The sequence below is a fragment of the Manis javanica genome, chromosome 11 (genome assembly GCF_040802235.1).
Source record: "Manis javanica isolate MJ-LG chromosome 11, MJ_LKY, whole genome shotgun sequence".
Classification (NCBI taxonomy): domain Eukaryota; kingdom Metazoa; phylum Chordata; class Mammalia; order Pholidota; family Manidae; genus Manis; species Manis javanica.
The window spans coordinates 53,028,919-53,275,635 of NC_133166.1; the positions used below are offsets into that span (position 1 = coordinate 53,028,919).

Genomic DNA, 246,717 nt, shown 5'->3' on the forward strand with positions numbered 1-246,717 from the left:
ATGCCCAATCATCCTCTTGTGGGCATGAGAGCTCAGGCGAATCCTGAGTACTGTCTCCCAGGAAGTTTTGCAGGGACACAGGCTGGGCATGAGACCTTGACTCCAGTTTATATGTCCTGGACCTCAGCAGCTGGAACTGCTGCTCTGGCTTTAATTGGTGCCATGGTTCTAACAAGATTCTCTTGGGCTGCCCATCAAGTTTTTCTTTCACTACCATGGCCTTTATCAAATCAACCAACATCTGGGTACTTAAGACCTTCATGGGGACTTCTCCACCTCTCCTTTCTGTCATGGCACATACTTACCTCCGTGCCCTTATTTCAATCTCCCTCAGATCTGCTAAAGTACAAGTAGCCCAAAGAGAGATGTGGGAGCTGTATGCAGCACCAGATTTCTCATTTCTATGATGAGAATCTTCATTAGGGCCCTTGTCATCAGAGCCCTGGGGGTCCATATTACAGATGATATTTTCATACCAATTTTCCGCAGTAGCTGTTGGAGCTCTGCATACGTTTTCCAACTACTGGGTAAATATGGTAAATCACCCTGATTAGGGCAAACTACCCTGATGGCAGCTGTCAGCTGTTCCAAGAGTGTCTGAATCCCTGAGGCATGATGGGCATTTTGCAACCTCTGCCAGAAGGAAGGGTGAGTCATCAGGGAAGACATTCTACTCATCTCAGTACCCGACACAACAATGTTTTCCACCCCTATATCCCAGAGACATAAAAACCATCTAGGCAGAGATTCCAGTGGCTTCTGCCTATACCAGATGCTCATGTCCACCAGCATATCCTGGGTATAGAGACAAAGCATGTAGTGCTCCACAACCTGGGGAGGGGGCAGCTCCTCCCCCTGAAGAGCCCAAGGTTGTTTTGTTTTTATTTTCTTAATTAAACTGGGCTGGCCTTTAAAACAGGAAAGGATGGTATCTCTGGCAGTGACCTTGGTAGCAGGTCAGCCCATGCTTCCGCCTCCTCCTTTTCTCCCCCAGGCTCCTTTCATCTCTGGGGCTGAAGGCACCACTTTCTCCTCCCTCTCCCCAACGGACTCCTACAACGTCATTTTTCCTGCTGCCACCCCCTTTGTGGCTGCTAAGGAATCTTTTAGGAGCATGACCTGCCTTTTCAGTAACTCTCTCTCTTCCTTAATGGCATCCCAAAGGTTATCACCCAGCTCCTCCAAGCAATGCTGAAGTGTGTCTCTCTTCCACCTAAGACCCGCTCCTGCAAAACCCTCTTGATTATCCTCTTTCTCTTGTAGAACATTTTCCACTATGTTGATGAAAAGGGGCCCTACCATGCCAGCCACTGCATGGCCCCCTAGGGTCTCCAAGCTGTCTTCCAACTCATGGAGGACTAATTCGGCAGCTTCCAGTGTTTCCACCCTTCCCCAGTTTTGGGGAAGGCCACCCCCCCTCCACTAGGAGGTACTTTACCGTAAACCAATTCCCCACTAGGGGCTCCCACATTGGAAGCCCCACAGCTGGGGGGATAATGACAAGTGAAGCTGCACCCTCTGCCACTGCATCCACAGGGGGCGTTCTGGGCATCTCCTCACCATCTCTAGGGGCAGCCCTCCCATAGTTCACACCCATTTTGACAGATTTCAGGTTCAGAGATCCTGCTGACTACTGCCAGATATAACTCCAGAGAGAGGAAATCCTGGGGCAAAATATCCGTAAAACCAAAATCAGTCAAAGGGAGAAATAAAGTTTAAAACCCATTTATTGCTTTCAAACTACAGTCTGGGGCTGTCTCTTTCCTGCTTGGGCAGACGCAAACAAGACCTCCCCCTAACCTCTCAGGTTCAGATAAACCCTCTGTTGCCCAGGTAATTACCCACTGACATGGAGATGAGATATGCCTCTCCACCCTCCTCCCCCAGGAAAGCCTGTTGATATGCAGGTGCACTAAAGCCAGGCAAGATATTCTGGAAATATTACAATTTTACCCACAAAAGGAAAACTGCATGCTGGTATGAACAATAAAGTGCAAGTAAAACATAAGAGAAAGAGGGAGAGTTGCTGGAGTAAGATAGGTGAAAGGAGTTTGAATGCCAAGCATAAGTGGAGGAGGGATTGGCTTGAGATCAAAGTGTAAATAATTCAACAGATAGAAAAATAGAATTTGTGAATGTGGATGCTGAGACATGGTTCCGTGTGGTGATGAAGCTCTTTAGAAGTTCCCTTGCAATTACTTGCATTTTCTTGTGAAATAAGAAGTCAGGTCACCAGCTGAGAATACGTTTTGGGGGTAAAGATTTGGGGCCTTGAGAGAGGAGAGAAAGAGGTGTTGAAAGATTATATGGGAGGGGATGAGGCTGAGTTGACTAGGGACACGTAGTTAAGTTTCCTGGTAATAGATAGGTTGTTGGTTCATGGTCATGGATTTAAAATGAACCAGTCCTCTTGGGTTTGGCTTGTTTTGCTACAGCCTAGTTTAGCTGCGCAAGTACAAATGCAGATTAGGAGGAGAGGGTTGCATTTAACCAGGGGTGCGGTTTTGTCAAAAGGACATGAGGCAGACAGAGAAAAACAAATACCATATGATTTCACTTATTTGTGGAATATAAAAACAAAGCAAAACAGAAGGAACAAACAACATTAGACTCATAGACACTGAAAAGTGACTAGTGATTACCAAGGGGGAGAGGGGTGGGTAGGAGTAGGGAGAGGGGGAGGGGAAATGTTGAACCACTGTGATGTACATCTGATAATAAAAAATAATAATAATTCAGAAAAAAAGCATGAGGATGCAAAAGGAGGAAATGTGAGTCAAAGTTTTATTCAAAGGAGTGTTTGTAATGATTAACTAAGCAAGCTGGCTAAGGAGGAGATAACAAGTATGGAAAAGGGTGAGGAACAGTAGTATCATCAGATTTGAGGACCTATGCTGGCATTAAAGGGTTTGTAGAAGCAATGAGGTCATGATCAGAGAATGGAATGCAGAAAAATGAGATCACAGAGGATCTGTGGTTATTGATAATGACAAAATCTAGAGTATAACTATAGAAGTGACTGGCTGAGGTAGTTTGGGAGGCAAGATTATTGGAGGCGAGTTCAATAAATTGAAAAATGTGGGTGTTGGAAGTTTTGTCTAGGCATAAATTGAAATTAACAAAAATTAAGAAAAGAGAAGGACTGATGAGAGAAACCATGAGCCAGAAGCTGAAATCTCTGAGAGATATAAAGACAATATTTCCAAGTACTAATAACAATATTACTGCCATCAATCACACTAATGAAGGAAGTCTAATGTTGCTGTATAGCAGAAGTTCTTAGACTTTCTGGTCTCAAAATCACTGTAAACTCTTAAGAATCACTGAGGACTATACAGGTATTAAAACTGATACAATGTTAAAATAGTTATTAATTAATTAAGAATAATGATATCATTACAAGTTAACATTAACAACATGTTTGTGAAAAAGTAACTGCTTCCCAAAACAAAAAAAAATTAGAAGTGTGGCATTTTACAAATCTCTTTAATATCTCATTTAATAGAAACAGCTAAATTCTTACACTGTTTCTGCATCTAATATGTTCAAATTTCATGTAGCCTCTGGAAAACTCCCCTGTACACTCATGAGGGAATGAGAGTGAAAAATGATTTGAACGGTATTATGATATATCTTACAGATACCCTGAAAGATCTAAACACTCCCATAGCAAGACATAGTACCTTCTAGGCCTGTCTTAATGAAACCCCACTCACTCAGAACTCCACGTCAGCATGGTTGGTCTCAACACATACCAGCCCTGATTTAATTAATAATTTGCTGGGATTTTTTTTTTACTACAGGCAGTCCTCAGAGAAATTGAGGGTTCTATTCCAGATCACTGCAATAAAGTGAATATTGCAATAAAGTGAGTCAAATGAATTTTTTGGTTTCCTAGTGCATGTAAGTTATGTTGATGTTATAGTCTAGTCTATTAAGTGTACAATAGCATTACATCTAAAAAAACAATTTAAATTCCTCAACTAAAAATACTTAATTGCTGAAATATGCTAACATCATCTGAGCTTTCAACAAGTCATCATCTTTTTGCTGGTGGAGGGTCTTATCTTGATGTTGATAGCTGCTGAATGATTGGGTGGTGGTTGCTGAAGGATGGGGTGGCTGTGGCAATTTCTTCAAATAAAACAACAATGAAGTTTGATGCATTGATTAACTCTTCTTTTCACGATTTCTCTGTAGCATGAGATGCCATTTGATAGCATTCTACCCACAGTAGAACATGTTTCAAAAGTGGTGTCAGTCTTCTCAAATCCTGCCACTGCTTTACCAACAAAGTTTTTGTAATATTTTCAATCCTTTGTTGTCATTTCAACAATCTTCACCAGAAGTAGCTTCCACCTCAAGAAACCATTTTCTTTGCTCATCCATAAGCTTCTTTCTTTAAATCATATGAAGCAACTTCTGCTGTCTTCAAACTTTTCTTCTGCAGCTTTCTCATTTCTCTCAGCCTTCATAGAATTGAAGAGAGGTAGGCCTTGTTCTGGATTAGCCCATGGCTCAAGGGAATGTGGTTGATGTGATTTTTCTATCCAGACCATAAGAGCAGTAAGGCTCTCTGCTTTCTTATTCATGTGTTCACTAGAGTAATAATTTTAATTTAACTTCAAGAATTTGTCCTGTACTTTCACAGCTTAGCTGTTTGGCGTAAGAGGCCTAGCTTTTGGCCTACCTCAGCTTGCAAGACGCCTGTCTCACTAAGCTTAATCATTTCTAACTTTGATTTAAAGTGAGAGGTGTGTGACACTTCCTTTCACTTGGATAGTTGGCGACTTTGTAGGATTATTAATATTGTTATCAATATTGTTATGTCTCAGGGAATAGGGAGGCTGGAGGAGAGGGACAGAGGAACAGCCAGTTCGTGGAGAGGTCAGAACACATACATTTATTGATTAGTTTACTGTCTTACATGTGCACCATTTCAGCACCTCCAAACAATTACAATAATAATATCAAAGATCCCTGATCACAAATCACTGTAACAAACAAACATTTATACACAAATGAAAAGGTTTGAAATAGTGCAAGAATTAGCAAACTGTGACACAGAGACATGAAGTGAGTATATGCTGTTAGGAAAATGGTGCTGATTGACTTGCTTGAAGCAACATTACCACAAACCTTCAATTTGTTAAAAAACACAGTATCAGTAATAAAAGGATGTGCAGTAAAATGAGGTCTGCCAGTGTATTGTTTTTATATTTTTTTAATATCAATTCTGGCAGCCTCCAGAAATCTTAGCATCCTGTCTGAGCAGCAAGCGTCTCCCAAGGCCTCAACTATTACTTTTATTAGTGTTTGGTTACAAAGTGTCATAGATTTTTTTCTTTTTTCTTTTTTTTTCCTTTGGTATCATTAATCTACAATTACATGAAGAACATTATGTTTGCTAGGCTCCCCCCTTCACAGTCCCTGTCCATCAGCATAGTAGGTGGACACTACTTGTCTTCTCTGTGTTGTAGAACCCACCCCATACTGCCCACCACATTATACATGCTAATTTTAATGCCCCCTTTCTTTTTCCCCACACTTATCCATCCCTTCCCACCAATCCTCCCCAGTCCCTTTCCCTTTGGTAACTGTTAGTCCATTTTTGGGTTCTGTGAGTCTGCTGCTGTTTTGTTCCTTCAGTTTTTCTTTGTTCTTATACTCTACAGATGAGTGAAATCATTTGGTGCTTGTCTTTCTCCACCTGGCTTATTTCACTGAGCATAATACCCTCTAGCTTCATCCATGTTGCTGCAAACAGTAGGATTTGTTTTCTTCTTATGGCTGAATAGAATTCCATTGTGTATATGTACCACATTTTCTTTATCAATTCATCTACTGATGGACATTTAGGTTGCTACCATTTATTGGCTATTGTAAATAGTGCTGTGATAAACATAGGGGTGCATATGTCTTTTTCAAACTGGGCTGCTGCATTCCTAGGGTAAATTCCCAAAAGTGGAATTCCTGGATCAAATAGTATTTCTATTTTAAGCATTTTGAGGAACCTCCATACTGCTTTCTACAATGGTTGAACTAATTTACATTCCCACCAACAGTGTAGGAGGGTTCCCCTTTCTCCACAACCTTTGTTGTTGTTTGTCTTTTGGATGGTAGCCATCCTTATTGGTGTGAGGTGATATCTCATTGTGGTTTTAATTTTCATTTCTCTGATGACAAGTGATGTGGAGCATCTTTTCATGTTTCTGTTGGTCATCTGAATTTTTTCTTTAGAGAACTGTCTATTCAGCTCCTCTGCCCATTTTTTAATTGGATTATTTGTTTTTTGTTTATTGAGGTGGGTGAGCTCTTTATATATTTTGGATGTCAATCCTTATTGGATCTGTCATTTATGAATATATTCTCCCATACTATAGGATACCTTTTTGTTCTATTGGTGGTGTCCTTTGCTGTACGGAAGCTTTTCAGCTTGATATAGTCCCACTTGTTCATTTTTGCTTTTGTTTCCCTTGTCCAGGGAGATATGTTCATAAAGAAGCCACTCATGTTTATGTCTAAGAGATTTTTGCCTATATTTTTTTCTAAGAGTTTTATGGTTTCATGACTTACATTCAGATCTTCGATCCATTTCGAATTTACTTTTGTGTATGGGGTTAGACAGTGATCCAGTTTCATTCTCTTACATGTAGCTGTCCAGTTTTGCCAGCACCATCTGTTGAAGAGACTGTCATTTTCCCATTGTATGTCCATGGCTCCTTTATCATATATTAATTGACCATATATGTTTGGGTTAATGTTTGGAGTCTCTATTCTGTTTCACTGGTCTGTGGCTCCCTTCTTGTGCCAGTATCAAATTGTTTTGATTACTGTGGCTTTGTAGTAGAGCTTGAAGTTGGGAAGTGAGATTCCTCCCACATAATTCTCCTTCTCAGGATTGCTTTTGCTATTTGGGGTCCTTGGTGGTTCCATATGAATTTTTTAACTATTTGGTCCAGTTCATTGAAGAATGATGTTAGTAATTTGATAGGGATTGCATCAAATGTATGTATTGTTTTGGGCAGGATGGCCATTTTGATGATATTAATTCTTCCTAGCCAGGAGCATGAGATGAGTTTCCATTTGTTAGTGTCCTCTTTAATTTCTCTTAAGAGTGTTAGTTTTCAGGGTATAGGTCTTTCACTTCTTTGGTTAGGTTTATTCCTAGGTATTTTATTCTTTATGATGCTATTGTGAAAGGAATGGTTTTTCTGATTTCTCTTGCTATTAGTTCATTGTTAGTGTATAGGAAAGCCACAGATTTCTCTGTGTTACTTTTGTATCCTGCAATTTGCTGTATTCTGATATCAGTTCTAGTAGTTTTGGAGTGGAGTCTTTAGGGTTTTTTATGTATAATATCATGCCACCTGCAAATAGTGACAGTTTAACTTCTTCTTCACCAATCTGGATTCCTTGTATTTCTTTGTTTTGTCTAATTGCCATGGCTACTACCTCCAGTACTATGTTCAACAACAGTGGGGAGAGTGGACATCCCTGTCTTGTTCCCGATCTCAGAGGAAAAGCTTTCTTTTCAGCTTCTCGCTGTTCAGTATGATGTTGGCTGTGGGTTTGTCATATATGGCCTTTATTATGTTGAGGTACTTGCCCTCTATACCCATTTTGTTGAGAGTTTTTATCTTGAATGGATGCTAAATTTTGTCGAATGCTTTTTCAGAATCTATGGAGATGATCATGTGGTTTTTGTCCTTCTTTTTGTTTATATGGTGGATGATGTTGATGCATTTTTAAATGTGTACCATCTTTGCATCCCTGGGATGAATCCCACTTGGTCGTGGTGTATGATCCTTTTGATGTATTTTTGAATTCGGTTTGCTAATATTTTGTTGAGTATTTTTGCATCTATGTTTATCAGGAATATTGGTCTGTAGTTTTCTATTTTGGTGGGGTCTTTGCTGGTTTTGGTATTAGGGTGATGTTGGCTTCACAGAATGAGTTTGGGAGTATTCCCTCCTCTTCTATTTTTTGGAAAACTTTAAGGAGAATGGGTATTCTGTCTTCTCTGTATGTCTGATAAAATTTGGAGGTAATTCCATCTGGCCCGTGGTTTTTTTCTTGGGTACTTTTTTGATGACTGCTTCAATTTCTTTGCTGGTAATTGGTTTTTTTAGATTTTGTGTTTCTTCCTTGGTAAGTCTTGGAAGGTTGTATTTTTCTAGGAAGTTGTCCATTTTTTCTAGGTTTTCCAGCTTGTTAGCATATAGGTTTTCATAGTAGTCTCTAATAACTCTTTGTATTTCTGCGGGGTCTGTCGTGATTTTTCCTTTCTCGTTTCTGATTCTGTTGATGTGTGCTGATTCTCTCTTTCTCTTATTAAGTCTGGCTAGAGGCTTATCTATTTTGTTTATTTTCTCAAAGAACCACCTCTTGGTTTCATTGATTTTTTCTATTGTTTCATTCTTCTCAATTTTATTTATTTCTTCTCTGATCTTGATTATGCCTCTCCTTCTGCTGACTTTAGGCCTCATTTGTTCTTTTTCCAATTTTGATAATTGTGACAATAGACTATTCATTTGGGATTGTTCTTCCTTCTTTAAATATGCCTGGATTGCTATATACTTTCCTCTTAAGACTGCTTTCACTGTGTCCCACAGAAGTTGGGGCTTTGTGTTGTTGTTGTCATTTGTTTCCATATATTGCTTGATCTCTATTTTAATTTGGTCATTGATCCATTGATTATTTAGGAGCATGTTGTTAAGTGTCCATGTGTTTGTGAGCCTTTTTGCTTTCTTTGTACAGTGTAGTTCTAATTTTATACCTTCGTGGTCTGAAAAGTTGGTTGGAAGGATTTCAATCTTTTTGAATTTTTTGAGGCTCTTTTTGTGGCCTAGTATGTGGTCTATTCTGGAGAATGTTCCATGTGCACTTGAGAAGAATGTGTATCCTGTTGCTTTTGGGTGTAGAGTTCTATAGATGTCTATTAGGTTCGTCTGTTCTAGTGTGTTGTTCAGTGCCTCTGTGTCCTTACTTATTTTCTGTTTTGTGGATCTATCCTTTGGAGTGAGTTGTGTGTTGAAGTCTCTCAAAAAGAATGCATTGCATTCTATTTCCCCCTTTAATTCTGTTAGTATTTGTTTCACATATGCTGGTGCTCCTGTATTGGGTGCATATATATTTATAATGGTTATATTCTTTTGTTGGACTGATCTCTTTATCATTATGTGATGTCCTTCTTTATCTCTTGTTACTTTCTTTGTTTTGAAGTCTATTTTGTCTGATACTGGTACTGCAACAGCTGCCTTTTCTCCCCGTTGTTTTTATGAAATATCTTTTTCCATTCCTTGACTTTTAGTCTGTGCATGTTTTTGGCTTTGAGGTGAGTCTCTTGTAAGCAGCATATAGATGGGTCTTGCTTTTTTATCCATTCCATTACTCAGTGTCTTTTGATTGGTGCATTCAGTCCATTTACATTTAGGGTGATTATTGAAAGATATGTACTTATTGCCATTGCAGGCTTTAGGTTGGTTGTTACCAAAGTTTCAAGGTTAGCTTCTTTACTATCTTACTGTCTAACTTAACTCACTTATTGAGCTATTATAAACACAGTCTGCTGATTCCTTATTTCTCTCCCTTCTTATTCCTCTTGATCCATTCTTCATATGTTGGGTGTTTTGTTCTGTGCTCTTTTGTGTTTCCTTTGAGTGTTTTTTGTGGATAGTTGATTTTATTTTTTGTCTTTAGTTAGTCTTTGGTTGGTCTTCTTTCTTTGCTATGATTTTATTTTTTCTGGTGACATCTATTTAGCCTTAGGAGTGCTCCCATCTAGAGCAGTCCCTCTAAAATACCTTGTAGAGGTGGTTTGTGGGAGGCAAATTCCTTCGACTTTTGCTTGTCTGGGAATTGTTTAATCCCTCCTTCATATTTTAATGATAATCGTGCTAGATACAGTATTCTTGGTTCAAGGCCCTTCTGTTTCATTGCATTAAATATATCATGCCATTCTCTTCCGGCTTGTAATATTTCTGTTGAGAAGTCTGATGATAGCCTGATGGGTTTTCCTTTGTAGGTGACCTTTTTCCTCTGTCTAGCTGCCTTTAATACTCTGTCCTTGTCTTTGATCTTTGCCATTTTAATTATTATGTGTCTTGGTGTTGTCCTCTTTGGGTCCCTTCTGTTGGGAGTTCTGTGTGCTTCTGTGGTCTGAGCAACTATTTCATCCCCCAGTTTGGGGAAGTTTTCAGCAATTATTTCTTCAAAGACACTTTCTATCCCTTTTTCTCTCTCTTCTTCTTCTGATACCCCTATAATGCAAATATTGTTCTGTTTGGATTGGTCACACAGTTCTCTTAATATTCTTTCATTTCTGGAGATCCTTTTACTTCTCTCTGCATCAGCTTCTCTGCATTCCTGTTCTCTGATTTCTGTTCCATTACCAGCCTCTTGCACCTCATCCAGTCTGCTCTTAAGTCCTTCCAGAGATTGTTTCATTTCTGTAGTCTCCCTCCAGACTTCATCCCTTAGTTCTTGCATATTTCTCTGAAGATCCATCAGCATGATTATCACCTTTATTTTGAATTCTTTTTTGGTGGAGATTGGCTAGGTGTATCTCCCCCGGCTCTCTCTCAGGGGTTGTGTGGACTGGACTATATTCTTCTGCCTTTTAATGGTGATCGCAGTGGCTGTAGGCCGGTAGTGCATATGTCAGCTGGGAGAACAAAGTGCTTTCCTGCTTGGTGTTCACCTTGCCCTTCTCCTCTGCCTGTGTTGGTTACCTGCACTCCTGGAGCAGCTTCTGGGTTAATCCCATAATCTACTGTGGGTGGGGTCTCTTTCAGAGTAGCACAGAGCTCTGCAGGGAGTGGCAGACTTGCCGGGTGCACTCTTCTGTAAAAGCAGGGCCCCTGCCAGGCAGCTGTGTGCCAACAGTGGCCTTTCGGTCTGGCTCATGTGGCTGTGTGCTGGGCTGAGTGGCTGCTGGGGATGCGGTTGCTCCTGGGCTGCTCCTCCACCGCCGCCACTGGCTCCTGCAAGCCGGGGCCCCTCAAGTGCTGCCACCAGCTCATGCAGACCTGTCCCGGTCCCCTCCTGTGCTGTCGCCACCAGCACACGCAGACCACTCCCAGGCTGCTTGGCCGCTGTTACCGTGGACTTGACCAGGCTGCTTCTGGTCCCCTCTGGTGCTGTCACTCCCAGCCCCCTCCGGTGCTGCCACCACAGGCTCATGGGGGCCACTCTGTCACCGCTGCTGCCACTGGCCCATGCGGGCCGGCCTCAGGTCGCTCGGCCGCCGCCCCTGCGGGGCTTGCGCAGGCTGTTTCCGGGCCCCACCGGCTCCGCCTCCCCCCACACTTGCTGCCACTCTCCTGCTACTGGGCCGGTGTGTCAGGGTCCATGCCAGTTGGGGGAACGACTGCTTATCATTCATGAGGGTCTTCATAGCTGTGCTGCCACCCATGGGGTTAGGTTGCCTAGAGTTCCCCGGATTCCCAGGTGCAGGGATGCATGTGTCGGGACGACTTCGTCCAGCTGTGAGGTCCCTGTTCCTTTAAGACTTGCAAAAAGCACTCGTTTTTCTTTTGTCTCAGGGGTGCCAGTTGCAGGGACCTGCTCACAGGTTTTGCTTTTCAGTTTCTCTAATATCCAGCACCCCATGCACTGTGTGTCTGCGCTTCTGCTGTGGATTTCTACAGCTGGTTTTTTAGCAGTCCTGGGCTTTCATTCCCTCCCCGCTCTGACTCCTTTCTTCCCACTGGGGTCTGGGATAGGGGGGCTTTCAGGTCCCTCTAGGCTGCGACTTATATCTTACCCCCTTAGTGTGATGCTGAGTTCTCACAGATGTAGATGTAGCCTGGTTATTGTACTGTATCTACTGGTGTCTCTTTTAGGAATAGTTGTATTTGTTGTATTTTCAAAAATATGTATGTTTTTGGGAGGAGATTTCTGCCGAACTACTCACACCATCTTGCTCCTCCCCATGAAGTGTCATAGATTTTAACGATCTGTTCTTAACCTTATTTTTTTCACATAAGTCTTCCTATTTTAAGCATTCAATTTTGTGAAACACCAAGTTTTTTTAGAAAGTAAATATTGAATACTAGCAAAATTGTGTGTATGTGCGTATATTCTTAACCCTCACCCTATATTTCAGGGTTTTCTGCTTTGTTTTTATCAATTTTATCACAGGTAATTTGGAGATCTCACCACATTAATACATAGAGATCTTTACTCATTTTTACAATTACATAGGACTGCACTATATGTATATATGTAGTTTGTTCAAGTTATTCCCTATTGATAGGTAGGTTGTTCTAATCCTTTGCTGTTAAAATTCATGTCACAATGAATAACAATGTATGTATCTTGTTTCTATTTGTGGAGGTTGAAGGCAAATTTTGGCATGCTAAGACACCCAACACCTTAAGATCCAATCACCAATGCAGAACACACCTTACCCCTACTCCTTAAAAACATGCTTCCTCACCCACAAGCTGCTGCTCTCCACCTAGAGACAGGCATTCTTTCTTTTAGCCATTAAAATCTCTTGCGTGGGTCCATGCCTCCCTGAGTTATTTCAGAGTAGGGAGGGTTGCGGCCAGATACCCTTTCAGAGGTGTCTTCAGTATCCAGTCAAGAAATGGAATTATTGAGTCAAAGGGTAAATACATTTGTTATTTTGGTAGACATTAGATATTTCTAATTTTGTTAGCTTGTACTATTTTCCCCTCACCACCGACGTCTGAGAGTACCTATTTTCCCACAGTCCTGCCATAGAGTGTGCTGTCACACTTTGGGGCTTGTGCCAATTGGGTAAGTGAGAAGTGGTATCACAGTGAAGTTTTGGTTTATATTTATTTTATTATAAGTGAAGTTGCAAAAATTTTAATATATGAAAGACCATTTGTGTTGTCCTATGGACTCCTTTTCATGGCATATGCCAGTTATTCTATTGGGTGTTTAGTTCTTTTATTCTCAATTTCTAGGGCTATTTACAAAGAAGGGAGATAAACCCTCTGGAATACAAGTTCAACACCTCCTCTAGGCATTCTTACATTCCTTATTGGATCAACTGAGCCACAAATAATCTCCATCTCTGAACTCCTTGTAACACTTCTTACATACTGCTTTGTGTTATATTTACACTTGAGTTTTATCTCTGCTACAGGATTGTAATTTTCTCTTTAATAGAGTACTTTTGAGTGAATTAAAAAAACAATCAAAATCTCATTTCACCTATAGTTTGCAATGTATATATGATCAACCAAAACTTGGGAATTTGTCCTGTGTTATAGTTACTGACATTTTTAGAATTAATGTTTTAGAGCTGAAAGTAATTTTGATTCCAAAACTGAACAAGGCTGGCACTTCATAACAAACCGTAAGGCCAGTTTTTACTTTATGAACAAAATTGAAAAAAATCCAAAATAAAAATTTGCAAATTGAAAACAGTACCAAGCTTAAAAGAAAATATAAAATACAGGGCAGCTAGATTTATTCATAATGTGGATCTACATTGAGAAATCTATTAATGAATATATTATCATATTAACAACTTAAAAATTATCATCTGATATTTGTTAAAATTATTTGATTTTAATGATTTAAATTATTAATTAAAATACCAAAAACATTTGTGATTTAAGAAAGGAATAATATCTAACAAACTAGGAACAGAAGGAAATGTCCATATTTGATGAAGAATATTTCTCAGAAATCTACAGGAAATAATTTTAAATTACAGTAATGGCTAGTTTCACTTCTACTACTTAATACTGTACTGAAGGTCCCAGTTAGTGCCAAGTGAAGTATAAATGTTAGAAAGTAAGACAGACCTGCCAATATTTTCAAATAACATAATTTCTATCTAGAAAGTACATGTGAATCAATTGACTGAAACCCAGTAGGGTGCCAAATAAAAGGTCAATTTACAAAAACAAATAATTTCCTTTACTCTATCAGTAATGATTAGAAAAATGCCATAAGTGAGAGAGGATTAAAGATGGCAGCATGAGAGGAGAGACAGAGGCTTCCTTCTAAAACTGGATACAATTAGAAAATTTAATTGGCACAACTAATCATGAGAGAGCAACAGGAAAGAGAACGGCGTCAGACTGCATACACCTGGAGAAAAGAGCAGACCTCCGTGAAAGGGGTAACTACCAGAGCTGTGGCTCCGTGGGACCCAAGCCCTCCCCCACCCCAGCTCACCGGCAGGAGGAAGACAAATGGAGCAGGGAGGGCGTGGAAGGCTTGGGACTGCTGAATACCTAGCTCCGGAGATCTGTGCTGGGAGCACAAACCTACATTTCATGGTGCTTTCATGAGACACGCATGACTACTGGGTTGGAAAGTTAATACAGGCAGAGTTCCTGGGGACACTGGGATTCCAGCTGCTTGTGGAAAGAAGGGATCCATATCCGGCTGCTCTGGGACAAAAACTTATACCTGTGTGACCGGGCCACTGGCACAGGCTGTGGAGACAGGCACAGCAGCCAGGAGGTGGGGAACAGCTCTTTCCTACTCCCAGGCACAAGTACTGCTCCCCTGCGACTCCCGACATTGCTTCAGGGGCTCAGTAGCTCCAGAATAGATCTTCTGGACACTAGAGGGTGCCATATACAAACATGAAACACCAAAGTAACCTAGTCCAGAGTAAAATTGTTAATACAACTCCCGAGAAATATTTAAATGATATGGACCTCATGACTCTTCTGGAAAGGGAGCTCAAAATAAAAATCATCAACATCCTAATAGAGGTACGGAAAGACATCCAAGAACTCAGTAATGAATTCAGGTCAGAGATCCAATCATTAAAGAACACGATGAAGAGTATTAAAAGCAGGTTGGATATGGTGGAGGAGACAATGAATGAAATAGAAATTAGAGAAGAGGAATACAAAGAAGCTGAGGCACAGAGAGAAAAAAGGATCTCTAACAATGAAAGAATATTGAGAGAACTGTGTGACCAATCCAAGCGGACACCAGAAGAAGAAGAGAGAGAGAAAGGGATAGAAAGTGTCTTTGAGGAGGTAGTTGCTGAAAACTTCCGCAATCTGGGGAAGGACATAGTCTGTCAGGCCATGGAGATCCACAGATCCCCCAACACAAGGGAACCAAGGAAGACAACAGCAAGACACATAGTAATTAAAATGGGAAAGATCAAGGATAAGGACAGACTGTTAAAAGCAGCCAGAGGCAGAAATAAGATCACATACAAAGGAAAGCCCATCCGACTAACATCAGACTTCTCAGCAGAAACCCTACAGGCCAGAAGGCATGATGTATTAAATGCCATGAAGCAGAAGGGCCTAGAACCAAGATTACTTTATCCAGCAAGATTATCATTTAAATTTGAAGGAGGGATTAAACAATTTCCAGATAAGCAAAAGATGAGAGAGTTTACCTCCCACAAACCATCTCTGCAGTCTATCTTGGAGGGACTGCTATAGATGGAAGTGTTCCTAGGGTTGGATAGCTGTCACCAGAGGTAGTAAAACCATGGTAGGGAGGGTGGAGCAGCTGATTGCGAGGCAAATGCAAAATTAAATTGACTATCCCCAAAGTCAATCAAGGGATAGACAAAAAGTACAGAATTTGATACCTAATATATAAAGAATGAAGGAGGAAGAAAAAGGAGGAGAAATAGAAAAGAACCTTTAGATTGTGTTTGTAACAGCATACTAAGTGAGTTAAGTTGGACTCTTAGATAGTAAGGAAAGTAACCTGGAACCTTTGGTAACCAAGAATCTAAAGCCTGAAATGGCAATAAGAACATACCTATCGATAATCACCCTAAATGTGAATGGACTGAATGCACCAATCAAAAGACATAGAGTCACTGAATGGATAAAAAAACAAGACCCATCAATATGCTGCTTACAAGAGACTCACCTCAAACCCAAAGACATGCACAGACTAAAAGTGAAGGGATGGAAAAAGATATTTCATGCAAACAACAGGGAGAAAAAAGCAGGAGTTGCAGTACTAGTATCAGACAAAATAGACTTCAAAACAAAGAAAGTAACAAGAGACAAAGAAGGACATTACATAATGATAAAGGGCTCAGACCAACAAAAGGATATAACCATTATAAATATATATGCACCCAATACAGGAGCACCAGCATATGTGAAACAAATACTAACAGAACTAAAGGAGGAAATAGAATGCAATGCATTCATTTTAGGAGACTTCAACACACCATTCACTCCAAAGGACAGATCCACCAGACAGAAAATAAGTAAGGACACAGAGGCACTGAACAACACACTAGAACAGACGAACCTAATAGACATCTATAGAACTCTACACCCAAAAGCAACAGGATACACATTCTTCTCAAGTGCACATGGAACATTCTCCAAAATAGACCACATACTAGGCCACAAAAAGAGCCTCAGTAAATTCAAAAAGATTGAAATCCTACCAACCAACTTTTCACAGCACAAAGGGATAAAACTAGAAATAAATTGCACCAAGAAAGCAAAAAGGCTCACAAACACATGGAGGCTTAACAACACGCTCCTAAATAGTCAGTGGATAAACGACCAAATTAAAATAGAGATCAAGCAATATATGGAAACAAATGACAACAACACAAAGCCCCAACTTCTGTGGGATGCAGTGAAAGCAGTCTTAAGAGGAAAGTATATAGCAATCCAGGCATATTTAAAGAAGGATGAACAATCCCAAATGAATAGTCTAACATCACAATTATTGAAACTGGAAAAAGAAGAACAAATGAGGTTAAAGTCAGCAGAAGGAGGGACATAATAAAGATCAGAGAAGAAATAAATAGAATTGAGAAGAATAAAACAATAGAAAAAAATCAATGAAACCAAGAGGTGGTTCTTTGAGAAAATAAAAAAAATAGATAAGCTTCTAGCCAGACTTATTAAGAGAAAAAGAGAATCAACGTACATCAACAGAATCAGAAATGAGAAAGGAAACATCACGACGGACCCCACAGAAATACAAAAAATTATTAGAGACTACTATGAAAACCTATATGCTAACAAACTGGAAAACCTAGAAGAAATGGGCAACTTCCTAGAAAAATACAACCTTCCAAAACTGACCAGGGAAGAAACACAAAATCTAAAAAAACCAATTACCAGCAAGGAAATCGAAGCGGTAATCAAAAAACTACCCAAGAAAAAAACTCCTGTGCCAGATGGATTTACCTCGGAATTTTATGAGACATACAGAGGAGATATAATACCCATTCTCCTTAAAGTTTTCCAAAAAATAGAAGAGGAGGGAATACTCCCAAACTCATTCTGTGAAGCCAACATCACCCTAATACCAAAACCAGGCAAAGACCCCACCAAAAAAGAAAACTACAGACCAATATCCTTGATGAACATAGATGCAAAAATACACAACAAAATATTAGCAAACTAAATTCAAAAATATATCAAAAGGATCATACACCACGACCAAGTGAGATTCATCCCAGGGATGCAAGGATGGTACAACATCTGAAAATCCATCAACATCATCCACCACATCAACAAAAAGAAAGACAAAAACCACATGATCATCTCCATAGATGCTGAAAAAGCATTCAACAAAATTCAACATCCATTCATGATAAAAACTCTCAGCAAAATGGGTATAGAGGGCAAGTACCTCAACATAATAAAGGCCATATATGACAAACCCACAGCCAACATCATACTGAACAGCGAGAAGCTGAAAGCTTTTCCTCTGAGATCGGGAACAAGACAGGGATGCCCACTCTCCCCACTGTTATTTAACATAGTACTGGAGATCCTAGCCACAGCAATTAGACAAAACAAAGAAATACAAGGAATCCAGATTGGTAAAGAAAAAGTTAAACTGTCACTATTTGCAGATGACACGATACTGTACATAAAAAACCCTAAAGATTCCACTCCAAAACTACTAGAACTGATAACGGAATACAGCAAAGTTGCAGGATACAAAATTACAAAATTAACACACAGAAATCTGTGACTTTCCTATACACTAACAATGAACCAATAGGAAGAGAAATCAGGAAAACAATTCCATTTACAATTGCATCAAAAAGAATAAAATACCTAGGAATAAACCTAACCAAAGAAGTGAAAGACCTATACCATGAAAACTATAAGTTTCTTAAGTAAATTATAAGAAAAATTAAAGAGGACAATAACAAATGGAATCTCATCCCATGCTCATGGCTAGGAAGAATTAATATCAACAAAATGGCCATCCTGCCCAAAGCAATATACAGATTTGATGCAATCCCTATCAAATTACCAACAACATTCTTCAACGAACTGGAACAAATAGTTCAAAAATTCATATGGAAACACCAAAGACCCCAAATAGCCAAAGCAATCCTGAGAAAGAAGAATAAAGTGGTGGAAATCTCACTCCCCAACTTCAAGCTCTACTACAACGCCATAGTAATCAAGACAATTTGGTACTGGCACAAGAACAGAGCCACAGACCAGTGGAACAGATTAGAGACTCCAGACATTAACCCAAACATATGGTCAATTAATATACGACAAAGGAGCCATGGACATACAATGGGGAAATGACAGTCTCTTCAGCAGATGGTGCTGGCAAAACTGGACAGCTACATGTAGGAGAATGAAACTGGACCATTGTCTAACCCCATATACAAAAGTAAATTCAAAATGGATCAAAGACCTGAATGTAAGTCATGAAACCATAAAACTCTTAGAAAAAAACATGGGCAAAAATCTCTTGGACATAAACATTAGCGACTTCTTCATGAACATATATCACCGAGCAAGGAAAACAAAAGCAAAAATGAACAAGTGGGACTATATCAAGCTGAAAAGCTTCTGCACAGCAAAGGACACCATCAATTGAACAAAAAGGTACCCTACAGTATGGGAGAATATATTTGTAAATGAAAGATCCGATAAAGACTTGACATCCAAAATATATAAAGAGCTCATGCACCTCAACAAACAAAAAGCAAATAATCAAATTAATAAATGGGCAGAGGAGCTGAATAGACAGTTCTCCAAAGAAGAAATTCAGATGGTCAACAGACACATGAAAAGATGCTCCACATCACTAGTTATCAGAGAAATGCAAATTAAAAACACAATGAGATATCACCTCACACCACTAAGGATGGCTACCATCCAAAAGACAAACAACAACAAAGGTTGGCGAGGTTGTGGAGAAAGGGGACCCTCCTACACTGCTGGTGGGAATGTAAATTAGTTCAACCATTGTGGAAAGCAGTATGGAGGTTCCTCAAAATGCTCGAAATAGACTTACCATTTGACCCAGGAATTTCACTTCTGGGAATTTACCCTAAGGATGCAGCACTCCAGTTTGAAAAAAGACAGATGCACCCCTATGTTTATCACAGCACTATTTACAATAGCCAAGAAATGGAAGCAACCTAAGTTTCCATCATTAGATGAATGGATAAAGAAAATGTGGTACATATACACAATGGAATATTATTCAGCCATAAGAAGAAAACAAATCCTACCATTTGCAACAACATGGACGGAGCTAGAGGGTATTAGGCTCAATGAAATAAGCCAGGCGGAGAAAGAGAAACACCAAATGACTTCACTCATCTCTGGAGTATAAGAACAAAGGAAAAACTGAAGGAACAAAACAGCAGCAGAATCACAGAACCCAAGAATGGGCTAACAGTTACCAAAGGGAAAGGGACTGGGGAGGATGGGTGGGTAGGGAGGGATAAGGGGGGAAGAAGAAAGGGGGTATTATGATCAGCATGTATAATGTTTGGGGGGTGGGAGAAAGGGGAGGGCTGTGCAACACAGAGAAGACAAGTAGTTATTCTACAACATCTTACTATGCTGATGGACAGTGCTTGTAATGGGGTTTGTGGGGGAGACTTGGGGTAGGGGAGAGCCTAGTAAACATAATGTTCTTCATGTAATTGTAGATTAATGATAACATAATTTTAAAAAAGTAAAAAAATATGCCATAAGTGAAGATATGCTCATAATAGCAATAAAAACTATAAAACATCCAGTAACAGTTTTTATCCCTGCCACCTATGATGTTCCACTTGCCAAATGCAGTGGTCAGTCTTCAGTCCTCTTCATCTTATTTGATCTAACAGCAATATTTGACAAAGCTGCTCACTCCCTTGTTTTGGAAACATTTCATCACTTGACATCCAGAACACAAGTTTCTTGGTTCTTCCACTACCTCATTGCTACTATTATGTATATATATATATATATATATCACTCATAAGCCAAATATAATACTACTAACACATATGTTGTAATATTTTATACTTTAAATTTTGCCACTTGCAATGTTTCCATGAGTCCCCCAGGTGGCAGGAAAATACAATTTTCACGGGATGATTAAACAAACTTGATAAGAACATTACTTCCTTATTGCAAATCATTAGAAATATTAATCAGAATACTGGAGTACAGTCCAAGCACACGTAGCATATCATTAGGGAATTAACTTCTTGTAACTTATATAAAAATTTTACTAGAAACATAAATAGCAATTGCTAAATTGCTGAGCAATCATTGTTATTAGGCATCTGATAAATATATATCCTACTTGATCCTTCATCCTAAACACTTAGAAATGTATCTGCTGGCTCTGAAAGCTAATAGTAGTCCTTTGTTTGGGGTCTGAAAAAATCAAGTAAGCATCAGTGATAATAAAGCAAAAACTCTGTTAATCAACTAATCAAAATTTTTAAAGTTCTTTGGAGATCTCTACAGTTATTTCTAATTTTAAACTCATATCAATTAAAATTGGTCATTAAAGGCTGGGTATATTTTATACTTGGTATATGTTATACTTGGTATATATAATATACCCACTTTCTATAAACACATTGACTTACAGCTCTATTTTACCAATGTTTCAGTCTCCTTTTTATATCTTGATCTAATTGATAAAAAGGTTAACAGGAACCATGAGAGGGATGAGCAAATGTTTTAAAAGCTTGTGTGAGGACAAAAATATATCTGGGATTTTACTTTTTAAAGAATATGCAACACTTCCAAGTAATGAATTCTCCATGTACATGATGAAACTGACTGGAATGACTGTTGACTCATCTTGAATTAGAATGCTAATTAAATACATCTTTTAAACACATCTTTTACACATTTCTTAAATTCAGTCTGACTGGTGCTTGAGTTTAAAATAATTTGAAAAGAAAACTAGAAATCAGCAGTTAAAAAAACATGTTGGCATTGTTCAGTTACATTCATTGTTCTGAATATGTTTAAAACTTTCAATTAGTCAAACCACTAGAATAAAAATATTGGTGAAAACTGAGAGGGAAAAATAGCCAATTATATAATCTCAGCATTTTGAAAACATTGGGTATATACAATTTTGATTTCTGTGGAGGGCTATTTTTGTTTTTAAAAATGCAGGGAGTATACTAACTGGTATGACACAGACTTTATACTGCCTCCAAATGCAAGAAGCTAAATGCCTTTATCAGATTGGGCATCTGAGTCAGAATCTACCCAACAGACAGACTGCTGATGAATTAGACAATCCAATCACGTGTACCCCACTTGAAATGTTGAAGCTAAAAGACCAGAGACACCAGGAGAGAGAGAGAAAGAAAGACCATATGGACACTGGTATAACCAATCCTATAATTGCCTTGGTTATGAAGTAGCTTAACAATTTTAAACCATACATGTCCTTACAGCTAACCCCCTCTTTCTTTAAGACTGAATGAACATCTGTTCTTTGCAGCCTGGAGTGTGATACAACCACATTTTGATAAATTATCAATTTGTGTCCCATGTCCCCTTCTTTTTCTGTGTTCCCTCACCTTTTATGTGAGCTTGTTCACCAAATGACTCTTTTGAAATAGACATGATTTTTGAGAACAAATTTTACCAACCCTGAAAACAACTTAATGTTACATAAAAATAATGCATATTTTAGAGCTTTGCTTCCACAGTTTCATTATTATACTTTATCCTGAAAATTGTATAAAATATATATTCATTTTCTAGGAGAAAAAATCTACAATCTCCATAAATTTACATTATCTAAAATGCCATGTCTGTTTCCAGGACATGAATTTGGCCCACAAAAGACTCTCAGTAAAGTATGTATGCCTCATAATCTTTGATATAATAATACTCTGCACAATAGTACAATACTACCACTATATTCTATGCGATTTTCATCCCAAGACTCTTCTAAATTCCATCCCAAAGACTTAGACACTGTGGTGGTCACTTCATTGTTTACACAGAGGGTGGAATGTGCTACCCCTGGCACGAAGAGTTCTGCTGGAAGTTTAGAGAGAATAAAATGTCTTCATACTGCAGTGACTACAAAGAAAACACTTGTGGAAAAGAGAGAAAGCAAAGTTCCAAGATGTTGGCAGCCGTGCTCAGAAAATAGCGCCCCATGCAGGGCAGCCGGAAGGCCCCGAACTTCCTAATGACAAATCATCCCACACCACTAAACTACATGCTAATTGCGCCTTGGCATAAGGACCAATGAGACCCACCAAATGGTTATGCTAATAAGGCATATGGAGCCGCACCAACCAGGTCAGAGCATGAGAACTATATAAGCAAGCCTCTCCTTCCCCTCTGGGTCCTGCCCAACTCATTTGTTTCACAAAGAGCTGAAGAATAAAGCTTTCTGCAGAAGAATCCTGCTGTTGTTGCATGCTGTTCTTGCCGGCGAGGACAGGGCACGCGACAAGTGGTGCCGAATCCCGGGAACCAGAACATCACCGGCACAGGGAGGACCCTTCAGACATCTGGAGAGGATTCAGAACTGCAGGTCAGAAGAAAGCCCGGAGGGGTAAGTTCCGAGAGGCCCCTGCTTTTTAGGATAATGGTTGATGGTTCTCTGTAAATAAGGAGGCACCATGGGGAATGCACCGTCATTAGTCACGGCGCTGCAGACAGCTCTCAAAGAGCGAAACTTGAAGGTCTCCAGCAAAGTCTTAGGATCTTTTGTGAAGGAGATAGACCGTGTGGCCCCCTGGTTCATTTGTTCAGGGTCCCTCTCAATCCCGAGCTGGGACAAACTGGGGAAAGATCTTGATAGAGAGGAGGAGGAGGGTAGCCTGAGGGGAGGCACCAGGCCCCTCTGGAAACTGATTAGAGCTTGTCTGCAAGATGAGAGATGTGAAAAGGTAATAAAAGAAGGTCAGAGAGCATTGACAGATATCCAAGAGAGCATGTCAGAAACGGAACGGGAAACAGAGAGCGCGCGCGGCCGAAAAAAGGCCACAAAAACGAAGGTAAAGAAACCTCAGAGTGAGGGAGAAAGCCCACCTAGGGCAAAAGCGAAAGAGCCCCGAGAAGCGAGTGACGATCGCCTCGGAGAAAATAGTAAATACCCCTGGAAAGAGTTGAGGGACCTCCAACTCTCCAACAGGGAATCTGAGGAGGAATTAGCATCCGCAGAGGAAGGGGAAGAAAATAAAACCGCAGAGTGTAGAAGTAAGGGAACCAGCAAAGTTGAAAAGCGGACCAAGGAAAAAATGAAAGCAGGGTGTCCCCCGACGCCCTTTGCCCCGCCACCTTACGTGAGTGGCGCACTCTCCTTTTGCCACCCAGATACTCTTCAGGCAATTAGACAAATGTTTCCTGTATTTGAGGATAACGGTGTACGCTCTCACCAGCCCCTGAGCCATAAACAAGTTAAGGAGTTAGCAGAATCCGTTCGGGCTTATGGAGTCAGTGCTAACTATACCATAGCACAAGTTGAGAGATTAACAGAGACAGCCATGACACCCGCAGACTGGCAATATGTAACTAAGGCATGCCTTTCTAGTATGGGGCAATACATAGAATGGAAGGCATTGTGGCATGATATCAGCATGACCCAGGCACGCGCAAACGCGGCCGAAGGACAGCCTGCATGGTCATATGATATGCTGACGGGCCAAGGACAGTGGGTAGCTGACCAGACCGCCTTCCCCTTACAGGTATACGCACAAATAAACACGTGCGCCGCCAAGGCATGGAAAGCCCTCACCAACAAAGGAGAAGTATCAGGCAATTTGACAAAAATTATTCAGGGGCTGAGCGAGCCATTTTCTGACTTTGTCGCTCGTATGATAGAGGCCGCAGGCAGAATATTTGGAGATCAGGAACAAGCAATGCCCCTAGTGGAGCAATTAGTATTTGAACAATGTACCAAGGAATGCAGACAGGCGATAACACCCTGGAAACAAAAAGGGATACATGCCTGGTTGAAAGCCTGTAGAGAAATAGGAGGGCCACTCACCAATGCGGGCCTAGCCGCGGCCATATTACAGAGCCACAAACAAGCCAGGATCACTAACAGAAGTATCAAATGCTTTCAATGCGGGAAATTAGGACATATAAAGAGAGAGTGTAGGAGCCCAGCTTCAGAACAAACAACCCAAAAGACCCCTGAGTTGTGCCCTAAGTGTAAGAAAGGCAGGCATTGGGCTAATGAGTGCCGGTCTATTAAAGATATAGAAGGGAAACCCTTAGAGTTGCCAAAAAACGCCCAGAGGGGCCCCCGTCACCAGGGCCCGCAAATATATGGGGCAACCAGCACGCAAGTGTCATTCGGGAACAACCAGGCCCCCCAAGGAGAGCCACTTCAGGTTCCGCGGGATTGGACATCCGTGCCACCACCAGAATAGTGTTGACTCCACAGATGGGAGTTCAGCCTATCCCTTCAGACTTTAAAGGCCCCCTACCACCAAATACCATTGGGTTACTCCTAGGGCGCTCTTCTGCTGCATTGAAAGGCCTGGTAGTTCATCCCGGAGTCATAGATCAAGATTATGAAGGACAGGTAAAAATCATGTGTTCGGCTCCCAGAGGAATCTATCCTATATCCCCGGGAGACCGCATAGCCCAGCTCTTAGTTTTACCTAGTCTCCACGCCAATTATCCTGCTACCAACACGGAGAGGGGAGAAAGGGGCTTCGGCTCCTCTGACTGGGATTCAGCCTTCATAGTATTAGATTTAGCAGACAGACCAAAATTAACTCTTCAAATAGAGGGAAAGAGCTTTGAGGGAATCCTAGACACTGGAGCAGATAAAAGTATTATCTCTGCAACCTGGTGGCCCTCCAAGTGGCCTGTGACCCAATCCTCACATTCATTACAAGGTTTAGGATATGAGTCAAGCCCTTCAATTAGTGCCAAACCATTGAAATGGCGAGCCCCTGAAGGACAAGAGGGTACAGTCACCCCTTATGTACTCCCTCTACCGGTCAATTTATGGGGGAGGGATGTCATGAGAGACTTAGGCCTCAAACTCATTAATGAATACTCCACCCCCGCCCAAGGCATGATGATGGACATGGGATACATCCCTGGCAAGGGGCTGGGGAAACACCAACAGGGACACATAGAGCCCATCCTGCCCAAAGTAAAGAATGACCGTCACGGCCTGGGTTTTTCATAGGGGCCATTGAAGATGCCATGCCCATACCTTGGCTCACAGAGGAGGCCGTATGGGTTCCTCAGTGGCCCCTATCCTCTGAAAAATTAGAAGCAGCTCATTGCTTAGTGCAAGAGCAGCTCCAAGTGGGACACCTAGAACCCTCTGTGTCCCCATGGAACACACCCATATTTGTAATCAGGAAAAGGTCAGGATCATGGAGGTTGCTTCATGATCTGAGAGCAGTAAATGCTCAAATGAGAATGCTTGGACCCGTACAACGGGGACTGCCACTCCTCTCTGCCTTACCCAAAGAATGGAAAGTGCTCATAATAGATATTAAAGATTGTTTCTTTTCTATACCTCTAAGCTCCAAGGACAGGGAAAGATTTGCTTTTACTTTGCCAGCTATTAACCATGAACAACCCGATGCCAGATTTCAGTGGAAGGTCCTCCCTCAAGGAATGGCAAATAGCCCCACCATATGTCAACTGTACGTTCAGCGAGCGCTAGACCCAATTCGTAAGACCTATCCCACGCTAAAGATCATCCATTACATGGATGACATCCTTCTTTGCTCCCCACAACCAGCGGAAATAGAAGAAGCATATATAGATCTCACTAGGTCCCTAGAAAATTGGAGACTGAATATAGCAAGCGAGAAGGTCCAAAAATCTAGTGTTAGCAAATTCCTAGGAGCAACCATTTACACAGATGTAATTTGCCCCCAAAAGCTTGAGATAAGACATAATCAATTGCGAAATTTGAATGACTTCCAAAAACTCCTAGGGGATATTAATTGGTTGCGCCCATACTTAAAGATACCCACCACTGAATTGACTCCACTATTTAAAACCCTAGAAGGAGACCCACAACTAACGTCACCGCGCTCCCTCACACCTGAGGCATTACAAGCCATTCGCAAAGTAGAACAGGCTTTGATGACAGCACAATTAAATAGAGTGCAATCGAATGAACCCTTTGAGTTGTGTGTCCTTCCCACCCCAGAGCTGCCAACAGCAGTCTTATGGCAGCACGGCCCACTGATCTGGATTCATCCCCAAGCCTCTCAGGCTAGGACAATAGAGTACTATCCAGCAGCCGTGGCCAAACTTGCTTTGAGAGGAGTAAAAACCTCCATGACACATTTCGGAGAGGCTCCAGCTAAAATTATAACCCCTTACAGCGTAGAACAGATACAAGTATTATGTGCTATGAACGATGATTGGGCCATACTTGCTTACAGTTTCTCAGGAACCTTTGATAATCATTTCCCTAAACATCCCCTCATCAACTTCGCCAAAAATCATCTCCTAGTATTTCCTCGGGTCACTAGCCTAACCCCGCTGCCTCATGGAAAAACAGTTTACACGGACGGGTCTAAGACAGGCACAGGTGCCTATGTCCATGATGGCAAAGTTGTGACAAAAGGCTACACGCCTGACACTCCACAAATAGTGGAATGTCGCATAGTCTTAGAGGTCCTACAAATCTTTCCTGAACCTTTAAATATTGTGTCTGACTCCTGTTATGTAGTTAATGCAGTCAAATCTCTAGAAGTGGCCGGGCTAATCAAAGCGTCCAGCCCAGTAGCCACTTTGTTCAAACAGATACAATCAGCACTACTTCATAGGCAATCTCCTTTGTATATAACTCATATCAGAGCACATTCAGGCCTTCCCGGGCCTATGACCCAAGGCAACCACCTGGCAGACCTCGCAACCAGAAATATAGCTTTTCCCCTGCTAGACCCTATCACCACAGCTTCAAAATTCCATACACAATTTCATGTCACTGCCGAAACACTGCGCAAGCGGTTTAGCATAACCAGGGCCGAAGCTAGGAACATTGTCCTTAGCTGCCAACATTGCTGCAGCTTCCTTCCCACACCTCATGTTGGGATCAACCCCAGAGGTATTAGGCCTTTACAAGTTTGGCAAATGGATGTGACGCATATTTCGTCTTTTGGGAAACTGAAATATGTGCATGTATCCGTGGATACTTGTTCAGGAGTCATCTTTGCCTCCCCATTGTCAGGAGAGAAAGCTTCCCATGTCATCCAGCACTGCCTTGAAGCTTGGAGCGCATGGGGGTTACCACAGATTCTGAAAACAGACAATGGCCCAGCCTATACCTCTACAAAATTTGCTCAATTTTGTCATCACATGGGGATAAAACATATCACTGGCCTTCCCTACAACCCACAGGGTCAAGGGATTGTGGAACGCGCGAACCGCACGCTCAAATCCTATTTACTTAAACAAAAAGGGGGAATTGAAGATATACCCCCCACACCAAAAACTGCCATAGCCCTAGCACTTTTCACTATAAATTTTTTGAATCTGGATGCTCAAAGCCATACAGCAGCGGATCGCCATAATCAGTGGCCAAAAGACCCACAAGAACTAGTAAAATGGAAGGACGTGTTATCTAACCAATGGAAGGGCCCGGATCCAATCATAATCAGATCCAGGGGAGCTGTGTGTGTTTTCCCCCAGGGTGAAGAAAATCCCTTCTGGATCCCGGAGCGCCTAACGAGGAAAGTCCTAAACAAAGGAGATGACTTCGCTGTACCTCCTGACCCTGCTCCTGACACTGGAGACCCCGACTCAGGGAGTATTGAGATGGGGAATCCTGTCTGCCTTTCCTAAGCCTATGCCTGTCCGTTTCAATGCAGCCGTTTTTCCGCGCTTTTTCACTACCAATACTAGTATGAACTTGCCCTACTTAGTTAAAGACACCCTAGTAGCTCCCCTGGGAGAAAACCGATCCTTCGTAACTAATGGGTCATTATGCTTCACCACTCAGAATCTAGCTGGCTGTATCTCCCTGAAACGGAGGAAATACGGATGGTTCAGTGACATAATTCTAGAGGCCAGTAGCCTCCCCGTTATGTCAGCTAAATTTGAAGGGCCTAATAAGGAAGGGAGCCCGTCCTATAAGAACATGACTATCCACCAGATGGTTCTCTGGATCAATGGCACATTTGTACACTCTCCCAGGAACAATTCCACCGAAAGGCCTCGTCAACCCAAATATGCCTCCCATTGTGTGGGCGACTATGAGGGAGAGCTGTGGCCCTGGACTGACTGTCAGTCAACTGTAGTAACGTGGGCAACTGAGAGGCAGGAGTTTACCATCTCCCCAGATATGGAGGGACGGCCAGCCAATGAGGCTTGGTGGCCAGTAAAGGTGCTCGAAGGCGAGTTTCGTCAGCAGCTGAGCATGAACCCCTTCCATAAATGGATGCTGTGTGGAGTCAATGGCTCGTGTACCGACCTCTCCCCCTTTTCCGCCCTCCAGGGTGGGGGAATCGGTGTAAAAAATATCACCTTTTGGTGCGAGAATAACCACATGCGCGCACACTGGAACATGATCATGACCCATAACAACGAGAACTACACGTGTTCAGCAAAATCAGGTCCAGAGTCACCTAATTCCCTTTTTCCACCTTCTCCAGTATGCGTATACCCCCCATTTCTGTTTATCTTATCCAATAGTAGCTTTGACTCCTGCTCCAATGAAACCTGCTTTCTGTCTCAGTGTTGGGATGCGCGTAACTTTACCAATGCTTTGGTAGTCCGCATCCCCCGTTGGGTCCCTGTTCCCGTAGACGCCCCTAACACCATGACTCTGTTTCGAGAAAGGCGCGATTTCGGTGTTACAGCCGCCATAGTGCTCCTGATCTCCGCGACCGCGGTCGCAGCCACCGCCGCTGGTATAGCTTTAGACACCTCCATCAAATCGGCTACAGAGCTCAATAACCTTGCAGCCTCAGTAGCTTCTGCCCTGGACCAACAGTCCACACTTGATGGCAAACTGAAAGGAGGAATAATGATCCTCAATCAACGCATAGATCTCGTGGAGGAACAAATGGAGGTGCTCTGGCAAATGGCCCAATTGGGATGTGAGCGGAAATATCGTGCCCTCTGCATCACTAGCATTCAATATAAAAATTTTACACGGGCAGCTAATCTGTCACGAGACCTGTCCCAGTATCTTTCAGGAAACTGGTCCCAAGACTTCGATGGGACACTAGAAGAGCTGCGGCGAGAAATTATCCACATCAACTCCACCCGTCTAGATATCTCCGTAGCGGAAGGACTCTCTTCCTGGTTCCTCAGAGCTCTCTCCCACGTCAAGGAGTGGGCGGGCATGGCTGGGATGGGCGTGTTCCTGCTTGGAGGTCTCATGCTCTTACTCTGGTTGTTATGCAGACTCCGCAACCAACATAAGCAGGACAAGGTGATCCTTGCTCAAGCCCTAATGGCGATAGACGTTGGCGCCTCTCCCCAAGTGTGGCTCAACATGCTTAAGAAGGAAGCTCGGCTTTAGCTTGAGGTAGCTCTTGCACCCTGAGCCCATGTGGCACTGCACCAGGCCCGAGTACCTCAATGCTTAATCACAGCTTTCTTTAAGAAGCTCATGGTGCAAGAGGGTTGAGAAAAAGGGTCCAAACCCTTTGTACCAAGTGGTCCCAACGCCAGCCAGAGGATGCGAGGCAAAGCACTGCAAGAGGTCTTGGACCCCTCTGAGAGGCATGCCTGACTGCATAGGGGTAGATGCCCAGAACCCCTCTCCAAAAAGGGGGCATCAGGAAGTATGATGGAGGTCAGGCCTCTGTCTCCGCCTCTGCTGGCAAGTTCCGCCTTGAGCTTCTGTTAGACAAAAAAGGGGGAGATGTTGGCAGCCGTGCTCAGAAAATAGCGCCCCATGCAGGGCAGCCGGAAGGCCCCGAACTTCCTAATGACAAATCATCCCACACCACTAAACTACATGCTAATTGCGCCTTGGCATAAGGACCAATGAGACCCACCAAATGGTTATGCTAATAAGGCATATGGAGCCGCACCAACCAGGTCAGAGCATGAGAACTATATAAGCAAGCCTCTCCTTCCCCTCTGGGTCCTGCCCAACTCATTTGTTTCACAAAGAGCTGAAGAATAAAGCTTTCTGCAGAAGAATCCTGCTGTTGTTGCATGCTGTTCTTGCCGGCGAGGACAGGGCACGCGACACCAAGAAGTATGTATTTATTATCTCTGTGCTGGTTAGTTGGAAGTCTTTGTCAGTGAGGTCATAGTTTCATTCCTACACTGTCTCATTTATCTTTGTTAGCTTTCCTTAATCATAGCATATACCCCGTGGCCCCAAGCCAACTGCTTGACAAATGTCTCTTCTTGATCCAAAGGGTGCCTAAAGGGAGAGTAAAGTAATCTGCGTTAATCTACCACTATAACTGGAAAAAGAATTTAAAATGCTTGTCCAATTGACAGTGGATTAATAAAGTTATCATTTTTATCTAGACACTAGTTAATAGTCATATACAAAGGCACTGACTATATATACACACACAATTCTTAAATGATTCTAGATGAGCAATTCATTGATCCATTTTAATGGTGATGGGATTTCCCAAATGTGTTTCATTGTGTGTCAATGTACAGATAGAACCTTATTTACTATTTTTTTTAAATTTTATTTAATTTTATTTTTTTTTGAGAGGGCATCTCTCATATTTATTGATCAAATGGTTGTTAACAACAATAAAATTCAGTATAGGGGAGTCAACGCTCAATGTACAATCATTAATCCATCTCAAGCCTAATTCTCGTCAGTCTCCAATCTTCTGAAGCATAACAAACAAGTTCTTACATGGTGAACGAATTCTTACATAGTGAATAAATTCTTACATGGTGAACAGTACAAGGGCATTCATCACAGAAACTTTCGGTTTTGATCATGCATTATGACCTATAAACAATCAGGTCAAATATGAATATTCGTTTGATTTTTGTACTTGATTTATATGTTGATCCCACATTTCTCCTATTATTATTATTATTTTTATTTTTAATAAAATGCTGAAGTGGTAGGTAGATGCAAGATAAAGGTAGAAAACATAGTTTAGTGCTGTAAGAAGGCAAATGTAGATGATCAGATGATCAGGTGTGTGCCTATGGACTAAGTATTAATCCAGGCTAGACAAGGGCAGCAAGACATCCACGGATGCAGAAGATTTCTCTCAAAGCAGGGGGGGGTGAGGTTCTGAGCCTCACCTCTGTTGATCCCCAAATTCTCACCTGATGGCCCCCCTGCGACTGTGCCTGTCTTAGGTTGTTCCTCCCTTGAGGAATCTTACCCGTCTCTGGCTAACCAGTCATCTTCCGGGGCCGTACAGGGAGATGTAAAGTTGGTAAGTGAGAGAGAAGCCATATTGTTTGCAAAGGTTAGCTTTTTACTTCTTTGCAGATTTATGCCTTGTGGCTTCTATGCCCAGCACTTGTCTCGAGGTATCTTTACCACCTGGAGGAATTATGATACTCGGTAAATTCGATATGAGGCACGAATTCTATTTAAGGGTTGTAATTAGGAAGGAAGAAGAAAAGCTATAGATGTAGCATATGAAGGAAACATGGGAGGATTGATTATTTCTTTGACATATCTTCTTGTATAGTACCTTAAGTATGTATAGGTTTTAAACTACTAACTAATTTGCAGACACATATTAACATAATAGGAATACGGTGACATAAACAAAGCAAATCTATAATTACCATCCATCTCCAGTGAAGCCAAGAAAACCATTTAGGCACCCTAGGCATTTGTGAAAATTTATCTATGATATGATGGATATTGTCCAACTGTACTTGAACCATCAGACAAATTAAAGCAGCCCATTTCTGGGATCTGTTCACATCCCATATGTTCTTTTAACCATAGATAGTCTATAGTCACGAGATTTTGGAGTGCTACAACTTGCACCCCTCCCAACTCCTGGTTGAGTTCCAACAGTACAGATCCGGTCAAATTCGTTGTCTCACTGTATGCACATGCCAGCCTAGACATCTCCCTCCTCATTCCTATGGCAAGTCCAGGAGACGGTGGGCTGGATGCAGCCACAACCGCAGCATCGTCCGGATCCCTGTGGAGGCTTTTTGATGATCATCCCCCGGGACAAGTCCTCCAGAGAGTGCTGATGCTGGAAGCTCCTCCTCATATCATATCTTAGTTCATTTTCTGGGTATCCAAGCTAGGCCTTGATCTTCTGCATAGAAACAAACAGACCCTTTGCCCACACTTTGACATGCCCTCTATACCACTGTGCAGAACTCATTGGAGGTCAGTACACAGTAACTGCTTTTTTTTTTTTTTTTAATTAAGAGAAAGGAATATTATCAGAAAAGAGTACCTCCATAGCTGATCATCTGACACCCTTTAAGTGATCAACATTAAGGATATTTAAAGCATGCGTTGATCTTTGATTTACCAATAGTTTTATCCTGTTAAGGAGTAATCCCCCTTTTCTTTCTTTCTTTCTTTCTTTTTTTTTTTTTTTTAATTTTTTATCTACACTTACATGAAGAATACTATGTTTACTATGCTCTCCCCTATATCAGGTCCCCCCTAACAACCACATTACGGTTACTGTCCCTCAGCTTAGCAAAATGTTGTAGAGTCACTACTTGTCCTCTCTGTGTTGTGCAGCCCACCCTCCCCTTTCTCCCTCCCCCCATGCATGCTAATCTTAATATCCCCCTTCTTTTTCCCCCCCCTTATCCCTCCCTGCCCACCCATCCTCCCCAGTTCCTTTCCTTTGGTACCTGTTAGTCCATTTTTGGGTTCTGTAATTCTGCTGCTGTTTTGTTCCTTCAGTTTTTCCTTTGTTCCTATACTCCTCAGATGAGTGAAATCATTTGGTATTTCTCTTTCTCTGCTTGGCTTATTTCACTGAGCATAATACTCTCCAGCTCCATCCATGTTGCTGCAAATGGTTGGATTTTTCCACTTCTTATGGCTGAGTAGTATTCCATTGTGTATATGTACCACATCTTCTTTATCCATTCATCTACCGATGGACATTTAGGTTGCTTCCAATTCTTGGCTATTGTAAATAGTGCTGCGATAAACATAGGAGTGCATCTGTCTTTCTCAAACTTGATTGCTGCGTTCTTAGGGTAAATTCCTAGGAGTGGAATTCCTGGGTCAAATGGTAGGTCTGTTTTGAGCATTTTGATGCACCTCCATACTGCTTTCCACAATGGTTGAACTAATTTACATTCCCACCAGCAGTGTAGGAGGGTTCCCCTTTCTCCACAGCCTCGCCAACATTTGTTGTTGTTTGTCTTTTGGATGGCAGCTATCCTTACTGGTGTGAGGTGATACCTCATTGTAGTTTTAATTTGCATTTCTCTGATAATTAGCGATGTGGAGCATCTTTTCATGTGTCTCTTGGCCATCTGTATTTCTTTTTTGGAGAACTGTCTGTTCAGTTCCTCTGCCCATTTTTTAATTGGGTTATTTGTTTTTTGTTTGTTGAGGCATGTGAGCTCTTTATATATTCTGGATGTCAAGCCTTTATCAGATCTGTCATTTTCAAATATATTCTCCCATACTGTAGGGTTCCTTTTCGTTCTATTGATGGTGTCTTTCGCTGTACAGAAGCTTTTCAGCTTAATGTAGTCCCACTTGCTCATTTTTGCTGTTGTTTTCCTTGCCCGGGTAGATATGTTCAAGAAGAGATCACTCATGTTTATGTCTAAGAGGTTTTTGCCTATGTTTTTTTCCAAGAGTTTAATGGTTTCATGACTTACATTCAGGTCTTTGATCCATTTTGAGTTTACCTTTGTATATGGGGTCAGACAATGGTCCAGTTTCATTCTCCTACATGTAGCTGTCCAGTTTTGCCAGCACCATCTGTTGAAGAGACTGTCATTTTGCCATTGTATGTCCATGGCTCCTTTATCAAATATTAATTGACCATATATGTTTGGGTTAATTTCTGGGGTCTCTAATCTGTTCCACTGGTCTGTGGCTCTGTTCTTGTGCCAGTACCAAATTGTCTTGATTACTATGGCTTTGTAGTAGAGCTTGAAGTTGGGGAGTGAGATCCCCCCTACTTTATTCTTCTTTTTCAGGATTGCTTTGGCTATTCGGGGTCTTTGGTGTTTCCATATGAATTTTTGAATTATTTGTTCCAATTCATTGAAGAATGTTGCTGGTAATTTGATAGGGATTGCATCAAATCTGTATATTGCTTTGGGCAGGATGGCCATTTTGACGATATTAATTCTTCCTAGCCATGAGCATGGGATGAGTTTCCATTTATTAGTGTCCCCTTTAATTTCTCTTAAGAGTGACTTGTAGTTTTCAGAGTATAAGTCTTTCACTTCTTTGGTTAGGCTTATTCCTAGGTATTTTATTCTTTTTGATGCAATGGTGAATGGAATTGTTTTCCTGATTTCTCTTTCTATTGATTCGTTGTTAGTGTATAGGAAAGCTACAGATTTCTGTGTGTTAATTTTGTATCCTGCAACTTTGCTGTATTCCGATATCAGTTCTAGTAGTTTTGGAGTGGAGTCTTTAGGGTTTTTTATGTACAGTATCATATCATCTGCAAATAGTGACAGTTTAACTTCTTCTTTACCAATCTGGATTCCTTGTATTTCTTTGTTTTGTCTGATTGCCGTGGCTAGGACCTCCAGTACTATGTTAAATAACAGTGGGGAGAGTGGGCATCCCTGTCTGGTTCCCGATCTCAGTGGAAATGCTTTCAGCTTCTCGCTGTTCAGTATAATGCTGGCTGTGGGTTTATCATATATGGCCTTTATTATGTTGAGGTACTTGCCCTCTATTCCCATTTTGCTGAGAGTTTTTATCATGAATGGATGTTGAATTTTGTCAAATGCTTTTTCAGCATCTATGGAGATGATCATGTGGTTTTTGTCTTTCTTTTTGTTGATGTGGTGGATGATGTTGATGGATTTTCGAATGTTGTACCATCCTTGCATCCCTGGGATGAACCCCACTTGGTCATGGTGTATGATCCTTTTGATATACTGTTGAATTCTGTTTGCTAATATTTTATTGAGTATTTTTGCATCTACATTCATCAGGGATATTGGTCTGTAATTTTCTTTTTTGGTGGGGTCTTTGCCTGGTTTTGGTATTAGGGTGATGTTGGCCTCATAGAATGAGTTTGGGAGTATTCCCTCTTCTTCTATTTTGTGGAACACTTTAAGGAGAATGGGTATTATGTCTTCTCTGTGTGTCTGATAAAATTCCGAGGTAAATCCGTCCGGCCCCGGGGTTTTGTTCTTGGGTAGTTTTTTGATTACTGTTTCAATTTCTTTGCTTGTAATTGGTTTGTTTAACTTTTGTGTTTCTTCTTTGGTCAGTCTTGGGAGGTTGTATTTTTCTAGGAAGTTGTCCATTTCTTCTAGGTTTTCCAGCTTGTTGGCATATAGGTTTTCATAGTAGTCTTTAATAATTCTTTGTATTTCTGTGGAGTCTGTCGTGATTTTTCCATTCTCATTTCTGATTATGTTGATTTGTGTTGACTCTCTTTTTCTCTTAATAAGTTGGGCTAGAGGCTTATCTATTTTGTTTAGTTTCTCAAAGAACCAGCTCTTGGTTTCGTTGATTTTTGCTATTGTTTTATTCTTCTCAATTTTGTTTATTTCTTCTCTGATCTTTATTATGTCCCTCCTTCTGCTGACTTTAGGCCTCCTTTGTTCTTCTTTTTCCAGTTTTAATAATTGTGATGTTAGACTATTCATTTGGGATTGTTCTTCCTTCTTCAAGTGTGCCTGGATTGCTATATACTTTCCTCTTAAGACTGCTTTCGCTGCATCCCACAGAAGTTGGGGCTTAGTGTTGTTGTTGTCATTTGTTTCTATATATTCCTTGATCTCTATTTTGATTTGTTCATTGATCCATTGATTATTTAGTAGCATGTTGTTAAGCCTCCATGTGTTTGTGAGCCTTTTTGTTTTCTTTGTAGAATTTATTTCTACTTTCATACCTTTGTGGTCTGAAAAATTGGTTGGTAGAATTTCAATATTGTGGAATTTACTGAGGCTCTTTTTGTGAGCTAGTATGTGGTCTATTCTGGAGAATGTTCCATGTGCACTTGAGAAGAATGTATATCCTGTTGCTTTTGGATGTAGAGTTCTATAGATGTCTATTAGGTCCATCTGTTCTAGTGTGTTGTTCAGTGCCTGTGTGTCTTTACTTATTTTCTGCCCGGTAGATCTATCCTTTGGGGTGAGTGGTGTGTTGAAGTCTCCTACAATGAATGCATTGCAGTCTATTTCCCTCTTTAGTTCTGTTATTAGTATTTGCTTCACATATGCTGGTGCTCCTGTATTGGGTGCATATATATTTAGAATGGTTATATCCTCTTGTTGGACTGAGCCCTTTATCATTATGTAGTGGCCTTCTTTATCTCTTGTTACTTTCTTTGTTTTGAAGTCTATTTTGTCTGATATTAGTACTGCAACCCCAGCTTTCTTCTCACTGTTGTTTGCCTGAAATATGTTTTTCCATCCCTTGACTTTTAGTCTATGCTTATCTTTGGGTTTAAGGTGAGTTTCTTGTAAGCAGCATATAGATGGGTCTTGCTTTTTTATCCATTCTATTACTCCATGTCTTTTAATTGGTGCATTAAGTCCATTTACATTTCGGGTGACTATTGAGAGATATGTACTTATTGCCATTGCAGGCTTTAGATTCGTGGTTACCAAAGGTTCAAGGTTAGCTTCTTTAGTATCTTACTGCCTAACTTAGCTCGCTTATTGAGCTGTTATATACACTGTCTGGAGATTCTTTTCTTCTCTCCCTTCTTATTCCTCCTCCTCCATTCTTCATATGTTGTGTGTTTTGTTCTGTGCTGTTTTTAGGGGTGCTCCCATCTAGAGCAGTCCCTGTAGGATGCCCTGTAGAGGTGGTTTGTGGGAAGCAAATTCCCTCAGCTTTTGCTTGTCTGGGAATTGTTTAATCCCACCATCATATTTAAATGATAGTCGTGCTGGATACAGTATCCTTGGTTCAAGGCCCTTCTGTTTCATTGCATTAAGTATATCATGCCATTCTCTTCTGGCCTGTAGGGTTTCTGTTGAGAAGTCTGATGTTAGCCTGATTGGTTTTCCTTTATAGGTGACCTTTTTCTCTCTAGCTGCCTTTAAAACTCTTTCCTTGTCCTTGATCCTTGCCATTTTAATTACTATGTGTCTTGGTGTTGTCCTCCTTGGATCCTTTCTGTTGGGGGTTCTGTATACTTCCATGGTCTGTTCGATTATTTCCTCCCCCAGTTTGGGGAAGTTTTCAGCAATTATTTCTTCAAAGACACTTTCTATCCCTTTTCATCTTTCTTCCTCTTCTGGTATCCCTATAATACGAATGTTATTCCTTTTGTATTGGTCACATATTTCTCTTAGTGTTGTTTCATTCCTGGAGATCCTTTTATCTCTCTCTATGTCAGCTTCTATACGTTCCTGTTCTCTGGCTTCTATTCCTTCAATGGTCTCTTGCATCTTATCCATTCTGCTTATAAATCCTTCCAGGGATTGTTTCACTTCTGTGATCTCTTTCCTGACATCTGTGATCTCCTTCCGGACTTCATCCCACTGCTCTTGCATTTTTCTCTGCATCTCATCCCACTGCTCTTGCATTTTTCTCTGCATCTCATCCCATTGCTCTTGCATTTTTCTCTGCATCTGTCAGCATTTTCATGATTTTTATTTTGAATTCTTTTTCAGGAGGACTAGTTAGGTCTGTCTCCTTCTCAGGTGTTGTCTCTGTGATCTTTGTCTGCCTGTAGTTTTGCCTTTTCATGGTGATAGAGATAGTTTGCAGAGCTGGTACAAGTGACCGCTGAAAGAGCTTCCCTTCTTGTTGGTTTGTAGCCTTTTCCTGGGAGAATAGCGACCTCTAGTTGCTTGTGCTGGGCAGCTGTGCACAGACAGGGCTTCTGCTTCCTGCCCAGTTGCTTTGGGGTTTATCTCCGCTGTTGCTGTGGGCTCGGTCTGGCTGGGGCTGTTCCTCCAAAATGGTGGAGCCCCGTTTGGAGGGGGAGCGGCCAGGAGGCTATTTATCTCCATAAGGGGTCTCTGTGCTCCCTGCTGCCCAGGGGGTTAGGGTGCCCAGAGATCCCCAGATTCCCTGCCTCTGGTCTAAGTGACCTGTCCTGCCCCTTTAAGACTTCCAAAAAGCACTCTCCAAACCAAAACAACAACAGCAACAATGAGAGAGGGAACAGAAAGAAAGAAAAAAAAAAAAAAAGGAAAAAACAAGCGATTTTTTTTTTCTTTTTTTTGTCCTCAGGTGCTGGTCCCAGGCACCCGCTCACTGGTCCTGCTGCCCTGTCTCCCTAGCACCAGGGTCCCTGTCCTTTCAAGGCTTCCAAAAAGCACCCACCCACCGGTCCCGCAGGGAAGGAACGCTCGATATTCTTTGTCCTCAGGCACTGGTCCCAGGCACCCGCTCACCAGTCCCGCCGCCCTGCCTCCCTAGCACCGGGGTCCCTGTCCCTTTTAGGCTTCCAAGAAGCACTCGCAGAAGAGAAAAAAAAAAAGAGGAAAAACGCGTGATTTCCTCTGTCCTCAAGTGCCGGTCTCAGGCACCTGCCCACCAGTCCCGCAGGGAAAAACGTGGGATATTCTTTGTCCTCAGGCGCCGGTCCCAGGCACCCGCTCACCAGTCCCGCCACCCTGCCTCCCTAGCACTGGGGTCCCTGTCCCTTTAAGGCTTCCAAAAAGCGCTCGCCAAAAAGAGAAAAAGAAAAGGGGAAAAACGCGCGATTTCCTCCGTCCTCAGGCACCGGTCTCAGGCACCTGCCCGCCGGTCCCGCAGGGAGAAACGCGGGATATTCTTTGTCCTCAGCCGCCGGTCCCAAGCACCTGCTCACCAGTCCCGCCACCCTGCCTCCCTAGCAATGGGGGCCCGTCCCTTTAAGGCTTCCAAAAAGCGCTCGCCAAAAAAAAAAAAAAAACCGCTCCGGTTTCTTTCCACCCACCGGGAGCCGGGGGGAGGGGCGCTCGGGTCCCGCCGGGCCGGGGCTTGTATCTTACCCCCTTCGCAAGGCGCTGGGTTCTTGCAGGTGTGGATGTGGTCTGGATGTTGTCCTGTGTCCTGTGGTCTCTATTTTAGGAAGATTTTTCTTTGTTATATTTTCATAGCTCTATGTGTTTTTGGGAGGAGATTTCCACTGCTCTACTCACGCCGCCATCCTCCTTATTTACTATTTTATACTATTTTATAACTGGAAGTTTCCATCTTTTGACCACATTCACCCATTTTGCCCACCCTGTATCCCCCACCTTTGGCAATTGCCAATCTATCCTATGAGTCCTTTTTTTTTCAGATTCCACATGTAAGTGAGATCATATGGTATTTGTTTCTCTCTGTCAAGTCTGACTTATTTCATTTAGTATAATGCCCTTGATACCTATTCATGTTGTTACAAATGGCAGGACTTCCTTTTTTATGGCTGAATAATATTTCAGTGTGTGTAAACATCTTTTTTACCCATTTATCCATCATTGGACATTAGGTTGTTTCCACATCTCCACTACGGTAAATAATGCTGCAATGAACATGAGGATGCATATATCTTTTCAAATTAGTGTTTTCATTTCCTTCAAATAAATACCCAGAAGTTGAATTGTCAGATCTATAGTAGTTCTATTTTTAATTTTTTTAGGAATCTCCAATTTGCCTTCCATACTGGCTGCACTGGGTTACATTCCCACCAACAGAAATTCCCACCAAAGGGAAAAACATTTTCCTTTTTTCCACATTTTCATGAACACTTGCTGTTTCTTGTCTTGTTGATACCAGCCATCTTGACTGGTGTGAAGAGATAGCTCATTGTGGTTTTGATTTGCATTTCCCTGATGGTTAATGATGGTGAGCATCTTCTCATGTGTCTGTTGGCCATCTGTATGTCTTTTTCGGAAAAATGTCTATTCAGGTCATCTGCCCATTTTTAGTTGTATTGTTTTTTTTACTGTTGAGTTGTATGAGTTCCTTATATATTTTGGCTATTAACCTCTTGCCAGATATATGATTTCAAATATTTTCTCCCATTTTGTATGTTGCCTTTTCATTTTGTTAATGGTTTTCTTTGCTGGGCAGAAGCTCTTTCATTGGATGTAGTCTCATTTGTTTATTTTTGCTCTTTTTGCTGATAGAGCCTTACTAAAATGAAGGAAACAAAGGTTTTTGAAGATTAAAAATATGAGCACTCTACTATCACAGCAAAATCTGTTTCTAGTGCATTAAACTGAACAGTATCAGAGAAAAAATAATGACAACTTTTACTGCTTTGGGTTACCTTGGTGACATGATTATTGGTAAAATAACTTGGTACCATCTGTGCATCAGAAAGCATGTGTCATATCCCTTATACCTATCTTTGAACTACAGCTGTAGGAAAATTGGTTGATACTGATTGCTACAGTATTATTCAAAAGTAAGACAAAATGGATTTTTTAGTAAAATACTTAATCATGCAATGAATTTTCTCCTACAGGTGAAATCAAAAAAAGAAATCCACTATGGGGGCCAAATACAAAATGCACAATTCTTATAAATGACAAAAAACAAACAAACCTAACCCATTCTAGCAGAAGTTTCTCATCTTGGGGTCAACTTTTGTGTTAGTGTATATTTACGTACAGGAAGTATAGAAGTCACCTATAAAATAATTTGCCTTGACATTTTGAGAATCTGAGTCTTGTGACAGGTGAGCATTTTGGGGACAGCTTCTCTGTCCTCTTTCTACTTGCATCAGGGATCATTACTATGGCTCTTTTTAGAAAGGAGAAGTTGTTTCTTCCTTTTGCATCATGGATGTTCCATATGCCCAATCCCTCAGTATGTCTGAAGATAGTAGAATTGTTTAGAAGTCTCATATTTAAGTATTTAATCCATAAAACTTTATTGAGATCCTATCCTATACTTGGAATCTTTCATATACTGTGATTCAAAGATAAGTAGGATATAGTCTCTGCCTTCCAGAAACTCAGGATTTAAATGCCTAATTACAAAATTCCCTTAAAAAATATTAATAAATTCTAATCTTCACTTTATCAAGATATTTAAACATTAGAACTATGAAAAGATGACAGGAAGCTCACTGACAATGTTAGACTTAGTAAATATAAAGCTGTCAATTGTCCCCAAATTGATCTATAGTTTCAAAACAATTACAATAAAAATATAACCATGATTTTTCTGAGGATATCATTGAGCCTTTTCTAAAATTTATATGGAAAAAGAAGAAGAAAGTTGTAGGTCTTACACTACCTGATTTTAAGACTTTCCAAGACAGTCCAGTGTTGACAGAAGCATAGACACATAGATGATAGATGAGTGGGGCAAATTAGAGAGTCCAGAAATAGCCTATACAGGTACAGCCAATTGACTTTTGACCAAGTGTCAAGAAAATTCAATGGAGAAAGGATATCCTTTCGGAGTATGGTATTAGAACAATTGGACATCCATAGCCAAAAACCTAATCTCAACTTATACCTCACACCTTATACAAAATGGATTATAGACCTAAGTAACACTACAACACTTTAAGGAAAAAAACATTTTTACCTTGGATTAATCAAGAAGTTCTTAGATGTGATGCCAAAGTATATTCAATCCATTAAAAAACTGACAAATTGGACTTTGTTGAAATTAAAAAGGTTTTGCCCTTTGGAAGATACCATTAGGGGAATAAAAAGACAAACTACATATAGGAGAAAATTTTTTACAAATCACGTATCTGACAAATGAGCTGTATCCAGAATATATCAAGAACTCTTGAACTTAACCATAAAGAAACAACACAATTTAAAAAGCAAAAGATTTGAGCAGCCATTTTATCAAAGAATGTAAACAGATGGAAAATAGGCACATGAAAAGACACTTGATTTCATTAGTCACCAGGGAAAGGTGAATTGAAATCATGGTAGTATATGACTACAAATGTTTTAGAAAAGCAAAACAATACCTAATGAAACAATACCTAATGCTGGTAAGGAAGTAAAGCAACTGAAACTCTTACACATTGCTGGTGGAAATGCAAAACGGTTCAGACACTTTTGAAAACAGTTTGGCACTCTTTTATAAAGTTAAATGTATACTTACCATATGATTCAGCATTCCCACTCATAAGTATTTTTCCCAAGGTAAATAAAAATTTTCACATAAAAACCATATTCAAATGTTTATAGCAACTTTACTCATTATCTCTGAAGACTGAAAACAAACTAAATGTCCATCAATTGATATTGAATAAGTAAACTGGTACATCTATATAAAGAAATACTATTCAGCAATTAAAAAGAACAATACTGATATGTGGAGTAGAATGGCTAAATCTTAAATGCATTCTAATTAGTGAAAGAAGCCAGACTCAAAAACACTACCTACTAGTTGATTCCATTTATATGACATTCTGGAAAAGGAAAAACTGTGGGGATGGAGATGAGGTTAGTTAATCTCATCAGGCAATTATGACAATTCTAAACTTGTACGATCTTACTTCTTTGTTTCTTTTGCTAAATGCTCCTTATCTTCCAAATTTAGAATACTTTGGAACTCAGTTCTTGGAAGTTTTTTATCACAATCTTTTCCTTGGTGATCCCATTCAGTTCCATGTCTACCAGCAGTACACTAACTCCCAAATTTATGTCTTCAGCCAATATCTCTATTCTGCACTCCAGACTTATTAAGCCAATTTTTTTGTGTGACATTTCCACTTGGAAATCTAATAGTATCTCAAACTTACCACGTCCAAAACCCAGCTTTCGATCTTACTCCCCAAACCTGCTCTTCTCCCAGGCTTTACCATCTCAGAAAATGGCAACTACATCTCTCCAGTTGCTTAGGCCAAAAACATTGCAGTCATCCTTGACACCTCTCTCTCACACCCTATCCTGAAGCAATTCTAGTAAATTCTGTCTAACAGATCACCCCTACTGCCTCCACCCTGCTCCAAGATACAATCATTTCTCACTTGGATTATTGTGATAGCTTTCTAACTGGTATCCGTGCTTCTGCCCTTGATCCCTATGTTAGTTCTCTGAGAATAGATGCCAACCAAGACAGGATTAAATGTACAAGAAATTCATTATGGGAAAGCCCTGTGGGAGGAAATTGGGAAACAATTCAGAGAGGTTAGGAGAGCTGTCAGACTGCAATGCAAGTTTGACTCCAAAAGAAGAGAAGGAAGGTTGGATGGAACAGTCTTAGGCTGCGGTGTGGTTAAGAAGTACTTGCGCCAAAGTTCTCTGTCAGAGGAGTCCTGTGAACCTAGAAAGGGGTCTTCCTTAGTGTCCCTCAGTCACTGGCTTAGAGCAGCCAGTACACATCATGGCCTCAAAATGCACAGATAGGGCCCCTCAATCAATTATGCTTTCTGCAATAAGCCAGTGAGGGTGCTTTCCAGTAGCTACCATATCCCATTCAGGCTATCCTCTATACAGTTGTCAGAGTCATCCACTAAAATGTAGCCAGATCATGGTATTCTACTCAAAACCTCCAATCACTTCCCATTAAATTCAGAATTAAACCAAACTCCAAACATGGGCTGCCACATTACTATAAAGATGTGAGATCAATAGGTCCTCAACTACTAATCTGAAATATGTGTGGCAGATGTGGGGCAGTCTGACCTGATAGTCTGCTCTGACCAGATTGAGTAACAGCTGGAGGGTCAGAAGATGTTGGCTTCTAAGAAAAAGTACAATTTGACTTCTCCATAATCTTGTTACATCTCAGACCACTTTCTCAGAATGTTAGGTCATAGGATACAGAGGGGATTATATCAACCTATAATGCATTTACTTTTCCAATGACAGAATGAGAAAGTATGCATGCTTGAGGTTTTCTTGAAGAAGTATCCAAAGATTAATCTACAACTAGAGATATTTAGGATTGTAAGTAGATTGGAATTTTTCTCCTAGTGTCTTAGTGGACTAATTTGACTGTTTTCTATTCATTGCTCCTAGAGGCTGTATATGACTTTCTGGAATTACTGTTCAGGGAAAATAAAAGGAACAAGGGCTACTTGGAAAAATGGTTGATTCCAAGGGTGGGGCAGGGAAAGACAAGGTGAGTTAATAACAGCTTATTGTATCAGAAAATAAGGAAGTACTAAGAGAATGAAACTGGTTTACTATCCAACTCCATACAAAAAAAAAAAAACCAAAAAACTCCAAATGGATTAAAGACCTAAATGTAAGACATGAAACCATAAAACTCTTAGAAGATAACATTGGCAAAAATCTCTTGAACATAAGCATGAATAATTTTTTTCTGGATAATCTCCTTGGGCAAGGGAAACAAAATAAAAAATGAACAAGTGGGATTACATCACAAGTAAAAGCTAAAGTACAACAAAGAACCCCATCAACAGAACAATCTACAGTATAGGAGAATATATTTGTAAACAATTTATCCACTAAGGGGTTAACATCCAAAATATATAAAGAACTCATATACCTCAATATCCAAAAAACAAATAACCTGATTAAAAAATGGACCTGAACAGACATTTTTCCAAAGAAGAAATACAGATGACCAACAGGCACATGAAAAGCTGCACATTGCTAATCATCAGGGAAATGCAAATCAAAACCACAATGAGATATCACCTCACACTAGTCAGAATTGCGATTATCCAAAAGACAAGAAGTAACAAGCGCTGGCAAGGTTATGTGGAAAAAAGGGAGCCCTCCTACACTGTAGGATGGTGCAGCCTATGTGGAATGTAGATTGGTGCAGCCACTGTGGAAAGCAGTATAGAGTTTCTTCAAAAAATTAAAAATAGAAATGCCATTCAACCTAGTAATTCCACTTCTAGGAATTTACCCAAAGAAAACAAAATCTCTGATTCGAAAAGATATAAGCACCCCTGTGTTTACTGCTGCATTATTTACAATCTTAGCTATGGAAGCAACCTAAGTTGCTTCCATCAATAGATGAATGGATAAAGATGTGGTACATATATATAATGGAATTTTACTCTGCCATAAAAATGAAAGAAACCCTGCCATTTATGTCAACATGGATGAAGCTAGAGGGTATTATGCTCAGTGAAATAAGCCAGGCAGAAAAAGAGAAATACTTCACTTCTTTGTGTGATCTAAAAACAAATTGAAATGAAATGAACAAAATAGCAGTAGACTCATAGACACTGTGAAGTGACTGGTGGTTACCATGGGGGAGAGGGACAGAGATAAAGGGACACAAAGTTCTCAATCATAAAATAAGTTGATCATGGGGATGGTAGTACAGCATAGAGACATAGCCAATGATTCTGTAACATCTTCCTATGTTGACAGATAGTAACTGAACTAGTTGGGGTGAGGATTTAATAATATGGATAACTGTTGAACCACTGTGTTGTATACTTGAAACCAAAATAAAATTGTATAGCAACTATATTTCAATAAAAATAAAAAATGAAGTAAGGAAGTACTGAAAACCTGACTGGGACAGAGAAGCCAGCCTGAAGGGGGTCACACTGGTCAAATATTGTCCAACTTGAGCATCAACATAAATAATAATAGGAATGGGTTATAACTCATTGATCAACAAAAAAGAACCTATAAGCCAATGTTATCACAGGAAAAAAATATCACCTTGTTATAGCCCCCATAGTAATAATTGGTTCATATAAGAACCATCAATAAATACTAAAACTATTATGTGAAATACTGTTGGGCAACAGGACACTCATGCAGTCTAAAGTATTACTCAAGTATAGTTCCTAATTATAAAGGGAAAAAACATCTTTATGTTAGAGAAATTCAAGAAGAACTTTGTGAAATGAACAAAGTTAATGTCAATGATGAAGCAAATGGACATTAAGACACCCTCTGACGATTCACTAGAACTCCCAAAATAAAAAAGCTGTTTTTCTTACAGTTACAGTTTATCATAGCAAAAGGATATAGATTAAAATTGGCAAAGTGATAGGAGCATGGGGCGAAGTCCAGGAGAAACCAGAACCAAGTTTCTAGCTGTCTCTCTCAGTGGGGTCACATGCACAACACTTAAATCTCCCAGCAGCTATGAATGCCAATATGTGAGAAGTATTACCGCCTAAAGAAAGTGATCTAAGCTTTGGGGTGTCCAGGGTTTTACTGGGGGTCAGTCACATAGGCATGCAGCACTGTGTGGCTGACTTTAGGTGCCTAGTCTCCAGATTCCCCAGAGGCCAAACTGATACAGCATGGTCCAGGGCCTCAAGCATATAAAAACAGGTAAGCACTATAAATTGAATTGTTAGCATAAATTATCTGAGCAGACTGATATTAGATGCCAGGACTTATAAAAACACACTTCTCAGGCAGGATATTCCAAGGGATCAGAGGCTGTTATCTCCCAGGAGCAGGTCAAGGTCCAATCCTTCCTTTGGCATGTGCAGTTTGAGCAACCAAGCCAACTGAATTAACCCTTTCTGGTGTATCCCTCAGTAGGACAAGGGCACAAATCAATGGTGTAGTATCCTGCCAAATTTTTAACTTAGATCTGGTCATGAGGAAACCATCAGAGAAATCCAGGTTGATTGACATTTGACAAAACAATTGTCCTGACTTCTTAAAAAATATTAATGTTATGAAAGACCAAAAAATATATACATATATGGGGAAGTATTCTAGATGAAGGAAGACCAAAGACACATCACAATTAAACACAATGTGTGATCTTTAGTTGGATGTCCTTGGTCAAAACAGAACAAAATACAGCAGGTATGAAAGCCATTATTAGGACAATTGGAGACATTTGAATATGGACTGTACAGTAGATTAAAATATTGCATCCATGTTAAATTTCCTGAGTAGGACAGACTTTACTTTGACCGAATTTGAGTCAGGCTCCTCTGAGTCCTCTTTCTGACTATGCTCCTGGTCTTGGGCTCTGTCCTTGGCCCATTTAAGACAGTTTTAGCAATAATCCTGCTGGGTCAGTGAACGGAAAAAAATCTCCCACCCTTGATATCTGATCACTCTTGATATCTGATACAATTCCTCATCCCTCACCCTCCATATCTTTTCACCATAGCTAGGGCCTTCAGCAAGAATCCTGTCAAGTCCTTTTAGCCAGAATCTTCCTACTCTTGATGTTTCCTCATAGTAATTTTCCATGCACTGACCCCCCACCCTGCTCCTTCCTTAAACATTTCCACTTGTATTTGCTAGAGTTGGAGTTGAGCTCTCTTTCTCTCCTATACCACAAAACCCCACCATAGTTCTCCCTGAATAAAGTCTGCCTATGTCTTTAACAAATGTCATGAATAATTTTTTCTTTAACATAATTATGTTATGATTATGCAGAAGAATATCCTTATTCTTAGGAGATACAGGCTTAAATATTTAGGAGTATAGCGTCATGATGTCTGCCAACCTGTAAATAATTTAGCAAAATTGTTTATGTATATGTGTGTGTGTCTGTGTGTGCATATATACACACATATACATATATATAACATTATATATATGTACATATATAGATACACACATATACATACATGGGGAAAGGTAGAGAGTATGAGAGAGAAAGCATATGTAGCAAAGTGATGATAATTAAATGAATCTAGGATAATTATTCAATTTATACTTATAAATTTTTTGGTTTTTAAATCTTACAAAATGAAAAGTTGGAAAAAAAATTATATGTATAACTATAAATAAATATATAAATATAGATATGTATATATATTTTGTTTTAGGGGCAGGGACAAAAAATTTTGGAGAAAGACTTGTTAGGAAGACAGCTATTGGGTTCCCTCTTGCTTTGATATTTATTTATTTATATTGTGGTAAAAAACATGACATCATCTTCCCATTGGGTTTCAGTCCTGGACAAGTTCACCATGGATTCAGTGAGATTGAAGAATGACAATGGAACATTCTTAGGGTGAAAGGGTTTATACCCAACTTTTTTGCTCTGGTGGCAGGTCAATCACTAGAATCCCGTCCACTCAGACCAAGTCTGCATGCAGCAAGCCTGTCTCTGCCTCTGGGCCTGTCTACCCCGGCAGCTGTCTCAGTCTCTGTCCTCTGCACTGCCATCACTCTAGTCTCTGCTCTCCTAACTCCATGCAGTCCTGCAGCCCAGAGCACTGGGTGGAGCATATATAGTCAATAACAATGTATTGTCCACACGTGTGTAGTGAGCAAACCAACCAGGGCCAGGTGACAATCCTGGCTATAGGAACCTTCACTTTTGCCACAGACATTAGATTTATTATCTCAACCATTTTAAGTGTACAATTCAGCAGTATATTCACATTGTTGTGTGACAGATCTTTTCTAGAACTTTTTCATCCTTCAAAACTGAAACTTTATACCCAGTAAAAATTTCCCCCTTCCCTTTTCCACAGCTCTTGACAACTACCTTTCTACTTCCTGTTTCTATGATTTTTGAGTACCTTAGATACCTCTAGAGAAAATGAAAGTTCCCATGGCCAGGATGCTCAGCTGACCCTAATCTACTTGATGATATAATTGGCCTACAGCTAGGCGCATGCTTACACACCTGTTGGCAATGAGCCCTTATTGTCAGTTTTACAATATAAAGAGCTCTGCCCAGTGCTCTGCCTAGAGGCAGAAACTGAGATGGATTGCAAACTTGCCAGAGGCAGATGTGATTCCAGCATTCAACCTGCCACCATGAGAATAAAGCTTGGTATAAACACTCTTACCCCTGTGGATAAAATGAGAGTTCCTGTGGCCAGGATTCTCACCTGGCCATGGTTGACTAGCTCACTGCACACCTGTGGGCAAATACATGACTGTTGACTCTATATAAAGAGTTCCGCCCAGTGCCTTGGACAAAAGGTGGCATGGCTGCAAGGCTGCAGGAGAGCAGAGCAGAGGCTGGAGTGGTGGCAGTGCCAAGGACAGAGGCCCAGAGGATGGCTGTGCAGGACGGCTGTGTGGACAGAGGGGCCCAGAAGCAGAGACTGGCTTGCTGCATACAGACTTGCTCTGAGTGAATGGGATTCTAGTGACTAATCTGCCACCTGGAAATAGGGTTGGGTATAACTCTTTCACCCCAAAGAACATTTTGCTGTCAATTTCTTTGGTCACACTGAATCCATGGCGAACTTGTCCAGAGCTGAAACCCATTGGCAAGACAACCCCTAACTGTTCTGTTGTTGTTATTCAGTCTCCTCAATCCTGAGTGAACTTGCCCAGGGGCAATTTCCCTCAGGTGAGTCTCCTATAGGAGGAATCATATGTTATTTGTCTTTTTGTGACTGGTTTATTTCATTTAGCATAATGTCCTTGAGGTTCATCCATTCTGTGGCATATAACCTGATTTCCTTCTTTTTTAAAGGTACCTGATATTCCATTGTATGCATATACCACATTTTCTTTAACCATTCATCCATCTGATGGACATTCAAATTGTGTCTGCCTCTTGGTTACTTTGAATAATGCTGCAAAGAAAATAGGTGTGCAAATATTTCTTCAAGATACTGCTTTGTTTCTTTTGGATGTATACCCAGAAGTAGGATTGCTGGATCATATGGTAATTCTATTTTTAATTTTTTGAGGAACCTTCATACTGTTTTTCATAATGACATGACTATTTTACATTCCCATCAATGATACACAAGGTTTCCAATTTCTCTGCATTCTCTCCAATACTTGTTATTTTTTGTTCTTTTTTATAGTGGGCATCTTAATAGGTCTGAGGGAGTATCTCCTTGTGACTTTGATTTGCATATCTCTTATGATTTGTAATGCTAAGTATCTTTTCATGTTTGTTGGCTGTTTGCATATCTTCATTGGAGAAATGTCTATTTAAGTCCTCTGCCCATTTTAAAATTAGGTTATCTGTTTTTATTGTCAGTTTTAAAAGTTCTTTATATATTCTAGGAATAACTGCTTCTCAGACATATGATTTGCAAATATTTTCTCCTGTTTTATAGGTTGATTTTTCACTCTGTTGATATTGTTTTCTTTGCTGCACAGAAGTTATAAAGTTTGATAAGGTCTCATTTGTCTATTTTTGTTTTCTTGCCTGTGCTTTTGGTGTCATATCCAAGACATCATTGCCAGATCCAATGTCCTAAAACTTTCCCTTTATGCTTTTTTTCTAGGAGTCTTATAGTTTTAGGTCTTACATTTAGGTCTTCAATGCATTTTTAATTATTATTATTTTTTATTTTGGTATCATTAATGTACACATTAATGTACACATGAGCAACATTATGGTCACTAGACACCCCCCATTATCAAGTCCCCACCACATATCCCATTACAGTCACTGTCTATCAGCATAGTAAGATGCTATAGATTCACTACTTGTCTTCTCTGTCTTATACTGCCTTCCCCATGCCCCCTACCACATTATGTGTGCTAATCAAAATGCCTCTTTAACACATTTTGAATTAATGTTTGTATATGGTGTAAAGTAAGGGTCCAATTTCATTATTTTACATGTGGATATTCAGGTAGCTATTGGTTTTTAAACTTCTTTTTACTGCATGTCTGGCAAAGATCTTATTATAATATTGTAATATGTTGACTACTGAGGGCATGATAGGGGTCTTTTCTTTTCTTTCTTTTTTTTTTTTTTAACTTGATGGGAAAAGTTTTCTCAGTTTGATTATTATCTTGTCAATAGGTTTCAGCCCTCAGCAAGTTTGCTATATGAAGATTCAGTGTGACCAAAGAAATGACAGTAGAACGTTTCCTTGTGGTGAAAGGGTTTATTACCTGGCTTGTTCTCCCAGCAGTAGGTTGAGCACTAGCATCTCTGCCTCTGCCCAGAGCACTAGGCTGAGCTCTCTCTAAAATGCAACAAAGCTTATTGCCTTCGGGTGTGGAAGCAGTAGCCTAGCAACAGGCCTGTTACATCATCAAGTGGTTTAAGTTCAGTGAGGATTCTGGCCATAGGAGCCCCAACTTCCCCACATTCCACCCCTCCAGGATTCTTACCTTACAATCTACATGCTCTTACTCTGAACTCACCTGCAGTGGTCTGCAACCATAGACCCTGTGGGATAAAATCCCCCAAATATACTCAGGGATAGGAGACACATACACAGTATACTCTATTCCCAAAGGAATTTGGGCTTGTTTCACTCTGATAGCCTTACCCCCATATCCATCTATGATAGTGGGGGTCCTGGGGAACTGCTCAGGGTTTTTCTATGAATCAGTGAACAGCCCCTGTGTTCACCAGAGCCAGGACATGTTGTATGTTCACTGTAGACCAATGGGTAGCTATTTCAACATGTGGCCTCCAGTCCCCCACTGGGCCCTCAGGGCAGGTATCTCAACCTTCCCCTCAGTCGAACCATGTTCCCCAATCATCTTCCTGTGTGGGCTCGAGTGAGGTTGGCTTGCTCTCTAGCAGGAAGTCTTGCAAACACACAGGCCAGACTTGTGGCTCTGTCTCTGACCTGTGCCTCTTTGGTCTTAATGGCTGGAACTGCTGCTCTGGTTTCAGTTGTTTCCATAGCTCCAGTAAGATCTTATTTGACTTCCCGTCTAATTTTGTTCCATCTGCTCCTGCCCGTATTAAATCAACCCACATCTGGGTCCTCGTAACCTTCATTGGGCTCTTTAAATTCTTCTTGTGAGTAGCAGACCTTATTTCTTTCTGTGTTCTCATTGCTTCAGCCTCTCCTAAGTTTGCTGCTGTATGTGTCACGTCGCTTATGGGATACCCTAAGTAAGGGGAAAGAATGGCCACTAGAGACCCAAAGAGGGATGTGGGAGCCATTTGAAGCACAGTATTTCTCATGCCAGTAATGAAAGGCTGTTCATCTGGGCTATGAATCTCTGGACTATAGTAGGCATTTCTTATGTCTAGCTCTTGAAACACCTGTTGGAGCTCAGCATATGTCTGCCATCTAACAGGAGAGGATGGTAGATCATCCGTATTGGGCCACACAGCACGAAGTGCAGCCATAAGCCAATGGAGGAGGGAGTGATTCCCTGGGGTCTGATGTGCATTTTGTAATCGCTGCCTCAAGTGGGGGCTGAACCATCAGGGAAGCCAACTTTCCCATCTCTGATCCTGACAGACAATTCCATCCACCCCTAAGTCCCACAGATGCAGGAGCCAAGCTGATATTGACTCCGATGGCTTCTGCCTAAACTGGGAGCCCAAATCCACCAGCTCAGCCTGAGTATAGGGGTGGACCATAGAGTGCTCCACGACCTGGGGAGGGGGCTGCTCCTCTCCTTAGGGAACTTTCAGCTGCTGGGTCCTTATTTTCTTTACAACCACTGGGTGTGCCTTCAATACAGGAGGGACCAGTGCCTCTGGCATCACCCCTTCATCCTTGCCCAGCTCCTCCATTTCCAGGGCTGATGGCACCTTTCTCTCCCCTCCCCTGAGTGCCTCCTCTGCTACATCTCCATCTGCTACCTTTTCTACCGTGCCTCGCAGCAATGCCCGCTCAGTCTTCAGAAGGTCTCTTACCTTCAGCTCAACGCTTCACAGCCGGCATTCTCATGCCACCTCTGCCTGTACTTCCCTCAGGAGTTCATCTTTTTCCTTTATGGCCTTTCCTCCTTCAAAGCACATGGCAGCACTGCCATCTTGTTCTGTAAGGAATCTTTTACCTCTTCAATGGCACCTCACTGCCAGTGTTCTTGTGCTGCTTCCTCTTGCATCAATGCCATTTCCTTCTTCAGGGAATCTATAGCAGTTTGCAGCTCATGTTCTCGTGCTGTCATTTCTTGGGTCTTTTTCAGGAATATGTCCTTTTCTGTAGACCTTTTTGATACTGTGAGAAACAGCCAACCCACAGTCCCCGCTGCCTTATGGGCACTCTGTCTCTCAAAAGACCTACTTACTATACCAAGGGCCACCCCTACTGCCTCAGGTATCACCTCTACTTGCCTCCAGTCCTGGGGTGGGACCCAGCCCTCTAGGAGGCAAGCCACCTCAGACCACATACCCACTGGGGGACAGTCCACTGTCTCCCCATTCATAGGGCAGCCCGCTGAAGCACCCCTCCTATAAGGGCAGCCTGTCTTTTTCCTTGGTCAACAATGAACCCAGCTGACTTTCGCCTATTGTCTTGCCAATGGGTTTCAGCCCTGGGCAAGTTCGCTATGGATTCAGTGTGATCAACGAAATGACAGTAGAATGTTTCTTTGGTGTGAAAGGGTTTATTACCCAGTTTGTTCTCCCGGTGGTAGGTTGAGCACTAGAGTCTCTGCCTCCACCCAGAGCACTGGGCCAAGCTCTCTACATAGCGCAATAATAGCTTATTGTCTAAAGGTGTGAAAGCAGTAGCCTAGCAACAGGCCAGTTACATCATCAAGTGGTTTAAGTTCAGTGAGGATCCTGGCCATAGGAACCCCAACTTGCCCACAATTATAGAAAAGGTATGTGTGGATTTTCTCTGTAAATATATTTGAGTACATAAACAACAGGTATGTTCTTATACCTCTGATAAATGTGTAAATGGAAAAAACTTAAATGGTATTCATTAAGTGCCAATAGAGAAAAGCCAGTTGCAATGAAAGAATAACAATGGGAAGGAAATAATTTATTAGTTAACTTGTTTTCCAAATTCAAACTATAATAAGAGTGATCTGGCTTAGAAAAACAACACTGAAAACAAACTCATATGCCACACATTGTGCTAAGTATTTCTCTGAAAAAAAGTAGAGGAGTGTCTTAGGTAAAATAATAGTGGAAGATGGGATAAAAGGCATTTGGATTAATTTAATTAGTGTCCTGTTGAATTTAAGAATATAGTGTCCTATACATGGAGAAACATGGATCAGTAACAGATTTAGGGAAGCACTATTAGACTGCACCTGTTGGAGTCCTTAGTGAATCCAGTCCTTGTTTAAGGCTTCCAGTTGGAGCTGGCAGTTGTTGTAGGGATTAAATTATTTAAAGCCTTCAGCTGGCTAGTGTAGGCAAGCAGGAGCTTAGAAAACAATCTATTTTTTTTTAAATCTGTTCCTAAGTTTGCTTTGCTTAGGCTGTAAGACTGCATGTACCACCCACCTGCCACATTCTGAAATCTTTTTGTCAGAGAGGGTAAATTTATCCAAGAAAAAAAGCTCTTTAAAGAATATGTTTTTTAATATGCACTTATTTTGAGCATAATTTATTTGTAATATTTTGCTAAGCAACTAAAAAGGTATTGTTTAAATTTACTCTCAGAAGGGAACTACCAAATGACTTACTTCAACAGCTATCTTTTAAAGTTCTATTTTACTTAGAGTTAGAAGAACTTTGGGTAACAAGCAATACATGGGCCTTTTCAATAGGAACATTTTAAAAAGGCAGCTCCATGTATATTAAGTAATTTGGTATCCCATTATGACATGTTTAATTTCTTCTTAGAAAATGAGTATTACTTAATAAACAGTACTGTGCTTTGAAGGGACCTAGCAAGGAGTTTGGATAAAACCTTCTGGATAACTCTGAAATAGAGGATTTATTAGGCAAAATCTACTTACATGTAATTACTTAGAGGCCCAGTGTATTTTTTTTCACTGAAGAAAGCTGCAAATATCTTCTTTCCCACTAGAAATTTTTATTCTAGTTTAGGTCTCTATCATTTGAATTTGTTAGGTGCGTGATAGGCTTAATTAATATGTTTCCAGTTTCTATCATTTGAATTTGTTAGATGCATGATTTGTTAGATTTGTTAGATCCCTTAATTAATACATTCCCAAAATTAAGAACTATGTTGCTGACATCATTCACTGTCTGAAATTATTTCTTGGCTGCTTCTAAAATTTTAAAAACTGCTATTTTTCCAAATTATGGGATACAGAATAAAATAACTGTGGTGGGCATCTACTCTTACTTTCCTAAAATTAATGTGTAGAATTTTTGAAACGAATAAACGTAACCCAATGAAACAGCAATAAAGTGTTGAATATAAAAGTCTAACTTTTTGGATTACAGGTCACAAGATCTCTTATTTGTAAAGCTAACAAATTTCATCACCTTTCTTTTTCTCATAAAGCTTTTCATTATTTTTAGAAGCTTATTTTGGGCATGATAAGATGCAGGCAAACATTTTAGGTACATAGAGAAAGAAATCAGTTTAGATCGCTACCTCTTAAATAGAAAAATGTAATGGTTGAGCTAGTCTAGTGCAGTTTCTTATGTGACTGCAAGTAGACTCCCAAAGAAAAGTGGAATATGGTTTCATGTTAAATGGTGGCAGCATTTGCAGAGGAACCTTGGGCAAGTCAAGCCAAATGACCTACACATTCACACCAGCCACAGCATCATGATTTTTATTTAATTGATTTTATTCAATCAGGCCCAATTTCACAGTTTCTCCGATTTTGTTGCTTTAGAAATGCTATCATTGAGCACGATTCTGGAACCCTATAGGCAAGGCAGTTCAGAAGTGCCAGCTCTATTCCCACTTCTAGGCCACCTCCCTCAGTCTCTTGCTTTCAGCAGGCTCCCTAGGGACTCAGCACTCATTCCTCTACTCTCAACAGCTGTCACCGCCTGCTCTATTTCCTGGGGTCCCTCCCCCACCCCATCCTACCTAAAACTGGTTGTGGTTTGACCCAGTTTCTTTAGCTTCCCCTCTTCCTTTCTGTCTCTGAAAATAAGTATGAAGCCTATTTACACACTAAGGGAACAAAGTACTGGTACAAACCTACAATCCAGCTGTCGCAGTCTTTGTTATAAACATACCTTTTGTGGGAGATCCATCAACTCTCACGTGCCAACTTCCCCCGCGAATCTCTGAAGAATAAAGCTGGTGTGTTTACTCCTCTTTAAGCGACTTGCCTTTTCAGCTAGTACCGCTTTCACTAGAGTGGCGGCTTACTGCATACACATGACTGTGGGCATGAGCTAGTTAAACAATAAACTCCTGGGATGCTGCACCCAGAGGGGCTTTAAAAGGGAGTAAGCACTTTTCACTTGGCTACTCTGACCTGCTATACGCATTTACCAGCCTGGCCTCTATAGACATATGGGTTTTCTCATCTTGCCTTAAATTTCTTCCCGTGTATCAAGATCAGCCAATTATGGTCTGTACACTTCTAGTGTGTACTATTAAAAGAGTACTCTCTGGAGTTCTGAAGTAGTACGCTGGAGCCTTGGTGTCCCATGTATCATGTAAACCCTCTCCACCTGGGCTCAACTCTGACTTGGCTCTTCTCACCACACCCACACAGAGGTCTCTGGTGACCCCCTGGCGACACAACAGTCCTACCTAAACTCCTGCCCAGGTAGGATTCAAGATCTCTTTCCTTTGGTCTGCTTCAAACAATCTCACATATTAGTTCTGATCCAGTCCCAAGCTGATTGGATCCATCCCGGCTTTCTCTTGTTTTTCCACATTTGGATTTCATTATCAAGTTTCATATTTTTTTTACCTTGGAACTGACCAGGTGACACCAAAGAATACTGCCTCTGGCAATTTTCTTTAACCCAGGGAAATATACAAGGAAATGAGATTAAATGCCTTTAGGAGCAGGGTCCATGTTGTATGTCTCTTAGCCACAATGCCAGAACGGGTCCTCTGTGTATACACTCATTGTCAAATTTTGTTGTTAATGATGATGGTGTTGAAGAGAATGGCTTTGATGACTAGCTCTGCTTCAAGAAAGCACTCCGTAAGTCTTCATTTTTGCAGTAATGTGGCAGACTTACAATCAGCCTGCAGGGAAACAGCTGGTGCAGTGACTGTGATCATGAACTTTGGAGCCAGATTTCAAATCCTTGTTCCATCACTTTCTAGCTATGTGACCTTGGCCAAGTTACTTAACTTCTCAAGGCCTTAGTTTCCTCATCTCTAAACTGAGTATGATGACAATACTTACTTCTTAAGGTTATTATGAGGAATAAATGAGTTAATATTGGAAGTAAACTTAGCACAATATCCAATACATAATAAATACAAAACTGCTGTACAAATGAAAAGTGATTTTTAAAATAAATAACTGATCTACTTCTACCCTTCTAGGTAGTATTAAGATATTATAATTTGGAAGAGGTAGAAAATGTTTTTATGTGGCTCAGCCCAGTTCTAGACCAGATTTAACTGTAATTGTTCAATATTGAATGCTTTCTGACTCAGCTTTCAGTCACTAATGACAATCACCCAATAGATAATTATGATGTGGATTGCTCTGAAGCTCAGAAATAAGGATTTTTTAAAACAAATTTCCTCCAAAATGGCAATATCTTTCATGTAAAATAGAGATATTTATAATGTGTATATTTATTTAAGTACAATAGAAACATTAAAGTGTTTAAAATTTTTTTCCTCAGTTTACAGATTAAGACTAATATATTGACAACACTATAAGAGGGAATGATTAAAATAAATCATACATCCTTAAAATGATCTATTATTCAGCTGTTTCAAAGAATGCAGTAAATTTATATATACTAATATGAAACAGCCACACAGCTATATTATGATAAAAAAAGAAAATGTGGAACAGTATGTATGGTATGCATATATATGCTTTTGCAACAATCCTATTAAAAGGGCCACACTCAAGGTATAAATTAAAAAAGAACTTTATTTTTTTCCCTTCACTGTCTCATTAAGACTTGGAGGAACTCTTGTACAAGATAATGACTTTTTTGGTCACTCTTAGGAAAAGAAATTGAAAGTTCCCTGAGAACTTTTCTTTCCAATAATTACTTCACTTATGTAATTAAATTGGCCAGTTTAGTGAAATCACTGAAACTCCAAACCCTTTTGTAAATTAAAGCTTATTCTTCCTCCAGCTTAGCTCTGCTTTAAGCATGAAGAAAGAAGCAGGCTGGCAGGCCTCTCAGCTGTAGTGTTCTGTTCCCTCTCCCCTTCTCTGAGCTCCTCTGGCTCCTCCATGGTTGATCAAAGAGGCAAAAAAGTAAAGGATGGGCAATGTCAGACCTGACTGACAAGTAATCCTACATGGGGCCTTCTTGGAGTAGTAGACTCAGGTTCTGATTCATCTCTTCTGGGGTTTTCTCAGAGATACCCCAACTGAGAACCTCTAATTGCAATTCCCGTGATGTCATTTTTCTATGGCAGGCCCCTTACACTGCTAACCCTGAGCCCTTGGCTGTCTGATGATTGCACACACACACACACACACACACACACACACACACACACACACACACAGACACACACACACACAGACACACACACACACACACACACACACACACACACACACACACACACACACACACACACACACACACACACAGCCCAACTGGGCAGTGTTGTTTTTAAGCCAATTCCAACCTGATTTTTGCCCCTGAATCCACTTGGTCCTCATGTCAGTGCAGTTCACTCACAGGAAAACTTGGCTTCTCCACTCTGCCTTTTGAGGCCTGATGTTGCAACTTCTCCTGTGTGGTTTCCCAGGTGTGCATCAAACACTATTCTACTACGTTCCCCAAACTCTGAGAGACCTCTCCAGCCCAGCCCCAGAAACAGTCTCTTTGAAAGCTTCCTCTTGACTTAAGGTAAGGAAGGGGAAACACCATCCTTCTGACCCCCATGGTCATGAGGAAAACACACAGGAGTAACATAGACCTCTCCAAAGAAAATCTTCTGCTCTGGCCACTTCACCTTCTAGCCTTTCATGCCCTCAAGATTGGCTAAGGTTTGCAAAACCAATTTTGATTCTTGCCTTTCTAAGCTTTGTTTGGAAGGTAACCACTCTCATTGGAATGTGAGTGTACATGGTAACTACTGTTTTTTGTTGATCTTTAAAGCTACAGCTGAGACTAAGAAAGAAAAGGTCTCATTATAACATCCTACTTAACTTATACATCCAGAGACACCTGCTGAAGGATGCCCAAGAAACATGCCTCCTGGGAACTGAACAGCTGGGACATAGAAATATAGAAGAAGACATTTCACTGTATAACCTCTTGTACCTTTTTATTATTAATATTATTAAGGTATCATTGATATACAATCTTATGAAGGCTTCACATGAGCAACATTGTGGTTTCAACATTCACCTATATTATCAAGTCCCCCCCACACCCCATTACAGTTGCTGAACATCAGTGTAGTAAGATGCTATAGAGTCACTACTTGTCTTCTCCCTGCTATACTGCCTTAACCATGACCTGCGTATGTTATGTGTGCTAATTATAATGCCCTTAAACCCCTTCTCCCTCCCTCCCAACCCACCCTCCCCACCCCCTCCCCTTTGGCAACCACTAGTTCCTTCTTGGAGTCTGTGAGTCTGCTACTGTTTTGTTTCTTCTTTTTTTCTTTTTTGTTATGCCCCAGCCTCTTGTACCTTCTAAATTTTGTGCATTTGTTACCTATTCCATATATATAACAATCTTACCCTAAGATGCTTCCTTTTACAAAGTCAGAGCAAAACAAACTAAAGAATGTTTTGTTTTCTAAAAAGTAAAATTATTTAACTCAAGGCAGAAAATGAAGAATTGATGTAATTATATAGATTTCCAAACCAAGAAAGGCACTTTATCTTTAATTCTCCATGTAAGTTAGTTTTGTGTTTTGTTTTGTTTTGACTGAATTGTCTCAATTCTTTACTTTCCGCTTTCTGTTTCCCTGGCACCACCGAACTGATAAATTATGGTTAACTCGGTTTGACTTAGCTTCTATTTAGCATTTGATTTTGAGTCGTAGAAGAGTAAAATTGGAAGGAAACTTAAAAAGTATTATTTGACAGTTCCTTAGGTCATGGATGAAGAAGCTGAGGCCCTCAGTAAGAGAGCACAGCATAAACATACTTCAGTAAGCCTTCTGGAATGCAATGAAGCCTGCCTGTTTTTTGGTGTGTGTGTGTGTGTTTTACTTTAAAGCAAGTGTTGAAGATAAATGAGAGTATTTACTGCATTATAGAAGCTAATGACAACAACCGCTGTTCCTGCCTTGTGCTACCCTTAGGATAGAACTCAGTATTTTTTATATCACAAAAGATACAAAGCACTAGAGGGAAGATTCTGCAGAAAAGATGGATTAGAGAGTTACATCATATAACACACAGCAACATTTAATTAATATCCCCATTAACGAGTTCTGTTCTCTCCTCCAAGTTCATCTCTAGATACCAGCTCCCTCCTCTCCCTGCTCTTTTTTCAGGCAGCCTTCTCAGGCCTACCTGGTTAGAATCAGCTTTGCAGATCCTGACAGTTTCCTCCAAACTCCTAAATCTCTCCTTTTTCTCCTGCAGAACAATTCAGCTCTCTTCTGGTTTCTTCAATTTTACATCTTTATACCTGATATCCTATTCATCTAATACTGCATTTCCATTAGAAGAAAGCAAATAATAAACAATATTTAAAAATCTTCTTGGTCTCACATGCCACACACGGATGGATATCGAGAACATCATGATAAGTAAAATATGTCAGTCACAAAAAGTACAAATACTTTATGATTCCACCTTTGGAGGTACCAAGAGTAGTCAAATTTATTGAGTAGAATGGTGGTTGCCAGGACCTGAAGAGCACCTGGCAGGAGAAAAGGGAATTATTGTTTGATGAATACAGAATTTCAGATTTGCAATACAAAGAGCTCTGGAGGTTGGTTGTGCAACAGTGTGAAGGTACTTGACATTATTGAACTATATACTTAAAAATGGTTATGATGGTAAGTTTCATGTATGTGTATTTTACCATAATTGAAATATTTTTTGAAATTTTAAAAATCAAACATAAAAAGGATGAATCATGTACTTAAAGAATTATCTCAATTAAAAAATATACAAAAATATAGATAAACATCTATATGAATACATAGAATATACATATGACTACATAGAAGAAAATACTGAGAAGAACTACACCAAATATTAGCAGTGATTCTCTGTGGGTCCACTGAATTAAGAATGATTTCTACGTTCTTCATTATACTTGTTCTATATTTTTCAATTTCTTATAATAAATATAAATAATATATCTTTAAACCAGAAAATATTTAAAAATAGAAATAATATTCTTCCTCCCCCCCAGAAAAAAATATTCTTAAAAATTAAACACTTGTATGATAAAACTCATGGTAAATGTGTTTAAAATACAGGTGAGGCTGGTAGAAATTAGGAAAAAATATTGGGAACATGTATAATAACAGGTTATCATAAAACATAAAAAAAAATCAATAGGAAGATAAACTTCCCAAAAGGAAAACAGGCCTTTGCCTACAAATAATCGATTTACAGAGAAAAACTTTTAAAAATGGCCAATAAATAGAGGTTTATTCTTATTAGCAACCTAGGAAATGTAAGAATAACATGTTCATCAGATAGGAAAAATTAAAATAATTGATAATATCAACTGTTAGTGAATATTCAGAGATATAGACACTGTTCTACACTATTGGTGGGCCTAAACAATGGCCAAGCACTTTTTGAAATAAAAAAAAATTTATAGGTAATCAAATTTTAAAAATCCCATGTACTTTGACTAAATAGTTTTATTTCTAAGAATTCATTCTAAAGAAATACTCGCACCTTCACAAAGAAGTGTAAGTAAAGATACTCATTGCCTTACCATTTAGAAATAACAAAAAAAACCTGGCAATAATCTAAATGTCTATCAATGGATAAGTAAATTATGGTAACCCATACAATGTATTAGTATGTAGTAGTTATAAATGAATCAGTTAGGTCTCTGTGTATTAACCTACAAAGAATCTTGAAGACACAGTAAGGGAGATATTATTATTAAATAAAAAATGTTTGAATGTATATATGTGTATATATATATATATATATATATATATATATATATATATATATACAGAACTTACACCAGACTGTTGAGAGAGGTTTTCTCTGGGAAGATGGATTTGAGGGTAGACGAAGAGTGATTTTTTAATATTTTGTTTCATATATTTCTCTACTGTTTGCATCTTTTACAATAAGAATGTGTTCATCTAGTATTTGTGAAAAGATGTTTTTATCAATAAATTATGCAAAAATTATTAAGTAACAGAAGTATTTTTAAAACCAAAGAAAACAACTGAATGGCTTTAGAAGAAGGGGGTATTAGATTTTTAAAAAGCAGCCTTCTGAAAATAAAAATGATAATATATGTTTGGAAGTTATTAATTTCAAAAAAGTAGATGTTTTGATAAAGTATATTTGAGTGAGCACATGAAGTACATTTTGATGTGTTCATGCTTATTTTGGAGCCCATCCACTTAATATAATTCTCAACAGTCCACAGTATTATCTATCATTTCAACATACAAAGCTTTTTAGTGATCATGAAGCTGATCGCACTAAATATCAGCCATCTCATATTTAGTACTCAAGATAGATTTTGTTCTATAAAAATGTGATAAAGTTTTAATGGTGTTGAATCATATGTTAGGGATACTCTCAGTTGCCAATAACCTAAGTATAAAGTTTGCTTAAAACTGGGTTTCTAAGTGCCCCATTGGCATTTGGGTAGGACTGTTCTATCCACAGGAACATGTTTAGCATCCTTTACCTCCAGGCACCAATGTTACTACCTCCACCTAATTATTGAATAAAACAAAATTACCACCTTCCCCCACCCCACATACATACATTTCCAAATGCTCCTAGTTGTGCAGTGTTAACTCCTGGTTGAGGACTACTAGCTTAAATAGTGAGGACATTCATTATTGTTATATAACAAGAGGTCTGACACAGTGGTCCCAAAGTTGATGCAGTAGCTCAAAGATGTCATGGACAACCAGAGGTCTTTCCACCTTTGGAGCTCTATCTACAGTATGCTGGCTTATCATCTTCAGGCTAACTTTTCATGTTACAAGGTGAATGCTTCAGCTCCAGCATTGATGTCCTCAAATAGTTGTTTCCTGTCCACAGGCAGGAAAAGAGCAATTTCTCATTTGGGATCCCCCCCTTTTTTAAGATAAAAATCTTTATTGGGGTACATAGAATCACTACAAAATTATAAGATTCTTATCTCACTGAGAAGTTATAATAGTTCTCAACCCGTATGCCCCTAATTGGCTCAGTGTAGAAAGCAAAAACTGATAAAACTGCAGGGGAAAATCACAAGTATACACTCATAATTTTCTCAGTTATTGATAATCAGGCAAAGAAAAATTTTATAAATATTTATAAATTTTGAATAATACAATTAACAACTTTCTTTGAAAAGGTATAAATTGAATGCCCCACTCAGCACTTAACAAAGAAACATTTCCTCTCACATTAAGTAATAAAGCAAATACCAACAAATTAAAATCTGTATCAACAGAACACATCTTTCCTCAACTTAATCAACTTAGAAATCAGCAATAAAAGATAAATAAAAATTCCCCATTAATCTGGAAATTTTAAAACAGTATACTTAGTAACTATGAGTAAAGAAAGAAACACTAAAGGAAATTAAAAAATAGTCATAATGGAATAATGAAACTTTTGCACAGAAAATTTGTGGAATGCAGTAAAAGCAATATTTTGAAGGTAACATATAGCCATCAATATTTATATTAGAAGACTAGAAAACCTGAAATTAAAGATTCTAATGTTTAGACTAAAATGGTAGCAAACAAAAGAATAAAACCTGAGAATCTATGGAAAAATAATGAAGATAACAGAAATTAATGAAATAAATATATGCATATAAGAGAGATCATCACCAAAGCTAAAATATTAATAAAATTTGCAAACACCCAGTTAGATTTCTATTGTAATAGACCCCTGTTATTGGCTAGACACTTGGTTGCCCAGAATAACTGCTACATTTTTTAGTCTCTCTGGGAGCTAGTTTTGCTCACGTGATTAAGTTCTGAGCAATGAGATAAAAGCAAAATCTTCCTTATAAAACATCTGCTACATGCCACATGTCCCTTTTTCTTTGTCTTTTTTGCCTTCTTCCTGCCTGGATGCAACCCTGATGGCTAGAGATGAAGGAGCATCTTAGTCCATGAAATTATTTTGGGTGTGGAGGCAGAGAAAGAATGACTATTGGGCAAGAAAGCAACTGCGGTGCAAAGCCTTTATATCAGCCCTGGACTGCCTGCTTTCAGAACCAAACAAAAATAAATTCGTGTATTCCTATCTTAATTAAGCCACTGTTACTTTAGTAACATCCAAACCTACTTTTACTTGATAGAGATTAAATTTTGTGGGAGGAAAATTCTCTCACAAGAGATAACTTCTATTGTTTCAATTAAAAATAAGGTGACTCATCAGTTAAGATTAATGGGGTATAGAATGAAATTGAAGCTATGAGCAGAGAATAGAATGTGGGTCCCTTTTTATTAGGAGAATAAATCTTTTTCAGTGGTCCCTTAACAGACTTCCCTCAACAGCCAGTCCCATAACTAGGCTGGATATTTGCCCACACCCTCCCTGCATGCAGAAGAGGTGATGGGGAGAGCAATATGTGGCATTTGCAGCTTCTATAAAGGGAAGCAGGCTCAGTGGTCTTGGTGAATGGCTGTTGATTGTCTAGTGTCTTCAGACCTCCTGACTGAAGCAAAAGACAGAACCATCTTCTGGCCAAGGAAGTCATTGTAGTCTGGAGAATATTAAAGTTCCAATGACTTATTGGTTTTTATTCTCTTTCTTCATCATACTCATTTCCATTTTTTATAATCAATTGGATTCAATAAGAACTAAAGAAGGAAACAGCATGGGACTAAATGACTGAGGCTCCAAGAAGCCATACTCCAGGCAAGAAGGTTTAAAGTCTGGAGCTCATGCTTATTGTATCTACTCTAGCTTTATTTTTTCTCCCAGGGGGCTGAGCTGGAGTAGTTTTAGTAGTATAACATTGTGCCTCTGGGTTATGCCTTCTGGAATATTCCTAGCTCTGCCAAATAGCAGCAATGTGGTTAGATTTCTTCATCTACAGAAACTGAAAAAAAAAATCCCCAAGAAACAAAAATCTCTGCCCTCATGGAGCTTACATTTTAACAGGGAGACATAAGCAATATACAATAGACTCAATAAAGTATGTCATTAGAAGATGTCATAGTGCAAAAGGTATCTGGTATGCTGGGAGGGCAGGCTGCAGTATTTCAGGATAGTCAGAGATAGCCTCACTGAAAGGTGATATGTGAGCAAAGATTTGAAGGAAATGAAGGTGTGAGCAAGGTGGACATGTGGGTGAAAAGTATTCCAAATAGAGGAAAAGCTAGGTCCTAAAGCAAAAGTACTAAGACAGGAGAACAACTGGTATTTGTATGAACACCAAGGATGTTAATGTGACTGTAGCTGGGTGAAGTGATTGAATGGGTGAATAGTGAGAGAGATGGTCAGAGAAATGAGAGGTGCAGAGATAATGTAGAGCTCTGTTGGCCATTGTTGGGACTTTAGTGTGATGGTGACACATAGAGGGTTTTAAGCAGAGGAGAGAGATGATCTGGCAGGTTTTTAAAGGATCCCTCTGTTTTCCATGTGCTGAGAGCAGACTGCAAGAGGGGAAAGGGTAGAAGCAGGGCAATCAGTTAGGGGTCTACTGTAACCATCTGGGCACAACATAATGGTTTGAAACAGGGCAGCAGTAGAGGAGGGGAGAAGTAGTCAAACTCTGGACATATTTTGAAGGTAGAATTGGCAGGATGTTCTGATAGACAACAGACCAGGATTTTTCTGAGCGATTGGGTGGATGGAGTTGCCATCAACTGAGAAGGGCATAACTGGGCAGAGCAGATTTGGAAAGGAATATCAGAAGGTTCATTTTGCACATGTTAAGTTTGAGATGCCTATAAGACATTCAAGAAGAGATGTCAACTAGGTAGCTGGCTATGTGATTCTAAAGTCCTATAGATAGGTCTTGATTAAGAGTGCATGTAAAAGCCTTAAATTCAGTGCCTGGAAAGTGGTAATTGCTCAGTAATGATGATAAATTTCATCACTCATCTCTGAGGACACTCTGACTCCCAGTTTAGTCATTCTATCCCTTTAATTCAGCTAAAATATATTTGGGATTTCTACGACTCCACCTTGTTTTACAAACAAAGTAGTACAACATTAGAGCAAAATTTTAAAAGAATTAAAAACCTTATAATCTCACTATCTAACCATACTTTTTATATTTTTCCATGTTTCTCTTTTGTCTTATTTTGAAACATAATTTAAAATAGTTGAATCATGGTGTATGTATACATTTGTATCCTAGTTACTTCAAGTAATATTATCCCATAAGCTATTTTTCAAGTTGCTACATAGCTTCCATATTTACAATTTTTAGTGATTGCAAAATAACCCATATTTACTTATGCCTTTTGCTACCATTGCTCATTTAGACTGTTTGTTAACCTAGCAGTCTTGTAACTAGGGCTGCAATCTCATGCATTCATGATTTTTTTCCTCCTAGGATACATTGCCAATAGCAGAATTACTGGATCAAAGGGTATGAACATTTTTATAACTCTCAATGTATAATGTCAAATTGTGAAAGGGTTATACCAATTTACAATGCCAAAGGTTGGATTTTTTCATAGGAAAAAGGAAAGAGTAAAATCATTTATAAAAAAGATTTTTAATTCCATTTTGACAAAACTTTACCTGTACATGTTTTTAGCTAGATTCTAGAGCCTCAGCTCATTTTTCAAGCCCACTTGGTAGCAATGTAACACTTAAATTGTAGGGTGCTGCTAGGTATGGTGAATATTTTGACATAATTTTTTTGTTACTTATACTGAGAATTGGTTTTAAAAATCATTTGTAATTGAAAGCCTCATATTTTCCTCTTTATATCCTTACTTTTATTCAAATATCCTAGTTTTAAGTCTGACTCCAGCCCTTTTAATGTACTGAGGAATAATCAATGATTTAATCTGGCCCAATCCTCACTGCCCTGGTCTAGGTTAGCTATTCAAAGATATTTAAAAGTCAGAATTAGTTGGCTTTGATGATTAACTGAACATCTAATCCCCCTCCTTCTTTAAGGGTTGAAGAGAGGTAGTTTTGGGTTGGAAATTGAAGTGAAAAGCAGAGAAACTGGTTCAGACTGGGTTGGTTATGCCGCAAGGTAACACTGTAAGATCAGGAGCGTTGAAAACCAGTATATTAGTTTATCCAGGCCAGAATAATATTGTTAAAAGTATCCCTAAATTTATCTGTTAAATCTTTAATTGTTGCTCTTTCTCTTCCCTTCTTTTCCCATCTCTTCCTTCCCTGATCAATTCAGTCCTGATGCTATCAGGTAGGGCTGAGCAAGGAGGCCTCTGTGCCTGGCTGAGTAGGGGGAACCACTGTGGCCAGAATCAGGTCTGACCGAAGTGCATAATGGAGCCTGAGTAGGCTGAAGAAAGGGTCTGCTTGGGGTGTGACTTAGTTAGGGAGTCAAAGTCTGAGTAGGATAAGAGAGCATCTGAATGGGGAGAGGGGAAGTAGCAGAGATAGGATACTGTCTATATTTAGGGGGGGTCATAAAATAATTATTTTGAGTATAGAGGGAAACTGGTTTATTGCTATTGGAAATGGGAGGCACAATTACAGAAAGGGAGAAAGGGAGAATAAATCCTGTGCTATTGGATTGGATTTGGAAGTATCAACATGAACTCATGGTTTTCAGTATATTATGTATATTATATATATTGAATTATATTTAATTGTATGTATTATACATATATTGAATTATATATATTACATTGAATAATGCTATTATATATATATTCTGGAATTATATTAGTAGTAACTGTCCAACATATTGAATACACTAAAAGCCACTAAATTGTATACTTTAAAATGGTGAATTTCATATTATACATATACGTATATATAAATAACAGACTGATGAACAAAACAAGTAAAATAGGTGTGAATGTGTATACATACATGTATACATACATACATGCATAGTCCCCAGCTCTGTCCACTAAGAGAACCTAAGCAGTCACACCCCAATAACACATGTCTAGTGACCAGGTCCTGATTTTAAATGGTATTCTCCATTAAGAAGAATCAGGGATTTTTAAAGAAATGGCTGTTTCTAGGTCTGGCAGAGGGAAAGGACAAGATGGTCTTACATCAGAAAGTTAGGAAGTAGTCAAAGAATGCTGCAGACACAGAAAAGGGTGCAGAAGCCAGCCTGAGGGGCTCCCACTGGCCAAATCTGGAGGAATTTGAGCATCAAAATACACTATGAAAGTATCAGATTACAACCTATTGACTAAAATACAAAACCATAAATGTATACTGATATAAATCATTCAACAAAATGAAAGTTTGATGAGGAATGGGATATTTACATGGTACCCATAAAATCCTCATTAATTATTAGAGAAAAAGAATAAGCTTATACTGCAGAAGCCTGGCAGACACTATTTCAGTTATGTGATCAAGTTAATGTCACTGGTAATGGGACAAGTTGAAATCAGTTGCCACTGGATAAGATGAGGTCAGAAGAAAACAACATCACTTCTGTGATGTTCCTGCCAAAAGGGGAAGAGGGCATCCATGTGGAGTGGAGTAAAGAAGGCATCTCCACAGAGGAAGGCCTGGTGTAAGGTATCACTGGCTAGGATGGCATCCACTTATGGGGTGGCCAGGTATGGGGCATTAGAGCCCCAGGAAGGTGCAAAGGAGCAGCCTAAGTGGAATGTTGGAGCCCAAGCGGGCTGAGGAGGTTGTCCAAGCAGGGCAGGTAGCCCACTATGGGGAGGCAGGGCCTGAATGGGTGAGGAGAGCTTCTGTGTTTAGGAGTGGCCTAGCAAAAAGTATCAGGAAAGTATCTACATGGAGAGGAGGCCTGGTGTGGGATGTGCTAAATAGGAGAAGCAACAATCATGCCTAGGTATTTCATATTCAAAGTACATAAAACAAAAGACAAAGAGAAAATCTTGAAAGTAACCAGAGTGGGGTTAAGCCAAGTTAAGAGGCATCCCTGCATGAGGGTGGTCCTGAATGGGGTTTCAGAGGTAAAACCGAGTACAGAGGGTATCCACACAGGGAAAAGGCTAGCAGCAGTGATGGAAGATTGGCTATGTAAAGGGTAATTTGTCAGGTAAGTAAATATATTAAGGATAATAAGGTTCTCAGTGTCAGAAAGGCTATTACAAATATGGAAAAGGAGAAAACTAAGATGAAACCTCTGGAATTGGCACTATTGGTCTGAACTCATGGATTTCAATAAATATAGATAGCTAAATATATAGAAATGTAAATGAGTGTGGGTCTAAGTATGTAGGTATGTATACATATCTGTATATTCCCCACCTCCGTCTGCTCAGAGGACAGAGCAGCAACACCCACAAGCAATGAACGTACCTAGTACCTAGATCTCAGCTTCTAGTCTCCACTAAAAAGAACCAGAGTTCCTTGAAGAAATGGCTAATTGCAGGGCTAGAGCAGAGGAAGTAAAAGATGAGCCTGGACATATTCTAACATACTATGTTAGAAAGCAAGGAAGTGTTCAGAGAAGGATGGAGGCATGTCAAAAAGACAGAGAGGCCAGTGTGAATGGGCTCCCACTGACCAAATTGGGAAAAATTACATATCTTTACAAAGTAAGAATAGCAACAAGTTATAAGCCATTGAATAAAATGGAAACCATGAGTTTGTGTTATAAATACATGAATAAATTGAGGATTTGATAAAAATGGGACATCTGTATAGTTTCAAGAACCCTACAAAATGTTTGTTACAAAGGGGAAAAGAGTAACTTCATAGTGGAGAAATCTAGTAGACACCAACTTCAAGTGACCAAACTGACTATCATCAGTAATGGGAAGATCAAAATGGTGTTCTACCTTGTAGGTTGCAACAAGAAGAATATTGCATTACGTGAGTCATATTCCTGCCAAAGATGCATAATCTGAATCTATTCATGATGAAACATCAGAAAAACACAGTTTGAGGGGCATTCTACAAAATAGCTGTCCTGTGATTTTCAAAAGTGTCACAATTATGGAATTCCAAGAAAGACTAAGGAACTGTTTCAAGCTAAAGGAAACTAGTGAGACAAAACAACTAAATGAACACACATGACTATGAAATGGATCTGTGGGCAATAAAGACCATTATTAGCACAACTGATGAAACGTGGATGGTGTCTAAGGGTCAGATGGTGGTAATGTATCAGCGTGGTGGTGTTATGTAGAATTGTTCTTGTTTCTAAGAAAAACACACTTAAAAGAGTTGAGTTGGGGGTTGGTGATAGAGCATGTTAGCATCTTACTCTAATGATTGAGGGGTGGAAATTCTTCATACTATACTTGAAAGTTTCTTATGTTTCAAATTGTTTAAAAATAAAATGACTTTTGTGAAAAAAGCAAGTAAAAATGTTTAAATGCTTATGCATAAATAAAGAACTGTAAAGGTACACATTAAACTATTAACTGTAGTTAATCTTTTTTTTATTAAGATATGATTGATATACACTCTTATGAAGGTTTCACATGAAAAACAATGTGGTTACTACATTAACCCATATTATGAAGTTCCCCCCCATACCCATTGCAGTCACTGTCCGTCCATCAGTGTAGTAAGATGCCACAGAGTCACTACTCGTCTTCTCTATGCTACACTGTCTTCCCCATGACCCCTCCCACAACATGTGTACTAATCATAAACCCCTCAATCCCCATCTCCCTCCCTCCCCAACCACCCTTCCCCACCCCTCCCCTTTGGTAACTGCTAGTCCCTTCTTGGGAGTCTGGGAGTCTGCTGCTGTTTTGTTCCTTCAGTTTTGCTTCATCATCGTTATACTCAGCTGGGGTTAATCTTGAGGAGGGAATTATGAACTGGAGTGAGAGTGAAAAGGACTATAAGATGTTACTCTCTAAACTTGAGCATTGCTTGAAACTTTAGGGGAAAAAAAAATTAAGCAGTACTTCCACAGAAAAAAGGATCTACCTTGAAATGAACAATCTTTGAAGAGCTGCTAGTCATAAACAATACTTCTGACCCTCTGAGGCACCCAGACTAATGGTTTTAAAAGAGTTTTAAGGATTATTTTATATATTAGCTCCCACTGTGAACTAATTGCAACATTGCCTCTGTCTATAGAGTCTGTTTTGAAAGAGTCAGCCAGCCTTATCGTAGCTAAGTTTAGCTACCAGTTTGTCTTTCTTTTGTTTACTTTCTCTAACTGTTCCTTCATAGGTGTTTGGGAAATTTTAAGTACTTGAATCAACAAAATTTTCTCGTATTGTTTGCTTATAACTTGAGGTGCAAAGCAATCAGTAAATATTGAACAAAGAAACAAAAACGAATGAGTACATTACTGGGAGGGGCTTATGTTACAGATACCCAGTTTAAATAAAAGCCTGAACTCAGAATCCCCTAACTCTTGATGAGTCCACACAGATTTAATAATTGTTTGCGGGGAAGGTTTTACACTGAATTTTGCATTAATGTTAAACTAGAATTTAAGTTGCTCTCAGTTTTACTGAGTAGCATTATAGATGTAAAGGAAGAAAAGAGGAAGAGGGAATTTTAAAACCATACAACAATGTTTTCCATCAAACTACAAAGTTGTGCAATTACGTTTTGGGTTTTGTTTTTTAAAAAGAAGTGTTGATCAGAGAAGACAAGTAGTGATTTTACAGCATTGTACTACGCTTATGGACAGTGACTAATGTGGTATGTGGGGGGGACTTGGTGAAGGGGGGAGTCTAGTAAACATAATGTTTCTCATGTAATTGTAGATTAATGATACCAAAATTAAAAATTAAAAAAAGGAGTGTTGAGGATAGCATGTAGACAGGGTTAGTTAAGGTTCTTGGTAACATATTTAGTGAAATTTGTTCTCTGCAGTGTTTTAAGGTCGTGTGCTGTATATATTTTAAATTTTAGATAGCCCACCATGCTAGTTTGACTCATAGCACTGTAAGCCATCTCAGGACCTCACTTCTGGACTCATTTTTTTCACTGGCCTGTAATGACTGTCACATAAGTCTACATAACATTCAACATTAATGAATATAGCAACAATTATATACATTTAGGGAAACTGTACAACATGAGAGGCAGCTGATATAAAAAGGGAACTTGGGTTTTGGGAACCATTAAGTTTCAGCTTTTTTAAAAACACAGAATTAGGTTTCAGGCTTCTTTTGCAATGCCCAAAATGCCTAGTACAGGGCTGGCTCACAAAAAACTCAATAAGTACTTGTTGACTTTAGAAAAACCTACTCTGATATGTGTCCTTAGAGACTTATTTCCCGGTCCTGATTCCCTGAGGCTCATATAAAAATAGAACATAAGTAAAATGTGTTGCAGAAACAAACTTGTAGAAATATGCAATACTCAGTCATGCTTTTTTACCCTTTCTCCCAATAACCACAATATAACTACATATATGGAATTGCAATTGCACCTTATTTAAGATTTCACTAACACTCTGGAAACAAAGACTAGTTTAGGCATTTAGTTTCACAGTATTTGTACATAAGAGTTAATATCAGTGTTTTCTTGCAAAAAAATATTCTGGAGAGTCAGGGATTTGACTTTTAACCTCTGCTAATATTAATAAATACAAGTTTTCAAAAGACTTTAGGCATAGTTTTGTATATTCCCACCAATAAAATTCTGCATAATAGCAATGCACTGATTTAGAGAATATTTCATTTATTTATTTTTCAAAGATCCGATTCTTCAAAAGTTTCTAGCTTGAACATAGCTTTTATTCAGAATAGACCAAAGCACTGTTTATAGATTTATTTATTGCTAAGCCACCAGTATTTGTATTTCTATAGCACTGTGGTTAAGAGGCTAGGCTCTGGCTTCTGATCGTCCTGTTTGAAGCCCTGGTTGCACTACTTGCTCACTGTGCTGTGAATTGAATTCCCTGTGTCTCAGTTTTCTTATTTCTCAAAAGCGGATAGTTAAATCTATCCTTATAAAGTGATTGTGAGGATCATATCATATAATGCTTAGTGTAGCATCCCTGAGGCGAAGTAAATCCTATGAAAATGTGCCCAATATTGTATTAAACTTTGAGGTGCAAAGAAAAATAGTTCCAAACTCCTAAGAGTTTGAAAGCTTAAGCAAACCAGTGCTAAGATATAACAACTCTATGTTCATGATGAATTCAGAGTAGGGAGAAATCTTTGTGATGGACATCCTTAGAGAGGATTTCATGGAAGAATAGAACCTGCACTGGGCTCTGAAGAACAAGTAATAATAATAACTTAGAACCTTCTGTAAAATAGAAACAGTTTTGATCAAACATTTTCTTATTATTTGAGGATTTCTTGGAAGTCATTTATATAAATCTATATTGATTATTTTGTTTACATGAAACTTTTGCCTTTGTTTAAAATGCTTAATTTCCTTACAAAGGATAACAGTTATAATCTAACTAGAAAAAAATCCAAATAAATGCTAAGTACTTAATTATAGTTCAGTCAGATCTGAAGAACAAACTAATTTACTAACTAGTAATGAACTCAGCATGGATATGCCTTTCTTGATTCATCTTTATGGAAAACTTGTATCTGTTATATACTTGAAAGAAGAATAATTGATCTGTTAATACTAGGCTTCACATCAGAATTATAGGTATTCAAAAATCAATGAAGATATTGTTAGACAGTTCTGTTCAGTGTTCAGTAGCTAGTAACATACTATGAACCTTCATAATATATTGCAATTTCATTCATAGGAACTCAAAGCTGAAAAAGACCTTTTACACCATTTAGGCTGACTTCATTTTTCTTAATGTTTAAATGAGGAAACTAAGTCAGATTCTCCCAGGGACCTAAGTAATTTGGGGAGTTGTATAAAATCTTCCAGGACTTCCTGGTATATCAATTGATGTTGTTGCCTTCTTAGTTACCTGAATAGCCTAGGAAGTGGGAAAATAGCATGTGTACTCAAATGTGATTCCTAGGATCAGGCCCACACAGATTAAGAAACAGGGAAAACATTTTGCCAAAACCTCTGTCAAAAAGTTCCAGCTTTTTAAAAACACACTTTGGCCTATTTAGGTTTCCCAATGAGTTCATACAGCCTTCAGAACCATCCCATTCTTCTAATCCTTTCTACCACTGAGGGTACTAGTCAGTCTTCTAACTCCTTCCTTCTCCAAGCGGTGCTCCATACTTCACACTTTGTGCTCATCAAAACTGACCTGCTCATTGTCCTATTCCTTTAGGATCTTGCTACACAACAGTTACCCAATTTAATAAATTAATTGTAATAGGGAATCAACAGATGCTTCCCTTCAGTATTTTACTGAGGAGACTCTACTGCTAGTATTCAAAACACTAAAAACCCGGACTACTATTGGAAATGTCTCTTCCACATGGTGTCTCTGATAAGTCATTTCACCTCCCACCCCATGAATCATGGAAGTAACAATCACTTTTATAAAGCACATATAATGAGATGGAAAATAGAACAACCTAGGCAAAATTTAGATCTTTGAAAATGTATTTGGAGCTTATAAATCTATTGTTAATTTGCACGTTCTGATGGTAGAATGACTTCCTAAATTTGAACTTAAAGTTGACACAGAATGACTTCCTAAATTTGAACTTAAAATCTGACACCTCTGTTGCAACTAGCCTATTTTCAAGTCAGGAAAACAAACTCAAATAAAACATATCTCTGAGTTTTTGGTAGGGTACAACTGAAGGGATGATGTCACATTTCCCTTGTGCTTTTCAAGCTGTATGAGATCATTTTCCAGGAGATAAGTCCTTTAGTTATAAAGAACACGCCAGGCAGCTAGATCTCACAGGAGTGGCTCAATGTCTGAAAATTTGCAGTTTCTGATAAGAACTGGAAATTTCTATTTTAAGTGGGAGCTTGGTAAGCAGTCCTGATACATATTTACTAAATTGGTTTAATTACTGCTGATTTTCACATTCTGCTTTTGAGTTGGATCTTGAACATTTGACAGCTTTAGAATGTGGAATTCACAACCAACAAATAAAAAAGCCATCTTTGGAAATTTCTTCAACATTTTTAAAAACAGTAATAAACATTTTGAATTTACAGTAAGCCCTTGTTCCAACAAATTTTGGGCTGTTGTCTGAAATACAAGGAAGCTTTTTGCTAACTGGTTGTCTGGGCTTTATTACTTTTATGATGAAAAATGGTACAGTGATTTAGGTATCTTTTGCCAAAAAAAGAACTATAGACTAATGGTAAGATGGGATGAACTAGTGGGAAATGATTCTTCAAATTACAAATCCTTACAGATAGCATCCTTTTAATACATTAAGTTGAAAAAGGGGAACAAATGTATCACTGTGGATATATTAGTTACATTTTTTGCAAGAACCAAACAAGAAAATAAAAAAGTGAAGTGAGTGAAGATTATGTTTTTGGTATCAGTGAATTAAAATGTAGTATAAAGATGGTGAACATGTTTTTAATATACATATGTCACTTCATGTCTTCTGGGAAGCAGATATCAAGATAAAATTAGAGGTGTAAGAGATTTCTTAGGAATAAGGCCTGTGAAAGAGAAAGGGGAGAGCTAGGAGAAGTTCAGTCTGTGATGAAGTTCTGACACTTGTGAGAGGAATGTGGGAAGAGCTGGGAATTGAATGGGAAGAGCTTTGGACTATGGTGTGGCTCTGAGAAAGTCTTGGCCCTTCCAACAGAGGCAGGTGCAATGCAAAGATTGCCAAGGAAAGAGTTATGTGTTGGGCAAAAATGGCAAGGCCCTAGGGTCCAAACTGTGCCCACTCATATTATTTTTATAATTTTATAATTTATAATTTATGTAATTTTATATTTATAATTAATAGTTGATTGCACTCTTCAGCCAGTTCTCTCTTGAGAGGATCTCTGAGGAGTGCAGCTCCATGGGTGATGCAATGCACCATATCAAACATGATGAAATAAATAGAATTCCATCTGTATCGCACTCTCCCTGTCCTTGACTAAAAGGCAACAATTGTGTTGTTAGATTTGTTATTTTTCTCTGCCAAAAGATATGTGGCTTATAAGCCAACGTGATACTCTGACTCAAATGTCCTCCTCCATGCTTTCTGACTCTGGTTCTGGTTTTTCATTTGCTTTGGATAAAAATTAATTTGTAATGCAGATCATCATTTGTCATCTACAATAATTATCTTATAGATAGATTTCATGGTTATTTTAAGTTTTGGGTGTTTCTCATTTGACTTGTGTAATTGTAGATGTTTTAGTGATGCAATTTTGAAACAAACTTCTGTTACAAATCTTTGCATTTCTGCATCAGTTTAATTAAGGAGCAACTTGGAGTTCCAAGTCATACTTAGAAAAAAAAAATCCAACTATGTATTTCATGAGGTATACAATATATAACTATTTGTAACCTTGTAACTGTATAATTGTATTAAGAGCACTGTAGTACTATATAACCAAAGCAGAGTATAAAAACAAATTGGAGGCAGAAGTAGATATAAGACAAATGATTTATATAGGTTTCCTGACTTGATAAAAGTAAACACAAATGTAGATGAACTTATAAAATAACTGTATGTCAGAAATTAAATTTATTCTGCATAAAATATTGACTTGAAATGGGTTTTACAGTTTTAAAATTTGGAGAATGGCTCTTTTATACCACAGATTAAAGGAATGCATTTCTTGGGTAGGATAGAGGACAGGAGTTTTTAGGAAATAAAAAATACCAAAAAATAAAAGAGGAGAGCACCACAAAGTAAAATGGAAGTTGACCAGTTTCTTTTTTTTTCAGTCAAATTAAAAAAATTTTTTTGAATTATAGTTGACATATATAATTAGTTTCAAGTGTACAATATAGTAACTTGAAATTTATATACATTACAAAATGCACATTACAATAAGTACAGTTACCATCTGTCACCATACTATTATTACATTATAATTGACTATATTCCTTATGCTGTACGTTTCATCCCTGTGACTTATTTGTTTTTACAATAATTTTTATTGAAATACGGTTTCTATATAATATATTGGTTTCAAATGAACAACAGTGATTCATCAATTATGTACACTAATTATATATATATATACACACTGTATGTAATTAGTAGATACCATAAGTGTAGTTACTATCTGTCACCATACAAAGATATTACAGTATCATGAGCTATATTCCCTATGCTGTACTTCCATGCCTGTGACTAAATTATTTTATAGTTTGAAGCTTGTACCTTTTTATCACCTTTATCTATTTTATCCAGCCTTCCCACTCCCCATGATAACCAACCATCTGTTCTCTGTATATGAGTCTATTTTTGTTTGTTCCTTTGTCTTGTTTTTCAGATAAGTGAAACCATATGGAATTCATCTTTCTCTGACTGACTTATTTCACTAAACATAATACTCTCTAGGGCTATCCATGTTGTCATAAATGACAAGATTTTCTTTTTTTATGGCTGAATAATATGCTTTTATATATTTACCACATCTTCCTTAGTCATTCATTTATTGATAGGCTGATAGAAGATCGGTTGCTTCCATATCTTGGCTATTGTAAATAATGCTGTAATAAACATAGGGGTGCATATATCTTTTCAAATTATTGATTTCATTTGTTTTGGGTAGATTCCCAGAAGTGGAATTGCTGGATTGTATGGTATTTCTATTCTATTTTTAGTTTTTTTGGAAACCTCCTACTGCTTTCCATAGTGGCTGCACTAATTGGCAATCCCACCAGTAGGGTACAAGGGTTCCTTTTTCTCCACATCCTCACCAACACTTGTTATTTCTTGTCTTGTTGATACCAGCCACTCTGACTGGTATGAGGTGATATCTCATTGTGGTTTTGATTTGCATTTCCCTGATGATTAGTGATGTTGAGCATCTTTTCATGTATCTGTTGGCCATCTGTATGTCTTCTTCTTTGGAAAAATGTCTACAGGTCTCATTTTTTAATCAGGTTATTTGTTTTTATGGTGTTGTGTTGTATGAGTTCTTTATATATTTTGGATATTAGCCCCTTGTCAGATATATCATTTGCAAATATAGTCTCCCATGCAGTAGGTTGGCTTTTTTTTTTGTTGATGGTTTTCAAATAATTTATTTTATAACTGGAAGTTTGTAGCTCTTTATCCCTTTCACCTATTTTGTCCAACCCTTTTCCCCCATCCCTCTGGCAACCACCAAGTACTTCTCTGTGTTTATGAATCTATTTCTGTTATTTTTGTTGTTGTTTGCTTAAAGACAAATGCCATATGATTTCACTTATATGTGGAATCTGAAAAACAAACAAATGACCCATTTCTTGAAGACATACCTGGCTATCTCCAAGGTTATCATGATTATCTCCATCATCTGCTGCTACACCAATCTTTATAACTCAGTGGAATTCCCATGTATGCACGATTGTAGTTGGCAGTCCCCACAATCCTCAAATCAGTGCCACCAACTGTTTGGGAAATCAAAGGCATATCCTTCTTAGCAATGGCTTCAAAAAATGGAAAAGAACATACAGTGAAAAGTAAGTTTCCCTTCTTTCCCTGGTCTCTACTTACCCAGATCACTTTGTGGAGAGAGCACACTTATTAGTTTCTTATTTATTCTTTCAGAGATATTCTGTGTATTTACATAAAACCATATATCCATAAATCTTTATTGTCCACATTAATGGGAACATGTTATCCCCATTGTTCTAGACTTTGCTTTTTTCAGAGTACAGCTTGGTGGTTATTCTATATTAGTATATAGAAATCTGCTGAATTTTTACTTTAATGGCTACACAGTATTCCATTGTATGGATATAACATCATTTATCTAACTGGGTTTCTATTGAAGGGCATTTGGGTAGTTCCTAATGTTTTGCTATCACAAAGAATGGTACAAGGAATACACTTATATGTACATCATTTCACAAATGTGTGAGCACATCTGTAGAAAAAATACCTTTGTCTTTTTATGTATTAGTTTGGTCTCAATGATTCGTAGGAGCTGTGTATTCATATAAAGGAAGTTAGTCTTTTATGTATGAGTCTCCAATTTTTAAAAGTTTATTTTAAAAGTGAGTTGGAATCTTTCTATACTAAGTTTTCAATTTCTTACGAATTTACATAGGATAAGGGAAAGAGGGAATTGTATAGATCTTAGGTGAGGATTATTAGTTGATATTTCCTTATTTAATATGATAATTTCCTTCATACTAGACTAAATTATTATGTGTAAGGACATAGTAAATGTTTTATAGTGATGCTCCTATGAAATAAAACAATCCTTTCAATATTTGTCCATGACAGGAGCAAACTTCTTTCTACTTGATACTTTATCATTTTCAGATATTTGTCTTTTCCCCAAATACCAGCCTTACCAGCATGTTACATTAAGAACTTGAAAACATATTAGCAAAGTGAAACATAAGCAAATTTGGGCCTTTTGTAACATAATTCCCAGAAACAGGTGCAAAGCTGTAATACAACCCAGTATTTTGGGAGCAAATAGAACTATTCTGTAACATTCAATAAGAAGTTAAACCCTACTGAACTACAGATGCTTTTTTTGGCATTATAGCTGTTGTGATCTGCAAAATTTTAAAGAAAACTTTTGTTGTAGCAAACTAAATAATATCCAAGGAGTTAGTTTATTTTTGATCTTGTGACTCAGAATTAAAAAAAACTCTTCTACACTCAGCATTTACAAATGAATTTCCTTTACTTTTCATAATATTTTCCTTTCAACAAGAAGGGAATAACAAAAAATGTCACATATTAAATAGTACCGTCTTCAGATGATGCCGGTTTTGGAGAACTCTTTAAAGAACACTAACCTTTAGAAAGATGTTTATCTACTTGCAAGGAACATGATCCCCAAGAGATTTTCTGGACTTTTTCCTAATTTGTTGGATTTTTATCAAATTTCCGGCATATGTTCATGCACTCACACTTAATTAGTCATAATTCTTCTTTAGAAAAGGTTTGTTTGAATGAGCAGTACAACAACTGTAATGTCTTTGGAAATTATAAATATCTAGGATTTCCTTAAACTTGTCATCTGTTTCCTCATTTCAAAAGTTGAAACAGTGTTAGTCTGTGTTTTTAGAATGTTGAATTTGTTTTGCAAATACAGGAAAAGCAACACTTGATAATTTGCTTAGATTGGTGCCCACATAATTTGGAATTATATCAGCTATACATATGTACTGTCATAACAGTGGGAATGAGCAGGTTGTGTTTGGCTGTAGTGAGAGTATATATGTAATGTGATGGAGAATTTTAGAAAACCAATGTGAAAGTCAATTTATTTTTTAAACATTTGTGACCAATAGAGACTGAACTAAAGTGAACATACCTGATTCTACTAAGCATATTTCCTCTCCTTTAGTCATTGATGAACTTATTTCCCTTAAATGGATAAGTGATAGTATTTTTCTATTCTTTAAATCCCTGAGTTAGGATTCATTAAAAAGTATATTTTTTACAGGATCATGGTATTTCCTAAAATGGTGTTTTAAAATTAGTTATATATTATTAAAGTCTTAATAGTTGTCATTATTTATATAATAACTGTGCTAAAAATAAGTGTATAGATCTAGCTCCAAATTCTGTGCTATGTGATAATTACCCTTATAATATTTGTGTTCAGTGGTTAGTCAGTTTTTATTTTTCTTTCTCTACTGTTGTTCATAGTTTAGAGAATGTATGGGAAAACATCTAGAATTGTTTGAATGAACTTTTTCTTGAAAACATTCTTTAAATGAAGAAATTTTACCAGTGGGTAATCATTAACTTTCTTCAAAGATTTACCATAAGGTTGTTTTTTTCAGAACATTTCTGAAATCAGGATTCTGCTTCTATCTTATAATCCATGACATTTTAGAATTACTATCTACCAGACAGCATTTGTGACCCGGTTGTCTTTGCCTACTTGCCTTTGTGAGCTTGATCGTAATTGTTCAAGTGGTCATCACTTTAATTCAGTTATGTGCAAGATTGGCATTGTAGGTCTTATTTTTAATTGCTACTTGAAACATTTAGGAAAAGATGGCACTAATATTTCTCACTGAAACAACAATTTAATGTTTATGCAGAAAAGCACAGTCACAGAGCAGCGAGACAAAAAATAAATCTGATATTTACTGAAGTGAATATTTTTCATTCAGGGAATAACTTTACTTCTGTGTTTTTGTTGTTGTTTTAAAGGAAAGATCAAATTCTTTGAGACAGAGAAACGTTGAGACTCATAAATAATGAAGGTATGTTTCAATTCACTAACAAGATTGTGCATGTGGATTGCCTATCATAAGTCAAGCAATGCAAGTGAGGGCTGGAGAACATACCAAATTATTCCAACTCTGTGAACTATATATCAAAGCAATGGGAATGACCACTTCATACACCTCACAGGACACAAGCACTATGTCATAGTTTAATTGGCAGCCAGTGTTCTTTCTTAGTGGGCTATAAATTAATAGTGGTCATCTTACTATTGATGATGGCTGAGATTAGGTGAACTACAGTATCTGCAATGAATAGCAGGCATCGTGCTGAAAACTTTATATACATTTTCTCCATGTATTTTCTAACTGAATTTTAAAAAATACTTTATTTTTTAGAACAGCTTTAGATTCACAGAAAAATTGAGCATATAATACAGAAAGTTCTCATATATCCTACACTGAGTTTCCCTTACTATTAATACTTGACATTAGTATGGCACATTTGCCACAACTCATGAAGCAGAATAACAGGCTATTATGAACTAAAACCCATGATTTATTCAAATTTCCTTAGTTTTTGCCAAAACGTCTTTTGCGTTCTGGGACCCTATCTAGTGCACTGTAGTATATTGACCTCTTCTGTCCTCTTAGGCTCTTCTTGGCTGTGATAGTTTCTCAGATTTTCCTCGTGTTTGATGACCTGGAAGGTTTTAAGGAGTACTGGTCAATTTTTTTATAGGCTGCACCTCTAGTGGAACTTGTCTGATATTTTTTCATGATGAGACTGATGTTATGGATTTGGGGGAGGAAACAACAGAGATAAAGGGCCATTTTCATCACATCATATCAAGGGTACATGGTATCAATATGACTTATCACAACTGATACTGACCTTGTTCACTTGGCAGAGATAGTGCGTGTTACGTAATTCCACAGTGAATTACATTCCTCCCAGTTCCCACCTTTTCATGTTGTTGTCTCTCGAAGGAAGTCATCACGTGCAGCCCACACTGAAGGAGTGGGAAGTTATTTTGGTCTTCCTTCTTGATGACAGAATATCTACATAAATTTTTGAAATTCTTCTGCATGAAAGTTTTCTCTTCTTTCCCATTTATTTATTCAATCATTTATTTATGTAAGTATAGACTCATGTATACTTATTTTTTTCTTTGGGTTATAATCCAATACTACTTTATTTTCTTGTTCAAAATGTACCAGATTTGGCCATTGGGAGCTCTTTTAGTTGGCTTCTGTGTCCCTTTGAGACATCAACATCAATGTAGGTTTTGTTTTGTTTTTTTTCTTCTTAGTACTTTTGTCCCTCCTGGTATCTAACTGAATTCTTACAACAATTCTATGGGGTAAGCATTATTATTTTCTTTGTCACAGATGAAGAAATGGAGGCTTAAAGAGATTAAGGAGCTTCCCCAAGGTCACATAGAAAGCAAATGACAGGATTTGAATTTTTCTCTGTCTGAAAACTTTTTACTAACTTTTAATATATTGTGCTGATATTTAAAAAATAATAAATTACATATCCTTTTAAGAAAAAGAAGTCTGCAATCATAATCTGATTGCTATGTGCATTTCTATCTTTTCTTTTAGAGTAAGTGGATAATGTACCTGCCAGGAGTCAAATACTTTTGTGGAATCCCATAGGCCTGTGATTGTTAACTCAAACTGCTAGAGTTCTATGGCTCAGGGTTTGCTCACCTGCCTGCGCGTTGTAGTAGATTATATTAGGCTGTAATTTTGTTGGCAGTATTTTAAAGGAAGACACTTTGACTCATTCAACAAAGTTTTATGAGAGTCTACTGCTCTGGTGGAGCTTATACTCTAATGGGAAGAGACAAAATAAACAGGTATGGAAGCAAATGATCAAGGTATTTTTGGAAGATGACAAATGCTAGCAGAAGGCCAGTGTGACCAGGATGTAGTAATCAAGAAGCATCTGGTGGAAGATGAGGTCACAGAGATAGACCTAGTGGCCCATGGGAAGGAGCACTGGCATTATTCCCACTTCAATGGCTGGCTTTGGGCAGGATCAGGCAGGGAAGCTATGTGGTCTCCCTGGCTACTCTCCAGCCTTACCTCACAGTACTCTTTCCCTTGTCCCTCTTGCCAGGCCACAGTGGCCTTCTGGCTCTTTCTGGATTATGTCAACTTCTTTTTTGCCTTTGTATCTTTACATTTCTTATTTGATTAGCCTAGGAAAAAAAACGCAAAACACTATTCCTACACATAATGATGTGACTCCCTCCTTCACATCATTTAGGTCTCTGCTTAGTATCATCTCTTTATGTATTCTATCTAAAAATGCTTTACTCCCACCCCCACTATCATGTCTCCTCTCCAATCCCCAGGCACTCTCTGAATCTTTCTCTTGCTTAATTTTTTTTCAGAGCATTTATTGCTACCTTACTTTATTTATTTCTTTACTTGTATATATTTTGTCAGTTCCACCAGAATATAAATGCCAAATGAAGGCATGGATTTTGTCTGTTTTGTGTGTCATTGTATCCTTAGTTCTTAGAACATTGTCTAGTACATAGTGGTGCTTTAATGGCTTAAAACAACAAGCATTTATTATCTCACAGTTTCTGGATCAGGAGTTCGGGAGGAGCTAAGTAAGCTGGCTATGGCTCAGGGTCTTTAAGGAGTTATAGTTAATGGTGGCCAGGGCCGCCGTCATCTGAGAGCTTGAATGAGGCTGGAGGGTCTGCTTCCAAGCTCTTTTATAAGGCTGTGGGCCAAAGGCTTCAGTTCCTTGGCTTCTCCACAGGGATACTGTCAACATGGCAGTTGGAAAAGGATGAGAGAGAGAGAGAAAGATTGATCAAGGTGAAAGCGACAGTACCTTCTTACAACCTAGTGTCTTAATTGTGTACCATCATCTCTGCTTCATTCTATTTGTTAAAGACAAGTCACTAAGTCCATCCCACACTCAAAGGAAGGGAAACTAGTGTCCATTTCTTGAAAGGAGAAGTACTAAAGAATTAGTGGGCATATTATGAAAACTAACAATGATAAATTAATATTTATTGAATGGAAGGATGTATATATAGGGTTATATCTTTAATCACTCTGGCTGCTGCATGGAGAATGGATTATGGGAGGTAAAACAGAAGCAACAAAATTGATGATGATGATAGCTAACATTCATTATTTGTTTTCTGTGCTAGGAATTCATTCAAACACTTTACAGTCATTAACTCATTTACTCCTCACAATAACCTTATGAGGTATGTATCATTTTATCATCTCGATTTTATAGATGAGGAATAAGGAAACTGAGGCACAGAGACATTAAAGAACAGCAGTGTAGGTGAAAGATGACCTCATGCTACAGTTAACACCAACTCTGGGAAGATTTCAAATGCCTTCATGTTCTCTAATTTGTGATCCCAACTCACAAAACCCCCTAGCACAAGGTACTACAGGAATCTGTAAATTGATTGAAAACCATAGATATACAAGATAATGTGCTCATAAATATATCCTATGGATTTTAAGTTTCTTCCAATGATTCTAGAATAGTTCATGGGCTATCCTTTTTTTCAATAATAGAAGTACATATGATGAGGATAAAACTGTGAGGTTAAAATTTTTTTTTAAGTGTTTCTGCAGCAAGAAATAATTTTCAAACCCAAGAACAATCATGAGTATATTTATTCTTTTGCAGATTTTACAAAACAAATTAATGTTTTTTCAGATATTAGAATCTCTTCAGCCTCAGAACTTAGGATATAACTGTCAAGCAAATTGTTTTTTCTGAATCTGGATGATTTATGTAAGAAATATAATTTTCCTATTATATCAATTACATAAGAACTCCATTAATATAACATTATCTTAGTTTATTCTATAATTTGTATTTTAGATAAAATAAACTACATATAAACAAATTAAATTTGAAATATGCTACTGTTAATCATGCAAAGAATGAATGAATGGTCTTCCTCATTTTATTTTATTTTGTTTTATTTTGGTATTATTAATATACAATTACATAAGCAACATTGTGAGGTCTTCCTCATTTTAAATGAATTCAAACTCAGTAGTCTGACTGCAGATCAAAAATGACCTTTACACTATGATTCATAGCATGATGTTTAAAGAAGAATGCTTACTTAGATTTTGTTGCATATTTTATTTAATTTATTGCAATATGAACTAACTGTACTATACATAAGAAAATGTCCTCTTTTTTTCATTCACATTTGATCTCTTCTCCGATAATCTCATAGGCCCTTTAATGAGCCATCCTTTTTCTTTTTTTCTTTTGAATTTTTTCTTTCTGCAAATATTTTTTTTCCCTCCTAGAAAAGAAATATTTATTGCTTACTTAATCTCAATAGCAATTTTAGGAGTACTGTTTTCTCCATTATTTCAAAGATGTCATTAGGTGTCTGTGCTATGTAAGAACAAACTATGAAGACTGAAAAAGATTGAAAAGGGTTTGGTGTTTTAAGAAACAAGATGCACCACAGCATTAATCTCTTGCATATTAAAAAATATAAATAATTGTGCTACATAGTAATTTAGACATCTGGGTAGTAGCAGGTGACATATATACTTATATTTATCAAAGGCAAACCAGGCATTCTGGGGGTCAGTTGGGAGAAGGGAAATGTGAACTTAGTCTGAGCAGAAATTTTAGTTAATGTTTGGTCATTAACTGAGAGGAATCCAGACAGATGGAACTCTGAATTTTCTGGTTGGGGCATACTCTCAGGATGGACTTTGGAATTTTGCATTTAGGGCTTGATAATTCTCTTCTCCCAGGGAAAACTGCCCCTTTCAAAGTAGAACAAAAACTAAAAAGAATGGTCCAGACATAAAACTCAATGTTGTAAAGGTTTAAGCTTGAGAGTGACTGATTCCTCCTTTCAGTAATAAAGGAGAAGAGGAGGAAGGGAAGCAGAGAAGGCAAATCCTGAAGAAAGGCAAACCTTTCCTTGTGTAGCTCAAACCAGCCCCCTCTATCCTGGACTTCTGGGTCCTCTGGAGAATATCTTCTCCAATTAGTCTGAAATGTTATTAATTGACATTCTTAAACATTCAGATTCACCAAACCTTTACATGGAGCCTACCATATATTGGGTTTGCATAAGCTATCTCATTTAATCTTCAGCTACTTCAGCTACTTTGCAAGGTAGGTATTATATCAAATTCAAAGATGAGGAAAAAAGACTTAGAAAGGTGTGAAATGTGCCCCAAATCACACAGTTAACTACAGCATCCTGATTCCTCCTAGGTCAGTCTCCTTCCTCCACTTCCTGGGAGGGACAAAGGATAAAAAAGGATATTCTATCTGCAGGGTTTGTTACAAGGAGGGTGAGAGGTTGGGGGCCAGTCATGATTCACTCTGCAGACTTCACAGATTTGTATGTTTATTATGATGCTTTTCAGACATACGGCAGAAAAGTATATTGCTTTAACAAAATCAATATATCAAGACAATTTTCTGATAGATAGAAGCAAAGTGTCATAAGAAGAGCCTTTTATAATTCAGCATGGTTTTGTTTGGGCTATTGACTGCTTTGGCTATTTTGAAACATAAAATTTAAAAGTTTGTTTTAAATAGCATGCCTTTCCTAAGACTAAACTTGAATTTACTTGGGGAATGGATATTTTAATCAAATAAAGAAGCAATTTTTATATTAAGGATCTCTGGATGCTTGGTGGGAATAGGACTGTGATGGAGGTGGTGGTGCTAGGGCGTACTTTTGGCAGCCAGAGCATAATCTGAAGGAGTTCAAAGGGAGTGCCTTAGAACAGAGAAGGAGAAAACCAGCTGCATAAGGGGAGTGTAACATAAGAGACACAAGCAGGTAGTAAGAAAGCACCAAGGAAGAAAGTAGAGTATTGATCCAAACGTCACAACTTTACGTAGACCCACTCTGTTTTGAAAGTCTTAAAAGGCACAGCTGTCCTCAGGATGTTCCCCTGCCTCACCCACTCTAGTGCCCTGGGAGCAGTTCCCTATTTCCTGTCCTCTAGAAGAGCTAGATTGACACATATTAGAGTAGGTTGTGATATGCTATGAGGACAGACCTTTGTGCAGAAAATTACTCCATAAAGGCCTGAAATTTCATTAACCCAGGAGAATCTGTGTTAGCAGGCAAGGTTTTGCTTTGCTGTAGTTGTCACATGCTATGCAGGACGGAGCATCCCACTTTTGTTTCCAGGTGAGCACAGTTTCTCCTGGATGATCTTTATGTACTTTCTCATATATTCCACTAGGGCATATGAGCTCAGAGAGGAAGGATGGGTAATTTACTACCTGGAGTTAGGCAGTCAATATTGAATATGGAAGTATTGGGCTTTTTCTCCTAGTCCAGGTATACAGACAGGAAAGAAGGAATTTAGGGATAACTCAGGGAGTTTCTGTTTTGGGAATACAGTCATTTTGATTAATCAGATGGAATGACTGAGGCCTGGACCTGTGTGGCCTTGGGTAAGGAATGAAACCTGTCTTTGCCTGTTCTCACTTACCTGAATCTCTGTTCCCTCATCTGTAAAAAGAGGAGGGAACTGATAACTTTAGATGAGTCTTCTCTATGTACCATTTTACAGGATTATAAATTCGACTTTCTTTTTAGAGCTTAATACATGTTTGCCATGTCCAAGATTTGATGTGGAGAACTGTCAGGAACACAATCCTTAATTTAACTCTTCCCATGAGGGATTCCGATCTCCTTTATGACTAGATGTTCTATAAAAGCATTTTCAAGAATGTGTTTAGTGAAAATCTTTGATTTGAGGTACATGCTTACAGCCACATAGCATGGGCAAAACTCCAGCTCCATCATTACTGTGTAACCTTGGACAATTTTCTTAATCTCTCTGTGCTTCAATTTCCTTATCTATAAAATGAAGATTGTAATAGTTATCCATAAGTTATCAAAAAAAACCCATTCAAAACAGTGCCTGGCATATGGAAGGATCTAAAAAATATTTGTGGGGTGCATGATTATCACTTGGGAATGGTATACTCAATCAAAGATTTTTGGAGGAGGGAACATTTAAGTTTGACTTTGAAGAATAGGTGGGATTGCAATGAGGAAGGGCAATATTGATGACAGAAATGGCATGAGCAGAGAAATAAAGGTTATCACTGGGAAAAGAAAAAAGCACCCTTTAATGGAATCATAGGGCATATAGGAAAAATGGCCAAAAAGGTTTTATGGAGTCCAACTGTAATGTGCCTCAACAGTCAAACTAAGAAATATGGACATGTAGGTGAAACAGTCTGAAGGTTTGTGAGCAGGTAACTGTCAAGATCAAAACAACATAGATGGTTTATTTGTCTGTTTTGCATTTCCTTAGTTAAACATTTTTTTCCATAATATAAAGACTATGCTAGTCCATTAAGTTGCATCATTAAGTACAGTAACTTCTAAGAATTAAACCCCAGAAGCTCTGGAGAGAGAGAACAACATAAACAGTGTGGGTGCTAGCAGGCCTTTTCACTGCATGAACTGGTGCCTGTGGGCAATGGATTCCATCAAACCTGAGAGACCTGCATTTTGGCAAAACCTCTGGAAATAATGTGCCAAGGATTTTAAGGATTCTCCAACTATGAAGACATCACTTGAGTGTCAGTTGAGTGGGTATGTTAGCGTCTTCACCATCCTGGAGGAAGAAATTAAAGATTTAAGCAAGGGCTTTATAAAACTTCAACAAATTAGAGAGTGACTACTAGACTCCATCTTAAGAAGATGATGAAACTGGAAAAGCCAAGTTATAACTTCATACAATTTCTGAAGGGCTGTCAGAGGTGAAACATGAAAAATCTACTTTATGATTACTGAAAAGTAGCAGATCACTTATATGTACATACTATTATAAAAGGTTCTATACACAATACAATGTATTTTATGGGCAATATACTTTATGGGCAATTTGTATAATTTTCAAGGATGAATTTTAATATATGAGATTTTTGCTTTCACCTGACTGCAATACTGAACTCTCACACTAAAATAAGATTAAGATGAGATTATTATTATTATTTTTTTGTATTGGTCTTGTTTCTTTATTCTGCCACTTGTGTCTTTTGATTGGTGCATTCAGTCCATTTACATTTAGTGTAATTATTGGTAGGTATATATTATCACCAGTTTATTAACTGTTTTCTGTTTATTTTGTGGTTCCTCTCTGTTCCTTTCTTCCTCTCTTGTTGATGGTTTTCTTTTCTTTCTTTTTTTTTTTTTTGAGAGAGCATCTCTCATATTTATTGATCATATGGTTGTTAACAACAATAAAATTCTGTATAGGGGACTCAATGCACAATCATTAATCAACCCCAAGCCTAATTCTCAACAGTCTCCAATCTTCTGAAGCATAACGAACAAGTTCTTACATGGTGAACAAGTTCTTACATAGTGAATAAGTTCTTACATGGTGAACAGTGCAAGGGCAGTCATCACAGAAACCTCCGGTTTTGATCACGCATCATGAACTATAAACAATCAGGTCAATTATGATTATTCGTTTGATTTTTATACTTGATTTATATGTGAGTCCCACATTTCTCCCTTATTATTATTATTATTATTATTTTTAATAAAATGCCGAAGTGGTAGGTAGATGCAAGATAAAGGCAGAAAACAGTTTAGTGCTGTAAGAGGGCAAATGTAGATGATCAGGTGTGTGTCTGTAGACTAAGTATTAATCCAAGTTAGACAAGGGCAACAAAACATCCACAGATGCAGAAGATTTCTCTCAAAACGGGGGGGGGGTGAGGTTCTAAGCCTCACCTGTTGATCCCCAATTTCTCACCTGATGGCCCCCCTGCGACTATGCCTGTCTTAGGTTGTTCCTCCCTTGAGGAATCTTACCCGTCTCTGGCTAACCAGAAGAAGAGATTATTTTTATGTAAGAATTTAGTGGGAACAGTTTCTTTAAAGGAAGAAAAACAGATCTTTGGGCTGCAAAGAGTTACCTGGGCAGGCCTTTCAGTTAGGCAAATGTAGGTAGGAGTGAGACACTCCTGAACGTTTTTTCCATTCCAGCTTCCCCTCCCTGAGGCCCAGGTATACAAAGCTGATTTCTAAGGAGAAGGTAAATTATTTGCATAAGCAGGCCAGGACCTCTTAGGAGGGGAGAAACAGAAGCACACTGCGGAACCTCTCCTGCCTGAGATTTGTAGGTAGGAAGGTCTTTTTGGTTGACTAGGTCCTTTCCCTTATACTCCCGTGGCAGGAAAGGGCATAGGGTCTAGAGGAATACAACACACTCCAACTTGAGGAAGCGGAGAGCGGGCTGATGACTGACCCTGTGAAAAAAATGGCATGGTTTTTCTTTGGAGGAGAGTCCATAGCGTCTGCTAAGGCTGGGGAGGGCCGGTTCCCCGTAGTGACACCTCTGTGTGGGACAGTGAGGAACAAGAGCAGCAGTGAACACAAGGTAAGTCTAAGGAGGACTGGCCTTTGTTTGGAGTGATTTCTGGGTGTGGGGTTTGGGGAGAGACCTACAAAAGACAACGGTCTTGGATTTCACCTCTGGTGGTCTCAATCATTAGTGACTGTCTGCAGGTGGGGTTTATGGAGTGTTTCATGCTGCTTATATAGAAAGTTCATTCTTTCATTTTACAAATATTTATTGACTTCCTTTGTATGCCAGACAGTGACCTAAGCTCTGGGGATTGAAAAATCAACAATAGAGACAAAAATTTCTGCCCTCAGGGAGCTTACCTTCTTGGGGTCAGAGGGGACAGAAAATGTCTATCATGGAACCTTAGATGGCAGTAATACCTGAGGATAAAAATATAAACAGGACACTTATACATATATATCGCTGAGGATGTCTTCACTGAAAAGGTAACATTTGAGTAAGACCTGAAAAAGAGGTAGGTGGATACTTAGGGAGTGTGCCAGGCTGAGAGGGTGATCCAGGTAAACGAGGAGGGAGCATTACTGGGCAATAAAGAGTCGTGTGGAGTTAGACAAAAACAGGAGGGGAGGTCCTTGTGGATTAATTTTGTGTAGGGCCTTATAGACCATTTTAGATACATTGTAAGGCTTTTAGCCTTTATTCTGAATGAGACTGAAAGTTACTGGAAGGAAAATTGAAAAAAATACAGAAGAGTGAAAAGAAGAAAAATAGATGCTTTCTATACCCAAAGCCAGTGGTTTCTTTGATCATGTTGTGCCCCTCCTTAAATCCTTCAGAGGCTTCCTTGGCTGATAGAATAAGGCCTGAAATCCCAATCTGGCCTTCGCTTCTCCTTCTACCTTCATCTACTTAGATTTATCTTTACTCTGAATAAAAACTGTCTTTCAGTCTCTCAAAATTTCTACTCTCTGTTCCTTTTTTTTCTGTATGGCTTTTGCATATGTCTTTTGTCTCCTGTGTTCCCTCTTTGTTTGGCTTAATTCTAATACAACTTTCAGACCTCAGTTTTTATTCCCTCATTCAACCTGTGCACACAGTCCTGTGCTTAGAAGGTCCCCATGTTTGATTTAAAGCTTTGTTGTCACCATCTTGAAATCTTTAATGATTTGGACCAACGAGCCACACTTTTTCATTTTGCACAGGGCCCTGCATGTAGCTGGTCCTGTTGATCATCTATTATGCACACTGCCTTAGTGCTGGGGATACAATGGAGTACAAAACAGATGTGCTTTCTACTTTTGCAGAGCTTTCAGATAAGTGGAAGAGGTGGACATTAACCAAACAACCAGAAAGTAAACATAAAATGGCAACTGAAAAAAATGCTACAAAGCAAAGATAATGTGGGAGTTTGACTTAGGTCAGAGAAGTCAGGACATTCTTTTTCAGGAAGTGGGTGAGTGGCTGAGTCTCATTCAGGGGAGGATGAGAAATGAATGAATGAGGTTTTCTAATGGCTTCTCCACCCTCCCATTTGATTAGGGTCTGTCCTTTCATTGCATTCTGTACTTCTCTTTTTATAAGGCTTACTAATATTAAAATTAATTTGTATAATAGCCAACTTTGTAGGGATAATATAAACTTACAGGGTGTCTCGCTTTTCACCACTGTATCCTCAGATCATAGCATGGTGCCTGGTACAGAATATTTAAGTAATATTTTGAATGAAAAGATTATTCAATTTTTTGGCTTTCTTTTCATTCATAATTACAAACTTCGCAAAGAGGCTAAGGCTAAATCAGGGGCTTTGAAAAATTATTTGGATGTTGATGTTCAGAATAGATTGGAGAGGGAGATTGGAGGTAAAGAGATTAAGTTAGCAGACAATAGTATAAAGTGGAGAACTTGAATTAATGGTGTTTGGTTACTTTAACAACATTTACTAAAAACTTAACTATTAAATCAGGCAGCGTATCAGGCTTTGGCAATGCAGGGTTAAAAAATCATAGAATTCCCCTCCTGAAACTTATATAGTGAGTACCAATGGCAGGGATATAAAGTAAAAAAACAAACAAAAAATCCTTCCCCGTTTTAGCTTCTTAATAGATGTAGCAATGCCACAAATGTTGAGAACGGAAGCCTCCCATTAGAGGTGATACAGAGAAATGTATGGCAGAAATTTCGAAAACTATTAAGTTGTAGTGGGTATTTTCCCTGTTTCACCAATAGAGCTTTCTATTATGGTAACTTTCTCTTTTGAGTAATGTTTTTATCCTTTTTTTTGAGTTCTTTTAACAATTGCTTCTTTAAAAAAAACAAAAGTAAATACTATGTGAAAAGGAATGGCTAATACATTGCTCTATGTCTGACAGTCATTGCTTTGTTTTTCTATTTTCGAAGGCTTTTCAACTGGTGATTTCTCCCTACCTTGAAGAAAACTCATTTGAAAATATTATTTCCAACTGCCTCAGGCATATTATCCTTTTCTCTTTGAAGGCATCTTCCAAAATATTCCTCTCCCCGTTTGAAAAGCATCAGGGAATAAATGTATAGTATTAAATATGTAGCAGTTTGCCACTCCCGTTGCCCCACCTGTTACTGCAATAGAAAATGTCTGGGACAGATACATATGTGGCAGATTCAATCATCGTAGTGAATATTATGAAGTGAATATTATGAACGAAAAAGGCTTCATCCATTCCTCAGAGAAAGGTGTTAGGTTCCCAAAAAGTTAAACATTATTTCAGAGCAAAAGGAAACAATTTATTTTAAAAATAAACTGAATTGACAGGCACTTGTAAGGTTGGTTGTTCCCTTGGGTAGAGGAGAGGGAGTTCAGACCAGGGCTTTGCTATTACAGCCTCGGGCACGTCACCTAAATTTTTTTGAACCGCTGTCCTAGCTTAAGATTTTGGACCAAGGAGCTTTGAGATTCTTTCATCTTTAAAATTCTGTAGTTCTATGATTACGTTGTTTTATTATGATTCTTTTGATTTCCTGTCTCAAGGAGGGAGGTTACTCGTCTCTGGGCGTGTAACTAACTTGAAACTGAAATATCAACGCAGAGGTGAGTGAACTTCACAGTTACGGGATTTTGGACTGTAGAGATGCACTTGGAAAATTTCCAAGAAAGTCCTTTCCTCCTCCTCTAAACTGATTTTAGTTTACTTGACTCTAGTACGCGGGAAGGTCCTATTTTAGGTTGGGATTGTTCCCTTGACTAAGCGTTTCCTCTTTCCTTTCCTTGGACTCAAAAAACAAACCAAAACCAACCAACCAAAAAAAAACAAAAACAAAAAAAACCCCACCCAAAAACAGATCCTTAAGAGGTGGAAGGGGAAATTGTGATTACGGAAACTCGAAAAACCTTTAAAATCCCGCTTCCGCATTTTAATCCTCTCTTGGGGTGGGGGGATTTTTTAGGATTTAAAAAATACTTATTTTTGGCAAGGCGGGCCCAGAGTGAGGTTCAGGACAGCAGAGACGGCGCGGACCGAGGCTCCTTCTGCGGAAGGGTTAGCGAGAGGGGGGCTCCGGGTCGGATCTACGCCGGTCGCCGGGCAGTCTCGCAGCCTCGGACGAGGGCGCGGCTGCGGGCGGGCGGGCCCGGGGAGGGGCTTCCAGGAGGCGCGGGGCCCAAGTCAAGCGGGGCCGCCCGGGCTCGGCGCGCTGCGCGGCCGGGCGGGCGGTGGCGCTGCGGAGGCGGTGTCCGAGGCCGGCGGGCGCGGAGGAGGGGCCCGAGACTGGGGCGGCGGGCGGGCGGCAGCTGCCTTCGTGACGACTGCTGGCAGCGCTGCGACCTTAGGAGACCGAGGCGCGGGCCTCCCCGTCGCCGCCTCTCCCCGCGGCCTCCTCTCCCGGCAGGGGCGTCAGGAATGGGCCCGAAGCGCCGCGGGCCCCGCACCCTGCGCCGCCCATAGGCCCCAGCAGTCGGAGGCCGGCCAGCCGGCCTCATTCCCTGGCCCTAGCCAAGCCGCCCCCACCCCAATCCCCGCGAGGGAAGATGAGGGAGACGGGCTCGGCGCTCAGCAGCCCGAGCAGCACCAGCAGCAGCGGTCGGGGGAGGGTGTTCCGCCGTTTCCTCTCAGCCGCCAGGACAAGATGGCAGCGGCCGCGGAGAGGGGCTGAGCCCGGGCTGGGTGGTGCCGCCTGCTGAAGCGCCTAGCTCCCTGTCCGCGGCGCGGCCCCGCACTCGCCCCGGACATGCTCAGGGCTGCGGCCGCCCGGAGAGGGGAGAGCGCAGGCCTCTAGAAGGTAAGGCAGTAGGGGAGGGCGCGAGAGGGCGGGGGGGCCGGCACCCTTCGCGGCCCGTGGGCCCCACGTCCGGACCCCGCGGGCTCCACACCCCGCACGCGTCGCGCGCCCTGCATCCCCGGCCCGCCTCTCCTGTGCCCCAGGGCTCCTGAGGCCCGGGTGGCTCCTTGCCGGAGGCCGCCGGGCGCGGGGGCCGCGCGTGGTTGCTGCGTGCCGTGGCGCAGACTCCGGGAAGCCACGCTTGGGCCGGTCCGGGCCCGGCCGGGCGGCCCCGGCCTCTCCCTGCCAGGGTTGCGCAATGGCTTTTCCCAGCAACCGAAGTTTTGTTTAGTCCCACAGGGGGGGCCTCTTTCCCTACCGCCACCGTAGGCCGTAACTGCGGGTACCTCTTGTTTTTCATTAAGGGGAACAAACAAACACGCACGCACGCTCGCAACTTGAGCGCCCCAGTCAATGGCTGCGTCCGTGTCTTTGAGGCCCAGTCGTCAGCGTCGCCGAGCGGCGGGTTTGGAGGGTGGCAACTCGGGGGACTGGAGTGCGTGTGATTGTTGGGGAGGAGAAATGCGATCCGCCCGCTCGGCGTCCCCTGCCGCGGCGGGAGGAAGGCGTGGCGGCCGCGCGGCTGGGTTGTTGCCGGCTTCTCTGGTTACGCTTCTCTTCGCGGCGCTGGGAGAGCTCGCGGAAAGACTTCGAAGGAGAATGTGTGTTTTCCTGTCTGGAGGGAGACGGCTGTTTTAAAATGGTATGTGGCTCTCGGCGAAGCCTGTTTTTCCCCATTTTTATCTCCACTGGAGGAATTGCGCTAAAGGGTGTGTGCATAAATTACCTTGGACCTGTTACAGAGTAGTCATAACACGTTCAGCCCTTGAACTGTGTTTTCGCAATCTCTTGCTGCCCTGTTAGAATTTATTTTTTCACCTGTCAGTTCTCTGTTTCTAATTCTATTAGCAACAGTGAAATTTTCCAAATTATTGTCCAATTTACAGGCAAAGCTTGTGGTTGGTTCTGTTGTCAACTTTGGTGTCTCACCGGTACAGGGTAAAAAGTTCCCTGGTAAACCAGTCTGTGCTGTGCTTCTATGTAGTAGTTTGGAAATCGGCTGAAAATTTTCCGCCTTGTTTTAGATACTTGCTTGTTAACTGTAGCTTCTTAAGTGGGAGTGCTTTTATATCCAAGCCATTCCAGTTTATTTCAAAGTTTTAATTGTTGGGTGCTTTAAAGTTTTAGAGGATCCCTTTTTGATCAAATAATTGATGAAAACTTTTGAGCCAGATTGGTGGGTTTTGTTGGTTATTCAACTAAAGTATTTTAATCCTACATTCTCACGTAATTTTTCAGAAACTGGGCAAACCTCACCATATGTTTGATAAATCTAGATTCTGCTTCTGTTTGCAAGTGCAGTGCTAATTTTATACAATGAGCCATGATAAGGTTTTGATAGGTCATGATTAAACTTAGTAATTAAGTAAACAAAATATGACTGACATAGTATTTATAAAAAACAGCTTTTACAGATTATTGGTTGTTTTATGCCTTTATGCCACTTAAGAGAAATTGAAATGTAACCAGCCAAATTAGGTTCTTTGCTTTTAATCAACAAGGTATTGCTTGGTTTATTTATGGATGTATTCATGAAGTATAGGGAGCTTTTATTTATGAAATGTAATGCTCAACCTGTTTGAGGTTTATTTTTATTTTATTTTTGAAACATTTGTTTTTAATTTGTGTTAAGGTAGAGGAGTGCTGAAGTATATGAGATTTTGGACATTTCATTGTTTTTTTGTGTTTTCAGAAAATTAAATAACTTTTATTCTACTCTAGGGAATATGTTTTCTAAACAAAATTGTTTAGAGGCTTAGATTAAAACTATGTTTTAAAAAGGTAAAATGAGCTTGAAATCTAGAACAGAACCAGTTATTAAATGTTTCATATTTATATTTGGACATTGCTGACTACCATAGCTAAACATGTATTAGGCAAGCAGCTCATAACATGGTGAGCCAGTCTTAGTTTATTGTCACAATACTTTTTCCATTGAACTAGTCATTATCTTGTTTATAAACCAGCCATTGGCTTCTGGGCATGGAGTTTTAAAGTCACATAAAAGTGGATGGTTTTTATGAGCTACTTCTTGTGAACATGCTTGAAAAGAAGCTTTAGCTCATACTATTTTAATTTTTTGGATGTTCTGTCATAGGGTACCATAAGACAAGGTACAAATTATAGGTCTAGATTGCTGTAGCTAGTATGGCAGGCCATAGAGTATTTAATGCAAGGTATTGAAAGCCTTTTTCCTTGCAACTTAAAATAGCAACAGCTGTCAAATGAACTTTGTGATTGAGCCTTTGTTTTAAATATTTGATGCATGAACACTGCAGGCATATATGATGGAAGGGAGGAATTGGAATACGTACATTTCAGAATGCTGAAATATTGTTTCCCAAACTTGTTTCATATCCATTGAATGGAATACACTTGGGTTTTTGCATGTTGTTTTCCGTTTGAATGTTAGAATGACTTACTCTGGTAACTTTTGAAGTTAACTTTCTTAATATGTTGTTCTGATTGCAGCAGTTCAGCAAGGGTGATGATATGGTAGATTAGAATTGAATTACTGGTTAATTCAAAGACATTAAAAATGTAGTTTCTATTGCTACTTTACATTTGAGTTTGGAGGTGAAAAGATGTCATGGCATTATTTAGATTTAAGAGTATTCTAAAGAACTTTGAAATTCTCCATATTTAAAATATCCCTTCAGAGTTATTGCCTCTTAACTATTGTAGTACACAGAGTAACTTTTTATATGATTATATTGTTGCTGCCGAAAGAAATGTTAATGTAAAATTTCTGGTTTTGCAGAAATTTCCTAATGCCTGAAATTGAGACTGGCAAAGTGGCATGTTTAACTTGGAAGTTACTTTTGAAGACAAACTACAAGAACTTTTTTAAAATGGGGGAATATATCAGTGTATTTTATTACTTTTTAAAAGGTGCCCTCCCCCCATGCAAGTTACTGAAAATGTGGGTAACCCTTTCTATATGATACAAATGCAAATTTAAAGAAATCATTTTAAATGTCCTTCCTGGTTATGGATCCAGCTGCTTAAAAATGTGTATCTTGCCTAGTATATTTAGGCACTTAAGTAGAGTAGGAATATATATATCCCTAAACTAAACGTTTAGTTGCAAGAGACCAGAGTTCATGTATATATATATATATATATATATATATATATATATATATATATATATATATATATATATATAGAGAGAGAGAGAGAGAGAGAGAGAGAGAGAGAGAGAGAGAGAGAGAGAGAGAGAGAGTAGAACTTTTGAATGTGGAGATTTTGAAGATAGCCAGAGCACTTATGTGAAGGAAATACAGTCTACTTCTTTTGGTTGGATTGGTATAATAAAGAGGGAAAACAATATTAGTGTGCTGCTTCTGTAGCTTTGTTTTTGCCGTTCTTTTGGACCTTATCCTAATACTTGTTAGGATCAAGTCAGAATAGGTATTTGGAGGATGTATGTTACAAATTTTACCTAAATGTTTGTCCAATTAGACCTTGACCTATTTAGCAGATCAGGCTGTTTTCCTCAGTTAATACTTGGCCATATGACATTACACAAAGGCAACATACTGCTGCCTTGATTCTGAGGTACACTACTGCTATGTTAGGGTCCTAGAGCCTCTGCCCTTACTACTTGTGTGGACATTAAGAGAATTGGATGAGTACTGGAAATACTTACATTTAGGGTGGCATTTGTGGTTTGGGGACAGTTAAGTATTTGAACTGATTTACTTTGTTTTTTATATTTAGTAGTTAATGACAAGTCAGTACTTTAGAAAACTTTTTTCTAAAGGGAAGTCTTTGAAATGATACAAATCAAGGACAATATTTTTTACCTTAAATGTTTGTTACTTTGACCCAAACAATTTCTTAAATTTTCCGACAGTGAGAATTTTTCCTTCCTGGGGAGACTGAGTGGGAGGGAAAGTTGTGGACAGGTAAGGTAGAGGAAGCTGGTCACAGTTGGGGAAGAGGTTGGTTTAAATTTAAATTGAGAGACTTAGAAATCTGTTTGAGTTAAATGTTTTTAGTTGCAAGAGACCAGAGTTCACTTAGTTATAAAGTCAATGAAATATTATGGTAGCTTGTGGGAAAGATTTAAAGTGCTGTGACACTTGCTAAGTGATCAGTCTTGTGAGACAATATATTTATCATCATTCACCAGCTTTTAAAATTCTCTTTTCCTTTCTTGCCTCCCCTTCTCTTTGTGTTCTTTGTTTCTTCAATCTAAAAGACTTTTCCTTAATGTAGAATTTAGGGAAGATAAATTTTCTATACAATTAAAAAAAAAATCTTGCAGGCCTAACTTGAAATCAGAAGTGTGAAGAGTATGGAACATACTGTTAAAATGAATTTGATTTATAGGAATGATTTTTCTAGTTTTTGGAGATATTTAAAAATAAAGGTGCATATAATAAATGAATCTAGGTTTGTCAAATTGAATTAAACCCCAGATTTCTCTGTCACAGTCCATTTTTACCTTCTGAGATAAACATCTTTTAAAGATTCCAGATACACTTTTCATGTTACAGTTTATTTGCTGCTTTGTCATGTTTTTTTATACAAAAAGATTACACCTAAAATAAGTGGAGATTTAAAAAAACAATGTAAAGGAAATGTAGTAAGAAGTTATGCTTTTTCCTTTAGGTAAGGGTGTAAATTGTGAAAGACTTTATTCTTTGGTATAACTCTTGGTTACATTGAAAATAAAGGATTGCCAGGGGTGGTTAGATAAGTTCTTTTTTTATTTTGCGTAATTGTTAATGCTGAAAGACCTTTTCCAATAAAAAAATTGTTTAGATTTGATAGATATTGAGATAATCAGATGAATAAATAGAATGAGTCATTCCCCTACCTCCTTTAAAAATTATGTAGCTTTTTATTAATAAATTATATTATTTATGGCTGACCAAGGAAATTATCTTTCAGATTTGATAGAAAATATGAAACTGGGCTGCATTGGACTATCCAGTTATATAGACGGTCCCCAGCTTGAAATGGTTCAACTTAAGGATTCTGTGAAAGCGATAGGCATTCATTAGAAACCATCCTTCAAAATTTGAATTTTGATCTTTTTGCAGGCTAGCAATATGCAGTATGATACTCTCTTGTGATGCTGGGCAGTAGCAGTGAGCCACAGCCCTCAGTCAGTCACATGATCAGGAGGGTAAACAGCTGATGAACTAAAAACCATTCTGTTTTTCACTTTCAGTGCAGTATTCTGTAAATTGCATTGAGAAATACAGCACTTTATCATAAAGTACTGGCTTTGTTTTAGATGATTTTGCCCAACTGTGGGTCAGTGTTAGCGTTCTGAGCACATTTAAGGTAGGCTAATGATGTTTGGTAGGTTAGGTGTATTAGATGCTTTTTTGACTTGGAATGTTTTCAACTAAACAATGTTTTTGTGATGGGTTATGATGTCACCCCATTGTAAGTCAAAGAAGATCTTTTAGAAATTTAAAAAAGTATTTGACTTACTAAAAATAAAATTTATATTAACTTCAAATCCTATAACTTCTCCCTACTTTGTTACATATTATTCTAGATTAAGCAAAATATTTTATGGTTTTTATAAAACTAAATAGTAAACTTTGAAGCCTTTGCAGAAAATAACTTGCTTAGAAAATCTTTCTACTGTATAAGGCAGTTATTTAATGGCCTAAAAATATCATTTGTGTAAATTTTGACTGTGTGTTATCTGTTTAATAATACAAAGAAAGTATTGTAGGTTTGGTAAACTATATGACTTTAGATATATAATGCTATAGTCTTAAATAGTTAATAAGTTAGATCGAGTGATAACATTTGAAAAGTGAACCTGACTTTTTAGAGACATTCCCTCTAAAGTATAATTTAAATTAATACTTCTGAGGGCTTTATATATGTAATCTATTACAACTTCTATTGACACCAAAAAGGGCATAGAGGCATAAAATAACAATGAAAATTACAGGTGCGTATATCACATAATCTTTAACTATGGTGCTCTGCTTCACTATATTCTCAAAATGAAACAGAATATGTTTTGGCCCAATTTGTAATCAGTTTCAATGGAGATGGTACAAGTATCTGTGCAATATATTAGTTGTAGTTTTGTATTTTAAGTTAAAAATAAGAGTAGTGTTGGGTTAAAAAATACTAGATTTTTAATCTGGTAAATACACTTTAAATATTTTTCTCGTAGCTAGATCACAGATACCACAAATAAATGAAATTTTATTATGGCAAGTAAAATAATGATAAAATGTGTGTTTAGAAACTATTTTATATAGTATGTATATATTTGAATATCTGCTGAGTACAAAGTACTGTGTTGTGAATGAAGACAGTTAAGACATGGTTCCTGCTTTGAGCACTTAGTGAGATTAGGTAAGTACTATAAATTTTCTTGTATATGTGTATCTGAGTGGAAAACACCAAGAAAAATAATGATTTAAATACAGCATGTTCAGGTTTCTTAAAGTTGTTCATTTCATTTTGTTAAATATGAAATATTTAAATGACTAATATTTGAAATATCAGGATAGTTCAGCTTCTTAAAGATGTGTGTTAATATTCACTGTGCTTGTGTTTAAAGCCAAAAATACCAACAAAAATTCTGTGTATCTTATTTTTGTGATAAGCTTTTCCATTAAGTCTAAGAGTTTAATAGTTTGCCTTGTAGAGACATGTTAATTCAAATCGAGGGGGGAGACCATAATTCTCAAATATGGTTAATAATCCAGTTCTCTTTTCTCTCATGGATTTTCTTTCTGGATATGCACAATTCATACATTGCTGGAAAATTCTTATAGGTTTGCCTTTTCTAACTATTACTATCTTTCTTCTAAATTTGGAATGCAGAGCTCTCCAAACTTCATTCCTATACAAATCTGTGGAAATAGAAAGTGAAAACAGGATATAGATAAAATTCCATCTTAAGGTACTTTTTAAAGGATATTGAAATTCTAGCTATAATTTAATTTAGACTATTGTACAAAGGGGTATTATTTGCATATTTAATTAATGTAAAGCAAAAGTATATTTACAGAGGTACAAATATACAGATGTATATTTAAAGAGGTACAAATTTCCAATTATAAAATAAGTTAGTCTTGGGGATGAAAGTACAGCATAGGGAATACAATCAGTGATATTATAATATCTTTATATGTTGACAGGTGGTAACTACTATGCTTACCAGGGTGAACATTTAGTATGTAATTGTCAAGTCATTGTGTTATATACCTGAAACCAGTATAATATTATATATCAACTATATTTCAATTTTAAAAAGTATTTTTAACTTGGAGTCCTTAAAGCAGTTAATGCAAAGGGCAAGTACTGTGTTGCATTGCCCTTATTATAATTGTATATGGTATATTCTTAATGAAACTTGAGAATTTGGTGACATTTTGATATTAAATGTGTACTTAAAATTGAATTCTGTTTGGAAATTTTTGGTGTTAGGGACTAGAACATAATTGGTTTGCCAGTAGCTTTTGAGTAGAAAATAGTTGGAATGTTTGCCTTGTGAGTTGCCCTTTCTAAGCCTAGTGTGGTATTTCTGAAATTGTTTCTGGTGGCTACTCTGTAACCAGAGTATCTCTTTAAAGTATCTCACATCTGAAGGTATATTCAGCTTGAAATTGTTTCCCATTAATCTGATTGGAAGAACATGAAGTATCTCTATTTAAACCTTAGAAGGTAACTTAATAACATTACATTTTGGGGAAAGGTTACATTAAAAAATCTAAAGTATCTGAACTATTCATTCATGTCAGAGACTATATTTTAAAGGTTTTTTTATATCCCCTTAAGTGCCTAATACACACTGGGGAATCAAATATATTGTAACAGTAATCAAATACAGGCAAGCCACACTACATTCTTTTTAGTCAGAGTTATATAGCATCTGTTGATAAGTTTGACACCCATCTGACCAAGCACTTGTGAATGTGTCGTATACACGTTTGACTTCTCAAAACCCTACCCTACCCCTCTTTAATTCTTTTATTCTAGCAGATAAATCTGTTTCTTCCCTAGAGGTCAATAGGCACGAACTTCTTCCAGATTGTCAACCCTTCAGTAAATGTAACTTCTACCAATATGCACTTCGTGTTTTCAGTACTCTCTCAAGGAAGTACTCTTCTCCCCTCCAAGATTACCCACAGAATTCTCTGTTGTGGGATTCATCCTGAATTCTGTTTCTCAGTCTTTTTGGCCTGCCCAGAAACTTCAAGTTCCCCTTTTTCTTGAGCTTTTAAAAATGGCCAGGTAGGTGGGATTGTAAGCAGACATCTTTTAATAATGCCTCCTCATATCTGTGTACCTATCTTCCCTTTTATTTCTTTTCTTTCAAACTTAATAAATGTGTCCTCTAGTGTCTACTTGAATTTCCATTCACTTCTTAGTCCTTAGCAGTTTAGCTCTGACCATACTAACTCTAGTGAAATTACTCTTACTAAGCTCTCCAGTAGTTTTCTTTTTATTCATAGTTTAACTTATTCCTCCAGAGAATTGCATCCATAGTATACTATACTCAGTTCTGAACGTTCAGCTCATCTTTTGAGCTGAATATTGATCTCCATATTTTTCCTCCACAGATAGCTGAAATGGAATTGATTATTTTATTTCCAACTCTGTTCCTTTCTCTTTAGTATTTTACTCATTTTTATTGCAGTTTATGTTTGAAACCTTAAATCTTAAAATATTTGTTTCTGGTGGATTCATTAAAAAACAGACAAACAGCTCAATTACATTTTGCCAGCAAAGTTTGCCAACTTTTTTTTATTCCATGGGATCAAGTCTCCTTTTTGGAAATCCATAGGAAGAAAATTAAGAATGTATAAAGCTATTTAAATGAAAACGTTCATTACAGCTTTATGTAAATATAGTGGAAAAATTGGAAAAAAGTTCAGCAAATTGTAATATACAAATATGGTAGAATATTATGTTCCTATTCAAAATAATAGTTAAGATATCCTAAAGAGAACAAATTGGCATATCAAGTTATACATGTATTATGGTTACAAACATATAGTAAAATGTACATTAGAATGACTGGAAGGAAATAGGCCGCTTTTTTCCTGAATATCTTGTAATTTATAATAATAAGGTAATTTATAAATTATTTGCTTATTGAAATTCCACCTCATCCTGGAATGAACAATGTATATATTTTCATATTTTTATGGCAAAATGTGTTAAATTTCACATTAGTCTAGTCTACCCATTTTAGTAGTCTGATTCTAGGTAATCGTAATGGCTTAATGATGATTTTTACTGTTTCAGTTTGCAGGGTTTTGATGAATAAATAACATTTTAACTTAACATTGTTGCAAAATGACTTTGGCATATTCATCATGTGTAATTCATATGTAATCATTTCTTCTATGTCTGAGACTCTATCTTCCTTATGCAAATGCCCTGAAAAATGACATGAAGTCAGTTTTGGCCAATAAGAGATTTTTATTGTCTTCTGAGAATAAATTTCCTATCAGTGAACTGTAACTACTTTGTGGCTATTTTCGGACATACCATTAAGCATATTTTTCTTTTTTTTATTCCATGGGATCAATAGCTAGCCTTAATGTATTTAATGAACTTAAAATGTACTAGCTACTACTCATGCAACTTCAAAGTGAATTAAACTTTCATAATGATCTTTTTATATGTTGAATGCATTAAAAAGTTTCTTTACCCAGCCAGATAATTCTGAATGTTTTTCTTGTTACAGTTCTGATACATATAACTTTATAGTATCATGTATGGCAGTATGGCTTTTTACACTAGTGTAAAAATTTTTTTCAGTGTTTCTGTGGGGCTTGTAGCAGAAGAAATATTTATGTGACCCTTGCTAGGTCCATATAAATCTGCAGTTTCAGTGCACAGGTGATTACAAGCAATCCAACAATGTGTTACTTTAAAAAGTTAATGATTAGAGGTAGTCAGTGCCAAACAGAAGCAGTTCTAATTTGTAAGAATTCAGTGTCCTTTCTTTGACAGTACTGTTTTGAAAAGCTGCTTGTTTTCTTTTCCTCTTTAGGTCTTTATGAATTACATTATTCTTAGTTTTTTCTGACTTTCCTATGGAGACCTGTTACAAATCTCTGCCCTGTCCCCTTCCTCAAATTTGTCATGAGAATAAGAAACCTTTATTTTTCTTAACATGTTTTCATTTCTGTTCCTTCTGATGTTTGACTGGAGAGTTTCCAGAAGCACAGGATTTCCTGAAGCCATTGTGAAAGACCATCCTCAGCTCACAAGATATTTATGACAGTTAAAATTTGAAACTTAAAAAATATACTTTCTGCATCAGAAACGTTTTTGAAGGTACTTCACTAAATTCCTTAAAAAAGGGCATTTATGTAAAGTGGCATATCTGACAAGTAAATATGGGTAAAGAGAGAACATAATTGTGGTGGGGGGGGAAACAAACTTTGAATTTAGCAGCGTAGGTCACATCTGGACCATAGAGGATCTTAACAGAATTTGGAAAGAGCAAGTAGTTGATGTATTTGTTCTAGTTTATTTTTTCAAGTCCTGAAATATCTTTTCCGTAAAGATTTCTCAAAGCTAAAAAGTACTATAAATCAAGCTTACGCGGCTGTAGATAATTGTCTTTTCAGCTCTTACAAATGCAGAATTATTATTTGTGTGGGTATGGGAGGGGGCAGCTACCATTGTCACTCCACTGGTTTTTTGACTTAATTTTTTTGTGATATACATTACTCTAGAGTGATAGTTCTCTTTCAGTAATGAATGTAGAATGTTGGACTATTGGAAATACAAAATGAGAATCTATGGTGGCCCATAAATTTGAAAAGTTTCGTAGAACTTCACCTTTGATTCTATAAATGTTCATTTAGAACTTCGAATCATTATCTCTCAGAAAAATCTTGTCAGCAGAATTTTTTTCTTTATATTACTTTGTCAGCAGTGAACATCTGATCAAATTATTAATTAAGATTTAACTTCCTTTGTTGATTTGAGTTATTTCAGAGGTAGGTTAGGTTAGGAGGTGTTCTGGTAAGGATATTTGACTTTTACCTTTTTAGTCTTTTTTTTTTTTTCATACTTTGCATTAGGGTTTATTCTTGGTGTTACACAGTCTATGTTTAAAAAAAATAAGACTTTAATTTTTACAGCAGTTTTAGGCTCACAGCAAAATTGAGGGAAAGGTACAGAGATTTCCCATGTATCTCCTAGCCCCTGCACATGTGCACCCGTCTTATCAGCATCACCCACCAGAGTAGGACTTTTTTTTTTGACAGGACATCTCTCATATTTATTGATCAAATGGTTGTTAACAATAGTAAAATTCTGTATAGGGAACTCAATGCACAATCATTAATCAACCCCAAGCGTAATTCTCAACAGTCTCCAATCTTCTGAAGCATAACGAACAAGTTCTTACATGGTGAACAAGTTCTTACATAGTGAATAAGTTCTTACATGGTGAACAGTGCAAGGGCAGTCATATCACAGAGACTTTTCAGTTTTGATCATGCATCATGAACTATAAACAATCAAGTCAGATATGACTATTCATTTGATTTTTATACTTGATTTATATGTGAATCCCACATTTCTCCCTTATTTTTTTTTTTAAATAAAATGCTGAAGTGGTAGGTAGATGCAAGATAAAGGTAGAAAACATAATTTAGTGCTGTAAAGAGGGCAAATGTAGATGATCAGGTCTGTGCGTATAGACTAAGTATTAATCCAAGCTAGACAAGGGCAACAAAACATCCACAGGTGCAGATTTCTCTCAAAACAGGGGTTGAGGTTCTAAGCCTCACCTCTGTTGATCCCCAATTTCTTACCTGATGGCCCCCCTGCGACTGTGCCTGTCTTAGGTTGTTCCTCCCTTGAGGAATCTTACCCGTCTCTGGCTAACCAGTCATCTTCCGGGGCCAGACAGGAAATGTAAAGTTGGTAAGTGAGAGAGAAGCAATATTGTTTGAAAAGGTTAGCTTTTTACTTCTTTGCGGATTTATGCCCTGTGGCTTCTATGCCCAGGATTTGTCTTGAGGTATCTTTATCACTTGGAAGAATTATGATACTCGGTAATTTTCGATATGAGGCACGACCTTTTTAGTCTTTAACAGTTGATACTTACCTTTGCCTAAAAGTTACTTACAATGGATTTTTTAAAAGTAAGGAATAAAAGTTTTGTGTGGTTCTTTTGGGACAAATTTCCTATATAGAGTAATTGATGTGGCTTTCTATTAAAGGAGTTTTTCCTAACCCCAAGTTAAAAAACTTTACTTTTCTAACAATCCATTGTTAGATATTGGTATTGATAGATATTGTATAATAAATTTAAATAAAAATTTCTTTTATACTTAAGTTTTATAAACTGGATTTGAATTGTTAACTTCAAGAAGAGAGTGCTTCGGGTAAACTTTATTTTCAGTCAATTTTTCTGTCATTACTGAGTTCTGATTTTATAAAGCCTTAAAAAATCAAGAGACTTATATGCTTTAGTAAGAGTAGCTCTTAAGTACTGTTTTTAATGAACTCTTTTCTAGTTTTTCTAAAGTGAAGATTTATATTGGCAGGGTGATTCCTAGCAGCTTTGAAATGTCCAACAGGTCATTTTCTGTTCCAAAAGTTGGAATGTTTTGCTAGGTCAGATGAAGCTTGTTATTTAACATGCTGATTTGTGTTACAGTCAACACATTCTCTAGATGCTTTGTTCATAATACTACTGGAAAATGCCCAGGACTCTACTGTTTTCAAATAAATGTTTTGTAGGCACCTCAGATGGCAGGTTTATTTTGTGAAACTTTACAATATAATATGTAGTTGTATTTAAGTGAAGTTTTTTTTTATTAAGGTATTATTGATACACATTCTTATGAAGGTTTCACATGAAAAAACAAAGTGGTTACTACATTCACCCATATTATTGAGTCCCCCTGTATATACCCCATTGCAGTCACTGTCCATCAATATAGTAAGATGGCACAGATTCACTAATTGCCTTCTCTGTGCTACATTGTCTTCCCTGACACCCCCCACACCATATGTACTAAACATAATACTCCTCAATCCCCTTCTCCCTCTCTCCGCATCCGCCCTCCCTCATCCCTCCCCTTTGGTAACCTCTAGTCCCTTCTTGGATTCTGAGTCTGCTGCTGTTTTGTTCCTTCAGTTTTGCTTCGTTCTTATACCCGACAAATGAGGAACTCATTTGGCACTTGTGTTTCTCTGCCTGGCTTATTTGTGAAGATGTTTCTTTTTTTTTTTTATTAAGGTATTATTGATATACACTCTTACGAAGGTTTCATATAAAAAAACAATGTGGTTACTACATTTACCCATATTATCGAGTCCCCCCCATACCCCATTGCAGTCACTGTCCATCAGTGTATTAAGATCCTACAGATTCACGATTTGCCTTATCTGTGCTACACTATCTTCCCTGTGACACCCAATACCATGTGTACCAAACATAATACCCCTTAATCCCCTTCTCCCTTCCTCCCCACCCGCCCTCCCGTACCTCTCCCCTTTGGTAACCACTAGTCCCTTGGAGTCTGTGAGTCTGCTGCTGTTTTGTTCCTTCAGTTTTGCTTTGTTGTTATACTCCACAAATGAGGGAAATCATTTGGCACTTGTCTTTCTCCAACTGGTTTATTTCACTGAACATAATATCGTCCAGCTCCTTCCATGTTGTTGCAAATGGTAGGATTTGTTTCTTATGGCTGAATAGTATTCCATTGTGTATATGTACCACATCTTCTTTATCCATTCATCTACTGATGGACACTTAGGTTGCTTCCATATCATGGCTATTGTAAATAGTGCTGCGATAAACATAGGGGTGCATATGTCTTTTTGAATCTGAGAACTTGTATTCTTTGAGTAAATTCCTGGATCCAAGTGGGATTCCTGGGTCAAATAGTATTTCTGCTTTTAGTTTTTTGAGGAAGCTTCTTACTGCTTTCCACAATGGTTGAACTAACTAACACTCCCACCAGCAGTGTAGGAGGGTTCCCCTTTCTCCATATCCTCGCCAGTGTTTGTTGTTCTTAAATTTTTATAATGGTGGCCATCCTAACTGGTGTGAGGTGATACCTCATTGTGGTTTTCATTTGCATTTCCCTGATGATTAGTGATGTGGAGCATCTTTTCATGTGCCTGTTGGCCATCTGAATTTTCTTCTTTGGAGAATTGTCTCTTTATACCCTTCACCCATTTTTTAATTGGCTTATTTGCTTTTTGTGTGTAGAGGCATTTGAGTTCTTTATATATTTTGGATGTTAAACCCTTGTCAGATGTCATTTACAAATATATTCTCCCATACTGTAGTATGCCTTTTTGTTCTGTTGATGGTGTCCTTTGCCTTATAGAAGCTTTCTAGTTTAAGGTAGTCCCATGTGTTCATTTTTGCTTTTGTTTCCCTTGCTTGAGAAGATGGGTTCAGGAAGAAGTTGCTCATGCTAATTATATTCAGGTGATTTTTCCCTATGATGTCTTCTAAGAGTTTTATGGCTTTATGACTTACATTCGGTCTTTGATCCATTTTGAGTTTTCTTTTGTGTATGGGGTTAAACAATAATCCAGTTTCATTCTCTTGCATGTAGCTGTCCAGTTTTGACACCACCAGTTGTTGAAGAGGCTGTCATTTCTCATTGTATGTCCATAGTTCATCACTAGTGTATAGGAATGCAACAGATATCTGTGTATTAATTTTGTATCTTGCAACTTTGCTGAATTTAGATATTAGTTCTTATAGTTTTGGAGTGGAGTTGTTAGGGTTTTTTAATGTACAAGATGATGTAATCTGCAAATAGTGACAGTTTGACTTCTTCCTTACCAATCTGGATGCCTTTTATTTCTTTGTGATGTCTGATTGCCGTGGCTAGGACTTCCGGTATTATGTTTAATAAAAGTGGGGAGAGTGGGGATCCCTGTCTTGTTCCCGATCTTAGGTGAAAAGCTTTCAGCTTCTTGCTGTTAAGTATGATGTTAGCTATGGGTTTGTCATATTTGGCCTTTATTATGTTAAGGTACTTGCCCTCTATACCCATTTTGTTGAGAGTTTTTATCATGAATGGCTGTTGAATTTTGTTGAAAGCTTTTTTGACATTGATAGAGATGATCATGTGGTTTTCGTCTTTCTTTTTGTTGATGTGGTGGATGATGTTGATGGATTTTTGAATGTTGTACCATCCTTGCATCCCTGAGATGAATCCCACGTGATGATGGTGTATGATCCTCTTGATGTATTTTTGAATTCGGTTTGCTAATATTTTATTGAGTATTTTTGTATCTATGTTCATCAGGAATATTGGTTTGTAAATGTTTTTGTGTGTGTGTGGGTTCTTCGCCTGATTTTGGTATTAGTGACACTTGCTTCAGAGAATGAGTTGGGAAGTATTCCCTCCTCTTCTATTTTTTGGAAAACTTTAAGGATAAATGGGTATTATGTCTTTTTTAAATGTCTGATAAAGTTCAGTGGTGGATCCATCTGGCCTGGAATTTTTGTTCCTGGGTAGTTTTTTGATTACCTATTTTGTTTCATTGCTGGTAATTGGTCTGTTTACATTTTCTGTTTCTTCCTTGGTCAGTCTTGGAAGGTTGTATTTTTCTAGGAAGTTGTCCATTTCTTCTAGGTTATCCAGCTTGTTAGCATATAGATTCTCATAGTAGTCTCTAATAATTCTTTGTATTTCTGTGGAGGCCATGATGATTTTTCCTTTCTCATTTCTGATTCTGTTTATGTGTATAGATTCTCTTTTTTTCTCTTAGTAATATGGCTAGGGGTTTATTTAATTTGTTTATTTTCTCAAAGAGCCATGGCCTTTGGTTTCATTGATTTTTTTCTATTATTTTATTCTTCTAAATTTTATTAATTTCTTCTCTAATCTTTACTGTGTCACTCCTTCTGCTAACTTTGGGCCACATTTGTTCTTCTTTTTCCCGTCTCAATAATTGTGAATTTAGACTGTTCATTTGGGATTGTTCTTTCTTCTTTAAAAAGGCCTGGATTGCTATATACTTTCCTCTTAGAACTGCCTTCACTGTATCCCTTCTTCCTCTGTTGTCATTTGTCTCCATATATTGCTTGGTCTCTGTTTTAATTTGGTCATTCATCCATTGATTATTAGGAGCATGTTGTTAAACTTCCATCTGCTTGTGAACCTTTTTGTTTTCTTTGTGCAATTTCTAGTTTTATACCTTTGTGATCTGAGAAGTTGGTTGGTGGAATCTCAGTCTTTTTGAGGTTACTGCAGCTTTTTGTGGCTGAGTATGTGGTCTCTTCTGGAAAATGTTCCATGTGTACTTGAAAAGAATGTGTATCCTGCTGCTTTTGGGTGTAGAGTTCTGTAGATGTCTGTTAGGTCCATCTGTTCTAGTGTGTTGTTCAGTGCCTCTGTGTCCTTACTTATTTTCTGTCTGGTGGGTCTGTCCTTTGGAGTGAGTGGTATGTCGAAGTCTCCCAGAATGAATGCATTGCATTCTAATTCCTCCTTTAATTGTGTTAGTATTTGTTTCACGTATGTAGATACTCCTGTGTTGGATCCATAGATATTTATAATGGTTATATCCTTTTGTTGGACTGACCCCTTTATCATTATATAATGTTCTTCTTAATCTCCTGTTACTTCCTTTTTTTTGAAGTCTATTTTGTCTGATACAAGTACTGCAATGCCTGCTTTTTTCTCCCTACTGTTTGCATGAAATACCTTTTTCCATCCCTTCACTTTTAGTATCTGTATGTCTTTGGTTTTGAGGTATCTTATAAGCAGCATGAAGATGGGTCTTTCTTTTTTATCCATGCCTTTACTCTGTGTCTTTTGATTGGTGTTCTCAGTCCATTTACATTAGGGTGATTATCGATAGATACGTACTTATTGCCACGGCAGACTTTGGATTCGTGTTTACCAAAGGTTTAAGGGTAACGTCTTTACTGTATACTGTCTAACTTTAACTCACTTATTATGCTATTATAAACACTGTCTGATGATTCTTTATTTCTGTCCCTTCTTATTTTTCCTCCTCCACTCTATATGTTAGGTGTTTTATTCTGTCCTCTTCTGTGTTTCCCTTGATTGCTTTTGTGGAGAGCTGATTTTATTTTTTGCTTTTAGTTAGTATTTGGTTGGTGTGCTTTCTTTGCTGTGATTTTATTTTCTCTAGTGACATCTATTTAGTCTTAGGAGTACTTCCATCTAGAGCAGTCCCTTTAAAATACCTTGTAGAAGTAGTTTGTAGGAGGCATATTCCCTTAACTTTTGTTTGTCTGGGAATTGTTTAATCCCTCCTTCAAATTTAAATGATACTCTTGCTGGATACAGTATTTTTGGTTCAAGGCCCTTCTGTTTCATTGCATTAAATATATCATGCCATTCTCTTCTGACCTGTAAGGTTTCTGTTGAGAAGTCTGATGATAGCCTGATGGGTTTTACTTTGTAGGTGATCTTTTTTCTTTCTCTGGTTGCCTTTAATACCATGTCCCTGTCTTTGATCTTTTCCATTTTAATTATTGTATGTCTTGGTATTATCCCCCTTGGGTCCCTCGTGTTGGGAGATCTGTGGGCTCCCATGGTCTGAGAGACTATTTCCTTCCCCAGCCTGGGGAAGTTTTCAGCAATTATTTCTTCAAAGACACTTTCTATCCCTTATTTTCTCTGTTCTTCTTCTGGTATCCCTATTATGTGAATATTGTTCCATTTAAATTGGTCACACAGTTCTCTTTAATATTCCTTTATTCCTGGAGATCCCTTTATCTCTCTCTGCCTCAGCTTCTCTGTATTATTGTTCTCTGATTTCTTTTTCATTAGCAGTCTCTTGTACCTTGTCTAGTCTGCTGTAAGTCCTTCTGTTGATTGTTTCATTTCTGTTATCTCCCTCTGGGCTTCATTCCTTAGCTCTTGCATATTTCTCTGCAGCTCCATCAGCATGCTTATGACTTCTATTTTGGATTCTATTTCAGGAATATTGATAATACCTATCTCGCCAGGCCCTCTCTCTGGCTTTGTTTGAGTGATTTTGGTTGGACCAGGTTCTTCTGTCTTTTCATGGGTTAGAAGTTATCACCGTTAGGTGATGCATGTGTCAGCTGGGAGAAGAAAGTCCCTTCCTGCTTGCTCTCACCTTCCCCTTCTCCGTTTGCCTGTGCTGGTTACCCGCACACAGGGAGCAGTTTCTGGGTTAATTCCCTGAGCTGCTGTGGGCAGGGTGTCCCTCGGAATGGCCTTGGGCACGACCAGGTGTCGCTGATGCGCTGTGTGTGTTCTCCTGCAAGAACGGTGCCCCTTCATACCTTCTGACTTTGTGCTGGCTTCTTCTGATTATGCCAGGCAACTTTGTGCTGGCGGCAGCCTCTGCGTCTGGCCTGGTTAGCTGCGCGCTGGGATAAGACTGTGTTGTTGTTGTGGGCGTCGCTTCTCCCCGGCTGGTCCCCAGCAGTAGCGAGTCAGCCCATTTGCTTGCACCGCTAGTGGGGGGGAAAGAATGGCAGGCTGCTTATTGCCATGAGGGTTTTTGGAGCTGCGTTGCCACCAACGGGGTTAGGGCTCCTGATGTTCCTTAAGATTCCCAGCCTGCTGGGCTGAGTGTGCTGGGATGATTTTGTCCACCTGTTAAACCCTTGTCCCTTTAAGACTTTTAAAGTGCTTGCTTTTCTTTTGTTCCAGGGGAGCTGGCTGTGGGAACCCGCTCGCTGTCTCCATCTCGGATTTTACTTTTCCGTTTCTCTAATATCCAGTACACCATGCATTGTGTATCTGTGCTCCCACTGCAGATTACTAGGCCTGTTTATTTAGCCATCCTGTGCTTTCACTCCCTCCCCACTCTGTTTTTTTTTCCTCCCGCCAGTGAGCTGGGGTGGAGAAAGTGCTCAGGTCCCGTCGGGTCACGACTTTATGTGTTACCCTTTTCGTGAGATGCTGAGTTCTCGTAGATGTAGATGTGGCCTGATTGTTGTACTGTATCTTCTGGTCTCTCTTTTAGGAATAGTTGTATTTGCTGTATTTTCAAAAATATGTATGGTTTTGGGAGGAGATTTCTGCTTCCCTACTCACGATGCCATCTTGAGTGCCTCCTCCCAAATGTTAACATTTTCTCTCATTTGCTTTTATCTTTTCTTTCTCTATTACTTTATTCCTAGACTTTTTGAGAATAAGTTGTAGACAGGATATCCCTTTAGCTCTAATTTTTTTCTTAAAAGCAAAGGCTACTCTGTTCTTGACTCTGTCTTTTCTGTAATCTGAAAAGTTTCTCAGTCTTTGTGTTGTTTCCTGACATTGAGATTTTGAAGACTTCTGCTAGTTATTTTGTAGAATGGACCTCAGTTTGTTTTTTTTCTTTATTCTTAGAAGAAATATCACAGTAAAATGTATTCTTCTCAGTATATCTTGTAAGAAGGCATGTCATGTTGATATATTACATTAGTGATTTTAACCATGTTGATACATTGCATTAGTGATTTTAACCTTGATCACTTGGTTAAGGTGGCATCTGCCACTTTCTTCCTTTTGATTAATACATATTTCATGGGGATGTACTTTGAAACTAATTGTCAAGAACTCTGAAGTCCTGCAAGCTAACAGGTTAGCCATGGATGCTGGCAGAAAATAGCAGACTCTTGGGTCAGAGATAACAGACCTTCTTATTCAGCAATAACAGTAGTCAGTGTGTTAGTATTTGCCCTGGTTCCTCAACTCAGATCCCACAGGGAGATGTGAACAGGACCAGATGACTCCTTCAGAAAAGGAGTTAAATTATACACGAAAGGAACCCCAGATTAGGAAACTCATATCTTTTATTAGGAACAGTAAGCCTGCCTGATGTTTGTTCAGGAGGGAGTCATTATCTTTATTATTCTGGACATTAAAATGCCTGCCCTCTGCTCAGAGGAAGACACTTATCTCTGCCTTTCAAGGATATTCAATTTACAAATATCCCTGGGAAGAGATTCCAGAACAAAGGCAGTCAGTGTCTATCCTTGCTTGCAAGACATGCAGAAAGATAGAAAACCCATGGTGAATTGTCTCCCAACAATGTCCTATTACTCTTTAAACTTTCACCTACTAGGTTTTGCATCCATTGGTAATTGTTTGAATCAGTTATGATTGTTGCCAATAGTGAATTTTTAATTCCATCACTTGACTTTTGTGTAATAATTTATGAATTGCTTTTCCTTCTTTCCTGACTTATTCCCCATTTCTCTTCTACCCATTGAGATAACTTCCCAAGTGAATTACTTGAATACAATCTTTTTTTTTTAATTTAAGTATCCTTGATATATAATCTTATATTGGTATCAAATATACAGTACAGCAATTTAACAGTTACCCATCTTCATTAAATCCTCATTCCCACTAGTAAAGTTACTGTCAACATAGAAAGATGTTATAGAATCATTGGCTATATTCTCCATGCTATACTGTTATCCCTGTGACCAATTATATCATGATCGAAAATTTTTGTGCCCCTTTGTCTCCCTCAAACACCCATCCCATGCTCTCCCCATGGTAACCACTAGTCACTACACAGTGTCTATGAGTCTGCTTCTCTTTTGTACATTCCATTTTGATTTTAGATTCCACAAGTAAGTAAAATCATATGGTATTTGTCTTTCTCTAACTGGCTTATTTCACTGAGCACAATATACTCTGTATCCATCCATGTTGTTACAAAGGGAGAATTTATTTTCTTATGGCTGAATAGTATTCCATTGTGTATGTATATCACATCTTCTTTATTCATTTGTCTATTGATGGACACTTAAGTTGCTTCCATATCTTGGCTCTTTTAAATAACCTGTCAGTAAACATAGGGGTGCATGTATCTTTCAAATCAGGAATTTTGTTTTTGTTCGGTAAATTCCTAGAAGTGGAACTACTGGGTGATATATGGCATTTCCATTTTTACTATTTTGAGGAAACTCCATACTGCTTTCCACAGTGCTTGTACCAATATACATTACCACTAACAGTGTAGGACGTTTCCCATTTCCCCAATTCCTTGCCACTACTTGTTATTTCTTGTCTTTTGGATCGTGGCCATTATGACTAGTGTGAGGTGACAGCTTACTGTGATTTTGATTCGCATTTCCCTGATGATTAGCGATGTGGAGCATCTTTTCATGTTCCTGTTGACCATCTGAATTTCTTCTTTGGAGAAGTGTCTGTTCAGAGTCTCTGCCCATTTTTTAATTGGATTATTTGCTTTTTGTTTTTTGAGGCACATGAGCTCTTTGTATATTTTGCATGTCAACCCCTTATTGGATATGTTACTTATGAATATATTCTCCCATACTGTCAGATGCCTTTTTGTTCTGTTTATGGTGTCCTTTGCTGTACAGAAGCTTTTTAGTTTGATGTAGTCCTGCTTGTTTGTTCATTTTTGGTTTTGTTTCCCTTGCCTGAGATGTGCCCAAGAAAAAATTTCTCATACTTATGTTCAAGAGATTTTTACATATGTTGTCTTCTAAGAGTTCTATAGTTTCATGTCTTTCATTCAGGTCTGTGATCCATTTCGATTTACTTTTATGTATGGAGTTAGACAGTAACCCAGTTTTATTCTCTTGCATGTGGCTGTCCAGTTTTCCAAAAATCAGTTAGGAAGTTACTGTTTTCTCCTCATTATATATTCATGGCTCCTTTATTGTATATTAATTGATCATGTATGTGTGAGTTTATATCTGAGTTCTCTAGTCTGTTGATCTATGGGTCTATTCTTTTGCCAGCACCATACTGATTTGATTACTGTAGCTTTGTAGTATAGCTTGAAGTCAAGGAGTGTAATCCCCCCAGCTTTGTTGTTCTTTATAAGGGTTGCTTTTGCTAGTTGGGGACTTCTGTGCTTCCATATGAATTTTATGACTATTTGTTCTATTTCATTGAAAAATGATGTTGGTATTTTGATAAGGATTGTATTGAATTTGTAAATTACTCTGGGCAGGATCGTTATTTTGACAGTATTAATTCTTCCTATCCATGAGCACAGGATGGGTTTCCATTTATTGGTGTCTAATTTCTTTCATGAGCATCTTACAGTTTTCAGAGTACAGATCTTTCACTTGCTTGGTTAGGTTTATTCCAAGGTATTTTATTCTTTTTGGTGCAATTGTAAATGGAGTTGTTTTCCTGATTTCTCTTTCTGCTAGTTCATTGTTAGTTCATAGGAACACAACAGATTTTTGTGTATTAACTTTGGAATACAGATCTTTCTTGAAGATTCTACATTAAGTGAACTCAGACTAAGTTACAAGGTACCTCAGACTCATCATGTCTAAAATTGAGTTCAATTTTTCCTCTAAATTCTCCTATTCTTAAAAAATTTTTTTAAATTATCATTTGGCTATCAGTTTTTCAAGCCAGAAACATGGTTGTGTCAATGCTTTCCTTCCTTCACTCTTCATCAAGATTTATGGTTCTTCCTCCTACTTACCTTTTGATAAACAGTACTCTCTACTTCATTTCCTTAATTCTGCCTTTGCACAGACTCAAATCAACTAGTATCTTGACTTTTACAGCAGTCTTTCAACTTTTGTTCCCATTATTGTTCTTGTCCAGTTTATCCCTCACAAATTTGCCTGAGCAGTTTTTCTAAAATACAAATATTATATTGAGTTTCTATTTAAAACCCCTCAGAGGCACTCCATTACCTATGGCTCTTTAGCATGAAAGACAAAGTTCTAAATGCCCTGTGCTCTTTCTTTTTAAGGTGGTCTTTCTTCTCAGAGATCATTTTTTTCTCCTGCTTCCCTCTCCAGCTGTCCCCTCCACTGGCAAATTATGTTCCAGTATTTTTTTTTTAAACAAGTTAAAAAATATAAAAACCATTCTTAGCTTGTGGGTCTTAAAAAAAAGGCTCAGTCAGATTTGGCCAACCATAATTAGTGAGCCCCTCCTCCAGCCAAATAAAGCTAATTTGTCATATATGCTGTTGGTTTGTACTGCATGGAATATGCTCTCCTCTGTAGCAGACTTTTCATCTTTTAAAACTTAGTTCATAGATTTTAACTTCTTACTGAATTCTTTTGTGCTTCTTCAGAGTGTATGTTAGTTACCCCCTTTGCTACCTGCGTGTCTTGCATATCCTTATGTTACTGCCTTTAGTGATGTAGTTATGTAGTTATGTGTCTTCATGTATTCCTCTTGCTAGAAGGAGCTCATTGATGAAAAACATGTTTTGTTCATCACTAAATCTGCTTGCTCCTAAATGTTTGATTTGATTTAAAATAAAAATTTTAAAAATTGAAAGACAAATGGAATGATATAGTGTATGGGTGATTTAATATGCTAGTAAAATGTCTGAAATGGTTATATATTTTCAGCTTTTAAAAATACAATTAATTTAAGAGGCTATTCTATTCTGGTTGATACTTTCCCTCCTCATTTAAAAATTAATATAAATTTAGGCTGTGAAAGTTACAGAAAGTATAGAATCAATTCCAATGCAATTTCCATCCTGGGTGCAAAATAAACAGGTTATATAGTTGAAGTCCCTCCTTTCCACTTTGTTCCCAGCATGTGTATCATTTCCATGTGTGTTTTTATACTTACACCACACATTTGATACTTCTAAAAACAATGTAGACATTGTTTCTAAAACATGAAAGACATGAAACTATAGAACTCGTAGAAGACAACATATGTAGTTTTTATAATGAAATGATACATGCCCTGCCGCAACTTTTTTTTGTTCTACATTGTTGTTTTGAGATTGATCTATGTTGATCTGTGTAATTTTAATTTGCCTTCTGCATATCATTAATTCTAATGTTCATAATTTTCCCCACATTTTAACATCTTTGAAATTGTGATCGATCTTAAAATCAATGATGTATTACCCCTATAGTTGGTGTTTTTGTGTGTGTGTGGCACATAAATATGATTGTGATATAAGCCACACTTGTACTATGTACATTGTATGAAAAAGCCACACTTTATCCTTTCCTTTTCTGATAATTAGGTTATTTCAAAATTTTATCATATGCAGTACAACAGTGAACATTATTTTATCTGTTTTGTTGTACTTATGTGTGAGTTTCTCTAGGCAGTATATATACCCGGAGAAGAATTGCTAGGTGATAGACTATGTTTCCAGCTTTGCTCTCAGAAGTGATTATACTTTACCCTGTTGATAAGAATTTCTGTTGCTCTACTATTTAGTATTGGGTATTATACTACTTTTCATCAGTCTGCTGGGTATAAAATGGCATTTTAGTGTAGTTTTAATTAGTATTTTCCATATTATTACTGAAGTTGAGAATTTTTCTAATAAGTCTTTTGTATTTCATTTTCTGTGAATAGCTTGTTTATATCTTCTACCTTTTTATCTTTCTAATGAGTTTTGCCGAATACAGTATGATTTCTTTAGGTCTTTTGTTAGTTACGTTTGTTGCCAATATCTTGTCCGTACCTGTGGCTCACTTGTATTTCAGGTGTCATTTCACTGATAAATGAATAAAATTTAAAAATTTTAATGAAGTCAAAATTTCCATTCTTTCCTCTCTTACTGTTTGTGTTTTCTGTAGCTTGTTTAAAGCAGATTCCTTTATTTCGCAGATTTATGATTTGTTAAGAAAAGGAATACTTTTAAACTGAAAGGGAAAAAAATAGAAATCTTTTGTGTAGGATGATCATGGTGTGCTTTGTGTTGTGACATTTATAGACTCAGTTTTTATTTTCTTTAATCTTCTTTGGAATGGAAAAATGGGAATATCTATCACTGGTAAAAGTTTTTTACTTCTTTTATATTTATTCTCTTGAAGGAAATTCTGCCACTTGAGTTGAAGAATAGTTAGAGCATGTGGGTGTGAAACTGTTTAATGAGGCACAAATATAGTATTGTAAACTTCTCATGATAACTTCATAGGTAGTCATTATATGATAAAAACTTGGGAAATCACTAACTGGAGACAGTTCTTTTTTTTTTCTTCTTTTCTTTGAATCAGTCAATATCTTTCTTTTTGGATGGGGTAGGGTGAGGTATGTAACCATACTAAAATGAAACAGGGAAGTTACCCGTTCAGTCCATACAGGATGTAAATGAACTATAAACTGCATTACTTTTGTTGTTTGTACATGTTAAGGAAAAAAAATAAAGGAGTGATTAAATTTCAAGTATAATAATTTGGTTATTTACAAAATAGTATCCCACAATTAGAATTTACAAATGAAAATAATTTATAAAAGAATTTTCCATTGGATTAAATTAGCAGTTCTTCCATCTGTTACACATAATATGATCTATTTGACATTATTCAAAAACATACTTCATAAGTATTTTGTTTGTCATAAATTAAAGTTTGGGTACTAATAAAGGATCCTAATCTTTGTTTTCTTTTCCCTCAAGTGATTGAATCTGTAAAATTCAACCTTATGACTGGGAACTAGGCCAGCTGTCTGTTGTCAGGGATAATATAGTGAAAGTAGAATTAATAATAAAACATTGACTGTGAGACATTAAGCTAATGACTTTCATGGAATATTGATTTATAATATGAAAAATAAGTTGAAAATTAGGTCAACTAGCAGAAATGTAAAGTTCAGCCCAAATAATACAGCTTTTGGCTAATAGTTTCCATTTGTGGTTTCACTATGATTATTTTAGGGGCTGTTATGAGAGTTATTGAAAGTATATATAACACATTAATACTAACGAAGAGTTACGTTTGTGGGAGATAATCCAAAATAGTAAAAATAGCATTACAATAACAAATAGTTGCATAATTCATCACTTTAATCAGTCACTGTAATTACAATAGTAGTGTGGTATTTTGTTTTTAAGATTTTTTTTCTGTATTTGATAACATTTTTCAGTTTTAAAATTCCTAAGAAAATGTCCCTTTATGCCTTTATAAAATGTTGTCAAATTTTCAGTGGAAACAAGTGAAGTTTCGATATTGATTGGTTTGTGGTATCCAGTTATAAATGTCATAAAAATGATTCTGAATGAAATGTTATCAATGCCTTAATATTCATGCCTGAAATATTCATTTGCCTGAAAATATTTAAAAAATGAAAGAAGTCAAACCTTTTCTTTCTAAATACACCCATGAAAGCAAAATCTTTAACTCTATGTAAAGGGCCCCCACCAGTAAGATGGCGAACTTCCAGCTTCTCTTCCAGGTCCTCGGTTCCCGACGGCGCCACCTGAAGACCAATCACCTCTCTTCCCCCTCCCACTCCCAACACCTAGCCAATAGCCACCAGCCCCATAGAAGTGACACCTCAATCAGCTCATGCCCCTTCCTATATAACCCATCACCTTTCCCTAATAAAGCGGAATTCTCCAGTGAATTGCTGCTGTGTGTCGCTCCTTTCCTTTCATTGGTGCCGAAACCTGGGAGGCGGGACACCCCAACTGGGCCCCGTCTTCCCCCGACACCAGCAGCAGCTTGCCCTCGTCCTTTTTCTGGCGCTGGCTCATCACACTCACCACTCCTCTCTGGCCTTTAGGTAAGTTTTCCCCTGGAGTGGGCCACTCTTCCCCGAGCTATCGCAGTGCCATTGACCGTGATCATCCAGCAAGGCCCTGACGCTCGGGGACGAGGAGGGAACTCTCCCCGCCTCAGGCCTTCACGGCTGCGGCAGACCCTCAGGCCCCCCTCCAACAGCCATAAATTGCTGCCTCCAGCCTTCACAGCTGCTGCAGACCCTCAGGCCCCCCTCCAACAGCCATAAATTGCCGCCTCAGGCCTTCACGGCTGCAACAGACCCTCAGGCCCCCCTCCAACAGCCATAAATTGCCGTCTCTGGCCTTCACAGCTGCTGTAGACCCTCAGGCCCCTCCTCCAACAGCCATAAATGAGGTGACTCCTTTGTGGATGAGAACGCTCCCTTTTCCCCCTTCCTCCTTCCATTCTGCCTGCCGAAATCCGTTCCGTCTGCCGAGAATTCCTAGTACTAGGTACCTCGTGACTCCGGCACTCTGCCTTCTTAGAGAAGTCTGGGTGATGACCCACACTTCCTAAGAAATTCCGACTTGTATATGAGTTTCCGCAGACCACCAAGGATCATCGGGGATGCCCTTTGTCTCCTTGCTTTCTGCCTCCAGTCCGAGGATCTCCGTTCGTCTTCCCCTGTTTGTCTCCTTCTCTGTCCTTCAGCCATGGGAGCCTCCTCATCCCTCCCTGAAAGTTCACCTCCTAAATGCCTGCTCAAGTATCTAACCACCCTCTCCCTGACACCTGATATAAAACCAAAACTTCTCCGTAAATACTGCTCCCAAGATTAGCTGACATACCCCCCTAGACAATAACAACCAATGGCCTGCAGGGGGAACTTTTGATCCTAACATCACTCGCGATCTCTTTAACTACTGCCAGCGCCTGAAAAAATGGAAGGAGGTTCCCTATATCTAAGCTTTCCACCTCCCCCCCCAAGTTCTCCTAGCCTGCAAGCCGTCTCTCCCCCAGAAGCCTCCCACCCACCCCCTTCCCCCTCCTCTCCTACAACAGCCCCTCCCCCTTCCTCCACCACCACCGCCACCCCCGCAGAAGCCTCCCGTTCACTCCCTTCCCCTACTCCTACAACAGCCCTTCTCCCTTTCTCCCCCACCATCTCCTCCCCCATCTCACCTCCTCCGCCTTTGTCTCCCACGGATTAAGCCTGAGCCTTTCAGCCCCACCTTTAACTAAGTCCCAGAAGCCTCCTCCGTCTTTGCCCTCATCACCTGTTTCTCCCCTGTTAGAGACCGCCTTTGTCTTCTCACATGTTTGTAAGCAAAATAAGAAAGCACCTTCCCCCATGTCTGAATGCAGCATGAGAAAGCACAAGCTTGAGAACAACCAGTGCACTCCTTGGAAGTTATCTGTCCACAAAAACATATCTTGTCATCGAAGACGAGCCAAGACTCCTCACTCTGAAAATAGTGAGACCTTGAAGATGTGTAGAAACACCGCCCCTGCTTCTAGCTATGCCCTTCCCTCACTTGCCGATGTGGCAGGAATAGAAAACAAAGAACATTCTGCTTACGCATTCCAAAAGCAACTAACTAGAGCCCTGCTGTAGCTCAGTTAGTAGAGCATGAGACTCAACCTCAGAGTCGTGAGTTCAAGCCCAACTAGAGCAGCAGAGGCAAGCAGCTGAGCTGCTGGCTGGCGATGTGTGAGAACGTCAGCCCTCCCAGTTCTTTCTGTCTTTCTTTATTTTCTTCGCCCCCCTTTTGCACTTCAAGACCTGCTCGACTAGGTGCGTCACTCCCCCACAGACTGAGCCAGAACCCTTCAGTCCCCCTCAGACTCAGTCCCGATGGCCTCCCAAAATTATCGCCCCCCTCCGGGACATAGCTTAGACAGACTCAAGCCCTATTACAGTATACCAGCCTGGACCCAGAAACGCCTGACAGAAGACATGTCCTTATGACATACTTCCTAGCTCAAAGCTACCCCGACATTAAAGCTAAACTCAAAAAGTTAGAACAGGGCCCCGCTACCCCACAGACTGAGATCCTAACAGTGGCCTTTAAAGTCTTCCATAACCGGGAGGAGGAGAAAGAACGCCGTAAACAAAAGGCTGATCAGGCCAATTTCCAAATGTTGGCCCAGCTGATAAAACCACAACCTGGGTGCCCTTCTACAAAAAAGCCCCCCCCCACCCAGGAGCTTGTTTCAAGTGCGGACAAGAACGACATTGGTCAAGGGCGTGCCCCTCCCCCAGATCTCCTACCACCCCATGCCCCAGATGCCACAGAAAGGGCTGCTGGGAGTCTTCCCAGCCACCCAAAGGGGAGGCTGGACGAACAACCCCCATCCTAAGCCCGCCGTAGTGGGGCTGGCAGAAGAAGATTGATGGGGCCCAGGAGCTTCTCACCTGACCATTTCCATCAACAAACAGGAGCCCAAGGTTACTTTAATAGTAGACAGTCGCCCCATCTCCTTCCTCCTAGATACATGAGCCACCTTCTCAGTCTTGCGAGAATACCGGGGACCTACCACGCCTGCCATTACTCCTATAGTCAGGGTAGGAGGTAAACAGATTTTCCTGTTAAACTCCCCCCCCTCTTTTATGCACAATCCAAGACAATCCCATACCTTTCTCCCACTCCTTCCTAGTTATGCCCCAGTGTCCCATCCCTTTACTATGACGGGACATCCTTTCTCTCCTCCATGTTTCCATAACTATATCCACTCCCACAGCCCCCAGTACTCCCTTTCTGATGGCCCTCATAGCTGATAACCCCCCTCTACCGAATGAAAGCTCCAGTTTTGCCCTCATACACCCTGTAAATCCCAAAGTTTGGGACATTACAAGCCTCTCCATGGCTCTGTGTCCTCCTGCCTCTATCAGATTACATGACCTCTCTCAGTATATCTGTCAGGCCCAATACCCCCTAACCACTTCAGCCCTCATAGGCCTCCAACCCATCATCCAAGATCTCTTAAACAAAAATTACCTCAGACCCACTCACTCCCCGTTTAATACTCCCATATTAGCTGTTAAAAAAACCAACGGATCTTTCCGCCTCGTCCAAGACCTTCACCTCATCAACATGGCCGTTGTCCCTATCCATCCCTTAGTTCCAAATCCATACACCCTTTTATCGCAGATCCCTGCCTCAGCCTCCCACTTCTCAGTCCTAGATCTCAAGGACGCATTTTTTTTCCTATCCCTCTGGACCCCTCCTCCCAAGATTTGTTCGCCTTCACCTGGATGGACCCATACACAAGACATTCTGAACAACTCACTTAGACAGTTTTGCCACAAGGCTTCCGAGATAGTCCCCATATTTTTAGACAGGTCCTAGCTCAAGACCTCAAACAGTTTCATCATGATCACTCCGAGTCCACCTTATTACGATACGTAGACGATCTACTCTGCAGTCCCTTGTGAGAACAGTCTTAACTTGACACTGCCTCCCTACTTAACCTTCTAGCTTCCAGAAGTTACTGAGTATCCCCCATCAAAGCTCAAATCTCTTCCCCTCCTGTCACTTACTTCAGATTCCTTCTATCTCAACAAAGAAAGTCCATTACCTTAGACAGAAAATGGCTCCTCTCTGACCTGCCCGTTCCCAAAACCAAGACAGAAATCCTTTCCTTTCTAGGCCTGGCTGGGTATTTTAGAGCATGGATCCCTAACTTCTCCCTGTTGGCAAGACCCCTATACAACCTCAGCAAGGGCCCCCCTGAAGAACCATTATCCTCCTCACCCCGACACTCCTTCATTAAGCTCTGTCAAGCCCTTGTGGAAGCCCCAGCTCTCCATCTTCCTCATTTGTCGAAGCCCTTCTCATTATACATTCATGAGAAGTCCAGTCAAACTCTAGGTGTCCTAGGCCAATATTATGGCCCATCCTTTGCCCCAGTAGCTTATCTCTCCAAGCAATTAGACCCCACAGTTTGGGGATGGGCCCCCTGCCTACGAGCATTAGCTGCTAGACAGCTCTTGCAGAAGGAAGCTCAAAAACTGACATTCAGGGCACCCCTTACCTTTCTGTCCCCACATCACCTAAAAGATCTCTTAACCTACAAAAGTTTACAGACTCTCCCTCCCTCCAGACTCCTCACCTTACTGTCCTTTTTCCTCCAAAATCCTGTTCACCCCCTTTGCCATCCATACCCGAATCATGACTTTTTCCCCCTTTACTGCTCTCTCGCTTTTTTTCCTCATTCCTGTTGTCTTACCCGCCACCCCAGCCTCCTTTGTATGGCAATTCAAAGTCAGACAGACTTACATACAGCATCAAACAAAAGTTACTGCCCTCATGGCCACATCGGACTGCCCTCTGAAAAGCTGCTCTTGAGCCTTTATACCTCCACTTTCCTCCCTCCACTGAAGTGTTCACTAGCAGCTACCCTTATTCTCCCTACCTCTGCTTCCTCTATGACCAAAAACAAGCCTATTGCAGGCGATCGCCAGACACCTACGGGAGATGTCCCTACTGGTCTTGCGACATTCACTACATGGGTAACTCCCGGTACCCACAGTATTACTCCTCCAACCGTTTCATGAAATATCCCAATGGCTCATTCTCCTTATCAATCCTAGATCCCTGGGACTCTCGATGAGCTGCCGGCGTCACAGCCTCAGTTTACTACGGGGGGATCCTCGACCCCCCATGGTACCCTTCATATCTCTCAAAAGTATGTTCCCTCTCATTCCCAGATCTCTCAAGTTGCATGAGATATCAGACATTCCGAAAAAGTCATTATCCAAACTCTTGATGGCTCCTCCTCATCTTCTTATCCCCGCCCCTCTTCAATTTCTCCTACTTTTTGTTACAGCTCATTCAGGACACCACCATCTTTCTCAACCACACCCTTAACACTGCCAATTGTTTCTTGTGCGCATCACTACAGTGCCCACTGCTGGCCACCGTGCCCCTTAATATTTCCAACTACTCCTTCCATGCAGAAGGACAATCCCTCTGCCCCCTGGCAGACATACTCCTATGAGAACCAGAATACGCAGATAATCTCACCATCCACCACTGTGTAGGCTGACCTCACCCCCCTCCAGCGTACTTCACTGCCTCCCAACTCCAGCACACCCTGCATTCTCGTCACCCTAATCCCACAGCTTACACTTTACAGCATGGCAGAATTCCTTGAGCTCCAACCTCCCTTGCCTTCTTGCACAAAAAGGGCTGCTTTCCTTCCCATCATGGTCAGTCTCTTTGACCACCTCAGCCATTGAGGCAGGATTTTCTGGGGGAGCCTTGAGTCACTCTCTATGGGCAATTAAAGATCGCAATGCCAAACTTGAGGGAGCCCTGACATCCACTGCTGATTCCCTGGCCTCTTTCCAAAGACAGGTCACTTCGCTAGCTAAAGTCACCTTTCAAAACCGGCGGGCCTTAAATCTGCTTACAGCCGAGAAGGGCAGCACCTACGTCTTCCTCCGGGAAGAATGCTGCTATTACATCAATGAATCCAGCATTGTGGAAACTGACATTACCAAACTCACCGACCTTGCCTCCAGCCTCCACTCTGCTTCCAATTCCAACCCATTCTCTTCAATACTAACAAACCCCCTCCTTACCTGGCTCTGGCCCATTGCAGGCCGCATAATAATCATTCTTCTCACCTGTCTCTTCTTACTCTATAATAAAGTTCATCAAATCCCAAGTCGGAAAAATCTCTAATCAAACTTTCAACCAGCTTTTACTCAGGAACTATCAGCTTCTAGCCACAGAAGATCCCTCACCCTCACGTAACCTCCTCACCACACACTGAGATGGACCCCTCTCTCTGCTGGAAACTTCCTGGAAACAATGGCTGCAGACGCCTGGCTTCTGGCACCCGTATCCTCTTAGCACCATTGAAATCAACAAGTCCTCGACCTATAGTTATAAAGAACCTTCATTGATTTCCAACCTGAAGAAGTCCACATCTACTCGTCCTTACTGTGGGGAGACCTATCAGCCCTTTTCCCCCAATCCTCAAGCCCTCACTCCTTTCTCCGCCCCTGTTCAGCAGGAAGCAGTCAGAGAGAAAGCAGTGTCCACAACCCCATAGAGAAGAAAGGGGGAATAAGGGCCCCCACCAGTAAGATGGCGAACTTCTGGCTTCTCTTCCAGGTCCTTGGTTCCCGACGGTGCCACCTGAAGACCAATCACCTCTCTTCCCCCTCCCAATCCCAGCACCTAGACAATAGCCACTAGCCCCGTAGAAGTGACACCTCAATCAGCTCATGCCCCTTCCTATATAACCCAGTACCTTTCCCTAATAAAGCGGAATTCTCTAGTGAATTGCTGCTGTGTGTCACTCCTTTCCTTTCACTACGGGTAAACCAAACTGCAGTAATCTATTATTTACATGAAACTAGATTATGGACAGTGTTGTACCTTAAAGACTTCATTAAATTTCCTTCGATCTCTTTGATTGTCAGGCCTTGAGAAACCAAGATGCAGTCATTTGTACAAAAATCAGTTCTGATAAAACTGAATGTTTGCAATATCCTATTAAAAGTAAGTTTGGAAAGGTGAGGCTATAGGGTAGTTTGAGGCTTTATTCATTTAACTGTATTCATTTAGACTTTGTGAGGAATGTGAAAGTAGTTTAAGAACAGCATAGTTTTTCACTGGCCCACTAGCTAGGTGAAGTAGATTGACCCTGTTATTTTCAAAAAGGCTGAATGTCATAATGGTGCACAAAGCTCCTTTCTTGGGATGAGTAATTAATCATTTGCATATAAAAATACTTTGGTAAAGACCACCTTCCCTAAAATTCTTTTAATTCTCTGAAAAAGTTTTGCTCGTGAATGTTATCTCTCCTAAGTTCATTGTACCTGATGTGTCAAGAAAAAGAGAGTCACTACAGTCAGATTTAGAGCTTTGGATTCTTTTACTGCTAAGCATCTTTAAAAATACATAGCTTTAAGAGATTCAAGATGGCAACGTGGGACGTGAGATGGAGAACTCCCAAAACCACAAATACCATGAAAATGTAGAAAGTTCATACAACTAAGCCTAAAATAGCAACAAGAAAGAAGGCTGAACCAGACTGCATACAGACCTCACGAACAGAGCAGACCTCGTGAAACAAGGTAACGTAGGAAAGCCTTGATTCAGCGGGGCCCAAGCCCTTCCCCCACCTCAGCTCACTGGCGGGAGGAAGAGAAACAGAGCGTGGAGGGGTTGGAAGCCTAAGACTTCTGAACACCTAGCCTTGGAGATCTGCTTTGTGAGCAGAAACCTATACTGTGTGGTGCTGTGGACATTGGGGAGCTCGGAGAGGCAGAGTGCTTGAGAGACTGAGATTCTGGCCATTTGTGGAGGAGGGGATCCACATCTGGGTGCTCTGGGACAGAGGAAATACTTGCGGTCTGAGAAGCTTCTGAGGAGTGAGAGGGCTGCTGAAGGGGCAGTGTTTTGGGGGAGGGGAGAGCTGGACACAGTTGTCTGGCACGCTTAGCCCAGCAGCTTCGGAACTTTGAGGAGTTTCAGGCGCCCCATTCCTCTGGCAGGCTGCTCAACTACAAGGCCCCCCACTGTGACACGCAGCCTGCTGTGCCTTCGTCCTAGATTGCCAACACCGGTTCACAAACTGGCAGTCACAGTGCTGGCGTCAGGCCAGCCAGAGAGATACCCCACCTACAACAGATAGAATGGCAAAGCACAGAGGCTTACACCTGTGAGCTCAGCCCACTGGCTCTGACACTGGAGACAGGCACCCCAGATGGGAATCAGGAAATGGATCTTTCCTACCCCCAGGCACAGCTCCGCTCCCCCACGGCCCCCAACCTCACTCTAGGGGCTGAGCAGCTTGAGACGAGAGCTTCTGGGCACTAGTGGGCACCACACAGAAATATAAACATCAAAAGTACATGATTCAGACCAAAATCTCATAAACCACAGAAAAAGGGCCTAAGAAATCACCAATCTGCCTGAAAGAGAGTTCAAAATAAAAATCATAAACATGCTTATGGAGGTACAGAAAAGTATTCAAGACCTCAGGAACGAATTTAAGTCAGAGAACCATTCATTAAGAAATCCCTATCTGAAATGAAACATACAATAAATGAATGGATTTAAAAGCAGATTAGATGCAGTAGAAGAGACGGCAAATGGAATAGAAATTAGAGAAGAGGAATACAAAGAAGCTGAGGCACAAAGAGAAAAAAAGAGTCTCTAAGAATGAAAGAATATTGAGAGAACTGTGTGACCAATCCAAATGAAACAATATTCGTATTAGAGGGGTACCAGAAGAAGAAGAGAGAGAAAAGGGGATAGAAAGTGTCGCTGAAGAGGTAATTGCTGAAAACCTCCCCAATCTGGGGAAGGAGATAGTCTCTCAAGCCATGGCGGTGCACAGATCTCCCAACACAAGGGAACCAAGGAAGACAACATCAAGACATATAATAATTAAAATGGTAAAGATCAAGGATAAAGACAGACTTTTAAAAGCAGCTAGAGAGAAAAAAGATCACATACAAAGGAAAACCCATCAGGCTATCATCAGACTTCTCAACAGAAACCTTACAGGCAAGAAGGGAGTGGCATGATGTACTTAATGCAATGAGGCAGAAGGGCCTTGAACCAAGAATACTATACTTGGAAAGGTTATCATTTAAATTTGAAGGAGGGATTAAACAATTTTCAGATAAGGAAAAGTTGAGAGAATTTACCTCCCACAAACTTACGGTGCATTTTGGAGGGACTCCTATACATGGATGTATTCCTAAGGCTAAACAGATGTCACCAAAGGGATAGACAAAGAGTACAGAATATGATTCATAACATACAAATAATGGAGGAGGAAGAAAAAAGATGGGGAAAAAAACAAAAAGAAGAACCTTTTGGTTGTGTTTGTAATAACACACAAAGTGAGTTAGACTGTTAGATACTAAGGGAATTACCCTTGAACCTTTGATAAGCACGAATCTGAAGCCTGCATTGGCAATAAGTACATATGTATTGATAATCACCCTAAATGTAAATGGTCTGAATGCACCTATCAAAAGACATAGATTCACTGAATGGATTAAAAAACAAGACCCATCTATATGCTCCCTACAAGAGACTCACTTCAAACCCAAAGACATACACAGACTGAAAGTAAAGGGATATCAGACAATACAGACTTCAAAACAAAGAAAATAACAAGAGACAAAGAAGGACATTGCGTAATGATAAAGGGGTCAGTCCAACAAGAGAATATAACTATTATAAATATGACAACACAGGAGCACCTAAATATGTGAAACAAATACTAACAGAATTAAAGGGGAAAATAGAATGCAATGCATTCATTTTAGGAGACTTCAACACACCACTCACTCCAAAGGACAGATCAACCAGACAGAAAATAAGTAAAGACAGAGAGGCACTGAACAGCGTATTAGAACAGATGGACCTAATGGACATCTACAGAACACTCCATCCAAAAGCAACAGGATACACATTCTTCTCAAGTGCACATGGAACATATTCAAGAACAGATCATATACTAGGACACAAAAAGAACCTCACTAAATTCAATAAGATTGAAATTGTACCAACCAGCTTCTCAGATCACAAAGGTATGAAAATAGAAATAAATTACACAAAGAAAATGAAAAAGCCCACAAACACATGGAGGCTTAATAACATGCTCCTAAATAATCAATGGATCAATGACCAAATAAAAACAGAGATCAAGCAATATATGGAGACAAATGACAACACTGATTCAACAACACAAAATCTGTGGGACGCAGTGAAGGCCGTGCTAAGAGGGAAATATATTGCAAGACAGACTTTCCTCAGGTAAGAAGAACAATCCCAAATGACCTGTCTAAACTCACAATTAATGAAACTAGAAAAGGAAGAACAAATGAGGCCCAAAGTCAGTAGAAGGAGGGACACAATAAAGATTAAAGCAGAAATACATAAAACTGAGAAGAATAAAATAATAGAAAGAATCAATGAAAGTAGGAGCTGGTTCTTCAAGAAAAACAAAATAGATAAACCCCTAGCCAGACTTACCAAGAAAAAAAGCGTCTACACACATAGACAGAATCAGAAATGAGAAAAGCAAAATCACTATGGATACCACAGAAATACAAAGAATTATGAGAGAATACTATGAAGAATTATATGGTAACACACTGGATAACAAGGAGGAAATGGACAACTTTGCAGAAAAATGCAACCTTCCAAGGCTGATCCAGGAAGAAACAGAAAATCTGAATAGACCAGTTACCAGCAAATAAATTGGCAATAATAAAACTACCTAAGAACAAAACTCCTGGACCAGATGGTTTCACTCCTGAATTTTATCAAATATTTAGTGAAGACACAATACCTGTAACTCCTTAAAGTTTTCCAAAAGTAGAAGAGGAGGGTATACTCCCAAACTCATTCTATGAGGCCAACGTCACTCTAATACCAAAACCAGGCAAAGACACCACAAAAAAACTACCAATATCCCTGATGAACATACATGCAAAAATACTCAACAAAATTTTAGCAAACTGAATAATTCAAAATACAAGAAAAAGTTCATCCATCATAATCAAGTAGGATCTATTCCAGGGATGCAAGGATGGTACAAAATTCGAAAATCCATCAACATTATCTACCACATCAACAGAAAGAAGGACAAAAACTACATGATCGTATCTATAGAAGCTGAAAAAGCATCGACAAAATTCAACATCCATTCATGCTAAAAACTCTCAACTAAATATGTATAGATGGCAAGAACCTCAACATAATGCAGACTGTATATGACAAAGCCACAGTCAGCATCATATTTTACAGCAAGAAGCTGAAAGCTTATCCTTTAAGATCGGGAACTAGACAAGGATGCCCACTCTCCCCACTTTCATTCAACATAGTTCTGGAGGTCCTAGCCACGGCAATCAGACAGCACAAAGAAATAAAAGGCATCCCCATTGGCAAGGAAGAGGTTAAACAGTTCCTGTTGGCAGGTGACATGATATTGAACATAAAAAACTCTAAAGAATCTACTCCAAAACAACTAAATCTAATATCTGAATTCAGCAAAGTTGCAGGAAACAAAATTAATACACAGAAATCTGTTGCATTCCTATACACTAATGATGAACTAGCGCAAAGAGAAATCAGGAAAGCAATTCCATTCACAATTGCATCAAAAAGAATAAAATACCTAGGAATAAACCTAACCAAGTAAGTGAAAGACCTATACCCTGAAAACTACAAGATACTCTTTAGAGAAATTAAAGAGGACACTAATAAGTGGAAATTCATGCCATGCTCTTGGCTAGGAAGAATTAATACTGTCAAAATGGCCTTCCTGCCTAAAACAATCTACAGATTCAATGCAATCCCTATCAAAATACCTACAGCATTCTTCAATGAACTAGAGCAAATAGTTCTAAAATTCATATGGAATGACAAAAGTTGTGAAATAGCCAAAGCAATCCTGAGAAGGAAGAATAAAGCAGGGGGAATTATACTCGCTGACTTCAAGCTCTACTACAAAGCCACAGTAATCAAGACAATTTGGTATTGTCACAAGAACAGACTCACAGACCAGTGGAACAGAATAGACAGCCCAGATATAAACCCTAGCATATATGGTCAATTAATATACGAAAAAGGAGCCATGGATATAAAATGGGGAAATGACAGCCTCTTCAACAGCTGGTGTTGGCAAAACTGAGCAGCTACATATAAGAGAATGAAATTGGATTATTGTCTAACCCATACAGTAAAGTAAGCTCAAAATGGATCAAAGGCCTGAATGTAAGTCATGAAACCATACAAATCTTAGAAAACAATATAGGTAAAAATCTCTTGTAAATAAACATGAGCAACTTCTTCATGAACATATTTCCCCAGGCAAGGGAAACAAAAACAAAAATGAACAAGTGAGACTATATCAAAGTAAAAGTTTCTGTATAGCAAAGGACACCATCAGTAGAACATAAAGACATCCTGCAGTATGGGAGAATATATTCATAAATGACATGTCTGATAAGGGGTTGACATCCAAATTATATAAAGAGCTCACACACCTCAACAAACAAAAGAAAGAATCCAATTAAAAAATGGGCAGCGGAGCTGAAAAGATGCTTCTCCAAAGAAGAAATTCAAATGGCCAACAGGCACATGAAAAGATGCTCCACATCGCTAATCATCAGGGAAATGCAAATTAAAACCGCAATGAGGTATATCACCTCACACCAGTTATGATGGCCAACATCCAAAAGACAAACAACAACAAATGTTGGCGAGAATGTGGAGAAAGGGGAACCCTCCTACACTGCTGGTGGGAATGTAAACTAGTTCAACTATTGTGGAAAGCAGTATGGAGGTTCCTCAAAAAAATCAAAATAGAAATACCATTTGACCCAGGAATTCCACTTCTAGGGATTTACCCTAAGAATGCAGGAGCCCAGTTTGAAAAAGATATATGCACCCCTATGTTTATTGCAGCACTATTTATAATAGCCAAGAAATGGAAGCATCCTAAGTGTCCATCAGTGGATGAATTGATATAGAAGATGTGGTACATATTCAAGATGGAATATTTGTCAGCCATAAGAAGAAAACAAATCCTACCATTTGCAACAACATGGCTGAACCTAGCATATTATGCTCAGGGAAATAAGCCAGGCCGAGAAAGACAAGTACCAAATGATTTCACTCATATGTGGAGTATAAGAACAAAGAAAACTGAGGGAACAAAACAGCAGCAGACTCACAGAACCCAAGAATGGACTAACAGTTACCAAAGGGAAAGGATCTGGGGAGGATGGGTGGGAAGGGAGGGATAAGGGGGAAGAAGGGACATTACAATTAGTACACATAATGTAGCGCATGAGGACACGGCAAAGGCAGTATATACAGAGAAGACAAGTAATTCTATAGCGTCTTTGTAAACTGATGGACCGTGACTGTAATGGGGTATGTTGGGGGGACTTGATAATAGGGGGAGTCTAGTAACCATTTAGCATAATGTTCAAGAAATTGTTCATTAACGATATCAAAATGAAAAAAAAGAGAAAAACAACAAAAAAAATGGTTAATAAAACCGCAGTAGAGCAAAGTTTTCAAAATTCTTAGAGGAAATGGCTTTCAGTTTCTGTTCTACATACTGTCCAAATGCCAATCAAGTATGAGGATGTAATAAAGACAACTTCAGATAAGCATGTCTAAAAGTTTATTTCTGAGGTATCCTTATTGGAAAGCTATGAGAGAATGTGTTAAACAAGGGAGTGTAACATAAGGGAAGATAAAAGATCTGGAAAGCAAGAGAGTTGCAAAGTGAAGTTCCAGCATGATCAATGAAGGAAATAACAAGGCTTCAGCTTGGTAGGCAGCTTAGAAAACATCTAGGTGAAATTAAAGCAGCAGGTGGAGGTCTCCTACAGAGTTGAGAGCAAGAGCTATTGCTGTGAAAAACAAAATGATAATGATATTGGTTACGTTATGCATAGGCATAGGACGAATGAATTGGAATAAATAGGAAAATGCCAATAGGTTTATAGAAAACTAGACAAATGACAATCTAAGGCAATCGTTAACTCCAGAAAAAAGACTATTCAAAGAAAGAGGCAAACATTTTTGTAGGCATTACAATGTACATACTAAATGTAAGTTTTGGCATAATGTTGAAAGGTTGGTGGGAAGGGAAGCTGTATTGTTAGAGGAATTAAATAAAATTGTATGTGGAAATTTCCAGAACCATGATCAATAAATGACCATCCTTTTCCTTGTCAAAAAAAGAAAAAAAAAAAGCATCCCTTTTATGTTATATAAAAGAAGTGTTAAGTTAGAGTCTATTTTACTAGCAGGAGAGAAACCAGAATTTAGCAAAGAATATTGGGAGTTTTTGTGGTGGGAGATTATCAGAAAGTGGTTAAGATCAAATGAAGAGATGGATAATATTTTGAGGACTGAATGTGAAGTATTGTGTTGATATGGTAGGGAGGCATATCTGATATCTGAGATGGGGGGAGGGAAAGAGGGCTATGAGAGATGACTGGATCCAAGTTAATACTAGGATGTGGACTTGTTAGTAGGCCAGAAAGCACCTGCCTCTGTGGGGGTTGGGGTGGACTGGGTGGGGGGTGTTTTCTTTGTTTTTAGCATGCGCACTGATTTTTACATGTGGCTTTTCCATCTTTTTGTCAGTGGTGCTCATGGCATGGCTGAAAAGCAATTATATATATTCTGTAATGTATATTTGTGTAATTTGACTAAAACATTCTCAGTGAATTTAGTAATACCCTAATTGTTCAGGAAATAAGATATCATTACTGTTTTCATATAGGACTGTCCTGTAGTTGTTAGTTTTGAAACCATCAGATTAATGGTGCATTGGTAAATTTTACCTGATAAAGCTGTCTTAACTGTATTTTTCATTTCCTGTTCTGTTCTGTCTCCCTTTAGAGTGGTAGTACATTCACTTTACTACTGCACTGCAGCCTACTTACTTTAATATATCCTGGGAACAGAGTTCATAGGTGTGTTCAGAAAGAAATCTGAATATGTAAAGTTGTTATGTAAACAGAATCAAAGGTTTACTTTGATCTAGTATAGCTGTTTGCTTATTTCAGTTGAATGAAAATATTCCCTGAGCTAACTTAAATTGAGTTGAGTTTTTTTGTTTGCTTTATTGCTAGTTTGTTTTTTTTAAATTGTGGAATATTGGCTATAAATTTAATGCTTTGGTCTTTTATCTGTGTTTATTATGAGAATATTCAGTGCCTTGAGCTACTCTTAAGGTTTAAAAAAAACCTTTTTTCCTCCCTATTTAAAAGGCTTTTTTTCTTGGTATTTTCATTCTTGTAGGTCTTTTGAAATCTTTAATACTGATCACATTTTCATATTTGTATCTTAATTTAAAGCTTGATGTTTTTAGTAATTTAATGGTTTCTGTACTTCTCAGTAATGGTCTGAACAACTAGGGATTATTCATTAATCATTTGGGAGTGCCCAGCTAATATATAGGTTTCTATGCAGTCTTAAGTATAATGTTTAATATTCATCAGTAACTTAAATGAAAAAATAAAAAGTCTACTTGTTAGAGCTACTGATGTCATCAAGTTCTAGGTGTCAGTATAACTACATGATAAAATTAGATTTTAAAATCGAAATTTGGAAACCACAGTGAGATGCCATTTTGCACCCATTTAGGATGACTATTATAAAAAAGAAGAAACAAAAAAATAGCAAGTGTTGACAAGGATGTGGAGAAATTGGCACTGCTGTGCGCTACTGGTTGGAATGTAAAAGCGTGCAGCTGCTATGGAAAACAGTATAGTGATCCCTCAAAAATAAATTTCTGTATAATCTAGTTCCACCTCTGAGTATATAAACAAAATAATTCAAAGTAGGGTCTTGAAGAGATATTTTTATATCCATGTTCAGAGCATTAGTCACAATAGTCAAAAGCTGAAAGTAATCTAAATATCTTTCAGTGGCTATATGGATAAATAAAAGATGGCATATATATACACAATGGAATATTACTTAGACATATTTAAAAGAAAGGAAAGCCTGACACATGCTGAAACATAGATGAACCTTGAAGACATGCTAAGTCAAACCAGTTATAAAAGAACAAATATTGTGTAATTAACTTATTTATATGAGGTACCTAGAGTAATCAAATTCCTACAAGGTGTAGAATGGTAGTTGCTAGGGGTTGGGGGAAAGGAACACGGATAATTATTTAATGAATATATAGTGTTAGTTTTGGAAGAGGAAAAAGTTCTAGAGCTGTGCCCATGGTGATGGTTACACAACATTGTGAATGTATTTATTAATGTCACTGAACTGTACACTTAAAAACTATATATTTTGTATTTTATCATGATTCAAAAAATTTTTTTTAATGAGATTTGAACAAGTAGAACAAAAGTTGAGTAAGGAGAATGCAAGGCATTATTGCCTTTAATTAAATCTATTTGTGATGTCACAGTACATTAAAAGAAACCTCAATTATATATAGGCTGTTGTAAGTTTGGCAGGAAATGATACAGAATTTTCTTATTGGCTAATAAATTGAATATAAGATAGTAAAGTATTTTCTGCTTTCTCCTAAGATAGTAAAGTATTTTCTGCTTTCTCCCTTCCTTTTCAGAAGGCCTGATATTATATGTAATAAGAAATCAAAAAAAGAAGAAAACATATCTCATTATGGTTAGGTGGTCAGACCCATGCTTGTGGGTGTCAATATTGGTTACATTGCTGTGTGGTAAATGTAAAAGGAGGTGAAGAATTTGGATAGAATTCAGATGGCTCTTAAAAGCATTTTTGGAGGATTGGAAAAATAAGGCCTATTAATCCAAGTTACAGTACCTGAGTTTATTAAGTTTGAGGAATGAAAGTTTAATGGTTGCTCTCGTAAGAGTCTTCATTGTTCTTTGAGTGATATTTTATAGGCAGCCGCGGCTCACAAAGGTGTAGTATTTCAAAACTTTATTTCTTAGTCTGTTGATAGGAAGAAATAACCAAGTCATGAATATACAGCTGTAGAGGTATATAACATGGTATATATTGCAAAAAAAAATTGGAAATAATGTTCTATTGAATCAGTGTTTTGGAACTCCATGAACTTCAGCAGCTCCTGGGAAAACTATACTCTGTAAAATCCATAAACACCAAGTATAAGATACTCTTATCAGGCCTTGAGTTTATCTGATAGAGGGTGGAAGAAGAGAAAGACTTTAATAATCATGTGGCAGGGAGTCACAAGTAGTCAAGTTAATTAGAAATTTAGAGTACTTTCCTTCTGATCTGTTGTAACAATGATCTCCAGTATCACCTTCGTCCCCTCTTCTTATGTGTAATGTGTATTATGTGACACTTCCATGGTGTTTAAGAAAGCCCCCTTTGAGATTGGTCCTACAGAACAGAGTGCTTTGTTGAGGGGTAATTGCTTTTTCTAAGCTTCATTTAGTTGGCCCTGGTTAGTTGTCTGCCTTCTAGCCTTGCATGTTGGGAAAGAAAAGATAGGAACAACACGATTCAGAAATTGCAATAGTTTATTTAGTATCTCTAGGTCAGTTGCCTGAATCTTAGTTGTCCACCTTGATTTAATGTGTCGTGGAATGGCTTAGAGTGGTATGCATTCATTCTATTCCTTAGGACTTCATTCTGATTTTTCAGACAGCCCTGAATTGGTAGGGCTTGAATTTATCAGGATAGTATAATGAACCCTTTTTTACTCACTATCAAGCTCCTTTATTGAACATAGCTAACCTCATCTGTATCCACTTTCTCTTCTTCTCTATTATTTTGAAGCAAATCCCAGTGTATTATTTCATCTCTAAATATGAAATGTATGTATTTTTTAATAGACTTCCCAGATGATTCAAAGCCTTTCTTTGAATCAATATTACATGTACCTAATAAAAACTAAAGTGGCAAAAAGGACATGCAGTGAAAAGTAAATCTTTGTCATTGCTCCCAGTATTCTGTTAGTCTCTTCTAAGGCAAAGAAACCTACAAATTCTTTATGTATGTACAGATATTGAATGTATATACAAATACATACATATATAGTTCTCCTTTTTTTGCTAAACATTGTAATATCTATTGTAAAGTACATATTTTTATGAATATCTTTTTTCATATAACAGTGTTATCTTGGGAATCAGGCCACAACAGAATAAATAGACTGTTTTTATTCTTGCTAAACACTTGTTGATCTGTTTATCAGTGTGTGTTTAACCACTGCCATTTAGATAGATGATGTTGAGGTTATTTCTAATACTGTGTTTCTTTACACATTGTTGTGTGAATGTTCTTTTATTATATGAGTTGCCTAATTCTAGGTCCTCTGAATAAAGGTATAGAATAGATTACAAACAAAACTTTAAGAAAATGGATGAAATGGTTCGAATCTCCAAGATTTCAATTTATGATTTTCTCTTACACATTAAACATCAGATCTTGATTTGTTTGATAAGCTGATTTCTTACCAAGCCGAATCAACTTAGGAATGTGGTAGGTAGTTAACAAGAAACATTGAGGAAGTTGAAGGAAGCATATATTTATGTCTTTTATCTGATGGGTGGTGTATTTCCTGTTCCTTTTATTATACTAGCTATGTGACCTTGGGCCAGTAACTTAGTCCCTCTGAGTTTTAGTTTTCTTTAAAGGCAAATTAGCACGATAGTAATATGAGTAAATAAAATACTGCAAGTAAAACATTTATTAAACCATTGCATATTAACTTCAAAATACCATATCGTGATGACAATCTTTTGTTTTTGAGTTAAACAATTCATATTTGATTTATTAAAGTAGTAGGAGATAGGCCACCCTGTTCGCACGATAGAGATTTTTAAATTGTGGAGACTGGAAATATTTTGAAATTAATTCAAACCAACTAACATTTATCGAACACCAACTCTATATATCCTGGACACTTTGTTTCATAACTAGTGTGAAAGACTGATGTTATACACTGACAATGACCATCTAATGTTAATGTCATGCCATGAATGCTAACTAGAAGAATATAGAAGCTTCTGTGAGAACACTGAATGCCCTCCTCTACCTGGAGGGTGAGTGGTAGTGTGTATGTGTCCTGGAAAAAGCTTCAACAAGAAGGTATTGCTCACTTAGATCTGAATGTAAAGAAGTCTGCTAAGTGTTCAGGAGTGGATGTGGAAAAGGAAAAGGACATTAAAGAGAATATCAGGCAAAGGAGTATCTGGCTTATATACTTAAATTTTACTTGATTTTTTTTCCTGAGGCAATTCTTGAGGTTTAGATTTAAGGAATATGATGACTATATTTATGTGATATATATTTTATTTCCCTGTCAAGCTGAAGTGAAATTTGTATGACTGTCATTGGTTCATAATTGATAATTTGGTGATAGAATGCTTTACTTTTGCACAATAGGTACAGTTTAAGGATCTGTACTTTCTCTTTTGGGGGAAAATGGTTGGCATGGTTTCTAGAGCATATTGTGGCCATTGTAGCTGCTTAGTTAATATTTATTGATTAAATGAATGCACTTAATCCTTATTCCCAGCCTTTTATGCACTACTCAAAATAGCTGAAGCACTAATTAATTAAAATGGAGATATAGAATATGCTTTTTTTCTTTAAGGGGGGGAAATCTTAATGTTATTTAATTATTATTACAAGTTATAGGCTTGACCCTTTAAAGTTTTCCTCATGAGATTAAAATCAAAAAAGTTTTTTGTAGTTAATACATCCTCTTTCTTCTTTTCTTTGCAGGTATGGCCTCACAAGTCTTGGTCTACCCACCATATGTTTATCAAACTCAGTCAAGTGCCTTTTGTAGTGTGAAGAAACTCAAAGTAGAGCCAAGCAGTTGTGTATTCCAGGAAAGAAACTATCCACGGACCTATGTGAATGGTAGAAACATTGGAAATTCTCATCTTCTCACGAAGGGTAGTGCTTTTCAGACAAAGATACCATTTAATAGACCTCGAAGACATAGCTTCTCATTGCAGACAAGTGCTGTTGTTTTAAAAAACACTGCGGGTGCTACAAAGGTCATAGCAGCTCAGGCACAGCAAGCTCAAGTGGAGGCACCTCAGATTGGGACTTGGAGAACCAGGTTAAATTTCCTAGAACGCCCCCAGCGATGTGGATTGAAGCGCAAGAGTGAGGAATTGGATAATCATAGCAGCGCAATGCAGATTGTAGATGAGTTGTCCATAATTCCTGCAATGTTGCAAACCAACATGGGGAACCCAGTGACAGTTGTGACAGCTAGCACAGGAACAAAACAGAATTGTACCACGGGAGAGGGTGACTATCAGTTAGTACAGCATGAAGTCTTGTGCTCCATGAAAAATACTTATGAAGTTCTTGATTTTCTTGGTCGTGGCACGTTTGGCCAGGTAGTCAAATGCTGGAAAAGAGGGACAAATGAAATTGTAGCAATCAAAATTTTGAAGAATCACCCTTCTTATGCACGTCAAGGTCAAATAGAAGTGAGCATATTAGCAAGGCTCAGTACTGAAAATGCTGATGAATATAACTTTGTACGAGCTTATGAATGTTTTCAGCACCGTAACCATACTTGTTTAGTCTTTGAGATGCTGGAACAAAACTTGTATGACTTCCTGAAACAAAATAAATTCAGTCCCCTGCCGCTAAAAGTAATTCGACCCATTCTTCAACAAGTGGCCACTGCATTAAAAAAATTGAAAAGTCTTGGTTTAATTCATGCTGACCTCAAACCAGAGAATATTATGTTGGTGGATCCTGTTCGACAGCCATACAGGGTCAAAGTAATAGACTTTGGGTCGGCCAGTCACGTATCAAAGACTGTTTGCTCAACATATTTGCAGTCTCGGTACTACAGGTAGGTGACAATTACTTTTTAGTCATTTAATGTTGAATTTCTGCTAAGTGACATAATTTTGTGTGTGTATTTGGTGAAACAGATTGTGGATTAAAAAAAGATGAGATCAGATCAGGTTTGAGGTTTTAAAAAGAGCTCCAAAATTTAGGCATAAAATGTGCCCAAGCCAAATAGAAATCTCTCCTGCAAAGTTCCATGCCAAACACATTTGTTATTTGTTAGTAGAACACCTGAAGGAATGATAGGTGATTGATGATCAAAAGAAGTCTTTAAATGTTGGGGAAGGGGTATAGTAATTTTTGTATACGTCTTTGGGCATTTCAGCACTTAGAGAACTAATTTATTAAAGATATAATAAGATGTAACTGTATATTTTGATTATATGTAAGAATTCAAAAAGTTGTTCTGATTAATGATTTTAAGAGTCAAACATATCCAAGGCTGCCATAAATGTTCAGGCCACTTTTTCGTAATAAGTTTTATTATGTTCTTTCCATTTTTAGGCTATAGATAATGCTGTTTTGGGTTTGGTGCTATGGGTGGAATTTAAAATATAAATATAAAGTGCTACAGTGTCTTAATTAATACAGTGCTAGCCTGGAGTACAATAAATAGGCTTAAAGTCTAGATAATAATTACCAAGATCCAAAATTTCTTCAGTATATAAATGTTTTGGAATTTGTAGTTGTATAATTTTGAGAAATTTTCATTTCAGCCAGAATGAATTTAGGGCCTTGATATGCATTCCAAAACCCCCATGAGCCTCAACAAAGTAAGCAAATAAACAGTCTGCCAGTGTTGGCCAGTTAAAATAAGTTAGTAAATAGATGAATACATGCAATTTATTTTAGGAAATTGCTAGAACGTGAGATTATAAATTGAGGCCCACAGTGAACTAAGTCAGGCAGAGAAAGACAAATACCAAATGATTTCCCTCATTTGTGGAGTAAAACAACAAAGCAAAACGAAGGAACAAAACAACAGCAGACTCACAGACTCCAAGAAGGGAATAGTAATTACCAAAGAGGAGAGGTGGGGGATGGCGGGCAAGGACGGAGGGAGAAGGGGATTGAGGGGTGTAAGGATTAGTACACATGGTGTGGGGGGGATCATGTGGAAGACAGTGTAGCACAGAGAAGACAGGTAGTGGCTCTGGCATCTTACTACACTGATGGACAGTGACTGTAATAGGGTGTGTGGGGGACATGATAATATGGGTGAACATAGTAACTACATTGCTTTGCTTTTTTTTTCAATTTATTTATTTATAATATTAAGGTATTATTGATATACACTCTTACGAAGGTTTCATATGAAAAAACAATCTGTTTACTACATTTACCCATATTCTCAAGTCCCCACCCATACCCCATTGCAGTTACTGTTCATCAGTGTAGTAAGATGCCACAGATTCACTATTTGCCTTCTCTGTGCTGTCTTCCTGTGACCCCTCACACCATGTTACTAAACATAATACCCGTCAATCCCCTTCTCCCTCCCTCCCTACCCATCCTCCCACATCTCTCCCTCCCACACCCCTCCCTTTTTGTAACCAGTAGTCCCTTCTTGGATTGGAATCTGTGAGTCTGCTGCTATTTTGTTCTTTCTTGTTGTTGCACTCCACAAATGAGAGAAGTCATTTGACACTTGTCTTTCTCCACCCAGCTTATTTCACTGAGCATAATATCCTCCAGCTCCATCCATGTTGTTGCAAATGATAGGATCTGTTTCTTTCTTACGGCTGAATAGTATTCCATTGTGTATATGTACCACATCTTCTTTATCCATTCATCTACTGATGGACACTTAGGTTGCTTCCACATCTTGGCTATTGTAAATAGTGCTGTGATAAACATAGGGGTGAATACGTCTTTGTGAATCTGAGAAGTTGTATTCTTTGGGTAAATTCCAAGGAGTGGGATTTCCGGGTCAAATGGTATTTCTATTTTTAGTTTTTTGAGGAACCCCTATATTGCTTTCCACAATGGTTGAACTAATTTACATTCCCACCAGCAGTGTAGGAGGGTTCGCCTTTCTCCACATCCTCACCAGCATTTGTTCTTAGTCTTTTCGATGCTGGCCATTCTTACTGGTGTGAGGTGATAGCTCTTTGTGGTTTTAATTTGCATTTCCCTTATGATTAGTGATGTGGAGCATCTTTCCATGTGCCTATTGGCCATCTGAATTTCTTCTTTGGAGAATTGTCTTTTCATATCCTCTGCCCATTTGTTAATCAGGTTATTTGCTTTTGGATGTCGAGGCATGTAAGTTTATATATTTTGGATGTTAACCCCTTGTCGGATATGTCATTTACAAATATATTCTCCTATACTGTAGGATGCCTTTTTGTTCTGTTGATGGTGTCCTTTGCCATACAGAAATTTTTTAATTTGATGTAGTACCATGAGTTCATTTTTGCTTTTGTTTTCCTTGCTTGAGGAGATGCGTTCAGGAAGAAGTTGCTCATGCTTATATTCAGGAGATTTTTGCCTATGTTGTCTTCTAAGAGTTTTATGGTTTCATGACTTACATTCAGGTCTGTGATCTATTGCGAGTTTTCTTTTGTGTATGGGGTTAAACAATGATCCAGTTTCATTCTCTTGCATGTAGCTGTCCAGTTTTGCCAATACCAGCTGTTGAGGAGGCTGTCATTTCCCCATTGTATACCCATGGCTCCTTTATCATATATTAATTGACCATATATGGTTGGGTTTATATCAGGCTCTCTTTTCTGTCCCACTGGTCTGTGGGTCTCTTCTTGTACCAATACCAAATTGTCTTGATTACTGTGGTTTTGTAGTAGTAGAGCTTGAAATGGGGAGCATTATCTCCCTGCTTGATTCTTCTTTCTCAGGATTTCTTTGGCTATTCAGAGTCTTTTGTGGTTCCACATGAATTTTAGAATGATTTTTTCTGGTTTGTCGAAGAATGTTGCTAGTATTTTGATAGGAATTTTATTGAATCTGTAGATTGCTTTAGGCAGGATGGCCATTTTGACAGTATTAATTCTTCCTATCCATGAGCATGGGATGTGTTTCCATTTTTTGGTATCCTCTTTAATTTCTCTCATGAGTGTCTTGTAGTTTTCAGAGTATAGGTCTTTTCACTTCCTTGGTTAGGTTTATTTCTCGGTATTTTATTCTTTTTGATGCAACTGTGAATGGAATTGTTTTCCTGATTTCTCTTTCTGCTAGTTCATTGCTAGTGTGTAGGAATGCCACAGATTTCTGCATTATTAATTTTGTATCCTGCAACTTTGCTGAATTCAGATGTTAGATCTAGTAGTTTTGGAGTGGATTCTTTAGGGTTTTTTACGTACAATATCATGTCATCTGCCAACAGGGACTGTTTAACTTCTTCCTTGCCAATGTGGATGCCTTTTATTTCTTTGTGTTGTCTGATTTCTGTGGCTAGGACCTTCAGTTCTATGTTTGATAGAAGTAGGGCAAGTGGGTATCCTTGTCTTGTTGCTGATCTTGAAGGAAAAGCTTTCAGCTTGTTGCTCTTAAGTATAACGTTGGCTGTCCGTTTGTCATATATGGCCTTTATTATGTTCAGGTACTTGCCCTCTATACCCATTTTGTTGAGAGTCTTTATCATGAAAGGATGTTGAATTTTGTCAAATGCTTTTTCAGCATGTATGGAGATGATTGTGTGTTTTTTGTCCTTCCTTTTGTTGATGTGGTGGATGATGCTGATGGATTTTCAAATGTTCTACCATCTTTGCAGCCCTGAAATAAATCCTACTTGATCATGATGGATGAACTTTTTGATGTGTTTTTGAATTCAGTTTGCTAATGTTTTATTGAGTATTTTTGCGTCTATGTTTATCAGGGATATTGGTCTCTAATTCTCTTTTTTGTGGTGTCTTTACCTGGTTTTGGTATTAGAGTGATGGTGGCCTCATAGGATGAGTTTGGAAGTATTCCCTCTTCTTCTACTCTTTGGAAAACTAAGGAGGGATGGGTATTAGTTCTTCACTAAATGTTTGATAAAATTCAGGGATGAAGCTAACTTGTGCAGTATTTTTGTTCTTAGGTATGTTTTTGATTACCAGTTCAATTTTGTTGCTGGTAATTGGTCTGTTCAGATTTTCTGTTTCTTTCTGGGTCAGTTATGGAAGGTTGTATTTTTCTAGAAAGTTTTCCATTTCTTCTAGGTTATCCAGTTTGTTGGAATATAATTTTTCATAGTATTCTCTAATAATTCTTTGTATTTCTGTCATGTCTATAGTGATTTTTCCTTTCTCATGTCTGATTCTGTTTATGTGAGTCGACTTTTTTTTTCTTGCTAAGTCTGGCTAAGGGGTTTATCTATTTTGTTTATTTTCTCAAAGACCCAGCTCTTGTTTTCATTGATTCTTTCTATTGTTTTATTTTTCTCGATTTTATTTATTTCTGCTCTTATCATTATTATGTCCCTCCTTCTACTGACTTTGGGCCTCATTTGTTCTCTTTTTTTCTAGTTTTGTTAATTGTGAGTTTAGACTGCTAATATGGGATTGTTCTTCTTTCCTGAGGTAGGCTTGTATTGCAATATACTTTCCTCTTAGCACAGCCTTTGCTGTGTCCCACAGGTTTCACAGTGTTCTATTATTGTCATTTGTTTCCATATATTGCTTTATCTCTGTTTTTATTTGGTCATTGATCCATTGATTGTTTAGGAGCATGGTGTTAAGATTCCATGTGTTTGTGGGGTTTTACATTTTCTTTGCATAATTTATTTCTAGTTTCATACCTTTGTGGTCTAAGGAACTGGTTGGTACAGTTTCAATGTTTTTTAATTTACCACGGCTCTTTTTGTGTCCTAGTATATGATCTATTCTTGCAAATGTTCCATGTGCACTTGAGAAGAATGTATATTCTGTTGCTTTTGGGTGTAGAGTTCTGTAGATGTCTGTTAGGTCCATCTGGTCTAATGTGTTTTTCAGTGCCTCTGTGTCTTTACTTATTTTCTGTCTGGTTGATCTGTCCTTCAGAGTTAGTGGAGTGTTGAAGTCTCCTAGAATGAGTGCATTGCATTCTGTTTCCCCTTTTAATTCTGTTAGTATTTGTTTCATATATGTAGGTGCTTCTGTGTTGGGTGCATAGATATTTATAACCTTTATATCTTCTTGTTGGATTGACTCTTATTATTATGTAATGTCTTTTGTCTCTTTTGACTTTCTTTGTTTTGAAGTCTATTTTGTCTGATATAAGTACTGCAACTCCTGCTTTTTTCTTCCTATTAGTTGCATGAAATACCTTTTCCCATACCTTCACTTTTAGTCTGTGTATGTGTTTGGGTTTAAAGTGAGTCTTTTGTAGGCAGCATATAGATGAGTCTTGTTTTTTTTATCCATTTAGTGACTGTATGTCTTTTGATTGGTACATTGACCATTTACATTCAGGGTGGTTATCGATATGTATGTACTTACTGCCATTGCAGGCTTTAGATTCGTGGTTACCAAAGGTTCCAGGTTAACTTCCTTACTATCTGAGAGTCTAACTTAACTGACTTAGTATGGTATTAGAGACGGAATCTAAAGGTTCTTTTTTTTTTCCTCCTCCTTTTTCTTCCTCCTTCATTCTTTATATATTAGGTAACATATTCTGTCTCTTTGTCTGTCTCTTGATTGACTTTGGGGGTAGTTGATTTAATTTTGCCTTTGCTTAGTAATTAACTGTTCTACTTTCTTTACTGTGGTTTTATTACCTCTGGTGACAGCTATTCAACCTTAGGAACACTTCCATCTATAGCAGTCCCCTCCAAAATATACTATAATGATGGTTTTTTGGAGGTAAATTTTCTCAGCTTTTGCTCATCTGGAAATTGTTTAATCCCTCCTTCAAATTTAAATGATAATCTTGCATGATAAAGTATTCTTTGTTCGAGGCCCTTCTGCTTCATTACATTAAATAACATCATGCCTCTCTCTTCTGGCCTGTAAGGTTTCTGCTGAGAAGTGTAATAGCCTGATGGGCTTTCTTTTGTATGTGATCTTATTTCTCTCTCTGGCTGCTTTTAATAATCTGTCCTTATTCTTGATCTTTGCCATTTTAATTACTATATGTCTTGGTGTTGTGTTCCTTGTGTCCCTTGTGTTGGGAGATCTGTGCACCTCCATGGCCTGAAAGACTATCTCCTTCCCCAGATTGGGGAAGTTTTTAGCAATTACCTCCTCAAAGACACTTTCTATCCCTTTTTCTCTCTCCTCTTCTCTTACCCCTATATTGCGAATAGTGTTCTGTTTGGATTGGTTACACAGTTCTCTGAATAAATTTCTTAAATTCTTAGAGACCCTTTTTTGTCTTTGTGCCTCAGCTTCTTTGTATTCCTCTTCTCTAATTTCTATTTCGTTTATCATCTCCTCCAGCATATCTAATGTGCTTTTAAAACCTTCCATTGTATGTTTCATTTCTGATACTGTGTTCCGTAATGGTTGAATCTCTGACTGGAATTCATTCCTCAGTTCTTGAATATTTTTCTGTACCTCCATGAGCATCTTTATGATTTGTATTTTGAAATCTCTTTCAGGAAGATTCATGAGGTCGATTTCTTTTGACTCTCTCTCTGGTGTATGTATAATTTTGCTTTGAACCAGGTTCCTTTGATGCTTCATAGCTGTATGTGGTGTCCTCTAGTGCCCAGAAGCTCTGTTCTCTGGAGCTGCTCTGCCCCTGAAGCAATGTCGGGGGTTGCAGGGGAGTGGTGTTCGTTCCTGGGGGGAGGAAAGAGGTGTTTCCTGCTTCCCAGCTGCTGTGCCTGTCTGCACTGCCAGAACCAGTGGGCTGAGCACACTGGTATAAGCCTCTGTGCTTTGTGTTTTTAGCTGCTGTAGGCGGGGCTTCCCTCTGGCTCGCCTAGTGCCATTGCAGGGTTTGCCGGTTTGTGAGCCAGGTGTGGGCTGGCTGGGAGGAAGGTGCAGCAGGCTGCATATCATGGTGGGGGGCCTTGGAGCTGTGTAGCCAGCCAGGGGATTGGAGTGCCTGAATGTCGTGAAAGTTCCCAATCTGCTGGGCAGAGTGCACCTGGACAATTTTGTCTACCTGTCATTTCTCCTGAGCAGTAAGCTCTGTGTAAATCTTGCTGTTAGGAAGTCACTCAGACTGTCTGCCTTTCTTTTGTCCCAGAATAGCTGGATATGGATCCCTGTTTCCAGAAGTGGCTGGAATCTCAGTCTCTGCAAGTATTCTGCTTATCTTAGCTTTCCAACCCCCCTAATCACTAGAGCACCATGTAATGTAATTTTGTGCTCCCACAGCAAATCTCCAGAGCTAGGCGTTCAGCAGTCCCAGGCCTCCATTCTCTCCCTGCTCCGTTTCTCTTCCTCCTGCCGGTGAGCTGGGGTGGCAGAAGGGCTGGAGTCCTGCCGGGCCACAGCTTTGGTATGTTACCATGTTTCATGAGTTTTATTCTTCTGTCCAGGTTTATGCAGTCTGGTGCATCCCTCTTTCCTGTTGGTCTTTCAGGATTAATTGTATTAATTATATTTTCGTATTCTGTTTTAGGAGGAAGCCTCTGTCTCACCTCTCATGCCACCATCTTTATCTGGCCTTCTGAAAGTCTCCATATTATTTTTCATGTGAAACCTACATAAGAGTGTATATCAACACCTTAAGAAAAAAAAAGTGAAAAAAAAAAAAAAGCATAGCTGGAAAAAGAAAAAAAAGTTGAGGCCCAGTAAGGGAAAGTTATTTTCTGTTATTGCATCTGCTTTTGCACTATACCTCTTAACTTCTCATCCTGATTAGCTTTTTAAAAATATATACCTTTGTGCCCCAGAAAAAGCAAAGGAGAAATTAACTAACTAGTATAAAAATCAACTTGATTTTATATCCTACCATTATTGTATCATCAGAAGGAATCCCACATTTACATCACTTAGTGATAATGAAGTTTATTAAAATATGTATTTGAAATTAGGAATATAGCCTAATTTACCCTTTGGTATATTCCTGATTATGTGAATTTTAGTATTAGAATGCTAGATATGATCCTTAAAGCATTTCAGATGGTTTGAAAGGTATTATAGTAGTGGGCAGGTAGGTAGTCTTACTTAATAACTCATACTTACACTTGTTTGATCTGTGCTTCTGATTAGCTTTCAGTTGAATTTTTCTGGAAAAATTATTTTAAAATCTTTTTTAACAGCAGGAGAATGGTTCTCTTTTTTTTTTTTCCCTGTGGGTTCTGTCTCAAGAACTTTCAGTAGTCAGCATGTTATATAAACTCCCAGGCTCCAGCTGCTTGGGCTCTATATTTAGTTCACTTGTTAGTAAATGACTTCATTTTGTTTGGGTCATGCATTATTCTGGATATTAGATTTAGCTTTGTGTGTTACCGGGACTCCTTTTCTTTATTTGAAATCTCTTGGAAGAGAGTAAAAAAAAAAAAACTGTCTTTTTTTTAATGCTTTAAAACATTATTAGACATTTATTAAATGTTTCAAGAGAGGAAAGAAAATTCTTAAAAAGCAATCTAAAACACTATAAATATTTTATAATTGGTTTCTAGCATTAGGCCTTTGCAGCCTATGCACAAATACTAGCCCTCTGTTAGGAATGAAAAAAATAGAAAAGCTATGAGTAATTGCTAAATACCATTAGTAGTTTCTGATTTGTTTTTATAAATAAATTGCAAGTAAATAATTTTTATGTGAATTTCAGATGCTGTACAATTGCTGTCTTACAGGTTCTGTGTTTATAGTAAAAAAATGAGGTTATTACTTGTAAACAAAGACTAGTTATAAATTGTTTAAATTGGATTTACAGTAGTTAAATACAAGAGTTAGAAGAGTTAGTAAATATTAAGATAGGTTGGTGAAAATGTAGTGTAGTCATTCATCAGGTACTGTTTTAATATCTAGTGTAATTTTACATGAAAATAGGTAAATTATTCTTTTCCAATGTTTGCAGTTCATATTTGGAACTTTTACAATTCTGATTTAGGTTTTGACTAAGATTACTTATAAATCTGATTAGACAATAAGCAAAAGTATCTTACACTTGATTTTTCACTCTTTATTAAAAAATGTATTTGAAAAAAGAAAGAGGAAGTGGAAACTTAACAAATTAAATATTTTTGAGATAATCACAATAGGAACACACCCACTCCAAGTTCCAATGTAAACTATTTGCTTTTAAACACAGGTTCATGTGTTACTCTCTTTCTTTGAACTATGCAACATAGAAATGTAGTAGGGATATCTTAAAATAGACGGGACAGTGGCCAAAAATTGTTGACTACTATAGATGGTGAGGCTGTCTAGCTCTTGCAGTGATATAAACCAGAAGTACATGCTAAGGGCACTGATTTGCTCAAGGTCAGCGTGTTCTAAATTCAGCTGCTTGAGTATGGTTTCTGTCAAGGACACGTACAGCTCTTGAATACATAAAAGCTTTTAGTAGCAGAAGGTGGTATATTTATGAGATGTGGTGGCAACATTCAAGTCATGAATATTTTTCATTCTTTTTTAATACAGAATTTCAGCTTGTGGTTGTGAATCATTTCAGAAATTAGAGACAGGAAAGTGGGCTGTAAAGTAACTTACATAACAGTTGTAATCTTTGCTACCTTACTAAGTAATTCAGCATTAATTGTTGAGGTGAAAAATGCTTTCTGTTTTGTGTGTAATAATTGGCAGAATGGTATGTAATGGTAAATAATTTAGGCTCATCAGTTTTTGTTTAGGGCATTCCCACTCCCTCATGCCTTTTTAGACCCTGAATTATCAAAGATAAAGTTCCTGTACTAAAATTAAGGTACATAGAATGACTTATTAAAATAAAAATTTTATGTAGGATACTTTATAATAACAGAATACTGTGTATATATAGCATCATTTCTTAAGTGCTTCTGTGTATATTTCCTAGTTTATTTTTCACTTATCCCTATGAATTAGTTAAGACAATTGATGAAATTCCTATTTAATAAGAAAACAGCCTTGTAGAAGTCCAACTTCACATTGCAAGTTTAACTCAACAATTTTTTTGAGCCCTTTTTGTTGCAGTTGCTGTCCATCAGCACAGCATAGTAAGATGCTATAGAGTCACTACTTGTCTTCTCTGTGCTATACTGCCTTCCCTGTACTTTTGTCATTTAATGAAGGAGAAAAATAGTTTTGTCTCAATAAGTGCTAGCGTGCAATGGTAACCCAGAGTATGTATTTCAGGGTTTCCAGGAAGAGGTAACCCTTAAATGAGCCTCTAGAGTAGATAAAAACTTAGGATTGACTTAAAGAACCTGTTCTCTCTCACTAACTCCCCCTTACCTAAAAAAGCTCAGTATTGGCTGAAATTCCTGGCATTTTTTCCTCTGTATCATAAAGCAGTTATTTTTGTTTGGGAATCTTTTTAGACAAATTAAGGTTGTCAGCTAGGTTTACTTTTAAGTTTTAGCACAAGGTTTTAACGACGTGACGTTCAATGACGTACGCCCTGGCCACAGACAGATTACTACATATATCATGTCTTCAACTGAAACTTTGGCAGAGCTCATAAGGTTTTGTTTTGTTTTGTTTTGTTTTTTAAACAGTTTTATTGAAATATAATCCACATCCATGAACTTTATCCATTTAAAGCATACAATCAGTGGTTTTTAGTATATTCACTGTTGTGCATCATTACCACAATCAATTTTAGAACATTGTCCTTACTCCCAAAATATCCCCCGTCTTGCCATATTTTTCCCAAGTCTCCCCATCCTTGCAGCCCTTGGCAACCCAAAATTTACTTTCTATCTCTAGATATGCATATGCATATTCTGAACATTTCTTATAAACTCAGGCATAGTATAAAGTCCTATTTGACTGGCTTTTTTCACTTAGCATAATGCTTTCAAGGTTCATCCATGTTGCAGCATGTATTGTTAGTACTTCATTTCTTTTTGTTGCCAAATACTATGCCAGTGTATGGATATACCACATTTTATGTATCCATTTATCAGTTGATGGAGACCTCTTTAAATTGTATCAGTGAAAAGATAGTGAATAGAAAACTGTAATACTGTCCATGATTAAGTTTTTCATTCAACATATTTAGTGCCTATAAAGTGTGAAGCATTGTTCTGGGTGCTTTATACATTAAGGAGCAGAAATATAGACCCTACCGTTATGGTGCTTACGATCTAATGTATAGACAGCCAAAAAGGTGAAGTATTCTGCTGGAAAATAAGAGGGAAAGAGAATAACAGGATGGATATATTTTGTTTTTGTTTTTTAACTTTTTACTTTGAAATAATTTTAGATACACAGAAGTTGAAAAATAATATAAAGAACTCCTGTGTAACCTTCAACCAGATTATCCAAATGTTTCAAAGTGAAACATTTTACCAACTTAGTTTTATTATTTATTCTTTTTCTGTGTATACACACACACATACAATCTTTTTTCTACAATTGAGAGTAAGTTTCAGATGGGAAGACTTTACTTCTAAATACTTCAGTGTGTATCTCCTTAACATAAGGACATTTCTCTTGGCATAACCCCACTACAATGATCAAATTCATCATCAGTTAATATCAGTTTAGTATTGATTTGATGAACTGTTTGACGTACCCAAAATACTGTTTAATTTGAGGAAATTGAACTGAATTCAATACTAGTAGCTTGTTTATGAACTTTATTCAGATTTTGCCAGTTGGTGCACTGATAACCTTTTTCCTGCCCAGAATTCAATGCAAGACCACACACTGCAAAATTTTCTGTGTATGTCTCTGTAGTGTTCCTTTAATTTGGAGTAGTAGTACCTTAGCTCTTTCTTTGTCTTTCATGACCCTGACACTTGCAGAGAGTGCTGGCCAGTGATTTTGTAGAATATTCCTCAGTTTGGGTTTATCTGTTGTTTGCAGGTTGTGAATTTTTGGAGTAACTTCACAGAATTACGTTCTGTCCTTACATATTGAGAGGCACATGATGTTAATTTCTCCCATTACTGGTAAAGTTACCTTTGATGGCTTAGTTGAGATGATAACTGCCAAATTTTCCACAGTGAGATTTATTTTCCATTTTTTTTGTAATTAGTGAGTATCATGAGAGATAACTTGAGACTATTCATGTACACTGTTTCTTATCTTGTTTTCACAACCAATTTTAGCATTGACTGATGAATATGGCCTTAAACAAGTGTGGGGTAGAGAAATTATGATTTTCTAATTCTATCATTCCTCTATAAGAAATTCTTCTATAAAGCACAACTTTCCTTCACTTTGTTTCCATATGGACTCATATTCATGGATAATAATCTGTTTATTGTTATTGTTTGTTTTACTGGACATTCATCCTACACTGTCCAGCAAGAGCTTCTTTAAGCTTGCTCCTGTGTCCCTTTGACATGGCCCTATCTTTCCTGGAGTGCTTACTTTCTGGCACCACAAGATATACCAGGCTTGCTTTGTACTTTTCCTGCCCCATCCTGATAATGGCCATTTCTCTAAGGAGCTCTCTATTCTGGTTCCTTTGATTGGAGAATGCTATTTGGATAACAAAATCTGGATTCTAGTGAGAGATGCGCTCATTGGTACTGGGGTGTTAGTGCTTTTAGGCCCTTTGAGTGGCAAAGCTAGAAAATATGTTTGTGTGTGTGTAGTATGTTTAATTCTGTATCTATCTGTTTATATATTAAAACCCTGAATTCATCCATATGCATCCTATTTTGACACCTGAGAGTTCATTCTATTCTTCCTTTATTTATAATCCCTTTTCTGACACTGAGAAACTTGGCGGTCGTTATCCACAATATGCTATTTATTTGTCCAATTGTAGAATACACTGAAAGTCGTTTTTGAATTGTGAACTCACACCACTGCTAATTTACCAACCAGAGTACAACATTTATTTGGAGTTTTTTTATTCTTTAACCTTAGGCTTGGAAAATGCAGTCAAAATACTGTGTTCCATAGTTACTTAGGTTAATTCTTTCCCAAACCTCCTCTTCCCCCACCTTCAGTGTGATTGGGTTATTTATTTTAAATATGAGGAAGTGATTTCTTTATATTCCATTTTAGGTACCACATGTCCTTATTTGTTTATTTGACTATATGAATCATTAATGTGGTTTTAAAAAATCAGAACTATACTAAAAGGTTATCTCAGAAGTGTCACACTTTTCCTTTCCATCCCCACCTCCCATTCTTTCTACCTCCTGCCTACCCAACCTGCTTCAATAGCCATTATCATTCAGTTTTGGTTTATTCTTTGTGTGTGTGTCTGTGTGAGCAGTACAAAGGAGCAGGTAAGTGTCTATTATTCTCAAGTCCTCTTCTTACAGGAAAGGTAACATACTGTAGATACCTGTTTTCCTTTGGCTATTTTCCTTCAACAGTGTTTCCCAAAAATTGCTTCATGTCAATTCATAGAGATTGTTGTCATTCTGTTTTACTGCTGAAGAATTCTTCATTGTGTGGATTACCATAGTTTATTCATATACTTTCCTAATTATTGACATAGTGTTTCACAAATACAAACAATTGCAAAGAATAACTTTATGCATATGTATTTTTGTATTGAGTTTTATCTTCAAGGTAAATTTCCAGAAGTAGAATTATTTAGTTGAAAGGTAAATACAAATGTAGTTTTGTTAATATTGCCAAATTCGTCTCAGTGAGGACCGCACCAGTTTACATTCCCACCAACAGTGTATGATAGTGCCTGTTTTTTATGTAGCTTTGCCAACAAAATATGTTATCATTCTTTAAAGATTTTGCAAATCAAATGGTATATCCATGTAGTTCTAATTTGAATGTTTTTCTTATGAGTGAAGTTAACATCTCATGGTTAAGGGTCATTTAAAAATTTTGTGTGTGTGCGAGTGTGTGTGTGTGTGTGTGTGTGTGTGTGTGATATGAATTGCCTGTTCATTTCTTTTGCCCATTTTTCTATCAAGAGTTTGGTCCTTTGTCCTTCGGTTTTTAAGATTTCTTTATATATAAGGAATATTAACTCTGTGTTAGAAGTATGTTTTATGTTGTATTTTCTTTTTGTTATTTATCTTTTGACTTAATGGTGTTTTTTGCTTTGCAAAAATTGTTTTTTTGTGTGGTCAATTTTACCAGTCCTTTCTGAGGATTTAAAGTCATAGTGAGAAGGCCTTTCCCCACACTGAGTTTAAAGAGGCATTCACCTTGTTTTCTTCTAATACTTAAGGAATTACATTTTTCATATTTAGATCTCTAATCCATTTTGAATGTATTCTTGTAATTGGTGTAAGGTAGTTTACCAAGTAGTTAATCAGTTATAGGGACCTACTTTAGGGTGGGGAGGTAGAGGAAAGTTCTGAGGACATTATATAGTAAACTAAGACCTGACATGAGTCCACCATGCAGTGGTAGAGTGACAGTCCTAGGAAAAGGAAAGGGCATGTGTAAGGCTATGAGTTTGGGAATAGCCTGGTGTCAGGTAGAGTCTGAAAGCCTGTCCAAGTGAGGTGAATAGAAGTATGACTGGAGGCTGGAGGGTAGCTACACTATAATTTATATTTTTATCACTCTGCCTGCTCTTTGGAGTGGGAAGGGGACAAGAATGGAATTAAGAGTACATTGGGAGAATATATTTGTAAATGGCATATCCGACAAGGGGTTAACATCCAAAATATATAAAGAACTTACACACCTCAGCACCCAAAAAGCAAGTAACACAATTAACAAATGGGCAGAGGATATGAAGAGACGGTTCTCCAAAGAAGAAATTCAGATGGCCAACAGACACATGAAAAGATGCTCCACATCACTAATCATCAGGGAAATGCAAATTAAAACCACAGTGAGGTATCACCTCACACCAGTAAGGATGCCCAGCATTGAAAAGACTAAGAACAACAAATGTTGGCGAGGATGCGGAGAAAGTGGAACCCTCCTACACTGCTGGTGGGAATGTAAACTAGTTCAACCCTTGTGGAAAGCAATATGGAGGTTCCTCAAAAAACTAAACATAGAAATACCATTTGACCTTGGAATATACCCAAAGAATACAACCTCTCAGATTCAAAAAGACATATGCACCCCTATGTTCATCACAGCACTTTTTATAATAGCCAAAATATGGAAGCAACCTAAGTGTCCATCAGTAGATGAATGGATAAAGAAGATGTGGTACATATATAGAATGGAATACTGTTCAGCCATAAGAAAGAAACAAATCCTACCATTTGCAACAACATGGATGGAGCTGGAGGACATTATGCTCAGTGAAATAAGCCAGGCAGAGAAAGACAAATGTCAAATGATTTCCCTCATTTGTGGAGTATAACAATGAGGCAAGACTGAAGGAACAAAATGGCAGCGAACTCAGAGACTCCAAGAATGAACTAGTGGTCACCAAAGGGGAGGGGTGTGAGAGGGTGGGTGGGGAGGGAGGGAGAAGGGGACTGAGGGGTATTATGTTTAGTACACACAGTGTGGGGGATCACAGGGAGAACAGTATCACAGAGAAGGGACATAGTGGATCTCTGGCAACTTGCTGCACTGATGGACAGTGACTGCATTGGGGTATGGGTGGGGACTTGATAATATAGGTAAATGTAGTAATCACATTGTTTTTTCATGTGAAACCTTCATAAGAGTGTATATCATTCATACCTTAATAAAAAAATTTTTAAAAAAAAGTAAGAGTACAAAATCATTAGTAAAGAGGCATCATGGTAACCCAGAGAGAAAAGGTGGTGGCAATGGAAATAAATAGGTGGATTTGACATACCCTTTGGTATTAATGTGGTTATTTTGCTATTTGTTAGGACTTAAATTCTTTTTTCCTGAGGGGTAGATGCTTTCTGTTAACGGTTGATGATATTTGTTGGTTTAAATTGTGAACTTAGAGAATTGTGACTTACATGGCCTCAGTTTCTCATTTATCAGATATGATTGTCATGATTCAGATTATATTTCTATATATACTCATATATAAAATTTTTTAAGCTAAACAAGACATTTTGTTTTTAAAGTTAAATTATTTTAGGCTGATTTGTTTCTAAATCCCCCAGAAATGACTACTTTTTTAAATTGTATATTAAGATAAAAATATAATCACGGGATACTGTCTTGCGATTTGTTTTTGATTAACTGTGTATCTGTGGACATGTTTTTCAATGTAAGTTTATGTAGATTAATCTTAGTCTATGAAACTACCTAAATAGAATTCATGTGTGAACTCCATTTAAAACATTAATTGAACAGACCAACTAAAAAGAGAGTTATAAGGCAATAGAGAAGTGATTGTTTTTAAAGTATCCCTTACAAGTTATATGTTGAAGTATTTGTAAATGAAATTAATATATCTGGGATTTTCCCATTACCAGTTAGTGAAAAGCCATTATAATAATTTTAGACAGTCTTTTTCTTGATTCATTTTTTGAAATTGAGCGATTGGTAGATGGTGGTTCAACTATATGTATTTGTTGTCTTCTATAATAAAACATTTTAATAAATACAATTAGGTCTTAAATATTTAAGTGTCAAAAATAGTTATCATAGCTCTTAATGTTTAAAAATCTGAAAATCTGTGGAATATTCTGGTGGTTTCCTGGCGTGTGCTTTTATCAAAAGCAGGGTTTTTTGGGGGTATAAACTTAAAAGTCTAAGATTCAAATGTATAATGAGTATTGAAATTTGACCTTTTATGTTAGTCTACTAAGTTTTCAGGAAGCCTTTTGATATTAATATATTAGTTGTAACTGTGACTAACTTCCTTAAATTTCATGATTCGAGTGATTAAGTCAGTCCATATATTTTCAGATCAAGGTGATTAACTAAAATCTTTTAAATTTTACTTCTTTTGTGTTTGCTTTTTATTTAGTTTTAGACCATCTTTTATTTCCAATAGGTGAAAAATAGAAATCTTGACTACTGATGGAAATTTTTAAAAATCTTTTATACTTTTAGAATTCTTTTATCAAATTATAGCTTTAGACATATTAATGTTTTGTTAATATTTAGAATATTGTACATAATTTAAATTTCTACATAATATTAGCATTTTTATACTTAACCTCTTTCTTTGTGTATTTTACTCTGAAAACATTTTATGCATACTGCTCCCCATATATTAGAAATTGGGCTAATTTATAAACTGTACTGTCATCTTGAGCCAACAGTTTGGTGGCCAAAATTATTTTTAATATGGCAATTTTTTCATTTTTTTAATTGTGAAAAAATAATATTCACCATCTTACCCATTTTTAAGTGTACAGTTCAGTAGTGTTAAGTATGTTCACATTGTTGTGAAAAAAATCTTTAGAACTTTGTCTTGTAAATCTAAACCTCTATGCCCATTAAATAACATATTTTTCCCCCTACTCTCCAGCCTCTAGTAGCCACCATTCTACTTTCTGTTTCTATGACTTTGACTACGTTAAAATATCTTAAGTAGACTTATTCAGTACTTATCTTTTTGTGACTGGTGTATTTCAGTTAGAATGTTCTCAAAAGTCATAGATGTAGTATGTGGCAGGATTTCCTTCCCTTTAAAGGTGGAATATATTCCATATATGTGTATACTACATTTTGTTTATCCATTCTTCCATTGGTGGACATTTGGGTTGCTTTCACCTCTTGGCTGTTGTAAATAATGCTGATACTAATGTGAGTGTGCAAATATCTCTTCAGGATCCTGTTTTTAGTTCTTTTTGATGTGTACTCAGAAGTGTGATTGCTGGATAAGATAGTTCTTTTCTTTATTTTTTTTAAAGTATCATTGACATACATTCTTATGATGGTTTCACATACACAACACAGTGGTTCAACATTCACCCCTATTATCAAGCCATCACCCCCTCCTTTGTAGTCACCATCAACGTAGTAAGGTATTATAGAGTCATCATTAATTGTGTTCTTTGTGCTGTAGATGTAGTTTTGTTCTTGAACTATTTTCCATAGCCACTTTACCATTTTACAGTCTTACCAACAGTGCACAAAGATTCTAGTTTTTTCCCATCTTCTTCAGCAGTTGATGATTTTTTTTTTGTTTTTATAGTAGCCATCCTAATGATGATAACTTATTGTGGTTTTGATTTGCATGTTTCTAATTAGTGATGTTAAGTATCTTTTCACATACTTGTTGGCCATTTGATACCATCTTTGGAGAAATGTCTACTTAAATCCTTTGCCCCTTTTTTATTCAGGTTATTTTATCTTTTTTTTTGTTGAGTTGTAGGAGTTTTTATATATTCTGGATATTAACCCTTTATCAGGTAAATTATTTGCAAATATTTTGTCCTATTTTGTAGGTTGCCTTTTCAGTCCATTAATTGTGTCCTTTGGTGTACAAACTTTTTAAAGTTTGATGTAATCCCTTTTGTTTATTTTGCTTTTGTTGCTTGTGCTTTTGGTGTCATTAAAAAATCATAGTCAAGCTTTTCCCGTTTTCTTTTAAGAGCTTTATAGTTTTAAGTCTTAACACTTACCTCCTTAATCCATTTTGAGCTTATTTTGGTATGTGGTGTAATGTAAGGATTTAACCTCATACTTTTTTGCATGTGGCTATCTAGTATTTTCAGCACCATTTGTTGAAGAGACAGTCCTTTTCCCATTGAGTGTTCTTGGTACTCCTGTAGAAGGTCACATGACCATATACTTGACAGTTTATTTCTGGGGTCTGTATTCTATTGCATTGGTCTGTTTGTCTTTATACCAGAACCACATGATTTTGATTACTTTGGCTTTGTAATAAGTTTTGAAATCAAGAAGTATGAGCCCTCCAACTCTGTTTTTTCAAAAAATATTTTGGCTATTCTTGGGTTCCTTTGGTTTTTTATTTATATCATCATTTGCCCCCAAATTTGATGTCACATAAAGAATTTTTTATGGAGTTATAACTGACATATAACATTATACTTGTTTCAGTTGTACAACATAATGATTTGATATTTTTATATATTATGAAATGATCACCACAGTAAGTCTAGTTAACATCTGTCGTACATTGAAAATTTTAATGTCAGAGCTACTTTTAATATGTCAGAATTTAAGAATTTAGATTGACCAGTGGGTTTGTTCAGTACATAATGTGTTTTGTCTGTTAACATTTTGATTTCATCTTTTCTTTCAGTCTTACAGTGCAGTTTACTCTCAGAGCATCTCTTGCCCAATAATATTTTTCAAACTTGCTGTGTACTTTTTATCCTATCGCTTCATCTATGCCTGAATACCAGTCTCTCTTCTGATGATGAAAATTATATTAATCTTTCAAGATTTAACTTAATCCTGGATGAAGTCTTTCCTCAGCTACTTTGTAGTTCCTCTGTCTGAGCTGTACTTAAGTGTAGTAGTGTATTTGCATGTGGAATAGGCACTCACTGAGACTTAATGAGGCAATGCTTATCCTTATTGTGAATGACTGGAATGTAGACTCATAAAATTTTAAAGCTGAAAGGGACTTTTGATGTTTTCTAGTATAACTGCCTACCCATGCATGCATTACTTTGAAGAGTATCCTAACGCATTTATTTGTCCAGCACCACCTTAAACTCTCTTCAGCAATTACAGGAGACTTCCTTTCTAAAACTGGGTCCTGCTTATTCCCATGGCTACTTAAGCTGTGTAGGAGTATTTGATATAATAGGATAAGTATAGATCTTTTTGTGATGTCACTTTGTGGTCTTAAATTGAAAGAAATAAGCACTTTTGGGAAATAAATACAAGTATATTACAGAATCAAGTACAGTAGTTCATAGACCCTCCCCCTTTAGATCTGTAGACTTTTCTAGGACTATGAGTTTAGTTTTCTCTATTTAGTCTTTTCTTTAAGTCTATATTGGTGGAAAATTTTTGAGGATAATATGAAGTAAACCATCTTGTTTTCAGGCATCTTTCATTAATAAATTTCCCCTTTGGTAACCAGAAATCCAACATATCCTCATAAAATAAGTGATTCTGCTAACTTTAAGAAGCTTGGTTAACAGGTGGATTAAATGCATGTATATTATCTGAGGAACATAAATATATCTCTCTTTGTTTTACATTTTGATATCATTAATGGAGAATTACTTGAACAACATTATGGTTACTAGACTCCCCCTATTATTAAGTCCCCCCCACATACCCCATTACAGTCATACCCCATTATAGTCACTGTCCATTAGCATAGTGAGATGCTATAGAATCATTACTTGTCTTCTCTGTATATACTGCCTTCCCCATGACCCAAACCCCCTACATTATGTGTGCTAATTGTAATGCACCATTTTCCCCCTTATCCCTCCCTTCCCACCCATCCTCCCCAGTCTCTTTCCCTTTGGTAACTGTTAGTCCATTCTTGGGTTCTATGAGTCTACTACTGTTTTGTTCCTTCAGTTTTTTCTTTGTTCTTATACTCCACATATGAGTGAAATCATTTGATACTTGTCTTTCTCGGCCTGGCTTATTTCACTGAGCATAATAACCTCTAGCTCCATCCATGTTGTTGTAAATGGTAGGATTTGTTTTCTTCTTATGGCTGAAGAATATTCCATTGTGTATATGTACCACATCTTCTTTATCCATTCATCTACTGATGGACACTTGATTGCTTCCATTTCTTGGCTATTATAATAGTCCTGTGGTAAACATAGGAATGCATATGTCTTTTCCAAACGGGGCTGCTGCGTTCTTAGGGTATTCCTAAGGGTGGAATTCCTGGGTCAAATGGTATTTCTATTTTGAGTTTTTTGAGGAACCTCCATACTGCTGTCCACAATGATTGAACTAGTTTACATTCCCATCAGCAGTGTAGGAGGGTTCCCCTTTCTCCACATCCTTGCCAACATTTGTTGTTTGTCTTTTGGATGTTGGCCATCATAACCGGTGTGAGGTGATATCTCATTGTGTTTCTAATTTGCATTACCCTGATGATTAGCGATGTGGAGCATCTTTTCATGTGCCTGTTGACCATCTGAATTTCTTCGTTGGAGAAGCATCTGTTCAGCTCCTCTGCCCATTTTTTAATTGGATTATTTCCTTTTTGTTTGTTGAGGTGTGTGAGCTCTTTATATAATTTGGATGTCAACCCCTTATCAGACATGTCATTTATGAATATATTCTCCCATACTGCAGGATGTCTTTTTGTTCTACTGATGGTGTCCTTTGCTATACAGAAGTTTTTACTTTGATATAGTCCCACTTGTTCATTTTTGTTTTTGTTTCCCTTGCCTGGGGAGATATGTTCATGAAGAAGTTGCTCGTGTTTATGTCCAAGAGATTTTTACCTATATTGTTTTCTAAGAGTTTTATGGTTTCATGACTTACATTCAGGCCTTTGATCCATTTTGAGTTTACTTTATGGGTTAGACAATAATCCAATTTCATTCTCTTATATGTAGCTGCCCAGACTTACATTCAGGCCTTTGATCCATTTTGATTTTACTTTACTGTATGGGTTAGACAATAATCCAGTTTCATTCTCTTATATGTAGCTGCCCAATTTTGCCAACACCAGCTGTTGAAGAGGCTGTCATATCCCCATTTTATATCTGTGGCTCCTTTATCATGTTTTAATTGACCATATATGCTTGGGTTTATATCTGGACTCTTTAGTCTGTTCCACTTGTCTATGAGTCTGTTCTTGTGCCAGTACCAAATTGTCTTGATTACTGTGGCTTTGTAGTAGAGCTTGAAGTCAGGGAGCGTAATTCCCCCTGCTTTATTCTTCCTTCTCAGGATTGCTTCAGCTATTCGGGGTATTTGGTGTTTCCATATGAATTTTAGAACTACTTGCTCTAGTATATTGAAGAATGCTGTAGATATTTTGATAGGGATTGCATTGAATCTGTAGATTGTTTTAGGCAGGATGGCCATTTTGATGATATTAATTCTTCCTAGTCAAGAGCATGTCATGAATTTCCATTTATTAGTGCCCTCTTTAATTTCTTTTGAGAGTGTCCCATAGTTTTCAGGCTATAGGTCTTTCACTTCCTTGGTTAGGTTTATTCCTAGGTGTTTTATTCTTCTTGATACAATTGTAAATGGAATTGTTTTCCTGATTTCTCTTTCTGCTAGTTCATTGTAGTGTATAGGAATGCAACAGATTTCTGTGTATTAATTTTGTATCCTGCAACTTTACTGGATTCTGAATTCAGATATTAGATCTAGTAATTTTGGAGTGGATTCTTTAGGGATTTTCATGTACAGTATCATGTGATCTGCCAACATGGACAGTTTGACTTCTTCTTTGCCAATCTGGATGTCTTTTATTTCTTTGTGTTGTCTGATTGCCGTGGCTAGGACCTCCAGAACTATGTTGAATAAAAGTGGGGAGAGTGGGCATCCTTCTCTTGTTCCCGATCTTAAAGGAAAAGCTTTCAGCTTGTTGCTGTTAAGTATAATGCTGGCTGTGGGTTTGTCATATATGGCCTTTATTATGTTGATGTACTTGCCCTCTGTACCCATTTTGTTGAGAGTTTTTATCATGAATGGATGTTGAATTTTGTCAAATGCTTTTTCAGCATCTATGGAGATGATCATGTGGTTTTTATTCTTCTTTTTGTTGATGTAGTGGATGATGTGATGTTGTTGGATTTTCGGATGTTGTACCATCCCTGGGATGAATCCCACTTGATCATGATGGATGATCTTTCTGATGTATTTTTGAATTCAGTTTGCTAATATTTTATTGAGTATTTTTTTTTTTTTGAGAGGGCATCTCTCATATTTATTGATCAAATGGTTGTTAACAACAATACAATTCAGTATAGGGGGTCAATGCTCAATGTACAATCATTAATCCATCTCAAGCCTAATTCTCGTCAGTCTCCAATCTTCTGAAGCATAACAAACAAGTTCTTACATGGTGAACGAATTCTTACATGGTGAACAGTACAAGGGCATTCATCACAGAAACTTTCGGTATTGATCATGCATTATGACCTATAAACAATCAGGTCAAATAAGAATATTCGTTTGATTTTTGTACTTGATTTATATGTTGATCCCACATTTCTCCTATTATTATTATTATTCTTTTTATTTTTAATAAAATGCTGAAGTGGTAGGTAGATGCAAGATAAAGGTAGAAAACATAGTTTAGTGCTCTAAGAAGGCAAATGTAGATGATCAGATGATCGGGTGTGTGCCTATGGACTAAGTATTAATCCAGGCTAGACAAGGGCAGCAAGACATCCACGGATGCAGAAGATTTCTCTCAAAGCAGGGGGGGTGAGGTTCTGAGCCTCACCTCTGTTGATCCCCAAATTCTCACCTGATGGCCCCCCTGCGACTGTGCCTGTCTTAGGTTGTTCCTCCCTTGAGGAATCTTACCCGTCTCTGGCTAACCAGTCATCTTCGGGGGCCATACAGGGAAATGTAAAATTGGTAAGTGAGAGAGAAGCCATATTGTTTGCAAAGGTTAGCTTTTTACTTCTTTGCAGATTTATGCCTTGTGGCTTCTATGCCCAGCACTTGTCTCGAGGTATCTTTACCACCTGGAGGAATTATGATACTCGGTAAATTCGATATGAGGCACGAATTCTATTTAAGGGTTGTAATTAGGAAGGAAGAAGAAAAGCTATAGATGTAGCATATGAAGGAAACATGGGAGGATTGATTATTTCTTTGACATATCTTCTTGTATAGTACCTTAAGTATGTATAGGTTTTAAACTACTAACTAATTTGCAGACACATATTAACATAATAGGAATACGGTGACATAAACAAAGCAAATCTATAATTACCATCCATCTCCAGTGAAGCCAAGAAAACCATTTAGGCACCCTAGGCATTTGTGAAAATTTATCTATGATATGATGGATATTGTCCAGCTGTACTTGAACCATCAGACAAATTAAAGCAGCCCATTTCTGGGATCTGTTCACATCCCATATGTTCTTTTAACCATAGATAGTCTATAGTCACTAGATTTTGGGGTGCTACAACTTGCACCCCTCCCAACTCCTGGTTGAGTTCCAACAGTACAGATCCGGTCAAATTCGTTGTCTCACTGTATGCACATGCCAGCCTAGACATCTCCCTCCTCATTCCTATGGCAAGTCCAGGAGACGGTGGGCTGGATGCAGCCACAACCGCAGCATCGTCCGGATCCCTGTGGAGGCTTTTTGATGATCATCCCCCGGCACAAGTCCTCCAGAGAGTGCTGATGCCGGAAGCTCCTCCTCATATCGTATCTTAGTTCATTTTCTGGGTATCCAAGCTAGGCCTTGATCTTCTGCAAAAAACAAACAGATCCTTTGCCCACACTTTGACATGCCCTCTATACCACTGTGCAGAACTCATTGGAGGTCAGCACACAGTAACTGCTTTTTTTTTTTTTTTTAATTAAGAGAAAGGAATATTATCAGAAAAGAGGACCTCCATAGCTGATCATCTGACACCCTTTAAGTGATCAACATTAAGGATATTTAAAGCATGCGTTGATCTTTGATTTACCAATAGTTTTATCCTGTTAAGGAGTAATCCCCCTTTTCTTTCTTTCTTTCTTTCTTTTTTTTTTTTTTTAATTTTTTATCTACACTTACATGAAGAATACTATGTTTACTATGCTCTCCCCTATATCAGGTCCCCCCTAACAACCACATTACGGTTACTGTCCATCAGCTTAGCAAAATGTTGTAGAGTCACTACTTGTCCTCTCTGTGTTGTGCAGCCCACCCTCCCCTTTCTCCCTCCCCCCATGCATGCTAATCTTAATACCCCCCTTCTTCTTCCCCCCCCTTATCCCTCCCTGCCCACCCATCCTCCCCAGTTCCTTTCCCTTTGGTACCTGTTAGTCCATTTTTGGGTTCTGTAATTCTGCTGCTGTTTTGTTCGTTCAGTTTTTCCTTTGTTCCTATACTCCTCAGATGAGTGAAATCATTTGGTATTTCTCTTTCTCTGCTTGGCTTATTTCACTGAGCATAATACTCTCCAGCTCCATCCATGTTGCTGCAAATGGTTGGATTTTTCCACTTCTTATGGCTGAGTAGTATTCCATTGTGTATATGTACCACATCTTCTTTATCCATTCATCTACCGATGGACATTTAGGTTGCTTCCAATTCTTGGCTATTGTAAATAGTGCTGCGATAAACATAGGAGTGCATCTGTCTTTCTCAAACTTGATTGCTGCGTTCTTAGGGTAAATTCCTAGGAGTGGAATTCCTGGGTCAAATGGTAGGTCTGTTTTGAGCATTTTGATGCACCTCCATACTGCTTTCCACAATGGTTGAACTAATTTACATTCCCACCAGCAGTGTAGGAGGGTTCCCCTTTCTCCACAGCCTCGCCAACATTTGTTGTTGTTTGTCTTTTGGATGGCAGCTATCCTTACTGGTGTGAGGTGATACCTCATTGTAGTTTTAATTTGCATTTCTCTGATAATTAGCGATGTGGAGCATCTTTTCATGTGTCTCTTGGCCATCTGTATTTCTTTTTTGGAGAACTGTCTGTTCAGTTCCTCTGCCCATTTTTTAATTGGGTTATTTGTTTTTTGTTTGTTGAGGCATGTGAGCTCTTTATATATTCTGGATGTCAAGCCTTTATCAGATCTGTCATTTTCAAATATATTCTCCCATACTGTAGGGTTCCTTTTCGTTCTATTGATGGTGTCTTTCGCTGTACAGAAGCTTTTCAGCTTAATGTAGTCCCACTTGCTCATTTTTGCTGTTGTTTTCCTTGCCCGGGTAGATATGTTCAAGAAGAGATCACTCATGTTTATGTCTAAGAGGTTTTTGCCTATGTTTTTTTCCAAGAGTTTAATGGTTTCATGACTTACATTCAGGTCTTTGATCCATTTTGAGTTTACCTTTGTATATGGGGTCAGACAATGGTCCAGTTTCATTCTCCTACATGTAGCTGTCCAGTTTTGCCAGCACCATCTGTTGAAGAGACTGTCATTTTGCCATTGTATGTCCATGGCTCCTTTATCAAATATTAATTGACCATATATGTTTGGGTTAATTTCTGGGGTCTCTAATCTGTTCCACTGGTCTGTGGCTCTGTTCTTGTGCCAGTACCAAATTGTCTTGATTACTATGGCTTTGTAGTAGAGCTTGAAGTTGGGGAGTGAGATCCCCCCTACTTTATTCTTCTTTTTCAGGATTGCTTTGGCTATTCGGGGTCTTTGGTGTTTCCATATGAATTTTTGAATTATTTGTTCCAATTCATTGAAGAATGTTGCTGGTAATTTGATAGGGATTGCATCAAATCTGTATATTGCTTTGGGCAGGATGGCCATTTTGACGATATTAATTCTTCCTAGCCATGAGCATGGGATGAGTTTCCATTTATTAGTGTCCCCTTTAATTTCTCTTAAGAGTGACTTGTAGTTTTCAGAGTATAAGTCTTTCACTTCTTTGGTTAGGCTTATTCCTAGGTATTTTATTCTTTTTGATGCAATGGTGAATGGAATTGTTTTCCTGATTTCTCTTTCTATTGATTCGTTGTTAGTGTATAGGAAAGCTACAGATTTCTGTGTGTTAATTTTGTATCCTGCAACTTTGCTGTATTCCGATATCAGTTCTAGTAGTTTTGGAGTGGAGTCTTTAGGGTTTTTTATGTACAGTATCATATCATCTGCAAATAGTGACAGTTTAACTTCTTCTTTACCAATCTGGATTCCTTGTATTTCTTTGTTTTGTCTGATTGCCGTGGCTAGGACCTCCAGTACTATGTTAAATAACAGTGGGGAGAGTGGGCATCCCTGTCTGGTTCCCGATCTCAGTGGAAATGCTTTCAGCTTCTCGCTGTTCAGTATAATGCTGGCTGTGGGTTTATCATATATGGCCTTTATTATGTTGAGGTACTTGCCCTCTATTCCCATTTTGCTGAGAGTTTTTATCATGAATGGATGTTGAATTTTGTCAAATGCTTTTTCAGCATCTATGGAGATGATCATGTGGTTTTTGTCTTTCTTTTTGTTGATGTGGTGGATGATGTTGATGGATTTTCGAATGTTGTACCATCCTTGCATCCCTGGGATGAACCCCACTTGGTCATGGTGTATGATCCTTTTGATAAACTGTTGAATTCTGTTTGCTAATATTTTATTGAGTATTTTTGCATCTACATTCATCAGGGATATTGGTCTGTAATTTTCTTTTTTGGTGGGGTCTTTGCCTGGTTTTGGTATTAGGGTGATGTTGGCCTCATAGAATGAGTTTGGGAGTATTCCCTCTTCTTCTATTTTGTGGAACACTTTAAGGAGAATGGGTATTATGTCTTCTCTGTGTGTCTGATAAAATTCCGAGGTAAATCCGTCCGGCCCCGGGGTTTTGTTCTTGGGTAGTTTTTTGATTACTGTTTCAATTTCTTTGCTTGTAATTGGTTTGTTTAACTTTTGTGTTTCTTCTTTGGTCAGTCTTGGGAGGTTGTATTTTTCTAGGAAGTTGTCCATTTCTTCTAGGTTTTCCAGCTTGTTGGCATATAGGTTTTCATAGTAGTCTTTAATAATTCTTTGTATTTCTGTGGAGTCTGTCGTGATTTTTCCATTCTCATTTCTGATTATGTTGATTTGTGTTGACTCTCTTTTTCTCTTAATAAGTTGGGCTAGAGGCTTATCTATTTTGTTTAGTTTCTCAAAGAACCAGCTCTTGGTTTCGTTGATTTTTGCTATTGTTTTATTTTTCTCAATTTTGTTTATTTCTTCTCTGATCTTTATTATGTCCCTCCTTCTGCTGACTTTAGGCCTCCTTTGTTCTTCTTTTTCCAGTTTTAATAATTGTGATGTTAGACTATTCATTTGGGATTGTTCTTCCTTCTTCAAGTGTGCCTGGATTGCTATATACTTTCCTCTTAAGACTGCTTTCGCTGCATCCCACAGAAGTTGGGGCTTAGTGTTGTTGTTGTCATTTGTTTCTATATATTCCTTGACCTCTATTTTGATTTGTTCATTGATCCATTGATTATTTAGTAGCATGTTGTTAAGCCTCCATGTGTTTGTGAGCCTTTTTGTTTTCTTTGTAGAATTTATTTCTACTTTCATACCTTTGTGGTCTGAAAAATTGGTTGGTAGAATTTCAATATTTTGGAATTTACTGAGGCTCTTTTTGTGAGCTAGTATGTGGTCTATTCTGGAGAATGTTCCATGTGCACTTGAGAAGAATGTATATCCTGTTGCTTTTGGATGTAGAGTTCTATAGATGTCTATTAGGTCCATCTGTTCTAGTGTGTTGTTCAGTGCCTGTGTGTCTTTACTTATTTTCTGCCCGGTGGATCTATCCTTTGGGGTGAGTGGTGTGTTGAAGTCTCCTACAATGAATGCATTGCAGTCTATTTCCCTCTTTAGTTCTGTTAGTATTTGCTTCACATATGCTGGTGCTCCTGTATTGGGTGCATATATATTTAGAATGGTTATATCCTCTTGTTGGACTGAGCCCTTTATCATTATGTAGTGGCCTTCTTTATCTCTTGTTACTTTCTTTGTTTTGAAGTCTATTTTGTCTGATATTAGTACTGCAACCCCTGCTTTCTTCTCACTGTTGTTTGCCTGAAATATGTTTTTCCATCCCTAGACTTTTAGTCTATGCTTATCTTTGGGTTTAAGGTGAGTTTCTTGTAAGCAGCATATAGATGGGTCTTGCTTTTTTATCCATTCTATTACTCCATGTCTTTTAATTGGTGCATTAAGTCCATTTACATTTCGGGTGACTATTGAGAGATATGTACTTATTGCCATTGCAGGCTTTAGATTCGTGGTTACCAAAGGTTCAAGGTTAGCTTCTTTAGTATCTTACTGCCTAACTTAGCTCGCTTATTGAGCTGTTATATACACTGTCTGGAGATTCTTTTCTTCTCTCCCTTCTTATTCCTCCTCCTCCATTCTTCATATGTTGTGTGTTTTGTTCTGTGCTCTTTTTAGGGGTGCTCCCATCTAGAGCAGTCCCTGTAGGATGGCCTGTAGAGGTGGTTTGTGGGAAGCAAATTCCCTCAGCTTTTGCTTGTCTGGGAATTGTTTAATCCCACCATCATATTTAAATGATAGTCGTGCTGGATACAGTATCCTTGGTTCAAGGCCCTTCTGTTTCATTGCATTAAGTATATCATGCCATTCTCTTCTGGCCTGTAGGGTTTCTGTTGAGAAGTCTGATGTTAGCCTGATTGGTTTTCCTTTATAGGTGACCTTTTTCTCTCTAGCTGCCTTTAAAACTCTTTCCTTGTCCTTGATCCTTGCCATTTTAATTACTATGTGTCTTGGTGTTGCCCTCCTTGGATCCTTTCTGTTGGGGGTTCTGTATACTTCCATGGTCTGTTCGATTATTTCCTCCCCCAGTTTGGGGAAGTTTTCAGCAATTATTTCTTCAAAGACACTTTCTATCCCTTTTCCTCTTTCTTCCTCTTCTGGTATCCCTATAATACGAATGTTATTCCTTTTGTATTGGTCACATATTTCTCTTAGTGTTGTTTCATTCCTGGAGATCCTTTTATCTCTCTCTATGTCAGCTTCTATACGTTCCTGTTCTCTGGCTTCTATTCCTTCAATGGTCTCTTGCATCTTATCCATTCTGCTTATAAATCCTTCCAGGGATTGTTTCACTTCTGTGATCTCTTTCCTGACATCTGTGATCTCCTTCCGGACTTCATCCCACTGCTCTTGCATTTTTCTCTGCATCTCATCCCACTGCTCTTGCATTTTTCTCTGCATCTCATCCCATTGCTCTTGCATTTTTCTCTGCATCTCTGTCAGCATTTTCATGATTTTTATTTTGAATTCTTTTTCAGGAGGACTAGTTAGGTCTGTCTCCTTCTCAGGTGTTGTCTCTGTGATCTTTGTCTGCCTGTAGTTTTGCCTTTTCATGGTGATAGAGATAGTTTGCAGAGCTGGTACAAGTGACCACTGGAAGAGCTTCCCTTCTTGTTGGTTTGTAGCCTTTTCCTGGGAGAATAGCGACCTCTAGTTGCTTGTGCTGGGCAGCTGTGCGCAGACAGGGCTTCTGCTTCCTGCCCAGTTGCTTTGGGGTTTATCTCCGCTGTTGCTGTGGGCTTGGCCTGGCTTGGGCTGTTCCTCCAAAATGTTGGAGCTCCGTTGGAGGGGGAGCGGCTGGGAGGCTATTTTTCTCCGTAAGGGGCCTCTGTGCTCCCTGCTGCCCAGGGGGTTAGAGTGCCCAGAGATCCCCAGATTCCCTGCCTCTGGTCTAAGTGACCTGTCCTGCCCCTTTAAGACTTCCAAAAAGCACTCTCCAAACCAAAACAACAACAGCAACAATGAGAGAGGGAACAGAAAGGGAAAAAAAAGGAAAAAACATGCGATTTTTTTTTTCTTTTTTTTGTCCTCAGGTGCCGGTCCCAGGCACCCGCTCACTGGTCCTGCTGCCCTGTCTCCCTAGCACCAGGGTCCCTGTCCTTTCAAGGCTTCCAAAAAGCACCCACCCACCGGTCCCGCAGGGAAGGAACGCTCGATATTCTTTGTCCTCAGGCGTTGGTCCCATGCACCCGCTCACCAGTCCCGCCGCCCTGCCTCCCTAGCACCGGGGTCCCTGTCCCTTTTAGGCTTCCAAAAAGCACTCGCAAAAAAAGAGGGAAAAAAAGGGGAAAAACGCGCGATTTCCTCCGTCCTCAGGCGCCGGTCTCAGGCACCTGCCCGCCGGTCCCGCAGGGAGAAACGCGGGATATTCTTTGTCCTCAGGCTCCGGTCCAAGGCACTTGCTCACCGGTCCCGCCACCCTGCCTCCCTAGCAACAGGGGCCCGTCCCTTTAAGGCTTCCAAAAAGCACTCGCCAAAAAAAAAAACGCACCCGTTTCTTTCCACCCGCCGGGAGCTGGGGGAAGGGGTGCTCGGGTCCCGCCGGGCCGGGGCTTGTATCTTACCCCCTTCGCAAGGTGCTGGGTTCTTGCAGGTGTGGATGTGGTCTGGATGTTGTCCTGTGTCCTGTGGTCTCTATTTTAGGAAGATTTTTCTTTGGTATATTTTCATAGCTCTATGTGTTTTTGGGAGGAGATTTCCACTGCTCTACTCACGCCGCCATCCTGGCTCCGCCCCCTTATTGAGTATTTTTGCATCCTTGTTCATCAGGGATATTGGCCTGTAATTTTATTTTTTTTGTGGTGTCTTTGCCTGGTTTTGGTATTAGAGTGATGTCCTCATAGAATGAGTTTGGGAGTATTCCCTCCTCTTCTACTTTTGGAAAACTTTAAGGAGTTATGGGTATTGTGTCTTCACTAAATATTTGAGAAAATTCAGAAGTGAAACCATCTGGTCCAGGGGTTTTGTTCTTAGGTAGTTTTATTATTGCCAGTTTAATATATTTGCTGGTAATTGGTCTATTCAGATTTTCTGTTTCTTCCTGGGCCAGCTTTGGAAGGTTGTATTTTTCTGCAAAGTTGTCCATTTCCTCCTTGTTCTCCAGTGTGTTACCATATAATTCTTCATAGTGTTCTCCCATAATTCTTTGTATTTCTGTGGTGTCCACAGTGATTTTGCCTTTCTCATTTCTGATTCTGTCTATGTGTGTAGACGCTTTTTTTCTTGGTAAGTCTGGCTAGGGGTTTATCTATTTTGTTTTTCTTGAAGAACCAGCTCCTACTTTCATTGATTCTTTCTATTATTTTATTCTTCTCAGTTTTATGTATTTCTGCTTTAATCTTTATTGTGTCCCTCCTTCTACTGACTTTGGGCCTCATTTGTTCTTCCTTTTCTAGTTTCATTAATTGTGAGTTTAGACAGGTCATTTGGGATTGTTCTTCTTACCTGAGGAAAGTCTGTCTTGCAATATATTTCCCTCTTAGCACGGCCTTCACTGCGTCCCACAGATTTTGTGTTGTTGAATCAGTGTTGTCATTTGTCTCCATATATTGCTTGATCTCTGTTTTTATTTGGTCATTGATCCATTGATTATTTAGGAGCATGTTATTAAGCCTCCATGTGTTTGTGGGCTTTTTCATTTTCTTTGTGTAATTTATTTCTATTTTCATACCTTTGTGATCTGAGAAGCTGGTTGGTACAATTTCAATCTTATTGAATTTAGTGAGGTTCTTTTTGTGTCCTAGTATATGATCTGTTCTTGAATATGTTCCATGTGCACTTGAGAAGAATGTGTATCCTGTTGCTTTTGGATGGAGTGTTCTGTAGATGTCCATTAGGTCCATCTGTTCTAATATGCTGTTCAGTGCCTCTCTGTCTTTACTTATTTTCTTTCTGGTTGATCTGTCCTTTGGAGTGAGTGGTGTGTTGAAGTCTCCTAAAATGAATGCATTGCATTCTATTTTCCCCTTTAATTCTGTTAGTATTTGTTTCGCATATTTAGGTGCTCCTGTGTTGTCATATTTATAATAGTTATATTCTCTTGTTGGACTGACCCCTTTATCATTATGCAATGTCCTTCTTTGTCTCTTGTTATTTTCTTTGTTTTGAAGTCTGTATTGTCTGATATCCCTTTACTTTCAGTCTGTGTATGTCTTTGGGTTTGAAGTGAGTCTCTTGTAGGGGGCATATAGATGGGTCTTGTTTTTTAATCCATTCAGTGAATCTATGTCTTTTGATAGGTGCATTCAGACCATTTACATTTAGGGTGATTATCAATACATATGTACTTATTGCCAATGCAGGCTTCAGATTCGTGGTTACCAAAGGTTCAAGGGTAATTCCCTTAGTATCTAACAGTCTAACTCACTTCGTGTGTTATTACAAACACAACCAAAAGGTTCTTCTTTTTGTTTTTTTTCCCCATCTTTTTTCTTCCTCCTCCATTATTTGTATGTTATGAATCATATTCTGTACTCTTTGTCTATCCCTTTGGTGACATCTGTTTAGCCTTAGGAATACGTCCATGTATAGGAGTCCCTCCAAAATGCACCGTAAGTTTGTGGGAGGTAAATTCTCTCAACTTTTCCTTATCTGAAAATTGTTTAATCCCTCGTTCAAATTTAAATGATAACCTTTCCAGGTATAGTATTCTTGGTTCAAGGCCCTTCTGCCTCATTGCATTAAGTACATCATGCCACTCCCTTCTTGCCTGTAAGGTTTCTGTTGAGAAGTCTGATGATAGCCTGATGGGTTTTCCTTTGTATGTGATCTTTTTTCCCTCTAGCTGCTTTTAAAAGTCTGTCTTTATCCTTGATCTTTACCATTTTAATTATTATATGTCTTGATGTTGTCTTCCTTGGTTCCCTTGTGTTGGGAGATCTGTGCACCTCCATGGCTTGAGAGACTATCTCCTTCCCCAGATTGGGGAGGTTTTCAGCAATTACCTCTTCAGCGACACTTTCTATCCCCTTTTCTCTCTCTTCTTCTTCTGGTACCCCTCTAATACGAATATTGTTTCATTTGGATTGGTCACACAGTTCTCTCAATATTCTTTCATTCTTAGAGACTCTTTTTTTCTCTTTGTGCCTCAGCTTCTTTGTATTCCTCTTCTCTAATTTCTATTCCATTTGCCGTCTCTTCTACTGCATCTAATCTGCTTTTAAATCCGTTCATTGTATGTTTCATTTCAGATAGGGATTTCTTAATGAATGGTTCTCTGACTTAAATTCGTTCCTGAGGTCTTGAATATTTTTCTGTACCTCCATAAGCATGTTTATGATTTTTATTTTGAACTGTCTTTCAGGCAGATTGGTGATTTCTTAGGCCCTTTTTCTGTGGTTTGTGAGATTTTGGTCTGAATCATGTTCTTTTGATGTTTCATATTTCTGTGTGGTGCCCACTAGTGCCCAGAAGCTCTCGTCTCGAGCTGCTCAGCCCCTAGAGTGAGGTTGGGGGCCTTAGGGGAGTGGAACTGTGCCTGGGAGCAGCAAAGATCTGCTGGCTGGTTCTTGTTTGCGCTGCCTCTCTAAAGTGTCAGAGCCAGTGGGCCAAGCACACAGGTGATCTGTTGTAGGCTGATCCTCCTTCTGGCTGGCCTGACGCCAGCACTGTGACTGCCAGTTTGTGAACCGGTGTTGGCAATCTAGGATGAAGGCACAGCAGGCTGTGTGTCACAGTGGGGGCCTCGGAGTTGAGTAGGCAGCCAGGGGGATGGGGCACCTGAAGTTCCTCTAAGTTCCCAACCAGCTTGGCAGAGCGCACCCAGAGAGCCTTGTCCAGCTCTTCCCTCCCCTGTGCAGGAAGCCCCATGCAAACCCCGCCCCTTCAGCAGCCCTGTCGCTGCTAGGAAGTCTCTCAAATTGCCTGTCTTTCCTCTGTCACAGAGCAGCTGGGTGTGGATCTCCTCTTCCACAAATGGCCACAATCTGTCTCTCAAGCACTCCACCTGTCTGAGCTCCCCAACGTCCACAGCACCACACAGTGTAGTTTTCTGCTCCCAAAGCAGACCCCAGGGCTTGGTGTTTCCCAGTTCTAGACTTCCACCCCCTCCTCTGCTGTGTTTCTCTACCTCCCAGTGATCTCGGGTGGGGGAAGATCTTGGGTCCTGCTGGAATAAGGCTTTCATATTTTACCCTCTTTCGTGAGGTCTGCTCTGTTAATGAGGTCTGTGTGCAGTCTGATTCAGCCTTCTTTCTTGTTGCTGTTTTAGGGTTAGTTGTAGTAATTAACTATATTTTAATACTATTTGTGGTTTTGGGAAGAGTTCTTCGTCTCACCTCTCATGCCGCCATCTTGAATCCTCCTAAATATATCTCATTTTAAAATCCACAACTATTAGAACCAAATGCTTTAGAGCACTGTCCTTGAGTTCTGTACCATGGGACTATATATTCAACAGGGTCTTTTTCTTTCTTTTTACGGTTATTGATCTTTCCTATGTACCAGGTACTGCATCATGCATTTTTGTTGTTGTTATTTTTATTTATTTTTTAATTAAGATATCAGTGATACATAATCCTATGAAGGTTTCACATGAGCAACATTGTGGTTGTGGTTTCAACATTCACCGGTATTATCAAGTTCCCCCAGCTCCCCACCCCATTGCATTCACTGTCCATCAGTGTAGTAAGATGCAGAAGAGTCATTACTTAGACATCATCTCTTAAGAGTAGCTTAGTAACTAATTCCTTAGAAAGTAGGAGAGAAAAATGAATACTTTGCCATATACTAAATTATGTCCACTTGGAAGCAGGTTTGCTTGTACCTAGATATTCTAATTATTAGGTCCTATAAAAGTATGTAAAATCTTTTTCAGTTCCAAAATTCTATGATTCCTGTATGTCTACATACGTGTTACTTCTAATTTCCTTCCTTCCCAATTTCCCCTTTACTTCCCTCCATCCTTCTCTTAATTTCAAACGTTATCAGTTTTTTCCCTTTTTGGTTTGTTTTAAAGGTGCATATAGTATCATGAATATACTATAATAGAATATAGTGATATCATGGGTTAGATGTCAGTTCTAACCTCATCCACCTCAGGCTGTATGTGCCTATTTGTTTCTGAGTCTCCAGCATTTTCCCATGAATGGAATTCAGCACCCTGAGTGTTATTAACAGAGTTCCTGCTGCCACAGAAGAGTGCCAGTTCAGTGGCCAGTAAATAATTTAGACATCAGCTGGTGTGGTGAGATTGTATTACTTAGGAGAGAGAATCTAATATGTGCTGAACTTTGACATTAAAAAGAACGAGTGATCTTTAGTGAGAAAACACAATACAAAAACCAGTATACTAAATTAAAAGTATTTAATGCTTTTTAAATTACAAAAGTAATGGATGCTTACTGTTAGAAAAGATTCAATAGTAGAGAAGGCTATGAAGCAACACGGAAACAATTTTTCCCTTTATATAGTGGCTATTTTATAATTTTTGTAATATATTTTATACTTTGTTTGAATAGCCCTCTATGATGTACATTTTGTTTGTTTTCTGTTAATACCACAGGCATCTTATATGTCTTTGGACAGTTGTAGGTACATTTTCACCTTTCTAGAGGGAGAATTTGTTGGGTCAAAGGATATGTACATTTTCCTGATGGGTGCTGCCAAATTTCCTTCTAGAATGCTGTACTGTTCTAGTTTATAGTCTCACCAGTAGTGTGTGAAAAATGCCCTTCAAATTCTTGTCATCACAAGGGTGTTTATCATTTATCAAATTGTTGACTTTAAATAGGCAAAAAACAAAATCAAGTTTTAATTTTTCTCTGTACTGAATTTTTAAAAAAAGTTTTAAGTCTGTCTTCTCTGTTATACTGTTACACTATGTTATACTGGCAGACCCTCTGTGGAATGGGAATGTAAAAGTAAACAGTTCATATAATAATATTTATTGATTGCTTAGTTACCAGTCACTCTGCTAGAAATTTTTGTAATTACCATTTACCTTTAAAACAACCATGATAAGAGGTAATAACTATCTCTCTTTTATAAGTGGGAATTTGAGAATCAGATATGTTAATCAGCTTGCCCAGCTAATAAATTGCAGAGCTATGATTTGAGCTCAGTTCTGCCTCTCTACTTTATCGTGCTCTTTCTCCAGGGATTCTGCCTCATTTTCTTGAAACTCCTCTCCTGAAGGACACTGGTGCTTGTTTGTTAATATCAAATTTGATGGATGAATTTTAAAGTCCACATCTGACCTCTGTCATTCACTGCTATTAGTGCTTTATTTTATCAGAAATTTCTTTGCTGGCTTCCTACACATTATACCCTCAGATTCTTCTTTCACTTCTCTGATAAACCTTCTTACTCCTCTAATGAATCTATTCTTTAGGGTTCAGTCTGGGCCCTTTTCTCATCTAGTAAAGTGCCCTCTGGGAGATTGTACTCCCATGACTTCAGTTGTTTGTTAGTTTAATACAGTAAACTTTCAACTGCCTTCCTATAGCCCTGATCTCCCTAATTTCTGTTTATAGTTACCTCCTTGGACAGTCTCTGGATATTAGTAACTCATATTCAAATGATTCACCTTTCTTCAAAAATCTTCTTATCCACCTGCATTACATACCACGATTGTTAAAAGAACTATTTTCTTGGGTATTAAAAACTTTGAGTTCTTTGGCTTGGTTTTTGTCCTGTTCTATATTGTGTGACCAAATCCCATTGATTTTACCTCTGAAATAACCTCACATGTACTTTTTCCATATTCTTCCTACTGTTCTGTTCTGGTCTGGACTTCTGTACTAGGTTGGTAATTAATTTTTAACCTGTAGTCTCTGCCTTTTCAGTTTATCCTGCATTGTTACAGATGTGTAATGGATTGAATTAAAAGATCACAGAAGTGTACACACACATACATACTGGAAGACCTTATTTTTACTACTTTGCTTTTTCTTGCCCCTTCAGTGCCTGGTATGAATATATGTCATTCATTCAGCAAATGTCACAAGCTAATGACCTCTTGGAAACCTAATTACAGTGGCATCAAAATTATGGCATGCCTTGGGCTCTGAAATAGTTCTGTACAGTTGGGAAAAGCCAAAAAAGTAACCAAAAAAGGGATTAGAATACTTAAAAAATGTGTAAGTAGAATGTTATGCTTAGGAAGCATTTGGTAACTTTCAGTAGGTTTTATAGTATACTCCTTGATAACATGAGTGCTGTAACTCTGTTCTTGTGTTAGTAGCCTCTAAATATTCACACTCTTTCTAGAGCTGGAAACATCTACGTAGACATTTAGTCTAATTTTATAGAAGAGGCAACTGAAATAAAATACACTTAAATGAGAATTGGCATGTCAACATTTATAAATAACTAAGTTATATATGTATGTAATGCATGTATGTGATTTTAAGTAATAAAAAGGTAATAACATTCTTGGAATGTAAGGATTTGGCTTCTTTGTAAATGGTAAAATGTAAGTGTAGAAATTGTCAGTCAGATTTTAAAAATCACCCAAAAACAGGATTTCATTTTCAAACAGAATACTTTTAGGAGTGTTTAGAAGGAAAACATACATTGAGTGAATTTGTTCGAAAAATACAGTGGTGAAGCTTGTAACATGATGAAAGTATGTGTTTGAATCTTTTAAAGATTTTGTTCGCTCTAAATTGCTTTTCATTAACATGTATCTTCAGAGAATATCACTGAATTAATAACAAGGTTCTAAACACAGTAGTATTTTGGATATGATAGAATTCCTTTTTTAGTGCTTATAGAAAACCTCATACTTTTTAATGGTTCATATGAGGCACTATTAAATGCAAAGTATTTATTTATTTATTTATTTATATTAAGATATTATTGATAAACATTCCTATGAAGATTCCACAAGAAAAACAGTTTGGTTTGCTACATTCACCCATATTATTGAGACCACTCCCCCATACCCTATTGCAATCACTGTCCATCTGTGTAGTAATGTCACAGAGTCACTACTTGTCTTCTCTGTGCTACACTGTCTTCCCCATGACCACTCTGTGCTACACTGTCTTCACCCCACACCATGTGAACTAATCATAATACCCCTCAATCCCCTTCTCCCTCTCTCCCCAACCACCCTTCTCCACCCCTCCCCTTTGGTAATTGCTAGTCTCTTCTTGGAGTCTGTGAGTCTGCTGCTGTTTTGTTCCTTCAGTTTTGCTTTGTTGCTATATTCCACAAATGAGGGAAATCATTTGGTATTTGTCTTTCTCTGCCTGACTTATTTCACTGAGTATAAATACCCTCTAGCTCCATCCATGTTGTTGTAAATGCTGGTATTTGTTTCTTTCTTACAACTAGATAGTATTCCATTGTGTATATGTACCATATCTTCTTTTTATTTAAGGAATTATTGATATGTACTCTTATGAAGGTTTTACAAGAAAAACTATGTGCTTATTACATTCACCCTTATTATCAAGTCCCCCCCCCACCCCCCACCCCATTGCAGTCACTGTCCATCGGTGACTGCAGTAAGATGCCACAGAGTCCTGGTTTGTCTTCTCCGAGCTACACTCTCGTCCCTGTGACCCCATATGCACCATGTGCACCAATCATAATACTCCACAATCCCCTTCTCCCTCCCCATCCTCCCTCCCCAACCCCTCGCCGTTAGTAACCAGTAGTCTCTTCTTGGAGTCTGTGGGTCTGCTATTTTGTTCCTTCAGTTTTGCTTCGTTGTTATACTCCACATATGAGGGAAATCATTTGTTATTTGTCTTTTGCTGCTTGTCTTACTTCACTGAGCATACTACCCTCTAGCTCCATCTTTGTTGTTGCAAATGGTAGGATTTGTTTCTTATGGCTGAATAGTATTCCATTGTGTATATATACCACGTCTTCTTTATCCATTCATTTACTGATGTACACTTAGGTTGCTCCCATATCTTGGCTATTGTAATAGTGCTGCAATAAACATAGGGGTGCATATGTATTTTTGAATCTGAGATCTTGCCTTCTTCGGATAAATTCCTAGGAGTGGAATTCCTGGGTCAAATGGTATTTCTATTTTTAGTTTTTGAGGAACCTCCATATTGCTTTCCACAATGGTTGTACTAGCTTAATTCCCACCAGCAGTGTAGGAGGATTCCCTTTTCTCTGCATCCTTGCCAGAATTTGTTCCTAGTCTTTTTGATGTTGGCCATCCTAACTGGTGTGAGGTGATATCTCACGAAGTATTATTAAAGAAAGGTAGAAGTAAGAAAAAAATTGAAACAATATGCTTGTGTGTGTTGGTGCTAAATAGTGTCAAGTAACAAATTGTGTCACTATATTTATTCACAGGTTCATAGCTCCAGTTCTGCTTATTTTGTCACCTAGAGCAAGTTTAACCTTTTTGAGCCTCGGTTTACTCACCTGTAGAATAATAATTATGATCGCTACCTCAAAGGTTCTTGTGAAGGTTCAACTCCATAATGCATGTAAAAGCACTTAATATAGGTCTTGGAACATTGTGTATAGTTTATAGGTAGAAGCTGTAAAAAAGAAATGAGTACAGGTTAAAGGAAAATCATACAGTGGTAATAGATGATAGGGTAACAAGATGAACACAATGTTTGCTCCTGGTGGCTTTCATTTGGTATATGTGCCACTCTTACTCTAAAGAGTGTACATTAGGAAGCTTACAAAAAGTCATTGAATTTGTGTTACTAATGATTAAGCAGCCATTTTTTTTGTTAAGGTATTTTATTTAAGCATAAGGTAGTATAAAGTACAAAAATTTTAAGTTTACATCTTGATAAATAACAGTGCAAACTAACCCATGTAACCACTATCCAAGTCAAGTTTATTGGTTGTTTAGGTGTTGTAGTTTATGAAGTTTCTTTTGCTTAATTTTCTGTTTGCTTGGCTATCTTATCGTTCATTTGTGATTTTCAAAGTGTGTATTCTCAATATGAAACCTTTTGAAGAAATATCTTTCATTCTGTGGCTTGCTTTTTCACTTTCTTTCAGCTGACTTAGGTGAGTGAATACATGTACTACTTTAACACATGATCTTATTTTAACTTAGTTTTATATTTCAAAATTTTCCTTTACCACTAACACCATTTGTCCTCTTTAAGAAATCTTCACCTACTCTGAGGTCACTGAGATGTTCTCTGTTTTCTTTTAAGAGCTTCATTGTTTTACCTTTCACATTTAGATCTGCCATCCACCTGGAATTGTTTCGTTCGTGTCCATGGTATGAGGTAGGGATTAAGGCACTTTTTTTCTCATGAGGATATCCCTTAACTGAGCATCATTTATAATTTCATTTTTGCCTGGCAGTGACAGCTTTGTCATACATAAACCAGGTGACCTTAAGAGTGTGGGTCTGTTTTTAGATTCTCTGTTCTGTCCTACTTACTATTTTGTCTGTTCTTGCACTAGTATCATTACCATAATTGGCGGTACAAGTCCTCGTGTTGGTTCTTCAGGGGATGGTTTATGATCCTTTATGTTTCTAGATGAATTTTAGAATGTGCCAGTTCTGCAGAAAATACTTCTAATTTTTTAAGTATCTTTTTCCCTACGAATGTTTTGGGAGTTATTTTCTTTCAGTACTTTAATGATTTATTCTCGTATAATCTGGCTTCCATTACTTCTGTGAAAAACCAGCTCCTTTGATGATGATGTGGCCTTTCCCCAGACCTGGCTGTGTTTGATGTTTTTTTGTGTGTTTGGTTTAAGAAGTTGACACTGAAATGTCTAGATGTGCATGTGTTAAATTCTGCTTGACCTGTATTAAAATCTCCCTCACCCCAATATTTTACTGGGAAACATCAAATTTACAAGTAACTTCAAAGTATTATACTCTGAACATGCATATACCTACTACCTGCACTTTACAAGTTTACCTGCATTAACATTTTGCTACATTGGCTCTATCATAGATGCTCCTCTATCCATTTATCATTCCATTTTTATTTTATGAGGCAATTAAAAGTAAGGTGTAAACTTAAGTATACTATCCCACTAAACAATTAACACTTGTTAATCATAAAATAACTGAGTATTTTTTGCCTATTTTAAAAAAATTTACTGAAGTATCATTGATATACAGTCTTTTTTTTAAATGAAGTATTGTTGATACACAATCTTATATCAGTTTCAGATATTCAACACAGTGGTTAAACAGTTACCCATATTATTAAATCCTCACACCCACTAGTGCAGTTACTATCTGTCAACATAGGAAGATGTTACAGAAACATTGGCTATAATCTCCATGCTGCACTACCATCCCCATGACCAACATACATTGTGATTGAGAATTTTATGCCACTTTATCCCCCTTCCCCTCTCCACTTATCCACCTCAGCCTCTCCCTCATGGTAACTACCAGCCACTTAGCTGTCTATGAGTATACTGCTATTTTGTTCATTTTGTTTTATTTTTATATCCACAGATAGGCAAAATCAATCTTTTTTAATAGTATTTTTCTTTCTCTGCCTGGCTTATTTCACTTAGCATAATACCCTCTAGGTCCACCCATGTCACAAAGGAAGGATTTCTTTCTTTTTTTGGCTGTGTAATATTCCACTCTTTCTTTGGCTGAATAATATTCCATTGTGTATATGTACCACATTTTCTTTATCCATTCATCTATTGATGGACATTTTGGTTGCTTCCATATCTTGACTATTGTAAATAAGGTGGCAATAAACATAGGAGTGCATATATCTTTTCGAATCAGGGATTTTGTTTTCTTCAGGTAAATTGCTAGAAGTGGAATTAACTGGGTTGTATGGTATTTATCCATATACTTTTTTGAGGAACCTCCATACTGCTTTCCACAGTGGCTGCACCAATTTACATTGCCACCAACAATGTAAGAGGTTCTCTTTTTCACATCCTTTCCAGAACTTGTCATATCTTGTCTTTTGGATAGTGGCCATTCTGACTGGTGGGAGGTGATAGCTCACTGTGGTTTTGATTTACGTTTCCCTGATGATTAGCAAGCTGGAAAATCTTTTCATGTACCTGTTGGTCATTTGTATTTCTTCTTTGTAGAAATGTCTGTTCAGGTTCTCTGCCCATTTTTTAACAGGGTTGTTTTTTGGGTGTTGAGGTGTATGAATTCTTTATGTATTTTGGTTGTTAACCCCTTATCGGATAAATCATTTACAAATATATTCTCCCATACTTTAGGTTGTCTTTTTGTTCTGCTGATGGTGTTCTTTGCTGTTACAGAAGCTTTTTAGTTTGATGTAGTCCCATTTGTTCATGTTCACTTTTATTTCCTTGCCCAAGGAGATGTGATGTATCCAGGAAAAAATTGCTCATACTTATGTTCAAGAGATTTTTGCTAATGTTTTCTTCTAAGAGTTTTGTGGTTTCATGTCTTACTTTCAGGTCTTTGACCTATTTCAAGTTTACTTTTGTGTATGGAGTTAGGCAGTAATCCAGTTTCATTCTCTTGCCTGTAGCTGTCCAGTTTTCCCAACACCAGTTATTGAAGAGGCGGTCATTTCTCCATTATATATTCATGGCTCCTTTATCATATATTAATTGAACATATATTTGTGGGTTTAAATCTGGGCTGTCTGTTCTGTTGCATTAATCAGTGGGTCTGTTTCTGTGCAGTACCATTTTGTTTTGATTACTCTAGCTTTGTAGTATAGCTTGAAATTAGGGAACATAATCCCCCTAGCTTTGTTCTTCTTTCTCAGGATTGGTTTAGCTATTCAAGGTCTTTTGTGGTTCCATATGAATTTGAGGATTATTTGAAAACAGCACAATATATATACTGTTTTGGGGGGGGGAGAAAATTTTATGCACAGTGAAATGCACAAATCTTAAGTATACCATTCAGTGAGTTTTGATAAATGCATACACCTGTGTAAACCAAACTCCTGTCAAGATATAGAACATTACCGTCACCCCAGAGAGCTTCCTCATATCCTTCCCATATAATCCTGGTCTCTCCCTCTAGACCCTTCCATATGTAAGTACTGATCTCAGTTTTTTCCATCACAAATTATTTTCCAGTTCTAGAACTTCATATAAATGTAATGATATTTTTGCTTGTATCAGTAGGTCATTTTCTTTTTATTGCTGAGTACTTTTGTCACACAAGATTTCCAGGCCCACATTGTATCCTATTTATTTCTCCAAGGAGACTTGTTATATTTAGTGGGGGAATATTATTTAGAAATCATGAATTTGTTGTTTTAAAAAAAGGAATTTTTCATTTAAAAAACTTCTTTCAGTTTTCTGATTTAATTTTCTATCATTTCATCCATTTTCCAGAACATTTTCATCTTTATTTTAAAGTCTCTATTATAATTTTAATAGCTGCATAACTATGATGCTGCTTCTATTTGATTTTTCCTCCTTTTGTTTCTTTGCATTTGATTATATTTCCGCTTAGGCTGGTAACTTTTTCTGTTTTTATTTACTTGCTTGTTTGTTTCTTTAGCTCAGGACCTTGGGTATGAAAAATTCTTGAGCTGTGCTGTTCAATATGGTAGCCTTAATCACTTGTGACTACCTAGGTTTAAATTTAAATTAAGATGATCATTTCCTCAGTCAAACTAACCACATCTCAGGCAATAGCCATGTGGGAATACTACAGAGAGAACAGTTCCCTTGTGGTAGATAGTTCTGTTGGACAGTGTTATGCTAGGAACTCTGGATGGTAGTATCTTCCTCCAGAGATCATTCTTCTTTATTTTGGAAGCCAGATAGAGTAAAAAACATGGTAAGTCATATTATTCCACTGAGGCTTGTCTTTTTCAGTTTGTCCTTTTTACTGGGGTGTAGCCCTTTGTGGTTTCAGTTGCAAAGCCTGGAGTGTGTGCCAAGGGCCCTCTATGCTGGCAGGTTTGCAGTTCTGGTCGTTTTCCCAGGCCAGTGGGATAGCTTCAGGCTCTACGCCATTACTTTCTGTTCAGTCTCTAAGCCTCGCTGTCAGTTGTTGACTACCTCAATGTAAGGAAATATAAGGCTCACTTTAATAATGTTTACTGTTTGTAATCAAAACAATTTGGTACTGGCACAAGAACAGACCCATAGATCAATGGAACAGAATACAGAGCCCAGATATAGACCCACACATATATGACCAATTGATATATGATAAAGGAGCCATGGATATGCAATGGGGAAATGACAGCCTCTTCAACAACTGGTGTTGGGAAAACAGGACAGCTACATGTAAGAGAATGAAACTAGATTATTATCAAACTCCATATACAAAAGTAAACTCAGAATGGATCAAAGACCTAAATGTAAATCATGAAACCATAAAACTCTTAGAAGTAAACATAGGCACAAATCTCTTGAATATAAACATGAGCAATTTTTTCCTGGACACATCTCCTAGGACAAGGGAAATGAGCAAAAACAAGCCAATGGAACTACATCAAACTAAAAAGCTTCTGTAACAGCAAAGGACAGCATCAGTAGAACAAAAAGGCATCCTATAGTATGGGAGAATATATTCATAAATGACATATCTGATAAGGGGTTAACATTCAAAATATATATAAAGAACTCAGATGCCTCAACACCCAAAAAACAAATAACCCAATTAATAAATGAGCTGGAGGATCTAAACAGACGCTTCTCCAGAGAAGAAATTCAGATGGCCAGCAGTCACATGAAAAGATGCTCCACATCACTAATGATCAAGTGCAAATTAAAACCACAGTGATATATTACCTCACACCAGTTAGGATGGCCAACATCGAAAACACAAGGAACAACAAATGTTGGCGAGGATGCGGAGAAAGGGGAACCCTCCTACACTGCTGGTGGGAATGTAAGCTAGTTCAACCATTGTGGAAAGCAATATGGAGGTTCCTCAAAAAACTAAAAATAGAAATACCATTTGACCCAGGAATTCCACTCCTAGGAATTTACCCAAAGAAAAAAAGATCACAGATTCAAAAAGGCATATGCATTGCTATGTTTGTTGCAGCACTATTTACAATCGCCAAGGTATGGAAGCAACCTAAGTGTCCATCAGTGAGTGAATGGATAAAGAAGATGTGGTACATATACACAATGGAATATTATTCAGCCAGAAGAGGAAAACAGATCCTACCATTTGCAACAACATGGATGGAGCTGGAGGGTATTATGCTCGGTTTAATAAGCCAGGTGGAGAAAGACAAGTACCAAATGATTTCCCTCATTTTTGGAGTATAACAAGAAAGCAAAACTGAAGGAACAAAATAGCAGCAGACTCACAGACTCCAAGAAGGGACTAGCAGTTACCAAAGGGAAGAGGGTAGGAAGGGTGGGTCGGAACGGAGGGAGAAGGGATTGAGGTGTATTATGATTAGGACACATAATATAGAGGGGGTTTGGGGAAAGCAGTATAGCACAGAGAAGACAGGTAGTGACTCTGTGGAATCTTACTATGCTGATGGACAGTGACTGCAATGGAATGTTGGGAGCGGGGGAACTTGATAATAGGGGTGAATGTAGTAACCACGGTGTTGCTCATGTGAAACCTTCATAAGATTGTATGTCAATGATACCTTGATTTTTTTAAAATGATGTTTTCTTTTTGATCTAGGATTTTGTTTCATCAGTTCCTAGCTGCCTTGTCTTCTTTGTAATGACTTTATACCCCTGTGTTTTTAAAAAAATAGATTTTATTTCTTAGAACTGTTTGGAGTTCGCAGCAAAATTGAGCAGAAAGTACAGAATTCCCATACCCACCCTGCTTCCACACACATAAAGCCTTCCCCACTATCATTACTACCACCACTGTGGTTCATTTCTTGCAACTGATGAACGTACATTGACACATCCTTATTACCCAAAGGTCATACACACAGCTATTTTTGGTGTATGTATTTTATCTAGCTTTTATAGTTTTTACTGGGGATTTTAGTCTGATGCCAGCTACTAAGTATCCTTCTGTGTTGTTATTATTAAGCAGAATATAATTCATTATATTTGGAACCTTCTCAGCAATTTCTGGCAATTCTTTAGAATGGTTATTTTTAGGGACTAATAGTTCTGGTAGGAAATTAAACAAAGGTAGGTATATGGGGGCATATGTGTGTGTGAGTAAATTTTCATCATCTCTTAAATTTAATTTACGTAAAGAAGTTGCTTAATGTAGTTGGCCATTTTGTAGGTTATCAAATACTTGACAATTTCAGTTAAAATGTCTATTAAAATGGAATCTATTTTGGAGAGCATCTTTTCTAATTGACTGTATTCATTGAATACGTCTTTAAGGAATGACTTTAGTTTGTAAATTAATCTGTCAGACTACGTGAAGTGTAAAACCAAGTGAGAGACAAGTCCTGTTTTAAGGACCTTACAGTCTTCTTAATATAGAGTATAAGACGTGCATAAATACTAACAGGACTATTTGTAGAGGGCACATTTTATTTCTTACAAGATTTATTGGTTAAACCCAAGGTTTTGTTTTGACACCGTCGTTTATTGGGGAAATTACTCAAGCACTGAACTTCAGATGCTTTTTGGGGGAGGGGAGATTAATTATGAGCCAATGACTTTACTTGGTTTTATTGTCACAATCTGGAAAGGCAAGTAAATCTCTCATTTGCAAATAAATTAATTGAGGTGGTAATGACATGCATAAGGCCTACAGTTTTGTAAGTAACCGTGAGAGCTTGGATTTGAATAGTTCTGTTATTCCAAAGTCTGTAGTTATTTGATTATACCAGCACGTAACAGTCCATTTGAGAAGTAGTAATAGATAGTATTTGAAAAAATTGTTGGTGGTAATATGTGCTCTAAGTTAATAAAACTTAAATGTAAGATAGCATCATTTCTGTGATATTCCTGCTGAAAACAGATAACCTGAACCTTCTTGTGAGGAAACATTAAGTAAATACAAATTGGGGGACATCCTACCAAAGAAGTGTTCTGTGTTCTTCAAAAATGACAGTATCATGAAAACCACAAAAATGCTGAGGGAGCCAGTTTAGATAAAGGAAACTAAAGAAGCATGGCTCTGGGATTTATTTATATTTAAAATTTTTTGTTGTAAAGGAAGGCATTATTGAAACAATTGGAAAAAGCTGAATAATAGTATCATTAATTTCCTGGTTTTGACAAATACACTGTAACTATGTAAGAGACTTTCCTTGTTTTTAGGAAGTACACACGAAATGAAGTATTTAAGGGTAAAGGGATCCAGTGTCTTCAACTTACTCTCAAACAATTCAGAAAAATTATATTTATGTGTATTTTAGAGAGAGGATAATGCAAGTGTGAGAAATTGTTGACATTTGGGGAATCTGCTTGAGGGTATTTTAGAATTCTTTACAATTGTAGCAACTTTCCTATAAGTCTAAAAGTATGTCAACATAAAAAGTTAAAAGGAAAAAGAATTATGAGAAAAATAGTAATATGCATATTTGCCTAGCTGTTAATTATTTGTCTTTAAGAAGCAGTGTGCTTCAGAGTACCTCCAGGTTGTGTAAGAGACCACTTGAGGCATCAGAGCCTAATCTTATACCTGCTTTAATGCATAGGTATGTGGTCTTATGATTAAATAATACATTTGCAGTAGTTCATAAAATAAGAATGATTTATCTATATGGTATTGAGAAGCTTGGATTCCCACTCAGGGCATATAGGTCTGTTTATAAGACCTCCCACTTGCTAATTGAGAGTCCTTGAAAAATTACTTCTGTGCTTCAGTTTTCCTCATCTCCAAAATGGTATAATATAATACCTACCTCAGAGGATTTGGTTGGGATTTAATGAGATAGTGAAAACAAAAGATTTAGCATAGAATCTGATTCCTAATAAGAGCTGAATAAACATTTTTGTTATTTTCAATAATTGTTATAAAGCTACAAAATTGAATCATTAAGCAATTAAATAAATGTTATTGTCTGATTTAAACATACCTTCCTAGATAAAACATGAAATAAATAGTGCTGTCTAAATGAAATATGTTTCTGACTCCTATCTGTATAGAATATTAGGTATTGATAAGTCATGGATATGCAAATTATTGATGTATGCATCTTTTTGAGCATTGGGCTCAGTGCTGTACCTTTGGCATTCGTTAATGAGTTTTAAATCTTCCCTATCTCCTCCCTCTCTCAGGTTTAACATTTAATAGGTTTTGAAAATATTTATTATTGCTACTGCTCTTTTTACTTGGTGCTTTGATCTGGATCATTGTTCTGCATACTTAAAAGATTAAGTGGCCTTGCAGTAAGGATATTTTTAATTGTGATATTTTTAGTTTACTACTTAAGCTACATTTGAATGAGTGTCTATTACAAGAGCCTGTACTTTGATTACATTTCAGCCTGTACTTTGATTTACATGTTCCTGATAGTTGCAGTTGCAGCCATAAAGACATGTGTGATTATCGAGTATTACTAGTGATGTTATTGCCTATAACAAAAAATTTCTTAAAATATTAGACATTATTAACTTAAAAAAAATATTTCTAGAAGTGATTGATTGTCCCTTTTGAAACCTATTTGCCTTTCTAAGAGTGTTGAAGTTTTGTTAGTTGTTTTTAAAAAAGGACCATTTTGCGTCGTCACTAATTTTACTAATGTAAATTAACTTGCTAATGTATTTTAACAGTCACTCTTCTGTTAGTTCCAGTTATAGAAATGTTCTTTCACATTTTCATAAATTTTAGTTGCAGTATGATTTGGAAGAATTTTTGAAGGTTTGCCAATTCACCTGATGTGCTTAGAAAAGTCTCCCCTCTAGGCAGTGATACAGCCTCTAGGGGATATTGGCCATTCTTCCTTTCTTCCAGAGGCAGTACATTCCCAAGTCAAAAATTCTCACTAGGAAATTGTTACTTAAAATAAAAGGAAATAAAAAGATTCACTTTACACTGATTATTTAATCTAATTTGATAATAGTATTAGTAGAAAACGTGAAATCCTATAAAATCCAGATGACTGACAAATTTTTTTTACATTAGTCTTATTATATAGTATGAGATACTTATCTTAGAAACAATTGAATATTGTGGAAATATATGCTTTTCCCTCTCCTTGCCATATTGATTCCTCAGAGATAATTGCCAATAAAACTTGGGTTGTGTATGCTTTCTTAGATATGCTGTACTTGTACAAACATTTTTATCTGTGCCTGCATTTTATATCCACTGTTAGGAAAGAGCATAAAACCTAAATGTGATTTATTCCCACTAGGATGTTTAAACATTTTAACAGTAAGATATTAACAAAGGGCCAGGTGGTAGAAGCTGCTCGGGCTGAGAGTGGGGGTGGGGGAATTGATAAGGGCCTGGCTATACCTGTTTGAGTTTTTTAAACCTACCAATAAGATTAAGACAAATGTAAAGGAAAGGTATAACTGGCTTAGGCCATGTCCGGGGAAGAATGTGAACCCTGTAGTACTCAGCCAATGAGGAACCAGGGGAGGGACTCGCGTACTAGGAGATACATTATTGGCGCCAAACTCCCCAGGTGTGCCTGCCCACCAGACACCCGATCTTGCAAGACCGTCGTAAAAGCCTCGCTCCACTGTACTCTGTCTCCTGTCCACTTACTGAATTTGGACCACTGAGTGTGTTTCTCACATCCACTTTAGGTCTTTGCTGTCTTTTGCCAACTATGGGGCTTTGACTTGTAAGAATTTATTGAGTGAATGACGTTGAATTTTGTATTTATGAGTAATCACAGCTACTGGCTAGTAATAGATGGTCACATCTGCTGTTAGCTCATATCCTAATTGCCTGTGTAAAAGGATGTTATAGTCATCTTTAGGAACACAGTATCTGCCAAAAAGAGACTTACTTTAAGTAAGAAGTATCCAACAGATGTCTGTGTTTATAATATAAAGATTATTTATGGTTAAAAAAAAATAATGTAAAGATTATTTATGGTTTAAAATGAGCAAATGCTTAAAGATCAGGAAAATGGCTAAGTAAAATGTAAACTAAGTTCTTTCATTATCAGTATATTTATATTTTACATTTCCTGGTTAGTCTTAAAATCCAAGGTGTATGTTTAAAGAGGAAAAAACATTCATGGTAAGTATAACATCTGAGTGGGAGAACTTCAAGTAAGCTAAAAGCCTGATAATTTTAGTACTGGGAGGAATTATTTAATTTGTGTTATAGTTAAAAGCATGGATTCTGAATCCATAAAACCTGGTTTGAGTCCCAGCTAGCTGTGTGACCCTTAGGCAAGTTACTAATTCTTGTGTCTTTTCTTTATATGTCAAAAGGACTGGCATGAATATCAAGTGGTTTTAATATTTATAAAGCACTTAGAGCATTGCCTTGTTCCCAGTGTTATGTAACTGCTTGATGTGATGGCTGTTACACATTTTTAAAATGACTTACACAGAATGAAAAGCTGGTTGAAAAAATGGCAGCAAAACACTTGTTTATTTTGATTTTCCTAGAAAGCTATAGACAAGTTATAAAAAAAAAAAAGGCACATAACAGATGGTTTCTCATGTCATGTAACTATTAGAAGACATAGCTCAGTTAGTATATTCCTGTCCTGTGGAAAATAAAACTAGAGAATGACTTTAATTGAACTGCTAAAAATGACTTTTAATTTCTAGGTTTTCTGTTTGTTTGGCTTTCTGAGTTTCTTTCAGTTATATAATTTGAGGTGATGTGGTATAGAGAAAGGCTTTTGGAATCACACATTTTGAAATGTTAATTCCATCACTTTCTGGGTAACTTTGGGCAGTGTATCAGTTATCTGTTACTGTGTGACAACTCTAAAACTTAGTTGCTTCAAAACCAGTGATTTTTTTGTTTCTCTGATACTGTGGGCTGACTGTACACAACTGAGGGCTTTTTCTGTTTTATGTGGAACATTTTGTTTAACAGCATTTTTTATCTTGGAGCAGAAAAACAATGCAGAAATCTGTTTTTTAAACACTTCTTTAAATGAGATAATGCATTAAAAGTTCCTGCTATGATCCCAGGCCCATTACTAAAGTTCAGTAAATAGTGTTTGTTTTTACTGTAGAGTCAGAACATTTCAGTTGTCCCAAATGCAAAGTGGGTAGCATGTAAGTTCTCTTGGTTAATACCTGTTTGGCTCATGTTTTTGATTTAACAAAGATATTTTCAGCATTCCTGAATGAATGTATGCTAATAGCCTCCATTGGGTGATCAATTCATTGAACAAATAGTGGAATGCCTACTATGTGCCAGGCAGTGTTCTCAGCGCTAGGAATATAGCATTAAAATAAAATTTCTGCCCTCATAGAATTTATATTTTAGTTGGGGAGGGGCAAATAGATAATAAGTAAACATATATATCAGTTGTTGACAAGTTGTATAGAGAACAATAAAGCAGAACAACGAAGGACATGTCTGAGGCTTACCCTGTTTAAGTTGTTCAGGGAAGCCCTTTCTAAAAATGACCTTTGAGCAGATACACAAAGTAAGAGCAAAGGGATTAGTCCTGTTGTTCCCTCTGCCTGGAACCTTCTTATAGATAAGTAAAAGGTTTTGAGGCAGGAACTATGGTTAGAAACAATAAGGAGGCCAGTGTGAGTGCATCAGAGCAAGCAAGTGGATTAAATCATAAGAAATAGTAGATGTAGCTAAGCCTGAATCATGTATGACCTTGTAGGGCATTGTAAGGAATTTGACTAAGATACTCTGGGATAGAAAGCAGTTTGGTGATCTTGAAGAGAAGAGTGACATGGTCTGATTTGTGTATTAAATGGATCACTCTGGCTGGTAAGTTGAAAATAGGGGGTAGAAGACAGGGACAGAAGCAAGAATAGGAAGCTGTTGTAAAAATCCTGATGAGAGATGCTGGTGGCTTAGATTAGTGTGATAACAGTAAAGTGAAGCAAAGTCGTCAAATTCTGGATTTGTTTTGAAGATAGTGATTGGGATTTGCTGATACATGTGGGTGGGAAGTGAGAGAAAGAGCAGAGTCAAATTTGATTGTCCCAGACTATGGCCCTGAGAAACTAGAAGGATAGAATTGCCATTTTCTGAGATGGGGAAGGCTGCAGAGGATTGGGGTGGGGAGAATTAGGAGTTCTATTTGAACATGTTCAGTTTGAGGTATCTAATAGACACTTAAGAAGAGATGTTGAAGAGACAGGTACGTAAGTTTAGAATTAAGGAGAGAAGTCTGAGTTGGAGTTACACATTGGTAATCTTGGGAATATAGGCAGTAATTTAAAACTGTGTGATTGGATGAGCCCACCTAAGTGAAATGAATATAGATAGAGAAGACATACCCAAAGACTGAGCCTTGGGGACATTACAGAATTTAAAGGTTGTGGAAATGAGATGGAACTAGAAAGGAACCTGAGAAGGGGGTGCTAGTGAGGTAAAGAGGAGAACAAAGAGTGGTGTCCTGGAAATCAAATGCAGGCAGAGTTTAAAGAGGAGAAGCATAATCAGCTGTGTCAAATGCTGTAAGATAAGTAGATCATGCAGTGGCTGATGGTGACTTTGGCAAGAGCTATTTTGGTGGAATGATGGGGTAATGAAAGCCTGATTAGAATGAGTTCAAGACCAGCAGAATTGGAGGTAGCTTTTCTAAACAGTGCTTTCAAGAAGGATTGGTGTGAGGGGAAATAGACAAAGGGGTGATGGCTGAAGGAGGGTGTGTAAACAAGAACATTTTTTTCTAAGATGGGAGATGGGGTATGGTCTGAGAGAGTGGGAAATCGGTGGAGTGATACACTTCTGTAAGTGAGCATCAAAGCCTTAGATAGAAGCACTGACAGGTGCAAGTGGGCTAGTAGATGGGGTGATGAGAATGTGGAAGTTTCTTTGGAATTATGTCTTTTTTCCCCACCAGTAAAGTAGGATGCAAGGAAAACAGGAATGAGGATTGGGGAGGAGGTGGTGGTTTGAGAAAAGAGGAAGTGTGAATTAGGACACTGGGAGTGTGAATAAATTTGGGAAATGTATATACTGTTTTAGATTTTACACACTTGTATCTAGTCCCTTAGATAATATTTAGAATATGTAAGGTCAGTAGAAACCAGTTTAAAATGAAAGTATTAAGCTCAGGTAAATTACTTGCTCTTAGAGGGAGAGCCAGGTATCTACTCTTGAGTGTTTAAAATCTAGGTCTGTTTAGATGATTTACTACATTCCGTGATATGTCTTCCCAGGACGTTTCTTCATAGATTCCCAATTTTTTAGTATCAGTATAGCATAAAGCTCTCATGAAATTTACTCAAAGGGGATTGAACCTGTGATCCATGCTTTCTTATATTGGATTGGCAATATGTGGGCAGGTATTTTGCTTTTTTTTTTTTTAGTGCCCTAAAGGTTTAAAAAAGGGGTAAGCACAAGACTAAATCATAAAGCCTGCTGCACTGAACAAAGTAGAAAATCAGTAGTTCCTTTAACTCTGATTCCCTCTTCTGTTTTGGATATGTATTCTATGAAAGGCATTTTCTTCCTATACTTGCCAATTCTATCTAACACAGTGCTTGTTTTTGGCATATAGCCTCTCTGCACTAAGCTTCACCATTGGAGTACTGTATTCTTGCTCAGTAGCTTGGTGAGCTGACAATGGCCTCTTGGTTAACTTCGCATTTTTCATTAGAGCAAAAAAGCAGAAACAAATCACTTGATGAATGGATAAGTAAATATGGTATATCCATACAATGGAATAGTATTCAGCAATAAAAATATAGTGCTGATACATGCTGCAACATGTTTGAAACTTGAAAGCATTATGTTAAGTGAAAGAAGCCAGTCACAATTCCATTTGTATGAAATATCCACAGGAAGCAAATATGAAGAGATAGAAAGTAGATTTATGGTGGCCTAGGGATGGGGGAGTTTGGGAGGAATGGGGAGTGACTGCTAATGGATATAGGGCTTCTTTTATGGGATGATGGTTGCACAGTTATGTGAATATACTAAAACCATTGAATGGTGCCATTTAAATAGGTGAATTATAGCTTAAAACTTATTGTGAGGGGAGGGGTTTATTTATTTGTTTGTTTATTTTGGTATCATTAATCTACAATTACATGAAGAACATTACGATTACTAGGCTCCCCCCTTCACCAAGTCCGCCCCCACATACCCCTTCACAGTCACTGTCCATCAGCGTAGTAAGATGCTGTAAAATCACTACTTGTCTTCTCTGTGTTGCACAGCCCTCCCCGTGCCCCCCCACACTGTACATGCTAATCGTAATGCCCCCTTTCATTTTCCCCGCCCTTGTCCCTCCCTTCCCACCCATCCTCCCCAGTCCTTTTCCCAGTGGTAACTATTAGTTCATTCTTGGGTTCTGTGATTCTCCTGCTGTTTTGTTCCTTCAGTTTTCCTTTGTTCTTATACTCCACATATGAGTGAAATCATTTGGTACTTGTCTTTCTCCACCTGGCTTATTTCACTGAGCATAATACCCTCTAGCTCCATCCATGTTGTTGCAGATGGTAGGATCTGTTTTTATCTTATGGGTGAGTAATATTCCATTGTGTGTATGTACCACATCTTCTTTATCCATTCATCTACTGATGGACACTTAGGTTGCTTCCAATTCTTGGCTATTGTAAATAGTGCTGCGATAAACATAGGGGTGCATCTGTCTTTTTCAAACTGGAGTGCTGCATTCTTAGGGTAAATTCCTAGAAGTGGAATTCCTGGGTCAAATGGTATTTCTATTTTGAGCATTTTGAGGAACCTCCATACTGTTTTCCACGGTGGTTGAACTAATTTACATTCCCACCAGCAGTGTAGGAGGGTTCCCCTTTCTCCGCAACCTCGCCAACATTTGTTGTTGTTTGTCTTTTCGATGATGGTGATCCTTACTGGTGTGAGGTTGTATCTCATTGTGGTTTTAATTTGCATTTCTCTGATGACGAGCGATATGGAACGTCTTTTCATGTGTCTGTTGGCCATCTGAATTTCTTCTTTGGAGAACTGTCTATTCAGCTCCTCTGCCCATTTTTTAATCGGATTATTTGCTTTTTGTTTGTTGAGGTGTGTGAGCTCCTTATATATTTTGGATGTCAATCCTTTATCGGATCTGTCATTTATGAATATATTCTCCCATACTGTAGGATACCTTTTTGTTCTGTTGATGGTGTCCTTTGCTGTGCAGAAGCTTTTCAGCTTGATATAGTCCCACTTGTTCATTTTTGCCTTTGTTTGCCTTGCCCGGGGAGATATGTTCATGAAGAAGTCACTCATGTTTATGTCCATGAGATTTTTGCCTACGTTTTTTTCTAAGAGTTTTATGGTTTCATGACTTACATTCAGGTCTTTGATCCATTTCGAATTTACTTTTGTGTATGGGGTTAGACAGTGATCCAGTTTGATTCTCTTACATGTAGCTGTCCAGTTTTGCCAGCACCATCTGTTGAAGAGACTGTCGTTTCCCCATTATATGTCCATGGCTTCTTTATCGTATATTAATTGGCCATATATGTTTGGGTTAATGTTTGGAGTCTCTGTTCTGTTCCACTGGTCTGTGGCTCTGTTCTTGTGCCAGTACCAAATTGTCTTGATTACTGTGGCTTTGTAGTAGAGCGAGATGCCCCCCACTTTATTCGTCCTTCTCAGGATTGCTTTGGGTATTTGGGGTCTTTGGTGTTTCCATATGAATTTTTGAACTATTTGTTCCAGTTCATTGAAGAATGCTGTTGGTAATTTGATAGGGATTGCATTGAATCTATATACTGCTTTGGGCAGGATGGCCATTTTGACGATACTAATTCTTCCTAGCCAGGAGCGTGGGATGAGTTTCCATTTGTTAGTGTCCTCTTAAATTTCTCTTAAGAGTGTCTTGTAGTTTTCAGGGTATAGGTCTTTCAGTTCCTTGGTTAGGTTTATTCCTAGGTATTTTATTCTTTCTGATGCTATTGTGAATGGAATTGTTTTCCTGATTTCTCTTTCTATTAGTTCATTGCTAGTGTATAGGAAAGGCACAGATTTCTGTGTGTTAATTTTGTATCCTGCAACTTTGCTGAATTCCAATATTAGTTCTAGTAGTTTTGAAGTGGAGTCTTTAGGGTTTTTTATGTACAATATCATGTCATCTGCAAATAGTGACAGTTTGACTTCTTCTTTACCAATCTGGATTCCTTGTATTTCTTTGTTTTGTCTGATTGCCGTGCTAGGACCTCCAGTACTATGTTGAATAACAGTGGGGAGAGTGGGCATCCCTGTCTTGTTCCCAGTCTCAGAGGAAAAGCTTTCAGCCTCTTGCTGTTCAGTATGATGTTAGCTGTGGGTTTATCATATATGGCCTTTAGTATGTTGAGGTACTTGCCCTCTATGCCCATTTTGTTGAGAGTTTTTGTCATGAATGGATGTTGAATTTTGTCGAATGCTTTTTCAGCATCTGTGGAGATGATCATGTGGTTTTTGTCCTTCTTTTTGTTGATGTGGTGGATGATGTTGATGGATTTTCGAATGTTGTACCATCCTTGCATCCCTGGGATGAATTCCACTTGGTCATGGTGTATGATCCTTTTGATGTATTTTTGAATTCGGTTTGCTAATACTTTGTTGAGTAGTTTTGCATCTATGTTCATCAGGAATATTGGTCTATAATTTTCTTTTTTGGTGGGGTCTTTGCCTGGTTTTGGTATTAGGGTGATTTTGGCTTCATAAAATGAGTTTGGGAGTATTTCCTCCTCTTCTATTTTTTGGAAAACTTTAAGGAGAATGGGTGTTATGTCCTCTCTGTATGTCTGATAAAATTCCAAGGTAAATCCATCTGGCCCGGGGTTTTTGTTCTTGGGTAATTTTTTGATTACCGCTTCAATTTCGTTGCTGGTAATTGGTCTGTTTAGATTTTCTGTTTCTTTATGGGTCAGTCTTGGAAGGTTGTATTTTTCTAGGAAGTTGTCCATTTCTCCTAGGTTTTCCAGCTTGTTAGCATATAGGTTTTTGTAGTATTCTCTAATAATTCTTTGTATTTCTGTGGGGTCCGTCGTGATTTTTCCTTTCTCGTTTCTGATTCTGTTGTTGTGTGTTGACTCTCTTTTTCTCTTAATAAGTCTGGCTAGAGGCTTATCTATTTTGTTTATTTTCTTGAAAAACCAGCTCTTGGTTTCATTGATTATTTTCTATTGTTTTATTCTTCTCAATTTTATTTATTTCTTCTCTGATCTTGATTATGTCCCTCCGTCTGCTGACCTTAGGCCTCATTTGTTCTTTTTCCAATTTCAATAATTGTGACAATTAGACTATTCATTTGGGATTGTTCTTCCTTCTTTAAATATGCCTAGATTGCTATATACTTTCCTCTTAAGAGTGCTTTTCCTGCGTCCCACAGAAGTTAGGGGTTTGTGTTGTTGTCATTTGTTTCCGTATATTGCTGGATCTCCATTTTAATTTGGTCGTTGATCCATTGATTATATAGGAGCATGTTGTTAAGCCTCCTTGTGTTTGTGAGCCTTTTTGCTTTCTGAAAAGTTGGTTGGTAGGATTTCAATCTTTTGGAATTTACTGAGGCTCTTTTTGTGGCCTAGTATTTGGTCTATTCTGGAGAATGTTCCATGTGCACTTGAGAAGAATGTGTATCCTGTTTCTTTTGGATGTAGAGTTCTATAGATGTCTATTAGGTCCATCTGTTCTAGTGTGTTGTTCAGTGCCTCTGTGTCCTTACTTATTTTCTGTCTGGTGGGTCTGTCCTTTGGAGGGTGTGGTGTGTTAAAGCCTCCCATAATGAATGCATTGCATTTTATTTCCTCCTTTAATTCTGTTAGTATTTGTTTCACATATATTGGTGCTCCTGTATTGGGTGCATGTATGTTTATAATGGTTATATCCTCTTGTTGGGCTGAGCCGTTTATCATTATGTAGTGTCCTTCTTTATCTCTTGTTACTTTCTTTGTTTTGAAGTCTATTTTGTCTGATACCAGTACTGCAACACCTGCTTTTTTCTCTCTGTTGTTTGCATGAAATATGTTTTTCCATCCCTTGACTTTTAGTCTGTGCATGTCTTTGGGTTTGAGGTGAGTCTCTTGTAAGCAGCATATAGATGGGTCTTGCTTTTTTATCCATTCTATTACTCTGTGTCTTTTAATTGGTACATTCAGTCCATTTACATCTAGGGTGATTATTGAAAGATATGTACTTATTGCCATTGCAGGCTTTAGATTCGTGGTTACCAAAGGTTCAAGGTTAGCTTCTTTACTACCTTACTGTCTAACTTAACTCACTTATGGGCCTATTATAAACACAGTCTGATGATTATTTCTCTCCCTTCTTACTCCTCCTCCTCCATTCTTCATATGTTGGGCATTTTCTTCTGTGCTCTTTTTAGGAGTGCTCCCATCTAGAGCATTCCCTCTAAAATACCCTGTGGAGGTGGTTTGTGGGAGGCAAATTCCCTCAACTTTTGCTTCTCTGGGAATTGTTTAATCCCTCCTTCATATTTTAGTGATAATCGTGCTAGATACAGTATTCTTGGTTCAAGGCCCTTCTGTTTCATTGCATTAAATATATCATGCCATTCTCTTCCAGCTTGTAATATTTCTGTTGAGAAGTCTGATGATAGCCTGGTGGGTTTTCCTTTGTAGGTGACCTTTTTTCTCTTTCTGGCTGCCTTTAATACTCTGTTCTTGTCCTTGATCTTTGCCATTTTAATTATTATGTGTCTTGGTGTTGTCCTCTTTGCGTCCTTTCTGTTGGGATTTCTGTGTGCTTTCGTAGTCTGAGCAACTATTTCCTCCCCTAGTTTGGGGAAGTTTTCAGCAATTATTTCTTCAAAGACACTTTCTATCACTTTTTCTCTCTCTTCTTCTTCTGCTACCCCTATAATGTGGATATTGTTCCTTTTGAATTGGTCACACAGTTCTCTTAATATTGTTTCATTCCTGGAGATCCTTTTATCTCTCTCTGCATCAGCTTCTATGCATTCCTGTTCTCTGGTTTCTATTCCATCAATGGCCTCTTGCATCTTATCCATTCTGCTTATAAATCCTTCCAGAGATTGTTTCACTTCTGTAATTTCCCTCCAGGTGTCATCCCTTAGCTCTTGTATATTTCTCTGCAGCTCCATCAGCATGTTTATGATTTTTATTTTGAATTCTTTTTCAGGAAGACTGGTTAGGTCTATCTCCTTCTCAGGGGCTGTGATTTTGCTCTGTATCAAATTTTTCTGCCTTTTCATGGCCATAGAGATAGTTTGCGGAGCTGGCGCAAGTGATAGCTGGGAGAACTTCCCTCCTTGTTGGTTGGTGGCCTTCCTCTCCTTGGAGAACAGCGACCTCTAGTGGCTTGTGCTGGGCAGCCACGCACAGATGGGGCTTCTGATTCTTGCCTGGCCGCTGTGGAGTTTAGCTCGCGTTGGCAGTGGCTGTGGCCTGCCTCTGGCTGCTGCTCTGATATGTTGGAGTTATATCAGAGTGGAAATGGCTGGGAGGCTGTTTATCTCCATGAGTGGCCTCTATGCTGCCCTATTGCCCATGGGGTTAGAGTCCCCAGAGTTCCTGGGAGTCCTAGCTGCTGGGCTAAGTGTCCTGGGATGCTTCCGTCCAGATGTGGGGTCCCTGTCCCTTTAAGACTTTCAAAAGCACTTGCTTTTCTTTGTCCCAGGGGCACTGACTGCGGGGACCCGCTCGCAGGTCTTACTGTCCTGTTTCCCTAGTTTCCAGCACCCCATGCACGCACTGTGTCTGCGCTCTGGTGCAGATGGCTAGGGCTGGGTGTTTAGCAGTCCTGGGCTCCCTCTCCCTCCCCGCTCCGACTCCTCTTCTCCTGCCGGGGAGCTGGGGGGAGGGTCCCTCCGGGCTGCAGTTTGTGTCTTACCCCCTTCGCGAGACGCTGGGTTCTGGCAGGTATGGATGTAGTCTGGCTGTTGTCCTGTGTCTTCTGGTCTCTCTTTTAAGAAGAGTTGTATTTGTTGTATTTTCAAAAATATATGTGGTTTTGGGAGGAGATTTCCGCTGCTCTACTCATGCTGCCATCTTGGCTCTGCCTCCAAAACTTATTTTTAAAAAATGCCTTTTGCATCTTCCTCCACTCAGAGAAGACTGTTCTGATTTTAGTATTTTTATCTTTATTGAGTTTACCATTAACTTACTTTTTTCAAGTTTGTGCTGCATTTCTTTGCCATCTAATTGTCAAAAGTAGAGAGAAGCATATAGATACACAGTAGAGTGAAAGACAGAGAGAGCTATCATCAAGAGGAGTCTGGATGCTTACCTTTCAGTTTTACTGACTGATGTTACCTCACAGAATCATCAGATTCTGGCCCTTTGGCTTTGTCATTTTAGAAATCATTTAATCAGTGTCCTAGTGTTGACCAGACTTGGGTTGTTCCTCACTAGACTCACAAGAAGCTAAAGTGTATCAGCACTAGGCTAGTTCATTAACTTTAATGAGATATGAAGCTATTAGGCAGACTAGATATTCACGTTGGCCTGTTATATTCTCCATATGTAGAAAAATGAAGTTAGGAGCTGCATTATGATCAACATTTTCTTGATAGCCACGAAATCATCACGAGTTCATAGTTTAATGGCATTTCCAGTGAAAACCCAAGACATCTGTCTCTAGTATGAGAATATGGTTGTTCCTAGAACTAGACATTTTTTTTTTACTTTTAGTAAATATTTTATTGTATTGGATTATGGGAATTAAGGGAATGAAGGGTCCATACCATATTTTTCAAAAGCAGTATTTTTTTTTAGAGGGCATCTCTCATATTTATTGATCAAATGGTTGTTAACAACAATAAAATTCTGTATAGGGGACTCAATGCTCAATGCACAATCACTAATCCACCCCAAGCCTAATTCTCGTCAGTCTCCAGTCTTCTGAAGCATAACAAACAAGTAGAAGTAGACATTTTTAATTTGTGAACTAAGATACCCTTTTTCCTAACAAGCCTTGGTTTCTTCTGACAGTAATTGAATTTTCAACTTAAAAAAGTAAATAAAAATAAAATGAGTAAATAGTTCATTAATACTCATTGTCTTTACTGACGGTATTTCACTGTATTCTGATTCGAAGCATCTACTGCTAACATGCTCTCCTAGTGCTCTAGCAAAAGTCTGTAAAACATACAGAGTTCAGTTTACCCACTTCAAAAAATTGTTTTTCAGCTTAGCCATTTCACCCTGTATTTTATGTCAGTGTTTCAAGGTTTCAGGGAAGTAGAAAGGATTTGATCTTAATGAATTGATACCTTTTATTAAAACACTCATAGCAAAAAAGAAACGTGCCATTTTAGGTACAAATTTCCTTTGTTATCATATGACTAAATTTCCAAGTTTGTTTGGTGGGTTTGACACTTGTATTCTAATTGTGAGTTATTTATAGAGTGGTAAACAACAGGTTTAGTTACACTCTATATTCAATAGATATGTTTAATGGGGTCCTTGCCTACTCTAAAAAATAAAAATGATTTCTGTTCTTTGCTATATCACACTCAGAAGGGAGTTACAGTAGATGAAAAACAGAAGTGGAAGGATTTCCTTCAGGAGTAGAACAGAGATTTAAGAGTGGTCCACAGTATAACAGTGAAGCAAAACTGCAGGAACAAAATGGCAGCAGACTCACAGACTCCAAGAATGAACTAGTGGTTACCAAAGGGGAGGTGTGTGGGAGGGCGGGTAGGGAGGGAGGGAGAAGGGGACTGAGGGGTATTATGTTCAGTACACATTGTGTGGGGGATCATGGGGAGAACAGTGTATTATAGAGAAGGGACATAATGGATCTTTGCCAACTTGCTGCATTGAAGGAAAGTGACTGCATTGGGGTATGGGTGGGGACTTGATAATATGGGTAAATGTAGTAACCACATTGTTTTTTCATGTGAAACCTTCATAAGAGTGTATATCAATCATATCTTAATTAAAAAAAGTTAAAAAAAAAGGGTGGTCCACAAATCGGAATCCTTGCTATGATTATTTTTATACAAAAGTATATTTTTCCCAGAGGAAGAATTTGAGCACTGTTTAAGATAACCAGAAAACTTAAGTTTTATTCATTACTGACAGATGGAGATACTCTTTCATGCATTATTCAATTTTTAAAGTTTATTGTCTTGTAAGACTGGCTGGTAGAACTCTGACACCTCTGGCAGTTTCCTCTATATTGGAAATGCTTTAAGGTATTGTTTCCAACCTTTTTCTATATGGGATGATACACAAAAAAATTGATAACGTTTTATGGCATACTGGGGTAAACTGGAGAGAATTTGGTCACATTTGAATGGGCCTTGGTGAAGGGTTTTTTTGCATTTTTGTTGATACATATGTGTATTATACAATAAAATACAAAAGCTCTTGGGAAGATAGTGTGGCAGTCATGGAATTGTACCACTCAGATCCCCCTTCAAAAGAACCTCCTTTGAGGAGTTGACTGGGAACTTCCAGCTCTTGAACCTTCAGATATGTATTGAACCAGAGGCCACACTTCCTCTGGGCTATTCCCAGCCAGTGACCAAATGTAACTAGAGCTGGCTATGCTTGCTTGGTGGGGAACTCCTCTAGCAGGAAATTTTTTCTCAGGGACTCTGCATTGGGCCAGCCAAGATTTTCTAATAACAGCACTGCCATCCCAGTAGAGGCTCTTTCTACCCAGTTGCTTCCTTTGCATCTCTTCTTTCTCAGGTGTCAGAACTGATCAGGGTCTGAGGGCTCTCTTCACCTGCTTGCTCTTCCTGTATCCTGTGCAGGCATCCCCAGCTCCCCCACACCCTGCCCTATTTCTTGCTCTTCTAAACTCAGAGGATCCAAACTGATGTAATAGTATACAATGAATTTGTATAAAATGTGCAGTTAGAATTCGTGCATATTTTAAAAGGAGAAATTTGAGTTTGCCTCTATGAATAAAACTTTTGTTATCTTAGATTTTATGTTTGAAGTGTCTATGCAATTTCTGGTGAAGATTTTGAAAAGATCTCTCCACATTCTTGTCACCGTCAGTTAGAAACATGGCTCATTAAAAGTAAAAAGTGAAAGTGAAATTAGATGGTAGCAAAGAGCAGAAGAAATTCATTGCTCTTTGTCAGATGACAGAAACTTTTTTCTTATTTTTAATCAGATTTCAAATAATTTCAGTATCTTTAACTTGTACATCTTAGGTACTGTCATTGTACATTTCTCTCATTCATTGACAAACATGATGTGAAAGTTCCCTACAATAGCCAGTTTCAAATCAAGTGATTTTTTTCATATTAAATATTTCAGAAAAATCATGAAGCTCTTCCATAGATATGGCTCTGTTAGTCTCAATTCTTGAGAATTCAAATTAGTACACAAGTACCTATTACTAGTGAATTCCTGTTTACTCCTTTTTTTTTTTAACTGAAGTATCATTGATATACAATCATACTGGTTTCAAATATACAACACAGTGGTTCAACAGTTACCCATTGTAAGTCCGGGGAAAGGAAATCCCGGAGCAAAATACCTCTAAAAACCAAAATCAGTCAAAGGGAGAAATAAAGTTTAAAACCTGTTTATTGCTCACAAAACTTCAGTTCCAGGTCGTCTTTCTTCTCTGCTCAAGCAGCAACCACAACACCGGCCCTCACCCTCACCTCTCAGGTACAGATAAGCCCTCTGTTGCCCAGGTAATTACCCATTGATATGGAGATGAACTTCTCCACCCCTGAGGAAAGATGCAAATGCAGTAAAGCCATACTTCTTTCCACCTCTGAAGGCCTGTTGATATGCAGATTTACCAAAGCCAGGCGAGATATTCTGGAAATACTTCAATTTTACCCACACCCAGTTATTAAACTGTCACCCCTTTTAGCATAGGAAGATGTTACAGAATCATTGACTATATTTTCCATGCTGTACTACTATCCCATGACCAGCTTGTATTATGATTGAGAATTTTTGTGCCCCTTTATCCCCCTCAACCTTCCTACACCACCCCCCACCCCACCAACACCTCCTTTGTGATAACTACTAGTCAATTCTTAGTGTCTATAAGCCTACTGCTGTTTTGTTCATTGTTTTGCTTTGTTTTTGTGTTCCACAAATAAGTGAAATTATGTCGTATTTGTTTTTCTCTACCTGGCTTATTTTACTGAGTGGAATACCCTCTAGATCCATCCATATTGTTGCAAATCGCAGATTTCTTTTTTTATGTCTGAATAATACTCCATTGTATATGTAACATATCTTCATCCATTCGTCTATTGATGAACACTTACGTTGCTTTTATATCTTAGCTGTTGTAAATAATGCAGTGATAAACGTATGGGTGCATGTATCTATAAGATAAATTTTAGCCGAAATAAGCAGGCGAAGAGAGGCAACAAAGGGCCAGGTAGTTTATTTGAATGCCACTCCCCAGTGATGTTCTGCCGTCTGGATATTACAGGCCGGGGAAGTCACACCTGGTCAGGGAGGTGGGGGCTTATAAGGGATTAGGAGGGGGAGGAGTGGGCAAGCTATCCTAGGGGGCGTGGAGAGGTATGATTGGCTAAAGGTGACATAATAGACAACTAGAAACTTTTTTTCCTTCCAAGAGGGAGGAGGCTGACATCCGGGTCTTAGTTGGCACATCAGAAGGATGGAATTCAGGAAGAGCTGTCCCCTTTCCATATAAGGCACGGACCTTGGGGTCTGGTCTGTTCTCCCCCTGTGGCATCTCTCTGTTCTGTTTGCATGTCCTTGTTTTTCCTTCCTCCAGCCTAACAGTATCTTTTCGAATCAGATTTTGTTTTCTTCTTTACTCCTTACTTTTGAAACCCCCTTTTTGCTTTAAATCTTTTTTTAGTATAGGTTAGTATACACCCTTTAGGAGCTCTTACACCCATTTCTGTTTCTTTCTGCTTAGACTTATATTCTTCAAGGACTTATTCAGATCCATTTTTTGTTCTGATGTTTTGTGTGACCCAAACTATGTTGGAATGATTTATTTGAGAACTGTTTACTGTGTGCATATTCTCTGCTAAGTTCTGTGTATACAGTAGTAAACAAAAAAGAATTAAGATCTCTCTCTTCTTTTGTGTGATATTATTAATATATGCTTGATAATTTATTTTTTTCTTTCTAGAACACAATTTATCATTGATTATATCTAAATGTAATTCATGTGTCTGCATCTACACAAGCATCTATTAAATATTTTGTCAAAAGAATGAAAGCTTTTTATGACTATGTTTTAAAGATCTTTTACATTTGATAGCATGTACCCATGGCACTTAATTGCTTTTAACAAATCCTTCTGTATTAGGAGTCGACTGAATCTTGAGTGTAAATTATAGCAGAGATGTCCAGGAGTAGAATTCAGTGGACAGATACCAAACATATGGTAGCACACAACTTGTTTATTATCCCTTGAATTTAACTCTGATCAGAAGAGCTGTAGAGAGATGGAGTCATCTTCCCACTGGTCTTCTTGAGTCTAGGGCTTTGGTTCTGAACTTTGGCCATGTATTGGAATCACCTCTGGAGCTTTAAAAAATACTGATGGTTAAGTCCCATTTCCAGAGTTTCTGATTTAATTGGTATGGGGTACTGCGTTAGGAGATGATGGTAATCAACAGTCTCAGTTAAAGCAATTAGCAGAAGACTTGTTTTTTATAACTATATAATATGTAATGCAGAGAGCTTGGGGACAGTGCCATCCCAATAATAATGCGGATTCATATTGAGGGAGTTCCAAATGGTCAAGTTAGGAAAAATTGGATCAAAATAAATAATTATAGTAATGGAATTAACCCATTGAATAAAATAGGAATCCATTAATCTATACTTACATAGGTAAATAAGTGAATAAATTGGAAGTTTGTTAAGGAATGGATTATTCATGTAGTCTCAAAGTGAAATCCACAAAATACTTAGTTACAGAGGGGAAAGGAGGAACTTGATAGTGGAGATACCTAGCAGATACCATCTTAATCAAGTCATTAAAGTGAATGTGATCAGGAATGTAACAAATGAAAATTGTATATTGCCTGATAGCATATAATGAGAAAAAACATTACTTCTGTAATATTCCTCCCAAAGATTCATAACCCAGATTTAATTATGAGCAAACGTCAGACAAACTCACATTGAAGGACATTCTACAAATAACTGACCTGTAATATTTTATGCCAACGTCATAGAAATCAAGAAAGACTTGAGGAACATTCCTTATTGAAAAAGACTAAAAGAGAAAAGACAACTAAATGCAATGCATGGTTTCGAATTGGATATATCCTTTTGCTCTGATGAGCATTATTAGTATAATTGGCCAAACTTGGAGTCCTCTGAGGCTTAGATGGCAGAGATGTATCAGTTCATTTCCTGATTTCGATGATTGTATTGGTTAATGTAGGAGGATATTCTTGTTTGTTGAAAATATAAAGTATACAGTTATTTGGCAAATTATTCTCAAGTGGTTCACGAAAAAAAATTCATTGTGTTCTTATAACTGTAAGTTTGAGACTGTTTAGGATAACTGTATGACAGTTTGGAATTAATAGCTGTGTTTGAAGCTTCTCTTAGAATGTTAATCTCATGGGAAAGTCATATAGGTAGCAACATAATATATGTGGAGATGATATTTTTCATGGAATACATTTTCTAAGTAATCAAAGCTCTTCAAGTGCTAAAATGCTTTTTAGGTCTTTTGAAGTATTTTATACTTCGATGCCTTTTAAAGCAGAGTACATTGAACTTGATCCTGTCTCTTCTGGTTAACTAGTAGTCCTAATTATGTGAATATTTACCATTGTCTTCTGAAGTAATATCTAAGTCTAGATCCCTTTTAGCCTTTGGGGTTTTGTTTGTTTTGTTTTGGTCTTACCTCTAAATGTCTGGTTTTCAGTTCTGTTGTGCATGTATTTAATAGTTTACCAGTTTTTTTCTTAGTGTGCTATTTCTGATCTGCTATAGTCTCAAAAACAAAACCTATACTTTTTCCTTCTTAAAATGTTTTGTTAATAAAACTCTTTATAAGGCTTAAGTAGACATTTTATCATAGCGATGTTATACTCAATTCCTTTTAAGCTTAATTCACAGTTGTGGCTAGGTTTCAGAGTTTTGAAAAGTGAAGGGTCACTGTAAATAGAATAAACAGAAGGTGATTTCACTGTCATTTTTCTAACTTTTTTTAGATGTCAGATGAAGTCAGAAAATTTTAAAGGAAAAACACTGATTTTTTTTTTTTAAATTTCAGGGCTCCAGAGATTATATTGGGGTTGCCGTTTTGTGAAGCCATAGATATGTGGTCATTGGGATGTGTGATTGCTGAATTATTCCTTGGATGGCCTCTCTACCCAGGAGCCTTGGAGTATGACCAGGTAACAACTGTCATGATAATCTAGTACAACTGGTAGAATGTAAAGAATAATGATAGACTTAAGGAATGCATTTTCCCAGGTATATAATACATGTGAAAATCTTTTAAAACCTGGAATCTTTTGGAATTAAAATTCAAGATCTCAAAAGTGTATTTGATGTTTAAAAAATCTTTCATAACACTGAAGTATCTTCTCATAAATGTAGTAGATACAATCCACAAGCCTAAAAACTAGCTTCGTAAAACTCTTGACAAGAGTTTTCATAGTAAAGACATATGAAGGCTGGATTGTGTCCATATAAATAATAGTGCTTTGCTTGGGTGACAGACTTTGATTATGCATGAAATGTCAGCTTCTCCCAATAAAAGACATAAGTCTCCCCCCAACACCCCCCAGTCTCCAACTACTGGTCCTATACCAATAACTGTTACTGGTCTTAAGTATCGTAGTCATCTAAATCCTCTTAAGAATTTTTATCTGTTTTGGAATGGTGCTGAAAATCTAGTTTAACATTATTTGAATAATTCTTCGTCGAATCCAGCAAATTGCCTCATTAAACATTTTTCATGATAGTTTTCAGGTATGTTCACTAGCTGCTGTGAGCTATTAGATAATGTTTGTTGTTTTATTGGTTTTTTAATACCAAGGTTCTTTTTTGGAGTAATTGTTATTTTACTATTGTTTGAAGAATTTCATAGCATCTCCCTTATTAGAGAGATATATACTCAACTTCTTTTAGTGGGAAATGTTAGTTAAAATTAACAAAATGGTTAACATTCATTTTGTCTTCATTTGGCTTATAGTACATAAATGAAATTTTTATTTAAATGATAGACTATTTAACTTAACATGGAAAAATAGTAAATAGAGCATTTAAAACCACATGTCATAATTTTAACAACAAAATATGCCTTTTGATTTTCAAGGCTTAGCTCTCTCACATAAAGAATATGAGAGGTAGTTAATTTGATGACTTAAATATATATTGCTGGGATGACTCTAAGGGTCATTTGATATTAATTAGATTGGATGATTTAGAAGCTTTAATCTCTTATTTTCTTCTAATGACTTTCTACCCTTAAGCCTTCTCTTTTAGGCTAGGTTTCCTGTATTTCTCTACCTTCCCTCCTCTGTGTTCAGCATACCTTTTAAAAGACTGTTCCTGTAAAATTTGTCAAGCAGTGTGGCTTCCTTCAGCTTTTTACCCAACCACTAACTTTGATGCAAATGCTAGACCGTTGCTAGTTTTGAAAGAATTGGTGATCTACTCGTAGAGTCCTATGACCCTTTAGCTGCTGAAGTACCAAGGTACCAGTCAAATGTTAGAAGAATGTCTTTGGCCTTTTGGACTACCGTTCATGACATGCATAGTACTTTGGAGCAGGACACCATCTAGTGGCAGTTTCAGGTTGATTTGCTATTATGTAAGTCTAGTCTTGGACAACTGAAGTTAGTACTGAAATTGGCTACTGAAATAATACCTAAACATATGCTAGTTACTGCCCTTCCTGTTTTATAAAGGAGAACTTTGAGGCCCAGAAAAATGCAATGATTTGTCAAAAGTCACAGTGGTAATTTAAGACAAGTCCTGACCAAAACCCAGTTTCTCTAAATTCTAAAATAGATGATTTTTAAAAAAATTGGGACCAGGTGCCATCTGATCCAGATTTACAATATTTTCAGAATGTGTATTACTTTAATTGCAGAGGGGTATAGTAATTGAAAAAAACTTAGCATATAGCATCAATAGTTGCTATTTTATTTTTTAACCATTTTTTTTTTGGCCTTACAGTGGGAATACAGTGGGCAATAGAGTAAAATTACTGATTAATGCTTATTGAGCTCTTTTATTGCCAGTAACTGTTCTTAATTCATTTAATGCTCACAGCAACCCTGTGAAATACATACTGCTCTTGCCTCTTTTTTATAGATGAGGACACCAGGGTGTGGTGAAGTTAAATACCTTGGCCAAGAATTTCACACAGGCAGTCTGAATCCTGAAGCTATTCTATTAGCAGTGGGCCTTTACACTACCTCCTCGATAATGATGCTTTCAAGGCAACATGGGGGTAGTTAAAAGGGCCCAGCTAAACCCTGCTCTACTCTGTCCTTAATCCAGGCATTGGCCCTCTTCCAGATTACACTTCCACCCTACCACTGTCAGTCTGCTATCACTTACTGGGGTTTCACAGTCTTTATGTTAGTTTCTCAAAACCATCAACTGCTTGTTGGTATTCTACATCCAGATTTGATCTTAGGAAGTTCACCGCTCCCAACTCCTCATCTGTAAAGGGGCTATAATGTGACCAACTGTGTGGTTGTTTTGACGATTAAATTAGATAACACATTTAATTAGATGTATACTCAATTCAGATGTACTGGATTAATCCTTCTGGGGAAGGAGTAGGCAGCCTGTACTGGTTTATCATTTCGTCTTATAATAACATTTTGCACAAATATCTATTGTAGAAATGTATTTTGTAGGAGCTGTTTGCTTTTATTAATAACATTGCTTCTAACAACACAAGTATTCTTATATTACAAATACATCGGTTTTATTTATAAAGAGGGGAAGCTCATCCAGTCAATTTGGGAGATTAGATTCAACATGAACACATAACAATTCCAAATTTTAGACTTTTAGTAACAGCTTCAAAGTGATATAAATCTAAAATTGACAGAACCAAAAAAAAAGGCAAACCCACAATCATGGATTTAAGTAGTTTTTTCTAGTAATTGATAAAGCAAGTGGAAATTAGTAAGAATATAGCAGATTTGAAGACATGGTTAATTAAGTTGACCTAATAATGTAAGTATAGAGCACTACAACCAATACTACATTCAAAACTCAGAATACATACTCTTCAAGGGCACATGAAACATTTACAAAAATAGACTTACTATAAAATAGATTATAACTGACCTCTTTCTTAACTCTTGTTGATATGTCTTATGTCGAATCTTTATTTAACCTTCTAATATAATACCATTTTTTTTCCAAAGGAGATGAAAGAGGGTTAACAGTAGACCTTTAGTTTTTATATACTTAAAAGCCATATTTGAGTCACCAGGACAAAATACGCAGATTATTTTAATTCTTCATTATGGGGTTAGTGTTCTAGCCCTTTAATCATCTTTATCATCTCTTAAGGACTTTCCAAGACAATTCCCTTTGTGATTTTTGGATTCTACAACTAGGCATAGGCCATACTGAGAATTTCTCATGTCATATTTTCTCACATGTGCACTTCATTATATTCTTACCCAGACATTTTTGTTGTGTGTGTTTAGAGAAGGCTTCCCTGTAAATTGGTACTGTGCTTGGACCCTTTCCTGCCTTAACTGTAGTTATACTGTAGGTATATTCTATGTACTGGATTCAACTTCTGTTTACGAGGTAAGTATCAAAAACATTCTAGGTAATTAAATAATATTTTTATTATTTACTGGATGGATGGACAGTATTTACTTAGTAAATGTTGACTGTTCTTATAAAATGTTTGTTGGAATTTAGATAGAATCTTATCCAGAACAGCAAGAAGCCTGAGTGTACTCAAAAAATATATTTGGTAATTTCAAATCATCTTATGTAAGAAAAATAAGGTTCATTGTTTCAACTCCAGTGATGGGGTTGGAGTGGAAATCTTTAAATAATTCTATTTTGTCAAGCTATTTGGTTTACAAAAGAGACTATCTCAGGCTGGCTCAAGTAAAAGAGTTCATTTATTTATGTGTGGACTATCACACAAATCCAACAGTAGAGCTCTAATATGACTGCATTTTGTGAAATCTGGAGTTGGAGGTGGTTTTGGATTTAAGGCAATGCTTAGAGGAGTGAATAGGCTCTGGTAGAACTTCACTCTGGTGCTGGATCCTAAGTTTGGCTTAGCTGCCCTTCAGGTGCCTTTATCTGGTTTGATTCTAATTTGTTATTCAGAATTTCTGCTCACTCTTAGCTTTGGTTAGGTTAACTTGGCCATTGAACCCTGGCTCTGTTTTATAAAACCCTTCAGTTCATCCCCCAACAGTAATGGGTATTTCTAAGTTCACATTCCTGACATTGTAAGTCTGATTTGCTTACCTTATTTTTAGTTGAGTTCACAAGGTGAATTTATGAGTTAATTGCTTCTGAGTCAGGTCCACACCCTTCGTCTGTTGGGGACACAGTAGGCAATGAGTGGGTCCCTTCATATTTAGGGGTTATAGGTGCAACAATTTCCTTCAAAAGACTGGGCAGACATTATGACCAAAAATAAGAAGTTCATTTGCCACTTTTTTTTTAGTGCCATTCCGACTGAGGTACATTAATTGCTCTGTTCTCTGTGCTCTTTTTGCACTTGTTTTCTTCATGATGGCGCTTCCTAGCTTAATTGCAGATTATGTGCTTAACTATTTATCTGTTGTACTTAATCACATGCTTTGAAGATTGGCACTGTATTTTACTCATCTGCCTATCTTCAGCATTTGACGCATAATAAATGCTCTGTGTATGTTTGTTGAAATTGAATCGTTGGCCACCTTTCCTACCATCTAAGAGACTCTGATGTAGGATCTATGTGCTGAACTCTTAGTAATTTTCATTTTCTGATCCTGTAAAATAAGGAACTCAGCCACTTGGGGAATGTGGGGTGAAGGGAAAGTGCCACACTTTAATGAAATAAAACTAATTTGTAAGGGGGCAATTTTAGTTACCAGTTCTTGTAAAATTGGGGATACAAATATGGATAAATATAGACTTGTCAGGAGGCACACAGTCTAGGGAAAACAGGCATGTAAAAAATATAGTGTTACAGATGCATTAAAATGGTTAGGTTCTTCGTGTGATGGAAGCACTGAGGAAAGTGATTTCCTCTGCTTGGGATGGGTAGGCAGAGCTTTACAAAGGAGAAGTTCTTGAATTGGGTCTTGGAGAAGAAATAGTGAAAGTCATATGGCTTTGGTGATTTGGGGAGGGGCACAGGGATGGTGATAAGCAGGAGTGAGAGAGCAATTTAGGGGAGAGAAACTAGCCTGTGCAAAGTTTAGCATGGTGCTAGCTGAGGCTGGAATACAGGAACACCTAAGAGCACGGGGGAGAGAAAGCTGGAGGGTCTGTATGCCATTTAAGAGATTTGGAATTGATCCTTTAGGCAGTGAAGTAATTTTATAGAGGAGAGTAGCAGTCAGATCTGCATTTTACCAAACTTGCTGTTAGCAGTGAGAATAATGAATTTGGAGTGAGTGGAGGGGTCATTAGGGAGACAGATAGACAAATAAAGAGGCTTGTGGAATTGTATAACTTAGAATTGAAGAAGACCTGAAATGGGGATAGAGAGGAGGTAAAGATATGAACAATACAAATGAAATGAAGGGTTAGGGTTAGGGTTTGGATGTTTGGGGGTAGGTGATGAGGGAGAGCTACTTGTCTGGCATCAGCTTCAGGTTTTGCATTTGGGTGGTTGATGTTCTATTCATCAAAGGGGGAAATACATGAGGCTTAACAGATCTAAGAGAAAATCAGTTTAGTATGTGTTCACTTTGAGGTGTCCAGAGGCCAGCTAGGTGGAGAGTTTCAGTAAGCAGTTGGAGCTACATCTCCAGAGATGGAGATAAATATTTAGATAAGATTTAGATATAAAGGTGTAGGAACTTGGGCTTGTTGAGGGAAAGAAGATATAAAACTGGAATGCAGTGACATATAAAGAATAAATAGAGTGTCAACAAGTAGGAAGAGAATTAGGAAAGAATGATGTGAAAGTGGAAGGGACAGTTTGTAGGCAGAAAAGTAATAGCTAATAGTATCAAAGCAAGATATGGGGGGAAGAGTGTTCCACACAAAACAACATTAACTTCAGAGGCTTGGGCTGGAGCTTTTCAGTGTCCTCTGAGAGAGCTCATCTACATCTGTGTCTCTCCCTCTCCTGACTCACCATACATACGCCAGTGACAATGATGTGTTCCTTCCAGTTCACCAAGTCTTTATCAGTTTCGCTCTCTTCAATCCACTCTTTCCTTTCTATACTGATTCAAGTCTCTAAGTTCAGGCCCTCCTCATTCCTCCTCTGGTCTCATCCTCTCACCATTCTTAGACATTACTTTAGAAGTATAAACTTGTCAATTTACTGCCCAGATTTCTCCAGTGGTATCTCATTATTACCTCATAGAGTAAACTCCAAACTTCTTAACTTATTAATAAAGATCTACCTGCTGACTCAGTTTCATTTCTTGTCACTTTTACTTAGTGAACCTTTGTACTTCCAGTCTCTGAATTAATGTGGATATTTTCTATTGATTTTCCATATTTATTCATATTTATAACCTTAGCATAAATCACGATAGATCACGTTCTCCCCACTCCTCCAGGGACTAATGAACACTTACTTGTCTTTTAATACCCAACTTGAGCATCACATCTTCTAGAAAACTACAGTTGTTTGAGTGTTCCTTTCTCTATCTTTCCATAAGCATGCATTTATTACAATATTTATAATACTATATTATAATTGGTTACTTGTCTGTTCCCTGCCAGACTGAATTTGTTGAGGGCACAGACTACATCATTTAATTCTTGATGTAACATCCAGCTTAGTGTCTGAAATCTAATAGGTATTCAATTATTATCTATTGCTTAAAAGAATAAACTGTTTTGTTTTGTTAATTATTTTTCAGATTCGATATATTTCTCAGACTCAAGGTTTACCAGGAGAACAGTTGTTAAATGTGGGTACAAAATCCACAAGATTTTTTTTCAGAGAAACAGATATTTCTCATTCTGGTTGGAGATTAAAGGTAATTCATTTAAAAAGAAACTAGAAAAACATTCTCCTAAGATGTCTCATGTATATGGATAATATTCTGCCTATTTTTATTGCATTTCTTCCCTTTTTTGAGTTTTCATTTTTAACTCTCGCCTCCTGTCCTCCTGCCTTTTCTTTTTTAAGTAAGAGAAGTCCTCTGTATAGCAGCTCATTCTCTAACCTGGTTACATAATTATTAATTCATCTTAAATGGTTTTTAATATTTTTTATGTGTATTAGTTCTGGGTTGTATGTTTTATCATCTTTACCCAGTTCTATATTATTAAGTTTCACAGAATAGGAGCTGAATCTAACCATTTACTATGTAACCTGAGTATCTAATTTATTACTAGGATCTTTGGAGGGATCAGAAAACTCTCAGTGTTTAACTTTTAATTAGTTATTTTGTTTAAGAAGTTTGCTGTGTATGTATGTATATATTATATATGTAAAATGTTTTTTGACCTGAACCAAGTTTTTCTCTCTTCTTTTTTTGGTTCTTTTAAAAAATATATTTTGATAGTTATTCTTTGAAACTATTACTTGCCTTGGGATGACCAATATATTTAGACTAAGTGTGTCAGAATTAAAGAAATAAAGCATTTATAAATGGTGGATAATAATATATTATTTTCTCTCTTTGATATATTCAATAAGACACTAGAAGAGCATGAAGCAGAGACAGGAATGAAGTCTAAAGAAGCCAGAAAGTACATATTCAACAGTCTGGATGATATAGTGCATGTGAGTACCACAGTTACATTTGTTGATCTAAAGATGGTGGACTTGAATGTTAAGGATGCCACACACATTAACCATTTTCTAAATGACTATAGAGTACTTGCTGTTTTTAAGCTTTTAAACAAAATTGATTCTTTGGTTTTAATCTTTCAGGAACTAAATTGCATTTGTCTTTATCAAATATTTAATTTATACTCTCCTGTTATTCAGTAACATGTATTTTATTTAAAAGAGAAAATCCTAGCAAACAAAATTTAAAAAAATATTTCACTAGAAATGGATACTTAGTTAAATTTTTTTTTCCTGCCTTGAGTGCTATTTGGCACTTCAAAACATTTTGAGGATTTGTTAAACTCAGTTGTATTTTCTTGCGTCAAAATAATTGTAGCCCTCTTTCCTGTGTTGATGTTATTATTTTTTAACTGTGAACCTTTAACATATACTACCTCCTGGCTTATTTTCATTTGATGATTTGAGATTTTTATTTCTTAGGTAAACACAGTGATGGATTTGGAAGGAAGTGATCTTTTGGCTGAGAAAGCTGATAGAAGAGAATTTGTTAGTCTGTTGAAGAAAATGTTGCTGATTGATGCAGATTTAAGATTTACTCCAGTTGAGACTTTGAACCATCCTTTTGTTAATATGAAACATCTTCTGGATTTCCCTCATAGCAACCAGTATGTTTAAAATCTTTTAAAACAATTCTGGAGAAATAATACTAAGTCTATAGAAAATCAGTATGTTAGAAAAATGATTCAATTTCTTCATTAAATGTAAGTAAACTGAGTCAAAAGAGGTTAAGCTTATTTGGCTAAGTTTACAAAGACTAGTAGATGGCAGCATAGAACTAGAACACAAATCTGAATTGGATTCCAGTTTTCTTTTTCCTAAATGCCATGATGAAAACAATTAAGTGATTTTGTTCTCACATGACATTCTTACCTTAGTGACCAGGAAAATATATAATAAAAGAAAGTGTTAACCATTTCCTCCCTCTTTTAAATCCTGCAAACTCCATTTTCAGTTTCCCTTCATACTCCACGTGCTTTCCTTTTCCCCTACTTTCTACTCTTTTGTGGAAGCAGAGGAGGTTTTTTATGGGTTAAAGAGAAGAAAGAGTATGTGCTCAAATTAAGAAGACATTTTCAGTCACCTTAAAATCTTGTGAATTCTTCGAACCCCAGATCTCTTTTTTTATAGGCTGAATGGAATAAAGTAAGTCACTTAAAATAGTTTCTTTTAATATTGTAGAAAGACTGAATGAAGAAGATACAGGAATGAACCAATATCCATTACTGTGGATTACCTTGAAAATTGGTATTTTTATCAAGCCCAACTACTCTCTCCACCCCAATCCCAACACTTAAAAATGTCTAATGGTTTCTATATATAGATACTTTGAAAACAGCATGATAACTGTGTACTTGATACCATTAATTTAGGGATGTGGAGATCTAGAAGTTTAGGAATAATTAATTTAGAGTAAGAATCATAAAATTAAATTGTGCTAACCAAAAAAGTGCTTTGATGTCTTTAAAAAAATTACAGAAATAAGATTTACTTGCTCTAAAATTTTATCTTTTGTAGGATTTCCTTGTAAATGTAGTGTTAGAAATAAGCAGATAAAGTGCAAGTCATCAATTTTTTTCTTGGAAATTTTTAAATATTATTAATGTACATTAATTTTAAACTACTCAACATTTAAAATAATATTACAGTTAACTTTCCCCATTTTTTGCAGTGTAAAGTCCTGTTTTCATATTATGGATATTTGTAAGTTCCACCCAAATTCATGTGACACAAATAATCACAATAAAACTTCACTTTTAAGACCAGTTGCTTCAAGCAGTACTGCTAATTTGACAGCAAATTTTACTAAAATTGGCACATTAAGAAGTCAGGTAAGAACTTCATAATTTATGCTCCTTTTTATGATTGCTCATTTTTTTTTGAATTATATGGGTTTCATGCCAGCAGTTAGAAGTTATAGTGATGGTGAAGTCTTAGTATGGTTATTCTATTAAATCTCTAATTAATTTCCGGGTAACAGTTGGAACATATTTACTCACTCACTTTTTTCCTTTTACCTTTAATTCTCTTGAGTATCTGCCACCTGCCCTTCTATGCCACAACTCTACAAAAATAGAGTTCAATAAAATCAGTTTCTGGGTCTATTTTTATTGTAGAATTAGGATTTTAAGAAATGCATATGAATTCTATTTATTAAAGCATATGTGTAACAATTAGAAGACTGCTCAGTATAATGCCACCTACATTGATTGTTTCAGGCGTTAACCACATCTGCTCACTCAGTTGTGCACCATGGAATTCCTCTGCAGGCCGGAACTGCCCATTTTGGTTGTGGTGATGCTTTTCAGCAGACGCTGATTATCTGTCCCCCAGCTATTCAAGGTATTCTTTTATTTAGATTACACTTTGAATTTAGGCATGCATTATTTTAAACACTCATTACTTACAAGGAGCTCCCTTGTAATCATCAACAAAACGAATATATGACAGCTATATCTTTTGTAGAGTCTAGCATGATAAAATACCTTAGTAGAAATTACTGAGCTTGGAAAGCTATGGGTTGTCCTATACTGGGCAACACTGCTCCATTTGCTCAGGTAAGTACATAGTATCTGGCTATTCAAGACTAGACGTTAAAGTGACTGAGAGCTCAGATTTGGTCAAAGGAGTTATGTCCTAAATTATAGTCTTGTTCTTTATACTCAGCTTAGGTTTTATTTAGAAAAAAGAGAGACAGAATGATCAGATTATGTCCATCATTTAGATGGAACTAGCAAATGAAAACTTGAGTGAGATGGGTGCAGAATACCTTTGAAGAGGCCATATGTTCTCAAACTGGGGAGTTTGTTAGTGCTTTTTAGCAAGTGATAGCAAATACTGCATGCCATTGGAATAATCAAACCAAAACCCTTCTTCTGAGGTCCTTTCCTAGCATTTCGTTCTTGCTAGGGTTTAACATGTACTTATGTCTTATTAAAACAAAAATTATGTACTTTTATTGAAGTATCATTGATATAAAATCTTATGTTGGTTTCAAGTATATAACACAGTGGTTCAACAATTACTCATTTAATTAAATCCTCCCCCCTGCTAGTGTCGTTACTATTTGTCAATAGAAAGATGTTACAGAATCATTGGCTATATTGTCCATGCTTTACTGCCATCCCCATGACCAACTTATACTATGATTAAGCATTTTTGTCCCCTTTACATCTGCTTATGTCTTAAAAGCAAAGATTAATTACAAATAGAGCCCTAAATGAGACTTTGAACTTGGTGGTGTTACTGTATAGTGTAAGTGAAAGCAGTTGGTGCTAGTCAGGACACCTGGATATAGTTCTGTTTCTGTCATGTGCTGTGTCATCCAAGACAAATCTGTTAACCTGTTTCACCCTTAGTCAAGGTAAACAAACAGAACAGGTACTGTCTCAGTCATTTCTAGCTCTAATACTTCTGAATTCTGAATGTTACTTGAATTTTTTACTTAATATTTGAGCAACTTTTGAAGTAGTTTTATTTTCATCTTTTTAATATTTGGGTTTTCATATAATGTTTCATTGAGAGAATGGTTTCTGCACTAAAAGTATATAAAATGACAACTTAGTGACTTATCAAGATGAAATTGTGGTCCAGTGGTGGTCTGTTAAGTTCTTGTGACAGTGACCCATGACTGGTCTCTGGTAATCAAAACACCCACATTATTGTATCAGCTCTCTTAAAGATGCTGTTGTGTTTCCTCAACTGTTCATTATAAAAATTTCAAACGTATAGAGAAGTTCAAAGAATAATATAATGCCTTCTACACTAATTTCAACAAATGTTAATTTTGCCATATTTAGTCTGTCTTTCTAGATGTAACACTTGATAGTAAGTGGTAGATATTTTTCTTCTAAATACCTAATACTGATGCTTTTTGTTTTTTAATTAGCTATCATTTAAGTGGTATCTCAACAAATGCATTTTCACTTAGATGAGTTTTTAATTTGTACTAACAAATAGATTGTTAGGTTCTAATTACCTCCCCCATGTACCAAAGTCCGTTTGAGGGCCACCCATCTACAGTGTGGTACATTTCATCAAGATTTGGAATAGCAGTTTTGTTTTCTTTTTTTCAGAGCCTACCTTCTGTTTTAGCAAAAACTTAAGAGACACATTTCTAAACATGGTGAGAATCATTCTTAAAACATTCAATGAAGTTAGATAAAGCTTTTATCATTTTATGTGGCTATAGTTGATAAAAGGTTAGTAAGGTTGGTGTACATAGGTTAACTATGAGTAGTTCATAATGTGGATAAGAGAAAGAAAAGGAGATAGCCTCAGACTCATTAACCTATTAAATATCAAGAACAGTACTTTTGAATTAGAATTAATAGTGACGCACAACCAATATGTTAGTTTATGTAAGAGGTGTGTAGTTGCAGCAAAAGGACAGGCAGGTTCTGTAAATACATTGTTTTGTCGTTTCTTATCTTAGGATAGTGTCTGCTTAGAAATAAAAGCTTTCCCTCAAGGAGTCATCTTAGCATCTCTGTAGAAAATCCCAGTATTGGTTGGTATTCTTACTGCTTTCCCTCATAATGTGCCAGTCCATTTGGAGGAAACATTTTTAAATGATTATTGGACTCTTCTTGGTTAACACTTATGATGCCATTATAATTTGTATTTAAAATAAATTTTATGTCTTTTCCTTTTTACTTTAAATTTTTTTCTTTGGGGCTTAATGTTTAGTCCTAAATTTAAGGCATATCATATAAAGATATTATGATATGTAGGCACAGATATATAGATATTATATCCATAATGTTGTACCTTTTTTAAGCAGAGAAGATATAGTCAAGCTTTTATTTAACAAGTCTGGATATATATTAAACAACCATTTAACATTATTTGGCTGTATGAAGAGTTAGTAATTCATCCCTCTGGATGAAAGCTGCTACTTCAGAATCAAATGCATTCCAGTAAAATTCTCCTCTGTTCTACTAGAACCATATTTAAACTTTTTGTACCCAACTCTCAAGTATTAAAGTAAATCTAATTGAAGACAAAGTTTTAGCTAACCAAATAATGATATAGAAAATTGGAATCTTAACCTACTGTTGAATTTGATTTAAAAAATAAAATCAAAACCTAGAGCTCATGAAGAGAGAAGATAATGGAACAGTTCTTCTCATCTTTAAGGCATTGATTATGAGGAGAATTTAAGGGCAATGTGATTTTTGTTGGGATTTGAGAATTTGCTCTGTCCTTTCATCCTTGTCAAAGTGAATTCTGCTTTTTTCTCTGATGAGATTGTCTATTGCTGCAATATATCTGCACTGCCTGGGTGTGCTTATATTCCATTTCTTGGAGAGTTTGCTGATCAAGACATGCTTTTTGGAAGGGGTAAGAAGGTCAGTTTTAAAAAATAATCTGTAAATTTTTGTTAAATTTAATTCATATCTAGCTCTTGAGGTAGAGCTCAGAGTATAGAGCACCCTGGCAGTAGGATAAACGCCTCTGTGAAACAAATAAACACAACAGAATTAATATTTTCTCCTTAGGATTAATACTTAACATTATACTTGTACAATAATAATTGTAAGGTTATTTTACAATAGGAAAAGAAAACAGTTGTAATATTTTTCTCTTACGGCTGATCAGAAATAACCAAGATCATTTTAAACCAAAAGCTGATTATATTATCTGCCAGCCATATTGAAAGTAACTGCTACAGTAGACTGGAATTATGAAATACTGAATTTATTCTATTCACTGAGCTTTCTGTCCCTGAAATCTTGTTAGTCAAGGCTCTGTGTTGGGTGATACTACTAAACTGTCTCTAAGTTTAATATTATGAGACTTAATATTTGCAAGGTGCTTTTGCAATGTATGAAACAGAAATGTTAACATTAACAGGATTAACATGGCTGGTAATCCTGCTTTTTAAGTTTCTTAGTGGGTAAGCAAAATGGAACATGTTTGTTTTGGGATTCCAGCAGCTCTCCACTAGGAATACTAGTGCATTAAGCTACACTGGTCAAAGCTTAATCATATCATCATATTAGGCAGAAAAGGTTAATTTTGCTTTTCCCTTTGGAGATTAAAATAAGTGTGTCACCCCTGAATTTAACCATCATGTAAATCATTATGGCCATGGAAGTGTGAAATTGAATACATTCTCCCATTGCTGCCAAGAGTGTAAGATCCTGTACAGTTCTTTAAAAAAAAAAAAAGCATAGCTGAAAGTTTATATGAAAAGATGAACATTTACTTGCCAGAGGATCAGGATGTTAGGTTAGATTCACCTGTCCATGTCCTTTATCATAATGTCAGAACTATTTGAAAAGGGAAAGAGAACTACAGTAGTAAACTTTAAAAAGAACGGGAAGTTTCAAGAAAAATATACGAACTAAATTTGTGGTATGCATTTTAAAACAGTAGGAAGAGTAGCTTTATAACCATTTTTGGAATGATGTACTACAAGGTAGATAGAAAGTACCTCACTTTCCTAATAGATTGCTTTGTTAGTGTTATGAACATTTTTTGTAGGGGATGGTTTTATAATCCTAATCAGAATTTTATCAGTTCTTTGAGTTTAAAAGAATTTTGTAAGTTAACTCAGAGAAAGATTTTTTCTTTTACCTGAGAACTGTTCTTCTCTATTTCACAGGTATTCCTACAACACATGGTAAACCTGCTAGTTATTCAATAAGGGTTGATAATACAGTTCCCCTTGTAACTCAGGCTCCAGCCGTACAGCCACTACAGATCCGACCAGGAGTTCTTTCTCAGGTTGGTACTAATTCATTATTTTTGCATATGTGCTGTCTCCTTATACTCAAGTAGGGGTGCTGATCCATGTATAATGTATCAGCTTATGCTGTTGGGAAACAACAAAATGACCTGAATGGGAATCCAATCCTTTGTAGATTATTGACTTAAACTTATTTAATTATTAGATCATTACATTAATATGTTTTTTTATTTTAAGATGTAGAAATGATGAATTACTTGCAACTGATTAGGTTTCATTTGTTTTTTCTTTTTGGTGTATCAGACTTGGTCTGGTAGAACACAGCAGATGCTAGTACCTGCCTGGCAACAGGTAACACCCATGGCTCCAGCTACTACTACGTTAACTTCTGATGGTGTGGCTGGTTCACAAAGGCTTGGAGACTGGGGGTAAGTCAAAAACAAAAGTACTTATTTGAGAATAGTTTGCAAAGGTAGATCTTGGTAAAGAAGGGATTCAATTTTTCTAAACTTTCTCCCTAGGAAAATGATTTCACATAGCAATCATTATAGCTCAGTGATGCCGCCGCCTCTTCTAGCCAATCAGATAACTCTATCGGCTCCCCAGCCAATTAGTGTGGGCATTGCACATGTTGTCTGGCCTCAGCCTGCCACTGCTAAGAAAAACAAACTGTGCCAGAACAGGTTGGTACTGATATATTAACTTTCCTCTGCATTTTGAGAATAAATCTTTAAAATTGAATTTGCATGTACACTAAAGGGTCACACTGTTGTATTCAAAATGACCTCTTTGTTAGCTTTGTTACAAACACTAAGCGAGCTCCCTTCTCAATTTCTCAGAGGTATTTTGGTAAGACTAATGGAATGGGAGCCAGGAAGAGAGGAAATAAATGCTTTCAGTTGGTAAGATTGTCTTTATTGCCCTTTTGATTTGTTACCTACCTATAACTTTAGACAATGTTATACATTCAGATATCACATTGACCAAAAAATGGTCATTTGAATGCATGTAAATGCAATCTACACTGATCTTTCTAGAGCTGTTTTATATTTCACAAAAAACTTACAGTCTGTGTTAGTGTGTTATATACATGATCTTGAACAAATGAAGGTTCATGTTATTTTAACAAGATATCTTAGAAGAATGTTATTTACATATTTTGATTTTAGAAATAACACATTATTCTGTTCATTTGATTGCAGGAGTAATTCATTGCAGAATACCAGTGTCCCACATTCAGCATTTATTTCTCCAAAGATAGTAAATGGGAAAGATGTTGAGGAAGAAAGTTGTATAGAAACACAGGACAATCATAACTCAGAAGAAGAGGCAAGAGATTGCTGTGAAACGTCTATCAGACAGGACTCTAATTCATCAGTTTCAGACAAACAGCGGCAAACCATCGTCATTGCTGACTCCCCAAGTCCTGCAGTGAGTGTGATTACTATTAGCAGTGACACTGATGAGGAAGAGACGCCGCAGAGACACTCACTCAGAGAGTGAGTACCAAAAGCAGTTTCCTGTCCTTATGCCACCCACACCTGTATGTAATAATGGTGGCGCCCTCTGACATGGTGAAAAGCTTTCTGTGACTTATTCCCTGGCTGTCAGTTTCCTTTGGAACAAGTGCATGAATAGTACTTAAAATAATTATTATATAATTTTTCCTGTGTTTATAAGCTTTAGATTTTGTCCATGTTGGTCATTCTTAAATGTATCTAAATAAGTAATATAAATTTGACTGGGTAGGACAAAAGGTATATCTTCTCAGTTTTAACCCATGTTTTCCCCCTTCCCTCTTTCACTAGATGTAAAGGCAGTCTAGATTGTGAAGCTTGCCAGAGCACTTTGAATATTGATCGGATGTGTTCTCTAAGTAGTCCTGATAGTACTCTGAGCACCAGCTCCTCAGGGCAGTCAAGCCCATCCCCTTGCAAGAGACCGAACAGGTAATGGAATTTCAATAGCAGTATATAGCAAATACTAAGACTACTAAAAAGCCTATGATTTCTTCTGTTGTTTAAATTAAGTTCCTGCCAATTTATCACAGTGGTTTCTCTTAAACATAATTTTGAACTAGATCACTTTTTATAAACTCAGGTTTTAGTAGTAATTTTCTCTATCGTTATAAAACATCTAAATGAAAACTTGAGGTCCTAATAAATGATTGTTAAGCAACCATTTGTTTTTGAAAGGGTAAAAAAGCTACATTCTCAATTTCAGCTCCATAGTACTATTGTTAAGTTTTGAATAAGAACATATATTTTAGTGAAATAAAAAGGAATGTTTTGTCAGTGAACTACATTTGATTTCATCTTTCAGAGATTCTTTTTCTAGTTGGAAACAAAGTTTGAAACATTTTTAAGACTTCAATTTATCTTCTCTTTTTTTCTTTAGTTAGGAAATATGATATTGAATACTTACAACCAGAACTGTGGAAGATACAAAGAAATTTTAACACATCTTATAAATTGTGTATGATGTGGTGTAGAAGTTGACATACACACATACACACATAAATAAATATACATATAAAATATATATGCATATATAAATTAGTAGAAGATATAAAAATATACATACGAAAAGAGGTGCTTCAAATGGTTAAATATGAACTGAGTCATTAAAACAGACAGTAAATGTTGTAGAAATCCTAAAGGGAGAGAGATTGCCAGGGCCAGAGAGGGTCAGAAAGAGGAGACAAGTATGGGATTCTGGCTAGGCCATCAGAGGTCAGAAGACCCTTCAGATCAACTGGTTAGTTAGAAGGACTCAAATTACAGTAAAAGCATGTATCCTAATGTTAGAACTTAATTTGAAACATCCAATTCACATGCTTACATGTTTGTACATTTCATTTAAATTACCTGGAGCAGTGCTTCTTTTATAGTGTCTTGCTGGCATTTTTTTGAATTTATGAACTCATGCTATGGATCAAGTGGAAAGGGAAAGGAGAGAAAATTAAGTGCCGAAAGTATATTCCTGAGTAGGAGAGGATTAGGGTTGGCAGTCTGAATAGAGATTTAATGTGAAAGTCTAAGGAACCTATGAAAATGCTCTTCTTAGACAAGGAGGAAGTTGTAATTAGGAAATAACTGAATAAGATTCTCATCAATTTGATGGAGCCTGAATATTATTTAACTTTAGATTTTATGTTGAAAACATGATTCCTAAAAATGCTCCCTTATTGTAGTATGTCAGATGAAGAGCAGGAGAGCGGGTGTGATGCTGTGGGTGGCTCGCCAACGTCCGGCTCTTCGGGACATGACAGCCCATTTGCAGAGAGCGGTTTCGTGGGGGACACTCGTCAGGACACAGAGCTGGTAACCTCTGCCAGCACAGAACCCAGACCAGCTGTTTGTACTGTTGGGGTGCCGCCTGTGGGGCTAGAAAACGGATTAAGTGCTGATGAGCATATGGCAAACACAGGTACCTGAGTCCTCCCTGTTCCCTAATTACCCCTTAAAAGGTCTTAATTTGGGAACATCAAAGACTAACATGACCAGCGTTATCTCTCAATTTCCAACTTGACATGCCAAATCTGCTGTACAAAAGAAATCTCTTCAGGTTTCATGCAATGCTTGGACACCATGTGATTCTTTTTTTCTTTTTGTTTAATTTTAAGGTTCTTAAATCACTATTGTGTAAAATATCGAAAGCCCTTTCTAATTTTTACATGAGAAAGAAAAAACATTAACTTTTTAATTTCTTAATTGGTGCCAGATACTATATGCCAGCCATTAATAAAAGGCCGATCTGCTCCTGGGAGATTAAACCAGACTTCCACAGTGGGGAATCGTCAGCAAAAATTGACAGCATTCCAGCAGCAGCATTTGAATTTCAGTCAGGTGTGTTTGTGAATTCATGAATGTCTGCAGATTCAGCTGTTTTTCACTTGGGAAGTGGGGAGGAAGATTCCAAAACTCTGTACAGCCTTAATAAATTTATCCCTTTTCATTATTCCAAGTGACTAAAGAGTAATCAGCCTAATAAATAGGATCAGTAAGCAAATTATCCATTCAACTTGAATTCTTCAGAAAGATTAGGCTCTTAGATTCTCAGATAATTTTTTAGTGTTTGTTGTCTTAGAACCTTTAAATTAGAATGCACACTAATTGATCAATGGCTACACTTTCTGTGTGTCAGTAGTAGGGATAATGGCGGGTTATACTGAGTGCTTTTCATCTATTCCTAACTATGCTCGGTAGTTGAGTTTCACTTGGGTAAACAAAAAAAATCACTGATAATGGAGTCAGACCTATGTTCAAATCCTGGTTTTGCCAAATATATTTATTTTACCTTGGCCAGCTCTCTTAACAAATATGGATCAATAGTGGGAATACTAGCTATATTGTGGGGTTGTTTTAGAATTCAATGACATCATGTGTGTAAAATGTTAGCCTTACATACAGTAAGGGCTCCACAAATGGCAGCTATTGGTAGTAGTGGGGTTAGTGATACGGCTCTCAGTGGTAGCAGCAATGTTGATACTTCATAACATGTAGTAATAAATACTAAAATATGAATACTAATATATATAATCAATATTTTCTCTTCCTTAGTATATGCTAAGATCTGAGAGATTATTAGTTAGAGAATATGTTGTAGTTTCCCTTTTTAACTTTCTTTTTAACTTATAAAATATCTATTCAGTCCTTATTGTTTGTTTTGGGTAGGTTCAGCACTTTGGATCTGGGCATCAAGAGTGGAATGGAAACTTTGGACATCGAAGACAGCAAGCTTATATCCCTACTAGTGTTACCAGTAATCCATTCACTCTTTCTCATGGGAGTCCCAATCACACAGCTGTGCATGCCCATCTGGCTGGAAATGCGCACCTTGGAGGACAGCCTACTCTACTTCCATACCCATCATCAGCCACCCTCAGCAGTGCTGCACCTGTGGCCCACCTCTTAGCCTCTCCATGTACCTCAAGACCTATGTTACAACCTCCGACTTATAGTATCTCCCATCCCAGCGGCATAGTTCACCAAGTCCCAGTGGGCATAAACCCCCGTCTGTTACCATCCCCAACCATTCATCAGACTCAGTACAAACCAATCTTCCCACCACATTCTTTCATTGCAGCATCACCTGCATATACTGGATTTCCACTGAGTCCAACAAAACTCAGCCAGTATCCGTATATGTGAGAACTCAAAAAGAGAGTATATTGAGGAAGCTCAATGGTAAAAACATTTGATTAAAATTAAAACATGGTATTGAATAAATATTAGCCATGGCACAAGAAAATTATTTTTGAATCATGTAGACTTGGGTGCAATTTAAACAACTTTGAGCTTTAAAAAAAAACTCACTTTTAATGTGTTTTGCACATTTGGTATAACTTGTCTTTGGTCATGTTATCTTCTTACGTAGTAACTAGACAGGTGACTTACGGGAGCAGAAGCCCAATTTTGCTCCTGCTATTTTTTATAAAATTGCCTTCTAACTAGTGCAAGACACGTCCACATTTGGGAAGCCATTCTGTGTACAGACTTAGAGCAACAGATGCACATATGTCAGAATTACAGCATACAAGTGAATTGTATTATCTGTGTCTTAGCGTATAAATGTTGGGTCACTTACCTAAGAAATTGAGCTATTGTTCTTTACATTTGCATGTGTCTTTGCATGGGCAAAATGTTGCCTAGACTTTGCTCTTAAATGTTGTTCTAATAATCTCAGCTGCATTGTAAACCGTTCCCACACATAGTGCCTTAAATATTTGAGGTTGTTAATGTTACTAGCTATATATAAATGTTGAGGACTGCAGCACTTAAAATCCAGACCTGTTCTTTAGTTTTCTTTTGATAGAGTAATGTTCATTTTCAGTTTTGTGTGGTATGATTTCAGGTCTTAGCTGTTTTTTCCTTACTAAGAGGGCAGCATGTCTGCTATAGCTGAATTCTGCTGTCTGAGTTTTCAGAATGATCTAGCTTCAAGAAAAGCAAGCAGTAGTAGTGCTTAAGAAAAATTGACTCAGTATCTAATGGATAGTTGACATGTCACAACACAGCATTTTATATACTGTTAAGTGAACTGCAATACAATCTAAGTTTATTTTGGGAGTGTTTGCTGTATAATTGGATTTCATAAAATGTTTTAGAGGTACAGTAGGCATGACTTTGAATAGATAATGAAAGAAAATGCAAAATACTCATTGATTCATGATGTGGTTTCATCTTAGCTTGGGCAAACCATGCAGTATTTAATAAATAGTAGCAGAATATTTACTATTGAAGCTTGAAAAGATGTGAGTTCTTTGTGTGCAATTTTTCATTATGCATGTGAGAGGGTTTTTTTTTTTTTAAGTATTTTTACATTGTAGTACTTGTTTTGCTTGTTGGTGGTGTTTGCTTATTTAATACATTCCGTCAAGGACAGAAATTACATGCTTTTTTTCCTAGGGAGTGTGTCTTGGTTTTTCCCTTTTCCTTTTTTTTTTTTTTTTTGTGGTGGTGGTGGTTATGTTTAAATGAAGTTGCTTTTACAGCACCAAAGACTTAATCATCCATTTCCTATATAAAAGGTAGCTACTTTTTTGCATAGACCTCAAGTATATTGTAGTGTAGAGATGGAATTTAAGGAAAGGTATTAAACAGGCTGTGTTTTAGCTTATGGGCAAGTATAAACTGTATCATTTATCTTGAATGTATCATAGATAAGCTGCTATATAACGATTGCCACTTCAGATAGCTGTGAAATTAGGTGATTAACTAGTTGTTATTTAGCCTTCTAATTTCTGTACAAGTCTAATTACATGAAATAGAAGTTGGGATTTTGATTTTTTTACTTTGCTTTTTCTGTTTGGAGTGTCATTGTAACTACTGTATTGTAAATGATGGAAAATAATTGCATATGTTATTTTGGGGTGTGTTATTTGCATCAGTATTTTATCTATTAATGTTTGTGCTCATCACTGCATATAAAAAAACTTGGATGTATCAATGTAACTTAATTTTTTATTTTCATACTGGCATTGTAGACACTTGAGGAAGCTGTATCTTGCAGGCTTGACTTAACTTTTTTCCTTAAAAATCTGGAATATAATCTTACAGCATTTACTGGAATAAACAGTACAAAGCATTTGATATAAAATTCTCCAAATGTTTTGGATTTACAACATTTCTTTGGTAAATGAATTGCATACCACTAGTACAGCTCTAGTACAGCATTGACAATAAGCTAATAATGGATAAACTTTTCTTTACTCCATTAACACAAGCAGTGTTTTATTTAATAATCATCAATGAAATAAATGTGCCTGAAATTGATTTTTAAAAATTACAGTATTAGATCATAAAATAAAAACCAGCAGTACATTTTTAGTCACACTGAAAATGAAGGACTTAATTATCCCCACAAGTTTCAGTGTTTTTAGTAATCAACTCTATGCATTTTATATAAATAGAAATATATGTATATTACACATAAAAAAGGAGTAGCCTAAGATTAATTTAAAAGATTATTTACAGATGGCAAATTTATGGTGTCACTATTTAAGTAAACTTGCTGCCCTCCACAGCCTCCTTCTTTTATTTATATGGCCCAGCAGATGACTAGTATCTATCTGCTCACTTCTTGAAAAAGAATCAAAGCTAGCAGTGGATGTTTTAGAAACACCAAGTGCAAAGGGTTGATTGATGTTTGTACCACAGGTTCAAAACTGGCTAAATTTTCTTTGTGTTTGGGGCCATGTTACTACCCTGAAATGTTGTATTTCTGTATTTCAATTTCAAGACTGAGGTTGTCTTATTAATTAACATAAATGTTTTCATAGTATAATAGTAATGTTTCATAAAAGTGTACTCCAGTTAAGTACACTTCTAACTGATTTCTAATCATGGGCTTTTTATGTGTTTAAAGATAAAAAATTTGAAAATCCTGCTAAAGTGTAAATTGAGCATATTGACAAAATAATCTGGATACTCTTTTTAAAGCCATTTTCTCAGTTTTCTTTGGTTTTAATGCTTTCTTAAATAAAACACTGCATGACTTCCAAGTTGCTCATTTGCATACTATTTTAATTTTCAGATCATTTTTTTATCAAATACCTTGATGTTTAGCTTTCCCTTCAGGGTTTTTAACTAAATATGTTACTGTAGTAGCAAAACCTTAACATTTTTAAAATGTCTACTACTAGTTTTAAACTTGGTTTGTGTTAAGTAAAAGTTAAATCATACACTGCAAGGTGTAGGAAGATTTGTTTTAATGAATCCAATGATAATTTGATTATTAAGTTTGAACTGTTAACTGTTTAATAATTTTAGATTTGTGGCTTTCTTTAGTTTGTTTTTGCTTTTACTTTTGTGCTACACTAGTTTGCCATGTAGCAGTTGCACTGTGCAATATTACAATAAGGACTGGGAAAATTTTTATGGATGTAATGTCTATTACAGTTTGCGATAGTATTTCTCTCTAGTTCTCAGTGATTTAAATGTGACCAAGCCTTCTGTACTTTGTCACAAAAAGCGGGTTTTCCAGGTGACTATTTTGGTGAGTGTCAAAATAAGAATTTATGGTGTATTACTGTCGATTCACTTTGAATTAAAATATATATATTGCAGCAAACAGCTTGTTGACTTTTTTTCCATCCCAGTACTGCTTACAGAGAAGGGAAGGAAAGATTAGTAGCATTGAGTACCTAACTACATGTTACCCCAAAACCACCTGGGAGATAGGTATTATATTCATTATATAAGTGAAGAAATAGGCTTAGACTAGGTCAGTTGTCCAAAGTCCCACCTACAATAAGTGGGTGAATCTGAGATAAGAACCAAGCTATCCAACCATGATTAATCTACTTTCCACCACTTTATAAACTGAAGGCTGAAGCAGTGTGCCAGAAGTGCTGCAACCTCAGGATAACCATAGCTCATTTCTCTTGAATGTTGCTTGCCTGAATACAGGTTTTTGAGGTAAATATTTGTGTTCAGTATGTATGGGTGAAGAAGAGGAAATTGACATGTGTTTTTAAGATACTAAACATGAGACTTTGATAGAGCATGTTAGTAGTGTGCCAGTTTTGATTATGTCCTCAAATACTTTCTCATACTTTGAGGATCTAACTTGAGAATGACTTCAGGAAAGTTTTTTGGGGAGCACACCAGTCAGAATATGTAGTCTATCAGAGCACATCAGTGAGAGTACATATTCTCAATCTCTCTCAGTAAACTTTTAATTGAGGTATAACATATATGCACCTTGATGTCTGGCTTTTTTCCATCATTTTATTTGTAAGATACATCCATGTGTGTAGTTGTGGTTCACTTGTCATTGCTGGATAGTATCCTTTGCATATGAAATTGATTTCTCTGTTTTGTTGATGGATATTTGAGTTATTTCCACTGTTTGGCTATTAATGAATAGTGCTGCTATGAACTTTTTTTTTCAGATCTTCTGGTGAACATGTATGCATTCCCCTGGGTATATATTTAGGTAAGGAATTGCTTAGGTCACGGTATACATATGTTTCACATTGTTAGATACTGCAAACAGTATTACAAAGTGCTTAAGTTTATTTACACTCACTGGTAGAGTATGAGAGTTCTAGTTACTTTACATCCTCAAACATTATGTTTTTTTCTTCACCTTAGTCATTCTTGTGGATGTGAGTTGTTCAAAATAATGTGGATGTTTTCATGTAGCTTAAAGCACCAAGCCTACATGTAGAGGAAATCCAGACTTCGCAATTTGCTTGAAGGTAAATTGGCTTTTTGAGAATACAGGTTTCCCCCCATCTGAAAGTAGAGTGCTCCTATGAAACCTCTTGTAAGCTGAATGGTATAAGGGGAAGGAGTAATTGCCATTAATTCATGTGGAAAATTTTTGAGTATTCCTGGACCCCAGAAATCACCTCTCAGGCTTTTCTAATACCTTAGGATGCATCTTGCCAACTGATGCACAAAATAGAGAGAAAGCACAGATGCTCAGACAGTGCAAAGCTTTGGTGATGATGCTGAGGTGTTGAGTATAGTTACCAGGGAAGGAGCTTGATGAAGCCACTCTGACTTTTCTGGGTGTGTGATGCCTCTAAGGACTTGCTGCAAAACAAATACCACTATTTTTGCTTTTCACCTTACTAAAAACCTATTAGTATCTGTTTTGCTAACTGAAAGAAATGGGAAGAGGATTTTCAGAAAAGTAAAACAGTGTAACACTAACTTTAGAAAAGCAAAGATACCTGTACTAGGAAATATTCAGTTATTTAAGTGCATCTAGGAATACAAAATACATTTTTTTGTAAAGAGATGAAAAAAGTCTTTGAACAGCCCATAGAAATCAGCCAGTACCTAGTACAGTGGGTATGTTGTGAGTTACTCAATAATATTTATGAAGCATCTGTCATGTTCTCAGCATTGTATGCTAGGCATTTATCAGTGGACAAAATAGAAAGTTCTTTTGTTCTTATGGATCTTTTCTGTGGGAGGAAAAGATTTAAAGTAAATAAGTTCAGTAGGGTTAAGTGGAGTGAGGATATTGATCAAGTGACTGGAGGGGACGTGCTTCAGGGAATGCCACAGTGAGGAGACAGACACATGGGTTGTAATAAGGAGAATCCTAGTCAGCCCTCCAGGGGAAGAGTATCTCTCGCAGAGGGAGCAGCAAGTTCAAAGGACTTAGGTCAGTAATAAGCACTGAGGAGGCAAAACAGGAAAGTGGTCTTTGAGGCCAGGGAAGAAGAGTGGGAGGGGGGAGCAGGAGCTAGAAGGCAAGAGCTAGATCTGTGGGCATACAGGCCTTTGTCGGGAAAGGAGTCTAGATTAAATGCCATATGTTGTGGGAAGCCATGAGAGGATTTTAAACAGGAAAGCAGTATGACCTGACTGTCACGCAGAGTAATTGCAGGGCCTGAGTGGAATCTAGAAGACCAGACCTGAGTGCCCAGATGAGAAATACTGGACACCAGTCCTTTGTCAAGACATTATGAATATTTTTTCCCAGTTTGTGACTTGTCCTTTAATTTTCTTTACAGGGCATTTGGAAGAGCAAAGGTTTTAAATTTTGATAAAGTCCAATTTGTTAATCTTTTTTTTTTTTATTAAGGTGTCATTGATAAACAATCTTATGCTCAGGATTCACATGAGCAACATTGTGGTTACTACATTCCCCCCTATTACCATTGCAGTCACTGACAGTAAGATGCTGCAGTCACTACTTGTGTTCTCTGTGCTATACTTCCTTCCCCATGCTCTGCTCCCATATTATGTGGGCTAATCATAATAACCCTTAATCCCCTTATCCTTCTCTTCCCACACACCCTCCCCAATCCGTTACCCTTTGGTAACCACTAATCCATTCTTGCATTCTTTTAATCTGCTGCTATTTTGTTCCTTCAGGTTTTGCTTTGTTGTTAACATTCCACAGATGAGTGAAATCGTTTGGTACTTGTCTCTCTCTGCCTGGCTTATTTCACTGAGCATAATACCCTCTAGCTCCATCCATGTTGCAAATGGTAGGATTTGTTTTCTTATGGCTGAATAATATTCCATTGTGTCTGTGTAACATCTTTTTTTAAATTAAATTTAATTTAATTTTTATTTTGGTATTAATGTACAGTTACATGAGCAGCATTATGGTCAGTAGACTCTCCCCATTACATAGCCCACTACAGTCACTGTCCATGAACATAGTTACATGCTGTAGAATCACTACTTGTTTTTTCTGTGTTCTACTGCCTTCCCTGTGCCGCCACCCAACAATCTGTGTGCGAATCCTAATGCCCCTTTTTCTCCCTTATCCCTCCCTTTACACCCACCCTCCCCAGTCCCTTTCCCTTTGGTAACTGTTAGTCCATTCTTGGGTTCTGTGAGTCTGCCTCTGTTTTGTTCCTTCAGTTTTTGCTTTGTTCTTATACTCGACAGATGAGTGAAATCACTTGATACCTGTTTTTCTCCGCCTGGCTTATTTCACTGAACATAATACCCTCTAGCTCCACCCATGTTGTTGCAAATGGTAGGATTCGTTTTCTTACAGCTGAATAATATTCTGTTGTGTATATGTACCACATTTTCTTTATCCATTCATCTACTGATGGACACTTAGGTTGCTTCCATTTCTTGGCTGTAGTAAATAGTTCTGCAGTAAACATAGGGGTGCATATGTCTTTCTGAATCTGTGATCCTGTTTTCTTAGGGTAAATTCCTAAGAGTGGAATTCCTGGGTCAAATGGTATTTCTATTTTTAGTATTTTGAGGAACCTCCATCTTTCTTTTCACAATGGTTGAACTAATTTACATTCCCACCAACAGTGTAAGAGGGTTCTCCTTAGAATGCATCTTCGCCAGCATTTGTTGTTGTTTGTCTTTTGGATGGTGGTCATCCTAACTGGTGTGAGGTGATATCTCATTGTGGTTTTAGTTTCCATTTCTCTGATAATGAGCTATGTGGAGCTTCTTTTCACGTCCCTGTTGGCCATCTGAATTTCTTCTTTGGAGAAGTATATGTTCAGATCCTCTGCCCATTTTTAAATCAGATTATTTGCTTTTTGTTATTTGAGGCACGTGAGCTTTTTATATGTTTTGGATGTCAACCCCTTATCAGATATGTCATTTATTAATATATTCTCCCATTCTGTCGGATGCCTTTGTGTTCTGTTGATGGTATCCTTTGCTGTACAGAAGCTTTTTAGTTTGTTATAGTCCCACTCGTTCATTTTTGCTTTTGTTTCCTGAGACCGGGAAGATACATTAATAAAAACGTTGCTCATGTTTATATTCAAAAGAGTTTTGCCTATGTTTTCTTCTAGGAGTTGTATGGTTTCATGACTTACATTCAGGTCTTTGATCCATTTTGAGTTTACTTTGGTGTATGGGGTTAGACAATAATCCAGGTTCTTTCTCTTACATGTAGCTGTCCAGTTTTGCCAACACCAGCTGTTGAAGAGACCGTCATTTTCCCATTGTATATCCATGGCTCCTTTATCATATATTAACTGACCATATATGCTTAGGTCTATATCTGGGCTCTCTATTCTGTTCCATTGATCTATGGGTCTGTTCTTTTGCCATTACCAAATTGTCTTGATTACTGTGGCTTTGTAGTAGAGCTTGAAGTTGGGGAGTATAATCCCCCCACTTTCTTCTTTCTTTTCAGGATTGCTTTGTCTATTTGGGGTCTTTTGTGGTTCCATATGAATTTTAGAACTATTTGTTTCAGTTTGTTGAAGAATGCTGTTGGTAATTTGATAGGCATTGCATTGAATCTGTAGATTGCTTTAGGCAGGATGGCCATTTTGACAATATTAATTCTTCCTAGCCAGGAGCATGGAATGAGTTTCCATTTGTTAGTGTCCTCTTTAATTTCTCTCAAGAGTGTCTTATATTTTTCAGGGTGTAGGTTTTTCACTTCCTTGGTTGTGTTTATTCCTAGGTATTTTATTCTTTTTGATGCAATTGTGAATGGAATTGTTTCCTGATTCTCTGCTAGTTCATTGTTAGTGTAAAGGAATGCAACAGATTTCTGCATATTAATTTTGTATTGTGCAACTTTGCTGAATTCAGATATTAGTTCTGGTAGTTTTGGAGTGGATTCTTTAGGGTTTTTTACTATGTACAGTATCATGTCATCTTCAAATAGTGACATTTTAACTTCTTCCTTGCCAGTGTGGATGCCTTTTATTTCTTTGTGTTGTCTAATTGCCATGGCTAGGACCTCCAGTACTATGTTGAATAGAAGTGTGGAGAGTGGGCATCCTTGTCTTGTTCTCGATCTTAGAGGAAAAACTTTCAGCTTTTCACTCTTAAGTATGATGTTGGCTGTGGGTTTGTCATATGGCCTTTATTGTGTTGAGGTACTTGCCCTGTATACCCATTTTGTTGAGAGTTTTTATCATGAATGGGTGTTTGAATTTTGTCAAATGCTTTTACAGCATCTGTGGAGATGATCATGTGGTTTTTGTCCTTTTTATTGATGTGATAGATGATGTTGATGGATTTTTGAATGTTGTACTATCCTTGCATCCCTGGAATGAATCCTACTTGATCATGATGGATGAACTTTTTGATGTGATTTTGGATTAAACAAGGTTACTCTGTCTTTTCATAACCCTATTGGATAGTGAGAAATATTAGGTTTGTGTAGGCGGCGCCCTCTAGTGCCCACAAACTCTGCTCTTCGGAGCTGCTCAGTACCTGGAGTCAGGGCAGTGGTCACAGGAGAGCAGTGCTGGTCCCTACCCTAAAGAGCGAGCCATTCCTGTTTCCCGGCCACAGTGCCAGCCTCTGCTGTCAGGGCCAGTGAGCCGCATGCAAAGAGCAACCTCTGCGTTAAGGCCCTAAGCTGCCATAGGCGGGACTGCCCTCTGACTGGTGTGAAGTGATTGCTGGGTGGTGGGTTTGTGTGCAGGTGCTGCAGGGAAAAAGAAGCTGCAGGCTGCTTATTGCAGTGTGGGACTTTGGGGCTGCATTACCAGCCAGGGAGATGGAGCGCTTGAAGCTCCTGAAAGTTCCCAACCTGCTGGGCTGAGTGTGCCAGAAAATTTTGTCCACCTGTTCCTTCTCCTGAATCCTTGCCCCTTTTGCAGCCATCTCACTGTTGGGAAGTCTTTCAAAGCGCCCGCCTTTCTTTTGTCCTAGGGCAGCTTTTTTGGGAACCTGTTTGCAATCTCAGTCTCTGACTTTGGTTTTCACCTCCTCTAATCTCCAGAGCACCATGCAATGTGGGTTTGTGCTCCCAGAGTAGATTTCTAAGGCTGGTTTTTTAGCAGTCCTGGGCTTCTACTCCTTCCCGGCTCTTAATTCTTTTCCTCCTGCCAGTGAGTTGGGGTGGGGGGAGTCCTCGGGTCCTGCTGGGTTGCGGATTTGCCACTTTACCCTTTTCCGTGAGTTGTTCTCTCCCAGATGTAGACTGGCTGGTGCAATCATATTTCTGGTCACTCTTTCAGGAATAGTTGTATTTGCTGTATTTTTGTATTATATGTGGTTTTGGGAGGAGATTTCTGCCTCACTTCTTATGCCGCCATCTTTTTTCTCCCAATTTGTTAATATTTTATGGTTTGTGCTCTTGTGTCTTAACAAATTTTTGCCCATCCCAAAGTTGCAAAGACTTTGTTCTATGCTAGGAGTTTTGTGGTTTTAGCTTTTATTAGGTCTCTGGTCCACTTCATGTTAGTTTTTGTGTCAACTTTTTATTTTAATAACCTTATTTTATCTTACTGAGAACCTACACTTTTCCTTAATAAGAAATATGGTCATTTAAAATAGAAAAATAAGTATTAGTGTTTCATATTTTTCCATCATAAAAAATACCCGATTACAGTGTACTTGGGAAATGCAGAAAAACATTTTAAAAACCTCATTAACATAAAAGTATTCAGACAGTTAATGTAAGCAATTTTAGATCCTGGTATGTTCTACTTCAGTTTATAACATGAGCATTTCATATGTTTTACAAAATTCAGGAACATTTTGACTGCCAAAACATGAAATTTAGAGGTAATGAGCTTTATTCTAATCATTGCTTGTTTCCTCAGAGACTAATGAAGAATACAAAGAATTCACTTTTTTTCTCACCACATCAAATTTTTTACTTAAGAAAATGCAAAGAGGAAAAAAATATGGTACAGTGAACACATGCGTAACCTTCACCTGGATTCACCAGTAGTTAGCATTGCCACATTAAATTTATCTCTATATTCATATGTAATTTTTATACTAAACCATTTGTGAATAATCATATGTAATTTTTATACTAAACCATTTGTGAATAATCATGACAGTTAGCTCCTAAACACTTAAGCATACATGGATGAAGAATTCATTTAATAAATGCCATGTGAAAATTAAATAAATAAATAAATAAATAAATAAATAAATGCCATGTGTGCTACTGTTTCACCAATGCTTGTGCCCAATGAATGTTGAGTAAATGTGGACCCTAGGGTTTAAGAAGATAATTTAGTAAAACTTAATGTTTTTCTATAATGAATTATATATATTTCTATAGTGAATAATGAATTATATTCACTGATGATTAACTAGAACCAGTGATGCGGTAAGAGCAGGTACTGTGCTGCTGTTTCACCGCCATTCTTGTATGCTTTCTTTCACCACTTTCTTCATATTTCTTGTAATTGCCTGTCTGCTCTTCCCACTAACTAAACTCTGACTGCAAAGACCATTTTTATCTTGTACATTCTTTATCCTTGGCATTTATTATGTGCCTGGCTATAGCAGGCACTAAAACATTTATTGAATGAATGAAGGAATGAAATTGACAAACATTTGAGTGGAATTTAGGAGGCTCAAATTTTATTGGCTTTCCTGCTAATTAGGTGGTATGATTTTGAGCAAGTTGGGCTTCAGTTTATTTACTGGTAAATTGAGAGAGTTGTAAAACAGTAAGGACTGGGCAGACTATTATAAATACAGTGAACTGAGTAGGGACTATGGCGAAGTGCAGTCAAGCTCTGTCCCAAGGGAGCAAGAAGTGCCTGTAGGACAGCAAACCCAGTGTGTACCAACTTTTAATTTTTTTTGAGAAAACGCAGAAATGCAGATGTTGGCAAAATATTGGCAACCAGTGAAAAGATTTAAAAAACATTTTTTTTGTAAATACAGTGTAGGCCAAACACAAGTTGTCTGTGGCCAAAGTTAGCTTGTGATTTGCCATTTTGCTGAAATACCCAGTCTTCGAGTTTCCTCTCAGTTTTAATATTTGATAATTTCATTCATTATATTATTGCTATATTATAGAATGACCAGCAGGGGGAGAAAGTTCTCTAATTATTTTTCTTTCAAGTTTGGTGCCATAACAAGTTTAAAAATAACAAATAAAGCAGAAATAGGGGCAGTGTAGGCTATGTCCCATGAGCATTGATAATGTGAGACATTTCTAACTTTTGTAAATAGATTTTGAATATTGAGAAAGGATTCCAAGCTTCAGTGGATCTTTAAATTACTTAGATTGGTTCATTTATCATGGAATCAAAGGAAGGCATCTATTAATCCATCCATTCCTCCACTATCATGTAGACCTGCTGTGTAGTACAAAAATGCGTGGATCATTTCCTCTCCAGCAAAGGAAATCAAATTTAGAGAATTTGGCAACTAGAAGGGGAGGGGAATGGTGACAGGAAAAGAGTGGCAGTCACTCTAAACCTAGCACCAAGGCCTTTTATGCACATTATCTTCCTTACAGCAAATTCTTTTATTATTTATTTATTTATTTATTCATTTATTTACTTATTTATTTATATTAATTTTATTTTGGTATCATTAATGTACAATTACATGAGCAACATTACGGTTACTAGACTCCTCCCATTATCAAGTCCCCACCACATACCCCATTGCAGTCACTGTCCATCAGCATAGTAACATGTTATACAATCACTACTTGTCTTCTCTGTGTTGTACTGCCTTTCCCATGCCCTCCCTTATGTTATGTGTGCTAATTGTAATGCCCCCTTTCTCCCCTTACTCCTCCCTTCCCACCCATCCTCCCCAGTCCCTTTCCCTTTGGTAACTGTTAGTCCATTCTTGGTTTCTGTGAGTCTGCTGCTGTTTTTTTCCTTCAGTTTTTGCTTTATTCTTATACTCCACAGATGAGTGAAATCATTTGATACTTGTCTTTTTTCGGCTGGCTTATTTCATTGAGCACAATACCCTCTAGCTCCATCCATGTTGTTGCAGATGGTAGGATTTGTTTTCTTCTTATGGCTGAATAATATTCCACTGTGTATATGTCCCACGTCTTCTTCATCCATTCATCTACTGATGGACACTTAGGTTGCTTCCATTTCTTGGCTATTGTAAATAGTGCTGCGATTAACATAGGGGTGCATATGTCTTTTTCAAACTGGGATCCTGCATTCTTAGGGTAAATTCCCAAGAGTGTAATTCCTGGGTCAAATGGTATTTCTATTTTGAGCTTTTTGAGGAACCTCCATACTGCTTTCCACAATGGTTGAACTAATTTACATTCCCACCAGCAGTGTAGGAGGGTTCCCCTTTCTCCACATTCTCACCAACATTTGTTGTTTGTCTTTTGGATGGTGGCCATCCTAACTGGTGTGAGGTGATATCTCATTGTGGTTTTAATTTGCATTTCCCTGATGATTAGCGATGTGGAGCATCTTTTCATATGCCTATTGCCCATCTGAATTTCTTCTTTGGAGAACTCTGTTCAGCTCCTCTGCCTATTTTTTAATTGGATTATTTGCTTTTTGTTTGTTGAGGTACACGAGCTCTTTGTATATTTTGGATGTCAATCCTTTATCGGATATGTCATTATGAATATATTCTCCCATACTGTAGGATGCCCTTTTGTTCTATTGATGGTGTCCTTTTCTGTACAGAAGTTTTTCAGCTTGATATCGTCCCACTTGCTCATTTTTGCTTTTGTTTCCCTTGCCCAGGGAGACATGTTCATGAAGAAGTCACTCATGTTTATGTCCAAGAGATTTTTGCCTATGTTTTTTTCCAAGAGTTTTATGGTTTCATCACTTACATTCAGGTCTTTGATCCATTTTGAGTTTGGGGTTAGATAATAATCCAGTTTCATTCTCTTGCATGTAGCTGTCCAGTTTTCCCAACACCAGCTGTTGAAGAGGCTGTCATTTTCCCATTGTATATCCATGGCTCCTTTATTGTATATTAATTGACCATATATGCTTAGGTTTATATCTGGGCTCTCTAGTCAGTTCCATTGGTCTATGGGATTGTTCTGGTGCCAGTACCAAATTTTCATGATCACTGTGGCTTTGTAGTAGAGCTTGAAGTCTGGGAGTGTAATCCCCCCACTTTATTCTTCCTTCACAGGATTGCTTTGGCTATTCTTTGTGGTTTCATATGAATTTTAGAATGATTTGCTCTAGTTCGTTGAAGAATGCAGTTGGTATTTTGATAGGGATTGCATTAAATCTGTATATTGCTTTAGGCAGGATGGCCATTTTGACAATATTAATTGTTCCTACCCAAGAGCATGGGATGGATTCCATTTGTTAGTGTCCTCTTGATTTTCTCTTAAAAGTGTCTTGTAGTTTTCAGGGTATAGGTCTTTCTCTTCCTTGGTTAGATTTATTCCTAGGTATTTTATTCTTTTTGACACAATTGTGAATGGAATTGCTTTCCTGATTTCTCTTTGTGCTAGTTCATCATTAGTGTATAGGAAAGCAACAGATTTCTGTGTATTAATTTTGTATCCTGCCACTTCACTGAATTCAGATATTAGTTCAGGTAGTTTTGGAGTGGAATCTTTAGGGTTTTTTTTATGTACAATATCATGTCATCTGCAAATAGTGACACTTTGACTTCTTCCTTGCAATCTGGATGCTCTTTATTTCCTTGTTTTGTCTGCCATGGCTGGGACCTACAGTACTATGGTGAATAACAGTAGGGAGAGTGGGCATCCGTGTTGTGTTCCTGATCTTAGGTGAAAAGCTTTCAGCTTCTTGCTCTTAAGTATGATGTTGGCTGTGGGTTTATCATATATGGCCTTTATTATGTTGAGGTACTTGTCCTCTATACCCATTTTTATCATGAATGGATGTTGAATTTTGTCACATGCTTTTTCAGCATGTGTGGAGATGATCATGTGGTTTTTGTCCTTCGTTTTGTTCATGTGGTGGATGATGTTGATGGATTTTCGAATGTTGTACCATCCTTGCATCCATGAGATGAATCCCATTTTTCATCATGGCATATGATCCTCTTGGTGTATTTTTGAATTTGGTTTGCTCATATTTTGTTGAGAATTTTTGCATCTATATTCATCAGGGATATTGGTCTGTAATTTTTTTGTGTGGGGGGGGTCTTTGCCTGGTTTTGGTATTAGAGTGATGCTGTCTTCATAGAATGAGTTTGGAACTATTCCCTCCTCTTCTATTTTTTTGGAAGTCTTTAAAGAGAATGGATATTATGTCTTCTCAAAATGTCTGATAAAATTCAGTGGTGAATCCATCTGGCCTGGCGATTTTGTTCTTGGGTAGTTTTTTGATTACCGATTCAATTTCGTTGCTGATAATTGGTCTGTTTAGATTTTCTGTTTCTTCCTTGGTCAGTCTTGGAAGGTTTGTTTTTTTTCTAGAAAGTTGTCCATTTCTTCTAGGTTATTAGCTTGTTAGCATATAGATTTTCATAGTATTCTCTAATAACTTTTTATTTCTGTGTTGTCTGTTGTGATTTTTCCTTTCTCATTTCTGATTCTGCTTATGTGTGTAGATTGTCTTTTTCTCTTAATAAGTCTGGCTAGGGGTTTATCTATTTTGTTTATTTTCTCAAAGAACCAGCTCTTGGTTTCATTGATTTTTTCAATAGTTTTTTTCTTCTCAATTTTGTTTATTTCTTCTCTGATTTTTATTATGTCTCTCCTTCTGCTCACTTTGGGCCTCATTTGTTCTTTTTCCAGTTTCAATAATTGTGAATTTAGACTATTCATTTGGGATTGTTCTTCCTTCTTTAAATAGGCCTGGATCGCTATATACTTTCCTTTTAACACTTCCTTCGCTGCGTCCCACAGAAGTTGGGACGTTGTGCTGTGTTGTCATTTATCTCCATATATTGCTTGATCTCTGTTTTAATTTGGTCATTGATCCTTTGATTATTTAGGAGCTTGTTGTTAAGTGTCCATGTGTTTGTGAGCCTTTTTGTTTTCTTTGTACAATTTATTTCTAGTTTTATACCTTTGTGGTCTGAAAAGTTGGTTGGTAGAATTTCAATCTTTTTGAATTTACTGAGGCTCTTTTTATGGCCTAGTATGTGGTCTATTCTGGAAAATATTCCATGTACACTTGAGGAGAATGTGTGTCCTGCTGCTTTTGGGTGTAGAGTTCTGTAGATGTCTGTTAGGTCCATCTGTTCTAGTGTGTTGTTCAGTGCCTCTGTGTTCTTCTTTATTTTCTGTCTGGTGGATCTATCCTCTGGAGTGAGTGGGGTGTTGAAGTCTTCTAAAATGAATGCATTGCATTCTATTGCCTCCTTTAATTGTGTTAGTATTTGTTTCACATATGTAGATGCTCTTGTGTTGGGTGCATAGATATTTATAATGGTTATATCCTCTTGTTGGACTGCCTCCTTTATCTTTATGTAATGTCCTTCTTTATCTCTTGTTAATTTCTTTGTTTTGAAGTCTACTTAATCTGATACAAGTACCACAACACCTGCTTTTTCTCCCTATTGTTTGCATGAAATATCTTTTTCCATCCCGTCAGTTTTAGTCTCTGTATGTCTTTGGGTTTGAGGTGATTCTCTTGTAAGCAGCATATAGGTAGGTCTTGCTTTTTTATCCATTCTATTCCTGTGTGTGTTTTGATTAGTGTATTCAGTCCATTTACATTTAGGGTGATTACCAATAGATATGTACTTACTGCCATTGCAGGCTTTGGATTTGTGGTTACCAAAGTTTCAATGGTAGCTTCTTTACTATATAACCATCTAACTTTAACTCACTTATTATGCTATTATAAACAAAGTCTAATGATTCTTTATTTCTCTCCCTTATTCCTCCTCCTCCACTCTTTATATGTTAGATGTTTTATTCTGTAGTCTTTTGTGTTTCCCTTGACTGCTTTTGTGGATAGCTTATTTTATTCTTTGCCTTTAGTTAGTATTTGGTTGGTGTGCTTTCTTTGCTGTGATTTTATTTTCTCTGGTGACATCTATTTAGCCTTAGGATTGCTTCCATCTAGAGCATTCCCTTTAAAATACCCTGTAGAGGTGTTTTGTTGGAGGCATATTCCCTCAGCTTTTGCTTATCTGGAAATTGTTTAATCCCTCCTTCAAATTTAAATGATAATCTTGCTGGATACAGTATTTTTGGTTCAATGCCCTTCTGTTTCATTGCATTAAATGTATCATGCAATTGTCTTATGGCCTGTAAGGTTTCTGCTTAGAAGTCTGATGATAACCTGTTGGGTTTTCCTTTGTAGTTGATCTTTTTTCTCTCTCTGGCTGCTTTTAATACCCTGTCCTTATGTTTGATATTTGCCATTTTAATTATTATATGTCTTGGTGTTGTCTTCCTTGGGTTCCTTGTGTTGGGAGATCTGTGGGCTTCCCTTGTCTTAGAGACTATTTCATTCCCCGGATTAGGGAAGTTTTCATCAATTATTTCTTTAAAGGCATTTTCTATCCCTTTTCTCTCTCTTCTTCTGGTACCCCTATAATGCAAATATTGTTCCATTTGGATTGGTCACACTGTTTTCTTAGTATTCTTTGATTCCTAGAGATCCTTTCATCTCTGTCTGCCTCAAATTCTCTGTATTATTGTTCTCTGATTTCTATTCCACTAACAGTCTCTTGCACCTCATCCAGTCTGCTCTTAAGGCCTTCTATTGATTGCTTTATTTCTGTTATCTCCCTCTAGACTTCATCCCTTAGCTCTTGCATATTTCTCTGTAGCTCCATCAGCATGGTTGTGACCTTTATTTTGAATTCTTTTTGGGAAGATTGATTATATCTATCTTGCCAGACCCTCTCTCTGGCATTGTTTGAGTGATTTTCAACTGGACCAGATTCTTCTGCCTTTTCATGGCAATAGAAATGATTGCTGGTAAGTGGAGCATGTGTCAGTTGGATGAACAAAGTCCCTTCCTGCTTGCTGATTGCTTTGTCCTTCTTCGCTGCCTGTGCTGGTTATGTTCACCTGCAAGAATGGTGCCCCTTCATGCCTTCCGGACCTTGCGCTAGCTTCCTCTGCTTGTGCTGGGCAGTTGCGCGTAACCAGCAGCCTCTGGGTCTGGCCTGGGTAGCTGCCAACTGGGAGAAGACTGTGTGTCGTTGCTGTGGGCAGGGCTGCTTCCTGGCTGGTCGGCAGCAATGGCGTGTCAGCTGGATTGCTTGCAGTGCCAGCGGGGGCAAATGAATGACAGGCTGCTTATTGCCGTGAGGGGCTTCAGAGCTGCATTGCCACCCAGGGAGTTAGGGTGCCTGAAGTTCCTTAACATTCCAGCCTGATGGGTTGAGTGTGCTGGGACGATTTTGTCCACCTGTTAAACCCTTGTCCCTTTAAGTCTTTTAAAGTGCCCACTTTTCTTTTGTCCCAGGGGAGTCGAATATGGGGACCTGCTCTCCATCTCCATCTTGGATTTTACTTTTCCGTTTCTCTAATATCCAGTACACCATGCAATATGTGTCTGTGCTCCCAGTGAAGATTGCTAGGGCTGGTTACTTAGCAGGCCTGTGCTTCCACTACCTCCCCTTTCTGATTCTTTTTCCTCCCACTAGTGAGCTGGCATGGGGGTAGTGCTTGGGTCCCACCAGATCATGGCTTTGTATCTTACTCTTTTTGTGAGATACTGAGTTCTCCCAGATGTAGATGTAGTCTGGCTGTTGTACTGTATCTTCTGGTCTCTCTTTTAGGAATTGTTGTATTTACTGTATTTTCAGAGTATATATGGTTTTTGGGAGGAGATTTCTGCCACCCTACTCACACCGCCATCTTCCCTTTCTTTCCAGCAACTTCTTACTGTGCCAAAGTCCCTCTTTATTTTATTTATTTATGGTTTTTTATTTTGATGATGGAGGAAAGACTTAGGCTCAATAATTTACTTAACACAAAAAATAGCAATGCCCAAATACAAGGCCCTGTTTGACTTTCAAGCTTGTGGGCTGTCCACTTCACTACATTCTCAAAACCCAGTGCTGGCAAATGTCTGATGACTAGCTGGGGCTGGAGGCAGAGATAGGGGTTGTATACATGTGTAATTACATAAATTTGTTGTAAATTTTATTAATATAAAGAATGTAGCATGCAATTTAGAAATGATAATAAAATGTATAATGTCTTTTATTATTACTTCCATGTAGCCAATAGATTCTCACAATGCTTTCACTGAGTTTTGTCAAACTAGTGTATATAGAGCCAACCTCTGGTTCTAATTCAGCCACAATTTGACAAAATCAGGCTATGAATAAATG

General features: G+C 37.8%; 1 protein-coding gene across 3 annotated transcripts; it reads left to right on the plus strand.

Annotated features, from left to right (window-relative positions):
* The first annotated feature begins 93,590 nt into the window (after positions 1-93,590).
* On the plus strand, positions 93,591-231,430 carry HIPK3 (homeodomain interacting protein kinase 3). 3 transcript variants are annotated; one of them, XM_037019688.2, is made up of 17 exons: positions 93,591-94,635; positions 140,287-141,385; positions 208,453-208,576; positions 215,225-215,344; positions 216,010-216,096; positions 216,586-216,770; positions 217,835-217,994; positions 218,382-218,505; positions 222,773-222,894; positions 223,160-223,284; positions 223,378-223,539; positions 223,696-223,758; positions 224,059-224,355; positions 224,665-224,805; positions 226,050-226,285; positions 226,580-226,704; positions 227,533-231,430. In XM_037019688.2, exons 2-17 carry the CDS (start codon positions 140,289-140,291, stop codon positions 228,007-228,009), a joined length of 3,645 nt encoding a protein of 1,214 aa, XP_036875583.1. In that variant the 5' UTR covers positions 93,591-94,635; positions 140,287-140,288; the 3' UTR covers positions 228,010-231,430. The 3 variants fall into 3 exon arrangements, with proteins under 3 accessions (XP_036875583.1, XP_036875589.1, XP_036875586.1); XM_037019691.2 differs by lacking the exon at positions 93,591-94,635 and adding an exon at positions 94,649-95,377; XM_037019694.2 differs by lacking the exon at positions 223,696-223,758 and having other exon boundaries at positions 93,593-94,635.
* Positions 231,431-246,717: the final 15,287 nt, after the last annotated feature.

Coding starts and splice junctions, on each gene's coding strand:
- HIPK3 (XM_037019688.2), top strand. CDS start 140,289: ATGGCCTCACAAGTCTTGGTCTACCCACCATATGTTTATCAAACTCAG. Junction 208,577..215,224: donor GAGCCTTGGAGTATGACCAG/GTAACAACTGTC, acceptor ATTATTTTTCAG/ATTCGATATATTTCTCAGAC. Junction 224,356..224,664: donor CAGAGACACTCACTCAGAGA/GTGAGTACCAAA, acceptor CTCTTTCACTAG/ATGTAAAGGCAGTCTAGATT.